At 45.2% G+C, this 241,849-nt stretch overlaps 6 protein-coding genes and 1 pseudogene across 20 annotated transcripts; 4 read left to right on the forward strand and 3 right to left on the reverse strand.

The window, feature by feature from the left end:
- Positions 1-11,029: 11,029 nt before the first annotated feature.
- LOC128903567 (lactosylceramide 4-alpha-galactosyltransferase-like) lies at positions 11,030-32,464 on the forward strand (annotated as a pseudogene).
- A 384-nt stretch (positions 32,465-32,848) lies between these two features.
- LOC128903577 (lactosylceramide 4-alpha-galactosyltransferase-like) lies at positions 32,849-42,846 on the forward strand. The gene is made up of 2 exons (XM_054187595.1): positions 32,849-32,906; positions 41,179-42,846. The coding sequence occupies exons 1-2, from the start codon at positions 32,886-32,888 to the stop codon at positions 42,295-42,297; spliced, it is 1,140 nt and encodes a 379-aa protein (XP_054043570.1). The 5' UTR covers positions 32,849-32,885; the 3' UTR covers positions 42,298-42,846.
- Positions 42,847-51,045: 8,199 nt separating this feature from the next.
- On the forward strand, positions 51,046-53,970 carry LOC128903609 (lactosylceramide 4-alpha-galactosyltransferase-like). Its single transcript, XM_054187625.1, is given in 3 exon segments — positions 51,046-51,147; positions 51,149-51,205; positions 52,190-53,970. Coding segments are annotated over 3 exon segments (1,281 nt in total). The 5' UTR covers positions 51,046-51,060; the 3' UTR covers positions 53,327-53,970.
- Positions 53,971-54,754: 784 nt separating this feature from the next.
- On the reverse strand, positions 54,755-58,595 carry LOC128907641 (poly(U)-specific endoribonuclease-like). Its single transcript, XM_054196788.1, is given in 5 exon segments — positions 54,755-55,249; positions 55,656-55,743; positions 55,745-55,795; positions 56,949-57,106; positions 58,521-58,595. Coding segments are annotated over 5 exon segments (630 nt in total). The 3' UTR covers positions 54,755-54,991.
- A 9,254-nt stretch (positions 58,596-67,849) lies between these two features.
- Positions 67,850-88,102, forward strand: LOC128903589 (NADH-cytochrome b5 reductase 3). Its single transcript, XM_054187603.1, has 9 exons — positions 67,850-68,320; positions 72,768-72,899; positions 78,251-78,323; positions 80,826-80,932; positions 82,266-82,395; positions 83,364-83,447; positions 83,585-83,670; positions 85,893-85,992; positions 87,792-88,102. The coding sequence occupies exons 1-9, from the start codon at positions 68,300-68,302 to the stop codon at positions 87,962-87,964; spliced, it is 906 nt and encodes a 301-aa protein (XP_054043578.1). The 5' UTR covers positions 67,850-68,299; the 3' UTR covers positions 87,965-88,102.
- A 4,412-nt stretch (positions 88,103-92,514) lies between these two features.
- Positions 92,515-93,428, reverse strand: REP15 (RAB15 effector protein). Its single transcript, XM_054187612.1, is given in 4 exon segments — positions 92,515-92,562; positions 92,564-93,036; positions 93,039-93,183; positions 93,185-93,428. Coding segments are annotated over 4 exon segments (750 nt in total). The 5' UTR covers positions 93,269-93,428.
- A 2,185-nt stretch (positions 93,429-95,613) lies between these two features.
- On the reverse strand, positions 95,614-214,500 carry PPFIBP1 (PPFIA binding protein 1). Of its 15 annotated transcripts, XM_054187504.1 has the most exons (33): positions 214,387-214,500; positions 190,677-190,773; positions 183,535-183,610; positions 181,721-181,833; positions 154,954-155,113; positions 152,701-152,906; positions 140,253-140,339; positions 138,919-139,032; positions 138,269-138,400; positions 131,642-131,734; positions 131,037-131,129; positions 129,131-129,245; positions 127,583-127,615; positions 126,190-126,251; positions 125,393-125,477; positions 122,294-122,451; positions 121,235-121,365; positions 119,634-119,687; positions 118,424-118,481; positions 117,295-117,324; positions 113,745-113,916; positions 112,215-112,247; positions 109,793-109,934; positions 109,382-109,510; positions 108,567-108,717; positions 107,747-107,858; positions 107,514-107,602; positions 102,406-102,528; positions 101,568-101,693; positions 100,253-100,441; positions 99,518-99,697; positions 99,110-99,175; positions 95,614-98,309 (listed from the first exon to the last, which is right to left on the reverse strand). In XM_054187504.1, the coding sequence occupies exons 5-33, from the start codon at positions 155,015-155,017 to the stop codon at positions 98,223-98,225; spliced, it is 3,114 nt and encodes a 1,037-aa protein (XP_054043479.1). In that variant the 5' UTR covers positions 155,018-155,113; positions 181,721-181,833; positions 183,535-183,610; positions 190,677-190,773; positions 214,387-214,500; the 3' UTR covers positions 95,614-98,222. The 15 variants fall into 15 exon arrangements, with proteins under 15 accessions (XP_054043479.1, XP_054043469.1, XP_054043475.1 ...); XM_054187494.1 differs by lacking the exon at positions 181,721-181,833; XM_054187500.1 differs by lacking the exon at positions 190,677-190,773 and having other exon boundaries at positions 214,387-214,492.
- Between the last annotated feature and the right edge of the window lie 27,349 nt (positions 214,501-241,849).

Raw genomic sequence — 241,849 nt, forward strand, 5'->3', positions numbered from 1 at the left:
AAAGGCATTATGCTGTTAAGTGGGTTATGTTCAAATGTTTAATAGTCCAAATTGCTCAGCTGAGGGGAAGGTTTTCACTTTTTGCGAGAAACTCCTTTGAAATTACCTTATTCTGTGTCAAAAATATTCAGACCTTTGAGACATACATGGTTTTGTGGCTGCACCGTTGATCTTCCCAGCCAATGCAAAGATAGGTGACATACAGTGAATTTGGGCAAGGGGCTGAGGGGGAGCCTGGCCATGGGAGGGCATGTCTCCTGGAGGGACTGCTTCAAGTGCCCCGTCTGCTCTTCAGAACTGACTGGCTTTTGAGGTGAAAGTGTGCAGGTCCTTGTTTGCTGTGTCAAAGCAGGGTTATGGAAGATGGGTGAAGACCAAGCGAAACCTCTGGGTTTCTGTGATTGACGCACACATTGCTGAAAGAGAGGAAGCATGGTGTCGGTGGTGTGCAGGAACTGCTGTCAGCTGCCATCATAATGTGAGGCCATGCCCACCACATGTGGCGGTGGGGCTGCTCCTGAGCGGGTGAAGTAGTTCAGCCTGTTTTGGATGTGGGTGGGTGAGAGGGGCAGGGAAGCTGATGTCTCGCTTGCCTTTTGGACCCGGGCAGGCTTCATACCATGGCTTGCTCACAAAACAGGGGGGGACCACCATCTTGCATGTGCCAACTCTGTGCTGCAGCTGGGCATATGTGCCTGGCTGGTGCCAGCTTCTGGGGGGTGACAGGGGCATGTGAGGGGGCCACCAGACACTGGCATCCCCTCATGGGCAAAGCCATGCACAGAGACGGGAGTGGAGCTATTCCATTCTCTTGAGGCCTTTCCTTATTTGTTTCAATCATGACAACATGATTTACTTTATCTATAAATATCCCTCTGGCACAGGGAGTAACATGTTGGATGACATTTTCCAGATGGTCTCGTGTTCATGGGCAAGGTGATCCCCTGGCATCATTTGAAAAGGGAAGAAAATGTGATCTGCAAACCTGCACGCCATTTCGCAAGTGACTTCAAAATAATTTCATGTCTATCCCTGCTCTCAGGACAGAGCAGAAAGAGCCCGTTTTGACACGTGGTGCAATCCCCTGGCTGAGACCCAATACCCTTCAAAATCCAAATACTGCAAAAAAACTATCAGGCTGACTGGAGTCAGTGGCCTTTCTCCTGCCACTGAAAACTTTGCTGCTGTTCCTTATTTTGGGGTTTGTTGTTTTTAAAATTTCTTAAACTCACTTCAAGGCTAAGAGCTATTCAAGGCAGGCATTTAAAACTTGGCATTACAGTTCAAAACACCCTGTATTTTTTTCAAGGCCTTTGGAAGATCATCCTGACCAAGGAGCGCCAGCAGACCATGCCATCATCAGCCGCCATTAAGTTGTTAAGATGAAGCGATCTGCCTCCTGCGGCCGGACAGGCAGGATCACCTTGGGGTGCCGTGAAGCTCCTGGCCAGCTTCCCCAGGAGCTCAGAGATGTCCCTGCAGGCTGGGCTGGCTGCAGACCAAGGCAAGAGCCAGAGCTGGAGAGTGGGATGCTGACAGAAGGGCTGATTTGGTTCATCCTGTGCAGGAACCGGGGTGATGGACCAAGTTGTGTGCAATGAGATGTCCTGTCCCTGCACGGTGTGCCCAGGGTACTGGCTGGGCAGGCAGGGGTGCTGCTGAGGTGCGCTGCGGGGGTTGGTGGGGTACATCTGCAGCCGCTGGCCGGTTGCTCAGAAAGAGCTTGGAGCAACTGGATCAGCTCTGTGGGTAGGCTTCTGCAGGTGGATGCTACCCTGCGGAGGAGGGACAGCCTGCTGGAGTGGTGAGGAGACCTGGGATCTGGAGCAGAGGGGAGCAAGCAGAATTAGCCAGGCACATCATACAGGTGTGCAGCAGGTTTGTGCTGACTGCAGGGACTCAGGGCACTAAAGGCAACACACAAGCCAAACCATGGCCTGGCAGAATATCCAAATATTTTGTGCAAATCCAAACATGTATTTTTTACTGTAATAATCTATTGATTATTGAGTTATCGGGAAAAAAAAAAAAGGTGACACAATAGCTCAAAACAAGCAGCCCCTTAGTAAGTCCCTCCAGGTGGCTGAGCTCACACCTCCAGGCTTTCAGCCAGGGTCCAAACCTTGTTCTGACATCCAGCACGCAGAGCCATTGGCATCTGGGAGAAATCCTCGGTGTCCAAAATTAGGAAGCTATTAGCTAGGAACCAAAGATGCCCGTGCACCTGAAACAATTTAGGTATCCTCAAAGGCCCAGGAGGACAGAGGGTTCTTGAGTGTTATTTTAGATATTATTGGCATGCGTAGGAGTACAAGAAGGCAGCTCTGGCCTCAGTCACCATGACAAACTGCACTGACTCCTGTACCTGACATGCTGGCAGCCGCCTCAGGGAGAGTCAACATGCACATTGGGAAGCCCTTTTGAGCCATTGCAGTTCACAGCCTGGCATGTTAAGAGGCTCCCCCAGGTCATCTCCTGTTTGCTTTAATACACCTGTCTTTGAGGAGCTGCTTCCCAGGGGGTCTGCACCTCCCTATATGGTAAACACACCCCTGTATGGCAAATGCAGAGGCCTGGAGTGAGTGGCGAGTGTGCAAGGGCAGGTGCAGCTAGGGAGCAGCTCCCAGACTGTGTGCACTGGCTACCAGCAAACCCTCACTCCTCCACTGGTATTTGTGCCCTTATTTATCCCAGTGCTCTCATCGTTACCGGTGTACCGGTGTGACAGCAGCACTGGAGTTTTTGGATGGTGCCCCCTCCCAGGGAGGCCAACGGGGCTGTCCTCAGCTGTAGGAGCTGTGGGCTTGCAGGGTGGCCGCTCCCCAGGCAGGACCACCAGCCACGGGTGGCAAGCACTGCCTGGAGCTGAACGTAGTAGGAGAGGTATAAAACACAGAACAGGCTTCATCTGGTGCCTGCACTGTTTCTGGTTTGAGAAGAGGAGCCCTGAAAGCACTCGGGGTGTGGGAAGGGTGCAGGGAGGGTCCAGGGAGGATGCACGGAGAGAGACCAACCTGCCCAGGTTGCAGCTGGCCACTAGCCACACCGGGCATATTGCCAGCTCATCTGCTTTGGAAAGAGGCAAAGCTGCCTTTTTTAGGACCTCTGCCTTTACTCACTAAGTAAAAGGGCTGGTAAGAGGCTAGTACGGGGGCCGTGCTGTCAGCAAAAGGTGCCACCAGGCAGATCTCACCTGTGGGGTTGTGTCAGTGCTGATTTATTGCAGGGGCCTCCCTACTGCCGCTGCTCCCAGGGCCACTTGTTGCATCAGAGCTGAAATTAGAATTGTACCTCCTGGTGATACTGGCATTTGCTGCCTTAGACGCTCTTGAGGAAAACCTGGGGAGGGTATGAGCTTGTACACACCTCTTGGAGATGGAAATCACAGCTTAGAAAAGGTCCTTCAACTTAACCTGCTAATGACACATGTAAGCGTGGCTTCTCCATCTGACTGTCCCCAAACCGATAACACCACCGTGCACAGCTCTGCTGGTTTTAGCTTTGTTTTATTTTGGGTTCATTTTATTTTAGTTAACCAAGCGCAGATTGGCTGTTATTTTCTCTCTGAAGCCAGGGAAAGCAAAAATGTGCAATGCTTATTGAGGGTCCCCTGACTGCCGCAGCTCTCAAAGCGAGCTGCCTGCGTTGGGCAAGCCCTAAGTGGCAGCAGCTTTGGGGACAGTATGGGCATGTCCTCTTCACACCAACTGCAGCTTCATGGAGTGGGGGACATCGGACATGCAAGAGTCTCCTAAGCCAACCCCAAGAGCTTCGGGCTCTTAATCCAGGAAAACATTTCCCATGGCAGGGAGTTCCTGTATTCCTAGGGCTCAGAGCCTGTGGTGACAGAAGACCTGCAGTCACAGTGGTGTGAATAATTCCTAACCCTCCGCCGTTGTAAGCAATGATATTTGTCCTTTTCTTTCTGTTGTTGTACCAAGGGCTTAAGGCAGACCTGCCTGCTGTTACTAGTGAATACACGAGTTATCCACCAGTCAGGAGTAAGAGCAGCGCCAATCCGCTGTGTTTACCGACTCCATGACTACTGTGGAAAACCACTCTGGGTTTCACGGCCACGCCTTCTTCCTTATCAATCCAGAGGTGGCTAGGACGAATGATTAGAGGAAATGGCAAATATTATACATGTGCTACCAATTCTACTTTTCTAATTAAAACCAAACAAAATTAAGCCTGACACGATGCCAAGGAAAAAAACTCGGGTTGTTGAAAGACTATTAAACTTTAAGGAGAGGAATGTTACCTAATCAACATCAGCTATCCATGGCCTGCTGAAGAGGAGGAAAACCTCAATAAACATCAGCAGTTCTGTGAGTGAACAAAAGGACTCTATTTCACTAGTTAAATACTTACTTTAAACTTGGTAAGTGCTGCGTGTTGGCATTGGTTGTCTCGGAGGGAGTGAAAATCTTCCATGACCGTGTTTTTCCCTGCCAGTTTGGTGGGTCTAACAGCCTGCTGTCATGCCCCATCCCAGAGATGGATAGATTTCAGTGGGAGAGAGTAATTTCTGGTTTGCGTAGGTGTTGTGGGCTCTTTGGTTTATACAGCACCTCTAGCACATGGCTGGGTCAGTGCTTAAGCACCTGCTAACCCTTTAAACTCAGGCTCTGGCCTCATGCTCAGGAGCCTGGAGCCCTACCCAGCTGGACCAGCGGGGACCAAGGAGGAATACTGCCACCAGGAAAACCAGACGACACCTCTGGAATTAGCCCAGACAAAGGTCAAACCCTTTGCAATACACTAAGAGGTGGAAAAACCCCTCTATTACACAATATTTCTGTGAGATGGCTGACGGGTGTGAATGTGTCCGTGTCCATTCCTGTACTTGAGATTTTTTTTGCCTGTTTCACAACTTAGTTTCGGTGGCTCAGAAATCTCAGACAGTTACACACTGCTTTCAAACTGCTACAGATTTCATATGAAAATGGTGCATCTACTTCAACAGGAAACTTTTAAATGAAAATATCCAACTCCTCAAAGCCCCAGCACTCAGACTAGACCATCCTCTTTCTGGAAGTTGTATAAGGACACTGAGAGAGCAGCCCCAGATCAAGAACAAGCCAGGCAGATTTTTTTTTAAAACAGACCTTCTGCATCCACCTATATTTATAGTCCTAAATGTATTTTACTTCCATTCAATAGCCTCAGAGGAAAGAGTAATTCACATTTAAAGCATAATATTTAACTCAACAAATATCCTTGAACACCACATTAAACAAAGGAGTAACAGGCGACTTTACTAATGACCTTTGTTTGCATAGGAACACAAGAGTCAGTTGCATTTAGGACCATCCTTACCACCTTAATTATAAGTACACCCCATGATAGGTTAAAGTGTGAAAAGCAATGGTATTTTATCCCCTGCCACACTGGAGCTGGGAAATGCTGCAGCTGCTTTCCTTACGTTAGGAAAACTCTGTGTTGTGCTCTTGGATGGTAATATTAGTTCTGATAAGTGATAAACATTAACAAACATGGGAACACAGGGAGAGGGGAGAGTCAAACACTGGGTGTTTGTAATAATCTTAATGCCCACATCAGAACTACATGATCTATGGGAACTGGCAACTCTTACTGACTGCAGCTTTACAGATTTGGGCCCTTATTATTAGCTACAAAATTTGTCCTAGAAAATCACTGCCATAATTGGTGGAGTCAGTTTGGGATTTTTTTTTAGTATTTTGGCTTTTCTGACATTTTTCCTTTCAAACTGGCCTTCTGGCAGGAAAGAGTGAATTTTAGTGAATATAAAAATTAAAAGAAAATGTGGTGCAGGGAGATAAAGCTGGGTGAAAAAATTTCCAGATTTTACGCTTTCTAAGCAAATATTTTCCCTACAACTCAAAACAATTATTCCCTTTGAAACATTATTTGGGTTTTGAGTTATTTAAATATGATACAAATTAAAATGATTTGACACAATCAGCGCAAAAGTTCTAAATACGATCCAACCCAATTTGGTGGCAATTATTAATTCAACACTCTTTTACTTTGGACTTGGGCCAGGGAAAGCTGTTGCAATCTCAGGCTTTTATAGAGAGGGAAAACTGTCATTGATTTTTATGTACTCAAATGTTTCCAGATTTTTCTGCAGCTTCCCTGCAGCCAGCTAAAGATACACGGGGATACACTTTCTTTGAGTTTTCTTTTCTAGTTGACATACCTGTAGAAGCCCTTCTTGTTAGCATCCCTTCCCAAGTTCAGGTCCAGCCGCACCTTGGCCTTCCTGGCCTCATCCCTACGTACCCAGCCAGCATCCCTATACTCTTCCCAGGACACCTGATCCTGCTTGAACCGCCTGTGCAGTTCCTTCTTTTAGTTTGACCAGCAGGTCCCAACTCAGCCATGCTGGTCTCTTCCCTTTGTTGCTTGATTTCTTACACCTGGGGATCAAGAGCTCTTGTGCTCTTATGGAAAGCATCCTTGAAGATCTGCCAGCTCTGTTCTGCCCCCTTGTCGCTGAGGACTGTTTCCCAGGGTGTCCCATTGACTAACTCCTTGAAGAGCTGGGGGTTTGCTTTCCTAAAATTCAGGGACCTGACTGCGCTCCTTGTCTGACGTGTATCCCTTAGACTGTGAACTCCATCAGTGCATGATCACTGCAGCCCAGTCCCGGGGGAGGGGACAGGAAGTCCCCAGTTGGGAGCAGGCTGAGGCATCCCCATCCGGTGGGTAAGCAGTGGTACCATAATCGTGTTTGGGTATTCCATTATCTGTGTTATTGTTGTTTTCTTGTTCCCTTTGCTGTTCTGTTAAACTGCCTTTGTCTCAACCCACCAGTTTTGCCTTTTTCTTGTGATTCTTCCCTGTGGGGGTGGGGGCGGGAGGCAGTTTGAGAGAGTGGCTGCGTGGTTCTTTGTTGCTGTCTGAGGATAAACTAAGACAGGGGGCAACAGCTCCACCCCTCCTTCCTTGCCTGTCCCTTCTGAACAGCTTGTAGCCATCGATAGCCACGGTCCAGTAATAGTATACGTCCCACCAGGTTTCAATAATGGCCGCTATGTTGTAGCTTTCCAGCAGCATGGTAGCTTCCAACCCTTCCTGTTTGTTGCCCATGCTGCATGCATTTGTATGGCACTTCAGCTGGTCTGTTGGCTGTGTCACCTTCTTAGAGGAACACCCCTTGAGGTGTTTCACAGGTGTTTCCCTATTGACTCTGGCTACCTCAGAAGCCCCTGGCTCATCTCCATAACACTTTAACTGTGATGCAGTGTCCCCAGCATGTCTTGGGGCAACAGGTCAAAGACCTTTGCTAGTGCCCCATCCCTCTAACCCTGATGTGTTATTCCACTGCTTGTCCCATTTTTGTGCAAAGCAGATGGCTCCTGGCCTTTCGTCCAGCTGAAGGCTCTTAACGCCTGGGGTAGCACACCTCCCTTTGGGTTTAAATTACATAGCAGCCATCCTGCTTTCCATATGAAGGTACTGTGCTGTTCCAGTTTCCCTCCTATCACTTCTTCATTTCTAATCTGCTCATTGGACACAGCGCTTGACTCTATTGACAAAATTTATCAGAGTGCGTCCCTTGGTGGTGCATACTGGTCAATAAATATGGTAACATCCTAACAGCACTGAGGTAAAGCTTCTAAAAGGATTTATCCGTATCTGTCAACTTAATTTGAAAACAGAAGTCTCTCGCTAGAGGCTCAGCAATTTCATTTCAAGGGATGAGTGTCTGCTGGCAAAACCATTCACTGTTGTTTTTCTTCTTCTTTCCTGTCACAGAAACTTGATCAAGAAAACCTGGCAACGAGAAAACTCTCCGATTTCGATCTCATTGTGGCTGACTGGGAATACCATCCCTTCGGCACCCTAGCACAAAAAAGGCAGCTGGTTTAAGGGTCTCAGTCTGCAATCTGGCTCCTATCAGGAGAAGACCAGACAAGGGCTGGTGGCTGCATCATGAGAGGGTTTGATCTGCTCTTCTGATGAGAAGGGAATACTTCTGGTTTGCTTAAAGCCAAAGCCAGAAGAGGCAGCAGGAGCGAAGCCAACAGCTGATGTTGAAAAGCAGGAGGATAGAGAGCAGATGCAGGCGTCTTTCAGCCTCACCACCAAGTCACCACCTGCAGCGCCCCGGAATGAGCCACACACCAAGGTGAGCCCGCAAGGAGCTACTGGACAGAAAGGTGGGAGCAGCGCTGCACCAGATGTCCCTGGTGCCTGCAGGAGGCAGCCCTCGGGCAGGGAGAAACAGCCTCAAGGACAAGACCATGCCCTCTGTTATTACCATTTACAACTTCGGGCCTTTCAGCTCCACGAACAACCAGCCTATGGTCTGTCCATCAAGGCAAAGGTACGTATAACAGCAGTAAAGCATGTATAATACCCAGGAGACTGATATGGCAAGGGCTTAATGATCCCACTGGCTGCCCGCCTTCCCCTTGTGCTGAATGCAGGTGGCCCAAAGCCTCTGGCATGTGCTTCCTCTGCCCCTGTGAAGGGACGTATGACCTCCCTCCTCCATCTCCTGAGTGGAATATTACAATCTAATCACTTAGTGCCAGCCACACCACACCCTTCTCCCTCCCCACCTTCAGTAAGCCATTTACTTATTTCCCGGTCTAAGAGACCAGTGCAGTTATTACACCTCTTTCATAGGAAAAATTTTTACGTAAGCTCTTTCCAGCACTGGCAGCTGATACACAGACCTTTCCAGCAGCAGGGCTCAGCCCTGACTGGGAGCTTGCTGTCTTATTTCAAAGAAGGGATGAGGATGAATCCACCTGTAGTGCCATAGCTACCCACCCCAATGTCTCTCCTCTCTCAGTTCAAATCAAAGCTACCTTACTGGCTGACAGACTAAGCAGGAAACTGCTCATCAGATCAAAACCAGACTGAAAGCACCTAAAAACTGGTTACTCAGGTGACTTGCAGCTGTGAAATTAGCTCACAGGTGTTGCTTTGGAGGATGAACTGCATGGTGCTATGCCCTTTACAGTGGCTGAGGATAGGTCATTTGCCTCTCACAGCCTGTCTCAGCTCCCTGAAACCTAGTGCTCTGATTCGCAAGCAGGGCTGGCTAGCATCCTTAGGGTATTCACTAGGTCATTGCCTGCTTCAAGCATGGGGGCAACTGTGCCACTTGTGCATCAGCACTTTAAGACAAATCCAAACCAGTGGTAGTTCACATGGTACTGTAAGCTGGCAGCTCAGGAACTACTGAAAAAACGTCCCAGAGGCAGATGCATGACTGGAATTCTGATGTTTAGATACATCTCCATATCCAGAGACTAAGACTTTACCATCCCTGCTCTAGCAGCCCCATGGTAGCTAAATCCTGGTAGCTAAATCCTGGCTATGTCAATCTTCTGGAGAGATCTCCAGGCTTCAGATCCTCCTCCCCCACTTTGTTAACGTTCTGCAGGGTGCCTGCATATGGCAGTGCTGCAGGTACTGCACTTGCCCTACCAGCTCCTGTGATGTAGCCATTTGCCCCTGAATGCACCCAGCCCAGGTTCACAAACCCTGTCTTGCCTTCCGCTGTGCCTGACGCCTGCTTTCACTCAGGCACCGGGTGAGTAATAACATTTCTGGGCTCATTGCCACGGGCTGCTGAGGATGCTGCCCGTGCAGCTCAGAAACGCAGAAAAACTGAGGTGGGAAGGGACCTCAGGAGGCCATCTGGTTCAAACCCTCATTCTGAGGAGGGTGAGCATTGACACCTTTGGAGGTGACTCTGTCTCATTAACCAAAGCTCTGCTCAGAGGGGCAGGCAAAAATATCTTGAAATACATCTTAATTTCCAATTTGATTAAGGCCTGTTTGGACTAGATGACCTTTAAAGGTCCCTTCCAACCCAACATATTCTGTGATTCTGTTCTTATAAAAGAAAGAGTTTAACATTATTCTGGGGGGGAAAGAGGGACCAGTTTCAGATTACTTAATTGTGGGGAAAATGTGGGGTTTTTTGTTTAAAGCAATGTCAACATTTCTGTCATGGAAATGTTCTTTATGGGTACACTGTTTTGTAACACATAAGTAACATGCTGTATTATCAGAATTGTAAAAAAAACAGGGCTGGAAGGCATCCCAAAAGAGCTTGTGTCCAACCCCTGCTCCAGGGAGGATTTTCCTAAACCCTTCTTGATGATCATCTAACTTGCTTCTCAAGATCTCTGGAAATCTTCCCATGCAATTTGCTCCACCCCATAACAGCCTCGCAGTCAAAGGTGTTTTGTAAATGAAACCCCAAATTTATCTTCTTTATTCATGCTCATTAAGAACTTCTTAAGCAATCATTTGCTGGGAATAATTTAGGCAAAACTTCCTCCTGCCTGAGGGTAGATATGAAACTTGCTTTGCGACGTGTAAGCAGCTCATCTGTGGGCTGCTTATTTTTTTTTTTTTTTTTTTAACGAAAATTTTCAGTTTCACATCTTTGTTGACTCGTGTTAGCTTTGCAATCGCCTCCCTTGGCATCAAACGATGTAGGTAACTCCCACCATCCCCTGTTCCTCCTTCCGTTCGTGGTTTACCAGCACTTTGGGCCGTCGGGTGACTAACCGGGGTCGGGTTAATCCCCTCTCAGCTGCCCCTACGGCCGCCCCACGCACTACCGACCACTGACACGGCACCGTGACTCGCGCTCCGCTTGATCTATCACAGCGTGACAACAGGTAAAATTGCGAGGATCGCTTTACAAACTGCCGACCGGCTATGGGGTAGAGAGGAGAAATTCATGAAGGGAGGGGGGGGGAGAGGAGGGAACGCCTTACAGCAATTGAAAATGGTATGTGATGAACTAAAGAACCCCAAAGCACCACCCCAAAAGCAGCAGCGGCCTTGCCTAGGGAGGCGCCGTTTCTCGATGCCGCCCGCTCTGGGGAGCGGGGGCGGCGCCGCCGCCGCTCGGCCCCCGCGTCTCCGGCGAATAACGGGTACGTTCCCCTGCTGGGTCTCTCCGACTCGACCCGATCTGGCGGGGCAGCCCTGGCAGCGGGTGTCCAGGGCCCGCCCGGAGGCGGGACTGGCGGGGGAGGGCGGGCGCCGTCGGTGGTGCCCGGGGTGGCGGGAGGGAACGGCTCTTCTCGGCGGCCCCGGAGGTGAGGCGGGACGCGGGGGGGCTGCGGGGAGGGGAGGGGAGGGCGGCGCAGAGAGGGGGACGCGGGGTCCCGGGTTGCAGGTGAGCCGGGGCTGGGAGGCTTCGTCCTCCCTCTCCGCTGGGGGAAAGGTGTATTTTTCCATGAGCAGAGCGCGTCCCCGGCCACCGCGGTGCTGGCCGCCAGCCGCCCTGCGGGCAGCACTTACGGGTCGGTTGGAGCCGTCCGGCCAGCGGAATGGCGGCTCCGCTCGCCTCGCGGGTGCGGCGGCCGGGAGGGCTGCCAGGCCGGGGGAGGTTGGTGGCCTGGTAGCCGGACTGCCCTCAGCCAGGACCCCCGAGCAGCTCCGAGCTGGCTCCGTGTGGCTGCCGTGCCCGGTTGGAGCTCTGCAGATAGCAGTTCCTACGGTCTGGGCAGGCAGGGGGGTCTCCCTCCCGGTGGTGGCAAGGCATTTTGGCTGAGGTTTGTGAAAGGGAGCTTCTCTGGAATCCCTACACAGCTACGTGCGGGTTTCTGCTGTGCAGGCATTGCTGTCAGAGGGAGCTGGTTAAGGTGTGGATGAATATAGCAGCCACAGGGAAGGGAGATGCACATACAGTGCCTGTGTTGTGCTGCAGACTGAAAGGGCTCCGTCCCACTGGAGAACGACGAGTCGAATGACTGAAGCTGTGGGTCCAGGTGAATGGCAGCAGCATGGTGGGAAGATGACGAGAAAAGGGTTGGGTGTGCAGCTCTGCCAGTGGTGTGAGCTGGCTTGGGTGAGAGGGCGGAAAGACAGCAGAACTGGTGACAGGGGAGAGTGCAGTTGGCCGTCATGTTCCCAGGCAGACGTGCCCTGAAAAATGTTAGAGCATGAGCAGGAATAAGGTCTGAGGAAGAAAGATGGAGACTTGGAATAGAGCTGTAGAAATGATTGCTGTGGTGAGAGGGGGAAGAAAGCCCCTACGAAAGAGGTGTAAGAAAATATGTAACTCTTGTATCTGTAGTCACCTAAAACTAGTAACGCTGCTGAAAGGTGTGTTTAGAAGCTCTGGCTAAGAATGAACTATCCTGGTTAACCTAACATGTTGTTTCCTGATGCATGAGAGGTTGCTCAGAACAGAATGGATGTTTCTTAACCCTGGAGAAACTCTCTCTAGCTTCTGCTGAGCTCCGATGCTTTTACACTATTATTCATGGGTTTTGTTGCCATGAAAGTCAGAGGAGAGAATCTTACAGAGCTCAGTTTCCCCTTTTTTGGTTCCTGTAGCAATTCCAGCAGCGTCTTGAAGCACGGGCTCTGCAAGAGGAAGCACTGACTAGGGAATCATACGTGAAGGCCTTTCTGTGGTTCGCATACCCCTCATTTGACAAAACAAAAATGGCAGTCATCCTTGATGGCCAGAGAGGGTGATAGTGGGTAAATAGCAATCTGCCTGCCATGAATTAGTTTTAGGTGTGTAGTTCAGGTAGCAGCTGGTCACTATGCCCCACATTTTCCTTTTCACAGGATTTGTGCTGGCTCTCAAGGCATTGGCTGCCTCCATCTGCAGTGGCACTGTCAGATAGGAAAGTACCTCTTCCATATTCACAGGAGGAAGGTTGTGTTACAGACGGAAAAAAAACTCCCTGCTCCCCCTATCCCACCCCCCCCCATCCCTGCCCCGAGATCCTTGAAGAAATTTAGATGTCAGCTTCACTATGATTTCAAGGTGAGATTTTATGCTTTAGTTTTAAGTAACGTGTTTCTTGGCCTGTAAGAAACCTGTTTTGGAGCAGCAAAATAAATGGAAATCCCCTGAATCCGTGTGTAGTGGTCTGCTGTTGGACCATCTTTCCTCTCCAGCGTGTCTCTGGAATTTAAAAACAGAGAGACATAAAGAAAGTGTCATCCAGATTAAGGGAAGGAAAAATCACTCTACCTTGGCCTATTAGGCTTGAAGTGTTCAATTATTAGTATGCTCTGATACACTGTTTCTCTTCACTTGTTAATGCTGCTGGACGCCTGCTCACATACGACTGACCCGTAGCAGAGGATAGCATCTTCCGTGCCTTCTCTCTGTTTTGCAAGACCTGCTGTGAAGCTCTTGCATAAGCTTGTAGGCAGCAGTAATACTGGTGATTAACAGGATTTGCTCACTTCCTGACCAGGCATCGTTCTAACTTCCGTATTTTTGCAGTCTCCTCGTACGTGTACATCCTTCCAAAGAGCCGCTCCTTTTCTAGCCATGTGCCAGTATTTACTTGAACTGTGAGGGTTAAAATAGTGTTTAGACTTAAATTCTATATACAGTTTCCAGCCTTGTTATACAATGAGTCTGCACGGCTTTCTATAAATACGCAGTAATAGGAAACTACTATTTGAAAGCTGCTGGTGGCAAAGAGCTGTTAACAGTTTGCTAGCTGATCTACAGCTAGCATGTGCCCCTTCTGTCTGTTTGTCCTTTCCAGCAGCTTTCCGCAGCCAAATTCTGCCTTCTCTTTTATTTTAAATATTGATGAGGGGTTTGTGTGGTCTGTTTCTTGAAAGCTAAAAGCTGTGAGGTACAAAACTTGCTCCTTTCAGTTAAAGAAGACCCAAATGCTAAGCTCTACAAAAAAAATGTTGGGAAACTTCTCCTGCCAGTGTGCCAAATAAAATGCTCCTGTACTATTTTGGGTGGGAAGGAGAGATGCCATTCTGACTATGTAGTGCAGCTGGGTTCCTGATTTTGTCAGGAAAAATCAACCCTGGACTGTCTGTAAACCTACCTGCTCCCCTTTGTGCCCCACAGCGACCCTGGCATCTTTCCTTGCTCCACCGCACTCATTGCGTTGCTTGGTGCTCCCACCAGGACGAAATCCTTCACCGCTCCATTCCCCAGGGACCTTAGGTCAGTGGAGCCCAGCACCCTGACACTATATTGTGTTACCCCAGCAATACACTGAGGAGCTACGGGGAGCACTGGGGAATGAGGAGGCTGGGCAGGCCCTTCTGACCACACCAGCCCCTGTGAGCCCAGTGGGGCAGCCCTGGGGTGCAGCAGGCTCAGCTGGGAGCCCCACACGAGGACCAGCCATAGGGTGAGGTCAGTCTGTGGGGCAGGGTCTGGATCAATGGAGTACAGGTCCAGGCATGAGGCATGGCCGCAATGTCAGGGGCAAGAACCTCAGCTTAAAAGCCCTCTCCATGTTCCTCAGCTCCTTCACAGTTCCCTGCCTGCAACCCGGCTGCCTTGTACAGTGCTTTCTCCTCTGCTGAGCAATTCCGTCTTCTGTCCTGTCTCACAGCTCAGAGTTTCTGGTTGGTGATGCTTGCTGTTGCCATCTCTCGTTCCCAAAGCTGTCCCATGTGGCTGCTGCTCCCCAATGTCTCCTGTGCTGGGCTCAAGTGCTATAGCAGGATGGGGAGGAAGGTGTGGAGCAGAGCAACATGGGGAAGATACACCTACCATGAGGAAATGATGGGGCAATAGCCCACTGCAAAGGAGGGACAGAGATTAAAAAAAAGAAAATGAGGGGTGTTACCACAGGTCTTTTTGAGGGTGGAGACAGGTTACAGCTCCAACGTCACTGGAGTGCTTACAGTGCTGGCCAGCTGTACAATACCTAGCACTGGGGCTTTACAGTATGTTCTGCCGTTGTGTCTGTCAGGTGTGAGTAAGTGTCATCACTTTATTAATGAAGTAGGCATAGAAACTTCAGGCAGACACCAGGCTGTAGTGTTTTACTTGTGCTTATGAAGCTTCACTAAGAAATCCTCAAGATCATGTAAGATCCTTGCAAGGACACATGGAGTCTTGTATTTGAATAGTCTAAAGACTAGTATCAGGTTTTCATAATGTTAAGAAAAAATATTAATTTTCCTGGGGCGTTTTGGGTAACCTGAACTGTCCCTGAGTGGGTGAAGTGTGGGGGGGTGAGGAGTAGATGTCCGCCAGAGGGCCCTCCCTCCCTCTCTGCAGCTTTGTGGCTTCACCACAGGGGTGCCACTCACACCTGCGGAGCTCTCTGGAAGGCTTTGGGAAAGCTGCAAGTCAGAAATGACTGCTTCCACTTCAGCCCTGTATTTGTCTGAGCAGGCAGTCATGATTTCAGTATTAGAAATCTCTGATCCAGTAGCTTAATTCTCTATGTGGATGCCACGTGGAGTGTGAATAGCATTAAAAGGAGTTCCTTCAGGGAGGTTATGTATGATCTGGATAGGCAGTGGTTTAGCTAAGTGCAAATGGCATATTAGCATGGGGTGTGCAGAAGTGAACAGAATCAAGTGCATTATCTCTTGGTGTTTCATATGTACAGTATTAGTATTGATGGAAGCCTTAATAAGCAAGAAGCTTTAACTTAGATTCAGGCTGTGTCAAAAAAGTCAAGGCATTTTAAATTTGTTAACTGCTTTACCTGGTGTACCCTTTGGAAAGGTCACCATGTTTCTACCTTAGGCTGTGATCATGGAGAGTTGGGCAGAGAGAAACCTTAGAATCATAGAGTTGTTAGGGTTGGAAGGGACCTTAAAGATCATCTAGTTCCAACCACCCTGCCCTGGGCAGGGACACCTCCCACTAGACCAGGCTGCTCAGAGCCCCATCCAGCCTGGCCTTAAAAACTTCCAGGGATGGGGCTTCCACCACCTCTCTGGGCAACCTGTTCCAGTGCGTCACCACCCTCATGGTGAAGAACTTCTTCCTAACGTCCAATCTGAATTGTCCCATCTCTAGTTTTAATCCATTCCCTCTAGTCCTACCATTACCCGACATCCTAAAAAGTCCCTCACCAGCTTTCTTGTAGGCCACCTTAAGATACTGGTAGGCCACTATAAGGTCTCCTCGGAGCCTTCTTTTCTCCAGACTGAACAACCCCAACTCCCTCAGTCTGTCCTCACAGGAGAGGTGCTCCAGCCCTCTGATCATCCTCGTGGCCCTTCTCTGGACACGTTCCAGCACGTCCATATCTCTCTTGTAGTAGGGGCTCCAGAATTGTATGCAGTACTCCAGGTGGGGTCTCACGAGAGTGGAGTAGAGGGGGAGAATCACCTCCCTTGACCTGCTGGCCACGCTTCTCCTGATGCAGCCCATGATACGATTGGCTTTCTGGGCTGCTAGTGCACACTGATGGCTCATGTTGAGCCTCTCGTCCACCAGCACCCCCAAGTCCTTTCCTTCAGGGCTGCTCTCAAGCCAGTCACTGCCCAGACTATATCGGTGCTTGGGATTGCCCTGACCCACATGCAGGACCTTGCACTTGGTCTTGTTGAACTTCATGAGGTTGGCATAGGCCCACCTCACCAGCCTGTCAAGGTCCCTCTGGATGGCATCCCTTCCCTCCAGCGTGTCAGCCGCTCCACACAGCTTGGTGTCTTCAGCAGACTTGCTGAGGGTGCACTCTATGCCACTGTCCGTGTCGCTGACGAAGATGTTATACAAGACTGGTCCCAGTACTGATCCTTGAGGGACTCCACTTGTCACTGGCCTCCGCTTGGACATGGACCCATTGACAGCCACTCTTTGGGTGTGGCTATCAAGCCAGTTCTTTGTCCACTGAATTGTCAGTCCATCAAACCCATATTTTATCAGCTTGGAGACCAGGATGTCATGCGGGACAGTGTCAAAGGCTTTGCTCAGGTCCAGGTAAATGACGTCAGTTGCTCTCCCCTTGTCTATTGATGTTGTGACCCTGTTTGTCAGGCATGATTTGCCCTTCGTGAAGCCATGTTGATTGTACCCAATCACCTCTTCGTTATTCTTCTGCCTCAGCAGTGCCTCCAGGAGGATCTGCTCCATAATCTTATCAGGCACGGAGGCGAGACTGACTGGCCTGTAGTTCCCTGGTTCATCCTTCTTTCCCTTTTTGAAAATGGGGATTATGTTTCCCCTTTTCCAGTCAGTGGGGACTTCACCAGACTGCCATGACTTTTGGAATATAACAGAGAGCGGTTTAGCAACCTCATCTGCCAGTTCCCTCAGTACCCATGGATGTATCCCATCGGGTCCCATGGACTTGTGCACTTTCAGGTTCATCAGATGGTCTAGAACCTGATCTTCACTTACAATGGGCAGTTCTGTCCACCCCCTGCCATTATCTTCTGTGACTCCGGGAGTGTGGCTGGAGCCCTTGCCAGTGAAGACTGAGGAAAAGAAGTCATTGAGAATCTCGGCCTTCTCCATATCACTTGTCACCTTATGAAATTCAATAAGGGCAAGTGTAGGGTGCTGCACCTGGGGAGGAATAACCCCATGCACCAGTACAGGTTGGGGGCTGACCTGCTGGAGAGCAGCTCTGTGGAAAGACACCTGGGAGTCCTGGTGGACAACAGGATGACCATGAGCCAACAATGTGCCCTTGTGCCCAAGAAGGCCAATGGCATCCTGGGGTGCATCAAGAGGAGTGTGGCCAGCAGGTCAAGGGAGGTCATCCTCCCCCTCTACTCTGCCTTGGTGAGGCTGCATCTGGAGTACTGTGTTCAGTTGTGGGCTCCCCAGTTCAAGAAGGATCGGGAACTGCTGGAGAGGGTGCAGCAAAGGGCTACGAAGATGATTAGGGGACTGGAGCACCTCTCTTATGAAGAAAGGCTGAGGGATTTGGGTCTCTTCAGTCTGGAAAAAAGACGACTGAGGGGGGATCTTATCAACACCTATAAATACTTAAAGGGTGGGTGTCAGGAGGATGGGGCCAGGCTCTTTTCAGTGGTGCCCGGGGACAGGACAAGAGGTAATGGGCACAAACTTGAGCATAGGAAGTTCCACCTAAACATGAGGAGGAACTTCTTTCCTTTGAAGGTTGCAGAGCACTGGCACAGGCTGCCCAGAGAGGTGGTGGAGTCTCCGTCTCTGGAGACATTCCAAACCCACCTGGACGCGTTCCTGTGCAACCTGCTCTAGGGGAACCTGCGCTGGCAGGGGGGTTGGACTAGATGATCTCCAGAGGTCCTTTCCAACACTACCATTCTGTGATTCTGTGAATGGCTTCATACAAACTGACCTGCATCTGCTTCCGTACAATCTGTAGCATGGGGGCTGAAATTAAAAGCACGGCTCCAAACATGAACCCGTTGTCCACCTTTCCGCTGCAGGCTGCCTTATGCCAAGTATTTCTAGAGACCACTCTTGACCATAACTCTCCACAGCACTGTTCTTGGCAAACATGCTAAACTTAAAAGAGCAAAGGGGTGAAAGCTGACAGGACAGTGCAGAGCAGTGTTGTGTATGGTCTTTGGGCTGAAAAACGCTGCACACTTTGCTTTGACAATGTGCATAGTCTGTAGGTCTGTTTTTTTCATAATTTATTCTTGATGAAAGCTTTGCAAGCTTTAATTTTCCATTGTGCTTGAAAGGAAGGAAATGCATATCTGTGCTCTGAAACACAGTAACTGGGAACTGATTTAAGTAAACTTTCATCAGCTTTTTTTTTTTCTTTGGTTATACTTAAGGTGCCTTAATGCCAAATGTATTTGATGGGAATTATGCCTACTGGTTATTCTGAATTCTCTTAGCTCTAGATTCAAACTTAATATATTTAATTGTAGTGCACCAAATTTTGCTTAAAAGTCTACCTTGACAATTCTCTTCTGATACTAGTTTGAGATTTTAACATTTTGTGTATTTTCTTATGACTTATGTTTCCAGTGGCTTTTAGAGGAAAAGCTATAGGTGCACTCCTCAAAAAAACTTTTCATGTCTTTCCAAGAAAAACAAAAGCAAGGGCTAAAACCTATTGGCAAAGAGGAATGGAATTGTAGATTTGACCTTCTCTGTGAAGCAGCAGCAAAAAGATTCTGTATCTTTTGTAATGTTGATCTGGGAAAACATCCTGGACTCAGTATTAGGGAGCATAGTTAACAAAGCATATAAAACCAGCACTTGACCTGACCTGTGTGGAAGGGGTCCATGAGCTGTCCTGGGCTGGTTCCAGCCAACTCCAAAACAGATGAAAACAGCCCATTGCACACCAAAACTGTAACCGGTCAGAGCAGCGCACGGTGCCTCTGCTCAAACATATTTAAGAAAAGGTGGCAGCTGCTAGGGACAGGAGTCACAGAAAGGAGACACAGAAGGGCACACATAAGGACAAACATGGGTGGACCCATGTGAGGACGCAGAAAAGGAGACATGAGGAGTCACAAAAAAGGACATGAAAAGGTAACATGGGGCAGGAGGCACAAAAAGATGTGTGAGGACAAGTAAAAGGAGACACGAAAGTAAAGATGTGAGATACAGGAGGAGAAGTGAGAGGAGATACAAGAGGACATGCAAAAGGAGATGTGAGGAGATATGTGAAGAGACGTGTCTAGAGACGTGGAAGGGTACATTGTTGGGTTCTTGGCTTGAGATGCTCTCTTGGAAGGAGGTGCTCTGTGCTGGAGGAGATACCCTTGAGGGATTGCAACCCATGCTGGGACAGGATACCCCTGAGAATCTGCAGCTTGTGGAGGACCCACACTGGGACAGGGACACCCCTGAGGCACTGTGGCCCATGGAGAACTTGTGCCAGGGCAGGTACACACCAAGGGACTGCAGGCTGTGGAGGACCCATGCTGGAGCGGAGGAGCAGTAAGAAGCAAAGACCAGTGGGGGAAAAGTGAGATGCAAGGATCAGCCAAAAGAAACTGTTACGCACTGACCCACAGCCTCCTCTGCCTCCTGTTGCCTCATCAAAGGAATTGGGACAAACTGAGTATAACCCACAGTGAAAACAAGGGAAGTTGAGACTAGGAAGCGGGGAGGACAGGTGTTGGACTGCAGATGAGCCTGGGTAAAGAGGAGGAAAGGTGTTTCCCAAAGTATTTATTTACTTATTTCTCAGTATGTGAATCAGTAATTGAAAGTTTATGTTAATTTGTAATAAATTCAATTAAATGAAATTCCCCAAGTCAAGAATGTTTTGCCTATGGCAGTATATTCATTATGCTGGGATGTCATGTGGTTTAGCAATGACGTGGCCAAACAGTACAAACCCCATGTGGAGCTAATCTGGGTAGAGTTTCCCCTCTCCATGTGTGAAACTGGCATACCCCTATATCACTGCGTTAGTGCGTTTTCCCAAGTACAGCTTTCTAGAGAAGGGCCAGGATCAGACAGTTGCAGGCATTCACGACTGATGATCTTTGAACAAGTTGTGCAGGCAAAAGCCATAGAACAGATGTGGGTTTATTTGCAAACCCTTACATTCAGGCTGTAAAAGATTTATTGTGGGGCAAAGCTGGAGTAAACATTTGCCATTGATATGCTTTTTCTGTGGGGTGGAGTTGCATAGCTATCTCTCTTCCCCCACACCCAAACTCTTTGCTGGTGCGGTGCTACTAGCCTATCAGTAACTCTACCGCGTACTCGACATGTAATGTTGTTAAAAAAAAAAATCTCACTACCTCGCTCTTCTTCCTTCCAAATATGAGTGGAGTGATAGAGAGAAAAGGGAGAGAACAGAAGGAGGGGAGATGGCTGGGTCTTGCCATTTCTTGCATATGGAAAGAAAGTGTGTGTTACCCTCTTAGAGGCTCAAGGAAAGTAGAGGGCACGCAGGGGAAGTGCAGCTCACTGTGATGGGGCCGTTCCCAGGCATACCAATGCCTGGTGCTATTGGTCAAATGATGTGTCATTTTCTACAGGTAGAGTAGAAATACTCCAGAGCGGTCTCTCTGAGAGAAGATGTGTTGAAAAATCATAGGATGATAAGACTTTTGTTCCCATGGGGGAAATAAATTGAGAGATAAAAAAATCTCAGCGGAGATTTTTCTTTTTTTTCAGCTGAAGAATGATTATTCTGAAATGGAAAATTCTGTTCTGTTATTAAGCTAACCCATAGCTATCTGTAGCAGGCATAACGTAGTTCTCTATTACATTCTGCACATTTGGTTTGTCCCACAAAACTTCTGTTTTGACTGTTGGAGTGTATTCATTTTATTTCTTTTAAATTATGCAAACTTTTACCAAAAGGGAAACAGGGATTAAAGAAGAGAAGATGCTAAAATGTTTTGCATCTTTCAGACAGGTTTTTGTTTTTCTTTAAAGACTATATTCATTGTGAAACCTTACTGTTTTTTTCTTTATTAAGAGCCTGGCGCCACTTTGACTATGCAGTCTTTGAGAAAGGCATTGGCCCATTGATGACAACGCCCTTCAATTAGACTATGCATTGATACACCTTATTTTAGAATGTAAAAAACTGTGGGACTTTCTGGGAGATAAACTCAGCTCAACTTTTCCAGCTGCTGCAACATTATCTCTTTATGGTTAAATACACACTTTGGACTTCAGAGATGTGAACTTGGAGGCTGGCAAGGACAGTGACGCTAAGCTTGTAAAAGCAGAAATAGCACTGTGCATCCCAGCTCAACTGCCTGGTTGGGATATAGGTGTCCCCCTACACTTGGGTGTAGTGCTAGAGAGGGTCTGGCTCTGTGGGTGGAATAGGTGGGAAAAGAGGAGAATGTGTCTTTTAAAGATGATTGCTGTACTGAAGGCTTAACAGTTGTAATGTTCAATTCTCTTTCATAAAGTCTAGTTTTAAATGGTGAAAGAAGGGAAAATATGATTTTTATTTTATTTATTTTTCGTGAAGGAAAGCGTTAAGTACTCTAAGTCTAGCAGCTTAAATATAAAAGTAAGAGCATGATCAAGAACAGAGGTGCCGTGTGAAGGAACATAGTAAACACTACTATGTTGTGGAGCTTTGTAACAAATATGGGATACAGGATGGTTATTGAGGAATAAATGGAAGGGAAACAAATACCATTCTGTGAATATGGGAGCTGACACCTCTTGACAGGAATAGATGATAGCACTGGGGTTTTAGATGAGTTCTTGGTTTTAGGTAGGTGGTTCTCCTCTGGGGAAACGAAACACCTCAGAAGCAGCTGTCCCACTCACTGTTGGGTGTCAGGATCATTAGTATGGTAGCAAACTGGAGGACAAAAGAGAATCTAAAATCCTAGTACCAAGGATTATTCTTGTACATGTCTGATTTGAAAATAATGGACTGATGAAGATAAAATGAAATAAATGCTGTATTTCCTTACAAGTGGCAAGCACAGTAGGGATCCAGGGAAGTAAGGGTCAGTAAGGGAGAGGTTTTGTTTTTGAAGAAGAGTAATCGTTGCTAGAGGACAATATATCATACTAGATCCAACAGCCTGAGAGAGGTGAGACTGCTGCTCTCCTGGTGAGGTGAGACATGTCCAGGCAGTAGTGAGACTGAAGATGTATTCAGCAGGCACACGCAGACAAAGCACACATATACTCTACACATATATGTATATATACATGACTGGCCACACAGATCACAAGCAGACACTTAGAGCACCTGTATGAACGTAGGCAACATCAACAGCCTCATCCTGCTCCCCTCTCTGGCTGGACAGGATGGAAGTCCGCAAGTGAGAATATACATGTACAAGGTGAATCGCTTGAGCAGCTGGGCTTAGACACTCAGCCCAGTAGTTGCCCCTAGTTCTCAGTCTCCCCAGTTGCTGGCACCTGGACATACAAGTCCCCAAGGCTGCAGTCCTACTCCAGCTGCTGGTACCAATGGTCAAACATGCGCACACAGCTGGTCAGGACTTTCCATGTCCCATAGTCGATGCCCCTGTGCTCTCGCTCTTACGGACACACAGGTGCTCTCACATCCAGACCTGGCCTTAGGGACCCACTCATGCTCTTGGCTCCCAGGCTGCTTTGCATACTCACAGGCTGGTCCACTTGATCTTTGCTAGCCATTGCACAATTGTGCACCCACAGTCATTCCAGTTGCTGGCACCACGGACACGCACCTCTGACCTGTGGTCTGACCCCAGTTGCTACATTCACACCCTGATATGCACATGTGCGCACAGAATTGAAAGCCCTCACCCAGAAAGGAGTCAGAAAGGAATTTAATAAGAAGACAGGAGAGACTCTGCTGATCAGGTGCAGGTCATGGCCAGACAAGTGTATTGACCAGCAAGCTATTTACCTGTGTTTGGCCCTTGTAATCCCCTTACACCTCTATTTTTCCACTCTTGTTCCTCCCAAAATCACCTAAACCCCTCCCTTGCCATGCCTTTGGTTCCTTTGCTAAATATCTCATAGTAAGTCCTGTGCAATTTCAGGCTGTTCTTCCCCTGCACCCCATAATATGTCCCACCCCTAGGCAGTGACTCCCTTAGTCTGAAAGGTGATCTGGAGAGCTGATTCTGGTGACTCTTGTGGTGGGTTTCATGCCTGGACACTGGGACAGCCCTGGGAGGGGCCCATACAGAGTGCTGATTCTTCCGGAGTCCTTGATCTGGAATCCTGCCTGACACTGTGCACCTGTGCTCCTCTAGGTTTGGGCAGTTGGACCTTTGATGGGCTAATGGACCCTGTGATAGGCCTGGGAGTAGCCCTGCAGGGTGTATTTGGGCTTCCCCTCCTGCCATTGTGCCTCCGAGCTTTTTCTGTGTGTGCAGATGAGCTCTGTCATATAACATCACAACCTGAACATGGGCTGTGGTTTCTGATGGGGTCCTGTGGGCACTGTGGCAGCATGGAGAAGCCAGGATGCTTTTTTAAAGATGACCTAAAGGTGTAATTCAAGCATGCCAGCATAAAGGAGAGTTCAGCATGCGCCTCTCCCATAGTACTATCCTGAGGCTCGTGGTCTGTTGCCTTCCTTGTCAATGTCTTTTTTCTTCTTTCTTTCTCTTCAGATCACAACGGTTGTCTTGGGAGAGCAGGCTTTGATGGGAGCGAGAGTGCTCAGGATGCCCAACTGCCTGCCAAAACTGACCAGGGTGGTGATGAGCCACAAGCTCAGGGCTCTGTTTATCCTCACCTTTAAGTTTGTGTCCCTTGCCTCCATCATGTTGTACTGGAGAATCATGGAGGACCCTAAGGGCAGGGGACAGGTCTGCAACTTGCCTGTTCAAATCCGCTGTGCTTACTCTGTGCCTTCTCCTCCCCGCACCATTGCTGGTGGGCCCCCTCATTCCCCAGGGGATGTGTTTTTTGTGGAGATGTCGGAGCAAATTAACCCAAGTTACCTGTTCACATGCTCTGTGGAGTCAGCGGCCAGGACGCACCCTGGGACAAGGGTCATGGTGCTCATGAAAGGTTTGGCAAATGGGAATGCCTCCTTACCCAGCCACTGGGCATTCTCGTTGCTGAGATGCTTCCCCAACGTGGAAATCCGGCCCCTAGACTTACCAGAGCTTTTCTCAGGGACGCCTCTGGCAAAGTGGTACCTGCAGGCTCAGCAGCGCTGGGAACCGTATTTCTTACCTGTCCTGTCTGACGCCTGCAGAATTGCCATCATGTGGAAATTTGGTGGCATCTACCTGGACACAGACTTCATTGTGCTTAAGAACTTAAAGAACCTCACCAATGCCCTTGGTCTCCAGTCTCAGGATGTACTGAACGGGGCCTTTCTGTCCTTTACACCCAAGCATGAGTTCATGGAGCTTTGCATGCAGGACTTTGTGGATAACTACAACAGCTGGATCTGGGGACATCAGGGCCCACAGCTCCTAACGCGTGTCTTCAAGAAGTGGTGCTCCATCAGGAGTCTTAGGAACAGTACGAGCTGCAAAGGAGTGAGTGCTATGCCCCGTGAGGCTTTTTATCCCATTCGGTGGCAGGACTGGAAGAAATACTTTGAAGTGGTCAGCTCCTCAGAGCTTCACAAGCTCCTTAATAACACCTATGCAGTGCACGTATGGAACAAGAAGAGCCAAGGGACAAGGCTAGAGATCACATCCCAGGCTTTGCTGGCTCAGCTGCATTCTCAGTTCTGCCCTGCCACATACGATATTATGAAGAAGGACTCTGAACATCAGTGACTCAAGGGTCAGCTAAGAGAGATTACCTGGGAGCCCACAACTCTCCAGCTGTTCCATAACAAATCAACCTTCTTTTGAAGTGAGGTGGTGGGGGTTGAGGGTAAAAGCCATTTGTGGGGTGTAGGTGAAATCCGTAGCTTCAGCTGATGCCTGTGTGGCTCTTTGTCTTGACTTTAACTGCCTACCGGCGACATTTTGTTTCTCTGCAGGACCTTTCTTCTGCTCTGCTTGGTCAGGTAGAGAAATCTCAGGAGGGAGCAAGTTCTGGGCCACTTGTGGCAGCCTCTGTCAGCCTTTCAGAGGAATAAGGCCTTTTTCTGTGGCTGTAAACCTGGAAGAGGTCTTTGTAGAAATGAATATCTCACTGCCTGATTCTCAGGACTTCTGAAGTGCAGTCCTTAAAGCAATAATAAGATGGGAGAGCAAAGAACAGGAACTGAGGAGAAAGTTAAGGATATGCTAGAGGAGGTGTCCTAATAAAAATGTAGAGGAAAACAGAAAAGAAAGGAAGGGCTAAATCAACTTCTTTTTCTTTTCATTCCCTTCTCTTCTGAAGCCTTTGGTGGAGAAGACTTTTTCGTGTTTGGTTTGAGCAGGGAAGCAGGATGCTGCAGTCTCTGTTCAACGTCACAGATGTAAGGATGTAGAAATTTCATGTGAATCAGAATATGAGAATCTGAGGCCAGCTCATCATTTAGAAGGATCTCTTGTGCAGCAATGTTTTATTTTACAGTAGTGGCAAATTAACACCCTGCAATGAGCAGGAGAGCTCATCCAAATCACAGCTTAAATTGCACCTGATGCAGGAGAGCTGAACTATCTTTTACACTGAGTTTGTCTCTGTGACCAAGTGTCCATAACTGCATCTAAGATGCACCAGATCTTTCAGGACTTGGACGGCTACGGAAGGAAAGGCATGACATTTCCAAGGTTACAGAGAGCTTGTTAGGGAACCTGTACTGTCTCAATTCAAGTCCATTTATGAGTCATTTATGGTGGACCTCTTCAAGTAGCCTGGAGTACTCCTGCAATTCACTGTCCAGGAGTACAAATCTCTCCTGGGAGGTCTTGAGGAGGGCAGTGGAAAGCTTTACTCTTCTTCTGGTGTATTCTGGATGCATTCAGAATTTTGAATGTCTGCAGCTCTCCCAACACTGAACATCTTTAAGAACAAAGATTTTATGGGGAAACAGTGGATCTTCCTGGCTGTATAAGCACTCTTCAACATGCTAAGTTGTATAAATGGGGTTTTCACTCCCTACTTTGTCATTATTGTGTGGGTTTTTTTCACTGCTTTCTTTAGAAGCAGTCACAAAATTGTCAGCCCTGGCCTAGTGTGCAGTCAGTGAGGCATGGTTTCTCCTTCTACTGGTTTCTTCTGTTTTGGGCCCTTTGGGCTAAACAACGGAAATCTTGGTGAGCTAGGAACCCCTACCAGAGATGGTAAAATGGTAGTTGGTGATCATAAAGGCATAACAGGGGACGGTACTGTGGCAATACCACGAACTGATTATAGGAGTGTTTCGAACCCACTGCAGTGAATATCTGGCTTGATGTACCACTGCTTACTCTAGGAAAGTGCCTTTTTTGATAAGTGTTGAGCATAAGCACACGTGGAAAGAAGGCTCTATGGACCATGACTACATGCTATCTTTGGGACTTGAGCGGAGAGAACAGAACAAAGCACAGTGTATGGTACTGATTTGTTACCCAACCAGGTATCACCCCATCATTCATGACCTGCAGTCTATCTGATTTTAGTCTCACTCTGAAGGTCTGGATGTTATCGAATAGGAAACTCCATGAGAAATTGCATTGCTTTTTCCCCAGGTGAAGGGCTACAGCCTCCCTTAGTAGACAGTGCCTGTGCTCTTGTAGATGTAAAAGTGGAAAGCTTGTGCTTAAGTCATTCATTTTCCCACCTGCCTTTCAGAGCCTTATCTAAAGACTCTGGAGTCCAGGGGAGCATTTTGAGAGGCTGTGAAATGACTGGTGGGTTCCAGTGTGCAGAGTTTTATTGTGACTCCTTCAGTCAAGAGCCAGGGAAACAGTTTTCCCTTGAGATGTAAAATAGTTGTCTGTGCTTTCTTCATTGCTGATATGCAGTCAAGGATGATGGGAAGTGGTGAAAAGACACTTAGCTGTTTCTTGCCCTGTCTCCTTTGTCCTTGAGCTCGTGAAGGCTAGCTGGTACACAGGCATGCAGTAGATCAAGAAGAGAAGCCAGGGGTGTGGGTTGGAGATGTAGTATTGGACAGTACAACAGAAGAGGAGTAAGGAAGGATCTGTATGGTAATCCTGGACCTGGTCTCCTGGGAAGAGACTGAATGATGATTATTTTCTGTGCTGGCTGAGAGCTCTGCTATGACAGGAGTTCTTGTGTTGGTGGAGTCTGAGATGCGCAGTAAGTAGTAATGCTCTGGAGGGCTCTTTTCCCCCCTGTTGTTCTTCTCCTTGTTTCTTCACAACCAGAAAAGGAAACTCAAAGAAAAGTGTACCACCCCACACCACCCCCATAAGCAAGAATGGCAAACTGGTACCAACAGATGAGGAGAAAGCTGAGATACTCAATAACTTTTTTGCCTCGGTCTTCACTGGCAACCTCTCTCCTCACACCTCCCGAGTTGAAGAACTGCGAGACGGGGACCTGGGAGACAAAGACCCTCCCACTGTAAGTGCAGACAAGGTTTGTGACCACCTGAGGAACCTGAACATACACAAGTCTATGGGACCTGATGAGATGCACCCCAGAGTCCTGAGGGAACTGGCTGATACAGTTGCCAAGCCACCCTCCATGATATTTGAGAAGTCATGGGAGTCAGGTGAAGTCCCTGGTGACTGGAAAAAGGGACACATCACACCCATTTTTAAAAAGGGTAGAAAGGAGGACCCCAGGAACAACCGGCCTGCCAGCCTCACCTCTGTGCCTGGGAAGATCATGGAACAGATCCTCCTAAGGTACATGGAGGACAGGGAGGTGATTTGAGACAGCCAGCATAGCTTCACCAAGGGCAAGTCCTGGCTGAAAAACCTAGTGGCCTTCTATGATGAAGTGACTACATCAGTGGACAAGGGAAGAGCTATGGATGTCATCTATCTGGATGTCTGTAAGGCCTTTGACACAGTCGCCCACAACATCCTGCTCTCTAAGTTGGAGAGAGATGGATTTGATGGGTGGACTGTTTGGTGGCTGAGGAATTGGTTGGATGGTTGCATCCAGAGGGTAGTGGTCAATGGCTTGATGTCCAGATGGAGATCAGTGACAAGTGCTGTCCCTCAGGGGTCCGTACTGGGACCAGTGCTCTTCACCATCTTCATCAATGACACAGACAGTGGGATCAAGTGCACCCTCAGCAAGTTTGCAGATGACACCAAGCTGAGTGGTGTGGTTGACACACCTGAGGGACAGGATGCCATCCAGAGGGACCTTGACAGGCTCTAGAAGTAGCCTGTGTGAACCTCATGAGGTTCAACAAGGCCAAGTGCAGGGTCCTGCACTTGGCTTGGGGCAACCACCGGTATCAATACAAGCTGGCGGATGAATGGATTGAGAGTAGTTCTGCCAAGTTGAACTTGGGGATATTGGTGGAAGAAAAGCTGGACATGAGGTGACAATGTGCGCTTGCAGCTTGGAAAGCCAATCATATCCGGTGCTGTGTCAAAAGAAGTGTGGCCAGCAGGTCAAGGGAGGTGATTCTCCCCCTCTACTCTGCTCTTGTCAGACCCCACCCGGAGTAGTGTGTCCAGCTCTGGAGCCCTCAGCACAAGATGGACATGGCCCTGTTTGAGCGGGTCCAGAGGAGAGCCATGAGGATGATCAGAGCGCTGGAGCACCTCTGCTATGAGGACAGGCTGAGAGAGTTGGGGTTGTTCAGCCTGGAGAAGAGAAGGTTCTTGGGACACCTTATTGTGGCCTTTCAGTACTTAAAGGGGGCCTACAAGAAAGCTGAGGAGGGAGTATTTGCAAGGGCTTGCAGCAATAGGATGAGGGCTGATGGTTTTAAACTGCAGCACGGTAGATATAACAAAGACGTTCTTTACAATGAGGGTGGTGAAACACTGGAACAGGTTTCCCAGAGATGTTGTGAAGTCTCTGTCCTCAGACAAGGTCAAAAGCCACGAGGACACTGGCCTTAGCAACCTGCTCTAGGTGACTCTGATTTGAGCAGGGCCATTGGTCAAATGATCTGCAGAGGTGCCTTCCAACCCCAGCCCTTCTGTGATTCTGTGAGTAGACGGGGCCCGACCTGAGGCCTGGGTAGCTCCATGGATGGATGAAAGGGCTGGGAATTGCTTAAGGTGCTTTCCAAAGAGCTTCCTCAATGTTGGTATCTTGTGAGTCCATCTGTGGTGCTGCTGTGCTTGGAAGGATTTGTGGAGGGGAGAGGGGTCTGGGAAGCTACAGAGCAATAGGTGTGACATTTGTTGCAGGCAACTGAGTAGAAACTGCGCTAAACCCTAAACTTAGTGGCTGTATGGTATTTTATGAACGCATCAACATGTCTTCTGTAAGGGAAGGCCAGCTGCCATCAAGCACGGGGATAAGGGGGAACTCTGCCATAAAATGAGGGACGCCTGAATTTGGCAAAGTAATTCAATGAAGTATCTGGCATAAGAGGAGTATTGCCAAATGGATGAGGAAATTAATTGGTTGAAAGAGTGTTCAAAGGAGCATTCAGAACTGAAGTCTTGGGGTGGGAGGAGGCAGGTCTATGAAACTCTCAGCTCAGTTCTCGTGGCAGCCACCCAAGCAGCGTGAGCACTGGGAATTCTTAGCAAAGGAGTAGAAAACAGCAACTAGCTTCCTGCCGCAGTATAAAGCTTAAAGTGTAGTGATAATGGGGTGTCAGTTTCCTTCTTTGTTTTTTTTTTCCTTTTTTTCCTGTTTCATTCCTGATTAGATGGGTTCTTCACAGCACAGCCCTATGACCCGTCAGCTGCATGACCCTTCTTTCAGCCAATGTATTAGCTGAATGTATGGTGTCACATCCTCCCTGATTTGCATGTTATTGCCATGTGTTTAGACTCCACCTTTACCTTTTCACAAAAAGGAAGTGCCAGACCACAGAGTTACAGGCACTCTCAGAGACACTAATGTCTTGAAAAAGCTTGTCCACCTGAGCAGTGACTTCTGTGGTGCCTTGAAAACAGGGACAGGTGAGTAGCATTTGCAGTTTCTTTGAGTGGGACTGGCAGTTTCAGAGGAAGGTAGAGAGCCAGATTTCCTGTGTCAGTTACGTGGAAGAAAGAACTCTGTCCCCTCAAGCGTGTCCCTGATTTCTCTTCTGCTGCTTACCAAACTAAAAATGAGTTACAGGATTCTACAGGCTGTGGTGTGGATGCAGGGGGAAATAGGTATGTAGAAAGCAGAGTGGGTTTTTTTCACTGCCTATAACACCCAGAGCACATGCATTTCTCTGCAGGAGACGAAAACGTTCTGGCAATCTAGAGCTGATGCTTTGTGTATTGGCTGCCTCCCCTCTGTTCACCAAGCCCCAGTGCCTGGTGCAGAGTGGTGGCTCTGTGCTGTTGCATTTGGAAACCTCCCATTGTGGCTGACAAGTTGTTTTCTGGCTACGTGGAGAGTTTAGTATGTGACCCAGTCGCTGTTACCAGGGGTGAATGACAAATGGCATTGTGCCAGCTGCATTCTCTGTCCTGTTCCCTGTCCATTTGGTTTCAGATTAAAGCTTTTTGTGTTTCATGAAGCTCTCTATTCTGGAGCCTCGGGATTTGGAGATTGCGCAGAGGGAGGCAGGAGAAGTGCCACATTCATCCTTTCTGCTTCCCCCTGAGTTGTGTGTTGACCTGAAGGCCCTGTGACTATACAGAGAAGCCACGAGACTGTTTCAGAAGTGACCAACAGGCATAATTTAAGCCTGCTCCCTGAGGTGCAGGAAGGAGGGTTCTGCTTTGCCGTGGCACTGTCCCAAGGCTCATGGTCTGCTGCCTTGCCTCTCAGTGTCCTTTTCTTCTTTCCTCCCCTTCAGATCACGACGGTTGTCTTGAGAGAGCAGGTTCTGACGGGAGCGAGACTGCCCAGGATGTCCAGCTGCCTGCCAAAACTGACCACGGCGGTGCTGACCCATAGGTTCAGGGCTCTGTTTATCCTCACCATTTCTTTTGTGTTCTTTGCCTCTGTCATGTTCCACTGGAGAATTGGGGAGGACGCTGAGGGCCAGCTCTACAGCTTGCCCACCAAAATCAGGTGTGAACAGTTTTTGCCGCCTTCTCCCCGCACCATTGCTGGTGGGCCCCCTCATTCCCCAGGGGATGTGTTTTTTGTGGAGACCTCTGAGCGATCTAACCCAAGTTACCTGTTCACATGCTCTGTGGAGTCAGCGGCCAGGATGCACCCTGGGACAAGGGTCATGGTGCTCATGAAAGGTTTGGCAAATGGGAATGCCTCCTTACCCAACCACTGGGCATTCTCGTTGCTGAGATGCTTCCCCAACGTGGAAATCCGGCCCCTAGACTTACCAGAGCTTTTCTCAGGGACGCCTCTGGCAAAGTGGTACCTGCAGTCTGAGCACCAGAAGGAACCGTATTTCTTACCTGTCCTGTCTGACGCCTGCAGAATTACCATCATGTGGAAATTTGGTGGCATCTACCTGGACACAGACTTCATTGTGCTTAAGAACTTAAAGAACCTCACCAATGCCCTTGGTATCGAGGACCAGAATGTACTGAACGGGGCCTTTCCATCCTTTACACCCAAGCATGAGTTCATGGAGCTTGCATGCAGGACTTTGTGGATAACTACAATGGCTGGATCTGGGCGCACCAGGGCCCACAGCTCTTAACGCGTGTCTTCAAGAAGTGGTGCTCCATCCAGAATATCCAGGACAACATGAGATGCAAAGGGGTGCGTGCTCTTTCCCCAGAAGCCGTTTATCCTATTCGCTGGGAGGACTGGAAGAAGTTATTTGAAACAATCAGCTCCTCAGAGCTTCACAAGCTCCTTAAGAACACCTACGCGGTGCACGTGTGGAACAAACTGAGCCACGGGACAAGGCTAGAGATCACATCCCAGGCTTTGCTGGCTCAGCTGTATTCTCAGTTCTGCCCTGCCACATATGCAAAGATGAAGAAGGACTCTGAAGAGCAGTCAAGGCCTGCAATGTGACCTGGGGGCCCTTGGCTGCAGGGAAGTTCCCCGACCTGAGGGAAACTGAGTGCCTTTCACCTTCCACAGACTTGATTTCTGGCCTAGGAGCAGGTATTCTGGCTGACGGCTCAGTGATTTTGTACCATTTCCGAAATCTGCCTCGGATCCCACGTGCTTCAAATATACACCAGAACCTGCTTTTGGCCTCTCTTGTTGTCCTTCAGTAGCCCTTGATGCTGCAGGGCAGGGTGAACTTGTTCATCGGTGCCTATCAGTTGCTCCTCTATTGCTGTTCTCTCAATTGCTCCTCCTGTGTATCAGGCCCGAAAGGCCTCTCATGTAGTTGCAGCAGCTGTAGAAACCCTTGCCTTGCTCTCTGTAACGTTTCTAAGCGTGTAAATAAGTGCCAGCCACTGCTATAGGCCACGGTTTATCGGCACTTAGGACCAAATTCCCTGAGCGGTGAAGATTCTTACAGCTGGCGAAGTTTTGGGAGGGACTGGGAGTATCTGAAAATTGCTTTAAGAAACAGAAAACATTTTAAATCCCTGCATGGCTCAGTGTTTTTATTGTTTTCCAAAGGTACTTTGTTTCAAATGATCTTTCCTACTGTTTTGCATTCCACAGCGATAGACCCACTTTTCTGCTCCCCTTCAGGAAAAGAAATAGCCAAAAGCAGTTCTTTTACCAGCGTGGCAAAATGCGACAGGTATTGAGAACAATACTCTCCTGCAGCGTCACCGCGTGGAAGTAGAAGTGTCCTTGTCTGCAACACACCTGAGTAACATGTTCAAGATAGCACTGCTGGTAAAACAGTTGGTAGGCTGCCAGTGATTAGAGGGTATTTCCTTGGGGTTTATTTCCCTCTAACTGTTATATGTGACAGTAAGATAATAAGCAACCCTTAGTAATGCAACTCAAGTTTAACTTACACCAACCCTTTTTCCTCGCATCCAGAGTCACGCATTTTATGACGAAATCATTCACTCTGGTAGGTACTTGTATGTGAATTCTGAGAAATGATCCTGTCGTCTTTGTCTAGAGTGTGGTTGTACACCTTTTCTTAATCTTCTGTATTTGCTTGATATGGAAGGGTTCTTGCATAGAAGTATTTCTATCAAAGGCTAGGATTAGCCTGGGAAAGACCACGCTGCGCAAAGATGCAGCATGCTCAGATGTGCAGCTTGTCACGCGTTTCTTGTAACTCTCACTTCAGACTGGATACCAGCAGCACTGTAGTGAAATACCGACATCTTTATACAGTGATTTGACATCGTTCTGATATGGAAAACTGTTCAGTCAGTAATGGTATGATACCTTGATGTATGTCTGAATTCCTTTTTCTCTGCCATTACTCTGCACTTGCTGTTTCTTCACTGCATAGAAATCCCACTGCACTTTACCAGCTATACATGTGGGCAACTCCACTCCCAAATGTGTTGCCAACCTAATAGGACTAACATCAGCACATGGATGCATCTCAGTGGTGAATGTAAGCAGAACCAGCTGGTGGCTTTCTAGATGCAGGGATTTTTTTCTTCTTTTAACAACCACTTGTTTTTTCAACCAAAGCAGCCCCTGTCAGAAATATCCTTGTGTTTTATTGTACAATTGATGGAACCCCGGAGGGCATAACCAGTGGGAATATTTCTTGCTTAAAAGATTCCCTTCAGAAGCAAGTGATAGAAAACACATTGTGGCTAGGCTAATCATTTCAGCCAGGTGAGTTTCTTAATTAAGTTCACAGCACAGCTGCATCACCCAGCTCCCCTTCCCTGTACTAGACACAAAGCCTTCCCACTAGGTGCTGCTTCCATCTGCTTCTTTCTTTCCTGCATTCAGCAGCTCGCTGCCCATGCTACTCCGTCACAGCAAGCTGTGCAGCTGATTGGTGGTATTAGTAGGCAACACGATAAACCCTCCACCATCTTTACATTGGTTTTTCATCTACAGAAAAACACAATGGAAGGAAACTTCTCCTTGGGCTGTAAAAGAATCTAAGTATAACCTCTGTATGAGGTGGCTGTTAGATTGAAGGGTCTGGCTGTGCAACTGGTGATTCTTTTTTCAAGAGGGAAAAATGAAAAAGCAGTGCTTCTGCTTGTGGTCAGCAAACCTGTGCCAGCTGGGCTGTATGGGGAACCGGGTTCATAGGGGGAGGGAGTTGTAGAAGATGCAGGGGCACAGGAAGCCATGAGAGCAACTTGGAAGGTTTTTCTGAGGAGGAGGAGACCCGAGGGCCTCAGACTGGTGCTGTTTGTAGGAAGTGCCTGAGAATAAAAAGCCCAAACTTGGGTTTCCCGTATCCTTGCCTCTGGCACAGCCGGCTGCGGCCTTTTGGATGCTTCCCATGGCACAATAGTGTCTGGTCACGACGGGAAGGACGAGGGAGGTAAGTCAGCACCGGCATGGCAGCCACAACCGATGAGGAAGCGGGAAAAAGGCAGGGTAGTCTCACCTGTTGGCTGGTGAGTTCCTGCAGCCTGCCTGGCCATGGGAGGGCCATGGGAGGGCCACGGCCAGCCAGGGCTGTCATGGAGAGGAGGAGCCGGGACAGGGGATGGCAGTGGGGGGCGGTTGAGGTGCTGGTGGGGAGGGTCAGGACGTGCCAGCTGCCCGCTGGAGTTGCCTTCAGCTGGAGAGGTGCTGAGGCGGGCACCCACATGGCAGCAGGGGCCCCGCTGCCATCTTCCCCCATAGAGGATAGCAGTTTGCCAGTCCCTCCTTGAGCTCCTCCTCCTGCTCCGCTTTCTCTAAATGGGGCAAATTAGGGCAGGGCTGGGCTGGCGCTCCCCCTCCCCTCCCCGCTCCTGCTGCTAGAGCCACACAGGCCCCGCAGCCCCTGGGCATGTGCCAGGGCAGTGCCCCACCACCGTGGCCGGGCTCGGGTCTGCCCCTGAGGTGGTGGCACCGCCATGGCGGGACCTTCTGGAAGGCTCCATGCAGCCAGGCGCTGCGTCCCCCCTTCTGGGCACTGCTGGGGGAAAAGAGCGGATTTGGGGGGGGCTGTGCCTCGTTCCCCCTGCTTCTGGGCTGGGTAGGAATAACTCGTCTCTGGGAGAGGCATCTTGTGCTCCTGTAGGCCTGTGTCCCTTCCCTCCTTCTGCCTCCCCAGCCCTTTGCTCTTGTGGCGTAGAGCAGTGTAGCTACAGCTGTGTCGGCAAGAGCTGTCCCAGCGTGTTCTGCTACCGTGGCCAAATCCTGCCCCTTCTCTTGTGGAAATTGAGGCAGTTTGCGGGGTCAGAGATTAGAGGGTATTTCCTTGGTGTTTTTTCTGGTGGCTGGGGATGGTCCCTGTGCTCTGAGGCTGAGCAGCTGAGCAGCCCTTGGCCAGAGATCTCTGATCTCTCAGGGGCCCCTGAGCCCTGCCTGCATTATAGGGAAATACAGCAGATCTTAAAGGCAATTGCAACTGAACAGCGGTTCAACTGTGGGAAATGCCGGTTGAGTCATGGCTTCGCATTTGATTTATTGTTTTCCCTCTTGTATTGTGATGACATTTGATCTTTTTTTCAGCTTGCGCCGTTTTCTTGGAAGAGCATTACTCTCCTCTGCAAAGATAGGCTCTGTGTAGCTGCGCCAGTATCAGTGCAGTGAGTGAAATGCAGCCTCTCTGCCTTGCATTAATCCTTATCTTCATAACGTCTTTGCAGGAAATGAAGAAAAGAGCTCGTGCACACCGGAGTATGTTTTGGATTCTCGTGGCCCTGAGAGATTGTTGCCTGCAGACCTTTTCTCCAGGCCTTTCCTACTCGCTATATCATGGGCACGTCAGTTTTCACCTTCCAGTGCTACAGAGTATGATCTAAACTGCAGGCAGGCCGAGACCTTTTGGGCAGAGGACTCTGTGCACTGGTCCCTTTGTGGACAAGGCGCTCAGCGGAGCGATCCATCGGCGTGTTACTTTATGGCCACTTCATTGTGGGATCCAAAGGATCCTGCAGCAGTGCTGGAGCAAGTCATGCTCCCTGCTTCATGCGTCCAGCCTCCGATGTGATCCTTCCATTCCTCTGAGCTGTGCCTGGCTCACCCGCTCCTGGCGTGACTCAGGTGCTCCACAGCAGACAGCACGGCACGCTCTACCTTGCCCTGTACTCAATAAGGTAAAGGTGCAATCACTCTTACGATAAAAGGAGACAGATCTCTTCTCTGGTGGTACGTTAGCCTTGTGACTACTACTAACTCTTTTACCTGTCAGGCAATCAATCCATGTTGTATCTGTACATATTCGTAATGGAAGTTTCCAAAGCAGCCAGACAGTACAGTGCACCGAGTCTAATATTGGGTTCTGCGCGCAAGAGCTCTCTTGCGTATAGGAGTCGTGGGGAGAGACCCCAGGGAGTGAAGCTGAGGAAGTGCTGATTCTTTGTGATTTCAGGTGAGGATGAACAAATAACAAGCTCTTTCCTTGCCCTGCACCTCAGCGGTGGTCTGATAGAAGCCTCAAGTCGAGTATTTCTTCTTAGTCCTCCTGGCAGGAGTCTAAATTCCTGGGGCGAGGGAGAGCTGAGCGGCACAGCACTGGGCTCTGGGCTACAGTCCCCTCCTTGGTGGCTGGCCATCTTGATACTGAGCCATCGCTACGCCGGGTACTAGGGCCTGGCAGCCATCAGCAGGGTTCAGAGTCGTCTTAGTAGCATTACTTCTATCTCGCCTTGCTCTTTGCTGCTGCTAGGGTTTGCTCAGGGGTTAGTGGTGGCATGCACCACTGCACTACCTCTGAGCTTGCTCAGCAAGCAACTTCCATTGTGGCTGTAGCTAACCGCACTGGTAACATTAGAAGAACACTTCTCTGTTATGAATTCCTGTAGCCCCATTCTCAAATAGCGCTGACACTGGGTGCAAGCTAATCCTGTCAAAGGATTACTGCCTGAGAAAGTAACAGCTCCTGCTAGTGTTTTTCTGCAATTGATGAAGCTATTGAGCAAGCTCACTTTAACTGAAATTGAGCACGCCTGGTTTTTTGGAAGCTGTTACAGCTCTATCTTAATTCATTCAACACATTTCCTACTCTGTCTGAGTATAATTGCATTACTGACCATTTTCCGCTAATCTCAGACTACCGCTTATCGTATTGAGGGAGACCGAAGCTGAAATGAAGCTTAATGACGTTGCCATGACCTGCTATGTGATTTTCTGTTTGTGGCCATTGCTTACCCAACTCATTGGTTCTCTCTGTTGCAAATAACAGAGAGAGCCTGTATATTTTTTTTTTTTTTTTCTGGGTAACTTCAGCGAGATGCCATCACATCTATGGCCACGATCCGTACAGTGATTTGGGAATCAAGAGCTATAAAAAAAATGCCATGTCCTTTCTCCCCACAATCTGTTTGTTTACTTTTTTGCAGAAACTTGGTAATATCCTCTAGGTCTTTGCTGAGGCTTGCTTTCAATTCTTCTGACTCCACGGAGTGTCTATCCAGCACTGCATTAGAGGTATATGAGTCCCTTCTGGCCATACTGGTTACACTAAGGCTTAGGCCTGGAGGTTTGAGACCTTCAGCAGAAGTCGTAATGAGAGAATTACGTGGTTCTAATGTAATTATGTAAAAGCAATTCTAATTGCTTTCAGTGTGAACTGAGAACGTAACGTTTCATTCTCTGACAAGGCTAAATGCATGCCCTTAAAAGAATTTCTACAGCCTATTTCTTGGCATTTTTTATACTACCTCAAGCATCGCTACGATCTAATGGTGTTCTATAACAGCATCACTCAACAGTGTACATTTTGTCCTGTTAGGAATGATTTGCCAGCTGTCAGGGACTTCTGAGTACAGTCTGCGCTTACAATCTGAAAAGCAGAGGATTGCAGGAACTGCTTGGTGATGCTCGTTTGGCCTCATGTAAGTTGCCTTCGTGTACAATTCATGTTGTACCATCACCCAGTCATCCCGTTGTCATCCAGTTTTGGCTGTTTCCATTTTTTGCTGCCTGTGGTTTTGTGCCAAGGAAACTATCAGCGAAGCACACTTACAGTTACGTAGAGCAGGAAAGCCCTTTGCTCACTGCAGGGTGCTCCAGTACCCTCAGGGGCACCAAGAGGAGATGTATGTGCTGATCCAGCAGCATCAGATTGGTTGAAGTCCTTGCACAGAGGAGTTACGAGATCTTCCACAGCTGTTCTCTTTGTGCCACGTTTTATCCTTTTTGTGCTTGGAACAGGGGAAACTTGCTGCCATTGAAATGTCGGGCTTTACCTTATGCAGCAAGGTGTCCCTGTACAGTTTACAATTTTTGTTTGGACTGGGGTTTTTGTTTTGTTTTCCTTTGCATATTTCCAGCCCTGCATTGGTTAGCTAGGCTTTTAAATTTAGTAAGCGAGGTTGTGAAAATTATATGGAGTGTTTTTTGCAAATTGTGTGTTGTCAGAAAATATGCATTAGCAGGTTTCTTGCTGTGTTGAAGAAATTCTTGTGGCACGTGAGTATCTCACCAGCCCGTGTCATGCTCTCAGGGGGGTCTCAGCATCTGCCTGTTTGTGCCTTGGTACCAGAAGGAAAAGCATTACCTTCCTTTCACCGGAGTATTGAACACATTGTGGAAGAGCAGGGGCAGACGTGTCTGCAACAGCAGAAGGAACAGGAGCAGTCTCTCCCGTGACATCTTATTATTGTCGCTGGGGATGTAGTGGATGGATTATGCAGGGTCATTCATCTAACCCTAATGCAGATTGCACCGTAGTGACCGTAAGCATCACTGTCTGTAACGGGAACACAGGTGCCCAGACCACAGAGTTTAAAATTTAGGTGAGACAAGCCAGCTGTGGCTTCTAGCAAACCTGAGTAGAGCCAGTGCAGCGATAGGCTTGAGGAGAGGAGAAAAGTACATGGGCTGACCAGCGGGAAAGCATCTTGGCAGAAAAGGACCTGATGGTTCTGTGAACAAGAAGTAGACCAGGAGCCAGCAGTGTGCGCTTGTGGCAGAGGAGCCTGCTGGGCTGTGTTATGTAGAGCCTGCATGGTCAAGGGAAGCAATCCTTCCTCACTACTCAGCACTGGTGAGACACATCTGGAGTGCTGGCTCTGGGCTTCCCAGTAAAAGCAAGACATGGGCGTACTGGAGCAAGTCCAGGAAAGGGCCGCTAGGATGAGAAAGGGACTGGAGCATGTGCTGGAGGAGGAGAGGCTGAGAGAGCTCTGATCGTTTTCATTGGAGAAGAGCAAGCTAACAGGGTGTCTTGTGAAAGTGTATAAACACCTGATTAGAGATGGGTGGTGTAAAGAAGATAAGCCAGACTCTTCTCTGTGGAATCCAGTGATGGGATGGGCATAAACTCGGGGGGCACAAATTGAAATACAGGGAATTAGAATGAAGGAAATGGTGGTGAAACACTGGAACAGGTTTCTCAGAGATGTTGTGAAGTCTCTGTCCTCAGACAAGGTCAAAAGCCGCAAGGACACTGGCCTTAGCAACCTGCTCTAGGTGACTCTGATTTGAGCAGGGCCATTGGTCAAATGATCTGCAGAGGTGCCTTCCAACCCCAGCCCTTCTGTGAATCTGTGAGTAGATGGGGGCCCGACCTGAGGCCTGGGTAGCTCCATGGATGGATGAAAGGGCTGGGAATTGCTTAAGGTGCTTTCCAAAGAGCTTCCTCAATGTTGGTATCTTGTGAGTCCATCTGTGGTGCTGCTGTGCTTGGAAGGATTTGTGGAGGGGAGAGGGGTCTGGGAAGCTACAGAGCAATAGGTGTGACATTTGTTGCAGGCAACTGAGTAGAAACTGCGCTAAACCCTAAACTTAGTGGCTGTATGGTATTTTATGAACGCATCAACATGTCTTCTGTAAGGGAAGGCCAGCTGCCATCAAGCACGGGGATAAGGGGGAACTCTGCCATAAAATGAGGGACGCCTGAATTTGGCAAAGTAATTCAATGAAGTATCTGGCATAAGAGGAGTATTGCCAAATGGATGAGGAAATTAATTGGTTGAAAGAGTGTTCAAAGGAGCATTCAGAACTGAAGTCTTGGGGTGGGAGGAGGCAGGTCTATGAAACTCTCAGCTCAGTTCTCGTGGCAGCCACCCAAGCAGCGTGAGCACTGGGAATTCTTAGCAAAGGAGTAGAAAACAGCAACTAGCTTCCTGCCGCAGTATAAAGCTTAAAGTGTAGTGATAATGGGGTGTCAGTTTCCTTCTTTGTTTTTTTTTTCCTTTTTTTCCTGTTTCATTCCTGATTAGATGGGTTCTTCACAGCACAGCCCTATGACCCGTCAGCTGCATGACCCTTCTTTCAGCCAATGTATTAGCTGAATGTATGGTGTCACATCCTCCCTGATTTGCATGTTATTGCCATGTGTTTAGACTCCACCTTTACCTTTTCACAAAAAGGAAGTGCCAGACCACAGAGTTACAGGCACTCTCAGAGACACTAATGTCTTGAAAAAGCTTGTCCACCTGAGCAGTGACTTCTGTGGTGCCTTGAAAACAGGGACAGGTGAGTAGCATTTGCAGTTTCTTTGAGTGGGACTGGCAGTTTCAGAGGAAGGTAGAGAGCCAGATTTCCTGTGTCAGTTACGTGGAAGAAAGAACTCTGTCCCCTCAAGCGTGTCCCTGATTTCTCTTCTGCTGCTTACCAAACTAAAAATGAGTTACAGGATTCTACAGGCTGTGGTGTGGATGCAGGGGGAAATAGGTATGTAGAAAGCAGAGTGGGTTTTTTTCACTGCCTATAACACCCAGAGCACATGCATTTCTCTGCAGGAGACGAAAACGTTCTGGCAATCTAGAGCTGATGCTTTGTGTATTGGCTGCCTCCCCTCTGTTCACCAAGCCCCAGTGCCTGGTGCAGAGTGGTGGCTCTGTGCTGTTGCATTTGGAAACCTCCCATTGTGGCTGACAAGTTGTTTTCTGGCTACGTGGAGAGTTTAGTATGTGACCCAGTCGCTGTTACCAGGGGTGAATGACAAATGGCATTGTGCCAGCTGCATTCTCTGTCCTGTTCCCTGTCCATTTGGTTTCAGATTAAAGCTTTTTGTGTTTCATGAAGCTCTCTATTCTGGAGCCTCGGGATTTGGAGATTGCGCAGAGGGAGGCAGGAGAAGTGCCACATTCATCCTTTCTGCTTCCCCCTGAGTTGTGTGTTGACCTGAAGGCCCTGTGACTATACAGAGAAGCCACGAGACTGTTTCAGAAGTGACCAACAGGCATAATTTAAGCCTGCTCCCTGAGGTGCAGGAAGGAGGGTTCTGCTTTGCCGTGGCACTGTCCCAAGGCTCATGGTCTGCTGCCTTGCCTCTCAGTGTCCTTTTCTTCTTTCCTCCCCTTCAGATCACGACGGTTGTCTTGAGAGAGCAGGTTCTGATGGGAGCGAGACTGCCCAGGATGTCCAGCTGCCTGCCAAAACTGACCACGGCGGTGCTGAGCCAAAGGCTCAGGGCTCTGTTTATCCTCACCATTTCTTTTGTGTTCTTTGCCTCTGTCATGTTCCACTGGAGAATTGGGGAGGACGCTGAGGGCCAGCTCTACAGCTTGCCCACCAAAATCAGGTGTGAACAGTTTTTGCCGCCTTCTCCCCGCACCATTGCTGGTGGGCCCCCTCATTCCCCAGGGGATGTGTTTTTTGTGGAGACCTCTGAGCGATCTAACCCAAGTTACCTGTTCACATGCTCTGTGGAGTCAGCGGCCAGGATGCACCCTGGGACAAGGGTCATGGTGCTCATGAAAGGTTTGGCAAATGGGAATGCCTCCTTACCCAACCACTGGGCATTCTCGTTGCTGAGATGCTTCCCCAACGTGGAAATCCGGCCCCTAGACTTACCAGAGCTTTTCTCAGGGACGCCTCTGGCAAAGTGGTACCTGCAGTCTTATCATCGCTGGGAACCGTATTTCTTACCTGTCCTGTCTGACGCCTGCAGAATTACCATCATGTGGAAATTTGGTGGCATCTACCTGGACACAGACTTCATTGTGCTTAAGAACTTAAAGAACCTCACCAATGCCCTTGGTATCGAGGACCAGAATGTACTGAACGGGGCCTTTCTATCCTTTACACCCAAGCATGAGTTCATGGAGCTTTGCATGCAGGACTTTGTGGATAACTACAATGGCTGGATCTGGGCGCACCAGGGCCCACAGCTCTTAACGCGTGTCTTCAAGAAGTGGTGCTCCATCCAGAATATCCAGGACAACATGAGATGCAAAGGGGTGCGTGCTCTTTCCCCAGAAGCCGTTTATCCTATTCGCTGGGAGGACTGGAAGAAGTTATTTGAAACAATCAGCTCCTCAGAGCTTCACAAGCTCCTTAAGAACACCTACGCGGTGCACGTGTGGAACAAACTGAGCCACGGGACAAGGCTAGAGATCACATCCCAGGCTTTGCTGGCTCAGCTGTATTCTCAGTTCTGCCCTGCCACATATGCAAAGATGAAGAAGGACTCTGAAGAGTAGTCAAGGCCTGCAATGTGACCTGGGGGCCCTTGGCTGCAGGAAAGTTCCCCGACCTGAGGGAAACTGAGTGCCTTTCACCTTCCACAGACTTGATTTCTGGCCTAGGAGCAGGTATTCTGGCTGACGGCTCAGTGATTTTGTACCATTTCCGAAATCTGCCTCGGATCCCACGTGCTTCAAATATACACCAGAACCTGCTTTTGGCCTCTCTTGTTGTCCTTCAGTAGCCCTTGATGCTGCAGGGCAGGGTGAACTTGTTCATCGGTGCCTATCAGTTGCTCCTCTATTGCTGTTCTCTCAATTGCTCCTCCTGTGTATCAGGCCCGAAAGGCCTCTCATGTAGTTGCAGCAGCTGTAGAAACCCTTGCCTTGCTCTCTGTAACGTTTCTAAGCGTGTAAATAAGTGCCAGCCACTGCTATAGGCCACGGTTTATCGGCACTTAGGACCAAATTCCCTGAGCGGTGAAGATTCTTACAGCTGGCGAAGTTTTGGGAGGGACTGGGAGTATCTGAAAATTGCTTTAAGAAACAGAAAACATTTTAAATCCCTGCATGGCTCAGTGTTTTTATTGTTTTCCAAAGGTACTTTGTTTCAAATGATCTTTCCTACTGTTTTGCATTCCACAGCGATAGACCCACTTTTCTGCTCCCCTTCAGGAAAAGAAATAGCCAAAAGCAGTTCTTTTACCAGCGTGGCAAAATGCGACAGGTATTGAGAACAATACTCTCCTGCAGCGTCACCGCGTGGAAGTAGAAGTGTCCTTGTCTGCAACACACCTGAGTAACATGTTCAAGATAGCACTGCTGGTAAAACAGTTGGTAGGCTGCCAGTGATTAGAGGGTATTTCCTTGGGGTTTATTTCCCTCTAACTGTTATATGTGACAGTAAGATAATAAGCAACCCTTAGTAATGCAACTCAAGTTTAACTTACACCAACCCTTTTTCCTCGCATCCAGAGTCACGCATTTTATGACGAAATCATTCACTCTGGTAGGTACTTGTATGTGAATTCTGAGAAATGATCCTGTCGTCTTTGTCTAGAGTGTGGTTGTACACCTTTTCTTAATCTTCTGTATTTGCTTGATATGGAAGGGTTCTTGCATAGAAGTATTTCCATCAAAGGCTAGGATTAGCCTGGGAAAGACCACGCTGCGCAAAGATGCAGCATGCTCAGATGTGCAGCTTGTCACGCGTTTCTTGTAACTCTCACTTCAGACTGGATACCAGCAGCACTGTAGTGAAATACCGACATCTTTATACAGTGATTTGACATCGTTCTGATATGGAAAACTGTTCAGTCAGTAATGGTATGATACCTTGATGTATGTCTGAATTCCTTTTTCTCTGCCATTACTCTGCACTTGCTGTTTCTTCACTGCATAGAAATCCCACTGCACTTTACCAGCTATACATGTGGGCAACTCCACTCCCAAATGTGTTGCCAACCTAATAGGACTAACATCAGCACATGGATGCATCTCAGTGGTGAATGTAAGCAGAACCAGCTGGTGGCTTTCTAGATGCAGGGATTTTTTTCTTCTTTTAACAACCACTTGTTTTTTCAACCAAAGCAGCCCCTGTCAGAAATATCCTTGTGTTTTATTGTACAATTGATGGAACCCCGGAGGGCATAACCAGTGGGAATATTTCTTGCTTAAAAGATTCCCTTCAGAAGCAAGTGATAGAAAACACATTGTGGCTAGGCTAATCATTTCAGCCAGGTGAGTTTCTTAATTAAGTTCACAGCACAGCTGCATCACCCAGCTCCCCTTCCCTGTACTAGACACAAAGCCTTCCCACTAGGTGCTGCTTCCATCTGCTTCTTTCTTTCCTGCATTCAGCAGCTCGCTGCCCATGCTACTCCGTCACAGCAAGCTGTGCAGCTGATTGGTGGTATTAGTAGGCAACACGATAAACCCTCCACCATCTTTACATTGGTTTTTCATCTACAGAAAAACACAATGGAAGGAAACTTCTCCTTGGGCTGTAAAAGAATCCAAGTATAACCTCTGTATGAGGTGGCTGTTAGATTGAAGGGTCTGGCTGTGCAACTGGTGATTCTTTTTTCAAGAGGGAAAAATGAAAAAGCAGTGCTTCTGCTTGTGGTCAGCAAACCTGTGCCAGCTGGGCTGTATGGGGAACCGGGTTCATAGGGGGAGGGAGTTGTAGAAGATGCAGGGGCACAGGAAGCCATGAGAGCAACTTGGAAGGTTTTTCTGAGGAGGAGGAGACCCGAGGGCCTCAGACTGGTGCTGTTTGTAGGAAGTGCCTGAGAATAAAAAGCCCAAACTTGGGTTTCCCGTATCCTTGCCTCTGGCACAGCCGGCTGCGGCCTTTTGGATGCTTCCCATGGCACAATAGTGTCTGGTCACGACGGGAAGGACGAGGGAGGTAAGTCAGCACCGGCATGGCAGCCACAACCGATGAGGAAGCGGGAAAAAGGCAGGGTAGTCTCACCTGTTGGCTGGTGAGTTCCTGCAGCCTGCCTGGCCATGGGAGGGCCATGGGAGGGCCACGGCCAGCCAGGGCTGTCATGGAGAGGAGGAGCCGGGACAGGGGATGGCAGTGGGGGGCGGTTGAGGTGCTGGTGGGGAGGGTCAGGACGTGCCAGCTGCCCGCTGGAGTTGCCTTCAGCTGGAGAGGTGCTGAGGCGGGCACCCACATGGCAGCAGGGGCCCCGCTGCCATCTTCCCCCATAGAGGATAGCAGTTTGCCAGTCCCTCCTTGAGCTCCTCCTCCTGCTCCGCTTTCTCTAAATGGGGCAAATTAGGGCAGGGCTGGGCTGGCGCTCCCCCTCCCCTCCCCGCTCCTGCTGCTAGAGCCACACAGGCCCCGCAGCCCCTGGGCATGTGCCAGGGCAGTGCCCCACCACCGTGGCCGGGCTCGGGTCTGCCCCTGAGGTGGTGGCACCGCCATGGCGGGACCTTCTGGAAGGCTCCATGCAGCCAGGCGCTGCGTCCCCCCTTCTGGGCACTGCTGGGGGAAAAGAGCGGATTTGGGGGGGGCTGTGCCTCGTTCCCCCTGCTTCTGGGCTGGGTAGGAATAACTCGTCTCTGGGAGAGGCATCTTGTGCTCCTGTAGGCCTGTGTCCCTTCCCTCCTTCTGCCTCCCCAGCCCTTTGCTCTTGTGGCGTAGAGCAGTGTAGCTACAGCTGTGTCGGCAAGAGCTGTCCCAGCGTGTTCTGCTACCGTGGCCAAATCCTGCCCCTTCTCTTGTGGAAATTGAGGCAGTTTGCGGGGTCAGAGATTAGAGGGTATTTCCTTGGTGTTTTTTCTGGTGGCTGGGGATGGTCCCTGTGCTCTGAGGCTGAGCAGCTGAGCAGCCCTTGGCCAGAGATCTCTGATCTCTCAGGGGCCCCTGAGCCCTGCCTGCATTATAGGGAAATACAGCAGATCTTAAAGGCAATTGCAACTGAACAGCGGTTCAACTGTGGGAAATGCCGGTTGAGTCATGGCTTCGCATTTGATTTATTGTTTTCCCTCTTGTATTGTGATGACATTTGATCTTTTTTTCAGCTTGCGCCGTTTTCTTGGAAGAGCATTACTCTCCTCTGCAAAGATAGGCTCTGTGTAGCTGCGCCAGTATCAGTGCAGTGAGTGAAATGCAGCCTCTCTGCCTTGCATTAATCCTTATCTTCATAACGTCTTTGCAGGAAATGAAGAAAAGAGCTCGTGCACACCGGAGTATGTTTTGGATTCTCGTGGCCCTGAGAGATTGTTGCCTGCAGACCTTTTCTCCAGGCCTTTCCTACTCGCTATATCATGGGCACGTCAGTTTTCACCTTCCAGTGCTACAGAGTATGATCTAAACTGCAGGCAGGCCGAGACCTTTTGGGCAGAGGACTCTGTGCACTGGTCCCTTTGTGGACAAGGCGCTCAGCGGAGCGATCCATCGGCGTGTTACTTTATGGCCACTTCATTGTGGGATCCAAAGGATCCTGCAGCAGTGCTGGAGCAAGTCATGCTCCCTGCTTCATGCGTCCAGCCTCCGATGTGATCCTTCCATTCCTCTGAGCTGTGCCTGGCTCACCCGCTCCTGGCGTGACTCAGGTGCTCCACAGCAGACAGCACGGCACGCTCTACCTTGCCCTGTACTCAATAAGGTAAAGGTGCAATCACTCTTACGATAAAAGGAGACAGATCTCTTCTCTGGTGGTACGTTAGCCTTGTGACTACTACTAACTCTTTTACCTGTCAGGCAATCAATCCATGTTGTATCTGTACATATTCGTAATGGAAGTTTCCAAAGCAGCCAGACAGTACAGTGCACCGAGTCTAATATTGGGTTCTGCGCGCAAGAGCTCTCTTGCGTATAGGAGTCGTGGGGAGAGACCCCAGGGAGTGAAGCTGAGGAAGTGCTGATTCTTTGTGATTTCAGGTGAGGATGAACAAATAACAAGCTCTTTCCTTGCCCTGCACCTCAGCGGTGGTCTGATAGAAGCCTCAAGTCGAGTATTTCTTCTTAGTCCTCCTGGCAGGAGTCTAAATTCCTGGGGCGAGGGAGAGCTGAGCGGCACAGCACTGGGCTCTGGGCTACAGTCCCCTCCTTGGTGGCTGGCCATCTTGATACTGAGCCATCGCTACGCCGGGTACTAGGGCCTGGCAGCCATCAGCAGGGTTCAGAGTCGTCTTAGTAGCATTACTTCTATCTCGCCTTGCTCTTTGCTGCTGCTAGGGTTTGCTCAGGGGTTAGTGGTGGCATGCACCACTGCACTACCTCTGAGCTTGCTCAGCAAGCAACTTCCATTGTGGCTGTAGCTAACCGCACTGGTAACATTAGAAGAACACTTCTCTGTTATGAATTCCTGTAGCCCCATTCTCAAATAGCGCTGACACTGGGTGCAAGCTAATCCTGTCAAAGGATTACTGCCTGAGAAAGTAACAGCTCCTGCTAGTGTTTTTCTGCAATTGATGAAGCTATTGAGCAAGCTCACTTTAACTGAAATTGAGCACGCCTGGTTTTTTGGAAGCTGTTACAGCTCTATCTTAATTCATTCAACACATTTCCTACTCTGTCTGAGTATAATTGCATTACTGACCATTTTCCGCTAATCTCAGACTACCGCTTATCGTATTGAGGGAGACCGAAGCTGAAATGAAGCTTAATGACGTTGCCATGACCTGCTATGTGATTTTCTGTTTGTGGCCATTGCTTACCCAACTCATTGGTTCTCTCTGTTGCAAATAACAGAGAGAGCCTGTATATTTTTTTTTTTTTTTTTCTGGGTAACTTCAGCGAGATGCCATCACATCTATGGCCACGATCCGTACAGTGATTTGGGAATCAAGAGCTATAAAAAAAATGCCATGTCCTTTCTCCCCACAATCTGTTTGTTTACTTTTTTGCAGAAACTTGGTAATATCCTCTAGGTCTTTGCTGAGGCTTGCTTTCAATTCTTCTGACTCCACGGAGTGTCTATCCAGCACTGCATTAGAGGTATATGAGTCCCTTCTGGCCATACTGGTTACACTAAGGCTTAGGCCTGGAGGTTTGAGACCTTCAGCAGAAGTCGTAATGAGAGAATTACGTGGTTCTAATGTAATTATGTAAAAGCAATTCTAATTGCTTTCAGTGTGAACTGAGAACGTAACGTTTCATTCTCTGACAAGGCTAAATGCATGCCCTTAAAAGAATTTCTACAGCCTATTTCTTGGCATTTTTTATACTACCTCAAGCATCGCTACGATCTAATGGTGTTCTATAACAGCATCACTCAACAGTGTACATTTTGTCCTGTTAGGAATGATTTGCCAGCTGTCAGGGACTTCTGAGTACAGTCTGCGCTTACAATCTGAAAAGCAGAGGATTGCAGGAACTGCTTGGTGATGCTCGTTTGGCCTCATGTAAGTTGCCTTCGTGTACAATTCATGTTGTACCATCACCCAGTCATCCCGTTGTCATCCAGTTTTGGCTGTTTCCATTTTTTGCTGCCTGTGGTTTTGTGCCAAGGAAACTATCAGCGAAGCACACTTACAGTTACGTAGAGCAGGAAAGCCCTTTGCTCACTGCAGGGTGCTCCAGTACCCTCAGGGGCACCAAGAGGAGATGTATGTGCTGATCCAGCAGCATCAGATTGGTTGAAGTCCTTGCACAGAGGAGTTACGAGATCTTCCACAGCTGTTCTCTTTGTGCCACGTTTTATCCTTTTTGTGCTTGGAACAGGGGAAACTTGCTGCCATTGAAATGTCGGGCTTTACCTTATGCAGCAAGGTGTCCCTGTACAGTTTACAATTTTTGTTTGGACTGGGGTTTTTGTTTTGTTTTCCTTTGCATATTTCCAGCCCTGCATTGGTTAGCTAGGCTTTTAAATTTAGTAAGCGACGTTGTGAAAATTATATGGAGTGTTTTTTGCAAATTGTGTGTTGTCAGAAAATATGCATTAGCAGGTTTCTTGCTGTGTTGAAGAAATTCTTGTGGCACGTGAGTATCTCACCAGCCCGTGTCATGCTCTCAGGGGGGTCTCAGCATCTGCCTGTTTGTGCCTTGGTACCAGAAGGAAAAGCATTACCTTCCTTTCACCGGAGTATTGAACACATTGTGGAAGAGCAGGGGCAGACGTGTCTGCAACAGCAGAAGGAACAGGAGCAGTCTCTCCCGTGACATCTTATTATTGTCGCTGGGGATGTAGTGGATGGATTATGCAGGGTCATTCATCTAACCCTAATGCAGATTGCACCGTAGTGACCGTAAGCATCACTGTCTGTAACGGGAACACAGGTGCCCAGACCACGGAGTTTAAAATTTAGGTGAGACAAGCCAGCTGTGGCTTCTAGCAAACCTGAGTAGAGCCAGTGCAGCGATAGGCTTGAGGAGAGGAGAAAAGTACATGGGCTGACCAGCGGGAAAGCATCTTGGCAGAAAAGGACCTGATGGTTCTGTGAACAAGAAGTAGACCAGGAGCCAGCAGTGTGCGCTTGTGGCAGAGGAGCCTGCTGGGCTGTGTTATGTAGAGCCTGCATGGTCAAGGGAAGCAATCCTTCCTCACTACTCAGCACTGGTGAGACACATCTGGAGTGCTGGCTCTGGGCTTCCCAGTAAAAGCGAGACATGGGCGTACTGGAGCAAGTCCAGGAAAGGGCCGCTAGGATGAGAAAGGGACTGGAGCATGTGCTGGAGGAGGAGAGGCTGAGAGAGCTCTGATCGTTTTCCTTGGAGAAGAAAACAATGAAGGGAAAGGAGTAGGAAACAGCAACTAGCTTCCTGCCACAGTATAAAGCTTAAAGTGTAATGATAATGGGGTGTCAGTTTCCTTCTTTTTTTTATTTTTTCTTTTTTTCCTGTTTCATTCTTGATTAGATGGGTTCTTCACAGCACAGCTGCTGCATGACCCTTCTTTCAGCCAGTGTATTAGCTGAACATATGATGTCACATCCTCCTTGATCTCCTTGTTTTCTCCATGTGTTCAGACTCCATTATTCACCATTTCATTTCAGAAAAAGGAAGTACCAGTCCATAGAGTTACAGGCACTCTCAGAGACACGCTAACCTCTTGAAAAGCTTGTCCAGCTGAGCAGTGACTTCTGTGGTGTGTTGAAATCAGGGACAGGTGAGTAGTATTTGCAATTTCTGTGCCACAACACTTTCAATTTCAGAGGAAGGCAGAGAACGAGGTTTCCTGTGTTTGTTTTCTGTAATAATTGACTGGCTAATGCAGCGTCTAAAATGTCCTCTTATGCGCTACAGAAGCATAAATGTATTTCTAAATATATAGAATTGTGATTGTGGTAGTTTCTCCTCTTACTAAAAATATGCATGTAACCTCGAAGCTTGCTCAGTGTTAGATTAGAGATGCACTTTTCTGCCTTCCCTACAGCAAAAGCTCTGTCCCCTCAAGCCTGTCCCTTTTTCTCTTCTACTGCTTACCAAACTAAAAATGATTTACGGGATTCTACAGGCTGTGGTGTGGATGCAGGGGGAAATAGGTATGCAGAAAGGGGGGGGGGGTTTCACTGCCTATAACACCCAGAGCACATGCATTTCTCTGCAGGAGACGAAAACGTTCTGGCAATCTAGAGCTGACGCTTTGTGTATCGGCTGCCTCCCCTCTGTTCACCAAGCCCCAGTGCCTGGTGCAGAGTGGTGGCTCTGTGCTGTTGCATTTGGAAACCTCCCATTGTGGCTGACAAGTCGTCTTGTGGCTGACAAGTTGTTTTCTGGCTACGTGGAGAGTTTAGTATGTGACCCAGTCGCTGTTACCAGGGGTGAATGACAAATGGCATTGTGCCAGCTGCGTTCTCTGTCCTGTTCCCTGTCCGTTTGGTTTCAGATTAAAGCTTTTGGTGTTTCATGAAGCTCTCTGTTCTGGAGCCTGGGGATTTGGATTTGGAGATTGAGCAGAGGGAAGCAGGAGAAATTATAGAATCATTTGATTGGAAAAGGCCATTAAGATCATCAAGTCCAACAATTAACCTAACACTGCCAAGACCACCACTAAACTATGTCACTAAGTGGCACATCTACATGTCTCTTAAATACTTCCAGGGATGGTGACTCAACCACTTTCCTGGGCAGCCTCTTCCAATCCAACCCTTTCACTGAATAAAATTTTCCTTATATCTAATCTAAAGCTCCCCTGGCACAACTTGAGGTTGTTTCCTCTCGTCCTAAAGGCCACAGTCCTCCTTGCTGCACTTGCACATGCTTTTGCATGTTGACCTTTGGGGCCTCAGTGGTGGGCCCAGGAGGTGCTGGTTCTGCTGTCCTCCCCTTTAAGGGGAGGCAAGGGCAGAAATGCTGATGCTAATGCAGAGAATGTAGCTATAATGACTTCTCTTTTTATTGCTGCCTTGTTAATGATCTCTTCCTCTCCATCTGTTCCTTTTGCAGGAGGAAGAGAGGAAATAAGGGTAGGGTGGAGGGGGGATTGCTTATGCATTGCTAGGTGATTCCATTGGCAGAGCTCAGCAGGTCACAGTCAGCATGACCTTTGAACCCTGGGTTGGTGACAGTTGGGTTAGCCAGCACCATCTACCCGAGGAGGTAGAAATGAGGACTTGGCATGGGAGCAGGGTTGGGAAGCAGCCTTGAAACTGTCTCTACCTAGGCAATTCTTGTCTTTATCATCTGCATCCGGCTCCAAAGCTGCCTTGTATCTGTTCCCCTTCCACTATCCATCCATTCTGCTATGCTACAGTGTCATGAAAAATGAGCCAGGCTCTCTGTAGGGGCAGGTGGTTCATTTCAAAAGGCAGCAACTGCTCGTTCAACAGCCTGGGAGACTGAGGCCTCTTGACAGGATCTGACGACAGCACTGGAGTCTTAGTATTGTGTTTGGTTTGGGGGAAGGACAGGTTGTGGATAAGGACAGAAAACCTCTCATCATGAGAAAAAACTCTCAGCAAGGCAGCAGTTCCATACAATATGTATTGACGGAGCTCCAGGAATATTCATAAGGAGCATTCCTATTTCCTCATTCTACAGTTTTTTGCATATATGTCTCATGTCCAGAATGACCTGAAATTGTAGAAGATGGTAGATAAAGTCTCTAATGCTATTACCAGAGTTTGTTGTGCACTACTATAAAGGTATGCCATTTGTGTTTCAAATGCTGTATATGCTTCCAAGTGGCAAGCACAACTTACGTGGACAATATACATGGACAGAACTGAGGATCAGTCTTGGTTTGTGATAGACAGAAAGGAAGACTTGTCCTTATGTTGTGTTTGAAAGAGAGGGATCCAAAGATGGGCATTTGTTTCCGATGTGGGATCTGAAGGCCCTGTGACTATACAGAGAAGCCACGAGACTGTTTCAGAAGTGACCAACAGGCATAATTTAAGCCTGCTCCCTGAGGTGCAGGAAGGAGGGTTCTGCTTTGCCGTGGCACTGTCCCAAGGCTCATGGTCTGCTGCCTTGTCACTCAGTGTCCTTTTCTTCTTTCCTCCCCTTCAGATCACGACGGTTGTCTTGAGAGAGCAGGTTCTGATGGGAGCGAGACTGCCTAGGATGTCCAGCTGCCTGCCAAAACTGACCACGGCGGTGCTGAGCCACAGGCTCAGGGCTCTGTTTATCCTCACCATTTCTTTTGTGTTCTTTGCCTCTGTTATGTTCCACTGGAGAACTGGGGAGGATGCTGAGGGCCAGCTCTACAGCTTGCCTACACAAAGAAAGTGTGAACAGTTTTTGCCTTGCCTTCCCAGTCCCACTGATGGTGGGCCCCCTCCTTGCCTAGGGAATGTATTTTTTGTGGAGACCTCTGAGCGAACTAACCCAAGTTACCTGTTCACATGCTCTGTGGAGTCAGCGGCCAGGATGCACCCTGGGACAAGGGTCATGGTGCTCATGAAAGGTTTGGCAAATGGGAATGCCTCCTTACCCAGCCACTGGGCATTCTCGTTGCTGAGATGCTTCCCCAACGTGGAAATCCGGCCCCTAGACTTACCAGAGCTTTTCTCAGGGACGCCTCTGGCAAAGTGGTACCTGCAGTCTGAGCACCAGAAGGAACCGTATTTCTTACCTGTCCTGTCTGACGCCTGCAGAATTACCATCATGTGGAAATTTGGTGGCATCTACCTGGACACAGACTTCATTGTGCTTAAGAACTTAAAGAACCTCACCAATGCCCTTGGTCTCCAGTCTCAGGATGTACTGAACGGGGCCTTTCTATCCTTTACACCCAAGCATGAGTTCATGGAGCTTTGCATGCAGGACTTTGTGGATAACTACAATGGCTGGATCTGGGCACACCAGGGCCCAGAACTCTTAACGCGTGTCTTCAAGAAGTGGTGCTCCATCCAGAATATCCAGGACAACATGAGATGCAAAGGGGTGCGTGCTCTTTCCCCAGAAGCCGTTTATCCTATTCGCTGGGAGGACTGGAAGAAGTTATTTGAAACAATCAGCTCCTCAGAGCTTCACAAGCTCCTTAAGAACACCTACGCGGTGCACGTGTGGAACAAACTGAGCCATGGGACAAGGCTAGAGATCACATCCCAGGCTTTGCTGGCTCAGCTGTATTCTCAGTTCTGCCCTGCCACATATGCAAAGATGAAGAAGGACTCTGAAGAGCAGTCAAGGCCTGCAATGTGACCTGGGGGCCCTTGGCTGCAGGGAAGTTCCCCGACCTGAGGGAAACTGAGTGCCTTTCACCTTCCACAGACTTGATTTCTGGCCTAGGAGCAGGTATTCTGGCTGACGGCTCAGTGATTTTGTACCATTTCCGAAATCTGCCTCGGATCCCACGTGCTTCAAATATACACCAGAACCTGCTTTTGGCCTCTCTTGTTGTCCTTCAGTAGCCCTTGATGCTGCAGGGCAGGGTGAACTTGTTCATCGGTGCCTATCAGTTGCTCCTCTATTGCTGTTCTCTCAATTGCTCCTCCTGTGTATCAGGCCCGAAAGGCCTCTCATGTAGTTGCAGCAGCTGTAGAAACCCTTGCCTTGCTCTCTGTAACGTTTCTAAGCGTGTAAATAAGTGCCAGCCACTGCTATAGGCCACGGTTTATCGGCACTTAGGACCAAATTCCCTGAGTGGTGAAGATTCTTATGGCTGGTGAAGTTTTGGGGAGTATCTGAAAATTGCTTTAAGAAACAGAAAACATTTTAAATCCCTGCGTGGCTCGGTGTAAAGTTTTTCTTGTTTTCCAAAGGTACTTTATTTCAAATGATCTTTTCTACTGTTTTACATTTCACAACAATAAGTCATCTTTTCTGCTCCTCCTCAGGAAAACAAATAGCCAAAAGTGTGTTTTTTTACCAATGTGAGTGAAGATCCCTGCTTTGTTGAAGAAATTCTTGTGGGATATGCTATCTAACCAGTCCTTGTCACACTCTCAGAGGGTCTCAGTATCTGCCTGTTTCTGCATTGTTATGAGAAGGAAAAGCATTATCTTCCTTTCACTGGAGTATTGAACACATTGTGAAAGAACAGGGGCAGACATATCCACATCAGCAGAAGGACCAGTGCCAGTTCCATGAGTACGAGCAGTGTCCCCCTGACATCTTATTATTGTCACTGGGGATCTAGTCAATGTATTATGCAGGGTCATTCATCTAACCCTAGTGCAGATTGCACAAGCAGGTAAGTGACTGCAGGCGTCACCACCTGTAATGGGAACAGAGGTGCCTATACCATGGACTTCTAAAGTTAGGTGAGATGAAGCCAACTGGCTTCTAGAAAACCTGGGCAAAGCTGATGCAGACCTGCCCTTGATCTGATGACCATTCTCACATCCGAACGTGTTTCCTGTGTGTCCAGGGCACTGTAGTTGTAAAAATGCATTTGAAACTAATTTCTTATGAAATGATGAGAGGAGAAAAAGAGTACTGTGGTTCTGCTTGTGCAAAGTGTAAGCAACGTGTGGCTATTGCTCTTTCATATATGCAGTAGCTAACAAATAAGAGAAATATGTGTATCAATTTTAATATGGCCTTTTCCATATTGGATTCCATAAATTGAATTATTTGCTGAAAAGTACAGTGTTATCATGCACAATGGAAGGCTGATGTAAGTTTGATTCAGCCTTTAATATAAGTGATCAGCAGTATGTTTCAAGGTTTGTCAGGCACTGGGCCATGGCACACTATTGATTAAACGCTCCATTGCAGACCAAAAGCGAGAGAGTCATCAATTTTTACTCAAAATTAGTTATATAAAACAACATATCAACTTACTCTGCTGCCCAGTCCCGTGTTCCACCCCCACCCACCCCCCAAAAAAAAAAAAAAAGAAATGTTGCCTGATCACTCTAACTACTAGTCTTCACTACTGGTGCTGAGGAGTACTGGATATGCTGTTCTAATGTGTTGCCCATGGCAGCAAGCAACCACCTGTAGCTCATATTCCTCTATCTTCACTGTTTCATGCATGACACTTTCTTCAGCCAGCAGGAAAATGACAGTGTAAAGGGCAAATTCAAACTCCAGGCTCACACTAGGAAAGGTGCTTCCAATTGGCTTGACTGAGCCCTTCCAGCTGAACTGGATGCTCATCAACTGGTCATCTTTGTCAGGCTGAAAGCATAAACAAAACAACAGAATAATCTCCAACACAACTGTGACCAGACAGATACATTTTCTGACTCCATATTTTTGAGAGCGTTCCAAGATTCAGTCATCCTTGCTGTGCCAGAGTGCTATAGCTGAAGCACAGCCTTTTCCCTGTGCTCTGGAGCATACATGATCATTTATCTCAATTGAACTTCAGCAGTGTTGTGATTCTGTAAAGACCAGCACTAATTTTTAAAATAGCTTTTGCAAAAAAAGAAGCTGGACTTGAGGGCATGCTAGTATTTTTTCTGCTTATATACACCTGGGCAATTTAGGTTCAAAACAGTTGAGCCTATGATTGCATCACTGTGCCTTGGTTCACTACCACAGCTTTTATCTCTGGATCCATTTGTCTTGTTTGCAAAGGCGCCCTGGCTTTGTTCTTCCGAGCAACATATCCCTTGTAGTTGCGCTTTTCCTGAAGGTAAAATATCACCCAGTTGTGCAAACCTAAGGCATTTACCAGGCATTTCTCCAACAAAAACATGTTCAAAACCACAAGAATCAGATCTGTAATAAATCAAAGAATAATATATAGGGGTTTTATGTGTTTAAATAATACAAATTGGCAGAGGTAAAAGGCAAGAAGATGCACAAGCTTGCTTAGGTTGATTTATTTGTCTGGATTTGTCAGGTTTTCTTTCTTTGCACAAAACTTGCAATGAAATTGAGCCACAAAGTCTAAATTTGTATTTGATGATGAAGGTTGCTAGTAAATGTCACAGATGCATCCCTGCTGCTTATCCAGATTTTAGCAAGGCTTCTGACACTGTCTCCTGTAACAGACTCATAGACAAGCTGATGCAGTACAGATCAGAAAAGTGGAAGGTATGGTGGGCTGAAAAGTGAATGAATGTCTGCGGTTGAAGGCCTGTGATTAGGGACGCAAAGTGCAGCTGGAGGCAGTTCACCAGTGGTGTACCCCAAGGATCAATACTGTTAGTATCTGATCAGTAAGTCCTTAAATACAATCTGTGTGGCAGCAATGAACACCTCATTTAGGCCATATTTTGAGGCTGTCTTCCAGTTCTGTGTGTAACAGATGGTACTGGGGCTTACATTTACATAAGTCAGAATAGTGTAGGGATTATCAGGGGCCATATCCATCAAACATACCTGTCTCCTCCTTTCCTGGCATAAAGCTGGAACCAGAGCTGCCCTCACCAGACACAGGATTGTGTGGCTCAGAGAGGAGTGGGGGGAACAGAGAAAAATGGTGTTCCCCATTATGACAGCTGTTCCATCAGCTTAATACAACTCTATCCGGTGAAAAGAAAAATCAGGGAAGGAAACATATTCATAGACATGCTTGAAGGATAGCCCCCAAGAGAAATGCAAGAAGTAGCTTTGGACCTAGTGCTATCTGAAAGGTCTGTAAGCAAAAGAGGAAAGATGACTTTGACACCTTTTTCAATACATGGAATAACATCAAAGCAATGACAAGAGTCTCATCCATCTCCCCTTGTAGTGGAAGAACCACAGAGAAATTCAGATTTTGTCTAAGGCACAAAAGGATGTTCTTCCGGAGGCTGAGGCTACAGGTAACCTTTATGCAAGTGTTGTGGAAACTACCTTCAAATGACATGTTGCCTGATGATCCTCACCATCATCCAAATCATGGACGATGATGTTATATTTTAGGCAAACACATAAAAACCAACACAGGTTCTTCATGTCATTTCCACCATTAACAAAAGAATGGGTCTCACTTGCAAAAGCTTTTATGCTCTTCAGGCATTCTTCATTTGCATTGTGAAATGGATGTCTGGCTGTGCTGCCCTGGACAGCACTGACACCTTGCTGTGCGGCATCTGCATTTCCCTAGGAGAAAGACCAGAGTAAAACAATAAAAGAAGTAAGATGTCCTTAGAGGAGACAGTGCCTACCTTTATAATAATCAAAACAAACCCCATAATGCTATCAGGATTCTTTGTTATGAATGGTCTTCCTATGAAACATTGCAGAAGAACTGCCAGCATAAAGAAAAATGACATAATCTCTGACACTGTAAGAGCCTGAAATTTCTCTGTTGACTCATTTTCAGAGACGATTGTGACAACCCATGTGACAGCAGCTCGGTTCTGATGAGTAACCAGCTGCGCGACTATGCTATATACATCACAAATAATAAAGAGAAGTAATGTAGAGCCAAGGCTCCCTCCCACCAAAATAAATAAAAGGGAGATTTGGGCACCTTCATTTGCTGTTCTTTTGTAACCCACAAACCCACTGCATATAGTTTATGAGGCCATGCAGTGCAGCAGAGGGATTGTTTCTCTCCTGAGACCCTGCTCCCCAAGCTAGCCAGTTTAATTCTCCTCCATGATAATGCTTAAGCGATCCAACTTCTGAGTAGGCTCCCTCAGGCTCAGCCTTTGTTTTCTCTTTCTGACTTCATGACCACAGCCACAGCCATCGCCGCAGTGCCGGGGAGATGTTGAGGTAGTTCTGTGCAGCTCCACCAGCTTTGGACTGGTGCATCCTGGTGCTCTGGAATTTTCAAAGACTTCTGGTTGGCAACATCTAGGGGCATTTCAATCAATGTTACTAATAAGCAGATCCAAAATGGAAAGAAGGCTTTCCTGACAATTTTCAAATTTCTGTTCCAAAAAGGGCATTCTAAAGAAGAGGAGAAAAGATGAATAGCAGTTTGTTAACATGGGCGAGAGGTAATTAGAGACTTGTTCTGAGAAATGGAGAAACCATGTGGGAGAAGTTTTCCCCACACATATTTTGGCCTGAGGTAGATTCCCCTTTTTCAAGTTTATCAGCAACAGAAAATTATAATATGAAGCAATTGTTGAAATAAAGTGTTTGAGCACTTGCGTGAGTACAAAATGGGATACTGAATATTCAGTGTCCTGCTGCAATTTGTGGCCAAAATACATGGTAATGTTTGTGCTACACTGAGCTGGCAAGGAGTGAAATGGCTGCTCAGCAAATCTGATACTCACTTCTCTTTCACAGTTCCCTGTGACTGGTAGCAACAACCCTGAAACCCTCCTCACCCACACCTCTGTGCTACTCCTAACTCTCCAGGAGAGACCCAGGAATTCCTCATATTCCTCCCTTATTCCTCCAAGAATGACTTGGGACCTATCTCCCCTTCTGCCTCACTGCAAATCACCCAGACCATACACACAAGCAGTCATACACATACAGAAACATCCAGGGTGGAGGGGACTTCAGGACCTCTCTAGTCCTGCTCAAAGTATGGTCAATACTGAATTCAGACCATATTCCTCAGGGTGCCATCTTGTTGGGTCTTGAAAACCTCCAGAGATGGTGATTTCACAGCTTTTGTGGGCATCCTGTTCTGATTGCATTTGTCCTTGTTGAATTTCGTGATGTTCCTGTCTTAGCCTATTCCTCCAGCTTGCCTAGGTCCAACTGAAGAGAAGCCCTGCACTTGAGTATACCAACTTCATCACTACAGTTTGCTGTCATCTGCAAAACTGGAAAGGTTGCACTCCATCTCCTCCAGACCATTGATAAAGATATTAAATGTTATAGGACCCGAGAGACTCCACTTGTAACCAGCACCCAGGTATTGTGGACCATTAATGTGTTCTCTGTACTGTTCCCTCTCCTAAGTGATTCTTCATCATTAGGAAGTCCTGCCTATGCCATTAGTGGAAATGACAAAGCATAGGCAACTCTTTTAGGAAAAGGCAGTTTTGCAGACACCTTTTTCTATAGTATCATACTGCCCTTAATCCTCATGGTTCATGTTCATATCTAAAGAACGCAGATAACCTGTAAGGAAACTTGAGCCTCCCCTAAGATTATTTCAGAGTATATTTTAACACAGTTCTTGTCAATAAGCCTTCCTGCAGTTTTCCATGCACTGAAATAAAAATGAAGATGGTGGTGTTTCATTCAGGAGGACTCTATGTACAAACCAGAGGCATCCATGAGATTGTTATCAGTGTGCCGCAATCCTACACAACAAAACAGGAAGTAAAGAATTCTCTCTATGTTGCTTTTCTAGCAGCAACCTTATATACACTCTTTCTAGCTTTTTTCCTGCAAGATTCCACACCTAGAGATGCCTTCCTTTGCTCATATGTGTGGTTAAGTTATCCTAGCATAAAGTTAGTGTGGTGAAGGATGACTAAGACTCTAAAAACATGGTCTGCATACAAGAAAATTCTCTCATGCATTGATCTCTGATGCACATACAAACCTAACCAGGCTGGTCCTTTCCTCATTTTAATGGAATTTTGTCCTGCATAGTAGTGTATATTTTTCATAAGACTATCCATCCATCTATCGAGATCTAGTAAGGGTTGTTATCGTGATGAACCGCCCAAAGTTAGCTCCAGTTTCAAGAGCATTATGTCCTCACTAACACATAAGATCAAGACAAAGAACAGAGTGGAGAAGAAAGAGAAGGGGATTAATCTTTAAATGACTGACAGTTGAACTAATCAGTTATAAACCAGCACATGCATCGAAGCCCAGAGAAGAATCACTTGATAATTTTGAATTTCTCCTCCAAAGCAGATGTTCCCAAGAAAAGAAAAAAAGTGCAGAAATTTGTCAACAATGGGCATTTATTTCAAATAGACATTTGGGAAACTTGCCATGATTTTGCCATCAGTTCTCCCAGACTGAACCAAGGCACCTTCAAGCCTGACTCTCAACCTCCTGATTACTGTTATGTCGTCTTCTATTCTGGCTGGGATGGAGATCCTCCAGCCAGTGGCAAATTCCATGCTTTCTATCAGAATGAGGAAACAAATATTGTGGTAAGGTCACAAACAGTCTTCTGACGTGGCAGCCTTGATGTAAGGCAGCCAGGAAGAGCAAAAAGTGAGCCAGGCAGGCATCTGCCCCATTGTTTGCAGGGAGGGAATCGAAGTCATAGCAGAAAAAAAAGAGGGCATTAATAAACTGGTGGGAGATTAGGCTAGAAGCAGTACAGCAAGATTTTATGTGCCTTCTCCCGTCCTAGATTGAACTTTGTGGCTGGCTCAGAAACTGCTGGTCTAAGCTCCATATTGAAGGAAACAGAAAGTAGCAAACGATGCCTGGAGAACTGGGGCTTTTTTTTCACATTATTGAGCAATCCTTTTTGTCCAGAATTGTCAGTGTAACTGTGGGATGGAGCTTATATAGCCTAAGATTAAAATCCTGAAAAGCAAAAGCAATCTGCGCTTAACTCCTTGACAGCTTGTTGCCCAAAGGAATTTATATCCCTGAGTTAAGATCCAAAAGCAGTTAGTTTACATTAATGCACCAGAGGATAAGTTGCAGCAGCATATTATGCTCAGCATTATTTAGAGTGAAGAAAGCAACCTCCTACAGAAGGGCAGGGCAGACAACCATAACTCCTTTGGCTGCCACACCTCAGTCTGCCTGCAGCTGGGAATTTGAGCCATCATGTACATCAGCTACGCTGGAGGCACTGACAATCCGTTTTCACTTGGGCTCTGCAATACTTTGAGATCATTGTTGATGAGAAATCTACAAGATCACTTGAATTTTGAACTGGGCTTGAATAGGTGTCAACACCTGAAAGACTAAAAATTCTAGTATATGGGAGCCTAAGGATATGTTTGTTGCTAGGGTTAAACACGAACATGAAGGAAGATTTTTCTTGGAACAAGCGTGGATACTTGCATGGGTCTTACCATGGAGCAGGAGGAGGATGTCACAGAGGAGCTATATTCAGCCCTTGCCCAAACTGCAGGCTACACTTATGCAGCAGTGGTGTGGCTTGTGGCATCACATTATCGATATTGGCTGTGCAGCCCAAACGAGGCACCTGCTCAACTTCACGGGGAGTTAGCCTTAGGGCATATCACAGAAGCCACCACCAGCAGCATTTTTATTTAGTTTTATCTGTACCTTCACATTCTTTCCAACATCTTAAGAAGAGCAATTCCTTCTCAAAAGAGCTTACAAGCCAACACTAAACAGAAAATTGTTCATCTCACCAGCTCAGCTAAAATCCAAAGAACAGGATCAGCACGTTCACAGAATAGTACTGGAGATTACCTTGGTCTGACCTGAATTTATTGGATCACTTGTCTCCTGGTGTCTACTCCTCTGCATCAGCTTATCCCATTTGTTTGCGTACTACCATATTATGTTTAATACAGTTTTCACTTGGGAAGTAACTACTAGTGGCGGATAGAAGTCGGCTGTCTGTTGAACATCCAAGGTATGTGAAATATTAGGGGGGGATATCGGTTGTGTGGTTTTAAAATATTTTTTCCATATATATCGTATTTTATATACATACATTTTAGCATGTATGTTTTTTGGTAAAAGTCACCTATACAGGAAATCTGTCATCCCTTCAATACCTACTGTTTGTTCTTGGTCTGCTCTTGGCAGATTTTTCCTGTGTTTATAAAGGACTGTAGGGCTCTGTGTGATCTTTCGTCCTCTGGAAATGTTATGAAATATTGCATAAGCTCATGGAGGCAAGCTCAAGGTGTCTACTTGACAGAGGAGAGGGTTACAGCAAGAGCGTACCTACAGAGTTCAACCCTCATATTTATTTAATAAATATACTTGTACTAAATACATTCCTCCATTCAGAAAATGTGTCCTAAAACTTTAAAGACACTTAATTTTATAAAATAAAAGCCTTTTCTCTCCTTTTTCTTTGCTGGGTGCTACCACAATATCATCATGGACTTTTCCTCTCCTTTTTATTGTCCCTTTAGTTTCCAAACAGAGCAGAGCACCTGTGTGCGTTGTAACTGAAGATTAGAATAAAGAGAAGTATATGCCTGACAAAGCAAAGAACTTGTTTAGCAACTTACATAGTCATCCTGTAAAAAGTATTTCTGGACAGTATTTCTTTAAAAAAGGTCTATAAGCTTAGCTTACACATATGAGGTGAGACAACTTCAAAGAGAGGAAGCCCAACACCTTCATGCAAATCCATGACACACAGCATTTAGGTAAGGTTTTCCTGAAAACGCACATTGTGTATTTACTCTCTGGTTTTCAATACAATTGCATGTATGACTCAAACCAGAGATTTTTATCATTAATTCTCAGTCCCCTCCATATGGTGAAATCTCTCAGTTGTGAGATTTGTGCTTTCACATAGAATAAATTATTTCTGTGCAAGAAGTCTGGCCAGTTGGATTTTGTCCAGTTGGAGTCTTGCTTGGATGTGCTTACGTGCACAAAGAACCACCCCAATAACAAGAACACTTACTCTGCACTTGTAATTGCTGAGAAAACTTTGGGGGGAGGCTCTTTGCAATAGAGACTTTAATGCACCAGCAGTGCAGCTACAGCAAAAGAATCTAACATCTCCATTTCATTATAGCTTTTAAGTGAAACATTCACATGGTGTGCCTGTTTTTCCAAATTATTTTCTTGTATGAAACCTTCATTTTATCGAGAGCAATGCCCCAAAAAGTCTTTTATTGCTATAAATCAGATATGACTCAAGACATGAAGAGAATTAAAGGGTCAGTGGCAAATCATGTGAGCAAGTCAACAGTGTCAAAGCAAGAAAAACATGTATTGCAAATGCAAAGAAGGTTTGATTGAACGTCTTATCTAAAGTAAATTTACCTTCAGAGATCCTTTGGACAACATCCAATTTTAAAGCGCCTTTAATCTTGGCATAGAGAAGAAAAGCATTTGGAAAACCCGGTGAGCAGCCATTTACAAGAAGCTGCCAATCATTTAAAATAATGTTGTGAGATACATCGGCTTACGTGGCTGATAGAAGGTACCAGCAATTCTCTAGATTTTCCTCTTATGCCAGTGTGCATGTCTTTTACTTGACTCCAGTGATGTTTTTCTTAGTTTAAAGTTGGTATTTGAAATACCACAGGATAAATAAGACAGGTTTTGTAGGTGGAAAAGAAAACACATTGTCAAGGGACAAACATAAAAATGGACAGTTATGTGGCAAACACTCTGCAAGGTCTTGGGCAGGCAGGTGATACTTGGAGAACTGATTCTACATGATCAGCTACGTTTAAGCAAAATCTGATCTTAGCATCACTTTATTTTAGCTAAAACAGCTTATGATTCAGTTGTCTCACCAACTTTTTACACTGAGGCAAGTCAGTAAAACAGAATAGAAACAGGAAGCAGGGTTATTGCAGTGCTACGTTCTATATAACTCCCTTTTACACATCTCCCAGACGAATATATTCCATCCGCGCTGCCCTTCGCGTCAGGGAAGAATTAGTATGATTTTTCTCTTACCCATTAGCCATGCCAAGAAGTTGTTTTTCTCTTAGCAAATACACTGAGCAGAGAAAATGCAAGCTGAAGCTCAGAAATCCTCCTGGTGCTCCAAGGCATGGAGCCATCTCCCTCTTACACTCCTCTTGCCCACTCAGGATGGTCACTCAGACTGACAGGCAGCGCAGGAAGGCAGGAGGTGCCAAAACCCATAGGAAGACACGGAGTGTAATTACAGTACCACGTCTCATGCCTCTCAGCACAGGCAAGCTCAGACCGGGAAGTCAGAGCCACCTCTACCAGGCTCCTGCTTCGCCTTATCTCCACAGACAATCAGTATGGCAGGGAATACAGAAGGCGACAGCAGAGAGACGCACGGCGACCGCTGCCTGCTCCCACCTGGGCTTTCAGATGCGAACCTGAGAACCTTGTATGAACTACAGACATGAGTCACAGCATTCCGTCTGGAGTTACGTTGGATTATTTGTTAACACATTTTAGATCTCTGCATGATTTTTGGGCCAGAAATAAGCTCTTCAAGTCTGAAAGCCTTGACTGAGATGGATTCTAGTCTTGCTGTTCTATATACAGTTATTTGACAATAGAAGGGAAGATGATAATAAATCAAGCATCAAAAAAATTATAGGTGGGGAAGAAAAATAAAAAAATGTGTGCTTCTCTATTTACAGCTGCAATTGCTAGTTGCAACCTTGTAAATATAAGGAGGCATTTTAACCAGGAAATGTTTTACAAAGGCAGCAGTTTTCACGCGTCACTGGAAGCAAGTGGTGGCAGGTGCCGGTAAGTACGGGTACCCACTCCAATGCCTGTCTTGGGAAGCATGCATTCATTATGGGGCTAAATTAAGCTTCAGATGGTTTAAAGCTTATTTTTGTTTGATTGATACTTTTAAAATTTTCTTCATAATAATAATTAATTCCTGAAAAACATAGCTTTAGGTTTAAACTGTGTATATGTGGTTTGATCTTAGGCTCCTGTTTATAAAGACGGTTCTGCATCTCTGGTCCATGTACCCCTTCAAAGAATCATATTAGAGCCATACTAAGATGCTGGTAATGAGGATGCCTGCCACATGGAATTGCATAGGGGCTAGGACATGCAGCTAGCTCGCTTCAAAGGGAAGTTTCATTCTGACACTGGTAGGAGAAATTAATGTATCTCAAAATTGAATATCCTTAATTTTAACAGATTTTTTCTATACCATTTTTTCTTACCATTTATTGCAGTGCTGGGTAAGCAAGATAAATGACAAAAAGGTGCTTGTGCTTATCAACTGAATGCAAGAATTCTTTTCCAAGGCTTTCATTTAAAATACAAAAGCCAGTCGACAAATTTTGTGCATAACAAAGTTGTAACTCCTTTATTCACATTAGCAGAAAGAGCCCAGATGTGAGCCCAGGGAATTTCCATTTACAAGCAGCAGCATCACAGGAGTCAGCAGATTTAAGTTAATCTTTGATAAAATTACAGGTCAGATCATTGCTAGCAATTTCATAACCAAACATGTACTTAAATCTGTTGTAAAATTTCTGTTCCATGATTGAGCTAAGAAAAACTTAAGGATCCCAAAGCATGTAAAAGGTTGCATTTGCTGACAGAAACAAAGTTCTGATCAAAGGCAAATGAGATCAGCACAGAATCTGGATCATTCCCAGGTCCAATGCAGGCAGCAAGAAAACCTGAGTGTCCAGAAAGCAGCCTTGCCAACGCTGTAGGTTGGCCTTCACTATTGAAGAGATCAGGCAACACTTTGTCAAACCTGTTGCGTGGGGCAGTGTAAGTTTGCTGTGCAGGGCAAAGAGCAGAGCAGAGAGCTCCCCCTGCTCTCGGTTCCTCTTTTCTGGCACAAGGGAATGGGGAGAATATTTGGCACTCTCTCACTCACATGTGAATAGCATTTCCAAAGGAATGGGGCAGTAAACTTGCGGAAGATGCTTTGCCTAACAAAACTGCCATCTCAAGCATCAGATGCTGACCTTTGCCAAGGTCAAGGATCAAGGAAACCCTGTGAATAAGACCCGTTTCTAAAGCATATAGGCTTCTCTGTGCATTTCCAGCCTAAGTATTTTGCTTTTTAACCAAGGTGGCCAATAGATAAGTGCTGGTTTGTCACCTCTAGTCAGGTGCCTAAACTTCCTTGAAGAGGGAAAGGGATCATTCAGAGTTAATTTAAACCTCTTTGGTGGATCTAGAGAGGGTGAGCAAAAACAGTGTGCTTTAGAGGCTTCTAGACCAAAGCAGCCAGGGCTCACACATGCTCAAAGGACACATTTGAGCTGGACAGGCTCACTCGGGGAGACTGAGTAAAAGTTGGCAGCTAGAGCAAACACCGTGCGGATCTATAGCAGGCTCAGTCCTTTCCCAGGAGAAGACAAAGCAGGGCTATGGTCACGTTTTGTCTGTGGATATAGGGAAGAGAAAAGTTTCTGAGACACCGAGTTTATCAGACATTCCTATGGGAGCTTTGGCTGTTGCCACCAAGTCTCCACAAGCTGACCAACACTGAAAAGCAGTGGAGACACAGCCTGGGCAGGTCAGTGACAACCTAACCAGGTCACAGAACCACGGAATCACAGCATCGTAGGGGTTGGAAGGGACCTTTGGAGATCATCTAGTCCAACACCCCTGCCAAAGCAGGTTCACCTAGAGGAGGTTAGACAGGAACGCATCCAGGTGGGTTTGAATATGTCCAGAGAAGAAGGCTCCGCAACCTCTCTGGGCAGCCTGTTCCAGTGCTCTCGCACCCTCCAAGTAAAGAAGTTTTTCCTTATGTTCAGATGGTATTTCCTGTGTTACAATTTGTGCCTGTTGCCCCTTGTTCTGTCACCGGGCACCACTGAGAAGAGTCTGGCCCCACCCTCTTGACAGCCACCCTTTAGATATTTATAAGCATTGATGAGATCCTGTCTCAGTCTTCTCCAGGCTAAACAGACCCAGGTCTCTCAGCCTTTCTTCATAAGAGAGGTGCTCCATTCTTTTGGTCATCTTTGTAGCCCTCTTCTGGACTCCAGTAGTCCCTTGTCTTTCTTGAAAGGTCAGAGCTCAACGAGAGCAGGGACTTTGAAGTCTCCATCCTTCCCTAAGCATTCATTCTCAAGCTGGAGCCCCACAGTTTGTCTCCCACCAAGCTCCATGGTCCAGCCTGTCTCTTAGTTATCTCCCCAGTTTCCTAAGCCTCAACTTCTCAATACTGAAGTCCGCTCTAGCCAGTGGTGTTATAATCACTCCACTTACTTGGGAGTCTCTGGCGCAGCAGCAGTCCTCAAAGAGAAAAGTTAGAAAGGATTACACAGCCAGGCCATGTTTTTGTCATGGAAATGCCAGGAGTAAATAATTCCATTCCTGCAGCTAAATGTCTTGGTAAAGTCTAGGTATAGACTGTGCAGTGACATGACCTGCTTCCTTTGGGTTGGTCTGTTAACCTGCCTTTATCTACCAGTGCTAATTCCCAGGTTTAACAGGTAAACCATGGCTGACATAACCATGGGTGACTTACGAATGTTCTGACACCCAGATGAGCTGCCTGCTCAGTGAGCATCCCAGAGGTTGGGAGAAAGCTAGTGCTTGGGGATGCCGGTGGCTCAGTACCCCTGTGTGAGCTGAGGGGCCAAGAGAGGAAATTTTGTATTGTTTTTTTTTTTTTTTTTAATGTTAATATTAGGACTGTCAAGCATTTGCCTACCTTGATTTTGTAAGGAGAAACTGTCTAGGAATCACCGAGGCCTGTTTACTACAAGTTAAGACATATTAATTAAAGAGCTTTGAAGCCGTTCATGTTTAGCACAAAGACACGTTTGCTTATTAGTCATTAATTTGCACATTATTGATGTAAATCAACGTTTTAGGCGGCCTGGCTGAAACATCCTTTCTTGCTCCACACCTCAGTCCTTGTGTTTTTTTGGATAAACATGGCCATTAACGCATCGGGCCGTTGGCCATCACCAGCCGAGATGAGACAGAGCAGACTGATAGAAGGACTCAACTGTGCCAGTGCGGGGCATCCCAGGCACCTTTCTCTTTCCCGCGGGCTGCCTGCAGGTGCTGGCTTGGAAGCAGAACAAGCTGGGCAAGTTAAGGCTTGAGAAGTTTATTTGATGCAATAATGAATTGTGGTGCTGACATACAAAAGTTATGCTCGTCTTATCTCGAAAAGATAGTATGGCCTTGATCACTGATTAGAAAAGGAGGGTACTGTCATTTTATTACCTTTGCTTCCCCCCCATGGTTATTTATGCTATTAATAAAGGGCAAAAGGGTGTTATGCATGCCGTTTCGTAACACCGCGAGGGCAGGCTCACGGCAGCAGCAGCACCACCAATAAAAATCACGCCGGTGCATGCTCTGTGCCGGCGGGCAGGGGCGCGGCAGGCGAACACGCACCGGAAAGAGGCGAGAGCACAACGGCGGGATCTCATTCTTCGTGGGATTGCTGCCCTTTGCGCCGGCCCGCTGGCAGCCAGCCGCCCCCCGCCGCCATTTTCCAGAGGCGCCGCCTCAGGGTCCCGCTACCGGAACCCGCCGTTGCCTCACAGCGACCGGCCAGGGCTACGCTAGCCGAAACACGGCGGGGGGAGGGGGCGGGCAGCGCTCTCCCACCTCCGCAGGGAGAAGCGGGACCCGCCGCTTGTTCACCGGGCGAGGGGCCCAGCGGCCGGGACACCCCCGACCAGCTGGACTCCCGCTGCAGCGGTCACCGCCCCAGCCACCTCGGACCTGGCGGCGGACCCGAATGGGGTGGCCACTAGGGGGCGGTAGCAGCTCGGTATTGATTGGCGGGGCGACGTCGCGGGGCGAGGTTTTCCCTTCCGTTCCGGGGCAGCGATGGGGGCGCAGCTCAGCACGGTGAGTGCGCCTGGGTCCCGGCGGGGCCGGGGGCGCCCGGGCCCTGGGGATGGCGGCGGCGGCGGCGGCGGGAGGAAGCGGGCCCTGTGCCTCCTGGCAGCGGGCGGTTGTGTGTACCGGCTGCCGTGGCGTTGTGTTCGCCACACATCCCCGGTTCCTCCCAGTCGCCTGAGCGAGCTGAGGCCCCGAGGCCTGGCCGCGGGCCAGGGGAGAGGCGCGGCGGTCCGCTGCTCCTGCCCCACGGGCCGTCTCTGGGTGCCCGAGCAGAGCGGGGGCCGTTGAGCAGTGTCGTATTGGTGCCCGAGGCTCCGGCTGCCACCCCCTGCTCTGCTCTGTACCCATCGCCTGGGGGTGCCTGTGCTGGGAGCCGCGTCCGCCCACCCGCAGGGCTGCGGTGACTCTGGGGCCTTCTCATGGCTGGTGTGGGCCCGGGCGTGTGTGCCAGCGTGGACACCCACGGCTCTTGTGTGTGGGATAGCGGTGCCTGTGTTGGCTGCCGTGGGGTGTGCGTTTTTCTTCTCTCAGTTCCCTGAAGAGTTTTTCAATGTCCGTGCTGATGGCTTTGAAACTACCAGCCTGGCAGCTGCTGCTGTAGTGGAGAGTTCTTTCGGGATCGCGTTTGCCGAGCGGTGGGTTTGCAGCGGTGTTATCCGTAGCACACATCCCTACCCTCTTTCTGCAGCTGCGTGATACATCCTTTCTTTCTTCTGATGCAGCCGCTCAAGCATTTTTGGCTCTAGGTTTGTGAGACGAGCAGGACAGAGGTGGATACAACAATGCTTATTTGGGTACAGCTGCTTAGCGGGTTACTTGAACAGAAGGGGATGACACAGATGATAAAACTGTAGGAGTGCCTGTCCCTGAATCCTCTCATCGTTTTCTAAAACAGATGAGAAGAACATTTAAATAAGATCACTAAAAAATAGGGTTTGAATGAGGCAGTGAGGTAGAGGGGGTTGGAGCTGAGGGTACAAGATTTCTCTTACTAAAGAAGCATTTGGTTTGTGTGTTTGTAGGGCAGTTCAGTGGTGGAATGTCCTACCATAAGCTTATGCATTTAACTGTATTTTGCTCACCACACCCCAGTGGAAAGGGCTGGCAATCTCAATGCTATGGCTTTTTTCTTCTGGCATTTTTTGTTATCCTGCAGAAGTCTCTTTCCACTAATAACAACTCCGGCTCAGTTACTTATTTTGTGATCTCTGTTAGCAAAGGTTTGTGCAACTGGAAACTATGAGTCACCACACCTTCATTTAGTGATTCCTGGCCTGATGGTCAGCCAGTCGCTCCCTCTGCTGCTGTAGGTCTGATGCGGCTTCCGTGATTGCAGTGCACTTACTTACCTTCGCAAATACCTTGATATATATATATACCCTGTGGTAAGAGTATATAGATCTCAACCCTGAGAACATATTTCTTAGCAAGGATACTTTTTTGTAATGATTCAGCCTTCAGTTCTTCCCCAATGCACGTTTGGGGAAAGAGTGTGTTAATCGTATTTATTGAAGAGCTGTGGTAGTTTTCACTTGACATCAGATGACCCAAAAATTATTTGCAAACATGGGAGAAAACATTTATCTCTGCACACAGGTGGAGAAGCTGACTTGTAGAGATGGATTTTTGAATTCCACTCACCTCCTGCCTTCCTGATCATCTATCACTGACCTACATTAGTGTTGGAGTTGGGACTGAGCCTAAGCTTTTAAATTCCCATTCTCAACTGCAATTTTGCTGGACCACAGCTCTGTGCTTTTTAGATAGCCATATCTGTAAATGAAATTAGTTTATTTTAACATGTTAACATCTTATTTGAAACATCATCTGCTGCAGGTTGAGCTTGCTATTTCCACCAGGTCTCATTCACCTGTTGCAATTCTCAGTAGGGAGTTTATTTGCTATTCTGTCACTTTCTTTAACAACTCCCCTCTTTTTTTGTCACTCAATAACAAAAGTTCTTCCTGGAGCTGCAGTAAACTGGTGGATGTGCAGGAATTCAGGAATAGTATTCCTGTAAACTTCAGCTTCTTCAGGAAAAAAAAAAAAAACACGTATGGAGCTATTTCAGTATTTTCAAATAAAAGTGAAAAATGCAGTGTGTGTCTATGGTGTGGTGTGCCTTCAAGCTGTACCCAGTGCTGATACATTTTAAACCTGTACAGCAGCATTTTAAGAAGAGTTTATGCTGTCCCTTTTAAAAAAAAAATTATTCTTGCCACAGTTTTAGTAATAATAATGTAGGGCTTTTTTTTATTTTGTTATATAGCCTTCCGAGAATTTTCACAGTGGTGGAAATGTGCTTCTAAAAGACTGGATAGGTTCCTTTAAAATAAAATGAAAGCGAAAACTAACTGGGCGGGACTTTGAGCTCTTCCAAAAATTAGTTGGTATTTTTTTTCTTCTTCTTTTTTTTTTTTTTGATACTGTCATGCATTTTGCCTCTTCTCTCATAAGGCCTTGAATAAAAATTAATTGCAGAGTTGGAGAGGATTTTATATAAGTAGTAGTTGTTCAGTTTATTCTCCTAAGTTAGGACCAAGCCTGCCTAGACAGGTGACTTTGTAGGCTGTTGTGCTTATCTAACCTTGCAAGAACAGGATTGACCCAGGGAACAGGTTGTTTCTAACAAAGGCATGGGCCTCCAGCTGAGCATGATCCTGGCAGACTCTGCGCTTGTAGCCTGCAGGTGACCCATCTTCAACCCACCAGGTGCCTGAGGCGTGTGGCACTGGGTTGGGGAGGTGACATCTTCATTTTGTCCACCCAGCTGTAGTTGCAGCGGTGTGGTCCCTTCTATGCTTTCCTGGACTGGTGTGGCTACTCAGTCTCTCCCAGCCAGGCAGCCCACCCGTGGTGCTGGGGATGGAAGGGGTGGTGTGGTGCAGGAGCATAACCTGCTACTGTCTTCTGGTGCTTCAGCCGGGGGGTGAAGCTCATCTCTGCAGCAGGCTACACGACCATGTCTCTTTCTGCCTCCAAGCACTGTGATATAAAAGGCTCCAAAGCAGTGGTGCACATTAGGTGATGTGGTTGAGGAGCCTGTCTGCCCATGTGTGCACCAAGGAGCACAGAAGCACAATGGTGGGTGGGGAACCTGAGTCATACCCTCACCCAGGGCCATCACAGGAGAGCAGCCAACTCATGAAGGCTTATCTCCACACACATGCACACAAAGGAGCACAGAGACACTGGCAGATGGGGCAGCCCCAATAACGCACCTGGAGAAATGAGCCTCAGCTCTTCCCAGAGCTGTCTGGGGAAGCCATTGCCCTGTGGGTGATGTCCATCTGCACGGGTCCATGGGAGATTGGCTCCCCTTGCAGGCTGAGGGGACACATTTGGGGATTGTGGGACATTTAGGGGAGGAACCAAAGGCAGGAATCGAGGCCATTTGGGGAGGAACAAATGTAGGGAAAATAAAAGGGTGAATGGATAAAATGGGTTGACCCTGCATTAACAGGCAATCTCTGTACCCTTGTATGCCTATGTCCTCATTAAACTCCATAGCTGCTTTCCCGGGGAAGGGATGCTGTTTTGTATGCATGTGTCTGTGTGGAGGTGTAAGCATGAGTGCCTGGAGGCAGACTGCAGGTTGGAGGGCCTGTGTGTCTGGTGCCAGCGTGAGTGTGCAATGATTAGCAAAGATGAAGATGGACTAGCCAGCAAGTAGGTGAGGTGGCCTGGAAACCAGGTATGTGTGCATCTCTGAGAATGAGACCACCAAAGGCACTGGCTGCTGTAGGGGCTGGGGGTCCTGGGCAACCACCAGAGAGAGAGTGGCATCTGCAGTTGACTGTGGGACCCTCAATTACTTGGGGGTCCACAGCACATGAGATGGTATGTGAGGGGGTGTGTGCAAGAGCAGCTCGTATGTCCAGATGTCAGCAACTGGGGAAACTGGAATCTGGGGACAGCTGTTGCTAAGACTAAGCCAGCTACTGGTAGATCCACCTTGTACACGTGTTTCCCACTAACAGACCTTCATCCTAATCCGTCGGGAAGGGGAACAGGATGAGGCCATCAGTGCTGTTTGTGTGAGCATCTGTCTGTATTGATCAGTGTGGCCAGCCACATGTGTATTTGGGCACGTATTGTGTATGTGTGTCCGTGCGCATGCCTGCTGGATATACGTGCTCAGCCTTGCTAGTGGCTGGACCAGGGAACGTGGAGCTGTGGCATTCTAACTTCTGTCAAGCTGCTGGGTTTGGCAACCCTCTGGTGGTATGCCAAGTGCCTCAATGTAAGAGAAACGCCAGGTATTCATAAAGCAAATTGGTGTGTTACACTGGCTGGTGTTTTTTTAATGCTTCCTCTTCCTGATTATATTAGTACAAAGAAACACAGTTTTTTTCGGTGGTTAGGTTGTCATGTCATGCTACTATATTCCTTTTCACCAAAATAATTTTGTGTTGTTATGCACATGTGCCTAACGCTTTCTGTATTGCTACAGTTGGGTCGAGTAGTGACATACCCAATATGGCTAATCTACATCACCATCAGAAGGCTTTTCAAGAATCCCCATCCTGCGATTACTCTGAAGGATCCTGAAGTGAAGTATGCATTGAGGCTGATTGATAAGGAGGTAAGTGCATGTATAGTGCGAGCATGACCTCTCCATGGATACTGTGAAATGCTTATAGCTTCTTAAATCTTGGGTAATGTTGCAGCAGGGCGAATACTTGTATTTGAAGGAAAGGACTTCTTCATAAGTGCTCCTTGCCTATTGTAACTGAATTCTGCAAGCAGCCTGTTTCCAAGAGTGGAGGATGCTGCTTTAGAAACGACCAAACTTGTAGTTTCTGTCACATGTACCTCGTGCCTGTGAGAGACGGCCTGTAAATTCCCTGATGAGGGGCAGAAGGCCCTCCAAGCCTTCAGTGGAATGCTTCAAACACTCGCAAGGAAATAAATAATGCAGACTTGGCTTTCAAAGAACTGATAAGACTAACGCTTCTGGTGCTTGAAAGCGTGGGAGAACTGCCTTGTGAAGACAGGGTAGTTCTGCCACTTGTGTGGTGAGCTTGCTAGTTCTCGAGACCATTGTGTTCAGTAAGTGACCTTTGCTTCAATATCCACGAAATACATATGAAAGCACACACCCTATGCTAATGAAACTTATAGAGATCATGATAAACATATATGACTATGGCACTTGTCTCTCTACCCAAATCATGCTACATGTCACCTGGGAGAAGGGAGAAACCTGAGACAAGGCTGCACTCAGCAAGGGGGGTGGACCATAGTAATTCAGCAAACATAAAAGGGGAAAATAAGTGCCCCTAGAGAGGGAACAAAGAAGAAACAAAAGAAGAAGATCATGCCTGGGAAGATTATTCCCAAGAAAGAGACCATACCTGGGAAGATTTTTCCAAAAAAGAAGATTATGCCTGGGAAGATTCCCTGAAAAAGACACTGGAACCAGGGCCGGTTATCTCTTTATCTCTGTTTTTTTCTCTGTCTTTTCCTTTCTCTATTCTTCAGTTTCTCTTTTCTCTTAGAATTGTTAAGTAACGGTTAGAGTTGTTAAGTAACGACCTTAAGTACCACTTGCCATAAGTTGTTGTGTACCTGTTGTTAAGTAACACGATGCATACCTCACTGTTTGCCATAATTTGTTATATACCTAACCAATTATCCTGGCCTTGTTAAGACCTATACTAATAATGTTGGGTAACTAATAAATGTTTGTATACGGATGTTGAGATTTATCTCACCTTAGTCCATGCCATTGGGGATTTACAGATCTGCGTCATTTACCCCCCTGCTTTCCTGAGAGTGGGACGTGACAGTGCCGTGGAGTACATCAGCAGAAATTTACCTAAACTCTGCACTACTAGATTGGCTATGAGACAGAAGTTATGCTATCAGGCAGAGCAGACAGGTTTTTTTATGGTCGCTAGCATTCAGCACAGTAGTTTTCAGAACTATGTTGATACCGATTCCTTTTATTGGATTTATGTACTCTAATGTGTTACAGGAAGAAAGGTGTTTAAATGATACAGTCCTGACAGCACCTGAGCTGTCTCAGCTTCTCTTTCTCTCTGTTAAAAGTAGAAACAATTCTGTACCTCCCAGGCTGCTCAACAGGGTTTTCAGAGGAAAGTCATGGCTTTTCAGGGTGATGGATCTTGCTATCAGAAGTTGGTAACTCAGCTTGTGGGAAGGGGACCAAAGCCATGAAAGGTGAGAAGCCCAGATTTCCTTTGGATAAATTCACCATCAAAAGCATGAGATAGGAATCTTGGCTTTTTCAGGTGTGAAGTCACACCTGCAGATAGTTTCGGTGTTGACTTTTTAAGTCGATGAGTTAGACAAGAAAGTTTTCAGAAGAGTTTTGATGAAAAGGACTTTGGACTGGAACAAAGCTTTGTTTAAGGTATAGAGAGTGCACTGATAGCATGGCTTTCATTTGTTGTGTCTGTCAAAATGGTTACTGTCATTCTGAATCCTGATTTCATAGAAAGTGAAAGCTTCCCCATGGCTTGGGCTGGGCGGCATTACTGAATTTGTTTCCCATGCGTACTTACTGAATTTATTTATTTTCCATGTGTACTGCAACAACGCTATTATTATATACCCGCCACTTTCTCATGAGATCTGTAGCATGTAGTTGCACGTACAGTCTGCCTGACCTGCAGGAGGGGAGGGAAGCTTGAGACACTGCACATGTTTCTGAGTATCAAGCTACTTGCAAGTTTCTGCTGTAGCAGTTTGTAACAGAAGAGAATTCACAGTTCACTTGATAGTTTTGCTAAATACTGATTTTTTTCTCACTGTGTTGTTATTTTTAATATTGGGATGGAGGAACAGTTCTTATATAGCCAGGTCAAATGCTGCTGCATATGACACCTTGATCAACTGAGAATATTTGACTGATGGATGTTTATAATTTTTTGCCTAAATGGGAAATGTGTCCTGGAAACAGAAGTTAATTGTGAAAAATAATAACTTGGTACACAAAGTGGTGGGAGCATCTAACATCCTGCCAAAAATGCGGTGCAAACACTCTGATCTTCGGTAGTAAACTTCTCAGTATTGCCGTATTCAGCTGTTTGGGAAAGTTGAAATTAGTAAGAGTCTTTCTGACATGCTTCAGTTTGTATTTTACAACCTATTAAATTTGAAGTAGCTGAGGACTTTAATGTAAAACCACCTGTTGTTACACAAGAACATTTTAACTTGGGAAGATAATTGTGGCTCTCAGCGTGGTTGTGGAGCCTACTCAAGATACCTGAGTAGTTGGCTAGAGTTTACCTTCATTGCAAGAGGAATTTCAGTATGCTGGTTTTACCTTGTAGTATTCCTCCATTTGCTTGCCAGCCGAGCTGAAGACCCTCATATTTTTAAAGTTTCTGCTGTTTCCATGTTGGTATTTGTCATTCCCTTTTTGTGACTATGAAGCTATTGGTACCTTCACCAGCAGAGCGCCAAAATGATTTATGTTTAAAACAAAACATGAACAAATGAACGCCCTGTTTTGGGAGTAGCTGTGGACTGTAATTTTTAACCTGACGTATTTTGATGATATAGTTGGGGCTATGGCCTTGCAGAAACTTTTCTTAGTGGATTGTGGCCGAAGGAAAGAAACAAGAAGCTTGACCAGGAAGGGCAGTGGCAGGAAGCCCTTAGACTGATTTTACAGCTAAAGAAAATGGACCAGTGATTGCAATGGAAAACTGAGTCATATGTACTGGGATGCTGTACAGCAATACACGTGTGAAATTTCAGAAGCCTTCCGCAGTTATGTAGAAACAGTTTTTAGTTGTCTGCAATCTGAAGTTTTAAAAGCACTGGTCTAGAGAATGCCTAGTTTGACACATGTGTGTCTTCTAACACAGCTTAAATTTTTGTGTATGAAAGCTAGAAATGAAACATACCATTTTGTCAAGCTGTTGCAAGAAGTCTTTCTTCCTCTACCCACTGTCCGCCTTTTACCTACCAGGTGAAACGCTAACATCTGCCCAAATTGAGTATGCCATACCTCCCATCTGCTGAACGAAGAAATAGGGGTCATAAGGTTACTTCCTAGTGTTTAGTATAGGAAAAAACTGTCATAATATAGTTAGGTGTGCTAATTTAGCTTATGCCTTAAAAAAGCCCATGACCTCAGAGGTTTTTCTTGTAATGGTAAGCATAATTTGTTTGTTGCCTTTCAGTGGCTTCAGCAAAGCACCGGCGTGCAAAACTGTTCTCCAGGTTTGCATTTGCATTTGAGAGTGTGGAAAACTCCTCAGCACCTGCAACTTGAGACAGAAATGCATGCTGGTAGCCACAGGCCAAGGGCTTCCAGGCACTTGGGGCATTGCCAAATTATGGCAATGAGGAATGCAGCGGAGATGACCCCATGCTGGAAATGGCTTCTGCGTCCTGTGTCAAGGCTATCTTTAATCTAGCCTTGACTAACGACTTGCTGAATGGCATGCCCAGTGTCTTAGCCATGTAACAGAGACAAGGTGTAGGCATGCTGACCTAGGTACTAGGAATTTCTTGAGCCATTTAGTGTTTCTCACGATGGTCTCATGCGATGCACCAAAATACTCGTGTTGAAATACCTTCGGCAAAGCTGTCTTGAATTTAGTTGATGAGATGATTAACTGGGAATTCAGAACTTTGTTCTTTCTGCATGCTATTAAAGACAGCATGTTAAAATAAGGGATTATCGGCAAAATGCAGCTTTGAAGCAGTGAAGCTCGTGCTGAAAATTTCATACAGGAACAGCAGCAGTCAGTGCGAGAGCGGCAGTCTTAAGTCCACGTTAGCTGTCTTTGTAGTGGAATTTTCAATGGCAGTTACTGTTCCTGAATAGACATAAGTACAGAGAAGCCCTTTTTAGACTGCCACTCAGTTCCTTTCTTTCTTCAGCATTTACCTTAAAATGATTTATTGTGAAGAAAATTCCATCAGTGTGACCAGAACTTGTAAAAGAAGACTAGACAAACTGTTGAGAAAGAAATCTGTCTCCACTGGTTACTTTAAAAATAAAAAGAAACAAAAAAAGGGTTACGGTATTTTATAGGATGTTTATGAAATTTTCTCTAGAAGGGATATTATGTCCCATAAGGCTTTAAATAAAGAAAGTCTCTGGATGAGGGATTAGGCTGTGTGCTGTTTCTTTCTGTCTCTTTCTGCTGTGTTTTTCAATTCTATGAATCTGACCTGATTTTAAGAGATAAAACTTACGTAGTGTAAGAAATAGTATTTTATTTACTCACTACCAAAATCTTATTCAAGGTATTACTTTCCTAGTAATAGTCATAGTCATAATTTTGTAATATAGTTCTTACCTAAATAGAGTGCTCTTTTCAATTTTAATTGAGGATTAATTCAATTTTTATGGGGAAGATATTTTTAAGGCTCTTAGGGGATGAGGTTGCTGCTTCCTAATCTGTTTGACATCCACTGGTGTCTTCTGAAATAATTTTCTACATTAAAATTGTTAATTTGTGTGATTTTGAGACATCAAAATTTTTTGGACTTGAACTCCTGTATATTTAAACTTTAAATCAGAATTGAAGAACTGATTAATTTTTTTCTTGTGGCCTTCTCAGAGAAGGCAATGTAAATGTTCCTGCTATTTAGAAGGTTATTGTTTAGTCTTAACCTGCATATGAGTGTCTTGCTAAGTTTTGCTGTTCGCATTTAAATATACACCAAACCAGTATTTGCATTTGTCTGTTTTATTTCTACTTCTGTATTACTTCTAAAATATTTTGAGATAAAGTTAAGCTTTCAGCGAGTTTGAAGGAAAAGTTGACCTCTACAGGATTGCCACTTTCATAATTGCATTATGTGAAAATTTCATGTGGGATATTGCTGTCCCTCAAATATTTAATGCTGCATGAAGCTAGACTAGCGTATTGGTTTTACAAGTGAAATCACAAACATTAAATCCCAACAACATAGCTGATTGTTCTTTTTATTTTCCTCTTTCAGGAAGTTAGTCATGATACAAGAAGATTTCGATTTGCTCTCCCTTCTATAGATCACGTTCTGGGTCTCCCTGTAGGTACGTTCTGGCTTTCCTTACTGAGAATCCAAGCGTTGTTAATTATACTATAAGAGATTTTTTGGGGATTTTTTTCCTACATTTTGAACTGTTGAATTTCAAATACTCTTGAGCTGGTATTTAGAGCTTTGCAAGATTATCTTCCTGCTGTGAGTCATCTGCAGGGTTTGAAGTCTTGTGTGCTTACGGAGAGTGTACATCCATCTTGTTTCTGTGAAGACAGTAGAAACAAACACTGGTCTTTACTTGTATTTTTCCAGTCTTGGCTTTCCAGTGTGTGTTATTCCAGTGGTGCTTAGTCTCTGTGCTCGTTTTCCGTCCCCTGAGGCAGCGCTTTCATCTACTTCTCCTCTAGCACATGCAGTTTACCGGATGATCTGCTCATTTCTGAATTTGTAGCCAGTCTCATGGAACTTCTTAATCACCGTAGGGTAGATGTTTCCTTCGGCCTTGCCACTTGGCATGTTGCCTTCACTAATAGCTTAGTCATATTGTTTCCTACTGCTTATATAAAGAGCATTTAATTGTGACTTGTCTTTAACAGGGACTTCTGCTCTAACAACCCGTTGCAATGATTTGTGGATCAGGTGCTTCGTGGTAGTCCTCGGCACCTTTCCAGCATTCCAGTCCTGTTTAGGTTCCCTCTTGTTTGGGATATGTTATTCTCTTGATCCTGTTAAGTAGCCATGACAGCAAAACTAGTTTCCCTCCCTTACCTATAATGAACGTTGACAAGTGAGCTGTCTCACATCTGTAATTGTTCTGGTCCTACACACTAACAGAAAGGAAGCCGTCTGGGGTGAATTTGGCCTGTTGGATGCCATGGCTTCCTCCAGTGTTTTAGTAAGGTCAGGGCAAAGCACTTTCTCATAGCCCGAGAAGGTGCATGCCTGGCCCTGCATGGTCCCAGGAGCAGCACAGTCATGCTTCCAAAGGTGTTCCCCGCAGACTAATCTGTGGGTGAGTGAGGGAGTGGTTTACTGGGTGAGATGTGGGAAGCAAAGAGAGCTGAAAACTGATGAAGGTGGTAAAAGCAGCTGGGAGCAGCAGGCTGGGCAGCTGTGGGACAGATGCTGGTGTGCACTCTGCATATTTGGTCCAGCACCAGCATTTTGCTTTTACCACCAGCTGGAGCATTACAGAAAAAAAATGCAGTTCCCTCTGAGGGAGAGTAGGATTGTGTATGGCCCCACACAGAGGCTGCCAGCTGCTGTCCTGTCAGGGCAGGGTGAAGCTCGTAACAAGAGCATAAGGCATGTTTTCCCTTTGGGAGGAGCACCTTTTTTGGATCTGTACAAATTCTTGTGAGACATGCCGCGGCAGTGGTCCTGTCTGGCCAGGTTCACAGGCTGCGGTGGTCACCATGGGTCTGTTCCTGGAGGCGGGGGCGGTGAGGCCACCCCTTGTCTGGAGGAGGAACAACTGGCTGCTGCTGCAGCTCCCTTCGGGTCTTCCCTAGCAGGAAACATGCCTGCTACCAGATGCATATAGGCTTTGCTAGAGGGTTATTTGAATCACCCTTACGTTATGTCTGTGTACAGCTTCAAGTGAGTTATGGTCGCTCATTTCCCAAGTCACCAAGTGGCACGTCTTCATTCACCCACTGGTTGTCCTCGCTGGCCCTCCAGCTTGGCAAACCAGCTCCTGGTAAAATCCCTTCTTTGTGTTCCCATAACAGGCAGAGGAACTGCCCTGTTTTTGGAGAGCTGCATTCATCTTAAGAGATGGTTTGTTCCGTTGAGCTAGTTGTGATAAAATAACAAAAAACAAATCCCCCCCCCCTAGGTATTCTTCAGTTGGGTTGGGAATTTTATAGGGAATTTATAGAAAAACCTTCCAAAAGAGTTAACTCTAGGTTTTTTTCATCTAAAACGTAGACATTGAGAAAGAAACTTTTGTAGAGAGTTCAGTGAATGTGTGACAGATTGAAACGTGGTCACTACAGTCAAATGTTAAGCTGGAGGAATAGCAGGGTTAGAAAAGTGCTTTATGTCTAGGCAGCCTCAGCAATGTCAGCTAGAAGACCTCCTGGTAGACATGAGCAGTCTGTGGTCAAAGTAAGAACAGTTATAAACTCAGTTGTAACTAAACTGTAACAGTTTATAACGAACATGTTAATAAAGAAGTGTGAACAGCACTTGATGGTTTTCCCCTCCTGTGTCCTTTTTACTTGTCTGTAAATCAAGAGGTATATCACATCTTTTGCAGGAGCTCACATACCTTTACGGCTTTGGTAAACATAAACGCGTGAAGCAATCAGATATGATTGACGCATAAAATTAGCAGCAGAGTTGTCTGCCCTCCCAGGTAGAATCTGTGCATGGTTAACAACTCTGGCAAGGTGTTACGATGTCACAAAAACGAGAAAGGAAAAAGTGGTGCCCCAAAACAAGGTAGTTAGGAGAACTTTGCAACTGCATTTGCAATCCATGCCAACTCAGCACATCCACTGAAAGAAAAACCTTTTGCAAACAAACTGCTTTTTTTCTTCTCTGCATGTAGGACAGCATATCTACCTGTCTGCACGAATTGATGGAGCTCTGGTTGTTCGACCTTACACTCCAGTTTCCAGTGATGATGACAAGGGCTTTGTGGATCTTGTTGTTAAGGTGAGAATACCACGCTCTTTTACCAGGTTGGGCAGCTTCTGAGCCCGCCTTTACACTTGCAGTGCTATGTGAAGTCTGATGTGCTGGCTTCTGTTCAGGTATCTGCCATGGCGGACTTCCACTTGTAAAATGTGATCTGCAATTACCTACAATCCATGTGGCGTTTTACAAGCACTTTTTTAATGAGTGTGTCTCATGAGACGCTGCATAATTTTCTGTACTTGCATACTGCAATTTTCCAAAATCTGTGTAGGCCTGCAGATGCTCACACACTTTTTTAATCCTTCTGAAATCAGGAATTAACCTTGCCTGAACTGTCAGCTTCTTCTGAAGCTAATGTAATATGGTCATTATGATCATTAAGAGCAGTGATCATTATTGTTACTCATCCAGACAGTGCGAGTGACTGATTTAATTGGCAAGAATGTGATTTTGAGCCTTGTGATAATGTACTTTAGTTTTGTCTCTTGGTAGTTAGACTAAGCAAATATATTTAAAGCTGACAGGAATTTAAAACCTGAATATCTGCACTGGATTTCCTCTTGGAATTCTACTCTTAAATTTTTTTCTTTTTTACAACTAATAACGATTTATTCATTTGTTGTGAAACTAGATGTGAATTTGCCTTTTACTACCTACTTATCTTCACGAGCACGACGTTGCACACTGAAGACGTGACAAGGGAAAAATGTAAATCTTTGATGTTTCACATGACTCCTTATTCCCAGAGTGGCTCTCCATGCATGGAAATGATGCTGCTGTTATAAAAGTGTAGCTAGTCTTGGATGGAACTCTTTCATGCCCATGTGATTTAAAACAAAAAAAACCAGCACGGTTCCAGCAATGTAACTACACCCACGGATAACCTGTTGGTGAATGGTTGAATATTCAATTAGTTGGTATCCACTCTAACTTTGAGGTGCAAACAGTTGGTATCCCAGCAAGGTTTGGGTGTATTCCTTTGCAACTGAGCTGTCAGGGATCTTTCTCAGAAGTTGTTCTGTTGGAAATCACAGTGGCTTTTGTTTTTTTGGCTTTTTTTTTTTCTCCCATTTGAACTTGGGTGTAAATCATGTTGATTTTCTGTGTTACAGAAATACAGTGGAGAAATTGCCAGTCTGTGTCCAATCAGATCAAAATTGGGACAAGAGTGGGACTTTAATCTTTTTCAGAAAACTCAGTGTTTCTCTTTTATTGTCAGTCAAACCTGCATTGGTAGTATTTATGTAGTAATTATGTTCTTTGCATGAGGAGTATGGGTACCTAAATATTTGAAGGGCAAATACTAGTTTTTGAGCTGTGAGATTAATTGTTTCAGTGTTATTTTTAACAGATCTACTTTAGAAGCGTCCATCCAAAGTTTCCTGATGGAGGGAAGATGTCTCAATACTTAGACAGCCTGAAAATAGGGGATACTATTGACTTCAGAGGACCAAGTGGCTTGCTTATCTACAAAGGAAAAGGCAAGGCTGACTCGGAAGATATAATTTATCCGGAGTAAACAATATCAAAAAAACCATTATGAAGATTCTTTTCTGTTGTTAGAATCTCTGCAAAAAAGAAAATGCTAGTGTCTTAATTAGGTCAACGGCCATCCTGAGGGGGATTGTTACATGACTGTTCTCAAAGAAGGGAATTCTCTCCCTGCTTATACGGACATAGTTTATACACTGCTAAAAACGTTTGGTATTTGTGCTGTCTGGTGCTAATTTCACAAATGAAAATTAACTTTATCAGTAGGAAGTACTTTTATGCCAATATAAAATATCTCACTTTGGCATAGCGCAGCCACAAATGTGTCACAAAAACCTTCTGGCAGCAAGAACCTTGTGAGCAGCAGAACTCAGACACGTGATTTTCCAGAGCTTAGTATGTTGTGTTCGTATTATCCTCGATGAAAATAGGTGTGAATACAACAAATAAAACATTCTCAGCAATTTCAAACTTTCTGTCGGATTTGGCAAATCAGCTCGAAAAGAGGACATAAATATACAAAAGCATACACCCTGCATATTTCACGTTTTCCCTTAAAATAATCTGCATGGGATAAATAAACTCTCTGAGCAGATTAATTCCTTTGTGTTAGAACTGTTTCCAGAATATGGGCTTCTGAATGTCACTGTGAATATGGGACATGAGCAAAGAGAAATACTGGTAGTGATGGCTTGGTGCTATTGTCAAGAGTGAGTAATAACCCGTGTCATTGTCTGATGTTACTGTCACGTGTCTCACAGTCTCTAATCATCTTTCAGGATTTGTTTTAATTTGTGACATCTTCACCTTTGCCTGTTCCCTGCTCCTGCTTTACCGGGGGGAGAGGCTGATAGGGCTGAAACAAAGTCAAGTAGCTGAACATGCTGGGAAGGCATCATAGGCCCTGTTCCCTGCTTTCTTCAATGCTTTCCATTGCGCGCTCTCTCTCTCTCTTTAGGTGAGTTTGCTATTCGGCCTGAAAAGAAAGCTGAACCAGTTACTAAAAAAGTGAAATATGTGGGGATGATCGCAGGTGGGACTGGTACGTATATATAAAGATGCATCCTTTGTTTCTAACAGCTGGTAGATGTGTTTGTTCATATTTTCTCTCAATTGCTCACTTGCGCTTTCTTTTGCTCTTTCACGTTCTCACATCATTGACTTGCCTTTCTCTTTCAGGGATAACACCTATGCTGCAGATCATTCGAGCAATCATAAAAGACAAAGATGACCCTACAATTTGTCAGCTGCTGTTTGCTAATCAGGTAATTCTGACCTTTTTTCTGTTTATAAAAGTTTTACTTAACTAACAGAACTGCACTCAGCAAATTAAGTTCTTGCTGAGAAAGCCTGGTACAGAAATACAAACCCTTAGGGGAGAAGTGAACTGAAATGTTGTAAACTTCACATATAAAATGAATTGGTTTTTTAGTGTTACTACGGAAATGCTGCTTTCCTCCCACCTAATGCTCGCTTTTCTGTGTCTCATTGTTTTGTTTCTAATGTGGTTTATAAATGTGTTAAATGTTCTCCATTCTTTTATGCAAGCTGTTAATGTTTTGGGCAGACTTTCAGGGCTGTCTTTCTTAGAAGAAACATGAAAGAGGTGGACGTCTGTCTCCTTCAGCAGTTGTAATTCCCCAACTTTGCAGCAGGGTTTGTATGTGGAATCTTTTTGTTTGAGAACACCTTGGGTGAGGCTAAAATTAACACTGGTCTCCGGCAGCTCCCTCAACTACTGAGCTGTGATTCTGCATGGATCCTTTCATATCCATTCCCTCTGTCAGTTCTCCATGCATTTTTATTGCTCTTCGAGGTGTATCATACTGCCCTGCTGGACAAAGGAAAGGTCTCATCCATGGAATCCTTGTGATAGAGATTTCTTGGATGACCAGGCAACCCAAATGGTGGTGTGCTGCCAAACTGCAATGCCCCTTCTTTGCCTGATGTTCTTCTGGTGTTGATACTTTTTGCTTTTAAATTTCTCCATCATAATGAATATTTGTTGCTGGATTATGAGTCATTACTTACAGTGAACCTCACTTCATGCCTGTGTTTTTTACCTTCTTAAGCTCTCCTCTATCATTCCTCTCTTCTCCGATATTCAGCATGTCCTCATTTCCTTTGTACCATGTCTGAATTATAAAACAAGATTTTTCTGTCCAGAAGCTATGATCCAAGTGCCAACAGATGCCCTGTTCTGATGGTTTATTACAGTAAGCCCTCCTTAAGAGCCCTGCCTGGTGCCCTCTGGCGCTGGCTGGTGCAGTCAAAGCAGCTGGTCCCTGCTGAGCACTAGGAGTTGGCATAAAGTGCAGTTGCTATCAGGGCAGGAGGACCGGGATTTGCAATGAAAATGACTAATACAGGACTAGAGCTGCTTTAGCAACCTGGAAAACCTGTTGCTTCTTGCAGGGAGGACTTGGGGAACAGTTGCAAGTGTATTAGCATCGGCCTTGGCTTTAAAGTGTCCTTGTTCCCTGTAACTGCACAAATATAAAGCAGCCTCATGACAAATGGTCAGTCAGGAAAGCCTGAACACTAGATATTTTTAAATATTTAATATTTAAAAATATTTTTAACGTGTCCTTTGCTGATCTTTTATTTTGGCCCTCCTGAAAGAGCTGTGTTGGATTACAGATAACAATGTATATGGGCTCATACTGTGCTTCTGACTAGCATGTTTTGAGTTGGTCAGACCCAGTTACAGCCTTTCAGGAACACGTGCAACTGCAGATCCAGAAATAGGCAACTTCTCGGCAGTAGTTGCTGGCATATTCCTCCATACCCCCACAGTTACAGACATAGTGGTGTCCTCAGTGCCAAATTAAGGCTGCAGTGGATGGTGCTGCCACTTTAGTCTCTACCCTTTTCCCTCCTTCGCAAACTGCAGCTGCTCTTATGGGAATAAGGCTTTCTTTTGGGTCTTCAATGACTGCATCAGGGAGGAGCAGAACCGCATACCCTGGGTAACATTTGTTGTTCCAATCAGAACTTGATACCCTTTTGGTTATTTGTCATTCCACATTCTGTTTAAAAAACAAGCAATCTCTGTATGGCACTGCTGATGAAATTTGAAGTGGCAAAGGTGAAAACTTGGCATTTTCTCAACTGAATGGCACAGTATGGAGGGGTAGGGAGATGTTAGTTTTTTGATAAAAGTTGCTAAAAGAGGGCTTTACTCTTCCGATGCTGCCATTAATTCCCTGAACAAGTGAAGGTTCTGTGTTTTGATAGAGGTCTTGCTTTGTTTTATTTTTCAGGGGGAAGGCATTGCATGGTCAGGATTTAGGGAAGTCCTGAACCTTTTTATTAGCTCTACAAAGGGGTAGTCATGGAAATAACTAGCATTTCCTCTCTTCAGCCTGTAAAACAGAGTTGAACAATCTGTTCCATCTCTCAGAGCTGTAGGGTAGCTAATGCTCCGTGGTCATCTGAGGGCTGCATTCAAATGCAGAGCATAATCATTGTTTTCCTTTTCCTGCAGACTGAGAAGGATATCCTTTTACGTTCTGATCTAGAGGAGATCCAGGTTCGGAATCCCAGTCGCTTTAAGTGTTGGTACACACTGGACAGAGCACCTGAAAGTAAGATCTAACATGCTACTTCCACTGAAGCTTGTTATGAGTATTAATGCATATGTTTGACAGGAGACATGCTACTTCATATGCATATTTCTAAGCTCCTTTCTTGCTTAATGAGTTGTGTCTGAGTGCATCCAGTAGCGTCATTCTTCACACTGTGATGCACAGAAACTCCAGATGCAATTGGGCAGTGTTTCCAAAGTTGCAAAGCTCACCTTGGATGAATGGTAGTGCAGTGTTCCTCCCATGGACACACCTGAATACTTACCATTATTTACTCTGATCCAAGGTGACCTTTCATTTTCCTTCCCCACAGACATAAAGATAACATAGAACCATAGAATGGTTTAGGATGCAAAGGACCTTAAAGATCATCTAGTTCCAACCCCCCTGCCGTGGGCAGGGACACCTCCCACTAGACCAGGCTGCTCAAAGCCCCATGAAGCCTAGCCTTAAACCCTTCCAGGGATGGGGCATCCACAACTTCCCTAGGCAACCTGTTTCATGTTATCTTATTGTCTTGTGTTTAAAGCATGTATCAAGGCAGCCGCAGTGGGAGTGTCAGAGGCACTGCATCTCGTGGAGATATGTTCAAGTGCAGACTCCTACCTAGCTGTCATTGTATGGCAATTCACGGTAGCTGATCTTCTTCCTAGGCAATGGAATTGCCTTTGTATTAACAGTGTTTCTTAATGAAACTACTGTTCCAGCTTGGTGCAGTCCAGTTTTAAAGATAATGTGATACAGTTGGCTGATCTAGGTGAGACAATGAGCTAGCTGAATGTGCCTCCCTCATCTGTGCAAATTTGAGGAAGAAAAGGCTAAATAGTTACTGCTGTTGTGAAAAGGCTAAATAGTTTCCATGTCATTCCTTGTTGTTGTCTTTTCTTATTATTCCTTCTCATGCCCACCACATCAGGATAGATTCACACTCATATTCAGTGATAGTTTGGGGCAGAGAAGGAAAAGCCATATGCCTTCTCTTACCTTATGACCAAGAATATGCCTCCCCTAGGGTGGGTGGAAGGATCTTGGTGGACAGGTCACCAACAGACCTACACCTTGTTGGTGTCTTGTCATCTTCTGTAATTAGTGTTCTCATGGAATTTCTAAGGCAACTTAAATTCAGGTATAATCACTGTTAATTTTCTTTGATATTTGTGAATTGTGAACTGTAGTTCCGATAAAAGTTCCTCCTTAGACCCTCTCAACGTTGTTCTGCAGACTTTCAGTACCATACCTGAAACCAGACCAAAACTGGAAATTTTTGGATAGTCTGTGGGAGAGAAATGTGTCGGTCTTACTGGGCCCAAAGGTTTGGGTCAGCAGCTTTTTGTATCCAGGGCTGGGGATGTGATGGGTAAACCGGAATCCTAGTATTAACTGATAAGCACCGTGAGTGTTCCTACTGGGAACAACTTCATCAGCTAGATTTCCCTAGTGAACTTGTAAACAGTGGGGTAAGGAGGATGGGTGTTGGTTATTTCATAGCGCTGGAGCTGAGAAGATTCACATTCTGTTCACAGCTCTGCGTGAGATTTTCTTGGGGCTTTTAGTAAACTTTATTAAAAGTTAGCCCTTGTTTTCTCCATACATTAGTTTTGCATCTTAAAAGCAGAGGTGGCATTTTTCCCATGTGACATAACTGTTGAGGACACTAACGCAAGTGGAGTGTACAAATGCTACAGTCCAAATTGTTACTAAAAAGACCGCAAACCCAAACTTCATTCTAAACTGACTGGTATCAATCTTTTCCTCTCTGTCTCCTTGTTCCCCTTCCCCTGCTTTCATTTTTTTAACAGATTGGGATTACAGCACAGGATTCGTGAACCAAGAGATGATCAGAGACCACTTGCCCCCGCCTCAAAACGATGTTCTGATCCTCATGTGTGGACCTCCTCCAATGATCCAGTATGCTTGCATTCCCAACCTGGACAAACTGGGCTACACCAAGGACATGAGGTTCTCTTTCTAAAGAAGACCGATAATTCAGTGATTTTGTGTAGAAGGGAAGAAAAAACATTTAATGGGGAACAGGACAGAGTTGCAGAGATGGCTGATGCACAGTGCTGGGAAGCTATGTATACATTAAAAATACTTCATTTTTTCTGAATCTCTGGTTAAATTTAATGGGACTAAAACGGCACTGTATGTTGCACAGAAACAACTGTATTGTGGAAAGGTAGTGATGTCTAGTGCTCGGCTATATTGTACTTGTATACCCCATCTCGAGGGAGGACAGTATAGCTGCTTAGGGTAGTAAACACTCATTTACACTTTTTCTTAGCACTATAATCAAATGGCAGTAATATCCTGCTTCCTAACACTGTGCATACCCAGGATTTTATTTGGTATGAAGAATGAAAATATATAGAATGTGCTGGATTATTCACCTCGCTTATGCCAAATTTTAATGCTTAAAGCTTTTAATTATGAGGGCCATGAGTGTTTGCCTTGTATGCATAATCTTTGCAAGATCAGAAGCTTAAAGATCCTTCTTCAGTTGGAGGATGACAGTTAACCCTTTATGACTGAAGTTGTTCAAGCCGCCTCGTTGATCAAAACAGAGAGGTAGACAGCAATACAAAATTTGTTTCCTTTGTATTTTGGAATTGCCTCTCTTAAATGCAAACACTTTCCCAGCTGGTCACAGTTCTCATCCCTGGGCAATGAAAGAAACTACAGAAAGCAGGTGGCTTTGTGCACTGTTCCAAAAATAGCTGGGTTTTTTTGCTTGTATGTCTGTGGAATACTGAAAAAAAAGTACTAACTCTTCTATTTACTTTTAAAAAGCAGATGGTGCCACTGGAGTACAAAAGCAGTTGTTCTGCATGTCCTGTGCAGTGGGAAAAAATGCCAGGTGAAAACTGGATCTAGTTTTAGTTTCCTGTTTCCCAGAGGTAGATTTGGAAAAAAGGGAGCTCAGGTTTTATTGCCAGGGTGGGTTTCAGCAGGTAGCCCAGCTTCAGATACAGTATGAATACAGTCAGGGGAATCAACTCCATCTCTTGCTCAGGCAAAGCTCCAAAGGGTTTTGCTTGGTAAGGATGCATGGGAACAGCCTTAAGTCACAAAACTGACAGCAAACACAAATGTCTCACTGAATCTAAAACTGTTTCTTAGATGCTGTTTACTATAGCTCTGATTTTTATTTTTTTAATACACTTTTTCTGACAGCAGCCTTTTACCTAGTCTTTAGTAAACTTAAGGCATCCTGCGTGCAGAACCTTCTGCTTCTAAACAACAGAGATGCTGCTGAGATTAGAGCTGTCCTGCAAGGACTTTGTGAAACTAAAAATCTTGTTCTGGTGATGAAATCAGAGTGACCAAAAGGATGTTTTGTCATAGATGAAGTAATGTGGATGCTTAGCTACAAGTATCAGTGTATAATACCACTTGTTTAAAGATTGGGGTAGGTATTTACGGTTATAGCTTGCCATATTTTCTTTTGTGCCTGTACAAGAGATGGGTACTGGGCCCTTAAAAGGTTAATTTTCAGCATGAATTAAATGGAGAAGAGAGTATAGTTAATTTAAGGAACGTTGAATGGATAATACTGTTACTAATTTTATTAGACGCTTGCCTCTGAATTTTTGATGTGTGCTTCTGAAACTTGTTCTTTAATACCGTACTCCAGAGTACACAGCTTCTAACCAAATCCTGTCTGTTGCAACTGTTCACTCGCAGTGGATGCTCCCACTCGGCATCCTGTGCTAAGTCAACCATAGAAACAAGAGTCCTTGCAGCAGCGGAAAGGAAGTGCCTGTACAGCAGGGAAGGGGAGGTTTTATCCTCTCAGGGTGATGGAGGGGGAAGAAAAAGTAGAGGTGCATTGGTGAAGGGTCACCCAGGGAGAAAGGAGGGAGAGGGGTTACTGTGTGGCTGAGGACAGCTGTAGATTAAGGCCTCTGCCAGGCACTGTCCGTGTCGTGTACAGCTTGGGGTAAACGGGCCACGCTGCTGGGTCATCTCTGCTTGAGTCAGAAACTCCTGGTGGACCCAGGTAGCGTGGATATCTGTAGCCTGTGATAAGCTCATCATGCTTAAATTAAAGTTTCTTAAAAAAGCCGGGGAGAGGTCTTCTGCTGTTTTTTCTTGAGAGGGAGACCTACCTGGCTAAGCTACCCAGGCAACAGCAGCAGTGCTGCATGTTTCCTCTTCTGACAGAAGCCTTTCTTCACTGAGCTACGCTTCCATGGGCTCTTGAGAACAACTACATTACTATACATTAGACTTAACTATACATTAACAAATGATGTCCAAAGAAAAGAAAAAAAACAACCCACAAACCAACACAACCCAACCCCTTCACTTTGCTTTTACTAACCTTATTACACAACTTACCAACTTACCATTACCCGGGGTCAGCACCTCGCCTGGTAGATCAGTACGTGCAGTTACAGAAGCCGGGGGTATGGCTGTGAGGCACATGAGCTGAGACCCCAGCTTGGCTGAAGAAATGAACACGGTCAAATTTACATTGTTAAATACTTTGTTGTGCGTCTTCACCATTATTAGCCATAGTACAGAGCCTTGGCCAGTTCCCATCGTCGGTGAGGGCTTGGGCTCCTGAGCTAAAACCCTCAAGGCAACCGGACGAAGCGCAGGCTGGGGGATGAACCCTGTCTCCCAGAACGAAGGCCAAGCCCCTGTGATTTCTCTGAGGTAGCAGAGCCATGCTGGAGGGCATGGACCAAATGGCCAACTGCCCCAATATGTAACTTCCATAGTCCAAACTCTGGCTCGTCAAGACATTTTTATTTTCCCCTTCCACTGTCCCCCTCAAAAAAATCACACAAAACATCCAAAGGAAAAAGCCCGACCACTTTTCAGAGAGACAGCATTCCTACAGAACTGAAGTACATAAAAGACAACCCGCTGTATATCCTGAAGACGCCAAGTCAATGCAAAATTAAAGCTTTTCTCCTGGTCTTTTATCCTGCTGCGGTATTGGTTATGCTGTTACTTTAAACAGGCACACCCCACACGCTCCCCCCGTCCTCCTGAATGGGTGTAGAGCCCTCATTCTCAGCACATATCCCCATAGCTAGGCGTATTTTCTCTGTAGAACACCAGAACGCTCCCTCTCTGTCCCACCAAACCCCTGCTACCTGCCAAAAAAATACAAGGACACCAGTGCTTTGAAAACAACGATCTCAATGACCTATTTCAAAAAATAAAAGGCTTCTCTTCCCCATACCCAGCTGCATTTGTGACACAGCAAAAATTTCACAGTTCTTACTGTGTTTGGTTTCATTTCAGCTCACCTTTCAGCCGCCGCACCCACGCCATGGAAAGCTGTGAAAACTTTTGGCACTGGTGCTGCGGCTTCTTTATGCCTTTATTTTTTTTTTTTTTTTTTAATGGCTGCATAAATAACAGCCTTTATTTCTCAGCTGCCCCATCTTATAACTCACATAGAAAATAGTAACATATAAAGGAGGTTTTGAAACTATTTTTTTATTCTGTTAAATAAAAAAGAAAGAAATTGTAAGAAAGCTACAGGCAGAGGATTTTCGCGCTGACAAAGCAATTCAGACAGCTATAAACAAAGGGAGTTTACCAGTTTGAAAACTGAGCAGGTCTTCCTTCACTGGTTAACAGTAGCTGAAAAAAAGTAATTACAATTGTGCAACTCAGAAGTCTCACTTTGTCCAGTAAAAGCTGAGGGACATGAACTAAATCAGGCTATTAATGCATCTAGCTTTTAAGCTACTGAAAACAGAGCGTGAAATAATTTTGCCTCCTCCAGGCTTTTGCTCTCTGCCATGAGTGGCTGAGAGCTGCTTTTGGTGCCCTGAAAAGCAACAACTCCCACCAACAGCTCCAGGGCCAGGGTTTTTTGGTCCCCGATGGTCGATTTCCCCGAGGTTTCTTTAATACCTGCCACTGCTTTTTTGTCACACCTCGATCTGCTGGGCTCAAACTTGGCCCCCTGCATTTCGGTCACAGCCCCAAAGGCCCTCTGTAGCCTGGCACTGATAATTAATAGGTGTGTCATACAGCACATTTCTATTGCTGGGAAGGTATTTCCCTCTTTGTGAACTAGCTCATGCCTCCAAACCACAGTTTTTAAGCCCTGGGATCGTCCTTCCTGCTCAGTGCAAAGCTTCTGTCCAGTGCCAGTACATTTTCTTTATGACAGTCTCAACCTCCTCTTACAGGAGAAAAAAGTCTGCCACACAGTAAACAAAGGCTGTGAGTCAAGTCTAACATGACCTCCCAAAAACTCAGGGAGATTAAGCTTTCATTGGCTGCAGCCACCACTTAATGTCTGGTGAACACAATGTTCTGGAAAAATGATGTGCCTTCTATAAACACATTTTTCTGGCAGGTTGCCTAAAACCTGGAGAGACTGACTCAGCCTGGCTTTTGCAGGAGGAAAGGGAAGCCTGATGGGCAGAGGAGAGGGTGGGAAATAAAGGCTTGGAGGGAATGGTGTGGGAGAAGAAAAGTGAGAGGCAGAGCTGAGCCCCACGCGGCCTCTGGTGCTGGCGTGCAGAGCCACAGCAGTTAACCGGTGGCTTACAGAAAGTTTATGTACACGTTGCCCATCGCCTTCGGTCTGTTTTTTTGCGCCGAGACAGTTTTCCAACATGTCTTTTGTGGGCAGGAAGCTGTGAGTACTTATGACAAATTGCTGTAGCGCATTGCTGCCCAACAGGTGGCATTTTTGCTCTTCCTTGGCAATGCTGTCTGGCATGACTCTGTGCGTATCCTTGGACTTCCCTGCCACGCTGAACACGATGAACAAGCCCAGGCAGTCCTGCCCCACCAGGCGGCAGAACTCCACCAGCTTCTCAAACCTGTTCCTGTTTTGGAAGTGCTCATCTGCCAGTGTGGTTTCCCAGCAGCAGTCCTCCACCACCTCAGTGGGGCCACCTTCGCTACAGAAAAGCTCGGCTAGCTGTGAAGCCTGCATGGCAGTCTGAAGTTTGATTTGCGTGTCAGCTCTAGACAGAGTCCAGATCCAGTCCACTCTGAACAGGGAGGACTGCTGCTTGCTCATTTTGCTGGTTGTGCTACGTTCCTCCACTCCTTTTCCATGCAGAAGTTGATGAAGTTGAGCACAAAGATCTCGCTCAGCATGTTTGTGGCTGTCTGGAATTTGCTCTGAGGATCCATGAAACCAAGACAGTCCTTCAGCCTTTGAGATTCATGAACCACACCTTGACTGAAGACTTCACAGATGACAAAGAGTTTCAGCCTTGTTCTCCTAGTCGACCTCATGTGAGACCGCCTGGCGCATTTTCTGTGCAGGAGGAGGTTGTTTCCACATGCACGCTGCCTGAGGGAAGTCGCTTAATTTTCCAGCAAAGACGCTGTAGGCACTGGGCTCAGCCAGACCTATTAAGCGTGCACATGGTTACCTGCAGCCTTCCAGATGAAGGTCATGGCAGCAGCAGAGCTCTGTGAGCAGGCTGCTACCCTGAGGGGCAGACAGGCTTCCTCCTGCATGTGTTTCTCCGCAGCTGACCGAGCAGCAACCAGCCCAATGATAGGCCCAGTAACTTTCACACCTACTGAATTCACCTGTGCTTGTTTTCCTTATTGTTAATTCTGGCACCATTTCTTCAGCGGATGCTATCTCATTCCAGTCTAATCTTAGCTCCTTTCTGAGATTATCACAGAGAAGCCATTTTATTGGCACTGGGTGTTTCCTGGAGATGAAAAAAACCTTTTTCTTTTAATTCCCCAGAGAAGAGTATGCATCCAAACCTGAGGACTTCTGCAGGGTGCTTGAAACGACACGGTGGTCTTTTTTTGATGGGCCGTTGCCTGTATCCAATATTAACTGCTGGTTCTGTCAGTGGCATTAGTTGCGCCATGGTAATACACACAGACTCAGCTGAACTTTTGGTTCAGCTGAGAAGCTTATGCCATCACTTCCTGTGACTGGCGTATCTCAGAGAAGCTTGGACAGTCAATGCACCACCATGCATGACCATCAAAACGAGCTATACGAATAAAGAGGCTTCCTAACCTTAAAAAAAAAATCCAGTCTCCATATCTGTGAAAGCTGGAATGTATGTTCGCAGGAGCCACCCCTGTTCAGCTCTGGATGGTGCTGGTGCCAAATGCACCACTATGGTCTCCTCATTGGTCCAGGATCTCACCACCATTCTCAAGAAACAGGCTCTGTCCTGCTGAATGCTGCTCTTCCTCCTCCTCTTCATTCTGAATGAGTGAAAAAAGTATTGAGGAGCTGTCTTTCTCTGTACTCTTTACTCTCATTGCTCAAGACATCTTCATTTGATCTCTCCTTCTGCCAGCAGATAATCCTTATGCTCCTGCCACTCCAGGGAAACGCTTTCTCACGTGCATGGGCTGGTCAGTCTCTCTAAGAAACAGATTATGACCTACACATTACGTGTCTTTTCTTCCACAGGTCTTCAAATGTGTCATGGGCCCATCTCCATTCCTTCATGACCTTCTCACAGTTTTGATTAGGGAGCACGCTGCTGCTTTTCCTTTTATCGCTGACCGTTAACACTAATTTCCTTTTTATTCAAGGGTTCCCCAGCACCTAATACTCTCTCCTTGCTGACCACTGCTCCAAATCTACTGGCAACTCAGCGGGTTTTTGCTTCTTAGCTGCCTCAAAGAGCACTATCTTATTCCTCCCAACTGAGGATGAAGAGGCTCACCAGGAAAAGTTCTTGCTGCAAATGAAAATGCCAAAATACTAAGGTGAAGCATAAGCATGCACTAAATATTCATAACAACAAAGCAGTGCAAGGTACAAAAAGCATGCAGGCAGGACAAGTGCAATTTCTCTCCTAAATGGAAAGCCAGGACGCAACAATACCTAGTGAGAATCATAAGAGTCAGCCCAGAGGTTATTCTGGATTACTTCCCCATTCCAAAGCATATTGGTAATTTAAGCGAACAGAAAAAAGCTGGGTTTAATCTCCGTAGGCTCTTGGTCGATTCACATCTTATCTTTTCCTCATCACTGTAAATGAACAGGCAGCTCTCTACACTCTAGGTTTCAAAGTATTTCTCCTCAGCGTTCCCACTGGAATGTTGAGCTGATGAACATCACAGAAATGAAGGTCATGAGATAGGTGTTCTGCATTTTCCGTTCTGTTACCTGGGCTACACTGGGCAAAACGCCAATCATCATTTATACCTGCACCCCAGCAACAAAATGTAGTTTGGGGAAGCTCAACTCCTGTTGGCAAAGTAGCTGAAGCTCCTGTGGCTCCTGAGGGCTGTGAGGGCATGGGGAAGGAACGACACCTGGGACCAGAGAGATGGTTGTCCTGTTACAGCAAGAAGGGCCAGAGCTGGTCCTTCCTTCATCACCCTGCGAGGACTCGCCCAGGAGCACACACCGAGCAACAGGGAACGCTTTCTAATGATACCACACTGAACAACCCAAGACGGTTCAAATCGGGATCTCAGAAATAAATAAAAAGACTTGGGGTAGTTATTTCCTAGCTGTTTGCTGAGTCCTTCTGCAGGCACTATCGACAAACAAACTAATGGGTCAACGAAAAAATGTGTGATTTTGCCCCTTCTCCCTCCTTTGTCTTTTAAATAGAACAAAATGAGCTTCCTAGGAAAATAAAAAGGAGAAACAAGCGGATACATTAAAAAGGAACCAGCTTCCAGAAACACTTGGCATTTTCCATAGACTTTATTGGATTTTACATGGCAATACACAGTAGTTATGTTGCCCTCTTCAAACACGCACAAATTAAAAAACCCCAACGGTATCAATTGTGTGCCCATTCACACATAAACTTCCTGACTTCATCACTTGCTTTCAAGTCCACCCCCATAAAATAACCAAGGTTCAGATGACAGGCAGCTTCGAGGGGATGACCAGGCTTTCCAACCAGTGAACACAAGAAAGGGTTGTTCGGAGCAGAATGCTACTTACGCTGGACTTAAATAAACCATCATCCGCTGTTGCTGATATGCTTACTAATAGCACTGTACTGAAGAGAAATCAGAGAGTATATGTTTGTGCCTATTTCAGCATATAATATTGTGTCACTAGCCCCCTTTTTTTCCTCCTGGGAATATCCAAGTCATGTTCACTAGCCAGCGTCTAGTGAGAGCGCATCTGGAGGAACACTTTTACTCGGAAGCCCGCACCACGTCTTCCCAGTGCTTCTGCAGCATTTGGGAGAGCAGGCTCTTAGGGTCAACTTACATGTAAATAATAACCATATTGCGTATTATTCACAGAAAGCAAGCCCTGAATTCACATCCCAAGCATCTGCACCCTAAAGCTGACAGCAGGCGTGACACAATGTGGTATTTCTGCCCGAATTAAAATAGCTCAAACACCCCCAAGACTGCAGAGGAAGAAACAACAGAGAGCCAATTATTTGCGGACAGGAATTAGTCAGGAACACTGAATAAAGCATCAGTTGCGATCTGTTTGTAGACAAATGGTAAGCAGCACAAACTATTTTATGTATATGTTACGGATTGTTTGCCCGGCTTCAGTTACTGGAGAGAAAATGGCAGCGCTTGATATTATGTGTAACACAACTGGTCCACATCAAACTTTTCATCTTGGTACATAAATAATAGCCTACACTGCACACCCTTCAAAGACTGGTAATAGCTTATCAGGTTACAATAATATAATGCTCCAATCTACCCCGACATCTGATGGGAGCTCCCTGGAAGCCCCTGAAGGAACCTTTCTTCCTTTCCCAGCTTTGTTAATAGTGTGTCAGGAATACACACGAAGCCAGCACAAATGTAGCATCCCTTGCACCGCACCAGCCACGTGTTCGGAATGGTCTCACTTCCAGCAAGGAGAGCGATGAAATGAGTGACAAACGCTTGGTAAAGCAACACACCACCCACCACAAGGAACAATTCCAGCTGTACTTGTTTCGCCTTTCCAGAGCAAAGAAGCTTCATGCCATTGTGCTAAAATACATGCAATGTTCAACACCATACGAACGACCACTGTGATCAACAGAATCGCTTTTTTTTGTTTGCTTTTGGCTAGGACACCTCACAATATTGAAAGGCTGACAAAAGATCTCCACTGGCTAGTTAGGATTTTTAAAATCTGATGATCTTCAAAAGCAGAGGAGCTGTGGTTTAAGAAGGTAAAATGATGAGCAACATGTTTGATATTTCAATTTTTGAGGACAATCCTCCCTTAGGTTTAATATTATGAAATAATATATTTCCTATACATTTCTCTATATAACTTTTTTTTTTTTTTTGCAACTACACCATCTTTACGCTAGTCACAGCACAGAAATATCACTTCCATTCACAGGGAGTACTCTCAACTTTAAGGATGTTTTTTAAGTCACAGAAGTGTTAATAATCGTGTTTGATTGCTATAGCTACTGCTGCTGGGAACAAGAAAGAAGATGCTTTAAAATGTTCCGAGTTTCTGTAAGAGTCACTGCTAGAAGAAACATGCTTTATAATTGTTTCGTCCCAAATGGAAGATCAATAAACTGTGCACGTAGTAAAAAAGCAATGAAAGCAAACAGTTCCAAAGGTCAGCCTGCCTTTTCCAGTAACCAGCTGGTATGCAAACTGGCATAAATCTTTTTACAAGCCCTTCACCCACATCTCAAACTTTCCATCACTCTGTCTCACAAAATTTAAATTTTCGCTTCTATATGTACTTCATATACTCCTTTTTTCTTTTACCCTTTTTTTTTTTTTTTTATAAAACAGTATAAAAATAAGAGCAACAGTCGAGCTATTGGGGAGTTGATGCAAGACATGGATGACTAAAATCCTACATTGGAAACTGTAGGAAGGGCAGAACTGGTGTTTGTGCTGAACAAACGCACTTTATAAAGGGCAGTAACATTTGTTTTTTTCAGCTGAAAGCCTAGAGAAAGCTGATGCACAGTATCTACAGACGCAATACTTCTAACTAACATCTTCTGTTATTTTGAAACAGTATAAAGGATTATTTGAGGCTGTGAATAAGCAAAAGGAGCACTATGATACCACGTAGATTTAAATGCATTACTCTGAAACATATCACCAGTTTGTACATGAGATACAGTAAAAACAATTGCCATTCACGAGTGTCTGGGTGCTTCTTATGGCAACTTTAGAGTAGGCACGTTTGTTTGGTTTTTTTTGAATTCTCCACCTCCCAATATTATTTCTAACAAACAGAAGCAAGAGCAACGTTATGTACATGATCTGCTGCCCATCACGTATAACGATGACATTTCTTGCACCCAGGAAAGTGAGCCTTTGTCAGTGCCTGGTGGTTACTGTCACACATTGGAGTCCTCATCTGTTATACTGGTGCTAGGAGAGCGAGCTGCAAAGTCTTTAAACATTTCATCTTCTTTCAACATGTGCTGGAAAGGAAAGGAGGGAAGAGTCAAGGTTCAGGCCCTCACAACTCAAATCTGGGATGGCGCAGCCCTGCACCCGGCAGCAAACAGCACCGTCAGCCCTGCCAGCCACCCCTTCATTCTGCCGAGGACATTTTTCACGCGTGCTGGTTCCTGACCAGCTCGCGACTCAGTCCCCTTTCTGCTGGCCCAAACAGCCAGGGGAGCGCAGGCCGGGGCTGGGCTTCCACCAAGAAAACACGCCGTGACCTCTGTCGGCAGCCCACTGCCCAAGGGAAACCCACTGGCCTAAAGCCTAATCCCGTGTCCTCTGCCCTCCCTGGAGGGTGGTGAGTCAGCAAAGAGGGCTGGCGCCCATGGGCCACCACTGCCAACTGGGGGAACCTCCCAGCCAGGATGGACAGGTATTTTCCTCAACCGCGAATTTTTCTTTTCCCCTCCGTCCCTGTACAGAAACCAAAGGAGCTCAACTGACCACTAGTTCTGATGAGGCTTCACTATACCCGTAATTTGCACGGTATTTTATATACGTTAGCCCTCAGAGACTAGTGGTGCTTCACTCTATCCAAAGACTAGGTCCCACTATGCACTGAAATTGATCAAAACAATTGCCCCCGAAACTACAAAACTCAGCTGCTTGACAGAGCCAGTAATAGCAAAGAGAAGTTGTACATAGTGTATTTGTATTAAAAAGCATCACTATTAAATAGCATTGCTATTTAATACTAGCAACTGGCAAGGGGTTTATATCCACCTTGCAGGAACAGTGATCTTATTCCACAGAGCCCACTTTTAAGCCTTACCGTCAAGTTGTTGATGCCTTCAGAAAATGCTCCTATTTGCCTCACTGTCCCTTCTGAATCTTCCATCTACAAAAAACAGATAATGAATAATGAATCAATAATAAATTCACTGTGTGGCAGGTGGCAATTAAGTGCAGCACATAATGTAACTGCTTGATTACACCCAACATGGTCAGAGCACAGGAGCAGCGTGCCCTATCAGGAGAGGAAAGTGATGTCCTAAAGGCGCTGCATTCACAGCTTGAGCCTCTTTGGGCCAAGAGACACTTTTGTTAGTGATGCTGCGTGACTGCAAGAAGTCAGGACCTTCACGAGCCAAAGCAAAAGGAAAGCATCCCTGCGAAAAGGAAGGTTTTCCACCAAACCTGACAGCATAGTCAAGGACTCCAACTGCTAGAACTGGCTTACCTGCTCCAGCCTGTCCAAATCATCATCGTCATATACTCGGATATCCAGGCCAGGCTTAAAACCCTTCTTTGACCCACTTCCAGATGCCCGCCCCAGCTCCATAGGACACACATACTCTTCCACATCATCTTGCTTCTTCTTCCTCAGGCTCCCAAAATTGCTGAAGGCAAGTTTCTTTGGCTTATGAGTGAAGAGAAAATTGACAAGAAGTTAGAGAATCAGCAAAGAATTAACATATCTCTTACTCTGGTACTGGTGTTTCAATGATGAAGGGTCAAAAGCCCGCTGCTCTCCTAAACAAAGATCTTCTCAATAGCTGTATTTCATAATAATTGCATCTGAAAGAACAAGGTGTGTCCCCTCATTCTACCACCGTAAGACAACACCATTTAAAGCATCCCGAATGAGATCAGAATCCCATGGCATTAAACCGTGAGCATATGAACAATAAGAGACAGTCTCCTTCCCCAACGACTTATAGTACAGACAGAAGAACAGCACACAGGAGTGCTACTGCTTGTCTGTGCATATGAGAGCCTGAGATGTGGTGCGTTCACAGGAGACACAAGTGTCAAACCCAGATCTGCTGAGTCCTGCTCTCATGCTTCTTTCATTAACAGCCAGTCCCTTTTCTCAGACCTTACTGAACTGCCCTCCAATCATGGATAAAACCAGCACAAGAGATCCGAATGTCTGCCTGGAAGCTCCCACACTCACCCAGAACATGTGACCTACCTTTACTTTGGCAGTTGCTGTTAAGAGGACGTAGTCTGGGGACTCCATGGCTTCGCGTTTCTGCTGCTGGGCCTCCTGCCCAATGAGGAGGTTGAAATGAGTCGCCAGGTGCCGTCTCAGGAGCGTCTTGTTCGGTGGGATGTTCAGCAACTGTGCCACGGTTTCTACATTGAAACGAGGCTCCAAAACCTATTGATTAAATCACAGAGAATCCAGCTGAAGTCAGTGCTGTCCGATGAGGTTTCAAGGATATCAAGAGGCCCACCTATCTTGGTCACTTCCTAAGGTTGCTTTGGGGCTTATGTTTGTATTTTAGAAGAAACATACAGCAAAGACGTGGAAAAAAGAGTTAACTAGTTAAAGGATTCATATAGTGCTACCTCCAGGCTTTACTTCTTGAGTTTAAATAGAAACAAACTGGCAGGTAAGAAGAAAGGAAAAGATAAATTCACCCTTAATTCAATGTAACATGTGAAGCTGCCACAAAATGTTTACCCACCATCCTCTTTAATTCTGGAAAACGTAGCCAAAGGAATGATGGAAAATAAAACACACATAAAATGCTGGGAGCAGGGATATACTTCTTAATTACCTCAACAAACTTCTGCAACTACAAGTCTCTTGTCTGGAGTATCTGATGCTAGAGCAATTAAAAACAATCCTGGTTTGACATTGAAATCACAAATTTTACAAAAGTAACAAGCCTTCCTCACAAAATAAAAACACATCCAGGTTTAGGAAGGAAGATAATGGCTGTTTAACAGTATGATACCAGTGTACAGCATCATCGAATCACAGAATGGAATCACAGAATCGTAGAATGTGTTGTGTTGGAAGGGACCTTTAAAGATCATCTAGTCCAACCCCCCTGCAGTAAGCAGGGACACCTTCAACTAGATCAGGTTGCTCAGAGCCTCATCAAGCCTGGCCTTGAATGTCTCCAGGGATGGGGCCTCCACCACCTCTCTGGGCAACCTGTGCCAGTGTCTCACCACCCTCATTGTAAAGAACTTCTTCCTCATGTCTCATCTAAACCTACCCTGCTCTAGTTTATCATAGCACAGGAGGTGGAGAATGCCCTACCTAAATTAAATTGTGAGGGGAATACAGATAATCAAACCCATTGCTGCCCACACTAATTCTGCCCAAGACACTCATCTACTTTAAACAGAGTTAATACATTTTGATAGCAACTTCTTATTAAGCAGAATAAGAACATAAGGTGTGTGCAGCAAAAATAATGTCAGAACTTTGCTCTAGCAATTCTCAGCCATATTTTTTAAATGAAATGGAACAAGCCAGACCAAAACCTTACCATCAGTCCCCCATGCACACCGCTCCCCCGCAGGTTAGGTGCATACTCTGCCAGATCAACGGAACGTAACCACTCCATCACGCGATGATTGGTCCACTGTGTGACCTCAGAAGGCGTGACGTTATTCTGTGAACAGGAGGAACGGGCAGTTGAGGAGACTTCCCGACTCAGCTGTCTCAGCCCCAATCTTTACCAAAACAAACATCTACTGCCCTCAATGAACATAAGCCCACTCTGCACTTGAGAAAAACCCCTCTTTGGATTGCTATCTTGCAGCAATACCAACGTGGAGATGGGTCTGAACAGTGGGCAGGTCTGTATTATGCTTCATGCCATTTGATTATCCTGCTGTGCACTAGAACTACTTGCAATTTCTACCAGTAGAACTGAAAATGTAACTAGCTCCATGAGCTGCTGTGCTTTTCTTGTTGATACACGCCATGAATCTAAATCCAAGAGTCTGGGTTGCTTTATCATCCATTGCCCTATCCAGCATATGCTGGATTCCCAAACTGATGGCACTCTTGTGTCTGGTAACAGGGCCAAACTCCTTTTACACAGAAAATTTTGACAGAGACATCAATTTTCCAGAGAGTTACACAAGACTTACAGTGACAGTGCACTGAATTCAAGATGATTTATGTTCCAGACAGTACATCAGAAACTAAGGCAAAACAGCCAGCTGTTGGCTAGGAAGAAGAGCAGGAGATTTGGCAAGGAGACATGAGTCTGGGGCCATGACAGGTGGAGGAAAGGAGACAGCAGAGCAGGAATAATCAGAAATACCAGGGAAAAACCCCAGAAGATTCCTCTTCACAGCTTCATCTTAAAGCAGTACCTCATCAGATGGCCTCCTGCGCAGACAGTTGGGCTCAAAGTTATTTATTCTCAAAACCTGAATGGCTCTTTTGATGCTGAGGTGGTGGAGGACGCTGACAACTTTCAAGGACAGCAAGTCATCCTGTCGAAAAGGAAGGGGGGCGTTAATAAACATGCTAAACATGCTTATTGGTGGAACCAGCACCCGACTGTAAGAGACTGCTTTGGACCTTGGCTTAAAATGACATACCTGACACATTCTGGGGTAAGATTTTAATATGTGAGACAAGTGATTAACATTAAACCATCTGTCCCAAAATGAAAGCTTTCTGTGTTGCTCTGTACTAGCTCCTGGGCGACATTCTTCACACAGGGTACAGAGCTTAGTACAAGAAACCTGGGGTAACGAGGAGGGGAGAGGATGAGGTGACACATCCTCAGTGATCTTGTTAGAGCCAGGAGAGCTTTCCAAATCCAGTGCATCAGGTTCACCTGAAATTTGCATTTAGTCCTGCCAAAAGTTTTCATACCACAAACATCCAGCTAAGTTTAACTGAAAACAATAAATTACTCTGAAAATTGAGGCATTCTGTGTGATTAGAATGAAAAAAAAGATGGAAGAAGAAAAATACGAAGGTGTGTCGGGTTGGTCTCCCACAACTGCGAATGATAAATGCTTTTTAAGTGCTTGTCATAAGTGATGGAACAATGAAGAGGCTCACCCAGCTCACCATCACCGTGTAGCTCCTACTTTGCACTGGCACCTGCTACAGTTTGAGGGAAGGAGGGCAGGTTGGCCAGTAGCACCAACTCCCCCTCACACATGCCACGGGAGCACATTGGACACACAAGCAGCCTGAAGGTTGGGTCTGTGACAAGGCACCGCAAGGCAACCTGGCTGTGCCTTTACATCCCACCGTTTTCAGCATCAGACAAGCCTCTTCTCACACATCGCAGGGCAAAAGCCTGCAAAGGCATGGCCACACTCAGCCCTGCAATGCATCGGTGATGCTAACAAAAGCAGCTGATTCTTTCTCCGAAAGCTCGATCCTCACATTGTTTTTTACTTAAACATTCATCTCACAAGGGACTTATTTTATAGCTTGCACAGACTGGCTGTTTAGGCTCCCACCAGTGTCTGTGGAGTGTTAGGAATCCCTTAGGACAATTTGTGCCATGTCAACGAATGAGATGGTGCCTCACAGTGCTCCTCTCTACATTGACCACAGGCCTTCGACTGGACGGGTAGCTTTTAGATGTAAAGAGCCAGGAGAGCTTAGTTCCTTCCTTCACGACTACAGTTTGGCTCCATTAAAGTTCCCTCTTCTTCTTGTACTCATGGCTCCTTCAAACCACTGAGGAGGGGAGAGACAGAGCCTTCTGGCACACAAGGGGGCTCAACTCAAAGGACACATGTGGTAGACAATGGCAAAGGAGACAGAAGGTTTAGACCAGGTCTCCTGTTTCTTTCCGGAGAGGGCCCACATCTTCCCTAGTCTTGCCTAAAGGCAAGATAAACCAGGATAAATCCCTGACGTACTTACAGAAGTTTTTCTTGTTATCCTTGATGTCCCTATCAAGGTTTAATTCTATCTGGGCTTTAGCTTGCCTAATCTGGTTCCTGGCCACAGTTTCTCTGTATTCCACCCAGTGCACCCGTCCTTGCTTCCACCCTCTTTACGCCTCGTTTTTGCTTTTGAGCTTGTCCAGGAGCTCATTATTCATCCATGCAGACCTCCTAGCTTTTTTGCCTGACTGCTTCTTTCTTGGGATGCACTGCTCCTGATCTTGGAGGAGGTGATCCTTGAATACTAACCAGCTTTCTTGGGGCCCTCTCCCCTCCAGTACTTTTTCCCTTGTTACCCTGACAAGCAGATCCCTCAAGAGGCCAAAGTCTGCTCTCCTGAAGTCCAGGGTAGTGAGCTTGCTGCGTGCCCTCCTCACTGCCCTAAGGATCTTCAATTCTACCATTTCATGATCACTGCATCCAAGGCTACCCTTGAGCCTGACATTCCCCACGAACCCCTCCTTATTGGTAAGGACAAGGTCCAGCATAGTTCCTCTCCTTGTTGGCTTCTCTACCATTTGAAGAAGAAAGTTGTCATCGACACATTCCAAGAACTTCCTGGATTTCTTGTGCCCTGCTGTGTTGTCCTTCCAACAAAATGATCAGAGTCTCTCTCATTTAGGAAGCCCAGCCATGAAAAGCTTGTATGGAGGAGTATGTGACAGGCCTGGCTAGAATTCCCAGCTCGCTTGCTGCTGCTGTTGCTCCAAAGGACTGCTACAAAAGAAAAACATCCCCTGCACTGCAACTGGTCACACTCTGTGAGACTTGCACTTCTGCTAACATAGGCTCTGCAGTTGTAATTCAGTCCTAACTATGCCATTAAGTGTCTCTAAGTCCAGTTCTCTGCTGGTGCAAGTTGGCTGACTTAGATAAATTTATGCATCCTCGTGCCAGGGTTAACCTGGCTTAGTATGTTTTAGTATTACTTACGTGTTATGAACACTGGACTCTATTTTGTCAAAATATTTAAGACTAGATTCTTTGCTTATCCAAACATTTCATTGCGTTTGGCTAACCTTATGACGAATCTAAGAGTAGAGTTTCTATGTCATGGTTTGCTATTTTATTTATTACAAAATAATAAATATTTGCCATTATTTATTTTGAGTCGGTGTAACCACAAGATTTTTAAAGGTACTTCTTTCATACTTTGCTGTATTTAGTTGGTCGTTTACACTGAATCTGTCATTATAATTTGATTATTAAAATCTGTCTAAAAATACCCCTAGTGATCTGCAATTTAAGGGAAGTGACAGGAGGAGTATCTATTTAAAAGGCAAAGTTCCTGCTACACATCCCTCCTCGGTCCACCTTTTACTTTTCTTTCTTTTTTAATACAAAAAAGACTGGCTGTTGAGTAATACAAGTTCCCTTACATTACAGCCTATGCTGCATCTTAGCTGCATTCAATCCATATCCAGTTAAATACGGTGCTAGTAAAGTCTCCCAACTGAAGATCAAGCTCAATGGAGACTACTGGCATCAGCCCTCCAAGAACTTAAGAAGCAGAAGAAAGAAACTGCCTCCTACTTTTATATTCATGTCTGAACTCAAAAAAACTAAAGGAAAGAAACACCAAACCCCACTACATAAGCAGTGAGTGTTTAACATTTAACCAAAATGGACTCAGCAGCAAAGTCATGCCAGCAGACAGTGCTGTGCTTGTCTTTCAGGAGAGTTAGATGGATCAACCCTAGGCTTCCTCCTGGTGCTATTGTAAAGCCTATAAAAAATACATGTAAATGTGGCATAAAAAGGTAACTTTTACCCTGCCGATAGCCTGGCTCTTGAGAGAACAGGAGAGTGATTGATTTCTTCTTTGTTACACAGAAGGAGTTAATATTAGCGATGCTCAGTTTGCATTTGCGTCCCCAGAGAAGAACAAAGGTCTTATCTCATCTTACCTGAGATCTCACACATAGGAAACCTGCTGGGTTGGCTTCAACTGACCAGCAGTAAAGTGGGGAGCTGATGCTGGCGCTAAGCATTTTGAAATACATTATGCAAAAGCTACTAAATGTAGCCTGTTTTCAAACGAGTTGGCTCTTAAAACTGCAATTTTCTTCAAAAGCAATTGCTTGTGTTTTCTTAACCTAAGCATCCACATGAATAAGGAAGTAGACTGAATGTCTGCTCAGCGAAGAAAAAAAATCCACCTACTTCTATGAATTAGTAAGACCCTGAACAGCAAAGGCCCAGCTGCATGAATTGTGGACCACAGAATTTGCACACTGTTATATACTTACAAATGCTGCCTGGGCGCACCACTGTTGTGCACAGCTGTTAAGCACAAGATTGCCCATTTCTCATGCATGAGTCTGGGCACTTGCTTACTATGGTTACTCTTCCACTTTAGTTTAGCATCTTTAAAGCTGGAAAGAATACAGGAAATACTTGAAGGTGAGTAGTAGTATCGGGCCTTCTGTGTTCTAGAGGTTACAGCTATTAGCATTAGGTTAAGTCAGGACACCCAGTATAGTTTCAAGGGGTCCTTTAAACACTGCAATGAAGCACATTGACAGATACAGCATTCTGGCTTATCCTTTTAGCGATAGTGATGCTTCTGACACTCTGACCTCTCCCTCAGCCTTCTCTTTGACATTATTGTCAGAACAACCCAGGAGACACGCGAGATGTTTAGCTGTTGAAGTCTGCATTTTTGGTACACGATGTGCGCATAGGTGTAGCATCTGTGACGCTGCAATAGCAAGTAAGAGTAAGCCCCAACTTTAGCTTCCTTTCAGTAGATCCAGCCATCTGGGACAAAAGTCATACACGCAGACGGCAACCACATGGTACTTCTACATTCCTTTTTAAAACTTTCAACATAGGCCCAGAGTAATGCACAGGTGGTCTGCCGACCTCCACATGGGTGCCAACTTTCTGCTCTAGGAAGCTACACGCCAGATCGCTGTCATCCAGCTCTTTGGCTCCTTGTTGACACTGGATCCCTTAAGATGCCTGTAAGGGACCTGAGAACAGCTGTCTGTGACACAAGAGCTGCCCAAGCAGTCATAGATCCCCTTCTGCACCCCACAAGCGGCCTGTTTGTGAGGACAGCCAGGATTTGGCCAGTGGCTGCTCACCCGGGAGGGACGAGAGGAAGAAGGCTGGCAATGGTGGCTGGTGGCAGCACCTCCTCTCCAGCCATAGCTGCTGGCTGGACCCCCACCCTTCCCCTGTTATAGCAGGTGCAGGAGGATGTGTTCGGGGCTGGGGCTGCCGCTGGGGGAAGGCTTGGGGGGAGGCTGGGAGGAGGTGAATGTGGGAAGGGGAGAAGGATGCTTGCAGAGGTGCCTGGTAGGGCATGGATCTTGGTGCTGTGGGGTGCAAAAAAGGTTGCTGCTGCTGGTGAATTGACCCAAAGGGAGCAGGAGGAAGACGTTAAGTGAATATATAGTATCTATGCAGTCACAACAATAGGTACAGTGAAATCTGGTCTCTCTAGCCTAACCTGGTCTTCAGTGAGCTATCTGGAGGTATACCAGTGTGCATTAAAGTGGGGAGAAACTAAGTACACACACAAGATGTCAGGAAAAGAAATGTCATTCACTCACCACACTCATGTAATGGAGCATTCGGCCGTCCACCTTCCCTTCATCAAACTGGGTCTTATACTGGGGGAGGCCAATGTCATCCAGCCACCCTAAGGCAGGGACAGACGCTCATGTTAGTGTGGTAGCCACGTTACTGAGGACCAGTTGGTGTTATTCCCACTCTTTAAGCCCCATATTAGCCATGACAAGGAACTCATCAAAAGTTGCTGCTTCAGTACGTAATTAAATCTTACTGGTGACCCAGTGGTAATCCAGTTTTCCATGATTGTTTTCCTCTTCAGACCCGAGTGCCTGCAGAGCAAGCTGAAGCTTCTTCCGATGCAACGGGTGCTTTATCCCAAGCTCCTGTGAAAGGAAGGAAAGCAGCAAACCTAGAGACAATACTGTGTTTTACTTCTCCCTCTGCTGAATTACAAATGGTTTCAGAGAGTCACCCTGTACCCAGCACTCGCTGGTGACTGGGCAGGTGTATTTTCTATTTGCTGAATATCAGCATAGTTTTAGCACATGTTCAGCACTAGGGAAAGGCCCACTCGCTGTGGCGGATTAATTTCAAAACGTAGTGGATTCCAAACTGTATGAAAACGTCAGCCACAACATTCTCCTATCAGGCTAAAAACAATCCCAAAATATAAAACATATTAGCATTCAGAAAAATACTTGATGGGATTACTTCCCTCCGGTTAAAAGAATTATTTAGTTAAAAGCACATGAAGGTCCCAAGAATTACTGAAATTTATGAGTATTTCCAACTTCCCCAGTCTAGCTGCAAGTGCAGCCATTCCAGGATCTCTTCAACCCCATATACGCTTTCACCAGCACTTGGTAGTTAATGTTACATATTTGTAATTAGTAGTTTCATTACAGAGCATTACATTTCTATGAAACTTCAACTAAAAAGAAACAGATTTGGCACCATTGCAGATGACGAAGTTTTAAAAATTCATCTTTTTTTTTTTTTTACTGGATGCACCTTACAGACATGATTTACATTCACAGAAATAAAAATTTTTTGTACGTTTAATTAAAAGCAGTGTTTCCAGTATTTCTCACCTTTTCCAGATCCTGCTGAGAAGCCTGCAGAAGCGTTTGCCCAGACAGTATCCAGTGTTTGCCATTATTAATGTAAGAGCCTAGCCCTTGGTCTTGGAGCCAGTTGCAAACCTGCTCCTTCGTCCACTTTGCGAATGGCATGTCCAGCTCACTACAGAAGATTTTACCAAAAAAAGTCTGATGTCTCAAATCTCCTATTCTTATACATAACAACAAAACCAAAATCTAAGCCTAATTCATGAGCATTTTGTGGGAGTTGGGACAATTCCTGTGGGAGAACACGCACCACGGTCCGCTGCTAGGTGAGCCTTGCAAGGAAGAGGGCGTCTTCTGAACTCTTAGCACCATGAAGTGCTGATTGCTGCTGATCTGCTGCTTATCTCACAATAAACACGGTCTATTAATACTATTGAAAACAACCACCTGTGCTACCTATTGCGGCTAAAACTCTGAAGTGAGACTGTAATGTTTCACTTTAGTCTTTATTTCCCAGAAGCGCAGAAGGAAACGTACCGGAGGAATATCTGTCATTGCTACGTGAGGGCTTATGCCTTGCTTCACACGGCCTCACAGCTGCACTCCAATGACACCGTGAGCAAGGAAAGCTCTGCTCGGCAGCAGGATCCCACCACTCAAGCAACCTCAACCCTGCAAAGACCATCTCTCAACGGAGGAAATGGCCTGGATCTGCCTGTTTCTATTTGCCAGCAGAGGGGACATGTCATTTTGGCACTGAGCTTCTCCTTTGGACCCCGTTGCTTGACTGGCGCTGCCAGGAAGGCAAGCACCAGCACACTTTGCACCACTCATCTTACTTGCGAGACTGCCCCAGGTCCCGAGACCAGCCCAGTCGTGGCCCTGCCGTTGCTCTTGTCCCTCCTCTTCTGAACTCCATCTCGGACATGTCATCTGGGTTGAAGGTAGTTGACTGACTTCTTTTAAGTCTAGTTCAAAAGAAGAAAGAGTATTCACATTTGGCTAAGGAAAGGGCATGCTTCTACTACAGCAATCAGTATGTGCAAGATCTCCCTACAGTGTTTGTAGCTGCTCTTCTACCTACCATCGACCTACTGTTATCTTGCTCAAATGCCAGACTGGCTCCTGCTCTTGAGACAGTAAACCATGAAGCCACACGTTGGAGGGGGGAAAAAGGGAAGATGTGTTCCTAGCAAACCCCTGCACAAGCCACAGCTCTGGAGAACCGTCATTTCTCATCTTTTACTTACCTTCCAAATAACCTCTTGATCCCCCTGGCCTTTTTCTTGGAATCTGGAGAAGGTGGCGTCATCTGTAGACTATCTGTTTCTTTCGGGCGAGGGGGCAAGCCAGCCAGATCCAAGTGATCTGCAGATCCCTTCTCCGTTTCAGCTATCAGAAAACAAAAGCTCTGTCAAGACCCACTTGCACAGTCACAGATACACTCCTGAACTTGGGAACAACTCTTGCTAAAATTATTGAGAACCACCATGTTAAGAAAATGGGGCAAAGAGGGATGGGAAAATCCAGAGCAACAAAATGTGTTCCTCCCTCATGGGCCTGACTGGGAACACTCCAAGGCAATGCTCTGCACCAGTTAAGTGCCTTGCATCCAAGGTGGGGAAAACACACCTCGTGAATCAATCAGTGAGTTAAAACCCAAGTTTACTCTTCCCTGGGGAGTGCTCCTACAGTCCTTTCACAGACAGAGCCGAGGCACGTGGATTCTCAGAAACAATTCAATGCCATGGCAGGGAACCAAACCAGGAGCCCTTAAGCACAGAAAAATAAATAGCTTCCCTGCAGGCATCTTTCCTAATAACTTGCAGTATTCCCAAAGTTCCCCCTCCAGGAAATTCCAGCAACAAACACCTCCTGCCCCAGGAGCAAGAGGGCCCTTTTCCCCTCACTTATGCAAACTGTGGAATATTTTGTTCCTCTGAAGAGAAACACCATGGCTCTGACCAAATTATATCTTCTCAGTGAAGCACAAAGCGTCTCTGTTGAGAAACCCTACACATTACCACCCACTCTAAAAGCATTAAATCTTTGATCTGTAGCTGTTGTTTTCTATGACAACAAACATGAGGGTTCCTCTCCCCAAAAGGGAAGTTGTCACAACAGCTGAACTAACAAAGAAGAAAACTATGTTAAGAACATTTAAAAAGAAAACTAAAAGAACTGCAGTATCTACTAGGCTACGTAAGCAGAGATGTGCCAGCAAATGCCAGATAGCTGAATAAAACCACCACGTGGAGTTTATGCCACTTATTTGCTGGGGGAACAGTGACAGCACAAGCCTGTTCAGATGAAGCAGCTGTGGCAATACAGCCTGCAGGAGGCAGACAGTCAGGCCTGTAACCACTTTTACCATCTTTTAACATGGCTATATAATTAGATGACTATCATTTGGTTTTGAAATGGACTTTTAAACTTCCAGGAAAAAAACAAAGAAGTTATGTGAATCAAGGTAGAGCGTATATTGCTGGGACGTGTCGCCTCAAGCCACAGAGTTAACGAGGCAGCCACAACGTGCCACGAACAGCAACAAACTGCAGGTTTCGCCAGCGAATCTTTCTGCTGGGCAAAGTTCAGATTATTCAGACAGAATACATTTGAACGTGTCCCGTTTTCCACTGATTCTTTAGATGTTAAACCTTGCAGTGAAGTAACAAGGTCACGTAGATTATTTCTGGGCACTTTGGTTTGACCACTATCGAATAAGGGGATCCTGCCAGTGAGAGACAGCACGAACATTGAACCAGGCTTTTGCATTTGTGATTTTTGCTTTACTTGTATAAGGAAAAGTGCTAGCTTAGAAAAACCACATTTAAATAGCATTCTACAGAGAAAATACCAGGACAAGCTTGGGTGCATTAGTAGCAGAGATTTGCGGGTATTGCAACGTTTGCTCTTTGTACCTTGCTCCCTTTCATGCACTGACACAATCCCGTAGAACGGTTGACATTTAAGGGGCCACATGGGAAACCGAGAGGGCCCAGAGCACTTGTCTCTTCATCAGCGACGGGCAACTGGGTGGCTGTACAACCACACCGACTGACACAGCTCTGCTTGCTAAGGCAAGACCCTGCTGGTCTTACCTGCCCTTGACAGAACCACCAAGGGAATGCTCACATCACAAGACTGGTTTTTACTACGTGAATGGCTCCATCCCCATCCGCCCCAATTATTTCTCATTTGTTTATTATATCATAAATATAACTACATCTTAGAAGAGAACTTATGTATCCTTCCCCGCAGAACTCCCCTAAGTGAACGCCTGGGAACTATACCTCATTCCCTGCTTCACACCCTTTAAGCTCTTCCAGGGGCTCCAGGACAGATGACAGCACAAAGCTGCCTCTGGTATTTAAACATCAGCGATTCTCACCTGCTAGCTCAGTCTGTGCGTAACTTTGTGCTCAAAGTTATGGCAAAGGTCTCTGCAAATTAACCCGCAATCTCTCTCATTAGTAGGGGTTACTGAGAAATGGCCCAGCTGACTTTGAGCAGAGGGCAGATGTTACATGAAAACTCCTTTTAGTGATGGACAAGAGTTTCGATGCAGAGCTCTGGTGTCTAGCTCTTGATTGAAAAGTTTGCGCCATAACCAGCTGTTAGCAGCAGTCACAACACAGTGCTGGTACAGGCAGACATGCAGGATTACTATACCTAAAGTAGGTGCACTTGCACTTCGACTGCGATCTTCAGATATCCAAACAACGCACATAACCACACGCAGCACAACAGGAGAGAACACGCAGAGGGACAAGGTAAAACACAGTTCAAAACTTACATCAGCAAAATACAAGACAAAAGGAGAGGGATACATGAGACGCATGCACCACACGCAGTGCTGAATTCACACAGAGATTAAGATTACCAGTTCACTGTTAATCCCCCTCTCACAAAAAAAGAAATGCAGTAGAGCACTATGGTGAAGAGGGTAAAACAGCACTGCAGTCACTTTGGTGCAGGGAGGTCACTTGCTCCGTGACACACTGGGCAGGTGCCTCACATGGGCTCCCATGGGGTGGCAGGTATCTGGACACCAGCTTTACAGATGGGAGAACTGAAATCCTGATAGCATAAATAACTTACTCACATTCACAGGACCCTGATCTAGATGGCCCATCTTCCAATCCTTTATGACAGCCACAAGTACTCCACTTTGTTAGATAAATTCATTTCAGGATGAAACAAGTGATTACACAAAAGCACACGTAAAATAAACCAAAGCAAAGAGTCTAACCCTCAGAATAGACTGTACACCTAATTCCAAGTAAGCTAGCAAATTGCCATGCTGTATGTCACAAGCAAACATGGACAGTGTATAATACATGTGTAGGTACGTTATTTTTTTTGAACAGAAGTCTAAAATTGTCTTTGAGTAAGTAAGAACAGGAGACTCTTCTGCTCAACAAAGCAGAAGCTATCCCCCTTCAGGCTTCTGAAAGACAGAGCTAAATTCCTAAGTCTCGTGCAAGAGAAAGCCAAAAACATTAGATGAATGGCAAAGAACTGATGCAGAGACTCACTTGATGCTTGAACTGGAACAGGGGAAAGACTACTACAGCAGAGCAGTAAATGCAAGTAGGATTTCAGTTGGTGGCAACAGTGACTTCTGCATTAAGCAGAACATTTTGTTTATTTCATTGTCTTGTGCAAATGCCATCAAATGACAGTATCAAAACAACCCCCCTCCACTACAGGTCCAAAAATGAACGTGAGCTTGAATAACTTGTCAGTCCTGTTCCTGTTGTTGTCATCTCTTTTGCAAGGCTGCTTAAATACACATAAAATAAAGAGGAAGACTGAGTGCTGCTGCCTCATTTATGTACATCTGAAAATCTTTTGAAAGATAAACCGAGGATGGAGCCAGGGGAAAAAAAAAAAGCCCACAAATCCCACGTGTCAACTACTGCCAGACAGCTAGCATTTCAAAACAGCAACAATCCACTACAATGTCCCAGGGAGATATCATAGCGGAGGTTGAAATAGATCAAATACTTTATTACATCAGTGAGGTTTTTTTCTGGGGTTTTTTTGTTGCTGTTTGATATTTTCCAAACATTCTACTAAAAGAAAAGTGCCATCAAGTCACAGTGAGACTAGGGGTTGTCTTCCTGCTTCTTAAGACAATTGCAGCTGTTAAGACTCTTCAAAATACACAGAAACCGCATGCAGGTGCACGACACCTACCCAGATTTGGGGCACTCGCGGTCCTCTTGTTATTTTTTATCTTGAAAAAGCCTCGTCCAAACGAAGATCTGGCTTTCCGGGTACCAAAACTATCCTCATCGCCTGTGCCACCATGAGAAGGAGACTTTGGAGGGAGGGTTGCAAAATTATTACCTTCCACAGGAGGTTTAACCTGCTCAAGTTAGGGAAATAAAGATTCAATGTCAGTGAATTGCAAAAGGTCTTTTGAGAGAGACTGCAAAGTGACTGCTGACAGATAATCTGGAGAGTCCCTCTCATTTGTTACTGCAAGAAAACAGAATGTAAAAGCCATAAAGGAAAACATAAACAAGATCTTCATTTGAATACGTTCAGGGCCCAGGACTACTATCACTACCTTCTAAGAGTAACATGTCTTCTTTAAGGTGTTTCTCAGTTTCTGCAAGGCTATCTTACAGGTATGGAAAAGGTTAAAAATACAGTTCTGGAAGGCTTTGAACTTTTCCAGCCTTCCAGGGTTTCTGTCTCCCCCACTGGAAGCTGTAGAGGCAGTAGGAAGCAGAGAGAGACGAGATTCCCCACAGTATGTTGGTTCTCAGACAGCTTTTTTTGTCTATCACTGCTCTGCCATTTCAGAAGTAATGGATGAATTGACTACGTCCACTGCCAAAGCTGAGAGGAAATTAAGTATCAAATAAGGAGTATGAATGCCAGGACAGACATCAGACACACCAGTTAACCAATTTAAAATGGTAGTTTTAACCTTGCTGGTTGTTTCACTGTCTCTTTAAAAGCAGGAGGAAGCAAACCCATTCACAATCCAAACACGATCCTTTGCTTTTTGCTGAATAGGTACAGCATTCACTCTACCAGTAGTATCTGAGGTATGTTGTCCCTGCTCAGGTCTTCCTATAGGTATTATCAGGACCCCCTGGGAAATGGTCCTCAGTGCCAAGGGGGCAGAACAGAGCTGGCAGATGCTTTCCATAAGAGCACAAGAGCTCTTGATCCCCAGGTGTAAGAAATCAAGCAAGAAAGGGAAGAGACCAGCATGGCTGCGTTGGGACCTGCTGGTCAAACTAAAAGGCAAGAAGGAACTGCACAGGCGGTTCAAGCAGAATCAGCTGTCCTGAGAAGAGTACAGGGATGCTGGCTGGGTATGTAGGGATGAGGTCAGGAAGGCCAAGGCGCAGCTGGACCTGAACTTGGCATGGGATGCTAAGAATAACAAGAAGGGCTTCTACAGGTATGTCAACCACAAAAGGAAGGTTAAAGACAGCCTACCTTCCCTGATGACCAAGAATGGCAAACTAGTAACAACAGACAAGGAGAAGGCTGAGGTTCTCAACAACTTTTTTCCCTCACTCTTCACTGCCAGTCTCTCTCCTCACACCTCCCAAGTTGAAGGATTGCAAGACTGGGACCTGGGGGACAAAGTCCTTGCCACTGTAAGTGCAGACAAGGTTCGTGACCACCTGAGGAACCTGAACATACACAAGTCATAGAATCATAGAATCATTTAGGTTGAAAAAGACCCTTGGGATCATCGAGTCCAAAAGTCCATGGTCCATGGGACCTGATGAGATGCACCGCAGAGTCCTGAGGGAATTGGCTGATATAGTTGCCAAGCCACTCTCCATGATATTTGAGAAGTCATGGCAGTCAGGTGAAGTCCCTGGCGACTGGAAAAAGGGACACATTGCACCCATTTTTAAAAAGGGTAGAAAGGAGGACGCTGGGAACTACTGCCCTGTCAGCCTTACCTCTGTGCCTGGGAAGATTATGGAAAAGATCCTCCTAGAAGCTATGCTAAGGCACATGGAGGACAGGGAGGTGATTCAAGACAGCCAGCATGGCTTTACTAAGAGCAAGTCCTACCTGACCAACCTGGTGGCTTTCTATGATGGAGTGACTGCATCAGTGGACAAGGGGAGAGCAACGGGTATCATCTACGTGGACTTCTGCAAGGCCTTTGACACAGTCCCCCACAACATCCTTCTCTCTAAGTTGGAGAGATACAGATTTGATGGGTGGGCTGTTCGGTGGATAACAAACTGGCTGGATGGTCACATCCAGAGGGTAGTGGTCAATGGCTCGATGTCCAGATGGAGAGGGGTGACGAGCGGTGTCCCTCAGGGATCCGTACGGGGACCGGTGCTGTTCAACATCTTCATCAATGACACAGACAGTGGGATCAAGTGCAGCCTCAGCAAGTTTGACGATGACACCAAGCTGCGTGGTGCGGTTGACAGGCCAGAGGGACGGGATGTCAACCAGAGGGACCTGGACGAGCTAGAGAGGTGGGCCCGAGCAAACCTTATGAAGTTCAACAAGGCCAAGTGCAAGGTCCTGCACTTGGGTCGGGACAATCCTCGTTATCAATACAGGCTGGGGGATGACGTGATAGAGAGCAGCCCTGCGGAAAAGGACCTGGGGGTACTGGTGGATGAAAAGCTGGACAGGAGCCAACAATGTGCGCTTGCAGCCCAGAAGGCCAATCGCATCCTGGGCTGAATCAAAAGAAGCGTGGCCAGCAGATCGAGAGAGGTGATTCTCCCCCTCTACTCTGCTCTCGTCAGACCCCACCTGGAGTACTGTGTCCAGCTCTGGAACCCTCGGCACAAGAAGCACATGGACCTGTTGGAGCAGGTCCAGGGAGGGCCACGAAGATGATTCGAGGGCTGAAGCACCTCTGCTATGAAGACAGGCTGAGAGAGTTGGGGTTGTTCAGCCTGGAGAAGAGAAGGCTCTGGGGAGACCTTCTAGCAGCCTTCCAGTACCTGAAGGGGGCCTACAAGAAAGCTGGGGAGGCGCTGTTTGCAAGGGCATGTAGTGATAGGACGAGGGGTAATGGTTTTAAACTAGAGCAGGGTAGGTTTAGACTAGACATTAGGATTCTTTACAATGAGGGTGGTGAGACACTGGCACAGGTTGCCCAGAGAGGTGGTGGAGGCCCCATCCCTAGAGACATTCAAGGCCAGGCTTGATGAGGCTCTGAGCAACCTGATCTAGTTGAAGGTGTCCCTGCTTACTGTGAGGTGTTGGACTAGATGACCTTTAAAGGTCCCTTCCAACTCAATACATTCTATGATTCTATGATTATCTGTTGCATGAAAACTATGGCCATACAGTACCGGTGGATAACTGTTCTGCAATGACAGTCTTTTTAGGAACAGGGTTGCTACTCACAGAAAATAATCTGGAAAGCCAAAAGTTTTTAAAGAGACACTAATCAAAGTTAATTACAGAGTCAGTAAAATACTTAATGGTTAGCTTTGCTAATTATCTAGTGGTAGAACATGTGGGAGAAACATTAGCTTAGACGGCAACCTTATGCTTAACCAGACTGGAAGATAATCCATGTGTCAGAAGACAAGAACGTGCGAGACGCTATAAGCCGGACACTGAAGTGATGGTGACCACTGTCATATACTCCTCGCTATCTTGTCTGCATGTCTGCTATTTCCCCTCTGGAACTGCATGCCACAATTTCACACAATTGAGGCTTTCAACACCCACTCGCTGTCTGTGTTTCTCCATGTACAGGCACGAGCACACACACACACATTACCTCTGTTGGCTTCTGTGCAGAGTCTCTGTCCTGTTTGAGAAAGATTAAGACAGACATTTAAAAAGTCACGGTTTATAGCCAGTATTCAATTCATTACGGTTACCCTGAGTTAAATTCTGACTGAAATACCCTTCCCCGCCTATTCCTTTTCCCCCCAAAATCAGTCTCTTCAGAGCTGTATTTCACACAGATTAATTCTTGCTTTCTTTGAGGTCAGTGAGCTGACATGAAAATACAGTTGCTTTCGTTTACTTTGTAAAGGATTAGCTGTGTATATAATTAGTGACATACAGTCTGTTAAGGCACTAATGAGCACAGCTGGCTGAGAGGACCCAAAGCAGGAATCAGACAGGGTAGAAGCCAAGTAGATAAAACACCCACAGCCTCCATTCCTTGGCCGTCCAAGCAAACAAACAAAAAAAAAAAGAAACCCAACCCATGAACTCTAGCTCTCATCAACAAGTTCTGGTTACATTTTCAGTCCTGTTATCCCTCCTGAGCTGTAAGGCACAGCTCAGCACTTGGGTGTCAGGGAACTCATCAGCTTTTAGTTAAGGCTGTCAAAAAAGAGCACAGGAATTGCCCTGATCTGATGACATTGTTATAGGCCAGCTGCTTTCGGTCACTTAAGAGAGACCTAAACTGAAGCCACCACCAGACATACAAAGGCTCAGTATTTTGTTCCCAACCACCTAAAACATATAGTCACTCCACACTGTATTTTATAATGCATTAATTACATGGCCTTCCAAAATTATTCGCCTTAAACACTGGTAGGAAGTAGTAGTGGGACTTACTTTCTTCTTGTCTTAAATCTGAAAAGCCTATCAACTAAAAAAAATACCTTGTTATCTGAGGAAAAACACAGCAAGATAGTCTCAGGTAAACGCCTCATGCAAAAACAACAACAAAAAAAGGCTCCTTTGTTTTCAAGGACAAACTTTCTCCTTTAATGAAATCTGAAGGAAGTCACATGTACATGACCATTGCTAACACATGGCATGAGGAGCCCTAGTCTGACACAGAATTTCTCAGAAGGTGGCAACAGAGCACCCACGGGGTCACTGCCACAACAGAGACATCAACCCCATTTCTAAGGGTATGAGAGGAAGTAAAAGACCAAACCAACCGCTTCGGATGTCTCTTTTCTCAGACTGCTCAGACTGCTGGACTTCTGCAGTGAAGTTCTGAAACAACAACATAAAAACCAAGCCAAGTTACTGGAATTAAATTTACTACAATAAAACACTCTCAGGGATCAGCTTTAAAGAAAGCATTATAACACATGATGAGATATACTAAAAACAAAGACGTTTTGAATTAAGGCAATCAAGGCACTAATCAGAGCCCACGAAATTTGAGAAGATAGTGTAAGAACTTCCACATCGTAATTACTGCTGCTAATGCTTCAGTGACGCGATGCCTACCTGTGGATATTTTTGGCTTCTTATTTAACATGATATTTTCAGAAGCACAAGCAGAAGTTACACAGGCGAAGGAAGTGATATAAACAAAAGCTATGAAAAACAGTATTTTTAGCAACAGGCTTCTGACTAATTTAATCCTTAAAGAAGTCAACCATGTGTGTTTTAGTATTTTATCTTCAGTTCCATCTTCCATTCAGACCAGACATCCCCCAACTTCTGGTGGGATTTACAGTCTAGACCTCTTAAGTCTGGTTAAAAAGATAGTTACCATTAAAGTTTTTCCCACAACCAGATATAAATTAAGAGCAATTTCACTGAATATTGTTACCTATCTTCATACCAACATAAGGGGAATAGATTGTCTTTGGGAATATTCTCATGGCACTAAGACACTCAAAATAAAAGCAGCTGCTGAGCCTCACATGGTGTACCAGACAAACCCTGTTGACTTAGGCTTCTTACTAATAAACCTCTTTGACTCAACTTACGAGTCATAAATAGTCCTGATTTCCCTTGGGAACATGGCTACGTGGCAGAAAGTAAAATTGTTTTCTCATTGTGGTCAGCTGATCACCTTTCCCCCGCTATCAAAAGAAAAAAAGCAAATCACGTGCACATGTCCTATGGAAAACTGTAAATTTCAAAGTATATTGACAGTCTACAACCCAATTAGAGATGCTTCACAATGTAAAAGAAATTAACTGCACATGTGCACAGATAAAGCATTGGAAAATAATGATCATGAAAACATAGGACATGAGCAGAAAACTACAACCACTAAATATCATCTTGGCTAGAATTAGTTTACATATTTACACGAGTATGTAAAATATCGGGCGTGCGTGGGGGGGGGTTCAAGTTGACAATCACATATAAATATGTTTTCTAAACATTTCTGATTATGATACTTACACTGGACTATCACACAGCTGTGTTTCTGGGGAGGAACCTATTGATCTTCCTGCACTGTAAAAAGAAAAAAAAAAAAAAAAGAAAAAAATAAGGCATGTGGGGATCCCATCCAAATACCTTGCTGATGCAGAAATTCTATCATTTCAGCCTGCTTTAATCCTGTTCTCACTTCAGCTGTTATGGTACTAACATATGGCAAATTTTCCCCTCTATGGCGCCGAGTCTTGCAAAACATAAAGGACAAAGGTGAGCTCAAGAGCCCCAGGAAAGATAACTCGCACTGTAAGTTGATGACAATACTGCACTATTCAGCTTAAATAAATGCAAAGGTTACAGCATGTGCAGGGTCTGCAGCAGCACCAAGTCGCGGAGGTCACCGACTCCCTGTGAGTCGCCCGTAGTGCGTGGCATTTTGCTGCAGGTTAGTGCTTTGTTTGCTTTTTTCCAAGACGGGACATAGATGAAATCCCTGCTGGTGATGGCTAGAGCTGCACAAGGCACAGCACAGTAGAAACCAAGCAGAGCTGGTCTTCTGGATAGGATGCTTTCCTTGACTGGAACCGGAAAAAAATCACACATCAACTTGTGCTTACACTGATTTTTCACATTGAGATCGATGACAGTTTTAAGCCAACAAGACTTCCTTGCCTCTGGATTCTTAGTATTTGATACTTGTTTAGATAAAGCCAGGGATTTGGACCCAGAAGAAAAAACCCTAGCACAGCCTTTGCGTAGCTGCGAGTCCGGTGTGCTTTTCAGTACTCCTTGCAGTGCCAGTCCAGATTTGCAAAGGCCAGGTTTCCTCACCCAGGCAAGGAGGGTGCAGGCTTAGAAACGCTGGAGGAAGCTGTCAGCCAATTCTCACCCAGGAAGCTGCCACTGGGTTCAAGCATGATGGCCCCGGGGTGCCACAGCTCAGGCACAGCCCTGGGGTGCAGCCACGCATCCTCACCCTGGCTTCCCTGGGAAACTGTGCCTACAAATTTCACCTGGCTGTCAAAATCTCAGGCAGGGCTCTCGTAAGAGTGAGTGAAGAAATATCCTTGCATTTCATCATGCCAAGGGACAGCAGCAAGCATATCTCTTTCTCTTGGTCTTTTGAAATGCTGCTTGAGGTTCTTTCTGGGGTTCCATTAACAGCTCAAGGCTAGAGCTGGACAGTCCTTTTGTGGCAGTTTTGGCAATGCCTTACACCAATCTTTAGCCACCATGGAAAATGTCCAAATGCAAATCATCAGGAATACATTTGTGCTAGCACAACCAACACTATCTCAGCCAGACCTAGATGATGTAAACCTAGATAAAAATAATGATTCTGTGTCCACAGTTACATTAGATCAGTTTTTCTCTCCTGTTAATTTCTTGCGAAGCAGCTGGTATAGAGTATGAGTGCTGCTACAAGCAACAGCAACCAAATTAATACTTGCTTACTGAAAAAGATTTAATCAATGCACTTGATAACACGAGCATAAGCATAGCTTGCTATAGCTAGTCAAGTGAATGCTAGCCTTGTTTAAGTGACTTAATGACTTGAGTCATAGATTATTAAACGTCTCAGAATATTGGATTTGAAACTGAAAAATACACAGAAACAGTAATACCTTATTTCACTTGCAGGATCTGGCCTTGGCTGTGTTTTCACTTTCTCTGCAACAGTTTCTGAGCTCTTGGATGTTGATGAAAAAGAAGGGATTGAAATCTGTAAAATACTGGTGTGGATCTGTAAGGAATTCTAAAAAGAATGAAGAATACGTGTTACACTGTTATAAGCTGAAATTAAGCAGTCATAAATGAAAAAAGAGTAACAGATAAATAGGAAAAGAAGGATCTGAAATAAGATTTTTGAAAGTTATTTTTTTCTTTCTATTGTAATACAATGATTTACTACTAGAAAGATGGCACTGAAGATAAAACATGAATCACTGCACAGACAAGCTACAGCATAGACAAAAATCTCACAAGTCTCCCAAAGCTGCCTGCTAAATCTCTGCCACAGACCCCATGAAGGGTTGTTCACTTTTCAGATTTAGTCCTGTCCTCAGCCGCTCAGAGAATACCAAAAAAGCTGCTAATCATTTAATTTAATTTAGGTTTCTTCATAGTGCGTTCATGCAGTTTCGTTAAGTAAGTCAAATCCCTGCTCTGACTCAGAGCTTTAAGAGAAGAGATCTATAGTTTTATTACTGGAAAATGTGACTGTAAAAATCAGAGACTGGACCACAACGTACTTGTCACTTAACTGAATGGATGTAATGATGATTGCATCCTTTTAAACAGGACAGGATGTACTAAGTAAGTCCCAACATGTTTACTTCAAGTTCCTGACAAATTAAATGCAGCTCCGAACAGCTATGTTTGATATGAAAAGTAATTTCTATGTTTGATAGCAAAAGCAGTTTAAACCCATTCTCATGACAAATACAGCTCCTGATCCCATCTGATGATTAAGAAAAATAAATTTAACTGAACTCAAATGAAACTCCTCAGCAGCTTTCACAAGAAAACTACATTCTCCTAAAGGATACGGGACATTACTAAAAACCGTGCAACCCAGCAAAAACTCTTCTTAGAAACTTGAGTTTTGGCATCTGCAATATGAATACAGCACAAGCAATGTTTTCAAGGAGCGATGGCATTAAATGAGGAAGAAAAAAAGATACCTCTTCATGTATATTCATGTTAAACTCATCGTGGATTGGAGATGCTGTTATTGGAGTTGGGGATGGGCTTTTCTCTGGGTCAGTCAAACTTGGTGTGTCCAATAAAACTGTGGAAACAGACCCTGAATTCAAGAAGTCTTCACTGTCACTTTCCTTGCCTGAAAGCAGAGAAGATGGAAATGTGTTGGCTTTACTTCTAGATACATGATGACCCTTGCTCCCATGCAAGGCACAGCTGGCGTGCTCATTTATGGGCCAAAAAGGGAAGAGGCCAGGATTATTAATTTTTTTTAAGAGAGACTACAATAGGAGAAGGGGAGTCATTGCCAAATGTCACTTCCCAATTCAACCACCACAACATATCAGGGTTGGAGCAGAAGTAGGACATACATCTGACAGCAAAAAGCCCAGCAAATACTGTCAGGGCATTTAGTGGGATCAGTTTCAACAAGCTGAATAAACTGGAGTGGTTATTTCCTGTCCCACGTTCTGGAATTTCATACTAAATACTTCTTTTCCCTTATTCACTAGGGAAAGACCAAGGATCGAGTCTGCCTGAAACTTAAGATGTCTCTATGGTATCTTCAAGTTACCCGTAGGAGAAATGCAGCCCACTGCACAGCAGTCTAACACCAGCTTTTAAGTGACTACATTATGTTTGCAGACTGCCACAAAATGAGTGTGTCTCATGTAGTTAATGCCATAGCCCACACCAGCATCTGTCATCCTCTGCTCCCAATGAGCAACCTGCTGCTCCTGAACTGCCTCAGTACCACCAAAAAGCTCGGATTTCCACACTTGCCAGTGATACCAAAGTACTGACACTGAAAGAAAAAGTTAAAGGCAAGCAACACTTTCTAAAACATGAGCAGAAACCTAGCACTGATTGCCAAAGATCTGATGCAAATACAAACCAAAGCCTGTTCACAGCAAAAACCTCTCTTGCCCATTCTTCACTGCTTGAAATCTCTGTCCATGCTCCATGAATTGACCACAAAGCACAGTTCCCCAAGTCTCGAGGTCTGTTTTAACATCGTCTGTCTTTGAAAGCATAGCACTGCATGAAAGAGTAATACCTATTAAAAAAATGCTACTCCTCTTCAACGCTCAGCATTGTATTTTGCCCTCATCACCACCTTTCCTCTTCCCTCACTGATAATGTGCTTTCCCAGTCTTTTAGATAGAAGACATGCAGCTGTATCCTTAGTGTCCCTCAGTGGTTTCGAGGAAGAAAAAGCCCTCACATACCAAGATCCAAAGCCCACAGTTTTCAGCCCAGCATGCTCTGGCGCATGCCAGCTCCCATCCAGGCTTACATTCTTGATGCTGGACTAAAAGAAGCTGCTTCCTGACCCCACCGTTGCACCCACCTCAAGCCTGCGGTGCTTGTGTGGGAGCAGGAAAGGCAGCTGGAGACCGCGGGCAAGGGCTTTCACGTGGTTCTACAAATCAGCCAGCACCCTCAGGAGCAGAAGTCAGGATCTCATTGCTGCAATCACCACCTCCCTGCAGGGGTGGCCTCTCAAAAGCCAGTCAGAAGCAAAGAGGGGCACCAGGAACCTCTCTTTTCCCTGGCTTTTAGACCCAGTCTTAACAGCATGACCCAGGGGGCTCTGTCCCCCACTTTTCCTGTCTTGGCCCAAGACAGCAGACACAAGAGCCCAACCATGAATTCACCATCACAAAAACACACATTTTGCCTCCTTGCTCACTTCTGGCTATTGACAATCTTCATTCTGAAAGGATCCCTGGGGGCTCCTACATGCCTCTCCTACGAAGATGTCCACCTCCAACATTTGCCCAGACAACAAAAGCCACAAGCCTTGTCTGTCTTAAAGAAGGCTCAGGCAGCGAGCTCGAGTCAATTCAAGGTCTGGGGAAGGCTGGGTTGGCCTTCTCTGGCCTTCAGAGGACTCAAAGACAAAAGGAGGTTTCCATAAGCAGTAATACAACACTGGTGCACAGGCTTTAAAGTTGCGTATGTATTATATGTGCATACATTATCAGAAAGTTAACATCTAAAATTTGTTGGGGACAGCTCTTTCAGAGGACAGTGACCTGCAAAATGCAACCTGAGCGCTGAAAGAATAGAACGATGCAGGGAAAAAACCCACCAGGCCAGGATTATTGCTGTAAAGGCAGATGCTCATTTTCTAATATCTAAGTGTTTTCATCTGAAAACCCAGAACCATTTCAGTGTAATGTTCTCCATGTGTTACTTTTGATTTTCTTTTAAGGGAGAAAGGAGAGAGATAGGTTATTCAATTCAATTACATCAAACTGATGACCACCTCAACATTTATCACCTTTGGGGACCAGAACCTCCTGGATCTGGAAACCTCCACCAATCTTGGAGCATACGGAATGGACCATGACGCGTTACAATATTTATTATAGCTACCATTTCAGCCACACAGTTAAGCTCATTATCTGGTGGCAGAGAAGGCTTTTCTTTTTTTGGGTGTGTGAAAAAAGACTGGTAGGAAAAGCTAGCCTGGCCCCCACTGGGTTGGGAAGGTGAACTATTCCACAGCTGCTGCTGGTTCATTACACGCCAAAGACGTAGTGTGTCATCGCCACAGCCCTGACCTGGCAGCACATCCACTTTGCTACAGACATTTTTGCAGCTCTTGGGCACTGCTATTACAGCGTGCACAGCCACTGGGGCAGTACTTGTTTGGCTTGTAGAAATGTGCATGCTCAGGCACTGCTCTGCTCAGCTACAACTCCCTCCCCAGGAACACATGCAAGAGGGGAATAGCAATTTTTAGCAGTTAATGTAGCAGCCAGCCCTGAAAGGCATTTCAGGAAGCTATGGAAAGAGCCTGAGAGCCTATCATATTCGAACTAATTTTACAAGGGGGAAATAGGCAACTTGACAATAATAGTTACTACTACCAGATCGTAAACGGGATCCAAATGTGCATCTGCCTGGACAAAAAAGGCAATTTACCAGTTCACACCAGTTGAAGACCTGGCTTTTACTCTACCTAAGAGGTACCTCCAAAGACGGTAAGTCTAAGAGTCAATATAACACCATGCAACGCACCTAGAGTTTAAATGAGAGCAGAGTTTAATTTTTTTTTGATTGTACAATACCTTTTTTACCTTGAGCCAATATCACCATGTCTTGAACTTTCTTGTACCTATTCAGAGATTGCCGAAGCTCTTCTATCTTCCGATCCTAAAATAAAGGAAAGTTGTGACTGTGCTTCTTCCTTCAGGAAATAAAAAAAAAAGAAATACAAATACTAGATATTCTTCAGTTTAATTGGTTGTGAAACTAAAATAAATGTTAAGTGTGGGTGGGACAGGACCCAGAGCTCTGAGAGGTTCTGAAACATCAAAACTTCTATTTAGCAAAAACTATCATCTGGTTGATCACCAGAATTGTCCCAGCCTTGAAAGTGGATTTCAGCTCCCTCTTTAAGTCAAAGGTAGAGTATAATTAATTTAGCATGTACAAAGAAAGCGGTAATCAAAGGGTTTAGGGCTTTGTTGATCAAAAGGAAACATCCTACAAAATGCACATGCATATGAATGTGCAAAACCACGCATGAAAACAATTCATACTTTACAGAAAGTCCTTTTGGAAACGCAGCCTGTGATATCTCATGGAACTTGTACAGAACTCTACATTTTCAGAGCACGCCGTAGACTGCAGTCCCACTGAACTGAATGACACAACAGCGTAAGGACTCTGTGTACATGCGACAGAGCTCATAAATGCTCAGTTACAGTCCCTTAAAAGCACTGCAGTGCTTGACTATAGTGAATCATTGATTCTTAAAAATTTGATTTTTAATTGAATTGTGACAAGTTCATATGTGAAGATTTTCTTAGAGATTTAACTCAAATCCGATGAATGATTACTGAAAAAATGATGACTTCGCTACCTTCTCTTCATTTGCTGCCATTAGAGATTCTACTGCCTTCTTCATTTTCTGTACCTCTATATCTAAAAACACAATACAGTTCTCTAAGTCAATTTAAATTAGACAGCGTAAGGAAATAAGAAAAACAAAAAACCTAGACGCAACTTGATAATACTGAAAGTAAATTTACAAATTAAAAGACAACGCATAAGCCACTTAAACTCTAATTTAGATGGAAATACATAGAAGAAAACCCCTTTTCTTCAAAACCTTTTTTCTGACATTTTTATCATGGAAATGATGAAATTCAGGAAAATTTCCTTACCCACCCCCCTCAGCCTTAGGAAAATGGAAAAGTCAGGAGTAAAACTACTCCTTGACTTTCATGATTTCCCTCTTTCAAATAATCAAATAATTGCAAAACGAAAAGTCCAAAATATAAAATACTACATTTGGAGTGCAATAAAATGCATCCTCATTACAACAGTCAACAAAGACCCCAAACGACATCTCAAAAACCCACTATACAAAGCAATAGGATTAATGTAGATCTGATGAAGAAAGCATTGTGCAGTGACACTTAGTCTTAATTCAGTATGGATGTAGAAGTGAGGACAGCACAACAGAATGATACAAGTATTTGCTGTGATGAGCATTCATGCTAGAATATATATTGTAGTTCAGACATGGAAAAGGTTCCTAATACAGACATCAGTGTTCTGTGCTTCATCTACAACCCTTATTTACACAGAAGTATAAATACATGGAAACATGTGTGTTCTAACCAGGTTAGATTTTGGAAGTGTTGTGGACCAGAAATTCAAAAAGAATGGAAACAATCTCCATTTTTGCTAAAAATCTACCTTGCATAAGTGAAGTAAACTTTAAATTTCGTCACAAACATAGGCAGGTGGCCAAATTCACTGGCAAGAAAGCATTTTACCTGGTTTCAACTTCCTAAAATTTCTCAGAAAAGAGAGAAGGAGGAACATTTTCCTCCTTAATGAAATGCAAGAAGAAAACAAGCTGCCTGGCTGGCTTTCTAGATAAAAGACATTTGGACACATTGGGATAAAACTGCAGCTGATCCAGTTCCAACGATTTTCACTCAGTTCTGCTAACAGAAAACCTGGTTTACTGGATTGCGATTGCATTTCATTGAGAGGCAACTGTTTTGTGAGTCTCCATGAGACCAAATCTTTCTTCGCCTATCAGCTTTTCTTCAGAAAACTTCTTATTTCAAGCATGATATATCCACCCGTATTCTCAAATTTTACTGTAAGTGTAACTAAGGGTTATAGACTATGCAACCTAACAATGTTTATTAAAGCAGTTTTGCAGACACATGCAGAAAGCTATTCTGAAATGCACTTCTGAAATGCAAATGCTTGTGGAAAGACACCAGAAACCTTACTTTTATCTTTGAGCTTCTTTTTACAATTTTCATCTGTGCAGGAAAATCCATCGGATTTGAAATTAGCATGAAGGTTATGACATTAAATAACTTTTATGACAATATTGATACTTAAGGAGTCAGCTATCTATTATTGTAGAAGCAAGCAGTTCATGGTTTCAGGCTGCACTCCCCGGGTGCTAACATTTATAAAGACACAAAATAGCCTCACTGCTCTCATACACAACTACCTGTCTCAAGGATATATTTTTTCAGCTGCATGTTTTCACTTGTAAAGCCTCAGAAAAGGCTTATGCCAATAGATTACTCTTAAGCTAACACTTTACTGGCAAAAGGCATCTAAGCGATAACGTACGCATATTTGTTCAGAAAGTACAATTCAGCTAATGGGGCAGATAACCTGTGTTATCTGTAAACGGCATTACTTAATATTGGTCCACGTCAGAAAAAACATGGTTCACCATGGCAGAAGATCTCCTGCTGAGCTATACTGAAAACTAAACTAAAGCTGAGAACCAGAGGGTAATGGAAGTTCAACATACACAGCAGCTCCCAGGAACAAAAGCCCCATATAAGTCGTCATAAATGCAATAAAGTCAGACCTGTTCACATTTAAATGTTATTAAGAAAACCCAAACAAACGCATCATGATTCAATGTGGTCACTTGTAGTGATCTTACGCAGTGTTTTGAAAACAGATCATTTTATTAAACAAAATGTGACAATCTACACACAGCATTTTCCTCCTCGGGTCAGGAGAGGAGACTAATCTCTTGTGGCTTTATTTTTCTAAAAAACGTACTTTAAAAGCAGAATCTTAAAACCAGCAATAACCATCAGTGAGACATGTTCAGAACTGAAATTGCAGCACGTCAAAAAAGCCTGTGGAAAATTATTGTGAGGCTTTAAAGAAAAATTTCTATTTTTAAATAAGTTCCCCAAAATAAATACTGATTTTGTTTCTTCCTTGCAAGCAAATAAAAGAATTATCTGACATGTAAAGTTTCCGTGCTAATTCAAGCTTAATTACGATTTAGACTTAGCCAATGCACAAATCCAGAACCAGTCCTCAATTCCACCCACTTAACAGCTAGGTCCACATTGAAGATTTGCTGGTACACATCATACTCTGGTTTGCAGTATGGGTTTTCCCCTTCCCTAGCAGTAAAGAGTATACAAGCAAAGCTCAGCATAACACAGAAAGTTTCCTTCTCAGTATAATCTTTTTGGGGAGCTTGTTGAAATTAGTTTAAGGATTTCTTTGCCAATATAAACTACATCTTTTGAGGCACCATGCAAGGCACGTGAAGAGCTAACTAGGGATTACTTAGGCTAGTTTGAAATTGATCAAGAACTTGCTACGACAGTAGGTTCAGCAGTTGCATCGCGAACACCCGCTGAACATATAAAGAGAAGTAAACATGAAGACAGAAAGTATATGAAAATTGAGGCTTTTATCTGTTATTTCCTGTACAACCATTCATGGAAGCATGACCTCAGATGAGGTAACTGAGGAGGACGCAGTGAGAGAGCCTCCCTTCTTCTTACCTCTGTCCAGTATTTCAATCCCTTCTCCTTTCAGCTTGCAAACCAGTTTTTCTTGCAACCTTTTTACCTCGGCTTCCTTCTGCTCCAGTTTGTCTTTCAAAGCTGCTAGCTCATCCTGCAACAGACACAGGATCACTCAGTGACAGTTTCCACACGCATCTGAGACATTTCCAAAATTCTTTCCTGTGAAGTGCAGTGGAGAGGTCCTCAGCTGGTGGAAATGACTGAGGGCCCCCTGACATTTACACTGGCTGAAGGTACACCGACCAAACTGCCTCTGAACATCACAACAGACCACTGAGACTGTAAGGGGCCAACGCCAGGGGGCCTATGATCCAAAAGTGTCAGTCTCAACGTGTAAATGAAAAGAGATTTTACATCTAAATTTAAAGAAGAAAGAGTAAAGCAAAAAAAGCAGTTTTCTGATTTATTTAACCTTGCAGAGACAGAAAAAGTGCAGGTGATAAGGCTGAATGCTAAAATTTATGAACACTTTGGTGTTCATAACTCAGCCTCACAACACTTACATTTTGGTATCTATAGGGCATTTGCATGTTCAAAGCTGGACAATTATGGAATTGTGCTTACACCAGATTGAGGACAGTTTCAGAAATAACAACTGCTTCTATAAAAGGAAAATCAATCACGACACCATCAAGCACATAGACACATAATGGAAAGCAGATCAGACAAAAATGTGGTACCTCTACCACAGTTTGTGTCTGCTGATCAAGCATTAGGAAAGGAAGCTTAGAGTTGAGATTCAAGGGAATAAGACAGATGGTGTTTGGGGGAGTTGGGGTGCATTAGATAAACGCTGTCAAATTTTAAGTTATATCTAACCACCTGCACTAGCAAGTGACTGGCACAGATCCATGCACTTAACTTTTTAAAATTTGAGTCAAATCCTACCCAGATTAGTAACATGTTTCTTTGATGTCCGAGGATATCTTGTGCAATCAAGACAGGACCCTCAGTGCAAATGTACCCGACACTGAAAATTTAATTTGTTCAGTTTGTAAACTAAACAAAACAAGGCAAGACTCATAATTTTGGCATTTACTGAAGTTTTAAATCCTTAAAGGAATAAACCGAACTGGAATATTGTGGCTTAGGTATATTCCTGAGCTTCTCTCAAAAGATATGTTTGCGAATATATAGTGATGTCTGCCACCCAAACTGTGGCCCAGACTAGAGAATTTCCTGAAATTGGTTCATGTTTGCTCTAAAGCATCATTGGAAAAATAGATCAATCTTAAAATTGTCAAGAAACCAAAGCCTCTTCCAGAACAGTGGTTGGGTAATATAATCCTGCAGTGCTCCAACTTGGCACTGATTTTGATGGGATTTCTGCCAGTGTAGGACGCAAGCTTCTCCCAAACCAGACCATCTCTTGGTCAGTTGAGAAGCTGCTGTTATACCCCTGGGCAACTAGAGCTGCATGTGGTTGTCAATGTGTATTTCCTCCCCTGAATTAGTAACACAATATGTGAATTTACATGTGGGAGAGAAGACAATATAAAAGAATCACTATTTTCTAGGTAGTTTTCATGAATAAATTTTCTCCAACAAGGGGAGAAAAAGTTCTGTTTGGATAATGGATGTAAGCTACAGAAGAGACAATCTTTACTTGGAAGGGGAATGATTTTAACCCAAGTCATATTCCAATCCATTAGCCTATGCAAAGTTCAGCACAGTAAAATCCTCTCCCATCTGACATAAAAGCTGTTTACAAGGAATACCTACATAAAGAGCTTTCCACATCTAATGGGAAAGGGCACACTGCATATCAACACACAGCAATTAATGAAGAACAAAGCACGACAGTACGATGCAGGACAGACCGTAAAATGGTGGAATATGAAGGATTCAAAACAGGCCTGATGTTACCCAGAAACTACTACACCTTTAGAATCTGGCTTTTTTGCTCCATCCGCTGCTTTTCATACTGCATCTGACCCACTTTGATTTTCATACTAGAAAGTTTGGCCATTAAAGACTGGTAACAGAGACAGAGGAGTGAGAGAAAACTGAAGATAGAAAAGAGACAAGGCTAAATGGCAAAGATAAGTTAAACACTTACAGAAACAGGCTGCTAGAATTACTTAGGTGAATGCTTTCTCTTCAGAAGTGGCTGATTTTTAGCACATTTAGGAGAAAATACATGCTCAGCTTATGGCACACGCCTTATGTACTGCAGCTGGTGTTTCCTGACACATATGTGTCTAAACGGGTCTAAAGGGTCTAAAAGGGTCTAAACAGGTAACAAATTTAGTGTTAACTGCCAGCTGCATGGTAAGTTATCCTTCATTAAAAAAAACAATGCCCAAATCTGAAAACCATAGCATGAAATTTGGAAATAACCCCAGATGCTAAGTGAGCACCATGAAACCCCTGGGCCTGAGCATGCTTAGGTTTTTGCAGGGTGCAGGCAAGGACTGGGGAAAAGACAGCGAACTTCTAAAGCCTGACTTACATACTCCTCTGCTTCTTCCCCTCAGCCTCACTTACTTTGGTCGTTTTCAGTTTTTTCTCATACTGGAGTCTTTCATTGTCCATTTCTCCCACTCTCAACCGCAACTCATTTATTTCCTGGATCAAATCCTGAGTGAGGGGAAAAATAAGACCAGAAACAACAAAGAAATTCAGAAAATTAAATAGAACAATAGCTACCCATTGGTAGGACCATAAAAACACAGAAGCAATAAAAGGCATGCTGCACACAAAAACACACCACCCAAATTCATAGCTAAGTCAAGCAATTCAGAGCTTTCTAGATATCCAGGGACTGTATTTCTCAGTTTCTGCATTACTGCAGTGAATGCAAGAGGGCAGAAGACAAAGGGAGACATAAACTGAAGTTGTGTTCCCTGTGCTGAGGGCCAAGAAATGCTTCCTGCCCCTCTGGCTGCTCAACTGCTTGGACGTCCACCAACACGAGTCGGTAATGGAAAACCGTGGCAGCCATCCTTCAATACACAGCAGCCACATCCTCCCCTTGCCAGTCCCTCCCACACCCCAGGCTCGCCAGCCGTCATCCGCCTTTTTAAAATATGAAATGGTTGCAGTGCAAATCCGTGTTTCTGCCACTCAAATGAGGCCCTCTAACTGAGGGCTGAATGGAAGAGTCATCGCTAGTTTCTACAAGCACAAAGGCTTACATGTTCAAGCATCAATGGCGCCACTACAGCTGAGCTTTGCAAATTCAGCCTGGTTTGGAAGAAACTCGGAGCCACCATCAACTCACATCTGAGCTCTTCAGGAGAACGGCTCGACCTCCTGGCCATCCTCCAGGAAAGATCTACCAGCTTTGGAGACCAGCCCTGACTGCCACCAGCATTACAGCTCCCTTTCGGCAGTGGTCAAATGAATCCTGAACTTGACTGCCCCACCGAAGCGCAAGGCACTCTTTCTCCAAACCTCCCCATCCTCTAGATGGGGAAATGGGATCTTAAGTGGCCAGCTGCAGACCTGCAGGAAGTCTGGGGGACACCCAGGAGAGAATGTCCCTCCAAATAAGAGAAAACAAGCCACAGCTTACTGGGAAAATGATCTTCCTGCTCAGCAGGGGAACACATTACCAGAAGGCCGTGGCTTTCACACAACTCAAAGATATCAAGCAAGCTTCTGCCTCATGTACACCTCACTGACCTTTAGTTTATGTATGGACATCAGATCAGCGTTATGTTTGTGTGAAAAAAGAAAAAAGGGAAAAAAAGAAAAGAAACGAGAAAAAAAACAAAGAAAAAAGAAAAGAAAGAGAAAAAAGAAAAAAAGAAAACAAAACAAAGAAGCTTCTGAGCAGCTACTATAATGCTGTATCACCAGGAAACCCTTCAAAAGAGAAGATGAGTTCTTTGTGCACCCTAGAAAACATAAGAGAACCGGAACTGCAGTATGACGGTTTTTAAACTACCAAGAAGATACTATGATACTTAGGTTGGCTTGTCTTCCTACATGGTAAGGCAAATCCTATCCATATCAAGCATCAATGTACACCGAGCTAACAACTGTAAGCACAATTTTTCAGAGCTAAGTGTGTAATTAGTAGAGATTTATAATTCATAAATTAATAAGTCAGCAGCTGACACTCAGAGGGCATTCATAGGTCCCTGCTAACACCTGCCTCCTAGCCCCGTGCCACGTTTTCTAAGCTTACAAGCCTCTGGTTATTATTTTGTGCTTAATGAACCTGATGGCAACTGGGCAGCATCTGTATTTCTTTAGCAAGATCCAAGCACAATTACCAGAACTATGAGGACAAATAAAAATAGAGAACATTTTGATGCTCTTGGTAATTACTATTGCTGATGTATGACTTTCTGATTTGGATACACCTGCAATTCCTCACTGATTCTTCAATGTGTAACCTTTATAAAGCACATCACTTTTCTAAGTATAAACGTACATGGATGTCAGTCTGCATGACTACATTAATTGAGCTGTTTCTTGTCAACACCAAGTGTTCAAGATCTCTAACAAATCCATGTTCCCAGGCCTGATGGTCAGCTTTGACACTATGACAATTGATTTGTTTGGGGCTTTTCTCTCCTGCGGCCATTATTTTTACTTTGGCACGATTCAATGTCAAAATATGATGTGTAGCAATAACTGTTTAGGTTGTTGCCTACATATTTATCGCTTGAACTACGTCACTTTTGAAATACTAGAGGAAGAGAGGGAAACCAGTTATCCATATTCAAAAGGCCCCTCTGAGAAAAAGCAATAACAAACCAAAACTCTGCTCCTTTTATGAAAAATGTTAGCGGAATCCATATCAATAAAGAGAAATGTCAAGATGCACTCACAACGTCACGGAAAACAGCAGTCTTGCAACCAGAATCCATGAGTGTAAGATCTTGGAGCAGAAACTAAATTATTCTGCTTAATCTGTTATGGGCTTCATAGGTAATGGGATCCTTTACCACTGTAACTGGTCATCAAAAATACTGTGCAATTTGCTGAAGGATTAAATAGAACTAAACACAAATCCTAACGGCATGCTTTTCCCTAAAAATATTTTCAATTACTCCTTTGCAAGTGCAACATTAACTCACGTCTTAAGTTATCTACAACACAGTAACTGTAAATAACATTCATTCTCATCTTTTTGAGGCAGAGGAGCACATTAAAGATCCACCAGGTTTCATATACAGACTGTCATTAGTACAAAAGAGATGGTCAACCATTGCACAAATGAGCAGAGGAAAAAGAAAAGGCTCAAACAGGGCTGCCTGAATTACTGCTACTGAATTACTATTTAACTTTGGGCAAGTTACCGGAGGTAAAGACTGTCAAAGACACTGAGGTTCCCCAAGAAATCTTAGCACTCCCAGTATAGGTCACTTTCCTGCTTGCTGCCCTGTTTACCCTTTTCTTCCACTGTTCTCTGTTCAACTGATTTTGACTACAAACTTTTCACAGCAAAGACTGCGCCTTGCCCCCTCCTGCAGCAGCCCCAGCAAGGAGATCACAGCATTGCTTGAAACCTGAAGTTGACAACCATTGTAACTGCTTATGACCTGAGGAGCTTTTGGGACCAGTGTGATGCTTGAGCTGTGTATGTCCCCATGGCACTCAGGGTGTTGTACGGGTTCAGCAGGATCTGAGATCAGACCAAAAACCCACCAAGTTCCCTAGCTGACTTGGATGAACCAGCAGTAGAACAGTCACCCACGCGGTGGCCAGTGTATGGCACCTGCTCTGCTCGCATTTAACACCTCCTCTTTGTGCACCCATAAATGCATTAAAATACCTGCCATGGGCGCAATGCATGTTCCAGTCTTAAAAAACCTGCAAAACGGGAAAAAGCCATTAAATGGTCCTCTTCTGATCCAGGGTCAGGTCTCTCCATGCAAACACTCAACAGCTGTTCCTTGCATGGGTCCATGAATGGAGCTGAGGGGGTGGGACATACAGACTCATATTTCCCAAAGTCTTTTCCTTCCCTGATCATGTTATTTGTGCTCCCTGGGCCAGGGAGGACAAAAAAGCAATGATAAATTCAAGCTTCAGAGGCTTCCTTACTGGCACTGGAAACAGAAACTATATTTGTAGTTTTGCTCCACTCAGAAATTCATCTGCACAAAGGAGACTGGTGGTGTTTAAATTATGAGGAATTCCCCTTGAGTGAGCCAGTTTAACCTCTGAGGCTGCTTCAAAGACCACATCTGGTTATGGATTCCTCCCTAAATAAACTCCCTTGAATGGTATTTTCTTACATAAACTCAGAGTAACCCAGACCACCTATGCTCCTAAAGGAAAATAATGCTGGTATCTGCTGAGAAAGTGGAAAGACTGGAATGATTTAAGGAACAGAACAATTCTAAATCTCTATTAAGTATACAATTAGCTTTGAAAAAGCTGTGCATTTTTGAACATCTAGACAGGAAAGTCCTAGAGCACAAACAAATAAAAAACTTACACACCCAGTGAAGCGTCTGTTTAGATAAAGAATGGTGAATATGAGAAACCTACCAAGCTGGAATGGGAAGTTGCAATGACAGACATACATCAAAACTGGATAATATGAAGGATTTAATCTGAATGGTAATTCTGTAGGAGACAGTAGCTCCACAAAAGTTGTTTTAATATGGTCAATTTTTTTTATTATTATTTTCACTTTCTTTTCCCTAAATAAAAACAGAAGCAATATTCATAGCTTTTCTTTCCCAGTTTGGGTATTAATTTTTTTCCATTTTGAACGCTACATGTAAATGCCATAATGTGTTTTATAGTAGAGTCCTTTAAATATCCATTTAAATACTCAGCTGTGCTGGAATAATTGATCATCTATTACTTTGCACAGGAATATAATTTGATCAACACTGAACAAAATATTGTGTACTCTTAAATAAGTCCTGTCTCCAAAATACCTGTCAGAGATTTGTGTGGCTGAGACCCTTACAACTAATTAGCCATTTTTCCACTGAACAAAATGGAAATTAAGATACGTTATCCCTTTCAGTGTCTACGTCTAAGCCATTTTACAGCTATAAAGTGTTGAAACAAAGACAACAACATAATAATTTGCATCACACTAAACCGCATCATTCTGGTTTTCAGAGGGAGGAACATTTTAGTAATAGTTCATTAGTCCTAGTATAAGTATCCAGAAAATAAATACATATAGCTTGTAATTATAGCAGTTAGCTTTTAAACATAATTTAGGTCATCTTATTTTTATCAAAGGCATTAAGTGTATTTCAAGGTATTTCAAAAAGAAAGGTCCTCATAGCTGTCATGCAGTTAGGCCTCTTGTGCTGAGCCTACGGAGTTGCAGTGCAGGTTGTGGTCCTCACACTTAACCACTTTTGTGGTAACAGAGGTAGCTCCGCATCCACCTTCTTGGTGTGCTGTCTGAATTGTGCTGCTTAGTTACAGAGAGACTGCAGTTCAGGAGGGAAATGAAAGAAGGGGGAGTAGAAGAAAGCTCATCAAAGAATCATATTAAATAAAAATAAGAATAGAAAGAGAGAAGCAAATCACCCAAAGCCCGGTCACTTTTGTTACCTGTTTTGGAAAGCACAAGCCACGGGTTGTTTACAAACGGAGATGCAGTGGAACGCAGTTCTGAAAGCACCCGCTCACTGCAGTCATTTGGACCAAACCTTGCCTCCCCAAAGCCATTCACTGCTGATGTCAACTCATTTATCTATTGTTTGGGCTGCTTATGATAGGTGTTAATATACAGGTGAAAAGTTATCCATTATGAGATTCATGAAAGAGCTGAGCACTGTGTGGGCAGAGAGACCTCACGGGAGACGAAAAAGCAGCCAGCTCTTAACACATCTCCTACTCCCTCCACCTTTCCACCTGCCAATTTCTCCAGCCTTGCCTGGACTGCAAAACCAGCTGCTTTTAAGGCAGTGCTGTGATTCTTCACGTAACATCTGGTACCAATCTAGAGGAAAAGGTAACGGGAGGCAACATGTATCTTGTCCACAGCTTGGCAGCACACAGATGTGCTACACACTGCAGGAAGGACAGCAACAACGCTACGTAAATGATCACCACCTTTCAAAGTTGAACATGATTTGAGTCAGTAGTTGTCAACCTATGGACTTCTTTGGGTCTGTGTATTACTTCTGAAAGGCCCAAAGAAAGTAATTCAAAAGCAAGCCTAACTTTTGTTCTTACACTTGCAATACAAGTGAGGAATGACACTCTGCTGGAAAACATGTAGGAAACTGGAAGGGAGTTGATAAACCACTGATTGAAATGGAAAGGGCAAATTTTGTCTCCTGTGATGACATTATGGCTTCTTCCCTTCTAGAAACGAATGACAACTGCAACATCCACAAGACCAACATCCAACATTTCAGTTCATTCATGAACTCAGAGCTGGAAATTTTGTTCTGCTTCCTAGGCAGACACTGAGGTATTTTCTGATACGGGGTATGTCACCCTGTCAGCAAAGCTTGGCTTGATTCTTGGGAGTTTCCTGGAAAAACTGGACTTGCCCACCTGCTTTGAGGATTTCAAACACAAGCTTCAAACACAAGCACGGTTCAGCTACACAGATCTGCAGTGCACAGAGGGCAAAAGCCACAGGAGAGTGCCGCCAGGATGGCAGCTCCGGTCTGCAGCTCTGCCCGGCACTGTACACCGCTGGGCTGAAGCTAGGCTGAGATGAGTAACCACTGGCCTCTCAGTCCTGGGCTTCTGTGGGGCTGGGGTTTGAAGTGAGGCTTCAAAATGCCCTCCCGCTGAGTCACCTCATTCTCTCTGTTACCGAAACCAAAAGTTATGTCTTTTAGTGTGCCATGTCTCTGCACGTGGGCTTGTACTTGCAGTGGGCTTAAGCATTTGCCTCAGACATGCCTTACTAAGATGATGACAGTTTCAAGTTGGGACAGGAGAGTGGAGCATGTTCATGATTTTAATTAAATCCATCCTAAATACCATCTCTCGTGAGATCTGATGGCAAGAATCAAAAACTGCTTTTTGAAATCTTTCTGTGTAAAACCAGGGTTTACCAAATAGGACACTTTTTATTTTAAGTGATACGTGTTTTAACCTTAAAGAGTAATTCCCTTCTTGCCTGGCAAAAAAAAAAAAAAAAAAATTCCAGGAAGGTTTCAGGTAACATGAAGTCACACGCAGCTTTCACAATTTATTCAGTTGGGTTTTACTCACCTCTGTGTCTCTGAATCTGTCCTCATACTCCAAGCTATCCTTCTCTACAGATGTAAGCTTTAGCTTCAGAGTGGAAATCTCTGCCATAAGATCCAGCTTCTGAGTTTCAAGGGATGTTCTGCTTAAAAGCTCCTGATTCAAGATAAAGAGGAAGAGAACAGAATTATTCATCCAAGGGGAAGAAACACTAATTTATTTCTGCAACTAAAGGCCTCTCTCATGGGGAACAGCTCCACATTCTTCCTTGCACTCTCTGAAGCAAGGAACACAGCTAGTACCCATCTGACGGAATGCAGGCACATAGGATGCATCTGAGATCATGGGGACAGGATGAGAAAAAAGCTTGTCTGTCATCACAGTCGGTCTGGGCAGCAAGGAGCTTTGAGGGGAATCCACCCATGCCGCCAGAGTCTTTAATCCAAGTCTCTTTGAAGTTCAGTGGGGAAAGGCTCAAAGAAGAGCAGGACTGGATACAGCATAAAGCAGCACTGACGTCACCAAGTACAAAGACTTTAAAGCAAATATGGAAGAAAATTATCAGTTAGTTAAGAGACATCAAGGGGTGCAACACCGCTCTCACCAAAGCAAAACGCAGTTCGTTAAGACAGCATGAAGACGGACAGCGAGACAGACACGCGCCTGTGAAATACCTGCTGCAGCATCTCTTCTGTGGCATTCAGCTTCTCCCTGTGCTCCTCTAGACAGAACTCCAGATCCCGAATCTTTTCTCCTTGGGCTTCCACCTGGTCTGTAAGCACACTTACCTGCACAGTGGAGAAAATGGGATGCATATTTAGTACGTTGCACCAATGCCATATGTATCACTTGAAGAACTATATGTAAGTAACAGTGCTGCCTGAGTCACAGATGAAAACGGGACCATGGGAGGAAGAGCAGCAGCAGCGCAGCTCTGTAGCGGACACAACGTGGGGCAAAGGTGACAAGAGAGGAGGGAAAACTCTCCCCTCATGCTTACTGAAATTTCAGCCAAAGTTCTGGCAGACACAATGCAATCCTGCACCTCCCCTGCTGACCTGTCCTGGAAGTTTTTGCAAGGGGTGGCTGCTGCATTTTACAGGCAACCATTATGCTTTTGCTATGACAATACATTAACTAAAACCCACCAGCTCCTACCTTAACAACCAAATAGCTAAACCTCACTGCATACAATTTATTCCGCTTTACCAGTGATTGCACACAGTGTACCATAGGGTACAGCTTCTCCTTTTTAGAAGAATAAAAGCAAAGGAGGTTAAAACACACGGACTGAGGCTAGGCAAGACCAAGACAACACCTTTCAGGCTGCAGACTGATTCCCATTTTGCCTCTTCTGAATTAAGCTTTTGTTTTAAACAGGCTCTTTTGAGTAAATCTGCAGAACTGATGGGAACGAGGGAAAGCTGCCTACATCAAAGCTCAGCGTTGTCGCAGCCCTTAATCCAGGTCTGTGTCAGGGGATTGCAGGACACCCGCACAGACCAAGGGGTGTCAAGTAGTCCCAACTCTGATGACAAGAATAAGCCAGCTTGGCAAGAGCACTCGGGGCTGACCCAGACCAGCCCAGCAGCAGGTGAGCAGGACCTCCGAGAAGCTGCTCGTCTCCTCCTGCCTGCTGGCCAGTCCCAAAGCTTTTGTCACCATAAGGACAGGACATATGTCACCTGATGCAGACAGCACGTGAATGATCATGGAAAATGGTGATCTTAAGGATAATGAATGTTAGAACGTGGTCACTCTGCAGACCTGTTCACCTTACAAGATTCAAAAAGAGATCAGATGCGCAGAAAGAAAGCCCTTTAGATTTTTCCTGCCATCTAAATTCATACATATCCTTAATCTGTGTTAAGTCTCAGGTATCAGCAAGCCTTCTGAACACTATCCAAGATGACACAACTGCAAATAAATCCTCAGAGGTTTTATCACATACTATCAAAAAGTCTTATGAACGTAAGAGCAGAAAAAAATAATTTAGGTGACTACTCACTTGAAGAACAAGAGATTCCTTATCATTTTCCAGACGAGCCAGCCTTTCTTGATACACATCTCCATTCCCAGATATATGCCCATTAGTCTGAAAAAGACAGCAAATACTGTGTTGTCAGCTATTGTACCATAAGCATCATTCAATGTCATCAACACACTTACAGAGTATTTTTAGTCTGCATAGTTCAAGAACAGGTTTAAAGAATTCTTCAGCCCCTCAAGGGTTACAAATCAAATAAACTTTCAACAAAGGACACAGGACCACCATTCAGGACAATAATTGTTCAGAAGCTTAAAGATGAGAAAGGAAGAACCTTTTGGTGACCCAATTCTGCAAAATTCCCTTACTGTGCATTCAGCATTTCGTTAACAAAATTTGTGCTCAGTGATGTGCTATGCTAAGCCATACTTGCAAAGAGACAAATAACTCAAGACATTCAGCAAGTGAAAAAAAAATCAATGTACAATCTACAAAATGTGCATTATGCTTCTTGCGAGTCAAACAATTTTTTCTAAAACACATAGTAAGAGACCTCCTCTTACATCAGGCACATTTTTACTGCTTATGGGTGAATGTCTGCATTCTAAACACATCTCTTTATAAAGCTGCCTGAGGCTAAAGAGAAACAAGAATACATGTTAATGCTATCAGAGAGTTCAGAGGAATCAGCAACTTACTTTCTTGATAATAACTTCAATGCTCTTGAGCAGCGAGAAGGATTTTACTCAATCCATATTCAAAGCTGTCTCAAAGCACTTTATGATGGACGCCACAATCATATCTCAGCTCAGAAAAGAAATTCTTGTTCCCATCATTGCATAAATCACTTGAAGGAGTCTGAGAAGCTGCTTTGAAATACAGTGCCCTCAGTACAGAGAGTTCCACCAACTCTGAGATGCCTTGACTTCCCTCTGAATATGTGATTAAATGAAACCGGGTGACCAATCCTTGTGTCCCGGTGAGTCTGCAGCACAACCCTGCCATGAGAGGCCACCGCCACATAGGAGCTGCAAGCCTTGTGCCCCTGCTTTGGATCTCCCTTTCAAACAGCCTACCTCCCCCGACTGCAGAGGATGCCTCAGGAAACCTGCCAGCTAAAACTCCTTTTCTAAGTTACATGCCTGACTGAGTGATGGGAGAAACTGCCTTGTTTGAAACCAGAGGAATAAAATGCCCAGCAGCGCCACTTGAAGATTAGATCCAAAGCAAACAGAAGGGGGCAAAAAGTATTTAACCTCACCTTAGCGGTCTCCTCAAGAAATCAAACTGCGTCCTGGCAGCTTGCAAATCAGTGTGCAGTTGTAAATGTGTCTTTCAAGCGTACATGTGTAAACTTTACAAGGTGACCATAACATCTCCCCCAACATCACTAGAGCTACAGCAGACTAAGAAAGGATGCTCCCTAGTAATTTGTACCAATACCTCACACTATAATGATACTCTGAACCTGAATTATTTAGCAGTAAATTACTAGGCCTTCTGACCATCAAGAAACTAAGCACCAAGGCAGAAGTACTCTAAACTTCTGAGTTTGCTCAGTTTTCCTCCTGACCTCTACCAGAATTTAGCTCATGATATAGAGAATTCCATTCAAGATCAGTGAGATTTCAGTTTTGTAACAGTTTTAATTTAGGTGAAAGAAGTCGAAGAGCTTCCAACATAAACTTGTTAGCTGCTCAACTAGCAGGTTATGCTTTAAATTTTGTAACTTGACCTGTATGCGAAATATAAAAACAAGATTTTTGCATACTTTTGCTATTCTGTAGCTCCCTTCTCATTTAAAGGCCTCCAATACATCTCAGGCACCTCCTCAGCCTCTGTGAATACAGCATCTGTATTTTGTAATATACAACACATTTATCAATCCAGTGTGTGACTCTGATGTAGGAAACTGATATGCAACACTCATTACAAGCAGACAGCCAAGGTTCAAAGACGTCCTTCCATCCTGCTGGGGCTCACATCAAAGTCCTTGTCAAAGCACAGACTTGACATCAGCGTGCTGACCACTGAACCTCCTGATACCTCTAGTCAGCATAACCAGACACAAATTAACTAAAACCAAAGCCTGTGTGAAAAAAAATATGTCGAGGTAAGTATTGGTTTCACACTACAATGAAAATGTCTTTACAATGCTGTGAAAACCAACGAGGTGTTAAAGCAGAATGTTAGTCATTGTGCACAGCATCTTGCCATGACACCTTTTTTGTTAAACTCTGTTCACATCCCTCAAAAAAATCTTGTTTTGCTCAGCACATCATACCTGGCTTTAAAATAGGAGCGTTTAGAGGGTCAGAGTTCAGGACACAGGTGCACATTGCTGTAAGAAAAGAGGGAGGAGCTGATGGGAACCCCAAACAGGACTGGAGTACAGGTTGTTCTCCCACAAAACCAAATACAAAGATGTCTTTGCTGACTGCTGTCAGAAATATTTTGTAAAATCTGCATAAAACCAGACTTTCTGTAGTCCACCAAAACCAGAAAACTTTGTGTACAACCCAACAGCAGTCTGCTTTTTGCCTGAAGTGCTGTAATTTCTGCATAATACCCGGGACTAACTCTTCATTTTAGGTACACAAAGGCAAGAAAGTCACTGACTTTGGTTTCAATGGGGAAAAAGATGAGAGTTGGAGAAAGGAAAACACAGAAAGGCCACAGCAGCTCTTTCACCAAGCAGCAGCCCCAGCACCTCCTACATTGGTGCAGAGATCAGGGGCCTGCAGGCAATGGCCACACGATGCCTTCCCACATCTCTCCTCTGCACTGTCTTCGAAGGTAAAAAGCTGACACCTGATTTTCTTCCCAGAGAGATGAGGAAGGAAGACAGGAGATGAAACACACGAGAAGAAGAACAGGGTAGTGACAGCAGTGGGCAGGACTGAAGAGAAATTAAGAAGGAAGATGCTCAAACACCGGATATGGGAAATTGGTGCATCAGGAGATGGAGTAGAGGGAGCCCCAATGGGGAGAAACAGCCTGCAGGGAGGTCTGAAAGACACCAGGAAATCTGGTGTGTGCAAAACCTGAGTGAGCAACACTTTGTGTGTCCTTCAGGAGGAGCTTCTCGCCAGGTGGGGACTCACAGCCTCCCCTATGACTGAGCCTGGCAACTACTCACCCTGCAGAGCAAAGGCTCTGCTTTGGGTGGGGGGGAGAAAAAAAAAAAAAAAAAAAAGAGAAGTAAATATTTGATTCAACAGCAACTGCAAGCATATTTGGGGCATTTGGTAGTTCTGGATCAAATTTGTATCATCAAAGTCAATACTGGATTAACATAGTTTGCTAGCTGTGTAAGGCAAGCTTTGCAATTTTCCAAAGAAGGCTCTTTTTCATCAGTGAATTAAAATCTATCTCAAATAAGCGGTTAGACTTTGCATGTGTTTTCAATTTAGGGATTAATTGCAAAACACCGTATGGGAAGAGAATGCAGATTTACCAATGCCGATCTTAATCCTAAAAACAAAAGAACAGTTGTCACGATGCCACTGAGGCTTTGCAGAAGTTTGAGGTTAAGCATTTACTTAAAATGCCTTATAAGATCAGACCCGGTGCACCTAAAAACTCTGCAAGATCAATCCATGGCTAATCTGTTACAAACTTGTATATAAGCTTTGTCTGCAATCAGTTTAAGTGTAAAAATACACGCTGCTCTGCGGGGAATTATTCCTGTAATAAGTAGATGCATCACCTAACTTTCACAGCTTGCCTGCCCTCAGTCTTTAATCCCTTTTCCCTGGAAGTGAGTTAGCATTCCAAACCACAGCAAAGTTTCCAATAGGTGCTGTATTAAACTTTCTAGTAATGAAAAAAAATTTAAAATCCGTTTCCTCACAATTGCCGCCTTCTCCTTTCAAAAATGGAACTCGTTTTTAGCCTACTGCAGCTGATACCCTCATTTCCCTTCATTTTCTCTTCTGCTTTTGAGAAAAAATAAGCAGCACAAATCACACTGTTCTTGCTGTAGATGCAATTTGATTTGTATAGAAGGAGCTGCCACTCCACACCATTATTTTCTTGGAGGACAGACTGCACTGACTGAACCACCATAGTCCAGTCGACAGTTGGGCAAGTGAGTTGTCCCCGACATCTCTTTCCTGACCATCTGGAGTTAAATTAGAGCTCATCAACATGCTTATGTTGTTCAGATCATTATAATATACATTACCTAAGCTTAGTTAAGCACAGCTACTGCTGCTACAGTTCTGCTTGTTCACTCGGTTTTAGACTCCCTTGCAAGGGGGCTCCTCCAGCCTCAGCTAGCTTAACATCACCTGGTCTGCCACGGGCAGAGCCTCCAGGTTTTCCATGCAAAGTATTCGCCACCGTTTTCCCTGTGATACGGAGCCACGACAGCTTTACCCTAAGTAAGTGTCGATTCCGTCCCAAATTCATACTGCTCAAATCTGTCTGAATACAGTCCGTACCAGCGCTTAACCAGTTTGTGTGGGAGCCCACCGCTGCCCTCCCAAACCGGCATCTCCTGCATTTCACGCCTACCTACTCACTGCTCTGAATATCTGCAGCCTGCTCCACATGCTCCGGCAGCGGGCAGGCAGACCTGCTGCTAAGCTTTTCCTAAAGTTTACAGATTAGTTCCTCCTTACAGAATGAGCAGGGGGAAAAAACCCACACAAACCCACTTATGCACCCCCACATCGCATTTTAAAGGCTTCACTGCGATAAAAGTGAATTCTGAAAGAAAACCAGCTTAAGACAGACCTTCACTCTGAGGAGTTTACCTAAAACATTTTCTAAATATAAATAACACGGCTGTTGAATAGGGAAGACGCAACCGTTTCAAAATATTCAGTTTCTTCAACAGCAGCTCAGCTGGTGCTTGATACAAGAGAAAGATGAAATGCTTATTCCCTACCAGTGTTGCCCAGCTATGGCTTGTCACTCGGAGAAATGCAGGAGCCAGAACAAACACCGATAGCCTTACCTTATTTAGCCAGACGCAGTGTCCATGAATGTCCCAGCTATACTCCATGCTGGTCATGACTATCTTCATGCATTTAAGGATGCGAGTGACTGTGGCAGGCAGCCGAGGCTAAAAGCGGCAGCCCCAGCACCGCAGGCACCTGCTGCCGTCAGGGCTCCTCTGAACCGAGACGGAGAGGTTAAGCGGTGGCCGGTTTCCTTGTCTAACCAAGGACAGAGGCAAACGTGGCAGCGGAGTGGGAGATGTGGGAAGCAGAGCAGCAAAGCAGCAGCACTCCTCAGGCGGAGCAAGCAGCTCCTCTGGGAAATTAACACATCAAAGCCCGGGAAGATCTACCCTTCTTCCAACCTGTGCCCGACACAACACCGCCAGGATCCTAACACACAAAGGCTAGGCAGCAAGCTGGAGGCAGGGGGGTGTGGAGCTGTGTAAACCTGACCAGGAGTAAGGGCAGCCCCACTCAGGTGGCAGCTGGCCATCTCCACCCTTGCTCCTCACCTTCCGCCCCCTGCAAGAGCAACCCCCTCCTCTGCACCCTGCTGACACCACGGGAATCATCCAACCCAAAAAACACATGAAGAAAGAGCGATTCTGATCCCTTTACCTGACTACAAGGTAAACAGGGGGGAATTTTATTTTCTTTCTGTGCTATTACTTCTAAAGGCTGGAAGAACACATGTAATTCACCTGTAGGGGCCAAGAAAAAGAGGAAGGAAAAGGTTGACTCAACTATCCCGGGTCTCACGAGTGGCTTGGTTCAAGTTTATGTCATACTTAAGAATGATGTAAAATGTAACAATAACAACCAACCTCTGTCTTCATGTTTAAGTTTCGATTTACCCAGCAACAGCGTAACAAATCCTTAGTATTTTTGACCACAGACCTAGCTCCAGGAGACCTGTGATTATCTCAAAACCCACGGCTTTTATGATTAAAAAGAAACATTTACAACTATCGTTTGTACATGAAAATCTCAAAAACATGAATTCTGAATAACTCAGATCAAAAGATCAGAGCAGAAGAGGAGCAGAAGCTGTGTTTCTTAAGCCAAACTGATGCATTTTGGATTGGGAATGGTGACTTTCAACAGCTCTGCCCTATGCTCCAGCGCAGGATTGCACAGGTTGTTCTTACTGTCGATCAACTCATCCCCAATGCATGAAGATGCCATGCCAAGACATGCTATAAATGAGACTGTATTATCTACAGGACCATATTATTTACAGGACAAGAGGTAGCGAGCACAAACTTGAACATAGGAAGTTCCACCTAAACATGAGAAGGAACTTCTTTCCTTTGAGGGTGGCAGAACACTAGAACAGGCTGCCCAGAGAGGTGGTGGAGTCTCCGTCTCTGGAGACATTCAAAACCCGCCTGGACGCGTTCCTGTGCAACCTGCTCTAGGGGAACCTGCTGTGGCAGGGGGGTTGGACTAGATGATCTCCAGAGGTCCCTTCCAACACTACCATTCTGTGATATTCCAGTGTTAAAAACACACCAGTCTAGATGATCACTTTTAGCAAGCAGCAGGGTCCTATGATTCAAGAACTTTGAGAGTTAGATCTCTCACGGACAAAAAGTGTTGCCGGGAGGCAGTTTATGATGACAAGCTGAAACAGTATCATAAGACTCCTTTCATATTGCAACTTGAGGAGGGATCTCAAACAGGTGTTTGGTGGCAAACACCTATGTGCCACCATAGGACCTTTCAATAGCTAAACTCAACATAAGCACAAGTGGAGCCAAATGAATGCACTGTACACCCACACTAAGACAATCAACCAATAAACTTTGCTTTGAAGACAAGATTTTTCCACTAATAAGAAATATGAGATTATTTCTGGCCAACCAAACCACTTCCCTGACTTGGGAACCACCCTGTCATCCAAATAGGCCAATATATCTCTGTACGATTACAATCTATGTTTATCCAGCAAGGAAAACTTCTGTCTGAAATCTAATATCCCCTCATATTAACTCTCATTACTCCTAGCCACTTTCTGGAAGAACCAGCTTGCTGAAGAAGTGTCAAAATCTGAGGCTTGTCTGTGAGATGACAGATCTGCTATTCATAGCAGCAACACTCTGGATCACACAAGCCACTACGGGTACCACAGGTCAAGTTCACTATCACCTTCAGATGAGCTGAAAATGTTCTTCAGGAATCCTTTGGAGGCCATGAAGTTTGTTTTGCTTTAAAGATCTTAAAGTCAACTTCATAAATTCACTTCTGGAGTGAAAAAAATACTATAATCTATGCTAAAGCACATGGAGGACAGGGAGGTGATTCAAGACAGCCAGCATGGCTTTACTAAGAGCAAGTTCTGCCTGACCAACCTAGTGGCTTTTGACAATGGAGTGACTGCATCAGTGGACAAGGGGAGAGCAACGGATATCATCTACGTGGACTTCTGCAAGGCCTTTGACACAGTCCCCCACAACATCCTTCTCTCTGAGTTGGAGAGAGATGGATTTGGTGGGTGGGCTGTTCGGTGGATAAGGAACTGGCTAGATTGTAGCATCCAGAGGGTAGTGGTCAATGGCTCGATGTCCAGATGGAGAGGGGTGACAAGCGGTGTCCCTCAGGGATCCGTACAGGGACCGGTGCTGTTCAACATCTTCACCAATGACACAGACAGTGGGATCAAGTGCACCCTCAGCAAGTTTGCTGATGACACCAAGCCGCGTGGTGCAGTCGACAGGCCAGAGGGACGGGATGTCAACCAGAGGGACCTGGACGAGCTAGAGAGGTGGGCCCGAGCAAACCTTATGAAGTTCAACAAGGCCAAGTGCAAGGTCCTGCACTTGGGTCGGGACAATCCTCGTTATCAATACAGGCTGGGGGATGACGTGATAGAGAGCAGCCCTGCGGAAAAGGACTTGGGGGTAATGGTAGATGAAAAGCTGGACAGGAGCCAACAATGTGCGCTTGCAGCCCAGAAGGCCAATCGCATCCTGGGCTGAATCAAAAGAAGCGTGGCCAGCAGATCAAGAGAGGTGATTCTCCCCCTCTACTCTGCTCTCGTCAGACCCCACCTGGAGTACTGTGTCCAGCTCTGGAACCCTCGGCACAAGAAGGACACGGACCTGTTGGAGCAGGTCCAGCAGAGGGCCACGAAGATGATCCAAGGGCTGGAGCACCTCTGCTATGAAGACAGGCTGAGAGAGTTGGGGTTGTTCAGCCTGGAGAAGAGAAGGCTCTGGGGAGACCTTCTAGCAGCCTTCCATACCTGAAGGGGGCCTACAAGAAAGCTGGGGAGGGGCTGTTTGCAAGGGCATGTAGTGATAGGACGAGGGGCAATGGTTTTAAACTGGAGCAGGGTAGGTTTAGATGAGACATTAGGGTGAAGTTCTTTACAATCAGGGTGGTGAGACACTGGCACAGGTTGCCCAGAGAGGCCCCATCCCTGGAGACATTCAAGGCCAGGCTTGATGAGGCTCTGAGCAACCTGATCTAGTTGAAGGTGTCCCTGCTTACTGCAGGGGGGTTGGACTAGATGACCTTTAAAGGTCCCTTCCAACCCAACACATTCTATGATTGTTCTATGATTCTAAATATTCTAATTCAGAAAGTCACTTCCAAAGCTAAAACCACAATTGTACTTGCTGTGAACTATAAAGAGAAAGTATTAACCTGGCTCTTTTGTTCCAGGAGCACATCCTTTAAAGAGCAGAAGGCACACAACAGGATCCACATACACAAGTTCAGATCAGGAGCTTGGGGAAGCTGGCTCTGAGGCGTGGGAAGGGACTGTCCACCCACTTCTACCCTTCAGCCTCCTTTTTAACAAGAGACAGTTGGTTTAATCTTTCTGGGAAGCCTGTTACATAAGACACCTTTTTAAAAAAACACCAAAAAACCACTGGCAATAAAAGTAATAAGCAGAAAGAAAACTGTCTCTTGTTTGTTTCAACTGCAGAAAAACTAAAGCAACATGCATGACCGGGAGCACAGTTTCTTAGAATTACTCTTCAAGAGACGGATCTATCAACTTCCAGCTGGACACAACAGGGCTGCCTTGGTCTTGCAAACGGCAGTGTTTCATTTAAAATGGTCTTGTTACTGGTGATGATATTACCGATTACTCATATGCTGTCTATATTCAAGCCAGAAGTTCCACTTTCACAGAGTACAGTACATGTTTTATTAAAGCGCACATCAGAATACATTAAACATTTCTGTTGATTAGGAGAACTCTGAAAAGACTCCAAAACTTTGTCTCATAATAGTCATGATCTGGCTATGGATCTCAGGTCTGGTCACCAGTGAAAGCACACAGCCCAACATATCTGAGCTTAGAAAAGGCCTCAGCCCCTTTCCAGACTTTGAACAAATGGCTTCGTCTGTAATTTTAACCATGACATTCACCTGTCCTCCATTTGCACATGCAGACTTGAGCAGGGTTTCAGCAACACAGAGATCAGTTTTGAGCTATAGACACACGACTAGAAATGACATGTTAGAGTAAAACGGGCTTATTTGTGCAGCAGAAAGCTGAATGTACGACTTCTCTGCACTCCCCGTGGGGACCATCCGACTGATTCTCTGGGAAGAGCTCTGCCAGATGTCCAGGCACTGTACGTGTGCTCTGGTGTCACGTGGCCATCTGGCATACACTGGTTAAAAAAAAAAAAAAAAAAAAAAAAAAAAATCAGCATGAGGTGTTTTAACTCGTTGGCCATTTCTGAGTGCTTGCATAGACTTCTCTAAATCACTGAGAGGAGCAGAAAGGAAGCGGTCACTAAGAAGCAGTACAAGGACACGGGGCAGCCAATTCTGGCATGGCAAAACTGAATGCTCTGCCCCATTTTACAGAAGTGAGCTACTTTGGGAGACCGCTGTCAGACCTTTTTCCTAAGCAGGGCAAGAGTGGTTTCCCTGCAGGGGCCAGGAGCAGATTTTTCTCTTATGACACGCTCTTTGGCAACAGTGAACACTATTTTTATTTTCCTCTGAGACACGAGAGACTTGCTTACAGCTTCAGATGGGACGTCATGCACCAGTTCCAGCAGCTTGGAATAGCCCAGTAGATAAAACTTCTTCATGAGTAGAGCATTAAACCGATTTCACACCAAGGAGGTATCTTCCCCTCCTTGGTAATGATGGGCATAGCTGCAGAAAGCCTTCCTGCAAATCATCCGGGCACTTCATGTAACACCTTCCTGCTCAGACAGGAACCAGCAACACTGGTGACACCCACAAATCCCATACTGGTAGCACATTACGAAGTGTAACGTTCAGGCTTTCCTACTAGGGACTTTAAGGATGCCAGAGAGTACAGGGGGAATAATCTGAGGCAGACTGAGGGGCAGAAGAGATAGAATAGCTATTTTCTGCAAACTTTTGTACATGCAACCCCTGCACATCTTTTCCAGTGCTTGGGAGGCACTAAGCTGAATGGCACAACAGAGTCTTTCCTCTCCCAGATTCAGCCCATGGCTGCAATGAAAATCATTACTGTCTCATTGTCATGTGGTGACCCACATCATGCAGGTCTGAAGGACCTGGTTCTAGATCCTAACAGCCAGGCATGCCTAAATCACACATTTGCCATCACAAGGGGAAATGACTGGCCTTCACCTCATTAATCTCAACAGACGCTGCAGCCTCTGGCCACGCTGCTGGGCCCCTTTACTCCAGAGTAACATGCGGTGGATTCAGCATCACTAAGCGTGGACTACTTATTGCACACCATGGGGAGCAGTTAATTTTCCAAGGCTGTTTATTTGTCATTTGAACATATTTTTATTTATAAAGGCCATACTTGCATGACACCTGTTATGTCCCTCAATTTTGGCTCCACACAGAGCAGAGCCTAGTTACAGCGATGTTCACTGCTGTACATTAAGCAGGCAGGAAATGCTGATGTTAGCAGGAACTCTGCATCTTTTAAAGATCTGGCTTAAACATCACTCCCATCTCCCTCTCCTGATGTAAGCATTGGCTGCCACATTTTGACAGCGGGGGCGAGATCCAAATCCCATTGGAGGCAGTGGGAAACCTCCCATGTGCTTCATTAAGTTTCAGGCATTAACAAATGAGTAGTTCAAAGCCAAGGAAAAAAGAAAAAGCAAGCTCTGCCCTCAGAAAGTTCCGCAAGAGCTACAGAAGCGAGCCCAGGTCTCCATCCCTTCCCGCAGCGCCAGGCATGGCCCACATGCTGCAGGATGGCACGGCCAGTCACCCGGCCCCACGCCTGGCCAGCGCTCCCCAACCACAGGCTGGACACGCACAGTCCTGCACCTGACGCTCAGGGCTGCGGCATCACACGCTGCAACTGAGCGCCAAAATAAATCCGTGTATCAAGACAAAAACGCTATTTTGCAAGATCAGCCATGGCGCCAGGGTGACTGAACCCTTTCTGAGGGGGTGTGATGCCATCTTGGGAAGGGACCAGGTGACAGTGGCTGCCGTCGCAACAGCAGCAATGCATCGGGTGCAACACAGAGACACCATGGTGGCCTGTCCTGCACCAGTCCCAGCTTTCATCAGATCCGGCATTCCCATTTCAGCAGCACAGCGTTACCTTGGCAAACACCAAGTGTATGAGACAGCAGGACCAAGACACTGCTGTAATACAGATTTGGAAAAATCTGCAGAAGCCCACACCCGCTGCTGCTGTCGTCGTTACAGCTATAGGCTGACTTAAACCCTGAAGCACGGCCTCTAGAAATAAGTCTTGACTTCCCCTGCTGATGCTTCCCCAAAACCTGCACACACCCACACCACAACACAAACCCAGTCACAGACCACTAGCTCAAGGATCCCTATTTGGCCCTGCTAGGAAGTCACAGGGCACCTGGAGGCAAAACCAGTGGGTCCTTTGAAAACTCTGTAACTCACCTTGTGATAAGCACAACATTTTATTTCCCAGCATAGTCTTCAGGTAGCCTCCACCTGAGCAGTATTTTACTTTTTTTGAAAATCGAGGGTTGGGGAAAGAACACTCTCATCAGGTATTATTTGGTGTATTTTTAAAGCAAGGGTGACAAAACCTGGTAGATTCACAAACACAGAAAATAAAAATTTAGTTTGATTTCCAAGTTAAAGGTATGCTGAGCTTATACCACTCACTTCTGTTATAAACCAGGTAAGGAGGGCTCAGTGATGACACTGGTCCCTGTAGAAAATATGCTGCCAAAAAATGCTTTTTAGTGAAAATTTCATATTGAAAACAGCTTTCTCCCCCCCATTTAAGCATCTGATTCCTATAAAAATGTCTTACCCAAACCCCCGAGATGAAACTCCAATTACCAAACATTTTTTGCTCCCCAAGACGAGGCATGCTGGTACATCAAAAAAAAGCACAGGTCAACCCACTGCATGAGGTATCAAGTGTATGTATCTACAGCTTTTCTGAGGTCCCACAGAAGCACCTCCAAACCAAAATATCTTTTGTTCTTTGAAACCTGCTCTAAAACTGCATAAACCACAGCCCTGCCGCCTGAGCTGGGCTAGCTATCACACAAAACAAGTGTGTTACAGGTGAAACAAGGCAAGACTACCATTTGACTTTGGAGCCATTCGATCAGAGCCTCCGCCGTCGAGTCTGGGATCTGGCAGCGCAGCCCCTCTCTCTCGTCTGCTTCCATCATCTCCAGCAAGCCCCGCAAGTCCTCCACCAGGTGCAGCGCCCGCAGGCCCCCCATGAAAGGGGAAGTGGGGGACTGGCAGTCAAAGATACCATTGGAGTATTCCAGCGCCTTTGAACCTGGAGGGAGCAAAATCGCACAGGGTCAGGCACGAGGCAAGCAGGTCAGACACACAGCAAGGCTGAGAAATGCTAGGCAGTGTTTGCTCCCGGCGGGCATTTATCTGAACGAAACTCAGCACTGATGCTCAATTTAGCCTGCACCATGCAGCAATTCGGAGAAGGGCTAGCCCTTGCTGGTGGGCTACATCAACGGAAGCTCCAGCAGGAGGGAGGAGGGCTGATCTGACAGAGGACACGTACGCCACAACCGTGCCCACAGGTTCAAGACATGGGATGGGCTTCTGCTCCCTGGGATGTATTGGAGGTGGAAAGTCCTTTGGAGGAAACACGCTCCGGTAAAGCTTTGAGTCACGCTGTAGGGATCGCATGACCCAAGTCAGACACTGATGGTGTCCAGAGGAAACCGCGCTTTGCATTTTTCATGTACGAGAATGTTATGCTACTCCAAGGCATTGGAAATTTTTTAAAAGAATAAAGAAAAAGATGAAAATAAATAAAAAAAACACATCACTTCTACACAAGAATAAATTTTAAACCCAGCAGTTTGATATGGTAGCATTGACATTTGCATGTTAATAAAGAGAAAAATCTCTTCTTTGCATAAACTCCCAGTACATACATTTGACCTACATTAAAAGTTGCTATATATTAAGTAAGGAAGGAAACTATGAATTCAGGATTAAGGTCGATTTAAGTCAACCTAGCTAATTCCAACTATAACTTCGGCACACTGATTTGTGACCTTAATACCATAATGCCTCCGCACAATGAGGTGTGTTTGTGACAAAGCATCACTTGTACTGTCAGCTTTTGGAAAGTACAGTGATATGCCATATATGCACTTCCACGAACTTTCATTCGCCTCATCTGGTAAGTCACAAAAATGCAAGTATTCTGCTAATTCCCTTTGAAAAAATTAAAGTGAGAAAAATACCCCCAACAGCATAGGAGTTGATATCCCTTCGTTATATTACTTTATAGGTCTGTTCAGACACATAGGTAAATGAAATAATGAAATCTGTGGTGACTTAAACATCCCAACACCACATTTTATTTTTATATTAAACCTCATCCCACCATAATCAACTTAGGCTCTTGGAAACACAGATAGATGCCTGGATCCAAACACCATATCTACTTATGGAAATTACTGAAGTCACAGCTTATATGTATTTTTAGAGATCATTATGATCCAAATGAATCCACTTTACATGTGTTCCTGCTATGTGTCCTTAATATCTTTAGGAAAACTGCAGAGAAAAGTCATTGTTCAAACAAAGCATGCACTGTATGATGGTTTTTTTTCCCTAGGGGAAATTATTTTTAACTATTAAAGACTTTGTAACTGTGTGGCTATTCTGGCAGAATATTTTTTCAGTTTGTGTAGCAGTTTGCATAGCTCTGCTGGAATAGTATTAAACTATTAGCTTCCTGCTGCTTTGCTCCTCTGTTTTGTGTACTTAAATTATTTTCCAACTCACTAGACTCAACTTAAAAGCAGAGGTTGTACATTTTGTGATGCCTCTCCTTGGTCCACCTACTATTTACAGGTACTTATAAAAACCTTAAATGTTCAAGGCAAGTCCAAAGCAAATGTTTGGACCCAGAGCATTCCAATTGTGAAAAAAGGAAAATTCAATTCATGTTTTAACTCTGTAGAGTTGAGAGAAGTTCAGAGTAACCACTATCAGACAAACTTACTCTTCTTGCCTTGCAGCAGCTCTTCAAACACACTCAAACTCAAACACTTTGAAATGGGTCTTGTCCTTGGCTTTCATGGTCCTGCGTGCACCAGCTGAACTGCATCACTCAGCCACTTTGAGCAGCGTTTTGATAGAGGGTAGGAGAAAAACTACAATCCATTTAGCGGTGTCTGTGTGTGAGAATCTGTGCAATCCCCCCACTCCACTTATTTGTAATCTCTAAACTATAATGGAAGACACCAAATGCCAGCACATTCCCTTCTCAGGCTGAAGCTCTGCCCTCCAAGTATGAGAATGGAGGACCAGAACAGTGAAATGAACAAGATGCCCTGAGTATTTACCTGCTATAATGCCATCCATCTGCTCCAGAGCCGCAGCGAGCATGTCACTTGCATCACTCATCATCTTCTCTTCTCAGAAACGATCTCCAGCTGCACCATAAGGAGCAATAGTACACTGGTAGCGTGAGTTGGCTCCAGAGCCGCAAGTCTCCAATTTAATCTGCAAAAGAGAATTTCATTTCACTGCATGTTCCCTGAATTCAGACACCACCATCGCCGAACCAGCAGGCAGACAGGGGCCTTTCACTGACCAAAACAAGACTTGGAGGTGTTCACCACCAAGCATGAACTGGCATCAAAGAAACAAAGCACCAACGTGATGATCCAGTTCCTATTGTTGGTCAGCCCGCGGCTTGCTCTGCCTGCAGGTCCATGCCACTGAAGGGGCATCCCATAGAGCACCTCAGAAATCCCATATGGCACTTCAGGGAAGCTCGCACAGAAGACACAGGCCTTCTATCGCTAAAAGGAAGCTGCAACTCATCAATAAACCATGTGTCTACCTGCTGTATTTTTTCTCCCAAAGAATCTGGTGGCATAGAAAAAGAGGAGTCTGATCACTTGCCCATGATTTGCGGATGTCTGACAGTCAGAAGTCCCAGGCATGCAACTATCTGCCTACAGGCAGGATATCTCAAATGCCCATGACTCACTGGACGTAGCGTGCATGCACAGACTATCCCTCCAAAGACGCTGCTCTGAGCTTAACAGAGAATTGTGCCATAATGATGCAATCTGATCTCACCCTCAAACTTTTGAAAGCCAGAAGTGGTCCCCACAGGAGTATTTCCAGCAGAGTCTGGAAAAGTGAACCTGCTAATGTGCTGCCCAGCCAGGTGAACTAGTAGACCTGAAATCCCACTGGGCTACAAGTTAGGCACATGCTTAGGTACCCCGCTGAAGTGGAGCTGCAGAGGCCAGAGGCGTACCTGATCCCTCCACCCCAGCACAGTGGACACACAAGCCACCGAAATAGCCCAGATTGCCATGGCTTTAATCTAGGAGACACGAGACTACTTCTGCTATAAATACAGTTAGGGAACAAAGCTAAACAAACACCAGGAAGGAAAACTCACTCTAACTTTTTGCATACCCTGCCACTTGGCTTTTCTATTAGGCTGCATCACTGCTGACATTTGCCCCAACATAAACAATTAAGAAAGTTGTTCACAGTATCTCTGGGGTAAGTCCTGAAAAAGAGTCTCTACTAAAAACCAAAGAAAAACATAAAATCATGTTATAAACTGAATTTTCCCTCCTACATGCCACCTCGTAGTGGTGGCTCAGCTAGGAAGTAGCTCTTATTGGCGGGTGCCAATTAGCTTTGCTGAAACGCTATCCTTAGAATGACAACAAACATTTCACCTTACATATCAAAACTTTTATTACATGAAGTAGGTCCAAACCCTAGGGTAACTTTTGATCAACAGCACAAAGACTACTGCGCTTTTGGCAAATGCGTCGCCTTATGGTTTAGTTACCAGAGTCAGAAAAGCCAAGAGAACTTTAGAAAGTCAAAATACCTCTAAGTTAAGGTGTTGCAAATCTAAAAAAAAATGTAGTAGCATTGTAACTGAAGACTTCCAACCTTCAAGGAGGAAGACCTCAATTTTAAACACAGTGTAAACATTAAACTTCAAGCAGTACAATACCTGCCATAATATGCAGATCCTACAAGACATTTGGTCCAGTGCCTCTATGCCTGATAAAAAATTAGCAGAAAATGCAGCTTTTACAAACACATTCACTTGGACAATACTGAAGACAGTTTTGTTTTTTCTCCTTTAGGATTTCCTGGCACTGATAATCAAGCCTTGCTCAAATCTGGGTGTCTACAAACGCAGAGCGTGAACAATCTGCAGTGGGTTTCCCTCTGAAGGCAAAGAGCGTGCAGAGAAAGCCCAGGGCTGCTGCTGCCCCAGGCAAAACACCAATTCCTCGAAGCTCTAAATGGAAAAGGACCAACAACGCAAAACACCCACAAACCCACAACAGCCAATTAATGTTTGGGAATCAGGACTGCCCCCAATGTCATAAACACTTCATGGGAGGAGTAAAGAACACAAAGCCAGACTCTTCTCAGTGGTGCCCAGTGACAGGACAAGAGGCAATTAAGACATTAAAACACAGGAAATTCCACTTAAGCATTAAAAAGAAAAAAAAAAGCTTAAAAAGTTTTTAAAAAGCTTTTTTACCGCTAAGATGGCAAGCAATGGAAAGACTTGCCTTTTGGGATCTCCATCCTTGGAGCTACACACAGCCTGACTGGAGCCTGCACAGCGCAGCCCGCCCCGGGCGTCGCTGCTTCGGGCAGCGGATGGGTGGGATGGGAGCCTCCTGAGGCACCTTCCCACTTTAGCCATCGTTGAGCTCAGCACAGCTCACTATCAAGCATTAAACACAGTACTGAGGAGGCCACCTAGGCAAAGCCGAACTGCAGGCAAAAAACGTGCTAAGGGAACAGAGTGCTCCATCACGTTTGTTCACAGTGCACCTCTTGCTCTTCACCTTCTGCCTATGAGAGACATTAACTGTCTCTTGACATTAATGGCAAGGAACTGCTAATTTACATTTACACAATAAAGCCATGGCTCATAGGCACAGAAAAATCACCAACCCTGCACTTCATCCAGGCACAATCACCCCTCATGTTGCCAAAAAAAGCCCTCCTTGCTTTTCCTAAACATGGGTTTTGTCCATGGTTATCAAAAATCCCTAAGACAGCCCTACTGAAGGGAGTAGCAGTGGCAGACAGAGGTACCAACAGCATCCAAGAGACCTCCAGCACCTACTCCACTGTTACCAGGTCCTACCTCCAAGGAAGGAGAGACCTCAGTCTGCACAGTGCTTCCTCCACTGCTAGGAAGAAGCTGTGCTGAGAGCAGCAGTGAGAAATTTTAAGATAAAATTCAGCAAAGCAAGACCATGCAAACACACTGATCTCCAAAAAGCCTTTCATCACTCATGGAGCATCTGTTAGCAGCCTGACCAAGCTGAGAAACTTGGAGAGGTGAAATAAAGAGAACAAAAAGCCCCCATCCAAACAGCTGGAGATGACGCAACAAAACCCCATTTCCCCGGTTATTTGGTCCTAAAAGTGGTCATTGAAAACTATCCTGGAACAGCACATCCTGCTCTGGCCACTGTCCCAGCACAGTGCATCACATCTAGCAATCAGGAACTAAAACCGCTGCAGTAGAAAAATACTATTGGAGGCATCCTTCCCCAGTAAGGGCATAGAATCGCTTTTATTCTTTCCACACCATCACCGGCACATGGGGGGAAAACAAAGACCTCATGCACCAGCAGACCAAAGAACCAAACTGCATGAAACAAAAAAAGACAAAAAACTGCAGGAGGAGGAAGGCAGAAAGAGGAGGTGCAGAGGGAGCAAAAGAAACGTAATTATTAGACAGAAGCCATAAATCAGTAGCCCTTTGTAGATTATAGGAAAGAGAACAATACTGAAACACCCAGCGGATTAATCCCTGTGCCTGCTGAAGGGCACTGAGCATGCCTCTGACTTCACAAACTTTCAGAGGAGCCTCCGCTGACCACTAACACAGCAGAGCTCCACCAGTATGTATGTTCCTTTCTTTACTCTTTGCTTTTTATGGCTTTGGTCTAATAGAACTAAAACCTAAGAGAAAACTCAAGGCCTTGTTTTGTTTTGGTTTTTTTTGTTGGCAGTGACTAAGGGAAACCATGCAGTCAGATAACATGAACAGAAATCCATCTTGGAGAAGCGCAACTGAGCTCCTTAGGAAAATCAGGAATAGCTAATATTTCAGATGACGTCAAGCAGTCTAAACTCCTTTCATCCACAAAAGCAGAAAGGAAAAAAAAAAAAAAAAAGAAGAAAATTTTAACATAGATGGATCTATGGCACGGCAGATGAATGAGAAACCAAGGTGCACACAGGAGACAGACGCATGAAATCGTGGCATAACACCATAGAGAACACACCTGGGAGGAAAGTACTGACAAGTACCCCCTCTGACAGACCATTTAAAATAAGTTTTCTCTTGCTTTCCAAGAAAACGACAACACTTACCTTCCTGCGTGCACAATCAGTGCAAAATGAGGCGGGGCGGGGGGGGGATGGGGATGTTTTTACAGAGGCAGATCCCCCTTTTAGAGCTCCCAGCTGAATACCTTGCTCATGCCGACAAGAACAAGCATCGCTTCATCAAGGCTGTATTTACAATCCACCATTAAAAAAATAAAAATAAAATACAAACCGCTGCTATCTCCACTATCAGTTACAATTAATCTTATAACTAGGCTGGTATTTCTACCACATCCCTAGCCATCACAGAGACAACGTTATTTGGTCTTACTTGTTTCATGTCCCTTCGTCTGGTTTGAACACACCAGCCGGTTGCTAGGGCTATGCTGTTCACTTTTCAGTAGGTGGAGATTTTTTATTTTTATTTCTGAATGACATACAAACCCTCCGGCTACAGTGCTAGTGAAGATGTATTCCAAACGGCTTACAGAGAAAAAACACAGCCCTGGAAAAAAAAAATAAAAAAATCCAAGGAAAGCTAGAAAAAAACCAAGGGGCTTTGTGAATGGGAACTGCAGCCTGCTCGACGCAAACACAAAAGCTGCCTGAATATGGATTTCAAAATCAGATATTTAATTAAGATGGCAGACTTTAAAAAAAAAAAAAGTGCTTAAACATTTTACATATGTAGGAAATTATAGTTTCCCCACCCAGAGGCCCTCTGTTTCCCAGTTCAAACAACACACAGACAGGCATCTAGAGCCAACATCTTGAAGCCTTTTTTTTTTTTTTTTTTTTTCTTTTGAGGTTGTCTCATTTTGAATGACCACCTGCAAAACACACCATGCTTTTAAAACCCAGAGTTTTGCAGAACTGAGGAGAATCAGCTGCTGGCTAGTAGGTCTGAAGGCCAAAAGGACACACCGTGCCACACGTGCAACCTCTCTGGGGAGGGGCAGGGGCTGGCCTTTGGTCCCGCTTGCTTTCCTCTTTGTGCACATGCTCTACAAACACTCAGCGTTTGGAAAGAAAGCATCGGCTACAGATTATTTTTATAATACGATGCGATAAGATGGTTGACTTGAGTTTCCCAGGTCTCCCGTTCGTACATAACACTCCTTAAATTAGGAAATTTTGATACACAGGAATGAAAAATCTTGATTAGGGTTTGTTCTTGAGAGATGTAGAGAATAAAAAAAGGACCCCCCCAAGAGCATGCTGTTACCCCAGAGCAGTCTAACACAAAAACACAATGAAAAAGCTAACAAACTGCAGACATCTTTTACAGGGAAGGTGGAGGGAGAGAACCTGTTCCACCCCATATTTCACCTTGCTGTCAAAATTAATGTCCCTGCATTCTTGGTCCTACACGTATGAGACAACTGCGAGAGGTCTGAAGCACCTTCTGGATTTGTCTGTCTTGCCTCACAACACTGAAACAACACATCCCTTAGCAATTAATTTTACGAGGTAAATCTCTATTTCATGAAGATAAATGCCGTTTCAGACACATTATTACTTCTATTTGTGCTGCTTCTGTCTGGCCAGAAGAGAAACACGAACAGAGTTCAATCACAAATAAAATAGGCTTCAAATGAATTCAGTCTCAATCTCTGGCACAATTTCTCATGGGATGTTTTGAAGATACTCAACTATAGTGCCGCCAGTCAGTAGCATTTTAACACTTAATAATATTCAGCTAATTTACACTAGGAGTCATTAACATTTCTTTTAACACACACACACACATACACACACACACACAAAAAAAGACTCCATTTCATACGTTCCAGGCCTGAAAGAAGAAACTACAAAAGAAAATGGATCCCTGTTGAATATATTGCTCTGGTGTTTTGCAAGGGAAGAACAAATGAAATTTAGAAAGTAAAATTGGTAATGTTGGAAACATCATAATGGGAATAACATAGAGAAATATCTTAGTGTGAGGCAAGGACAGGAAACTAGCTAGGTCCCAAACATGCTTTGAGCTGCGTAATTCAGATGGTGCCCCCTTCCCCGAGGAGAGGCCCTGCGTGGAGGCAGGTCCCTCTGCTCGGATCCCCCCTGGGCACAGGGACACCTCCCTGGCAGCTCCTCCCGGAAGGCACCCGTGCTCTCCTGCCCTGCCACGGTTGAACAGCCATTACATAGGTCAAAGCAAGGAGGCCTGGTGAGACCAGGCACGTCTTCTGGCTGGTCCTCCGTTGCGGGAGGACGGCTATGAGGAGCCCCATCCCCGCAGCGGGAGCCTAGTGGGACCAGGCTCAGGGCTCCTCCAGCCTGAAGGCTCAGCACCCTCCAAGAGCCCAACGCTCAACCGTACAAAAAGGATAAACATTATTATGAATAAAAAGCAACGCAAAAATCGGCAAAGGCTTAAACTGATAATGTCTATTTATTTTTATATATATAAATAAATTTCTTCTTGAATTGGCTGAACTCTAGTCAAAGCAATGCTGTTCTCATATTACGCAAGACTACAAAAAGCAGCAAATGTCCCTTTGTTCCCTAACTTTGTTCCCTCTCTTTGTTCCCCGAATTCCATTATTTTTTTATTATACAGCAAACATTATTTATTTCCTATAACTGATAAAAATGAATGGAAGCAAACCGAGGCTGAAAGCCTATCCCACAGTATGTAAGAAGTGTCTTGAGTTAAAAGGCATCAAACCATAGGAAAGTATTTTAAGAGCATAAAGCACAAAAGTCCTTCCAAGATATAATTATTTATACCTGGGAAGAACTTACCTCAAATCACACAACAACATTTGCTACCAACCAGCTTAGTCACGTTCTGCACTTTGCCTTAAAATTTAGTCGTGATGCAAAAGCTAAGCCTCGACAAGATAAGCGTCCTTCAGATACTTTGACGGAGCTGCATACACAGCAAACAGCTTGCTAAACACCCAGAGTCTCTGAGTCAAGTTTTATGGCTTAGATTCATATCCAATTACAAAACAAACCATTTATTTTGGTCTGCAGTACAGAAATCATTCTAGCTGCTTATCTCTGCTACCCTATTCTCCAGCAGCTCTTTTGGGGTTTTTTTTTCTCATTAAAAGAAATTTAAAAAACACAGCAGGTGACAGGTCATATTGTTTTGTGATGCACAAGTGAGCTCTGTGATTGCTGGATGGCACAGAGGCAGCCAGAGCAGTAGCACCTTCCCTGCAAATACCTGTCTGCAAACGCTCTTCAGATTCACTCTTTACTCACGAGCAATCCAAGGTCAAACGGAGTCTTGCAAAAAAACCCCAGAGATATACTTCGCTTCAGGCTGTTCACGTTTTATTGGTTAGCTATTTAGTAAATGCCTTCAACTACTCACCTTACTGACTCTGAGAAATCCGTATGTTATTTTCTCACATGTTTTGCCTGGATCCACTGATTAGAAAAAACAATTACCATATTCATTCTTCCCTCCAAGACCGCTAATGCAAGCAAGGAAATGCCTCGCATTCCCCAGCAACACGTTATTGACACGCCGTGGCCACACAGGCTACGAAACAAAAGAGGCACTGTTGGGGAAGAGTCCAAAAGGTAGTTCTTCAAAACACCTTAAGAACCACCGAATCCTGAGCACAGGCTTGTGTTTAGATCTGATTTCATAGCTCGTGCTGCTTTCTTTTAATGGGATGGATCCAAAGATCAGATTCACAGACTTCCAGATTTGAAAGGGTTTGGCTTTAAATTTTGGACCTTCAGGTCCAGGAGTTTCCAGATCCACAGTTTCAGTGCTGGCACTGCACAAAGCAAAAGTAGAAGGCACCCACCATGAAAAGCCCAGAAAGTAAATAAAAATATATTTAGCTTGAACAGTATTTTCATATATATCTGTAAAAAACAACATAAAAGCCAGTACCTTGTAATGCTGCAGCATCAACTGCTACAGGGGGAAAATTCACATATAAAGTCGCAGCATTACATCCTATCTATCCGCCTCTGATTTTGCTATCTTAAGATTTACTTTCCAGGAGGAATATGTAAAAGAAAAGTGTGATTGACATCTGAAGTACACGATTTGTGTGTGCGGATACCTACAATTTTTAAAGACTCGTGATATGCGAGAACTTGATGTTGCCAGTACCACCACTGCACCACTGATATACTAACAATCCCCTGATATAGCATGATTTGCCATCTCTCTTCTCTTGGTGTTTTAAAAAATTAAGCAGGGTAAAATTCAACATGGTTGAGTCCCCGAACAGGACTGAATTTTAAAGAGAAAAATATAGGGGAAATAAGTGAAAAATAATAAATTGTAGGCCGATTTTCATTCTAGTTTTCTCTTGCTCATCTCAAAAACACATGGACCTTTTAATTTTCTTTTCTCCTAAACTAAAGCCCTTTGCCAATAGCTCACGCTGCATCTTATGTTTAGGTAGTACACTTGGGAATCGGAGAGTCTACATCAAGATAATCTGCTTTAGGCAGCACATGATTTTAATCACTATTAAAAATGGACATTCTACCTTTGAGATTCCTGAAATATCATATGTAGGTACTATGCATTTCAAAACTTGAATTAGTTCTCAGCTTTGAAAAGGCCCAAGTAGTTCATGTGCAAAACACATTATTCTGAAACATGCGTGTTTGTTCTCATCAATGAGAAAGCAAAGGTGAATGTAGTAACCTCTGTGTTTTGCTATCCCATTGCTAGCCAGAGCAGCCACAGACGAAGACCCTGCAGTGCAATACACTACCCAGCTGCAGAACAAGGAGAGGCCTCTCGCCCAGCATCAGCACAGCCGGGATGTTTTCCCCCATGCCCCTCAGAAGCATCCTCCCCTTCCTCCAGGACGCAGCCTGTGTTTGCTGCCCAGCTCCAGAGCCACTCATTCAAGCCCAGGGTGAAGAAGAAGCACTCACAGACGCAGCTTTTTCCCACCACTGTCCTTCCCACGCTGTCTCTCAACTGGCTTCTGTCCCCCACATCCCTTTCCAGGATACAACCTCCAGTCCCTAGGACAACACAGGCCCAAGTCTGATCACCAGGGATTCTGGTAATGCTATGGTAAGCAAAGGTTTTTATTTCTTTTCAGCCAGGGGGCACAGTGTTGTTGATTTTGCCTTGCTTTTTCAATACCAAAGTTTCAGTGCCAAGAGATGAAGGACAAAAGTTGTGCATTCTAAGCTTGAATAAAGGGTCCGTCTCTTCTCTTCCACTGCACCGATGAGTAGCAAGCAAACAAATCCCCCCAAAAAACCCTACTACTACAGCGCAATTTTCAGGAGCCATATGCTGTCTGCACCGCTGCCTAACACTCGGCTCTGCTTGGCTGGGGAGCCATGTGGCTGTCTACCCTTGGGCCAGCCCCAGTGCTAAGGCAATTTTGCAGCTAGGACACAGAAACGAGCTCTCTTGCTGCCCACTCCTTTTTCATGAAAGCCTACAGTCGGTTCTTCAGGATAGAGATATTGTCCTCTCCATCCTATCTCAACCTCTCCTCCTCTTGTCAGACTGACGCTTCCTCACCATCCCTTGAAGAAAGATGTTTTCATGCCCTGGTGCCCTTTGTCCTCCAGCACCACCCAAGGCTAAAAAAGTCAGTGAAGCAGGGTCTGAGCTGTGCCTGGGGCTCAGAGGAGCTCACAAGAGAAAGATATCAGTGCTAGGGTAATGGAAACAATGCTGGGGTGGGCTGGAGGGCTACAGTCTTGGGGTCTGGGTGGTACTAAAGGGTAGGAGGGCTTTCACCAGCAAGGTGGAGGCAGGCAACAGGTCAGCATCAAGCCAGAGCTGTGACCTTTGCAAGAACAGAGCTTGAAACAAACCTGGTCCCAGCCCTAACTGTCTTCCCTTTCTTCTGCAAAATGCCCGTTTCATTAGATATAGCAATAAACAGTGGTTTATTACTGACCTTACTAACAGTAGGCTGCCCTTAATAGAAAGGGCTATAATGCACTAAAATGGAGAATTTAAAGTAACTTTTAAGAGTGGTATAAGAAAGTTTACCATCCACTTGCAGCAGTACAGTGCAAATATACCTATAAACCAGGTGGTTTGGGTACCCAGAGCAGTCTAACCGAAGCAATGGGCTGCAAAGCTTTCTCACACAACAGGATAGCAGTGGATGGGTTAGCACACATCACCCCGTGCTGCCCAGGCCAGTGGTGCCATGATTCAAGTCAACAAGTCTGAAGCAAACTTAGGCATGGTTAAATCATACAACAACAATAAAGTAGAAATACTCCCCTGTGCAAGAGCTGAACTGTCCCTCTGCATTACTAAGTATCTGCAATATGTTTAAGCCAGTTTACAACTATGATATGCCAGTAAGGTCTACAGACTTTGATGGAAAGCCAGTTTTAGACCATAAACCTTGCAATGTCCAATTTCTCCCCAAACTCTAGATCTTACAGAGAAGTAATTCCACTAGGGTCTTAGGTTTCATTAAGAAAGAAAAACATACTATTGAGCCATATGACTGCTGAAGGAAGTTCCTGAATATCCTGAATGTCTGAACACAGGAAGCCCCTTATTTGACATGCAATATAGTAAGGCATTGAAGGGATGTGGATGGGGGAAGCAGGATCACCTGACTTTTTTTTTTTTTTTTTAAGTCTGCAGTAGAGAAGAAAAAAAAAACAGCTTAGGCTGCTTAACTGTATCCCTTCCCTCAACCTACAGACGTAATTTAAGTAAAGCTTCAAAAACAATACAAGTAATTTAATACTATTTTAATTAAAAGTTGGTTTTATAACATAGAAAGACCAAAAGTAACCTCACTGCTGTTTCATAGTTGTATTAGGAAAAAGCAGTCCTTGTGTAACTTCATAATTTTCTAACTTTCGGAAGCCCCGCTGTAACAGAACATAGCAAGGATGGAACAATACATCTAGGATTTAAAGCTATACCTAGCCCATGATTTACACACATCTGATTAGCTCCTCCTGCACATACACCCAACCCACTCTTGAGCTCTGGGAACTGCTAATGTAACTTCTGCAATTAAAAACTTCGATACCAGAATCCTTGTTTGACAAAAGGAAAAACAACCACCCTTTCCTCCAGCACAGCTGGGCATGTTTTTACAGGAGTGGATGCCCAACTGTAAAAAAGCACAGATCCAAGACTTGAACTCTCCCAAAGTTCAAGACATTTATTAGAAATCAGTAATTCAGCACCCCGTTGCCTCCCAAGAACCACCGTGGCCCTAGTCCAGAAAAGCAACCAATGAAAATCAGAAGTTTTGGGAGCTTAACACAATGTGGTTTTATTTGGTCATATCCAGGGATCTCTGCTGGACATGGGGTAACAGTACTCAACAAGTCTCATGCTGTAGCAGCGTTGTGCCATGGTTTCCTTGCAGAGACCATGTTAACGTCTTACTGCGTCACGGACATTGGAAACACAGACAGATGGGTGAAGGACTACTCGCCTGCCATGATGTGAAATCAAAATTAGTTCAGAATAGTTCAATGCATGCTAACTAGCAACACTCATAATGTTTTGGATGAATTAATGACCCTTAGTATTTCCATACAAATGTTCCTCTGCATATATAATCTCAAGATAAAACTTCAAAAACCTCGAGGGATCAGATACACTTTTAATGTTACATTTCTTTGAAGTACTTTGCCTTTGTATTTCAACAACACTTCAAAGTTTTCCCACTTACATACAAATCAAATTAGACATCTGATGCTAAAAGAAGCAGACATTAAAAGTGTTTCACGCTTTCCCAATCTTCGGGTGGGGGGGAAGACTCAGTCTTGTAGAAAGGTATAGATTAACCATACACCAATTTTCACTATACCAGCTGGCCAACAACGAGTTCATGTATCAAAGGTCAAATAGAAACAGGGTACAACCCCAGTCCCACCTGTGGCTGAAGATCCGGGTCCCAATGAACAGCAGAGGTTTAGCCTGTAGGATGCAAACAGTCTTGCTGACACCAAGAGGGAATTTGTGATCAATGGAAGTGACAAGTCCACGAAGGCCACAGGAGGGAGGAGGTTATTCATGGGAAAAACAAAAGGTCCACTGGCACTGTCAAAGCCCTTATGAAGCTTAATAGGGGTGAGCTGAGCATGTTCAGTGGTTTTCTTCAGAGGCAAGGGGGAGAACTCAACAGGACTCCCAAAACACTGTGAAAGCTGCCAGTGAAAGGCAAAGGGAGTGGCTGGCAAGATGTACTAGGTCTTTGTGCCTCAAACCAAGGACCTCACTGGACCAGTTGAAAAAAGAAGGTCCTAGAAGTTGTCTTCTATTACCATGCCAAAAAAAAAACAAAACCCCAAACCAAAACCCCTCCCTAAATAAACTGAAGTAAACAAGTAATTATATTTTCTCATCGTCACCATGAACTAAGCAGCTTCCTTCGCAAACCATGGGAACATCTGGGGCCAAATCCTTTGTGATATACACGGAGACTCAGGAGTTACCTCAAAGAGGTAAGTCTCACTTGTTCTCAAACACTAAAGGAGTTTTAAAAGGTTGATTCTTGCTTTATATAAAATAGATCTCTAAAAATAACTATTTTAAACTATTGCCCCTATATTTCCCTTTGTTGGGGCTGACTATTTGTCGTGTGCTTACTGAGCCATCACTGGAGGGACTGTTTCTGGGGTTATATTTAGCTCTGAAGCACTGCAGATTTTGTTTCCCTGCCTAAAGTTAGGATGGGATCCTCCCTCAGAGGAGGATCTTGCTCTTACTCTGCTGAACGAAAAGAAAGCACTCAGGCAGACTAGCGTGAGCTTGCAGAAGACACTGGTGATGCCAAGGTCCCAACTACAATGACCCTGCTGCTTAAGAAGGGAAAAGTAAATCCCAAACTGGCACGAATGTTTACGTTACATATACAAAAGACCTACAGCTCCTGCCCCGTTTAAGAAAAGAAACATTGCTTATTTCAGGATGTAAATCATCATACATCTTCATGCAGGGGTCCTGTCATAGTACAGCTCCTCTCAGGGACAGCTCATCATTTGCTTACCGCTACACGGTAACAGCCCACAGCAGAGGCATTTAAGCAGCTGTGCAAGGTTGCCTCTTCTGCCCCCAGACAGAAATGGTGGCAGCTCTAGATCAACACCGGTGTGCTGAGCTGCTCACAGAAAGGCCCACTACTGCACCCACCCCTTCCAGCAGCACTACAAAAGCGCTACGGTAACTACCCTCCTCACAGCACGAAACACTGACGCTGAAGTAGATGGATTAATCTACTTCAAGGTTTTGCTGGCAAGACATAACTGTCGCGATATTTTACTTCACAGAGGTTCAGGTCTTGTCGATAAGCTCTGTTACTTTTGCAAACGAATTGCTATGCATCAATCAACATGAGCGCATTCATTCCCGGTACACTACAGTTTTGCAAGTACTGAAATACCTTGGAAATACTGTGTTACTGAAATAACACTGTTATTAGTGGCTTTCTAGCAAAGTCAAAAAGCCAAGCCTACAAGAAAGCTCTAAGAGCTTAAATGCTACAACACAAGGACTTCTCTAGGACAAACTTTTAAGACCAGCCACTGCAACTGTGCGCTCAATTTTGCATAAGCTACGTGCCCCTGCAATTGCCGACACGCTTCAGCTGCCTTACCCAGGCTTTCTTGATCACTGGAGATAAATACTGCGTGCAAATAAGCTACAAGCCCAACAGGAAGCCCTGCTGAAGCTTGTGGAAATCCACGTTAAGTACAAGGAGCGCTTGCATGTAACTAAGTGCAAGATTACTGCTGTTAAAGCCTCACAAAATATATTGCCATTATGTTGTGTTTCATTAACAATCATTTCCCCTGATTGGAAAATGCCTTACCTTAAAAAGCGACTGAAGGTAAGGAATTTATAAGAAGCATTTCCTTCTCATTTTCTGAGTCTAAGATTTATTGCAATATAATCTGAGTGGAAAGTACAGATAGATAATATTAAACTTGTTGCCTTAAATACAAGTTTATTAGAAGTGCCAAAGTAGCGCTTTCAAAAATGGAACAATAACACACCACACAATTGCTCCTGCTGTTACAGACCTTACACAGCAGATTATCTTTCAATCTCACAACCTTTCCAACTTCATTTTTTCAAACTGAAGTAAAGAGTCTTTGACAGAAGCCCAACTCCTTGATGTTGTGAGGTAAGAGAAAAAGAAAACACCCAGAATAACTCTCAATTCTATGAAAACACCTTAAAAAAGCACTGTCCACGTGGCAGATCCTTGAGAAAGCTGTAGTCTCCTCATTTCTCATCACTTCTTTATAAACTTTCGGAAGAAAGTCCATCTGGCCACACGTTTAACAACGTGTAAGAGCAATCATCACTCCAGTTTATCTACATTCTGATTCAACATCCAACATTAAAAGGTTTCACAAGTACATCCAGACGAAGAAGAAGAAAGGGGTGGGGGGGGAAGGCATCACTGTGTGGTAACAACCAGATCTCTGGCAGCAGAGGTGTCCAAGTCATGCAGTTGGCCTTTGGGATTTGTTTTTTGCCCTTCGTTAAAACTTCTAACGGTTCCAAATAGCAAGCTCTTGTTTCTTGCAAGTGTCCCAAGGACAATAAATGCATTCAGGCTTCTCATAGTATTTTAATGAAATATCAGTTCCTGCTCCTCTACTTGACTTGCAGGCGAAATCTGCCATTTTAAGGAGGTAATCTTAAGCAGCTTTCCAAGAAATGTCAAGAATACTAACTTGCCATTTCTGTGCTCTGCTTTCCTTTTTTTCCCCCCTCCCATAATGTTCTATTTAAATTGTCTTTAAAAAAAAAAAAAAAAAAGTGGAGCACTATCCAAGATGAAGTAGTGTGATGTGCTGTATTTTACAGACTGCAAGACCTGAATCAGTACTAATTAAAAGCCTTCAAAAAAGTAGGAGTTTAATTCCCTGTGTTGCATTATTTTGTGTAAGAAAAGACTTGGGAAAATAATATGAACAAGACAACTACAACTACTGGCATCCCGTTTTCCTAAACCAAGCCTCAGTTATCAATGAAACAAGCGCTGATGTTCAGTCACACTTCTGACATTTTTGTTCCCATTTTGAAGCTTCTGCAAACCAACTTTATTGTTACTCAGCCAAAAGTTGCTTATGATTTATAGAAATGTCATTATTTAAGGAGAAGAAACTTTTACTTGCTGTTGCTACGCTGCAATACGAACTCTGTCCGCAGCCCTGGAGAGAACTCCCAGTTCTTGTCAGCCTCTTCCAACTTGGCACAGCCAAGGACAGACCCCGGGCCAAATCCTGCATCCCGTGTTGATGCTGCAGGAGGTTCTGGCTGTGGCAACAGTCTCACTGGGAAAAGATCCTACCAGTGTTCGGGGAGTTTCTTTCAAAGACTGACTTTGTCTGTGTTCCCTTGCAACTTATACTTGGGCCGGACTAGATCGCTTATGCTGCCTACACTGCCTAACTACTGAACCAGGAGGAAAAGAGCCAGAGGATATCCAGGTATCAGAAATAGGGGACCCAGCAGTGGAAGGGCAAGGGCAATATTGAAGAGGTGACCTTCCATGGAGGGAAGCAATTTAGCACGTAAGTGTGTACTCAACTGGGAAAAGACAGGTCTGAGTAAGGCACCTATGACATCCCCAACACAATGTGCCCCAAAGGCAGCCTGCTGAGTAAACAGGTAACAAAGCCCATCTGATCTAACCATGTGCCTAGGGCATTGGGAGGAAACATTTAGCACTGACCCTACAGTGAGTGACCAGCAAGGCGACTTGTGCCCAGAGGGCAGCGCTCCAGCTAACAGGGCTGCCCTGGGAGCTTGCAGGATGAAGGAGGGAAACCCACGGGTTCTGGGACAGAGGACTTCTTCAGGCCTGAAACCAATACTGAGAAGCCACGGCCAGACAGCTGCAACACTCCCTTCCAGCTAGAGGAAACATTTTCCACACGGTCGCGGGTGAGTTCTCATGCCACAGGCATTCCTCGGGCTGTACTTCACAGTGCTCCTGATTGCTGAGACCACCTGCACTGTATTCACACAACACCCTACACTGAGGCAGCCTGGCCCAAGGCCCTCCTAGTACTAAAGCAGTGTGGTCCAAGGCAGAAAACTTCCAGATTAGGTGGGGACAGCAATTTTGAACATCTACACAGCAGCATACCAACTCAAAGGATAAGCCTACACTGTGAAAAATATATTCTTTTCCTAATTCCGACTGCCAAACTCAAGAGACCTAACCTGACTGAAGACAGACATAAAGATGAAGTAAACTGGGCATTAAATCAAAAGAAACAGCTTAGCTAAACCAGTCGTCCTGAAGGGTTTAGGTTAAAAGTTGCTCACCTGAGCTGAGACTCCTGTTACTCTGGTCTTCGTGGCTACTTTAACAGGTTAGCTTACCCTGTGCAAAATTCTCACCAGTGGGAACTTCTCACTTTTGGGAACTTTGCACCAGTAGGGAAAAAGACGGTGCTCCACATGAAAATAGCATCCCAGAATCTCAATCACAGCTCCACACTGCTACTAAGGCCATTCTTAGTGTGGATGGATATTCAGCTCGTGGCTGAGTAATTGTTATATTGTAAATAATCAACACTATACCTGTCTGCAGATCTCAAGCAATTCATCTGCAAATCATTTAGAACTGAGCACAGGATGGGGGAGAGGAAAATCAAGTGTTATTTCCAATTAACACTAGAAAATAGTACAGTGCTCTTCTGAAGTAAGAAAATACCAAGTAACAATAAAAAAAGAGAAACACGCCGAGCACATGCACGCCAAAATACACATGGCACCACAAGGACATCTCCAGTATCGCTGCAAGAGCAGCCTGTTCCTTGGAGGTTTCTTGTCCAAGAACCGTGACCCATCCTGGCGCTCCTTTGCTTGTAAGATCTGACAAGATCCCAAGAAGCTGGCGTGGCTGCAGGCCAGCAACTTTGTGTTGTGCCATGCTCCAAGAGCCATATGCAAATGCCTAATGAGAGTAACATGACTACACACGTTTCCTCTCCTGTTGTAACACCAGCAAAGCTCCAAACTTCTTGTAAATAATACAGGAGATAGCAACTCAGCCGTAAGTCAGGGCTCCATGGTGTGGATCACAGCATTCTCTACAGCTGTCATAATACACTATAAATTATACACAACACACACTCTTAGTAACGCAAACCTCAGAACTGACTACATATTTTGCAGTAGTAGAGACTAACACATGCTAAAAACTAATCAGACAGTAGAAGCATTAAGAGACAGCCCTAGTTCATTACTGCTATTTGTTGTGTACGTACAGAGTTTCTTGCTGTCATAACTGACTACACTAATAATTTCTTCTCATGTAGCAATGTGTTGGGCTTCCCTTTCCCATCCTCCCAACAGGTAGTTATTTCAGTTGCTCAGAGCAGTGCTGCCCCTATCTTTAGTGACAGGGGATTATCACTGGTTGGCAACACCCCACTGAACACAGAAGCATAACCTTAACATCACACCCAGGCACCGAGCATCTGATCCAGACAAGCGCTTGCAGGAGCTATGCGGAGGACACAATACCACATTTGTGTTGGCCTGTGTACATCACTCCTCCTACTTCTCTGCTCAGAGCACTGCAGCGCAGCTGGCAGAGGTCTTGTGAATAGGAGCACAGCTGCAAAGAAAGTCCCTAAATGAAACGACGAGAAATGGCTATAAAGGAGCAGGAATACACAAGTGGGGCAAGGCTACCTACTCTACTCACAGGATGCAAAGGTGTTAACTTCCAACAGTGTCCAAGAACTGCAAGGAAGCAATAAACAGTGGCAAACTGTTGTACTGAGAAGCACCAGAAGCAGAGGGAGGAACGAGAAAGAAAGGCAGCAATAATGGAAATCCACACCAAGGTCCTGGACGGAAAAGCATCAAACACACAAAGCAGCTCCTGTGAGCACCTGCAAGCTGGCAGCTGCAGGCTGCTTTTGCTCCATTGCCAGACTATTTTGGGGCTGAAACCTTTGACAGTCAATAAGGTTCTCCCCAAAATAGCCAGAGGTGTAGCAGAAAGTGGCATCCCCCACCTATCGGATTTTCATCTTGTGCTGGGAGCTGGGAACAAAGGGGACCAGAGCTGCCGTCAGCTCAGTTTCGCTTTTCCCAACAATGCTGCAGCACCTGATAGGATACATAACCCTAATTTCTGTCCACACATGGGCAGAGATGGCTGTTTGCTGCCCAGATGGCAGAACCACCACGACTGCTTTACCACTGCCATCGCCTGGTGGACCTCAGGCAGAACGACACCCAGGGCACATCAAGTCTCGACTGCTCGGCATCAAGCCAAGTGGGCAAATCAGCCAGAATACCCCAGGCACGGAGCCTTGTGAGTGCAGCCAGGACTGGTTGCTCACTCCCACAGCAGAGTTGAACTTCCCAAATATTTTGAACAGCTCCTTATCAGCAAAGAAGCTTCACACCAGCTCAGCATTTCACAGTGTTTATTGTCTGTCCCCTTAAATTGGATTGACAACCTAGCTGAACCACAGCCTGAAATAGAGACAGTCTCTCTGTCGGCACAGAGTCTTTTCAGCAAGACCCACCCAGCCTGAGATCAGCAAGTTGCGCAAGCCCATGTTTGAGGACAAGCATGCTCCTAATGGGAACAATTTTAACACCAGCTGCCTGTTTGACTAAGCGACCAAAACAGGACCTCAAAATACAGATCCTGCCAGCTTTGTGCAACCTGTGGGTGCTTGCAGTAACACCAGCCCTCTGTGACAAGGTCCACAGTGAAATACCAGCTCTCCTCATCTTGACTGACTTCAGTCCATCAGCTGCCAGAGATGACCTCTGCCACAAACCGAAGGTGAGCAAGTCTCCACAATCTTCCTTCCTTCTCCACTTAGAGGCACTACCAGAGCACAGCTATGGTGGTGGCAGGGGGGCACCCAAGGGAAGGTATTTGGGCCCAAGGGAAATGCTGAAGTTACAAAACTCAAATCAAGTCTGCAACAAAGACATGTTCTCTTCCAATATGGATCTTGGTCCAGATCACTTTGGTTCTGTGTGACACCACCATCACACAGAAAAGCAATTTCTTTACCAAGGTATTTCTACATAAAATTTACTTGAGGTTACATAGAACCACTGTGACCCATAAGCTTGACTCCGCACAGAAAACAAAACAAAAAATATTCAAGTGAATCAGGTCAAACGAGGGCTGCTCTATTGTATGAGAGAGCTGTGACGGTGGGAGAGCAGGCTGCACCTGCAGAAGGGAATGGGCCGGACAATGCCTTCACCAAAGCGACTGGAGTCTGGGAGGAAGCTCCCCTGCCTGCCCAGAACACAGACAACAACTCACCTAAAAGTTAACAGCCTTTGCCGCTCATGGGTGAGGACCAAAATGCTGGCCACTCAGTCATCAACCTGCAGGGACAGCCTGCAATACTAGTGCTGTTAGTTTATCGGGTACTGATTATTATTAGCTATTGATGCTTGTATTAGTTTCATTGTTGTTATTTAAAAACAGCTTCTAACAGTATGAGAAAAGGAACCTCCTCAGGCGTAGGACGGTTGGCTTGTGGAAGGTGCTTCAAACATCCGACCTCTTGGATGATGCCCACCAGCAAGAATGATTCTACTCCCCAAATGCGCATCTTGTCAGTGCTGCTCACTGTAGGTCTCTGAGGAACAACTGCATCTCCCTCAAACCAGGGGGCTGGTGGTGGGGGATAAATCAAAGTCCCTACTGCTTTATGTACCTCGAATCAGCATGCACTGAACTGCTCAGGGGGGAGGAAAAAGTAGAAAGGGTGTTTCCCAACCTACCCCCTCTTTAAACACCTCAGTACGGGTATACCAGAGGAGAATCGGGCCTTCAGAAAAGAAACAAAGATAAGAGAAAATATGGCAATCATCGTGTTATCCTAATGAAACGGACTGAATTCTCTGGCCTTACCATTACATTAAACACCAGATGATTCAATTGAATTTGATCTCCCCTCATGTGGCAAGGCTATTTCCTCTCCTACTTTCTCACAGTAACTCAGATTTGTCTATGTCCTATTTTTGGTATCTAAATTAAGAACATTGCTCATAACCAGATTATATGGCATTTATTCTGAAGCGATACTGACACCGTTAAAAATTCAATATAAACACCCTGTGGACGTAAGCCATGACATTTATATACCAGATTAATAAGCACTAAGAGGAATTTCTGATGTAGGGCACATGACCTCCCCTTCATTTCAAAGGCAATTATTTTAATACCATGATTTCAAGAGTGCGACATGTCCTTGAAAACACTTGCAGACAGACAGCTTTATCAAAAAAAGCCTCCAATTCCTGAAAAGACGATTTCAGGTGCATCTCTGGTTTTGAGATAGAGAACATCTGGGAGTGAGTGTATGGGCTGGCCAGCAGATAAGCAGGCTGAGATAAGCAGGCATCAATTTCATGCAGTATGGATCTGAGCCCACCTTAGACAAATGGAAGGCTGGGGGAAAACTGACAGACATCCTGCTTCAGCCCATCTCTAGTTGCAACCAGCACCACTCGTGCTGCCATTGCTGCCAGCGGAGCATCGGTCTATCCCCAGTCCCTGCTCCCAGAAGGTTCCTGGAGAGGTCTCACCGCTCAGAGCTGCCCTTGCCTTTCACACCTTGTCACCTACTCCTTGATATTTTCCAGATACCTCAACCTGGAAGCTACTGCCTTCCTAACTTCAGGGGGCCAGCTTATAGCTTTAATCACAAAAGAGAACACAGGCAGGCTTCCTGGTTATCACTTGTCAAACCTGGTCAGCATCAACTCAGCCTTTCAAAAACAGGAGAAACAGAATCATAGAATGTGTTAGGTTGGTAGGCACCTTTAAAGGAGAACTGGCCAATTTGCTGTAAGGAGAGCTGAAAAGATGACAACAGCTGGTTTTCCATTCAAGACCTTAAAGTTCTCAGTGCTTTCTGATAGGGGTTTGATGCCCCAGGCAAAAAAATGACCTTGTCCAAGCTCTTCTGGGCAAGGGCCATCCGCACACCTGGGCCATCACCTCCCAGCCCAGGGATGCCCCAGACAGTCCCAAGGGAAGGCGCATGCCTGCTGGCATCCTGCACACCCCAAGGCACAACATACCTTCCTCCTGAAGCAGCAGCTGAGGTGGCTTCCCTTAAACATCAACTCATACCACTTAATTTTGCAATCAAAGATCATCACCTGTCCTGCTAATCCTAGCCATTTCCCAAAGCCACCCTAAATCCTGGAGTCACATTACTATAGATGTACTACAACAAATAAAACTGTAAGAAGGGAGGCAACAAAAGTCCAGCTACCACGCAAGGTTTGTTTGTGAGGTTGTGGGGATATGGGCAGCTGGGCAGGCAGGTTTAACATGGAAGTTTCAAATTTAAGATCTTAAAAATGAAAAAATACTCTGTGTTCCCTTATGTTATTTTAGAATGGTATTTCCTAGCTACACCAATAAAACTGGGAAGGGTAGTAATCAAGTTCACCACAGGGAACTGCACTGGCACAGGTATCCACCACAGTACCTGCCCCCCGTTTCCCTCTGGCTGCGATCACCTTCTGGCTGCCATCTCACACTTCTTTCCTTTCATTCAAGCTGGTGTCCACCCTTTTCCTTCCCCGGATACTTTCTTACTCTCTTGGGTGCCCATGATGTTTGCGATTTGTGATCATTCTGTAATACATGACAGCTTCTCCCTTCTCTTTGCTGCTCGCAAACAGTTAGGAGGAAGCATGGGGGAAAAAAAAAAAAATCCCAAACAACCCTGCCCTCAGTTCTCATGCTTGGCACAACTGCAGGCACAAACGGGCAACGGCAGGAAAAGTCCTCTTCAGCCCTGTGACTACTGTGTTGGACGCTGGGGCGATGGTGCTCCAAGGAGCAGTTGCCATGTGAGGCCAGGCACAGCATCCAACTCTCAAGGCTCTGCCAAGCAGAAGGACATGCAATTCTTCTTACAGCTGAGAAGTTACCCAAGTTTTGGTGAATTTGCATTGGGGGGGAAAGAGGAAAAGCAAGAAGTATCCAAAAAGTCAGGTAGCTCCCTCCCTCTCTTAATTTTAAATACCTAAATAACACACAGAGATACTAAAGGATATTAAAAAAAATCGTTGGTAAGGGTTATCAGCATGTTCGAGCAATTCACCTTGAACACATTCTTGGAAGCACTCACCATTTTTGGTTGCAATACCTCAAAAAAACACAAAACACAAAACTAAAAACAAAACAAAACAACAAAAACAGCAACAAAACAGCCCAAGGCAAACATGCAGCTCCCCACATGCTGAGCTGCTGATGTTTCTTCTGAGAGAAGTTGTCAGATGACAAAGGAGAGACTGCAAAGACCCAGAAGTGCTCGCACCCTGCAAGTAAAGCTTTCATGCTGCTGCAAAGTCCAGGTCCCAACCCAGCCCTGAGGGCTCCCCAGGCCCAGCAAGGGAAAAACATCCCAAATGGTGAATAGCCACATTCAGCTCCTCAAAGAGTCAGCTGACAAGCAGTCAGCAATTTGGGTACCATGAGAAACACTGGATGAAACTGGAGCCCTGTGAGCATGCCGTGGCTCAGGACAGCTCTGCTCAGCACTGGAAGGGATATAATCTTGAAGTTAAGTCTTGATCCCCTAATAAAGGCTCGGCAAAGTTTTGCATCCACAGACAGAGCACACACATGGCTGAAGACAGCTGCTTTCTCCACCACCTTCACTAGCAGGGCATGCCCAGAATAAAATTGCGTTAACTCACACAAGATTTTCACCAGAAAGTTTATCAAACAAGGCATCTGAAGCCAACTAGAAGGTGGCCAGGGAACCTCTGAGAACGGGCGGAGAAGCAGCCACAGGATTTTTCCAAAGAAAGATGAAGAAATTCTTTGTGTGATTTCCATGCTCCTCTGAACCAAGCCACTTTTCACCAAGCAGATTATCTTTCCTCCCCAGGAGGACTAAACTGTTCTAATGCTGCCCAGTTCTCCAAAGCACCTTTAGAAAAAGCCAAAATTCCTGAAAAAAGAAGTTTTGACTAACTTCGAACAAGCAGTCAACAATACTGTTACCATGACTTCCTCTGTAACAGGGTTCGTAATTCTGCAGTTCGCTATTTGTGGCACTCGCCTTTTCTATATGGCATGCAACACATTTGAAAGTCTTCTCAGGTAATTAAGCAGCTGTAAATCAAGCCCTACAGCCTAGTGCAGTTGTGTAAAATTATTTTTGCAAATGAAGTAATCCCAGACACCGCTCTGAGCCCATGAGGTGAAAAAAGAATCCTAGCGTGGCATGTGGTAGATGAGACAAAAAGAATCAGTTTCTATATATGCCATGTGTCAACACAGTCCCCATTTAGGATGGCTCACTTTTCCCATCTCAGTCTCAGATGAAAAACAAGATGCGGAAAAAATATTTCCGTATACTAGAGAAAAGGTTTCCCCTGCTTCTGGTTTGAAGGGGAAGAGGAGGGAAGGAGCAGAGAGATGCCCCAGCTGGCAGCGAGTGACACTCTCCCCTCCCCAACAACCCTAACCCAATTTACATGCCGCTTCGCCTTTATAAACTCCAGACAATTCCTCGCATACCTCCAGCCACACACTGAGAAGTGACAACCACATCAGTAAGTTAGACAAGGTATTTAAAAACAAACACCAAAAAAACACTACCAACAAATGCATTTAACTAAATCATTAACAAGGTTAGGCAAGATCATGAAAGATAAACAGCTCTCCCTTTCCTTTTGTCGTCAACCAGAATCAAACTTTCCCCACCACCACCACCCTTCTGTAGTTTGAACAAGAAAGAGGTGTAGTGCTCTTCTAGTACAAGTCAGGGAGCTGGGAACTCAAGTTGATTTTGTTTCTCCTTTCATGGCCTAAGGTCATCACTTGACTCCTCATTGTTATTTGCCCGATTTTACAGATGGGGAAAGTGAACAAGAAACTACTACACACTGTTATAGAAATTATTCAATTTATAGCCGTATAGTTCTTTGAAGACGCAAACAAAGTGCCAAGCATTATTACTAGATGATGAAATGATATATTTTCTCCCCCAAGCTATATAGAGGAAGAAAAAAGCCATGCAAACAGCCAACTGTATTCCTAATGAGATGCAATACTCAGAAAGTGGGACATCTTAAAACAGATTGGACAATCATCTTCCAGCTCACAAAGATTATTCCCAATACATAAACCTCACAGGATTATAAATGCAAGAAAAGAAGTGTATCGTATGACCGGGTTTCTGCAGACAAAATAAGCTCATCTAAATAAACAGGGGAAATGTACATTCTCAAGCTTGAAGAGAACAAAAAGAATTTCTCAAAGAACTAAGGGGAAAAAATTAATCAGGTTTGAAAGCTTTGTAGGGGATGAATTTATATTTTCTGAATATAAAGCGACCGTCAGGATTGGAAAAGTCAATTAAATAAAAAGGGCCGTATGGGAGGGAGGCAGTGTGCAACAGAGAGGTCACACGCTAGATAAACAGGGCAGTATGCTAACTATTTACAGATAAATACAACTCCCGCTCTCTCTGCAGAGATTTATGTATGTTAAGAGAGCCACCAATAGTACTGTGGGTGAGCGTAACATTAAGTTACATTAACATTACTCAAACCACATCACATAGAATGTGAAGAACAAAAGCATAATAACATACTGCTTTCTGCAAGCAGCCTCTCAAAAGAGAGGGAGGAAAAAAAACAAACGAGAAAAATCCTGCCTCCTTCCATCCCTACCACCACCTGCCGGCGCAGCACTCTCCTTCCCCATCGCCTCCAGTCCGAGGATCATTGCTCAGCTGACAGGATTACATGGGATGGGGCGTCATTCACACAAGAGAAATGTTAACTTAAAAATAAATAAATAGGTTGGTGGTTTTAACTCTTACCGAATCCAGCAGCAAATCAGATCAAACCTGACCTCTGATCAGTATCCCCACGTCATTTAATGCCCTAATACAAACATACTGGCTTATGGCAAGGGGAGGTCTGTGCAAGAGGAAGGCACCACATTCCCTAAAAATGAGGAATCTTACCTTGCACTAGACCCACTGCTGTGCAGCAGTCTTGGGTAACACATCAACATGAAGGCAATACCCCCACCCTACACATCCTAAAGCTGCAGCAGTGTGAACTGTGCCATGCCCCACATGGGCACCACTTCCCTGCCCAGGCCCCGTGGGGCTCTGCCCCACGCCTGCCCCGGCACGCACACCACAACCCCTCTGCTCCAGCAGCCTGGCAGGAACAGGGCTGGGGGTGGCCCAGGAACCCCCGGCGCCCCACCCGCGGGCAGTGGTACAACTTCCATAAACATGCAGGGTAGCCACAGGCTCTGGGGAAATGTTTTAAATTATTACTATTTTGAGCACATTTCAGTTGAGCACAACTATTAAAAGCCCAAGAAAAGCTGTGTGTGGGCTGGACCCTGCAGGACAAGTTAGCAAGTGCTAATAAACACAATAATGAGACGCACGGAGAAGCAGCCTTGTAATTCTTTCCCTTCTATATTCAATGTGACACCAGGGAAAAAAAAAAAAACGAAAAAACCCAAAATACTAATTTCTGTCTTTTGCACACAGGCACTGTAACAGGGTGGACTGGACATGTAGTATTTCAGTGCTGCATGTGCATGCTCCGTTTCAGTTTTGGACACCCAGGCAATCTGCCATCACCAAGTGCAGACTTTAACTCAAAGCAGTCCCAAGAACTGATGGAGTGAGGTGAAGAAGGACCTGAAAACCTGCATGGAATTTGCTAGGAAAGAACAACAGCCACAGGACGTATGAATCAATCTAGCTACACGGACATAGCTGAGTTTCTGTGTCTTCATGGCACCACATTAAAGCGGCTCCCTCTGCTAAGGCTTATTTTAAAAGCCTTATTTAGCTTTTCTGGATTATTTATACACGCTGCCTTAGTGTGGGCCATGGCTGGACTTTCAGCACCATATTTAACACGGTGCTTGCTAGGGAAGGAACAACGGGATGGGAATCCATGCTTCTACAGCTCAATAGAGGCAGGAGGCAGAGACACAGAAACGTCACTCAAAACACATCAGCGTATTTTGTGTGGTGAGGCTGAAGCTCAGACATCTGGGCTGAACTTGAGGCAACGCAACGAGAAAGCCCATGTTCCTCCCCCTGGCCGGGAGATGCAGAGAGCAGCCTGAAACGCAGCCCACTGCTCCTGTCAACGCTGAGTCAGGCATTGGGATTTCTTGCCATCTTGTCAGGAAAGGCTATTACTTATTTATTTAATGGTGAAAGCAAGCAGCAGCTGAAGAAATCAGCTCCAGCCTTCTGGACCAATTGCCGAGGGCAAGGGGTCTAACTCGAACAGCATGCCTCCAAATACCAGAAACATGCCAGCACTGGAGCTACAGGAATGGAGAAAGGAGAACTGAGCACTCGCTACTACAGCCTGGGATGGATGGGCATGGACACACAACCCTTCTGAGGAGCAATAGCACAAGTGACAGGGAAAACAAAGCAGATTTAGGTCCCTAAACTTCTGCTGCTCGTGGGGACGGGAAACCAGCACAGCATCTGGAGAGCAAAGAGGTAGAGACTTCCAGTGAAGGCAAGACATTTGCATGGTGACGCCAGCAGATTGAAAGTCTCCAAACACACATCCAGCAGGCCATGGCTGCCAGCCAACATCGGACTTTTAACGATGTTTTTACAGCCATGACCGACTCAAATTCCAGCAACTCTGATAAGCAGCAATAAAACTGAAGAAATGTGACCAGGATGGGAGACAATAGATGATAACTGCTTCTGGAGCCAGCAGACCTCTGATTAAAAACACAGGGAATAAAAATATTTGACACTGGAATTCAGGGTTCCTGACAAACAGGGAACAACATCCACCTCTTTCCAGGTTCAGTGTGAGACCCCGGGAAGCCTGTGAATCCCAGAGAGAGCTCACACACAGTGATTTACTGTGGGAATAGTCAGAGATCCAAGAAGAGGCACTCCAAAGGCTATGGAGAGGGAAAGGGAGTGAAAGAAAGGAAATAACATTTCAAATGAGACACCAGTCCTTGCATACTGTGGGCCTGCAGAGCAGCTAGGGATGCAGGACAGCACTAGGCAGCAGCAGTGACCAAAGCCAGGAGAGCACCGAGCCCTCAGTGGCAGCACACGAGTGGTCCCAGACAGCAGAGGAGGGGCTTGCTGCCCTTTCCAAAGCCCGACATCTGTTAGCAAACCTGTGGGTGCAAGGCAAGCACCCCCCTTGCGTTACAGGCCATTAAACGTTGTGAGGAACAGCAGCCATCACTGACCATATCAGCTGGCCTCTAGGCAGCGTAGGGAACATCAGGGTGTATGGGCACCAGCCACACATGGTGTGCAGGGGAACTGGAGGGCAATCCAACCCATCCACCACAGAAAGCATAGACAAAAAGGCAACAAGTCCCAGCTGGAGTGGGGAGACAGCCTTATGAAGCAATGAAGCATGAAGACAGCAGTTGAGAATAAGGGGGACGGAAGCGGGACAGAAGCTGACAAGCTAACATAGGCAGACTTTCATGGGCACTGGACAAGTGATCAGAGCCTTATGTAGATGCATCACAGGAATGGAGGTATGCTTGCTTCTCCAGCGGGCTAACATACACCACCTCAGAGAGGACAGTACAAACAAATACCGTGCTCGTCACCCAGTGATAAGACAAGGATGAGGGGTTCAGAGACAAGAGCAGTTGGAGGGCAGCAAGCCAAGACAAAGGATGCAGCACACTCGTAGACATGGGTCGTGGCAAGCGTTTGTACATAGTATAAAACAGAAAAAACACATCAGTCAGAAGGAGAGACCCAGCAAGCAGCAGGGACCCCACTGGTGGTGTCACGGAGTGAGCACATCCTCGCCGTAGGGTGCATGGCTGAAATGCAGATGCAGCAATGCTACCCAGCTCTCCACATGAAGAGCCAGTTGGAATTTAGGATGCCAAGTCATGCTAAATCATACTGTAATATCCAAAACAAAGTAGATGAGACATATCTGTTCCCAAGACAAGACTGACAGCTCTGACATGCACTAGGCTACTTGGATCAAATCAGTCTAGACTGAATGCAAAATGCTGCTCCTTGGAAGTCAACTAAACTAGGCCATTTCCATGGGGTAATGCAACAGATAGTCTATTTTGTTGCATGTGTTCTCACATAAACTTGCCCCAGTAATCTGAAAGCTCTTGGCAGTTTCTCTGCACACTGCCGTAGACCTGCTGAGTCAGATTAACTGCACACGCACAGCGCAGAAGCATCACGCAGGCACGGCAAGTCCACTGGGCCTCGTACTGGTGCACTGGCGTTGCTCGAGCTCATCATATGCCAGGTCACTTCAGTTTTATTTCTTGCATAATCAAAATATTTTACATTGCTCTGCCACAGGCCATATGTTAACTCCAAAGCCACTGTCCTTAAAACGTGGGAAGCCTCCCTGAATCTGAACAGCGGTTCAGATGTTAAGTGATCCTTTAAAAGATACCAAATAAATGGGTGCCTATACAAGCAGAAGCAGCATGACATTCTTCTACAACTCCTGCTGGAAGCTGTATACAACATCATTTTAATGACATTTGAAATAAAAGCCTAAAGGAGCCGTTGTGTAAGGTATCAAGCAAAAAAACAGCAGATATGCAGATATTAGAGACATCACCGATGTGGTGGGTTAGACTACTCACCCAGGGGACCAGACTTAATGCTGATCTCCACCGTCACTCTTGAGGCAGTACCACTGACCCATAAAAACTTCTGACACTGGAGAGAAAGAAACAAAGAATTTAATTAATCACCACAAAGTCTGAGGCAACTTAACAGTGGTATCTTACAAAGCTTTATCATCAAGTGACACAGGATACAGGAAGCACAGCAGATGATGTCCATAAAAGCATTAAAAAAAAGCCAATATGAAGAGATTAAAGGATGACAGCTGATGTACAAAGGGGAAATGAGCTTGTTTATTCCAAATAACTTCCAGCAACATTATCTCTCAGTATTTCTACATTACACGGTTGGCCTGTGCTTGCCCTCCACCTCCCCAGCTGATCACACATGTATAAAACAAAATGAAGAAGGTGAATGATGCCTTGCAAAGGCTTCCTTCTCACTATTGCGACCTCCAAAAATCCCAACCAAGTACCCCACGGTGTTGAACGTTGATCAGAGCACAAAGCAAAGCCAGTGAAAGTCAGAGCAGCTCACAGCACTGAACCAACCCTACAGCTCGCTCCCAACAGCTATTCCTGAGTCTCTTTACCGTGACTATTTTGGTAAATCAAAGATGTTCTCTGTTACTGTGGTTTGACAGAATGTTTTAGTCACGGATACTCCCATCTACAGATTGTGGTCAAAATAAGAGCTATCTGGTGTGGGAAGCTTGACAAAATTGTTCTGGGAGAAGCTTCTGGATAAACTTTGAATTTGAAATGCAAAAGGGATGTTTGGGAAATAAAACTTCAGACCAGTAACAAAAAAATTCCAAGCCTAGGATATTGCATGAGCTCCCGTTAGAAGAGACGGTAAGAATCAGTAACTCATATATGAGTGCTCAGTAAAATATGGCTGGCAGAAGAATTGAAACAGCCAGGAACACTGCTGTAAAGATACTGTTCATCACTCAGTGGATGGGTAACTCGCTCTTCTAGTTACGACTCCTCTGCATCCCCACCTAGGACACTGGCGCTGGCACACCGAGATGCTGCTCTCCGAACAAAAAAAAAAAAAAAAAAAAATTCACACCAAGAGTTAAGAACAGATATTGCCAAATTGATAGACGTTTAGCACAAACAAACATCACCACCAGAAAGCAAAGAATCAGCCCTCCAAAAAATTTAGGGCTAAAGAGACACACACTGACTGGTGTCAGTCTTGGCATGTCTGACTTGGCGCAAAGACCAACTGCGAACATTCAGATGGTGTAAACTAAGACAGAGAGAATTCAGCCTAAGCATGACTGGGAGATGAGCACAAAAAAAAAAAAATCCAGTTTCAGGTCTATACTAAAAATTTATAATAGATGGTCTCGGGGCACACAAATGATTGGGTACTCATTGCTTCTCAAAGCAGTTTTTAAACTAGATTGGACAAAAACACCAGGTAAAAAAAATTACACAGAACACAAATGACAGGGACATATGAATCTATGCAAGCAGACTCCATCACAGGACTGGGACTTCAGGCTATTGCAACAGAATAATTATGTACTGAGCCCTGTGCAACACAGGAAAAAATCATCCTACAGATGGAAAAAGAGACAAAACATGGTAGGCAGGGAAAAAAAAAACCAAACATTTGAGGTTTCTATAAAGGGTACTGCAGAATATCATGTATGAAACTACAAAGCTAGGGGAAAAAAAGTTTAACAGTGTTATTTTAAGTCTGCTTAAAGTAATACCAAGAGCTGAAATGGAAAACCTATAATTAGATGGAACTTCTCCCCTTCGTTGCAAATACTCAACTCCAGCTGAGCCAGGCAAGACTCACGAATTGACAAGTTTTTGGGATTCCCAAATCTTTGGGATTCCCACTGCCCGGGCTGCCAGGACCCACAGGCAGCAGTCGGGCAGCGGGGAAGGAGATGCAGAGCCCAGCGGCTGTGGGATTTTAACACTGTGCCCAGCTATGTGAGGCCGGCCGGCCAGCCAGCTGCTTGCTGTCACAGCTGGTCTGCCTTTTTTGACACCCACTTCAGAGGCAGTTGACAGTCCTGCCCCAGTTTCCTCATAGTCTTCTCCAGCACAGGAAAGCCCCAGCAGCTTTTCAGAACTCATCTCCCTCACAGTCCTGCCAGGTCTGCCTCCCTCCATTGATGCCGTCTTTAAGGACGGGAGAGTCACGCTGCCCAAGAGTGACGATCTCTGACTGATCTGCTCTTTCCAGCATGGTGTGCCAGCAGCACCACAGCTATTCCCGAGCCTCTCTACCATGACTATTTTCGTAAAACTGATGTTCTTTGTTACTGTGGTTTGACAGAAAGTTTAGTCATTTCCTTCTCAACACAGTCAGTTACAACATACACAGCCCACACCTTGGGCAAGCTGTACGGCTGCTCACTATCTAATGTGGAAGGGAATGCTTAAATGTATTTCTCAAAAATGAACTGCCTTAGACCCTACCTTGTGCACTGTCACCATAAGGATTCAGTTTGTTTCAAAGGCTCCTAGGGAAGTGGTCTAAATTTCCTCCCCCCCTCCTTCCTTCCTTCCTCAAGCTCCATTTAATTTTTACTAATGAACTTCCTCAGAAATCTCAGGCTCCGTCTAATCCTACAGCTAAGGAAACCTCTCTTGCCCACCCTCACCTCTGAAGACTGTTTTCAAAAATAATTCCTGTAGGATGGGCTGTGACGTTCACCCTGATATTTCTTCTGGCTGAATGAGGCAGAGAACGCAGAGATCCAAGGGGCTTTACCCTGTGACCTGCATTAGGATGCCAGGAAGGCTGGCAGCCCCTGGGGAAAGTGTCTGGGACTCAGGGACGCTGGGTGAAAACTGGGACTTGTTGGACTTCTGGGAAAGGGTGGAGTTTTTTAGCTGGAAGGGTAAATTATCATCCAAGAACGGCAACTGAGAGGGCCAGCCCTGCTCGATTACCAGGTTTTGTAATTGGACCATTTATACCTTTGCTTTCTCAAGGTAGGATTGCTTGGAGCTCTTTTGACAGCCTCCCCTTCCAGTCACCCTCCATCCGTGGTCACAACGCCTCTTCCCAAAAGCCCAGCCGTGGCTTCACTCAAGCGTACAGGCAGGCTCCCACACAGGCACGGCTCCTTCTTGTTGAGGCATGCACAGGCGTCTCTGCAATCTCATTATTCAGCCCCCCCCCCCCGAAAAAGTGGGCAGCAAAGCAATGAAGAAACACTCATAGTCTGGATGATTTGGGAACATAATGATTCTCCATGGAAAAAGTCATTGATGCATGTCTTTTTTTTTGGTACGCTAATGGTACAATTCTTTGTAAAAGGCCTTTGGGCATAGGCTGGTTTGAACCTGAGTGGAAGTAATCAGGGCTAGAGCTTGAATAATTCCCCCACGTTTGTATATATCACCTAATCCACACCAAGTATCATCCACCACCACCACACATTCTCTCTCACATTTAAGTCACCCTGGCCCTGGATACATTTTTCAGCTGTTGCAGACCACGTAACACATCTCTTATTTACGATGGGACAGCCTAGCTGCACTTGGACAAACACGTAAAACACAGATGCATTAGCCCTTATCTTTATTTTTGGTTTCTAGAAGGCTGCAGCTCTTTTGACATAGACAAAAAACACACAGCATCCACATTAACAAACCAACCTGGTTTTGGGTATTACTTCACCCACAGCTGAAACCCGAAACAGTACTTGTCCATCCTGCAAGCACCAGCCTTGAGTTTAAAAACCAAGTTTCGATACAAAACTGGGGCGTCTGGCATACACAGAAACCAAAAGTGAAAACTAAAGGGGACTTGAGCAAAACTAACCACATCATTAACTCCATTGATCCAAGCAGCTGGTATCTCATACAGTATTTCCTAACACAAAACAGGACATTTGAACAATGTACAAGCACAAATGTCGCTGAATGAACATACCAGCAATGGAAAATCCAGACAACATAGCCAATTCCCACAGCAAAGAAACACTTTCTGGAAGCATAACAAAATACTACAAATAATTTCCTGAGTCAGAGAAGAGTAACACCAGGAAGATCATTTAATGAAGTACTTATAAGATCAGTAGCAAGAACAAACTGCATAAGGTTTAAATAAAAGCTTTCAAATCACTAACTTAACCAGATTTTAAGTGAAACTAGACAAGATTTGTGCAAGGAAAAAATTTATGACTAATCTATTACTAACTTAATACTAATCACTGACTGAGTCCATCTCCGAATTGGAGCACTACGCCATGCAGTTTCTGTCAGCTGGTGCTTTAATTCTACAAGCCAAAGCAACAGATTATATGCAGTTGATCGACTGTGAAAATGCAGACATGAGCCTGCAGACTGTAAGACAAGGAGGACTACTTTATGAATTTCATAGAAGATCTCATGCCCCCAGTGCCCATGTTATGGAAGCAGTGTGATAAGAAGTCTGTACAATCAGATACGAGAGAATTCAATCTCCTGGAAGACATTTTCCAAAGCATGAATTTGATACCACTGAATACTTGTCTTTTCAGTATTCTGCTTCTTTCACAGTTATGTCAAGTTTGCTGACACCAAGGTGACTAAAGCTACTATCTTGCTAACCACATGGCAAGCCGGAGCACACAGGGCGCATAGCCATCTTCAGGCATCACTCCTGTCCTTGTATAAATACCAGTAACTAGGTTGGTGTCTCAAGCAGCCCTGGTTCTGGAAGCCAAGAGGCTGCAAGAATTTCATTAGAAGAGACTGCTTTTTTAGGGCGAGACAATCACAATGGGCTGTAACGCTGCTATCACTAAACTAACACGAAAAAATTATTGAAGTGTTTTCTCTCTCACAAGCACCAGTTTGGTCTTACTCTTCTACACGTGCAGAAGAGCCAAGAAAAGCCTTCATGTGCTTCTTGGCTGAAAGTTTATGGGACACCTTCAAATTTGGCATGCTCCACCAGATGCAAAAGGCGCAGCTTTATCAGTGTTGTTCATCTTCTTAATCTGACTGGCGTTGCCACACACTGGTTTCTGTCTTCCTTCCCAACTCTACTAGAAATAAGCACAAGGCATTCCTTAAAAAAAGGGATTGGGCTCACATATAAGGTTTGCCATAACGTTTCCCAGGAAGATGCCCCCCCTTCAATTATCCTGAATTGTTATGGGCATCCTTCACTTTGAAGTTCAGTCACAGCAATACTTTGCCATTCCTAGAAGTAACTTAAATAGCTCCAACACCACAAACTTAAGAAGTCCTGTTAGTGAGGCGCACACATCCAAACTCTGTGTCTCCAAAGCTGAGAAGTGAGGTAGAAGCTATACAAACAGCAAAACCCAAAAGCACTTAACAGGAAAAGGAACAAAATACATTATTTTTGTTGTCATTGTTGCTGTTAAGAGGTAGCCAAAAGATTTTAGTTAAGAAACCTAGAAATTAAGATCACATAACTAGAGGCTTTGCCAGCTTCACAAGTAAAAGTTTCATACATTTATTTTGCTATTTCTCCATGCAGACGCTTCACTTGTTTCAGTCCTTTTAAGTTGGTTACATGCTAATATACATGCACACAACAGGATTCAGCTGTTGTGTTTTCATATGCACTGCAAATAATCCTGAAGATACCATTTCTATTAATCACATTGTTCCACACAGTTTTAAAGCACATGATTGCAGAATAAAACCCTCACCACCTATTTTTGGCCTGGATTCTAAAGGAAATTAACTTTATGGGGTAGTGTTGTTTGTCAGTCCTCACCCTATTAAATTTTCAACTTGCTAGTCAATTTTGACCACATTTGGCAGAAGGCAAAGAGATATGAATAGGTGTCACATTCTTACATCTTTGGGAGAAATGAGTGTGTAGGTAGAGGAGACATATCCAAATTAGCCTCACACGAAGTCCAACTCTGATGCAAGAAGTCAACAATTCCCTGCTTTGTTTGGCCCAGCAGCCATGCCATCATCATCTGCATGCGGGCATCCAGTGTACATGTTTTCTCCCGTGTGGCCAGCTTGAGACACACTGGACAGAAACCAGGGACCAAGCCAAAAGGGAGGGAAAAGATAATCTGGAGAGGAGGAACAGCGAAAATGAAGGGGTCCAAAGAGAAGGATCACAGGTTATGGTGGACAGAAGGTCAATGCACACAGGGGAAAGAAAATCGTAACTAGGTTTTGTCAACTCTGCTACCTGAGGGATAGTTGGTGGCAGCTCTTTGCCATCTCCATAACTACAAGCACAATGATGTCCCTTCCCTGCCCTCCTTCCACCTCCTGGAAATATCACAACGCATCGTTCTTCCATCACATCCTGGGCTAGTTGTTTACAAGCTGTGTTTCATCTTCAGATACCCACAAATAATGCTGGATGCTACTGGGTCCACAAATGGTCCATGCCTTCAGCTGGCAGACAGGACAGGGGCAGCACAGCAGCACGCTTGTGAAAGAGCCGGGGCAGGCTAGACCCACCTCAATCCACTTGTGTCACAGCTGCAATAGAAAGTAAGATCCCTATCCAGAACCGTCACTTAAAAACTGCAGCCACCTTCCTCTTCAACCCAGGAAAGGAGAAATGCACACCACATACCACAAAGCTCTTGCTAGGGAATGGAACCCAGAGACACTACTGAAAGATGACAGAACAATGCTGCCTGTAAGAAGTACAGAGGGAACAAAAGCTTATGAGCCAAATCGAGATCACTTGCAACCTATGCTGGTTGCTTTTGCCCAAGGAGCTCTCAGTATCATAAATCTGGACAGCTTTAGGGGATGTGAAGTACAATCAAACTATCTCTACTTCAGAAGAAGTGGAGGGCTGAGGGCCAGAAACAAGCAATGACTACCCTGAGAGGTGCCGGGCAACCGGGATGGGCAAGGGGAGCACCCTGCAGAGCCAGGATGGGCATCCACCCCCAGCCAGGGCTGAGCAACCCCAAAGCAAGTCCCACAGCCACTGATGGCAAGCGAGACTCGCCCCACGTCCTCTCTGCGCTTAGCAGCTAGCGGACAGACAGCAGGAGGTTTTATTTGTCTTAGTTCTTAGAAACAAACGCTTCTGCACCGTGAATGCAAAATGAAATATCTCCTCCCCGTGACCCCACAAGCCTTTCTGATTTAGTTTGTTTTTATTCAAGAATCTTCTTTATAACCAACCTATTATAGCACTTTATTTAAGGAGTAAATAAGGATGCTGCTACCTGCATTAAATACCGTTTCACTAACAATTACAGGGCATTATCCTCAGGAAAAACTTCATTAGGCCTTCAGTCTCTCTCCTTTAAAGAGGTCGGTGTCCTGCAACAACAGAAAAAACAGTTTTTTCTCTCAGGGAAAACACCAAGGATGCAGTTCAAGACACAGAAAAGATGCAGGCAGAGCACAAAACTCATGGGATAAACAAGATGCAAAATCATTTTCCCCTTCTAAACCATCACTTCAAGTTCAGACCGATTACACAACAATTTAAGAAGTCACCAGCATTGGCTTCCTCCCACGCTCTTCACGGTCTTAATATGCAAACCATGGCAGCCCATTTGTCAGAGGGCACTTTATCCAGCCTGCAGACTGAGGCCTTCCTCTGCGGGAAGCAGGACTGGATGGCCACAACGGCCCAAACACCTCCACCGCTGCAGCAAACACCCCCGGCCAAGAGCAACACATGTCCTGATGGCCGCACGGAGAAGCGGCTCATCCTGTCAGGAGCACTGGATCTCTGTCCAGTGACGAGATGATCTCTCTCCAGCTGCGATAGTCTGGCTCCTCTCATTAATAGCAGGGCGCTGGCATCTATAGCCCAGGGCTCTGAGCAGTGTGTCAAGAGCAAGGTGGCAAGGTTTACGAAATAGAGCTTTGAAACACTGGGGCTGGGAACAAGTCAGAGCCTAAGCATAAAAATAAAGGCATCCAACAAAAACAATAAGCCTGAAATTACAATGAATTATGACCGACAAATGCATCAGAGCAGAGCCTGAAACAGAGATGGGTGGGGATTATCTGACCCCAGAAAGCAGTATCTTCACCTATGAGCTTTCCATTCAACTCGGTCCTATTAACTCTCCCAACTTCGTGCACCCAGTTTTCACTCTCATGGAAGAACAAGCAGCCCTAACCACCACAGCAGCCAAGCAGAAACTAGTTCAGTGAAAGCTAGTTTCATATTTCACATGAAATACAAATGAATAAATAAATATTTCACATTTAATTGGTGGGTTGGGTTGTTTTGTGGAAGGATTGTTATTTTTTATTATTTTTTTTTTAAGGAAAGAGGGAAACTTCGCCTAGACTCCAAAACGAAAGTCAGATGTGAAAGAACTACTCACAAGATGCCAAGGGCAAACAAGTGTACCATTAAGTATGTCTTGCGTTGTATCTCTATTTAGAAATCACCTAATAGTCATCTTTTCCATAGGGGACAGATAATATTAGAAGCCGCATAAATCCTACATAAGGATGTCTCTATTAACCATCCTACATAAGGATATTCCTAGATTCCAGTAATTTCGCAAAACAGATTTTTTTTTTAACTGCTGTGTAAAAGTTGGGCCACAGCAAAGAATTCAATGTCACTTAATCTGATTATTTTCTACCACATAAACTGAGGAAAGGACCACCTCCAGGACCCCGTGGAGCATGGGGAGATCCCATTCCCGGTGCAGAAGGGCTGGGCGAAACCTAAGCCTTTCACTGGGAGGCTCTAGGTCCATCGCCTCTACCCACAGCTAGGAGCGTGTGCTGCTGTCCCATGGAGGAGATGGTGGAAGCAACAGAGATGGGAGAAGCAGACAAGGTCCTTTCAGAAAAACTCACCGTCGTACCCCTCACCTTCTGCAAACCAACCCACCCCTGTTACCGTACATAGTGGTTTACTCTTGTTAGAGCCCCCTCCACAGACGATATGAGAGATTACTTCAATGACGGTGTCAGGGTACAAAGGCCTTCAGGTGACAGCATGTTTCTGCCTCAGTTCCTTTTACCCTGAAGTATCCCCTGCAAATCCTATAAATTTGCAGAGGGGAAAAAATAGCCTCCCATACTTGACCAAATAGTAACACACAGCTCCTGTTTTATCTACGGGGCAAGTCATCACTTGCAAAAACATTGTGGTTTATGGGGTACAGTACAAAGGAATGCATAAGAATACAGGTAAGTTGTTCTGAATTTGTACTCTAGTACTTTCCAGTGGCTGCCTTAAGTGCTTTTGTGCTCATGAACAGTCAGTTCTTAAGACTGTCATTAGGAACAGGAGCACTGCCCCAAAAAGAGGCAAAGGCCATTTTATTTTGATTTCCACAAAACACGCTTAACTACTGAGCTCCAACACAACTTTCACTTCCCGTTCATTCCTTATTTACCATCTTGTGCACAGTAAACAGAGTTAACAAGTCCATCACTGAACCATCAGCATCCCGGGGGCTTGTCACTGGGGAAGACATTTCACTGTAATAACCACCAGCACAAGAGGGTCACCTCATTGAACACTCCAGGAGAAGGCAAACCATACCATTACTTTTGTGCAACTTGTCAAGGTTAACCCCTTAGACACAGCACATCTCTAACCCCAGAGAGGACAAGGTCTAGCAGATGTCAAGCTTGCAGAGCACTGAATTTCAAAGAGGGTGCAAGTCAAGACAAGCATCAGACAGGATAAAGGCAATGCTCTACTGTGGGTGATCAAGATGAACCAGAAGAGCATGAGAAATGAAGTGCAGGGAAAAGACAGACAGGTTGGAAAGAGTTTGTATGAGCTGCGTGTGCAACGCTGAACAGCCAGCTAGCTCTCTTCTGCAGAGAAATGCATCTGAAGCACAGGGCTGCCAACACGCAACACCATGTTCTTTTTTTTTTTTTAATTCGGGACTTTTTCCCCCCTTCTTTATGCAAGCTGGGGACCTGACGGCTGAGAGATCACCTGCTGCAAGATGAAATTACTAAAACAGCTTACCGCAGGTCCTGCTGAGCTCATTAAACCACAGCAATCCTCACACACATGGCAGCAATGCAGCTGGTGATAATGCATTTCCCCGTCCCGCTTGCATCACCAATTCTTACTCATCAGGACAGTTATTATAGTCTTTATGTAGAATTCCTTCATGCAGCCTGATTTGCCAAGAAGTAATCGCTCTCCTCTCCCCCTGGTAATACAAATGAGACAGAGCTGTAAAGTGATTTCATTTGCCATTTATTCCATGGCTCTACTTTCCAAAAGTTTCTTTCAGATGTTCTGTATGAAGCCAGATACATTGGGTCATTAGAAAACGTCTCAGAGAAATGCAATGTTTCATCAAGTTTTGTGTGGAAAAGATGAGTAATTTAGGAAGCTTTACATCTTTGAATTCACTTGGCATTTCTTTCCTAAAGAAATCCATGAACTTCTTTCCTTAAAAAAAAAAAAAACAAAGCCCAGAGAGCACTGAAGAATTCAACTCTCCACTCAGAGCAGGGTAAACAGAGTTTATCCAATACTCAGAAAGAATCACATCCATGTAAAACAAGCACAGGAAAGGACAGCACAACAGACACCCGCACCACGTGCAGCAGGAGAGCGATGCAAACCTCAGTCTGCCCTGGCTCACTTTGCCCCCAGAGTCACAGCCAACGCTATCTGGTAATGACGCTACAGTGTGGTCTGGCAAACCACAGGCTTCCGACTTCAGGTTCGAGGACCTGCTGCCAACTCATTCGGGGGCTCCAGCACATCTCTTTACCATATTGTGTCAGGCTTCCCTCAAGAAAAGCAAGAAAAGACAGCCTAAACCCAGAGCTCTTACTCTATGCTAAGACTATGGCCTTGTGCATGCAATGCAAGCTTTAAAGGCCAGTCTCACTATAGTTTTTTCAACATTTTGTTGAACAATAAATATTCTGGATGCTGAAAAGGTCACTGCTGAAATAACCACTGTCCTGCACTGACTACCACTCCCTACAAGCGAGTCGAAAATAGAGAATACAGATCTGTATCCAGCCTTCCCTTTAATTCAAGACTGAGACCTCAAAATTTGTGTAAATGCTCACCAAGGAAGGAAACCGAACACAGGCTTGCAGCACCTCACAACGTGCAAGCCTCATTGCTTTAGCTGTTTAAAATCATTCAGCCCAAGCAAAGGAATAGGGTGTAGTTACAAAGTCTGAACAGCAAAAACAGTAGTATTTAAGACAAAAGGGGGAATTTTTTATTTTATTTTTTTTTTAAAGAGTAGAACAATTCAGACAGTTGGTATTTGCAAAAACCTTCTTCTACACACCTCTACACTTCTGTGTTTACAAACAGCCTTTCCATACCACAGTGAGTTTTGTGTACTTGCCAGCTAGGTACTGAGAAACTTAATTGTACTGTATTAACAATTAAGGTTTTGACTTCCTATCCAAGGGCTCTACTACTTTTAATTAAAATTCCATGTTGTAACATTGTTAAGACTATGCAAATCCAACAGTTGGCTCTAATAATGCACAGGTAATCTTTGAGCCTCTGTACAAGGACGCTGATACAGAGTTAAAAATAAGCTTTATTAGTACAGACAAACCCAAAAACCAAATACACGGGGGTCTGGGAAATGGTTTTGAAGGTTGAACTTCACGTAATCAATCCTCAGTGTCTCCTTGCTTAAACAGAGCAGTTTACAACAATGTTTTCCATCAGACTTGCAGCAGCTTGAGGATTGCAGATGGGATTTTCCCATATGGCAACCATGCAAACTGAAGAGACAAAACGAGGCACGACCCAACGGCGTTGTAAAGTCAAGAAAGTAAGAGAGCCTTGAACAAGATCAACAGGAGAGTTCTCTAACCCAGGCTAACACCGAGTATTTTCTCTGCCTAAACATAAAGGAGACTGTTTTGATTCAAAGGGCACTTTTTACAGTGTTGTAGTACTGACTTAATGGAGAACCGCCTAAATATGCATCTCCACAAGCCAAGGCTGGATTCATTACAGAGAGCCAAGTTCTGATGCTTATACTTGCACATTATGAAAGCAGAGGGAGAAGGTGCCAGGGTAGGGCTAAAACAATTTTGAATTTTTCTGAGTCCTTTCATGTTGGTCACGAATCCTTTATAGTCAGAGTTGTGAAGATGCAGTCTAGTCATGAACCCTGAGGGGGAACGATCCAGACATACGTGTACCACTGATTCAGGAGCTGGAGACGTTTGCTCCCCTAAACAGCTGCAATTAACCCCAAGATGGTCTGAGGGGGCAGGGTGGGGTGGGAAAAGGAAGGAAGACCGAAGGAAGAGAGAGGGGCCCCATGGCCACCTGCAAGCCCTCCCCGAGGAGCCTGCCCCTAACCTGGACTGGAGGGAGAGGCTCTCCCTTCTGCACGGCCATCCTCCCACTCTCCTGCTCCAGCCTGCTCAGCCAGTGAGGCAGAAGGGCTGTGCAGCAGGCAGGCACCTCTCGCAAGCAGCTCCCATGGGTGGCTGCCAGCTCCAGTGGGGTGAGATTGCTCCAGGCCAGACAGGGCAGCAGATAGGTCTTCTGCAAGCCCTTGCCAGTCATCCCTCTGGCTTTGCTCGGTCTAAATTTGATGGGGCTGATCATCCAGGTGAATGCCTATATAAGTGCAAACTTAAAGCCGCGTGGGGCACTACAGCTGCGATGTCTAAGAACCAATTTCGGCAAAGTGTGGGGCTTTCTGGAAAGCAGAGCCCATATGATCTGTCTCACTGGTCCTTCCACTAGCCATTTCATTACATCACTATTTTCCTACCTAATAAAGCTCAACTATAATTTTTGTTATTTTAGATTTATATTTTCTCTCAAATGAAAGGTATTCTTACACCAGGAAGAAGGAAAAAGGAGATTTATTTGCCCTACAGATACCGTAGCAAACTCAGTTGGGGAAAAAAAAAAAAAAAAAGAAACCATTGTTTCCTTTTTTAAAGTATTTTTAAAAACAGAGAAAACAGTGAACAAGAAGCCAAGATTATTAGCAGACAGAAGAAAAAAATATTAAGAAAAAGAGCAATAAGAGCCTTTATTCCCAGGAGATCCTTTTAAAGAATTTAGGAAACTCCAAGCAATGCAGCTGTATTTCCTGTGACCTGCAACATTCCATTTGGGAACACAAGGAAGGTCACCACCTTGGAACAGCTTGGTACACCCACATTGCGCATGCAGAGCACTCAACTCAAACACATTACACTGGGGCAGAGAGACGAACTGAAAGATATTGCGAGTGCAGTAGTGGAGGACTGCTAGGCTACGGAGCAGTCCTGCAAAGGGCACCCACTCAAGCCCCTACACAGTAGCAGGCTTCTCTCAGGACTCCTTCTGAGCAGAGTCTGCAGCAGCGATAGGAGACAGAAAAGCTCTCTCAAAACACGCAGTTAAGGGAACACCAATACACATGTGCTATCCTCACTCCCAGCTTCAGCCGGGCTTGGCGTTTGTGAGAGAGATATTACTAAGATATGACTATTGAGGGTAGCGAGACACTGGAAGAGACTGCCCAGAGAAGCTGTGGATGTCCCATCCCTGGAAGTGTTCAAGGCCAGGCTGGATGGGACTTTGAGCAGCCTGGTCTAGTGGGAGGTGTCCCTGCCCAGGGCAGGGGGGTTGGAACTAGATGATCTTCAAGGTCCCTTCCAACCTAAACCATTCTATGATTCAGGGAAGCAGTAAGTTCAGTTCATGACGAACCACGCTGTATTAGCATGCTTCTTGCTATAAAAAGCATTTGGAAGTTATACAAGCAGCTATATACACGCAGTCCAAGGAACACCACTTGATGCATTATTGATAGGCAGCCACTTCTGAGGTGAGACAGACTTTGAACAGCATTACAGCAGGAAGGTAGGGTATTGGGAAAGAAAATGACAGAACAAGACGCTAAACTGCTGCAGGACTTAGATAGACTAATTATCAGAGAGTTCATCTACATGAAAAATTAGCTCAAGCATTGCCTCTAACTTGACCTCCCATCTATATCTTTAATTAGAGCATGGTGCCTTTAGCTTGAGTTGGCGGGAGACACAGGTGAAAGTTTGATGAAGCACATTTAAGCAATACCTAAGCACGAGTGCAAGAAAGCAACACTCAGGGATGCCTAAGCCCTCCAAGTTGTCCCTGCTATTTTCCCCCTGCCATGCACGCAGGTACAACAGCATCATATCCTGTGGACAAATTCAGAAAACAACAAAACTTTTCCATATATATTTATAGATTTATATCTATAAAATATATATTTATTTTAAAAGTTTAGTGCTACGTAAAAATATAGCGGAGCATTCGGACCCCTTGGCATCCTGCAAGCACAGCCACTGTTATCCAGAACAGTATCCGTCTTTCAAAGGATGCCCAAGATTGCTTGAGCTTGACTCATTTGAGAGGGGTCAGCTCCTCCAGGATACGCAGCTGAGACCACCTCTCCCCACAAGCTCTTCTCTTCGGCCACTCACTAGGGGAGAGCAAGAGCACCATTCAGTATTTCAGGCACACAAGCCCTTCATCGCTAGCAGGAGTGATCAAGTTCGTCAAGTTCAATATACATGAGCAAGACTGCTGAGGGCTTAACTCAGTTCTGAAGGACATCAGCAAGAAAAAAAGGAGGCGAAGCTGCTGTTCCCTGTGGAATAGGAAAGGGAGGTAACAGTTATGCCTGCCCAGAGCAAGGAGACATTTCACTCTGAATTGGGATCCTTTCAGTTGGAACCCAGCCAGAAAGCCCAAATAATAGCCCTTCTGCTCACAAGATCACTGCTGAATCTTGACTGTTAACAACCTGTCTGGAATACAGTTTTAAACTCATTTAAAATACCACGGGGAAATTGTTTTCTACAAATGCTAAACGCTTTCTTCAAAATTGACAAATTTTAGAGTACTGGGGTTTCATGTATATTTTTATACTTCCTCCTTGCACATGATGCCACTGGAAACCTGTAAGTATGGCATATGCACAGATACTGAAGTTTTGCTTTTACCTGGATTAAGTATCTGCATTGTTTCTTTGAATCATCCAGCTTGTCTCTTTTACAGGAAATTAAATTAACACAAAGCATCTTTTAATAATCATAAGAGCTCTCCAACAATTCAATTTGCAGAAAGACAGACCAGCATTCTGCATTACAGTAGGCGGTTTATCAAGTGTTTTGACGGAAGATCTTTTCCAAAGCCTTATCCAGGCACTTAACACTACCTCATACTATTCCAGCAATCCAGTCAGTGAATACAGAGCTGTGACAAGCGAACAGCCAAGCAACTGCTCACGCTGTTTAGAGGCTAAGTTGCTTCAGTTGCTTCTGGGTATCAGCTAACATAATCCAACTGAACTGCAGCCAGGATCAACTCCGTGAAGGCAAGTTAATACTGATCTGCTTTATTCCGTTTTCACAAAATGAAGCCAGCACTGCACCGCTGGAGGCCCCAGCCTTGCAAAGGAGGGAATTGGGCGATTCCACTCCCAAAACCTGCACGGGGTCTTGGCAGAGACTCCTCAGTACAGGTCACCTTAGAGGATGCACACAAGAGGGGCAATGAAAAGAGATGCAGAGAAAGAAACACAGCATCACGGTATGGAGAGGACTCAAAACAACAAATAAGTCCAGGGGCAAAGCCTGCTATGCGCATGTGAGCAGCTGCCCCTACCAAATACATAAAAACATGGCCACAGGCAGCAGCCCAAACCACAGGAAAGCTCTCGCTTCAACATACTAACCTCTCCACTTTCCGTTTTATCACCTGTGCCTCCCTCAAAAGCATTGCTCCCCTTCAGCTGTGTGGTCTACCCTGGTACACTGCAAGGGCTCTGCATGCTACGCAGACAGGCAGCCCCATCTTGGAGGTGCTCGGGATCCAAAAGAAGAAAGATAAAAAGCAGGATAGCAAGAAAGCAGTGAAAACAAGGGAGGCAACATATCCCAGCCTCAGAGGGAACAAGTGGCAGAGCTAGAGAGAGCTCAGTCTGGCCCCATCCACTCAGCAGCAGCTCCATCATGAACGCAACCAGCTTTTATGCAAATGCTGAGACACGGAGCATATTCCAAAAAAATATTCCTTAAGGGGGAAAAGAAAAAGAAAGATGCATCAAGTAACACTTTTGGGACAAGTACTTTTGCTCCCAGATTCATGGGCTTTAGCCTATTTTTAGGAAGTTGTCTTTGCAGATGACAAAATAACATCTCTCCCCTTCTGTACATACACAGCTGGACTTGAATCTTCACAGCCTGCCAGGCAGCATCTGCATTCAGCTTCACGGATGTGAATTACGATAGGAACTCTCAAGAGGAAGTCTCTTCTCTGGAAATCCAAACACAAGTAGTTAATATGGTCCCAGTGCCAAGCGTACAGCCCATGGGAAGGAGGGACACACAAGTGCAGTTAGAAAGTTCCTTCCTCACCACCAGAAGCATTTCCTCCATCCTTTATTCCTAGGCAGCACGCTTGAAAAAAAGATCAACATGCATAATTCAAATGCGATAATACAGAATTGCTCCTTTTCTCCAACACAGGCACTATTAGCGCACAGAATCACAGCCAAGAATCAGCATTTTACTCAGGAAGCGCCTCTCCTTGGCCATCACAGCTCTACAGAAAGGCTGTAAGTCTGCTCAAATCCACCAGATCGATACTATCCCTGTGGTGGCAGGAGAGACAGTTGGACCATGTGGGCAACGCTTTCCCATGGAGAAGCACTGCTGCATTTCCCTGCTGACCCGCGGTTTGAAACTCCTAGGTGACACCCATCCATCCCTCCCTCCCCACTCCCAGCCCTGCAAGAAGCAGATGGCATTGCTCATGCTGCTCTGACTGTTCAAGGGCAGAGTAAACTGGACTGTAGAATTACACCGATCCATCTCTTCCCTTCACTGCTCTTTGACAACAGCAAACCTCCCAGGGCATGGACATCTCTGTATGCATTTTGTTCTTCACGAGGCCTAACAACCTCGTGGGAGAACTGTGCCCACTCCAAAGACATAATCCAGCAAAGCCCCGTGCCTCCAGGAGCTGACTCCAACTCCATCCAGGGATAATCATCCCAGCCACCGAGGCTGTCCTTAACGCTATCACTGCTGGGAAGTCCGCCATACCCTCAACCCCAGTGGGAAAAGGGAACAAGGACAACAGCCAGCCCTAGAAGCACATTTTCCCCACTGTCATGGGAAGTGCCAAACTCTCCCTTGACAGTTTGGCCACCAACCAACCTCCAGCGTTCCCCAACCCCCACAAGTGGCTCTGCAGCAAGAACAGGGGCTGTCACCCACCCAACCAAAGGTTGCCCTGACCAGATTGTTTTACCTTGGTTTCCATATCCCAGCCACACGTTCCATCACTGCAGAGCACAAGGAGGAAGCAGACGTACCAGAAGGGCATACAAAATGCCATCATGTAGGCGAACCTGCTCCAGTTTGGCCCATTTTAGCGCTGGGCACCTAAACTGACCTCTCCCTCCTCCTTAGGGAGGAACACACAGGTCCACAACCACAGATTCACCCTCAGCAGGCCCATGTTTAGCTAATTTACTTAATCTGCAGCACTCCTCTGCCTTCCTATCCCTACAGTCCTCTACCATAAATCTGCCTCATTTCTCACAAACGCCTACGCAGTGAGCTTGGCGTACCAGCTTGTGTCAGAACTTCATCAAGCCTCATACAGGCACAGCCAACTTTTTGAGGAGGATTCACTTTTCATTCTTCATAGTCTTTATGCAACATGTTGAGTCTGTGCTTTAACCTCCTGTTTATCGTGGAATGCATAACAGTTTGATTTGGATTAATCTCACGTATGGCTTCTATCAGACCCTGGAGAACCTCTGGCTGCCCTTGCACTTCTGTATAAACACCAACCAGATCCAGGCATGAGGCTCTAGATATGGGAGGCAAAAATCTCTGCCTCAAAGCTTTGCAGCACAAGCTAGACAAGAAGGATTAAAGCAAGGACAATGCATAAATTATGGTGCTCTGAATTTCCTTGCATGCCTGTGGGAGACTGCTGTACAGCGGGCAGGGACACGCTCTTAGAGGACAGACCCCATGGCGGGTAGCAGTGCACGTAAGAAGCATGTCCTCTAACGGGGCCCATAGAGGCTCCTGAGGGTCACACACACTTCGGTTGCTGAGGCCACTCTTCCTCTCCATTGCTCTCAGGAGAGGCCAACAGGACAGGGGATACTGGCTCCAGGCAGGCAGCAACCCAGCAACGTACACTTGCAAGACAGATAGCTAACACATCAGGATGGCCAGCCAGATGAGCACATCCAATACAAAACTTTGCAGCCTTAAAGTGTCTTTTTTGTTATTTTTATGTCAAGCAACTTTGGACTGTGCTGTTGTATCCTCAACCCTGTGATTTATAACTCCTCAAACCAGCAGGGTCACCTGCTCTGCAGCAGCTGGCTTTGGAGCAGCTCTCACCACCCAACAAGCCCACCCCTACGTCCACCAGCTCAGCCCAGTCCCCCCTGAACCCACTGGGAAGCCCATTTCCTTGCCCCTCACTTCCACACCCAAAGACTTCAGCAGCAGAGACACCACCACCACCCCCACGCAGGGCAGGCAGTACCAGGATACCCTCTCCCCTGTCACCAATCATTTCCCTAACAGCTCACCCAGACAAAAGGGACATCAAAGGCATCTGCACTTGGGCTATCATATCAGTGGGTCTCCATCCCCATTAACCTCTCTCTTTCCAGAAAAATATGGCAAGTCAGACAACGCAAAGTTGAGGTCTCACCAGAAGCAAAGGTGGGACCTTCATTGCCTCTGGCAGGTATTTCATGCACTGCACTGTTATTTCTCGCTCTGCTTACAGCAAGTAACATCTTACCCACAAACGGCCCAATATCTTAGGGCAAAAAGAGACGCCAAATCCAATGCGGCTCAGAAGAAAGGTGGTGGGGTCCCATTTCTTCCTTTTAACACAGACAAACACAGACAGACGCCCCCAGTTTGCTCCTAAACACACAGTCTGTGGGAGCTACATGAACACAGCTGGATCTAAGGAAGGGAAATGTTGTTCCTCACCAGGTGCAACAGTAAAGCCAAGCCCTAATTACCACAGCCATAGAAAAATGATATAGCACATTTAGTAAGAAGAGGAATTAACTGCAATATCACAGCCAAATTCCAATTTAGCATCAGCAGTCCAGCTGGATACACTGATGTCCTAAACAACCGGTCAGCCGATCCTAAACTATTGCCACATGTGCTGTAGATTCCCTACCCCCTTCAGTCCCTCCCTCTGAAAGAGGCCCTGCGATACATCAGTGTATCAAGGCAAATCCCTACAGAAACATCATCTTGTTTCAACCACTTCTGCATTTACAGATGCCTGACAGTACACTTAGCCTTGCGTAAACGCGGCAGACCTAACTCTGCAGCCTGTTATTTTTATGCCGTGCCCCAAAGTGAATGGAGCAGCATAAGGCGCAGGGAAACGCCTCACATACATATGTTTTGACAACTGCATTTTCATACCGGCTCTGGGAGCAAAGTGACTTTTCAGGACAGTGCAGGACAGCACGTCAAACAGTTTCTCTTTGTGGAAACACAACAGGGCAAGACATTTGTTGTGAGAAACTCAAACACACACCAGCCACATCATTTGCTCATCCACAGTATTTTCACTGATGAATGAATAAATTATCGTTTACATCAAAGGCAAGATTTCCAGTTGGAGGTTATTTACTTTCACCTCAATCACAGCCGCTCTGGCAGTCTAACTCAAGATACAGATGATGCACAAACCAAGCAGCAAGTCCTCGCATGCTGGGAACTGTTCAAACAGGAATAATTCAACTTTTTGTAGTCTCACCCCCGCTAATTTGCCACAAGCTGTCTCTTTTCAGATGCTACATGAAACACAAGGAAAAAAAAAAACAAGCTGTATTAAGCTGGTACATTTACAATCAGTTGATCTACCAAGAGCTCAGGTCAGTTTTCTACATAAGACAAATTCATTTTTTTCAGCCTCACAGGGTTAAAGGAACAAAAATTTATTGCAGTAACCAAACATTTCTCACCGGACAAGTGCGCAGCGATTACTTAACTAATGCAAACAATTTTTAGTCAGCATGCAAGGAATGTATGGGATAATTGTAGGGCACTCTCTTCCACTGGCATTTTACAAGTACTTTTTAAGTAGCTATGGAGATGTTACAGCCCTTTTCATTTTGCTGTCATAATTAAGACAGCTATTGATTTCTTTGCAAAATTCCTTGGAAGAATGGGGAAGAAAGGGGGAGTTTTAAGTACCACAAGGTCTGAAAGCAAGAAGCTGAAGAAAATGGAAACAGATTTCAGATGGAGACAGCAGCATGGTAGGTCCTTGCAGGAGGCAGCCTTGCACTCCACGTCCTGCTTTACTACGTCTGGAGGTAAGGAGATAAACATACACCACTATATATCGTGCAGGCAACATAGGGATAGCCTCCCAACCAGGTCCAAAAAGAAAAACATCTCTAGCTACCACTGCTATTACCCTGCACAAAAGGAGGCACTCTCCAACCAAGGGCCTGCTGCCCTCTGACAGTTTTGCTCTGTCACAAAGCTCTCTGGAGATGTGGTTGGACTCCATCCTTGCAACCATATGCTGGGCTGCAAGACATCCCCTGTCCCTCCAAGCAGTTTATGCGGAAGCCTTGTCCCATGCAGGCCTTGCAGTAATCAGTGGCTCCTCTCCACCCTCCCCAGGCATTACAGCCTTGTGACAGATGACAGTCAAACAATCCTGCACTTCACCCTCCTTCCGAGAGCAGGTCAAGAGCTTGCCATAAGCCAAACAAACGCTGGTCCTCAGTGGCCCATTCCACCTATAAAACGATCCTGAGAGAAACGCCATTCACTATATTGACATCTCTATGATCAAACACTTCTGTGTACGTGGACTTAAGACTGCGCATCATGACAAGTGAGTCCAAAACCCAAGATACCGACCTGGAAAACACTGTGTCACACAGATAAGGGTGTGCAAATAATTATGTATTTAGGTCCCATTCAGAAACTCCCCCAGTAACGAGAACAACAGATCAGGCTCACAACAGACTTTTCCCCTTGGATAAAACAGAAAGGAAAGCCTGTTTAATCAAAATATTTTTCTTAAATTCACCTTAGACTCAGTCACAACAATGGAGTCAGAACCTGCAGAATTATCTCCACCATCAAGCTGCAGGAAGTTTACCAGCACCACCCTGAAAACAAATCTCAACCTTCTCATCTCCACATTGCATTTAAAGCCTCATGGCTGTTCACCAAAAGGACACACTCAAGGAATATCGCAAACAGAGGGAGAGCAAGCAAGACACTGCTGCTGCCAAAGCATTTGCACCTATGACGGACCTGTTACCGTTCCTTTCACGTAACACCCATCCATCTCTGCAACCGCATCACCAATACTGCTTCGTTGATTTATGTGAAGGCTTGAAAGCAGGGAAGAATTAATCACCCTTTAAGCTCCCCAAGAAGCTGGCTGAGGAGTGTCATTACTGCCCTCAGGGAGTTCGGGTGCCAACAGCAACTGTGGGTGGAAGCGCTTGGTCTAGACTGCACACAGACACTTTCACCTCTCTCAGTGACAGTCAGACAAGCCCACACTCACGATGCCCTGGTCACAGCTTTCCCATTCTGTGGCTGGCACTACTAGCTGGTGGCCAGCAAGCCATCCAACCCCGGTGCCTGCCAGCGCAGGGCTGCACTGGGAGTGGGGCAAGCCAGACAGGGGGGAAACACCACAGGGCGGCCCCAGGACTCCTCCCATCTCAGAGCTGGCCGCTCCCAGATGTTTTTTCCACCCCAACGCGGCCAGCAGCATCCCAGTTTCGCAGCAGTACCACAAATACAGTTACACATCCCACATAACTGCAGCATCCCCATGCCGTGGGGGCATAACCTGGCTTCAGCTGCTCCTGCCGCATGGCTACACGCCTCCCTGCTGGGGCAGAAGGGGTGCACACCCACACCCTCAGCCCAGCAGCAGTCCTCCTTGCTTGAAGGGCAGAGCCACACTGCACACACTCTGGTGTCCTTCATCCAAATGAGCTCCAGCCTTTCCAAGCAAGGGCTGCAGAAAGAGACGCGCATGTCCCCACGGTGTCCGAATTCCTGGTAGTGCTGCACATCCTGAGGAAGCCCCTGAAAACACATTTTTGTGCCAGCACTGTAAGAGGTTGCAGTGGTCCTGCCCAGCACTACACAGGAGGTGCTACACGAGCTCCAGGATGAGCGAGGAAACCTCCAAGAGGATACTTCTGGTTAGGACCTGCTAATTACATGATTCACATCCAAGGGAAGGTGTAGACCAAGGAAAGCCACTATATGCTCCTTTTGGAGGAGTGGAAAAAAACCCCACCCAAACCAAAAAACAAACAAAACCCACAAAATATAGAAAAAAATCCCTGCCTAAGACAAAAAATTCTTCTTTATTGAAATTAGAAAAACAAGTTCTTAGAGCTTCAAATTAAGCTTAGCCAAGAAACATAAATATGCATTTCTGAATCTTCCCCCAATGTTTCCTTTACAAATATAACAAATTAAAAGTGCTGTCAGAAGTTAAATGAGCTTCAGTAGAGTGGAGGAAAAAAAATGCTGATGGCTCTAAGATCCAACTGACAAGCCTTTTCAGGTCTGCTCTGAACCACAAACAACTTCCCAGAGATTTAAATTAAGAGTAAAGAGCCTCCTTTGCTTAATCCTGTTTTAGAAGCAGGACAGAGGATACTATAACTCCTGAACCCACCAGAAGGCATCTAGCTACCATATGCCTTTCCTGGGGATTAGCTGCTCAACACACCCACCTCTCCTTGAGGACAACCTTTGCTCCACTGTGTGTACAGGTGTGGGCAGGAATTTGGAACACTCTGTGTGCCTTGGCTGCTCCAACATGTCCTTATACCCCTCACTCTATGTAAGTCACTAACTGCTGAAATTAATACACACCCTCTTCCAGGAGAACAGCCATTTGCACTCAGATCTTGAGAGAAGCCACCAAGGACGGCTACTTCAGCCTCCAGCTACAACACAAAGGTCCATCCTCACAGCACGGAGAGGTCCCCAGGAGGTAGGTTAAACAAAGCACTTATCAGCTTATGTTGTGGAACACCTAGCATTTTCAGGATACCAGCATTTTGAGGAAGATGAAATTTTTGTCTGGTTCTTAAAACAGGAGCTCGATGTACCATCCCTCCCCTCCCATTTAACAAAAGTCTATCAGAGATGCTTCCAGCGCAGAAGAGAGACTGAAAGGGCCTCAGCTGAGCAGCACAGGGAGCACAGCCATTAGACCACCACATCCCACTATCAAGCGTGTTTTCCAGCTTGGACATTTGTCTAGAGAAACCAACGCAGGTCACGGCACCAGGAATGCTCCCTGGTCTCACACAGCCACAGCCTCATCCATGTCCCAGCCTTCGCCTCCCCTCATAACCTGCACACAGCAGTTCCCAGAGGCAGCATGCTCCCCACCATGCTGACTCCCAACGCTCCTCTGAGATGGACAAAGGTGAAGCCAGGCTACATTTCAACACAGGTTTGTAAACCTAAGCCAGGGTGGTAGAGCACACACTTCAAAACCCCAAGAAAAGCTCACAAAATAAGGTAAAACAACACAATCACACAGCTGGCATCCCTGAATACCCATTCACACTCAAGCTGAGGAGATCCCAATAAGCTATACGCTCCCTCTCCTTGCCAACACCTTGTCTCCACAAGACTTCTTCCATATGAGCAGACTACCTGATCCAAGCCAAAGGAAAACAGATTTTAGCAGTCTCCATATGGCAAGAGTGATTTTTACAAACCCACGTCAGTTGTGTCCTTGCTAAGCTGTACAGAATCCCAGACCACAAATACTACAACCGTGTGGGACAGTAAGTATTTTCAGAAACACAGAAACAGTTCAGCGCTTTTTTACCATGAAGATACTTCTCACTTGCTCTTCAAGGCAGATTTTAATTATCAGCATTACACTCTGGAGAACCTTAATTTGATCCTACAGACAACTTCACGTGCCAATCTCATGACATCCAAAAACACGGAGACCAGCCTCCAAAGGGCCTGCATGTTCTTTTTCCCATCCCTCCCTATGCTGCGGGCTAGTCTAAATTGCTAATCTCCTTCAACAGTGCTTAGACCTTTCCTGTGTTTTCCAAAGGCCATATTTCTGTCTAAAGTTCATATATGGCTACAGCTAGTAGCCATACTACATAGCAGTAGTACTACTAAAATATGTAGTAGTAGTACTCTAAAGTATGTGTAGCTAGAAAATATCAAGTCAAGACTTCAGTAAAACACCTACCTAGACTTCCTGGATTATTCTGGATCCTTTGAATGGACTTGAAGTTCCCTGAACTCCGGTGGCAATCAGAAATTAAATTTTGCTCAGATCAAACCCATGCCAGGGAAGGACACTCAGCAGCACAGAACAGACAGTCTAAGCACACTCAGCAAAACCAGCACATCCTCAAAGCATCTCATGTACTGCAAGCACCTCAGATGAAGCTCTCTGCGTGTAGCAACCATGCTCTTCCTGCCCTCTACCTGCAGCGTCCCTGGGGCAGCAGGTAACCCAGCAGTAAACCACAGGCTACAAAAACTACGGTGAACAGCACGCGGCCTGCGAGCCATGGCTTGCTCACTGCTTTAAGCGCAATTGTGATTGTAAATGTTAACTGCACCTTACTGCTACAGACAGAGAAACCGGCTCTGACATTTTTGCCAAATTCTGTGTTAAGGGGCAAAGGCCAACAAACCAGTCTCCGAGTCACACCAAACCACTCTTCTTTACAGCAAGGAAAGACGTCGTTATTATTAAGGAGCTTCCTTCTGAATTTTAGAACTTGGTCTGAAAACCTCAGGACTCGCACTTCACTAAGCTGAATCCCTCGGCCCATGAACATCCAGCCACAAAGCTGGGAGAGAACAAGACTCCCATGCCTGCTGACAGAGCACATGGACAGCTGTGTGCACAGCTGCCACAGCATCAACGGAAGGTACCACCCTTCCTCATCCCCAAAACCAGATCCTGGTGCTGGTTTGGTAAATGTGTGCGTATTCTTGTTTCTGTCATTCGTAAAAGAGCACTACTGGGGACAGATTTAAAAAATGAGGAGGTTCAGGGGTTGTTTGTTTGGTTTTATAGTATTAAAGCTATTTTTCTGTTACCAACTAAAAATTGCACGCCTTGTATCTCCCTTCACAACCACTGCAGTGTCCATGAACTATTAGGGATTATATTCTACATTCATATTTAAAATATACACTATACTTTTTTTTTCATAGATTTTTATTTCAGAATTGATCAGTCTGAGAAAAGGTGTGCCAGACCAAATCATTGTCATTTCCTCTTATTTTGACGCTGTTACAGAGTAAGAAAATAAAGTTTTTCTTCCAAATCCGTCACATTTGGAGCCACAAGAACTCTTTGACTTAAAATGTGCTGATTCATGCTAGTGGTTATCAGATTTTTCTGACCAGAGACATAATTAGACAGCCGTCTTTGACAGCGCAAAGATTCTCCAGTTTAGAGTTCAGATGCTGCAACAGCTGGCTCAAGTCTCAGCCTTAAATTTTCCACTAATATTTAGGAAAATGCCTATAATGAAAGATGCAAGCACAAATCAACTTTTGGATCAGTGCGCTTGATCTTGGAGCCTTTTGTTCACAGGTGGAATTTGATGGGATTTTATTCATGTAAGAGTTACACACAAGAGTTAAAACACTGCCTACTGGAAGTGTAATTACCATCAAGATGTATGCAAATGGATGCTTAAAGTCACACATTTTTTCTTATTTTTATCTTACCTCAAACACCAGGAGCCAGAGACTGCTTCAGTGGCCTCTGGTCCTGGTTCTTTGACACAACCTGCACTGTTTAATGATGCAGAAAGGCAGAAGGGAAAGTGAGCATCCTCACCTTAACACAAATTGGGACACAGGTTTCCAGACCAGTGCCGGACAGAAGATCTAATCTCCCTGCCTAAGTATGCTCAGGTGATAGGAGGAAACCAGACTTTTGCATCTCCCAGAGGTTTTAGAAAGATTCAGATTTGCACCATGTGTTTGAAGAAAGAAGAGAATGATTCTGGTCTTCACCAGGGGCCACTCCTCATGTCTCGAGATGACATGCAGGAGAAGATCCAACGTGCAAGGCACAAGGGTGAGATTTAACAGCGCTCCGCCCAGACAGCACCTCTAATGAGGAGCGCCCTGATGAAGCGTTAGCTCTGACAGCCTGGACGGACCAAGCAAGAGAGCACAGGACTTCCACCCAGGGGATATGTCAAGTTTGCAAGGACGTACTGCGCAGCCTAAGCCCTTTCCAAGTTCTCCACCTGCTTTCCCCATTAATGATGAAGATCACCCAGGCAAGAAGAACAAAGGCTATAGCTATAACTGGCTGCAAGACCTGTATCTAAATATATTTCCACTGAGGAAAGAAATTAGCTCTTTACGTAATTGGTTTATCTTGGCCTTTTGACAGAAACAGAAGTGCAGCCATTGGGAACAGGATAAAGTTTTAACCCACCACATTTTCCTCATGTACAGCAGAAGTCACAGAGCAACAAAGTGCTCTGGAAGCTAAAGGGTATCAGGAAATCATAAATGCCCATAGCAAGGGCAATACACATCATGGGCAAGCAACTGTGAATCCAGTGTGATGACAGAATCATTAACGGAAAATTCCAACCTTTAAGCAGAAATAAAGTACTATGTTGTCAGCAAACAATACTAGAAAAACAACAGATAGACACTATCCTCAGCCTGAGCTGAACCAACATAGAAGTCAATTTGTGAGAGAGATGGAAAAAAAAAGGAGGGAAAAAATGGATGCACCATTCCCCGCATCTCGAGGTGTGTTTGTAGCTGAGCACCCTCACTAGGCCGCTGAGAACAAGGAGAGATCCAAAGCAAAGTGCCCACCAGAAACCCACTGAGAGAGACGCTACAACTTAGCATGTTCATCTGTTAAAGTTGCCTGAAGTAGGAGACATACAACAACTGCAGATAATAATCCCACGGCAAGAAAAACACTGTCCTCCAAAAGAAGGACAAGGCTTTAATTCTGGACTGGATGCTGACTTTTCCAAACACCGGGCAGGAGATGTAATCTCTCAGGAATAACACAGAGCCTTTCCTATGTTACGCAGAGATAAACACTTCTAAACCTGCGATCTTCAAAGAGCTATCTGAACAGTAAACTTCATCGATTTCTGAAGCTGTCATGAAATGGTCACCCTTTCTCCACTCGCAGATCACCTGTTCAGCAGTCAAGTTTTCAGGAATAACAGTCACTTTCCTACCAAGACACAGGGAAGGTTGATGCCCTTCTCCCACTCAAGCCAAAAAAGTCAGCACAAATGCAAAGGCTGACAAACAAAGAGACTTAAGCACAGTACATCTGCCTGCAACACACCAGTTAGGCTCTGGGCATACAAACAAATTTACAGTAGGGCGAGACACGGTGGGAATTTATACTAGATGCTAAATAAATACTAAATAAATGTCTGGGCACAAACACCAGCAGTAAACATGAGGCAAGGCAATGTAGTTTACCTCTCCTGGACTGGATCCAAGAGCAAAGTCACTAATGGGATGACTAATGGGATCTCACAATTACAAGTGAGGGAGGGGAGCAACTATTCAGCTTAAGTACAGGAAGGTACTAACTGGTTTTATTTATGAAAGTATTAAGTGTTTTTATGTATTCTTAATGCACAGCTGTATGCACAAGCTGAATGCACGCAAGAACGAACACAACAAAACCCACCCGAAAACCTTACAATAAACCTGCTCCTTGCATTTATAAATTTACAGATGTGGCTTGGTCAGACAGAAATAGGTCAGATCATAGTTGTACCGCTTTAAAGAAGCGACATAACTTGAGTTTTGCTTTGAAGCCTGAAAATAACATAGGTGAGTATGAGAAGAAGCTGTCTCAGGTATACCAACCTAACCTGCGTATCACCATTTACAAACCAAGGCAGAGGTGACCAGCACCTTCTTCAGGAAGAGCATGCAAATTCAGCAGCAGGACTGGGGCTTTACTGACCACCTGTAACACCACAGGAATTTCCATGATGCTCCATTACATCCCTAAATCCTGCCTAATACTTGGGCTCTTACTTTCTCTGTTGAAAACTACTGCAAACCAGTGGACTCCTCAGTCACTGGCATTTATTTTTTTTTGTGCTCTTCTTGCCCCACCCCAGGAGTCAGGGATATGATTTTGGACCATCTGTACCAGATCTGCAATCTGGCCACCTCTCCACACTTCCCCCACCTTCACAGAAAACACAACACAAAGCACAACAAAGGAAATCAGTCTGTTATTCAAATGAGTTTACAGCAACACTACCTTGTCCCCAGTAAGGCAAAGCTATATTTTGATGCAATCACACCACTATCAGCTAAGTGACTAACTCTTCTTTTGTTTTAAATCTCTTCAAGGGATGGATTTTGACTTCACTGAAACTACTCCTTGAAGCAGTGAAAGACAGAAACATCACAGAAACCCCATTTGGGTGGATTCTAGAGACACAAAACCTCCTCAAGGATGCTATACCGTGCACCTCGTATCACACAGCGCTGCCTGTCTTCAGGCCATCCAGACCTGACCAGTGAGCAGGGACCACACTTTGTCCTCCTCATCACCAGCGAGATATGGAACCAGACAGGCTGGCAGCACCACCTGGGAATGGCTGTAATTTCAGGAATACTAACAATTACCCTCATGTTGACATGGGTCACAATCAAATTATTCCCTGTATGGGATACCTCCACAGACATTTTGGTCAGGACCCCATTCCCTCCTGCAATGCATGTTACGCTGCACAGGCAGCACAACCCAAAAAGGAAACAGGACTTGCATCTAAGTAGGGAAAAAAAAAATATTACATTCATCACAGCTTTCTGCCCCATGTGACATCCCTGACTTTGAGGCGGCTCCACCCTGCATTTCAGGGACAAGCAGAAACGTTACTCACCAATTTTTTCCAGAGCATGGTTCTGCTGCAGACACATGTGGACAGGACACATCAACTCAAATATTCCTCAGCAGAACTCTTAAACGCAGAACTGATCCAGCAAATGGATGAAAACCCAGGGTAAAACTCACTGAAGCGAAGGAAGCGCTTGAATCTGGACCCGTGTGTTTGGACGCAGGCTCTTGCCCTTATCTCATTTAAAAGGGTTACAGTGGCCACTGAATACCTAACAGCGCCTTGCGCAAAGATGGCATGCCCCGAAGCAGGAGCAACGCTGCTGAAGAGGGAACCTGCTCCTAAGGGGCCCCACTTCACAGACAGACAGACAGGTGGAGCTCCCACTGCCTTTGGGGAAGAGAGAAACATCAACTTCATACTCCCAGCACGGGAATACCAACATTAATTTATGAGCAACATGGCATGGCATTAACAGTCATTCTCACCAGCAAACCAAAGGACTCTGCTTCTAGTAGCTGATCTATCTGAAACAGCTTTTCAAGGAACTGTGCTAAATCCTATTGCCAAAATGCCCCTGGGACAGGTACTAAGCCAAATCAGGGAGCACTTTGGCCCTTAATTTCGTACTGATGTGAAGAAGTTAAGAGGCTAATATCCTTGCTGCATTTGGAACCAAGAATTCAAGCAGATTTCAATTTTCCTAGTTTCCAGGATGCTTCTCCAACTGCCCTGCCATGCTGCCTCACTGAGTGCGCTGGTTTTACTGAAACCCATACTCATGGCTTTTATTATAATTACAAGTCCCTTTTGTCCTTCACAAACATAAATCCTCAAGCTACGGCTGCTATCTTTAATAGAAGCAATAAATCCGGAGTTGGCCCACCAAAACATCTTCCTCTCAGATACTTGATCATGTAAGCATGGAGAATATTCTCACTCTGTGACCCATTTTTGCTGTTTACTTTTTGGAATGCAGAGACACTCATATTGCTCAATCGTGCTGCTATTGCAATACATACCAGAGCTTACACATTGTGCTGTCGGTAGTATCTAAGCTTGGGACAAAACAAGGACAGCCAGCGAGTCTCTGAAGGCTCGGGCACAGCCAAGCCTGAGTCCTAAACACTATATCTGTGTTTTCGCACAAGATCGGCAGCACTGCACTTCTACAGGAGAGCACACGCATGTTGTTATACCACAGCAAAGCGTTTAACACCAAAGCTTACTTTTCTCCTCACAGAAATAACTACATAGGTGTGAAGCACCTTTTACTACTACAGCTGCACCTCAGCCAGGGTGTGAGCTAGCACAGCTAGTTCAGGTTTTGTAAGTCACAGACCTAAAACATCACAGACCTAAAAGAAATAATTACAGGATCATACCACGTTTGTTAGTAGAAGATAAAACTCACGACTGAAGTTTCACAGTACTTCTAGATGAAGTGTCCTACTAAAGCCTGAAAAGATTAAACCGGTGCCTACCTCTCCTCCAAATTTCCCTAAAAGCTTTGCCAGCTCCAGCACTTAAATGAGTTACAGAAGGCCAGGAGCAAATTACCGGCCACCTCTCTGAAACTGCTCTCCTTCACCCTTCCAGCCAGGAGGCGGCAAACGCAGCACGGGAACACTCAAACGTTGCCTGAGGACGGAGGTAAGGCTGGGTTTTGGCAGGGGGGAGGGAAGGCAGGCTGGAGGGGAAGCCCCTCGTCGCATCCCGAAAGCTGCCCGCTCCCCAGAGGGTGCTTCGGGGGACACGCGGCTGGTGCCCGACCCGCGGCGCTGGGCGCACGGCCGGCTCCCAGCCCACGCGTGGGGCGCGCAGGGGCGCCCGGCCCGCCGTTCCCGGGGGGGAGGAGGAAACCCGCCGACCCCAGCGGGGCAGGCGGCCCAGGCCCATGGCGGCGGGGAGGAAGAGCCCGCCCCACTGCGGCCCGCACGGCGCGGCGGGAGCCGTTGGGGCACGCCGCCGCCAGGACACAAAGTTGTGGCAGTCGGGCTCGGTTCGGCTTCGGACAGCGGGGCCGGGCCCCGGGAGCTCCGCTTACCTGCGCCCAAACGCCAACGGGACCCCCCAGGGCAGCCGCGCCTCTGCCGGCTCCGCGTAGCGCCCGCCGTCGTCCTGTCCGCGCCGCCCGCCCCGTCCCGGCCGGCCCCGCCCGCGCCCCGCCCCGGACCGCCCGCTCCTCCGCCTCGCACACGGCGGCCGGGACCCAGGGGGGCTGCGCGGCGCCGTGCGCTCGCCAGCGCTCCCCCGCCGGGGCCGGGCCGAGCCCCGCCGGGCCGTCGCTCGCCTGTGCTCCCCGCCCTGGGGCCGGGCCTCCCCGACGGGGCAGGCGGCAGCGCCTGGCCGGGCCGGCGCCCTGATTGGGCCCGACGGCAGTCACTCGGCGGGCGAAGGGCAGGGCGAGCTCAGCGCCGGGGCCCGGGCCCGGGCCGGAGCCTCCCCCCAACGCCTCGGCCTTGCCCGCGGCCCGGCCCGCCCGACTGCGGCCGCCACCGGGGCCCGGTGCGGGGTGAAGGGCAGGGCCAGCATCCCGCCGGCGGGACCCCCGGCGTGGCGTGGGGTCGGGGCGGCCGCGGGCTCCTAAGCTCCCTACGGGAGAACAGCCGGCGGTGCCCCGGCGGGCTTCCCGCCCCGCGGCGCGCCCTTCCCGCCCTTTGCGCCTCAGGATCCCAAAATTGCGCCTTGGGAAGGGAAGGAGGGCTGGCCGCGGCCCCCCGAGAAGCAGGTCCGGATCATACCTACTGCCGACCACCGCAGCAGCGTGGGGGTGAGGGTGGGCGCGCTCCACCAGCCACGCCATTGCCTCTTGCTTTGCAAAATGGTCGGCAGTGGCCTGAGATATCGCTACTTCAAGAGGGGAGCCACGCGACTTGGGGACCAGGGGACTCGGGTTGGCAACCAGGTCCAGCCAACTAACTCTTAATTTTATTCTGAGTTGACCCAGAACTTTTTTATTTCAGAGCGCTTCCTCCCATCCCCTCTCCAAAGGCTGGGTTAGACAAAGCTCTTAGCGTAATGCTTTTCTATGTGGAAAAAATGATTTGGTTGTACTTTGGTTCTGACCATAACTTTTAAAAAACTGGAAGTTTTCATTCAAAAGGCATGTCGGAAGTAAACATTTCAAATTCTTGACAAAAATGGGAAGGTACCGTTTGCTGTTAAAGCACACTGCAAAGAGGGCAACACTTTTTTCTGGCAAGTTACTGGCCTGTTGTGTTGGCCACACAGCTGTAGTGTGTCTCGGGTTAAACAGGGACGCCGAGGTTTAGACTACAAGAAAATAAATACCTGGTTTCCTTTGGTATCATCCGTTTCAAAACTTTGGTGGCTAACTATGTTTTTTGGTGCTGTAGCATCAGTTTCTGCAGTTGAGTCTTTTTGCCCATTTTCTCTAATCCTCACTGAATCTCCAGGAAACGTCACCAAGGGCTTCTGCATCCAGCACTCCCTCCCTTCTGTAGTGGCTGGAGTTGTACTTGCCCAATAACAAGCACTTGGAACAAAATATTGATTCCCACTGAAGTCCAATATTCATCAGCCTTTGTTTTCTGAATTGACTGTTCTGTCGATTCCTTTTTTTACACTTTAATTAATTTTTAATTCAGAAAGTGAAGATTCTTATTAAAGAACCTAATGCTTCGTTAGTCAGGATGGCGTATGAGTGAGAACTCTCTGAAGACAAAACTGAGCTGACAGAACATTTCAAATAACTGTTTGAATTCTTTTGTCAAAGAAAATACCTTTGCAAGTTAAGACAAATCTCTGATAAGACTTTCTGGCTTGCTTATCTCTCATCTCCCAAAATAGCGTAGTCTTTTTTGCTCCATGCTGGTTTGGAAGGAAAGATTGATTTCTCCACCTTTGTGAAAATGCAGCAGCGTCTGAGAAGGCAAACATCTCGCTTATCCCTCCTGTGAAGGCTGCAGGGGGTTATGACAAGTAAGAGTATTTTCCAACATTCTTCACTGCTTGAGGAGGTGAAGGGAAAGAGCTTTTCCCTTGCTTTGCAATGGGAACACGTACCGTCTCCGTGGTTACAAATCAATAAATGGCATCAAGTCTAGTATTTCGAGAACTGTCAGAAGCATTTTGAAGGCACAGCATATGCTCTCTTACACGATCTTCTTTATGTGGTACTTTGAGTCTTTCCCACGTTCACAGCATGGTACAACTCGGGGTATGGTGCAGCTATTTTTCCGCTAGATCTGTGGCGTGAACAGACACACTTCCAGCCTCCGAGATCACTGGCACACAGTGGGTGTCTGGGTGTCAGGCGGGGAGGCACAAGCAGGACCATGCCTCCTGCTGGCAGTGACTCTGAGAAGAGGCCCCTTGCAAAACAGCAATGAGAAGCACTCTTAGTAAATCTGCACTGCATCTGTTCCGTGGTTTTGCCTGCTCCTCACTGCTGAGTGATAAACATAATGCAGTTTTAGTACATTCTCACAAGCGTTAATACATTCTCACAAGCGTTACTGTCTCATTTCGTACAGTTTAGGTGACTCACCTTGGCTAACTGGGAGTCTTAATGACTTCTAGTGATCCAGATTTCAGCTTCCTCTGAAAGTCATCTGGTTTTAGCAGCACGATGGTCAGTAGCCCCATGCCTCACTATTGAGGCTAGCTCACAGGCAGGGCCCTGAAATACAATAACAAGCCATGTACATCGCAGCCAATTTTTAATTTTTTTTTTTTTTAAACTTGAGCACCTTGTTGGGCCCCAGAAGTTTTCCTTTAGACCAAACCCACTCCCCAAAATACAGCAGCTGAAAGAGCCGAGGGATCTCCTTCCCAAAGGGCAATGATTTCACACCCAGGCTGTGCATGGCTTTCATTTCGGGACAGGTCAGAAAGTGAATTCTGTGCATTGCTCTATTCCCAGCTGGATGTTAACCCCAAAGCTGAGCCAGGATGTTTTCAGGTCAGGTCTCTGCTACCGAGTCTCCTGGCTCAGTTGTGTCAGCCAGAGCTGTGATAAGATCCTTTGAAGGCAGAGCTGTGCCAGCAAAAGTACCTTATGCAGATGTAGCTATAAGCGGAGAAAACGGCGCTTTTGTCTGGGTAGCTTATTTCACTCGAGGAAGCCGGAATTTGCTCTCTCAGCAAAAACACAGTTTTACTGTTAGAAGCTGTATCTACCTTGGAAATGTTTGCTCTTCTGACCAACTATTGCAGCTATGCTGACAAAGCTGTGCTGGCTTTCAGCTGCCTGAAGTATCCTGACTGTTAAATACTCATCAGAGCTAATTGTTTTACCCAAAACCTCAAGCTTCAGTATGATGCTCTGTTCAGGCCTGGGACAAAGTACTGCACAAAGAGTTTCTAGTTGTCGAGTCAATAATTTAACCTTCCTCCGCATGTCTAAATCCCCCTCCAATCCCTTCCTAAAAAGGAGAGGAGGAGAGGAGAGATTCAGTGCCAAAAGGATCCGCTTAATCCACAGCAGCCTAAGTACAAAACGCCCCCAAACTGTGCCCCCTAGAACAGTCAGACTTCTGACCTCGGCTGTTCCATCCCTGAGTCTTCCTGCAACCAGGCTTTTGAAAATATTGCAAGAAAAGCCCTGCGCAGTGAACCTACCACTGAACTGACAGAAGGGATGCTGCCTTGGCTCTCTTGTGCCAGCCAGACAGATCTGCTCAGGGCTGAAGTGCTTCACGTGAGCAGTTTCTCTCCAGAATTTCTAGTTTAAATCCCCCATAAGGAAGAAGGACATTTCAGAAGTGACCGATCTGCTTCGGCGCATGCGATTGTTTCAGGTACCCCCAGTCCTCTGAGGTGGGGTTACCCGCAGGCCCGAGAGCCTCCAGCTACAGTATGGGGTCAGTCTGCAGCAGGAGGAGGCAAAGCACATCACCTTTCCATTTGAGCATGTCCCAAAGCACATCACCTTCCAATTCGAGAATCTGCAATCTAGGGGTTAGTACTGTAATCTATCTGTGAAGAGTCATCCTGAAGGCTGGATAAAACTGAGTCTCCCAGAAAGTACTAGACAGAAGATGCCGTTTCACACTTGTGTCATCCATACTGTCTTTGGCAAAGTACTTGGTGTGGCCATTGCCAACCTGTTGAGATGACCAGTCTTGCGTATTTCATCTGAAACCTTGTGTAATTAGCCCCTGAAAACCAGGAAAAAGCAAACTCTAGTTTTTTCTCAAGTGGGCAAGAAAACTTCCCCTAAAACTTTACACACCTGTGAGGGTGAAAAAAAAATTAGCTGCAGGGACTTCTCCGGCCTGAACACCGAGATGAATATCAGAGACGTTACAGTGTGTAGCTGGAAATTGCAAAAAGTAATAATACTAAGGAGAAGATGCTGCACCTTTTATGTAAAATGTGAGCAAGAGAAATCCTCCTGGCATGAGGAATGCATACACATTCAGTGGCAGGAGTTTAGCTGTTGAAAAGATTGAGCTTTTTCTTCCTGTTACTTTGAATGATGGCCATCATTAAAAGCAGGAAAGGAAAGATTGCAGTTTGAAAGTTTTACATTCTAAAATTCCTGCAGACCTACAAGCCATTATTTTGCTTTCCCTGGAGGTCTCCCACTCCCTAATTTAGCTATTAGCGTACCTTAACTGGGATGAAATACTCATTAGGTTCACGCACATGCAGTTTTCACAGCATTCTCTTGATTTCTGTATCAGAGATAATTCTTATAGTGACGCTCAGGAGCTGCTTTCTGGTGTACTCAGTAAAGATGGTACTCAGAGTGTTTAGCTTCAGACACAGGAAAAAACGTTCAAGAACTTAGTGCTGTAAGAGTGGTCAGAAACCAGTGTATAGGTAGTGTTGCTAACTTTTACTGCTAGACCTCACCGTGGAATGTACCAAATAAGCACATCTCCACTGAAATACACGGAGGCAGCTTGCACAATGATCCACCATCAAGGCAAATACCTAAGTCTATGAAGTACTGCAAAATGTTATCTGAGAAAAGCAGGCATGGTGGATACAACTACTCAGTGTGTAGCATCTGCCTAGTCTGAAGGAGACTTTTCTTCTAGATGCAGCCAAATTCACCCCTTCTGCAACTCACACTGTTGATCGTGTCTGACCTCACCCCTACTCTTCATCTATGCCCGGTTGGTGACGACACCCTACACCTAAGCTTCTGTGCCCCCACCACTTTTTTCCTTATTTTTTTCCCCTCAGTTTCTCAGATGCTCACCCAAGCACATTTCTTGGTTCAGTTTGTTCTCAGCATCAACTTCTAGATTGCAGCGTACATAAGAACTGCTGGCTCTACTGAATGCAGTCTTTGTACAGCTCTACTAAAATCAGGCTTACAGGCACACCCAAAAGCCTTTTAGCAAAGCTCTCCAGCAAGTAAAGCACTAGTACAGCAATAAAGTGCCTTTCTTAGAGAATCTCAAGTACCAAAGTTATTCTCTCCACAGTGCCAACGAAGAAAACAAGGGATAATGAGGTGAAGGATGTTCACAGTGTAATACCGCACAGGGTCTCCTGAGCAAACCCCTGAGCAAGGCGGTGCTTTTGCACAATACAGAGTAGCTGAATAGCTGCATTCGCTCTGTCCGGTCCCTCTGCTGCACAGCCAGCAAAAGCAGCTGCCGTACCATGCCAGCCCCACTTCCAGAGCCGCACATATCTCCACCCGGCACGCTGTAGACACAACTGTAGTGACTTACTCCCTATCACACAATGAGTCAGTGTCAAAGCTAGCTCAGTCAGCTGGCCTCTGGGCTCAGACTTTAACTGGCCTTCAGGAGAGGAAAAAAACCAAACGCCGGTTCAGACATTCCTTAAATACTAGGGCCGTGAGGGCCGCAGGGGGAAGGCGACAGTATCCTGCCTAGACGACGAGAGCAGGAACTGTGTTTGCTTCCCATTTCCAAGAGCCCGGGACATGTGCACCTTGTTTGTTCCTGGACTGACTTCATTGGAAATGCATTTTGCTGGTGACTCATTGAGGTGGGAAACAAGGCCAGGCTGAGTCACCCCGGGTGCACACGGAAGGGATGCTTTCACGTGGCAAGCACCAAGCACCAATCACTCAAAATCACTAAAATCTTCTGCTCTAGAGAAACAAGAGGCAGTAAGCAAAGTCTTAGGGGCTAACTAGGATAGTCACCAAGCTGTGTTACTGTATCAGTCAGCGTGATACTTGCCATGCTCCAAGCAAAGTGACAGGCAACCATAAAACAAGGATTATTTTATTCTGAAAAGAAAGAAGAGAGAAACATGGAAAATACAGCTCAGAGGGAGCACGAGGGGACGGTGATCATCAATTTAACTACTATCCACTTCTCTCTCTCTCTCTCTCTCTCTCCAGAGATTTTACACTTTAGGAATGAGGAGAATAAAGCTTTCATTCATGGAATATACCTATTTTTTAGGTTAGAAAAAACATCAAAATGATCTTTATTCTCCACATCACTTGTGAACCCTGCCTTTTTGTGTTAAGGACAAGTAGAAGATTAAGACAACGGGATTTTCTTTAAGTGGGGAGTAAGTCACATCTGAGTTATTATTGCTGATATGAACTGTTTATAAATAGAACTTCACTAAGCCTATAGAGCTAAAAATATTTACATTATTTACCTAAACCAAACTATTCGAGGACAATTCATGAAACAAACAATAAGGAAAAAGTTAAAACCACAATTCTGCATTCTTGTCAAAAGGTGTGCAGGATGAACTGAATTTCAATAATCAGCTGATCAATAGGAGAAATAGTTACCTCTTCCCATTATAAAAGTGTCTGAGTATCTTATTAAAGTTATTATGCAGACAATTTAAATCTAGATGTCAGAATGCTTTTTCATACTGCATTTATTCAACAATGTCTCTATTAAAGCCGGTTAAATGTTTTAACTTCCATCCCAAAGTGTTGGTTTTGACATTTTGAGAGAAACAGAGCAATGCATTTGCGATGAAGAGATGAATCTTCAGGGTTTTCATGAAATGAAATATTCCAAACAGCAGCTAAGCAAATTATTATGAAAATCAGAATAGAAATATTGCTAGTTTGTGGGAATGCGCATGGGAATGCCTGTCCACCGTTCAGCCTGGTCAAAGCAGTGCTGACCAAGTAAGGAGGCGAAGGCTAGGATGGATGCACAGCGCCAAGCAAACAGCACAGAAGTACCGCAAGGCTGCAGGGTCGCTCCCTTGTTGAGCTATACCTTCTGCATTCACTTGAAGTATTCTGCTGCCACTGCAGCTCCTTCACAGGGCCAAGACAGCCGAGCTGGATGCAACACAGCTTGCCAAAGTGAGCGGGCTCGTGAATGATGAAAGGTTTAACACGTGCAAAAGAAAAAGCAAAGCACAGAAAACAGGCTAGCATAACAAAACAACGTAAGGGTGGAAAAGCCAATGTGCATCTCAGATGAGATTAATTATACTCTGAGTCTAATCTTGCTGAAGATGGAAGGCATGCCTCCTCTGGCAGCTTGGTTTCACCAAAACACCTGCGGCTGTCATGTCTGGTTGGCTAAACGCCGTTGTGCAATATGGGCTTACTAGTCCCATCAGCTCATTAATGCACAATTTGCTAATGGACAGGCATGAGGGCTGGGATCCTGCATCAGCGGTCCTGTTATGGCGGTTTTGTCTTTGTGCCAAAAACTTCTGAGAACATCTTTAAAGAGACAGTTCTCCATTAATTCAGGTAAGAGTGCCATGCACGGCAGGTTTCGTCAAGACCTCTGAGAGCTGAAGATCAGTTCCAGTGAGAACAGCTATGTCCATCTTCTATAAAAATGTCTTTGGTTCCTAAAAGAAATATTTTATCTTCAAAAGATTTTATCTTAAAGAAAGTTTCAAATTTAAGTGATCGAAGTTATTGACATTTCTTCTTAACACCTGTGGATATTTCTTCTAATCCTCAGTTCAGTAAAGAACTATTTAAGCATTTCCAAATAACTTACTCCCCAGTTCCCCTTACTCAGATGGTTTCTTGTATAATTGCATACAGCACTTCTATATTTGTACATAAACCACCTTAAAATTCAAAAAATAATGTCAGGAAGTTCAGATTTGAGACCTTTCATTCATATACAAAACACATGCAAAGAACATTCAAAATAAATTTTAATCCATTTTAGGCATCCAAGGAATAATGTTTTCATATTTAAGATGAAACAGGAGTCAGAAGTAACCATTATCTTTTGGCAAGCGTTTTGCAAACATAAAGGTCCCCCTTAACCTTTGAAAATCAGGACTTCAGACTGCATGATATTAAAAAATCGTATTTTCTTTTAATGTATGTGCATATACTTTTACATATACATAAGTAAACACACTGGATTCATTAATAACTCAATAGCCTACTTAAGATGTAAGCCTATTTAAAATAAAACGTGAAATTCTTACACTGTGTATTAAAACATAAGTTTAAAACATTTTTTTTAAATGAATGAAATAAAATTCAAGGTGAAAACCATAAATGTTTGCTGTTAAAATTTTAAAGAACATAAAATCACTGAACTGATGGAATTACCATCTGAACATCTGGAACAAGAATTGGCTGAACTGAACCAGCTTTTGATAAAAGCGGCATTTCTACATGTGCAGAAAGAATATTGGAGCTGAACAAGTTGAGTAATCTGAAACAGAAATAGCAGTAAGTTCAAAGCCGAAAAACTAACTGGGAACTAAATACCAAAAAGCTTGTGTTCCTCGCTAAGCTGGGAATAAACGCAAGGAATGAAAGTGGCACCTTCTCTCCATGCTCTGAGGGACACTGTGATCAGCCGCAAGCACTTCAATTCACCAGCTGCAAATGATCCTTCCAGATCAGTTACGTTTTAATGAAAAGTGTACTGTGATGAACTTTGCGGTGTTTCTTCCACGGACAGCATGCTCGCAGTGGTCTGCGTGGTTAGTTAAAAACACTGAAGGAGAGAGCGTTTTCGAACGGCATGTGCGCGCCGAGAGCCGAGCCATGAACCAAGCCAGGAGCCAAGCATGTGGGACACCCACCCAGGCCGCTTGGAAGCGGCGGGCTTCCATCTCTGACCACAGGCACCGCAGGGGTACAACACCAAACATGGCCACGTGAATTCTCTATTTTCTCATTCCTGCATGAGACAGGTACATATTTTTCTTTGACTCCTCTGGCTGTGCGCTGGTGTGGGCGTGCTGGCTTCAGGCTGGCTCCTCTTCGCTCACCTCCTACAGCCTACGCTTATCTTTAGTGTCAGGACCCACACAGGTGTAAGTACTGGTACCTTTGTTAGGAGAGAATGATATATAGGAAATAAATAAGCGATACATACGCTCTTAAAAGATGTTTCTGAATGACGCACTGCATTCGCAGCAACGCAGGTGACTGCTCGGAGAAAGATGGGGAAGGGGACATACAGCACAGTTAGTCATAACCCCTAGGATCAGGATGGCGGAGGGTAAGTTACCGAAACACTCCATGAGCAATGCACGGCGGTGGCTTGGGAGTGCCAAGTGCTTGGCCCGGGGCCTGCCACGACGCCCCCCTGCCCACCCAGCCTCGAGGGGCTCACTGATCACCACATTGGACAAATCTCCACCAAATAAATGATGCAAAACAAAACTTTCCACTCAAGTGAGCCGGAAAATGAACTTAAAGAGTAGCTTAAAGCTCCCAAGACCTGTGCCAGTCTCAAAAAGAAGTCCTTAGACCAGGAGAGCAGGGAGGGGGGCTGGGCAGAGGCTTGGCCAAGGACCAGGATAGTGCCAAAATAGTGCCCTGGGCTGTGGGGCCAGGGGGAAAGCGTTGGGGTGGATGGATGAAGCCTGCTGGTGCATCTGGGGCACGGCGTGGTCCCCAGGCAGGAGGTTTGGCCATGTATGGCTGGGGCAGCGGTCCCACCAACCCACCAGAGCAAGCCCTTGGTGAAAGTGTGACTTGGGGACACCTCTCAGCCACTATGGTTCAGCAGATGATGGCGTTTTAACAAACTCTTCTTTGCCATCTTCCCTGCAGATGCCCAGGTCCATGTCCTGCCATGGTGGCCAGCCTCCTTTTTTAAGATGTTGGCTGGGGCCCCCTCTGTCCCTGTGGGGGATCAGCAGGGATCTCCTGCTGTCCAGGCTGGCTGGGGACACACCGCACATAGCCACCATGCTGCCCTGTCCCCTCTGTCATGGATGTTGAGATGGCACCGGCAGGCTGACACAAAGTAGCCACTGACTGGGTGGCTTTGAACAGGGTTGAGTGGGGGCTCGGTGGGCAGCTCTTTCAGGGCTCATGGTCTACCTAAGTTCTGCTGTGGGCACCTACCTTGGGGTGTTGTATCACCTGGCCCACAACGCCTTTCCCTCAGGGCAATCATGCTGCCACCTTACCAGTAAGGCTGAATGAAAAAGCCTTTACAAAAGGACCTGGGGGTGCTGGTGGACAGACAGCTTAACGTGAGCCAGCAGTGTGCCCAGGTGGCCAAGAAGGCCAACAGCATCCTGGCTTGTATCAGGAATAGCGTGACCAGCAGGAGTAGGGAAGTGATCATGCCCCTGTACTGTACTGGTGAGGCCTCACCTTGAGTACTGTGTTCAGTTCTGGGCCCCTCTGTACAAGAGGGACATTGAAGTGCTGGAGCAGGTCCAGAGGAGAGCTACCAGGCTGGTGAGGGGTCTGGAGACCAGGCCATATGAGGAGAGGCTGAGGGAGCTGGGCATGTTTAGCTTGGAGGAGAGGAGGCTGAGGGGAGACCTCATTGCCCTCTACAACTACCTGAAAGGATGTTGTAGAGAGGTGGGGGTTGGCCTCTTCTCCCAGATGAATAATGACAGGACCAGAGGAAATGGTCTGAAGCTGCGGCAGGGGAGGTTTAGATTAGATATCAGGAAGAATTACTTTCCTGAAGGAGTGGTCAGGCACTGGAACAGCCCGCCCAGGGAGGTGGTGGAGTCACCATCCCTGGAGGTATTTAAGAAACGTCTAGATTTGGCACTTCAGGGCATGCTCTAGTGACAGAGATTGTAGGGGTTTTTTTTGTGTGTGTATGGTTGGACTCAATGATCTCCAAGGTCCTTTCCAACCATGCAGATTCTATGATTCAATTCTATGATTCTATGAAAGCAAGCAACTTAGGCAGGGCTTTTGCCAAGGTTAGAAATCAGCAGCAGAAGCCACCAGCCCGGCTCTCCAGTCCTCCAGCCCAGCACCACCTGTTTCCCCCACCTCATGCACTGGAAGGACACCATTTGGCATTTCATCATCAACAAACTCATCACAAGAAACTTACTGCAAATTTTTTCAAACCAACCACCCCACTGCAAACACAGGAGATCACAGGGCGCAGTTCAGTAATGCAGGAGAGAAACTGTGCTGCATTTCTTATGATAAAGTATGATGGGAAAACAACTTAAAATCACAGGCCTTTCATGTCCTCTAGCATCATTCAGCCCACAGGATCCCTATCGGCTACGGTAATCAGGTTCAGTTGCATATACCAATTCAGTTTGCATATACCAAAGCTGCCTTGTGTATGTAGTGGTATTTTTAAACTAAACATGTCTAATTTTACATATAGAAGGACATTAAGGCAAGCTGTATTCCTGCTTTTCATAAAAATTATGCAGCTGATTGCTACTGCACTAGCTGGGAGACTGACACAGGCCGTCAGCGACTTCAACCAAAATGAGTTTCAGGCAGCTTTAAAAAAATTCCTCTCATCCAACCTGAATGTAAGGCATGGGATTTCCAAAAAAGTGGGGGCAGAAGCGAGTTCTCACTCTGCTCAGAGCTCACGTCCCCTCCTCTGTGCCAGTTCTTAAGATTGATTTAACCTGGAATTTGCTTCTGGTGGGGAAACAGCTAGCCTGAGCGTTATGCAGGCCTGCCAATAGCTTTTGGAGTTTCACAGGGGGAAATAATCCCTGTAAATGATTTGAACTTCCAGCATCAATTAAATATTATGGTGAAAATGGTTGAATAAGGCGCCACAGACTATGGCTATGGGGAGCACGAGAATGAGAGGAGGTAGTCTGGGAAATGTTTTCTCATGCAACCCACTGTCCATCACCGTGCCTGGTCCAGAGGGCTGCAGCTTTTTGAACAGGGCAGCACAAGGAGGAAGACCGAGGAGGCAAGGATGGTATCATTTTGAACACAAACCAGAAATTAATCCTCACCAAGAAGAGATGTGAAGAAATTCAAGGGCAATCTCCAGTCATCTTACCCTTGTTGTAACCTGTTGCAGATACTTGCCTTCTGTTTGAAACTACATAAGCAGCTTCTGGAGGCAAGAACCTATAATATAAACCACAGGGCACCACAGAGCTGTGCCTCCATCTTCATGAGGTGTATACCCTCATGGTGCAGGAGGAGCAAGTGCATCTCTTTGATGGCTGAACTTTGCGTCTGCACTATGTTCAGTGAGGGTGGTTACCATTTATTTGTTGGCGTCCTGCAGCAGATCTGCCTATCTGCTTGAATGCTCCCACCGCACAAAAAAAAGCCCCTCCAGCTTTTCATACAAGCTTGCAGGAGGGGGAAATGTCAAAACAGCACAGAATGATATTTAAAGCAAAGCATTACCCATTAGAGCAGGCAGATCTGGAGGGGACATTTCTGAACCTAAGCTAGCACAAACTTTGTTTGGAATAATTTGTTCTGCTGCACATGCACAAGTGTACTCACTGGTGACTTACCTGGCTCAGTGGCCATCCGTATCTGTCTGTTAAATCAAAGATTCCCCACGGTGACATATTAGGCCAGATGTTGAGAAAGACAGTGCTATTGCCACAATTTTGTGTGGCTGTGCAGCTAGGGAGCAGGCACAGTACCCAGGTAGGATCCCCCCTTGAGTCATTGGGGTTCCTTGCGCATTCCCAGCCTTTACTACGCACACACGATGGTGAATCTTCCTGTTCCCATCTGCTTTCTAGTAATCAGGACCAACATTTTGCATAATGTCAGAGAAACCTAAATGCTTTTTCTGGCCCTAATCTCTGTGATGGGAATGTTCTGGGTGACTCTTTCAGTGACAGCACTGCTCAGCTCAGTAACCACCAGCAATCAAGGCACCGTTAGTCCTGACTTTGGGAATCTCATTTAACTAAAGGTGGGATTTTTCTTTCTTTTTTTTTAATATAATCCCTTAATCCTAGATATATCTCAAAGTATCTGTCTTGGCAGTAATACCTGATGATGAAGAATGGATCATCAAGGTCAGGTGCAAAATAGAGGTTAGTCACATCTGATGGAGAAGCATGTAGATTGAGGTACTTCTACGCATAGCCTTCTCTTAGGAATTTCAAACCTCTCTCAGTCTTAGGGAGTAACATCAGTTTACACTCTTCACACTACAGGGAACATGTGCTAAAATCACCTAAGGGAAGAACTACAAGTACAAACTCAGCAATCACCCAGGTAAATCTGCAATTCCCAAGCAGCATGTTTTGGCCACGCAATTCTTTTCAGTGAGACGCTAAAACCTCTGTAGTCCATATTAACATGTGAGGTTAGCAAATCTACAGCTGCCATTAGCACTGTGCTGCATTGTAGAATTACGTTGTCTGTGCATCATTACTCAGAGTTGAATATTCAACCATAGAGAAGACAGCTGGGCGGGCATTTGTAAGACAGGAAATACTACAGATAGCAGCACAGCGCCGGATTCACTTTTAGCACAACGCTCATCTTCACGTGCCATTTCTCCAAAACCTTAAAAAGTCAAGTCACGGTAAGAACTCAGACTTACTGTCAATCTGGCAAGATTTAAATATAAACAGCAATTGCCATAACAGAAACATAGGGCTAATGTGCGTACAAGTTCTATTTTCTTCCGACAATCACAGGATCAGCTCCGTATGCTGGTTTTCTAGTCAACAGCTGTGTCTGAGCTATTGGTTAAACTTTAATTAATCACACTGAAAAACGGTGTCACGGCTTGCAAGTGCAGCTTCTCATATGCAACTCAAGTTTGGTTCATCGCGCTTAATCTGTTTTTCAAGAAGAGCCACCAACAAAATCACTACTTTAACACTGCAGCATTCCTCATCAGGCAAAGAAAGCCCACAGCAGGAGACAACAGACTTCTCAAGGTCTTGAAGTCTTACCACTCTCTGATAATCCTCGTCTGGTTTTAACCTAGTGGTATACTATTTCATTAACAAATTGGCAAGAACTTTCTGTCCCATCCCTGAGCTACAGTAAAAGCTACAGCATTGATTTCTTTATCCTGGTACAGCATTAGGTATCGACGCTATACATTGTTCAGAAATGTAGCCTTAGCTTGACAATAATTACATTTGGCAATTATTAACTCTCCTTATGTGCTGCTTTCCCAGGAAAACTAGCAGAGTGTTACTAATGCGCGGTGTCCCTTGGCCTTATGCACTTCATGATTGTTCTTGCCATAAGAGTAAAGCAATTATTCTCAAAAAAAGGCCTTTGAAGTTTGGAGTACTTTGAGCCTTCTTTTCACAGGTGCGAAACAGAGACAATGGTATTAAGTGAAGTCCAAAGGTCACACAGGTTGCCTGTAGCAAAGCAGCAAAACTAGACACAGATATCCCGAGCACCAGGCAAGTTGTTTAAAATGCACAATTGTGGAACTCTGTACCCTTCTATACATGATGTACGGTAGAATAAAAATAGCCATGGAAGCTCCCTCCTATTTTCCTTCTATTTCATGGGTTTAGAAAAATTTCTGCATCAATACACGTCTTTGAACGCAATCCTTACTGTGTCTAAAGAGCCTGCCCTACCTCCTTGTGATGTTGAGGAAAAACTCTCAGTAGCTGTCTGTCGTGGTTTGGGCCGGGTGGTCCAAAGACAAGACAACAGATGCTCTCCCCCACCTCTCACTCCAAGGAGAGGAGGAGGAAACATAAAGGGATTTATGAGTTTAGAAGGAACTAAACTACTTTAATGAAACATTAATAATAAAATAAAAAGGAAATAATGAAATCGATACAATATATACAAATATACACAAAACCGTACCAAGCTCCCAGGGAAATGTCACTGGCAGGCACTGTGAAAGTTCCAGACTGGACTCAGTGACAAATGGGAACCAGATTCCAGATCTTAATTCGGGAACCCATGGATCAGGGTCGAAGGTAGACGAGCTGACAGGATCCTCCTCGGACATCCATCATCAAAGAAAAGAGAGCCACCAAAGAAACCAAGCCATCGAAGAACAGCCTGACCCTTTGATCCCTCAGCTTTTATACTGAGCATGGCAGACGGGCTGGAACACCCTATCGGTCAGTTTGGGTCACCTGACCTCTCCACTCCTCCCCACAGGTGTGACACCCCCATGAGGCAAACAACCAGGCCAGCTGACCTCGGCTGCCACAGCAACAAGTAGGAGCAAGAGCCTCCCTCACCGAAGAGAAAGGTGGCCCTGCTTCACCGCAACCAGGACCAGGACGCTGTCCTGAGGGCAAATGAAGTTGTAGGCGCTGCCGTTAACGCACTGGAGCCCATCCATCTGCCCAGCCACTGCCAAGAAGCAAAGCTACTGCAATCAGGATCGTTCACTTGTGCACTTTACCCAAAAGCATAGGATCTTAAGACCAATATAATTTTGCACAGATGGTGGTCTCAACCTTATCATGCCAATGAAAACAGCAAGTAGGTTTTTGACTTTGTGTCTCAATCCTGACTGGTTTTGAAATAAAGATCTGAGGGATGATGGACCCAACAGTTTTCCTAGATTGTTTTGTCTCAGGTCAGTATTTTCTGTTTCCTGCCTGCTGTCAGAAGCCCCCATTGTGAGGATCACCCTTTACCTAGAGGCTCTCAGAACTGAGAATTACAAATATCTCTCATCTGCACAGTACCTTTTCACTATAAACTGCAAACCTACTAAATTCATGAGGATCAAAACCTGTGAGAAAGACCACCTCAGTAGCTGAGGCATAAGCATTAATTACTACAAAACAAGTATGATCACAACTGGTGCCACGTTATAACCTGGCTTTGCAAACTTGGCAAAGCAGATGAGGAAACCAAAGGTGAATTTCATGCATCCTCTCAGGCTGAGGAATTATCTCTGCATCCAAGCTGAGGTGTGTGGAGAGAGATAGCACAGCATCAATCAGTGGACTAGGATCCACTTTAGCACAGCCTTGGGACAAAGGCATTTGATTTCCATATCCAAGTACCTACTTCTGGAAGAACACTTAACAGGTTCAGGCAGTAATGTTTGAAGTTGCACAGTATCTAAACATCCACAAACCTACACCTACAAATACCTGTGCTAAGTATTTTTATTCTACTTTGTGACAGTCCTTGGTGAGGAGAAATTTCATTGGTAACATTATTCATGGAATCATAGAATGTGTTGGGTTGGAAGGGACCTTTAAAGGTCATCTAGTCCAAACCCCCTGCAGTAAGCAGGGACACCTTCAACTAGATCAGGTTGCTCAGAGCCTCATCAAGCCTGGCCTTGAATGTCTCCAGGGATGGGGCCTCTACCACCTCTCTGGGCAACCTGTGCCAGTGTCTCACCACCCTCATTGTAAAGAACTTCTTCCTCATGTCTCATCTAAACCTACCCAATGTCTAATCTAAACCTACCCTGCTCTAGTTTAAAACCATTGCCCCTTGTCCTATTGCTACCTGCCCTTGCAAACAGCCCCTCCCCAGCTTTCTTGTAGGCCCCCTTCAGGTACTGGAAGGCTGCTAGAAGGTCTCCCCAGAGCCTTCTCTTCTCCAGGCTGAACAACCCCAACTCTCTCAGCCTGTCTTCATAGCAGAGGTGCTCCAGCCCTCGGACCATCTTCATGGCCCTCCGCTGGACCTGCTCCAACAGGTCCGTGTCCTTCTTGTGCCGAGGGTTCCAGAGCTGGACACAGTACTCCAGGTGGGGTCTGACGAGAGCAGAGTAGAGGGGGAGAATCACCTCTCTCGATCTGCTGGCCACGCTTCTTTTGATGCAGCCCAGGATGCGATTGGCCTTCTGGGCTGCAAGCGCACATTGTTGGCTCCTGTCCAGCTTTTCATCCACCAGTACCCCCAGGTCCTTTTCCGCAGGGCTGCTCTCTATCACGTCATCCCCCAGCCTATATTGATAACGAGGATTGTCCCGACCCAAGTGCAGGACCTTGCACTTGGCCTTGTTGAACTTCATAAGGTTTGCTCGGGCCCACCTCTCTAGCTTGTCCAGGTCCCTCTGGTTGACATCCCGTCCCTCTGGCCTGTCAACCGCACCACGCAGCTTGGTGTCATCAGCAAACTTGCTGAGGGTGCACTTGATCCCACTGTCTGTGTCATTGGTGAAGATGTTGAACAGCACCGGTCCCCGTACGGATCCCTGAGGGACACCGCTTGTCACCCCTCTCCATCTGGACATCGAGCCATTGACCACTACCCTCTGGATGCAACCATCCAGCCAGTTTCTTATCCACCGAACAGCCCACCCATCAAATCCATCTCTCTCCAACTTAGAGAGAAGGATGTTGTGGGGGACCGTGTCAAAGGCCTTGCAGAAGTCCAGGTAGATGACATCTGTTGCTCTTCCCTTGTCCACTGATGCAGTCACTGCTTTCTACAAAGCCACCAGGTTGGTCAGGCAGGACTTGTCCCTGGTGAAGCCATGCTGGCTGTCTTGAATCACCTCCCTGTCCTCCATGTGCCTTAACATAGCTTCTAGGAGGATCTTTTCCATAATCTTCCCAGGCACAGAGGTAAGGCTGACAGGGCAGTAGTTCCCAGCGTCCTCCTTTCTACCCTTTTTAAAAATGGGTGCAATGTGTCCCTTTTTCCAGTCGCCAGGGACTTCACCTGACTGCCATGACTTCTCAAATATCATGGAGAGTGGCTTGGCAACTATATCAGCCAATTCCCTCAGGACTCTGGGGTGCATCTCATCAGGTCCCATAGACTTGTGTATGTTCAGGATCCTCAGGTGGTCACGAACCTTGTCTGCACTTACAGTGGGAGGGTCTTTGTCTCCCAGGTCCCCGTCTTGCAGTCCTTCAACTCAGGAGGTGTGAGGAGAGAGGCTGGTAGTGAAGACTGAGGCAAAAAATTTATTGAGTATCTCAGCTTTCTCCTCATCTGTTGTTACCAGTTTGCCATTCTTGGTCATCAGGGAGGGTAGGCTTTCTTTAACCTTCCTTTTCTAGTTGACATACCTGCAGAAGCCCTTCTTGCCAAGTTCAGCTCCAGCTGAACATTAACATTATTAATCCACATTATTTTAGCACTAGTGAAAGATTAAGAAAAAAGATCCCCTTCCCAAAACTACAGGTAAAAAACCCACAGCAACAGATGCTGATGACCTCCAAACAGTAACACCTGCGTTATGCTAGCAGGGTTTCAGATTTGATGATCCAATTCCTCTTCTGAGCATTAAACTCATTTAAGTGAAGTAATTCTGCCGCAGCACTGACAAATAACCCCAAATGAAAAGCCATATAATGAGATTTTGTAGATTAAGTTAGTCTCACTGCAGGTTTCTCATTGTGAAGACTAGGTAAAAACCTACCTGAATCCTCCTTATTTCAGACAGCAGACGCGGTGAGAGACAGCTCTGAGTTACCTGTTACACCATACAGTGAGATTGGGGGTAGCACATAACACTCAAACATGAAAGTGTCAGTCTTGCTGAATATGTCTCTCTTAATTTGCACTTGTCTTTACACCAAAATTTATTATATCTGGGAAAACACAGGTATGTGGGAGTGACTTGAAGAGCAGGTATTTTTGAAGAAGGGTGAGAGGGTTGGGCCTTCACTTCTCATGGAAGTACAGAGACAGCACCTCACTCCATAACACACTTTGAAAATATAAGCCAAGTGAGAGTACTAAACTCACTCCCTTTCCACAGAAAGGCTTCAGGAGAGAAACAGATGCAGTGAGACCAGCTGGGCGACTCAAATCCCAAACAATAATTTAGTCTTCATATTCATTACGATTCAAGTGTACGTAAAGATCTCACCTATATGGGAAAAAACACTTCACCAGTGAATGATCGGTTTTTATCTTGAGCTAGATTACAAGTAATGTGGTTATTTCAGGAGATCCTCATTTACTCTGGTGAACAGAATTGTGCTCCCTTCCTTAGTCTCCTTCTGGCCCCATGAATCTTTCCCGTATTCCTGTAAAGTGGCACAAGTTTCAAAAGGCAGGACTGGAAAATGTCTTCATTTCAGTTTGTAGGCTTTAGGAAAGTAAGCTAATTAATTGCTAAAAATACACAGCAATCATTATAATAGCTATAACATTGAGAACCAACAGGCAAAGGTAGAAATCTGGAAGTGGTAGCCTGAGTTTACAAAAGGGAAGTCACATTTGCTTAGTAAAGTTTGCAGCTATTTCTGTACGCCTTTGCTTAAGCTAAATGATGGCTGAATTCACATGTTTATCCTGGCTTTGCTCTTCAGCCAAGTTTCCTATTACCACAGTAGAAGCTCTGCTCAGCCCGTCATTGACATTTGTCCTGCAGTTTCAGCAAATGCCCCTTGAACTCCAGAGTGTTGTCTCCGAGGCAGAAAGAACTGGGTGATTTGTTAGTGTTTATTGAAATACATTCTCAACAAAATGCTATTAATAGCTTTGTTAATGGTCCCGTGCATTTCTTTGGGAAATATTTTGACTGAAATTGTTGCACTAAAAATCTAGTTAGGTTTAAAACTGAGGTGCAGATCACTCCTATTCAATTTTTAACTGCAATTTTACAAATATCTCAGTATAATTTTGAGGCTGTCAACCTTTGCTAAAAAGTGATTAATTTTTTTTGTCTGTGACTCCACCTGCTTTTCTTATTTTCTCTATTTTTTACTTCCAGTGCAGAATTACTGTGCTGCCACAAACTTTCACTTCCCCACCAACCAAAGAAGCAATTTAATCGGTGGAGTTTAATTCTAGCTTTTACACTCCAAGTGCAAATACTTATTTAAACACGTGGCTAATTCTAAACAGAGCTATTCAAGTGAATAAAGCTACTTACATGAAGATGTCTGTGAGATTAAGGTTTTAGGCTATGTTTATACCATACTGAGTAGTGTTTTGTAGAGAAACCCAAGCTGGATCTGGAGCTCGATGGTGGAAGACAAGCCAAGTAGGATAGTCCTACAGGCTTTGCCATGATAACTAGATTACTTCTAGGACTCACTGGTGTGCTGAAGGTGCTGTACAGTACCACATACAAAATGGCTCGTTCAGAAGCAGCCCTGGACTTTCTCAAGACGGTACTGCACGGCGTTATCATATCATTAGTAGAATCAGTAAAGCAGGGATCCTTCTGCAGGAAAATGCTACATCATTTAAAAAAAAAACAAACCCAAACACCAAAGAGCATCTTTTTATACGCTGCAGATATTTTTAAAGCACTTGTTTATAACCAATTATGGGTTATACTATTTTCATATAGTCATATATATATATTTTCAGCTAAAAATCAAATGTGTATAAACAAATTTAGGCCACTATTTCAAAATTAAAACTCATAATATGAACATCTTATTATGTAGAACTCCTCCTTAACAGCTACCAAGGACTGCAGTTTTTTAACTGATGATTAAATTTATCCATCATGAAAGGGAGTAATGATAATAAACTCACTAAAACATTACAAAAATGTATTCCTTTTTCTAAACCTTTTATATTAATTTTAAAATCTAAAGTGAACATCCGCATATCTTAGCTAGAATATGACTTGTATTTGCACCAAGATGCTGAAATGCAGTTTGAAAACTATTCGGACATAATTCCCTGAGAGAGAAGAAACACACTGCATCCTTAGTAGAAATACTGAAAAACCTTTTTGCTGTTGCTTTTAGCTATGAAATAAATTATGTGGAATATGGACTTCTTTCATTGTTTTGACACAAACATCTTGCCAAAATGCTAGTTTTGAATATAACTCGTTCTCCAATGTTAACCGCAGAGAAAGAACAGGACAAAAAAAAAAATACGGCCTGGCTGTAAGAGGATTTATATCCAGCCCATTTTTCTAGTTGAACTTCAGTTTTAACAGTCACATTGCAATTATTCTTAATATTGATCTTGGCCACGCTGAAGCTGGAGGTAAAGAGTCTTACCGACTGTTGTGGAGTCAAGTTTGCACTCAATTTTTCCTAGTATAAATCAATTACAATGTTAAAGTCCACTCGGGACATATTAAAAGTCCTACAAGTTCTGGTCTGCCTTCTTAGTGAAACTCAACTTTCAGAAGAAAGAAAATTGCAAAGAGCTAAAAGCTCATTCTCCATTACAGCTATGTCAAGGGTTGGAAGAAGTCTCCCAAGTTCTTTCAGGGCAAGGAATGGCTTAATCATCCATTGGCATGCACAAGATTACGCTGGGCATTTCACTGTATCATTACAAATACAAGTCCCCATAAAGTTCCTTGCGCGTCAGTAACCAAATCAAAATACCTATGAAAAGTCTCAACGCTTTGGAGGAAGAGATGATCTAGTCATCCCATATATAGAATCACAGAATGTTTAGAGTTGGAAGGGACCTTAAAGATCATCTAGTTCCAACCCCTCTGCCCTGGGCAGGGACACCTCCCACTAGACCAGGCTGCTCAAAGCCCCATCCAGCCTGGCCTTGAACACTTCCAGGGATGGGGCATCCACAGCTTCTTTGGGCAACCTGTTCCAGTGTCTCACCACCCTCACAGTGAAAAATTTCTTCATGATATCTGATCTAAATCTACCCTCTTCCAGTTTGAAACCAATACCCCTCATCCTATCACTACACTCCCTGATAAAGGGTCACTCCCCACCTTTCCAGTAGGCCCCCCTTTAGGTAAAGGAAAACTGCTAGAAGGTCTCCCCGGAGCCTTCTCTTCTCCAGGCTGAACAACCCCAACTCTCTCAGCCTGTCTTCATAGGAGAGGTGCTCCAGCCCTCTGATCATCTTTGTGGCCCTCCTCTGGACTTGCTCCAACAGGTCCATTTCCTTCTTATGTCCGGGGCCCAAGAGCTGGATGCAGTACTCCAGGTAGCAGAGTAGAGGGGCAGAATCACCTCCCTTGACCTGCTGGCCATGCTTCTTTTGATGCAGCCCTGCATACAGTTGGCTTTCTGGGCCTCAAGTGCACATTGCTGCATCATGTTGAGTTTCTCATCAACCAGCACGCCCAAGTCCCTTTCCTTGGGGCTGCTCTCAATCCATTTTTGTCTGCCCAGCCTGTATTTGTGCTTGGGATTGTTCCGACCCACATGCAGGACCTTGCGCTTGGCCTGGTTGAACTTCATGACGTTCACACGGGCCCACCTCTCCAGCCTGTCCAGGTCTGTCTGGATGGTGTTCCTTCCCTCCAGCACGTGAACTGCACCACACAGCTTGGTGTCATTGGCAAACTTGCTGAGGGTGCACTCAATCCCACTGTCCATGTTGCCAACAAAGATGTTAAACAGCACTGGTCCCAGTACTGACCCCTGAAGAACACCACTCGTCACTGGTCGCCACTTGGACATTGAGCCATTGACCGCACTCTTTGAGTGCGACCATCCAGCCAATTCCTTCTCCCCCGAGTGGTCCGTCCATCAAACCCATGTCTCCTCAATTTAGAGACAAGGATGTTGCGTGGGTCAGCGCCAAATGCTTTGTACAAGTCCAGGTAGGTGATGTCAGTTGCTCTTTGCTTATCCACTAATGCTGTAACGCCGTTGTAGAAGGATAGCAAATTTGTCAGGCACAATTTTCCCTTAGTGAAGCCATGTTGGCTGTCACCAATCACCTCCTTATTTTCCATGTGCCTTAGCATAATTTCCAGGAGGATCTGCTCCATGATCTTGCCGGCAAAGAGTCTGACTGTAGTTCCCCAGGTCTTCCTTTTTTCACGTTTTAAAAATGGGGGGTTTGTTTCCCCTTTTCTAGTCAGTGGGAACTTCACCAGACTGCCACAACTTCTCAAATATGATGGATATTGGCTTGGTATCTTCATCTGCCAGTTCCCTCAGGACCCACGTATCGACCTCATCAGGTCATCTGGACTTGTGCACCTTCAAGTTCCTTAGATGGTTTTGAATCGGGTCTTCTCCTACAGTAGGCAGTTCCTTATTCTCCCTGTCCCTGCCTTTGCCTTCTGTGTCTTGGGTGATGTGCCTAGAGCACTTGCCAGTAAAGACCAAGGCAAAAAAATTTTTGAGCACCTCAGCCTTCTCCATATTCTGGGTGACTAGGTCTCCAGTTTCCTTCTGGAGAGGGCCCACATTTTCCCTAGTCTTTCTTTTATCATCGACATATCTATAGAAACTTTTTTTGTTGCCCTTCGTGTTCCTGGCCAGATTTAATTCTATCTGCGCTTTAGCTTTCCTAACCTGATCCCTGGCTGCTTGGACGATTTCTTTGTATTCCTCACAGGCTACTTGTCCTTGCTTCCATCCTCTTTAGGTTTCCTTTTTGAGTTTGAGTTTGTCCAGGAGCTACTTGTTCATCCATGCAGACCTCCTGGCCTTTATGCCTGACTTCCTCTTTGTTGAGATGCATCGTCCTGAACTTGGAGGAGATGATACTTGAATATTAACCAGCTTTCTTGGGCCCCTCTTCTCTCCAGGGCTTTATCCTATGGTACCCTACCAAGCAGATCCCTGAAGAGGCCAAAGACTGCTGTCCTGAAGTCCAGGGTAGTGAGCTTACTGTGTGCCCTCCTCACTGCCCTAAGGATCTTTAACTCTACCATCTCATAGCAACTGCAGCCAAGGCTGCCCTTGAGCTTCACATTCTTCATCAGCCCCTGCTTCTTGGTGAGAAAAAGGTCCAGCATGGCACCTCTCCTCATTGACTCCTCTATCACTTGGAGAACAAAGTTACCATCGACACATTCCAGGAACCTCCTGGATTGTTCGTGCCCTGCTGTGTTGTTCCTCCAACAAATATATGGGGGGGACTGAAGTCCCCCATGAGGACCAGGGTTTGTGAACATGAGGCTGCTCCTGTCTGTCTATAGAGGGTCTTGCCCTCTCGGTCTTCCTGGTCGGGTGGCCTGTAGCAGACCCCCACTGTAATATCATCTGTCCCTGCCCTCCCTGTAATCTTGACTCATACAGCACGTGCCTAATTCCCACAACACTAACTGGAGTTATTTCTTGACATACAACGGACCGAATTAGGACTACTGGACCAAGTTAGAAGTTCCATCCTACCATAAAAATGTAAATCACTGGACTCTAAATTACATCTCTCAAGTTTCTTGTTCCAAAAATACCTGAACAACTTTGACCCTATATTTGAGTGGGGCAGTCATCAAGACTGCAAATATCCCAAATCCAAATTTTGAAAGTCTTATTCCCGATTACCCCGGCTTAACGCCTTGATTAAAGTAAGGTAGTAAAACCAGGCTGAAAGCAGCAAGATGAGGAGTTAGAAATGGTAACTTGCAGTTCTTCTAAAAAGGACCATGTTTACTAACACAAACAAGCCGTTCCAGCAGTGCAAGTTCCGCTCAGCACTGTGCCCAACCCCTTCCATATTGATAAGGTGAAGTTTCAAATTCTGTTTAGATAATCTATAGAAACCTAAAATCAACAATTTTGAAATGGGTTTGATTATTGTCGGAAAAGGCAGCAGCTGCATACTAGCCTAAGCAGGAAAATCATCCACTTGAAAATATGTTCCCCTCAGACTCCTATCAGTAATCCTCTTCACCATTTTTAAAGTTACTGACGCTTATGCTCATCACCAAATCTAAAACACCATTAAAGTGATTGTGATTACTTATCAGAATCAGTAAATACTTGGTTTAAATACAGCAAAGACGGAGAACAAACAATCCAGCCCCCTTTGCTTTATCACAAAGGAACTGACAAAGCACCATACCACAGCCCCACTCATGCAAGTATCTTGCTTGTAGCATGGTATAGAATTGCATTTTAGATTATTTATGTAAGTGGTTGTCCTGACTGTCCCTTTTTTTTTTTTTTTTGGTGAAGAATGTGCATTTTTCCTGCATCTGTATAACTGTATCTGGAGTTTCACTCCATTTGATCTTTCTGTTTATCTGCAAACTCCCACAATATTGGAGCGTTTCCCATGGCTTTCTACCAAAGCAACTACAAGAACTCTGGAATAATGACCTCTGATTTCCGAGATACAGAACACGTGTTTTTATACTGGAAACTTCAAGTTCCTTACAGAACTTGGATATAAAATGCCCTCAAGAGTTAAAACATACCACAGGAAATCAAATACATGGGGTTTTTTTGAAAAGGCTGTCTAGGAGCATGCTGTAAATTACTGTAATGAACCACAAGCAAGACAGCTCTGAAGAACTGTATGATTTTATTAAAAAGTTTTAAAGCTGGGGATCCATAAAGGGGGGCTGTCATAAAAACCTAAAGTCATGAGTAGCACAGAGACAGAAAGTAAGAAACAACTGTTTGTTGTTTCTTCCAGTACCAGAAGCAGCGATCCACAAATGAAGTAGTAATCTGCAGATGAAGCTATCAGGAGCCAGAACAGAGAAGTGTCTCTTCCCGTAATAGAGAGGAGGCCTGTGGCACTCCCCATTAAAGGAGTTTCAGAATACAAGTAGTTTCCGTGGGCCCACTGCAGGGGTGGTCAAATAGACACACTTGGAATAGACATCCTTCAGGGTTTACCAAATGGACAACCCAAATCAAGCTCAGGAACCTGCCCGAGCTGAAAGTGGTTGAAACAGCTGCTGTGCTTATCCTATTCTTAGCTGTCTTTAGGAGCCGGCTCACGTGCATTGCTGCCCACAGCAGAATGGGCAGTCTGTAATACCACAGCTGCTCTGATGTTCCACCGCAGAATGAAGTGCAACTAGCCCAGAGCCCTTCAGAACAAGTGTTTAGCAGCTGTGTCTTGCTGAAACAACACTAAATTCACCTGCCTGATTTTTTGATTTGTTTTGTGTTGGGTGTTTTGTTTCAGTGGCTTGTGTTGGGTTTTTGTTTGTTTGTGGGGATGTTTTTTCCCCTCTTTTTTTTTTTTTTAATTTTTTTAAGAGATTTACCATCTCTTCAACTATAACAAAACTGTTATGTGATACTCAAAACATTTGTCCAGAAAAAAAAAAAGGTGTATTCTTAAAGACCTGGTAAATCAAATGTATATAAAGTATAAGGGATTAAGAAACCAATTTGCTTATCAACCTATTTTGACAAGATGAAGTCTAAGGATGGAACCACTCTTGTAAAAGAATTTTTATTAATTCATCCTAAATTCTTTCTAAATCCCCAGTACTATTGTCTGTCTTCTCTACGATATAGCCCTAGCTGTAAGATTTATGAAAGAAGCAATCTTTGAAGTCAGATTTGTTGTTTAAAAGCATTGCATATTATCTGAGATATTGTATTGTTAAAGTTCTGCTCCTTGCTTTACAGTCTCCCTTCCAGAAACACACTGATATGCTTCATTGTTACTATTAATTATGTTATTTTCTCTCAGTTGTACCAAAGTTCCTTAAGCTTTGTAGGACAGATTACTGATGTCAGGTCAGGTACACTTGGGCTCTGTAAATGCTGGGGAAGAAAACTTTTACCACTCAGACAGGGCCAGCATTATGAGAGCAACCAACAAGGAAGATCTTTCCCACAAAACTTTTTATGATTTCCAAAGATTGTGTGTTTATTTCTAGAGGTTTTGACATGAGAACAACTGAAGGACAAAAAGTTACATGTATAAACTGCCTGAATAAATCAGGCACACTGCGGTACTTTATTCCCTTTTCTCTTCCATTTAACAAAAGCACTCCACAGAAGCCAACACAGAATATACACAACTCCCATGGCTTCTATTTTTTATTATTTTTTTTTCTTAAATGTAGTAGACTGCTATAGCTTGGCAGCTGTTTCACAGGATCTTGAGTAAGACAAGTTATAGACATGGATCTGCACCACTAAAACTGGCTACTTCCAAGGGACACGTGAATTTTTGTCACGTCTCAGGAATTCTGTCTTTTCCTCACCAGGAGTACAGGAAGTTTCTGAAAGCAATTAAGCCAGGAACAACGCAGCAAATTTAGTCATGACAGCCATCAGTCATGGTAAGGGGGATCTAGATGAACCTTCTAGAAATGAGGTGCACACAGAACGTGCCACAGCAGCAGAAGCTGTATTTCATCAGCACATTCACTACCGTACTTGTCTTTTTTGTGGATCCTCTAATTCTGCTGCTCTGAAACATGGTTTTACATCTTTTAACCTGCAAGAACTTATAACTTCAAGTATCCTCTTCACCTCCATATTTGTATAGAACAAAATAATTCTCATCAGGGATGTGGAAAAAAATTATCATCTTCAGAAAAGTCCTAAATGGCACAAGGCTTTCCAGCTGACGGTTACTTCCTGGAATTCCAGGAAATTTTACAAATTAACGTGATGAATGTCAACGTACAAAAAGGAAGCAAAAGACTAAGATAAAGAGGCCAGAAGTCAGGGCTTAGGGAGAAGTAGCATCACTTATACAAGAATAAATTCTTCATTTCAGTTGGGATCACGAACAGGAACACACTACTGTCAGCAACCACTTCAGGCTAATTTTAGCTTTTTGTGCTTGTGAGTAAGCCACATTTTCCAATACTCTAAAAAAAAAAAAAACAAAACAAAGCAAACAACAAACCAAACCAAAAACAAACTGTAAAAACCACAGAAAAGCCCAGAACTACAATGCACCACAGGAA

Source organism: Rissa tridactyla, chromosome 1 (genome assembly GCF_028500815.1).
Source record: "Rissa tridactyla isolate bRisTri1 chromosome 1, bRisTri1.patW.cur.20221130, whole genome shotgun sequence".
Classification (NCBI taxonomy): domain Eukaryota; kingdom Metazoa; phylum Chordata; class Aves; order Charadriiformes; family Laridae; genus Rissa; species Rissa tridactyla.

Coding starts and splice junctions, on each gene's coding strand:
- PPFIBP1 (XM_054187494.1), bottom strand. CDS start 155,017: ATGATGAGTGATGCAAGTGACATGCTCGCTGCGGCTCTGGAGCAGATG. Junction 121,366..122,293: donor ACATGAATATACATGAAGAG/GTATCTTTTTTT, acceptor CATTCTTTTTAG/AATTCCTTACAGATCCACAC. Junction 117,325..118,423: donor GAAAAGAGACATCCGAAGCG/GTTGGTTTGGTC, acceptor TTTCTCAAACAG/GACAGAGACTCTGCACAGAA.
- LOC128903589 (XM_054187603.1), top strand. CDS start 68,300: ATGGGGGCGCAGCTCAGCACG. Junction 68,321..72,767: donor TGGGGGCGCAGCTCAGCACG/GTGAGTGCGCCT, acceptor GTATTGCTACAG/TTGGGTCGAGTAGTGACATA. Junction 82,396..83,363: donor GCTTATCTACAAAGGAAAAG/GCAAGGCTGACT, acceptor CTCTCTCTTTAG/GTGAGTTTGCTATTCGGCCT.
- LOC128903577 (XM_054187595.1), top strand. CDS start 32,886: ATGACGAAATCATTCACTCTG. Junction 32,907..41,178: donor TGACGAAATCATTCACTCTG/GTAGGTACTTGT, acceptor CCTCCCCTTCAG/ATCACGACGGTTGTCTTGAG.